This window comes from Elephas maximus, chromosome 5 (assembly GCF_024166365.1).
Source record: "Elephas maximus indicus isolate mEleMax1 chromosome 5, mEleMax1 primary haplotype, whole genome shotgun sequence".
NCBI lineage: Eukaryota > Metazoa > Chordata > Mammalia > Proboscidea > Elephantidae > Elephas > Elephas maximus.
Genome location: NC_064823.1, coordinates 160,884,687 through 161,128,479, shown reverse-complemented (window position 1 = coordinate 161,128,479; position 243,793 = coordinate 160,884,687). Strand labels below are relative to the sequence as shown.

At 46.7% G+C, this 243,793-nt stretch overlaps 2 protein-coding genes across 3 annotated transcripts; both read left to right on the top strand.

Annotated features, from left to right (window-relative positions):
- Positions 1–14,364: 14,364 nt before the first annotated feature.
- Positions 14,365–29,851, top strand: HAUS3 (HAUS augmin like complex subunit 3). Of its 2 annotated transcripts, XM_049886602.1 has the most exons (6): positions 14,384–14,451; positions 14,573–14,791; positions 15,789–16,840; positions 18,256–18,695; positions 21,412–21,640; positions 28,350–29,851. In XM_049886602.1, exons 3-6 carry the CDS (start codon positions 15,932–15,934, stop codon positions 28,581–28,583), a joined length of 1,812 nt encoding a protein of 603 aa, XP_049742559.1. In that variant the 5' UTR covers positions 14,384–14,451; positions 14,573–14,791; positions 15,789–15,931; the 3' UTR covers positions 28,584–29,851. The 2 variants fall into 2 exon arrangements, with proteins under 2 accessions (XP_049742558.1, XP_049742559.1); XM_049886601.1 differs by lacking the exon at positions 14,573–14,791 and having other exon boundaries at positions 14,365–14,451.
- Positions 14,446–129,990, top strand: LOC126077351 (DNA polymerase nu-like). Its single transcript, XM_049886606.1, has 7 exons — positions 14,446–14,576; positions 30,559–30,703; positions 63,981–64,060; positions 82,384–82,887; positions 103,493–103,686; positions 108,592–108,704; positions 126,131–129,990. Exons 2-7 carry the CDS (start codon positions 30,565–30,567, stop codon positions 126,322–126,324), a joined length of 1,224 nt encoding a protein of 407 aa, XP_049742563.1. The 5' UTR covers positions 14,446–14,576; positions 30,559–30,564; the 3' UTR covers positions 126,325–129,990.
- Positions 129,991–243,793: the final 113,803 nt, after the last annotated feature.

The window sequence follows — 243,793 nt, the reverse complement described above, 5'->3', positions numbered from 1 at the left end:
GTTAAGAGCTCAGTTGCTAACCCAAAGGCCGGCAGTTCGAACTGACCAGCCACCTGTTGGAAACCCTACAGGGCAGTCCTATTCTGCCCTGTAGAGTTGCTATGAGTTGGAATTGACGGCAAAGAGTTTGTTGTGTCTGGGGAGAAAGGCCTTCTGGGCTGGGAGCTTGCTAACCAGAGAAGTTGCTTCTCAGCCATTCACCCGGCTCACCCCTACTCCCTCTGGCCTGGAGTGAGGCTCCAGGTTTCAGACATTGGCAGCTGATGAAGACAACCATTCCCCAGGTGGTGCCAGCCTGAGCACTAGGAGGCTTCCACTGGCCTCTGCCGTGCCCCCCTCCCCCCCGTCTGTGTCCCCAGGGACCCAGATAGCAATACTTAAGTGGCAGGGACGGGGCTGGCACACAGCAGCTCCTGCCACCTCCTCTGGTGCATTGTGACCAATTTCCAAATCATGGGGCAAAGTGAGTGTTTATTTTCTATCACACCAGCTGACCCCCCGCGACGGGTGGTCTCCTGAGGCAGAAAGGGGTTCCTGGAACCAGCTCTGGCACAGAACCTGCTCTAGTGGGGTTCGAGATGGTAGGCGGAGGCAGGGTGGACCCTGGAAGGGTTGGGGAGATTGTCCACACATCTGCTGGGTGGTTGTGAGGGGAGCTTCTCTGCCTGCATCTCCTACCAACTCCTGGGCGGGGGGGGGTCGGGGTGCTCCAAAAGGGGCTTCTTCTATCAGTAGGCCCCAGTGTGGCCACAGAGCCCCAGTACTTAAGGACCTGCTCAGGAGGGAGAACTCCAGGGCCCCTAGGTTAATCTGTGTTTTGAACTTTTAAAGCATCTTCCCTCCTCTCCCCGACACCCAGGGAAGGTCTGCTCCCACCACTGGCCAGCAGGATCCAGCCTGGGAACCAGCTGTGGCCCCTTAGCAGACAGTCCTGGCAGCTTGGCCAGGGGCTTTTCCTGTCTTTGTTCTCATCTGGGCTAGGAAGTGGGCTATTGTTGACCACAGGGATACAGGGCTGTAGCCTGGGATGCCCCCTCCCCACCATCAGCAGAATTGTGAGTGGAGCTGGCCCTGGGCCCTTGCCTTCCCTGCTCAGAGCCGAGGTGTGTGTGTTTGGGGAGGGGGGCCCATGGCCAGGAGTCTGGTGCTAGGAGTTACTTGAACATCCATCCCTCCTGGCTCCTGGCCATTTGCACAGGTTGTCCACGGCTGATGGCCACGGGGACCCAGAGGGGCCATACTGAGGCGACGTTGGGTGGTTCTGAGCATACCCAAGTGTCGTGTCTATAGAAAGCAGAGGACCAGAACAGGCCACTGGAGGTACTTGTACCCCCTCCCTGTGTGCCCTTTCATGCACACGCTTGCCCCTGTGACACTCTGTGGCCAAGATTCTGGAAACCCGGGCTCGGATTTGGGTACTCTGACCATTGCTGGGAGGTGGCTCCCACACACCAGGCCACCACTGACCAGGTGCAGGTGCCCCACTGGCTGAGGGGAAGGGTCTGCAAGAGGGTGGTGCTCCCCACGGAGCCCACCTCGGCAGACCTCCCCCCCGCCGGCCCGTCTCTGGATGCAGGGTCTCAGCCTGCTTTCCTGGACTGCCAGAGCTGCTGGCCGAGCTATGGACATGGGGTCTCATCCCCTCTACCCCCACAAGGTCCCTGTCCACTGGGCCAGGCAGGCTGCCCCTCCATCCCCCCGCCTCTCTTTGGGTCAGCTAACCTGGGCCCTCCCCACCACCCTGCCCAGAGAACTCTGGCCCCGGGCCAGTAGAGGTGGATGGTGCCGTCTGGCCCTCATTCAGGGCACTAGGGCAGGTTCCGTGCCAGAGTCGGGGCTACACGGGGGGCCTGGTGCCAGGGAGGTGGACTGTGTCATCAGATCCTTGCTGGAGAGACACAGGGGCCACCCCGCCTGCCCACCAGGTGGGACTGTGATCTGTATCATTCTGTCATTGTAATATAAATACAGATTTTTATACCTCATATCTCTGGCTGGCTTCCAGTTCTTTCGATCACCCTTGCTTTGAGCTACACCCTTCTTTACCCTCCCCTCGGCCTCTAACCAGGGAGCTACGCTTCCACCAGCAGCCTGACCCGACTGGGGACTGGCCTTCAGCACCTCCCACGGGCCCTGCTTTTAGGGAGCCCTGGCTGACCACCTGTCAGTCAGCTGCCGGCTGAGATACCACCCTGACAGCCGCCATCCTGACGCTGAGCTAGACACTGTCACACCTGGCATTGAATGCAGGTGAGGGTCGAGGTGGAAGAGCTCCCCCCGCCTCCCCCTGGCCCATTTTCCAACCAGGTGCTGGTGCCTGCCGGCATATGGTCTTTGTCCCTAGCCTGAGGACAGCTTATCCTTCCAGGGTACGCGTGGTATAGCCTCTTTGTGCTGTGCTCCTTCCGTTGGCCCTTGGGGAAGCACCCTGGGAAGTCCCCTCTGATCTGTCCCCAGCAGTCCTAGGCACGGCCTTGCCTTCTGCAGGACCTGCTGTGAATGGCCAGGCCAGCCTGGGGTAGGGTGGGGGGAAGCGTTCCTGGATCCCACCCCGGGCGCTGGCAGTTGGGGCTCAGTGGGAGCCCAAGGGCTCACACCCCTGTCCAGCCCATCCCACGGGCAGCTCTGAGAGCCGGTGATACCAGATGCACTGGGGAGAAAGGCTGCTGTTGCCCAAACACACTGGGTGGTCAGCGTGAGCCCACTGCCTGCGGGCCCCCAGGGAGGCTTGGGTTTGTAGGAGGGAGGGCACCGTGGGAGCAGTAGAGCTTATCCCAGGGGCTGAGGGTGGGGGCAGGGTGGGCCCAAACACCAAGGGTTGTGCCCTCAGCAGCGGGCAACCGGAGGGAGGAAACATACTGCCCCTTACCAGCCCGGCCACGGTGATAGGGAGCTAGCTGGAGCCAGGGAGCCAGACGGCTTTCCTGAGAGTGTGGGTGGCCACCCTGGACATGTGGCCGCAGCATACTGGAGACAACTCAGTGGGACTGCAGCCGGGCTTTGGGTGGCCGTGGAGTGGGCCTACGGAGCACCTGCACCCTTTAGACTCAGAAGGAACCTGAGCACCTCCCCACCCCCAGCAGGCAGCAGCAGGGCCAGGGATGGAGCCCCTTGAGCAGTTAATGGGGGGTACCCCTAGGAAAGAAGAGATTGCCTCCTGGAGGTGCAGGTGGGGCTTCAGAGCCATCGTGATGTAGGCATTCATGTTAGATGTGGGAACTGGAATTCCAAATACCGCTAATATTTAAAATCGCCACCACACCACCATTTTTTATGGAGGGCACGTAGGTGCCAGGAGCTGTCGTGCTAGGCCCATTTCATAGACAGTAAACTGAGGCTCCAAGAAGGTACTTGCTTTGCCCATATCTCCTGGCCAGAGAGTGGTGAAGCTGGGACTGGACCTTGTCCTTTGGGAAGCCCTTCCTGAATTCCCTGGCCAATTCCAACTCCGTATCCTGAATCTGGATTACAGCCTTCCAGTTGGACTCCAAGGAGCCCTGGTGGCGCAGTGCTTAAGTGCTTGGTTGCTAACCAAAAGTTATGTGGTTCTACCGCACCAGCTGCTCTGCGGGAGAAAGATGTGACAGTCTGCTTCTGTGAAGATTTCAGCCTTGGCAGGAGGGGACAAGAAAGCTGGTAACAGGAACCCAAGATAGAGAAGGGGAGAATGTTGACATGTCGTGGGGTTGGCAACCAATGTTACAAAAACAATATGTGTATTAATTATTTAATGATAAATAATTTGCTCTGTAACCCTTCATCTAAAGTACAATTAAAAAACAAAAAATCCATAGGAAGCACAGTTCTGCTCTGACATACATGGGTTTCCCCAAGCTGGAGCCAAGTCTGTGGCAACTGGTTTTTGAGATTTAGAGGGGAGGTAGGGAAGTTTTTAAATAGAGAAGACACGGGAGAAAGAGAATATTTTAGAACACTTGTTTTCATAGAAAATGTATAGGACACTGATTATAATTAGGCTCTGGCGTCCAACTGCTTAGGTTCAAATCCTGCTTTCTCCAGTCATCTCCTGTGTGACCTCAGATGCCTAATGTTTTTTTTTCAGGTACCTTATTTAAATTGTCAATGCCTCAGCTTATTCATCAGTAAACTCAAAACCAAACCCCAAACCAAACCCGCTGCCATTGAGTCGATTCCGACTCATAGCGACCCTATAGGACAGAGTAGAACTGCCCCATACAGTTTCCAAGGAGCACCTAGTGGATTTGAACTGCTGACCTTTTGGTTAGCAGCCGTAGCTCTTAACCACTATGCTACCAGGGTTTCCCAGTAAACTCAAAACCTTGGAAAGCCTACAGGGCAGTTGTACTCTGCACTATAGGGCTGCGATGAGCCAAACCTGATTCAACAGCACACAGCAACAACTGAACTCCTGCCTCCATCTCCACCCTCTAGCTGGTCTAGTTGCTCCCGACCCTAAAATCCTCCAGGATCAAACCCGAATGCCCGTCTCTCCCGGTCTGCTTCTACACTTTCAACTCTTTCCTGCCCACCTCCTACCCTTGTTTCCAGATTGGCTGGATTACCCGGTAAACAAGGTACGTATGGGCTTCGTTGTGCTTTTTTACTGACCTGTAGTGCACAAACGCAGTGAAATTGTGCACTACAGAATGGTGCGTGTGTACCTTGCTTATTGTAAACTGGTGCGTTCCGTGCTTACTGGTGAATCTGCTCTGCTGGTTTCCCTGCTGGAGGTGGTCGTCAGTTCTTCCCTCCACATTCCCCAAGTCCTCCAGGTCCTGGCTCAGTTCAGGCACGGAGGAGTGGGCCTGCAGTACCCCCCGTGCCCCCAGCACGGTTCTTTTGGGGTTATAGCATCCAAATCAGGAGCCGGGCTAACCCGGGCTCCTCGCTGCAGGGCCCCTTCCGTGAGTTTTATCATTCTGCCATTCCCAGCCCCTAGTCAGGGTAGGCCCAGTGCAAGCTAGCCCACAGGGAACTTTCCAGAACATGAATGGGATTAGGACACTGCTCTGTTTAACATGCCGTGGATGGCAGCCCGTCCTCTCTCACTGCCTTCTGCCTCCTTAGTCTGTCTTGGGGTCCCCCATGCCTCTTTCCCAGGCCCCTCTGGCACCTAAAAGAAAAACAGTTTCCGTTGAGTCACCTCTGACTCCTGGCACCCCGACGTGTGCCAGGGTAGAGCTGTGCCCCATGGGGCTTTCAATGGCTGTGATCTTTTGGAAGCAGGTTGCCAGGACTTTCTTCCAAGGTTCCTTTGGGTGGGTTGAAACTACGAACCTTTTGGTTAGCAGCCAAGCGTTTAACAGTTTGTGTGATCCGGGAGAGGCTCCTCTGGCACCTATGCACCCTGTATTCTGCCCCCCATGCTTCACCTTGTTTCTTCTCTGGTCTGCTTTCTTCTTAACAGCCAGCAGCTGGAAACCTGATAGAAGTGCAGACTGTCTCCACTCTGACTGACCATGGGGCCCCAAGGGTTCTGCAGTCTCCGTGTGACTCTCTCTGCCTCTCCACACCCCATGTTGCCTGGAGCCAGCTCTCCCCTCCTCTTCTCAATGTCCGTAGTAGCCTCCCTGCCTCTGCCCTCCTGCCTCCTTTTGTCACCTTCCCTACATTACTGAACAATCGTGCTTCTAACACACGACTAAGAATGTCACTTTCCTGCTTAAAAGGGCCCATCCAGTCTCCATCACTTGCACAACTGAGTGCCACTGACTATATGGAGAACTACATCGGAAACTAAATCTTTAACACTACTTCTAAGGAGTCCCCTGTGGTACAAACCGTTAATGCATTTGGCTGCTAACAGAAAGTTTGCAAGTTTGAGTCCACTCAGAGGTGCCTTGGAAGAAAACCCTCGCGATTTACTTCAAGACATCATGTTGGTTTTGTTGTTATCAGGTGTCGTCACGTTGGTTCCAACTCACAGCGACCCCGTGGACAGCAGAATGAAATGCTGCCCGGTCCTGTGCCATCTCAAAATTGTTGCTGTGTTTGAGCCCATCGTTGCAGCCACTGTGTCAGCCCATCTCGTTGAGAGTCTTCCTCTTTTTTGCTGACCCTCTACTAAGTATGATGTCCTTCTCCAGGGACTGGTCCCTCCTGCTACCATGTCCAAAGTACACGAGATGAAGTCTCATCATCCTTGCTTCTAAGGCGCATTTTGATCGTACTTCTTCCAACACGGATTTGTCGTTCTTCTGGAAGTCCGTGGCATATTCAGTATTCTTCACCAAGGCCATAGTTCAAAGGTGTCACTTCTTCTTGGTCTTCTTTGTTCATTGTCTAGCTTTCGCATGCATATGAGGCAACTGAAAACACCATGGCTTGGGGCAGGCGCACCTTGGTCTTCAAAGTGACATCCTTGCTATTCAACACTTTAAAGCGGTCTTTTGCAGCAGATTTGCCCATTGCAATACATCGTTTGATTTCTTGACTGTTGCTTCCATGGGTGTAGATTGTGGATCCAAGTAAAATGAAATCCTTGACAACTTTAATATTTTTGCCATTTATCATGATGTTGATGATTGGTCCAGTTGTGAAGATGTTTTGTTTGCTTTATGTTGAGGTGTAATCCACACTGAAGGCTGTAGTCTTTGATCTTCTTCAGTATACAGGTTATGTCATCTGCATATTGCAGATGGTAATGAGTTTTCCTCCAATCCTGATGCCACAATCTTCTTCATATAGTCATTTCTCAGATTGTTTGCTCAGCATACAGATGGAATCAGTATGGTGAAAAGATACAACCCTGACACACAGCTTTCATGATTTTAAGCCATACAGTATCCCCTTGTTCTGTTCGAATGACTGCCTCTTGATCTAAGTACAGGTTCCTCATAAGCACAATCAAATGTTCTGAAATTCCCATTCTTCCCATTGCTATCCATAATTCATTATGACCCACGTGGTTGAACGCCTTTGCGTAGTCAATAAAATACAGGTAACCCTACAGAGCCCAGTTTTACCCTGACACACATAGGGTCACCATGAGTCAGAATGAACTTGATAGCAACTGGTTTTTGTTGTTGTTACTTCTAAAGTTTAAGTATAGTCTGAAAAGACATTGTCCAAAACTGAAAATGTTTTTTAGTATTCACAGGAGGAAAAAAAAAAAAGACCCCTACAGGAAGGAGAAAAAACAAACACTTGATCCTCACAGCCCTGTGTTTGGGAAAGCTTATTCGATTATCTTCTCATGGGCTTCCTCAGGGAGGTTTTCTGGGTTGCCTTTTATCTTTTGACCCCGTGTACCCCACTAACACCCCCAAGTGGTTTTGACTGGAGGAAAGAAAGCTTATCCTGAAATAAGCGTACTATGTTTGCTTTCTTAAATTCCAAATGCAACTTCGAATGCAGGAATGCCTTTGTCATGGATTGAATTGTATCCCCCCAAAATATGTGTCAACTTGGTTAGGCCATCATTCCCCGTATTGTGTGGTTATCCTCCATTTTGTGATTGTAAGTTTATGTTAAAGAGGATCAGGGTGAAATTATAACACCCTTGCTAAGGTCACACCCCTGATCCAATATAAGGGGAGTTTCCCTTGAGTGTGGCCTGCACCACCTTTTATCTTACAAGAGATGAAAGGGAAGCCAGCAGAGAGGGGGACCTCATACCATCAAGAAAGAAGCACCAAGAGCAGAGCAAGTCCTTTGGCCCAGGGGTTCCTGCGTGGAGAAGCTCCTAGTCCAGGGGAAGATTGATGAAAAGAACCTTCCTCCGGAGCTGACAGAGAAAGCCTTCCTCTGGAGCTGACACCCTGAATTTGGACTTCTAGCCTACTGGACTATGAGAAAAGAAATTTCTCTTTGTTAAAGCCATCCACTCATGGTATTTGTGTTATAGCAGCACTGGATAACTAAGACAGCCTTTTAATTCAAAATTTCAAAGAGACATTTCAGAGACTGTATAGTTAAACCCATTGTGTTTGTCATTTGTCCTCTGGGCTCATATAGTTGTAATTTGGTACTTCATATTTTTTATGGCCCCACAAACACCTTTCAAACAAATAACTATGTTTAGCAATTCAAAATCATGAGGGGAATTTGCCAGCCCGGGAAACCACCCAGGGGTCACTAGGAAAAGTGGGCTTCTAACATACCCTCCTTTCTGCTTTGGATCTCACCCCTCCCATTCTTTTTCTCTCTGGCATCTTCTATCCTGTCTCCTCTGAGTTCCTCCTCACAGTCTATAAATATCCCCAAGTTCCTCTCATCTTAAAACAAAACCCAAAATTCTCCCCTCAGCGCTGCATTCCCACCCCCTCAACTTGTGTCATTTCTCTCTCTTTCTCCTTCCGTCTTTGCCTCCTCAGCAAAATTTCTTGAAGGAGCCGCTTACACAGCCTCTATGTCCTCCCTGCTGGATCCAGCTCAACTTCTGTGCCCTGTTGCACAGCCCCCCATGCCCCAAGTCTGTCTAGTGTGGTCTTCCTGGCCCAATGGCTCCCACAGATCCTGGGGTCCCTTCCCATCACCACTGGGGACCAGTCTCCTCTCTGCCCCTGGCTCTTAGCAGGGAGCCCCCAGGCCTGGCACCATTCCGAGAATTTTTTCCCCTGTAATGTTTGTTTTTTCAGTTTGTTTTAGGCTTTATTGACCTTTACAAGGGGGAGATGAGAAAAGACAAAAAAATTAATACGAAGCATTTTTTTAATGTTTTATTGTGTTTTTGGTGAAAGTTTATACAGCAAATTAGGTTCCTGTTTAACAATTTCAATACAACTTGTTCAGTGACATTGGTTATATTTGTTACAATGTGTCAACATTCTCATTATGTACGTTCTTATAGTTCCATTTCCATTAATCCAGTTTCTCTGCGGCTCCTTACCTTTTCATCTTTGCTTTAAGGCAAATATTGACTGTTTGTTCTCAATAGAAGTTTGTTTTTTTTTTTTGAATAGGAATATATATTTTTTAATTTTTATTGTGCTTTAAGTGAAAGTTTACAAATCAAGTCAGCCTCTCACACAAAAACCCATATACACCTTGCTACATACTCCCAATTGCTCTCCCCCTAATGAGACAGCCTGCTCCCTCCCTCCACTCTCTCTTTTTGTGTCCTTTTCGCCAGTTTCTAACCCCCTCCACCTTCTCATCTCCCCTCCAGGGAGGAGATGCCAGCATAGTCTCAAGTGTCCACCTGATCCAAGAAGCTCAATCCTCACCAACATCCCTCTCCAACCCATTGCCCAGTCCAATCCCTGTCTGAAGAGTTGGCTTCAGGAATGGTTCCTGTCCTGGGCCCACAGAAGGTCTGGGGGCCATGACCACCGGGGTCCTCGCAGTCTCAGTCAGACCATTAAGTCTGGTCTTTTTATGAGAATTTGGGGTCTGCATCCTACTGTTCTCCTGCTCCTGCAGGGGTTCTCTGTTGTGTTCCCTGTCAGGGCAGCCATTGGTTGTAGCTGGGCACCACCTAGCTCTTCTGGTCTCAGGCTGACGTAGTCTCTGGTTTTTGTGGCCCTTTCTGTCTCTTGGGCTCGTAATTGCCTTGTGTCCTTGGTGTTCTTCATTCTCATTTGATCCAGGTGGGTTGAGACCAATTGATGCATCTTAGATGGGCGCTTGCTAGCATTTAAGACCCTAGACGCCTCTCTCCAAGGTGGGATGCAGAGTGTTTTCTTAATAGGTTTTATTATGCCAGTTGCCTTAGATGTCCCCTGAAACCATGGTCCCCAAATCCCCGCCCCTGCTATGCTGGCCTTCGAAGCATTCAGTTTATTCAGGAAACTTCTTTGCTTTTAGTTTAGTCCAGTTGTGCTGACCTTGACTGTATTGTGTATTATCTTTATCATCACCTAAAGTAGTTCTTATCTACTATCTAATTAGTGAATACCCCTCTCCCACCTTCTCTCCCTCCCCCCTCTCATAACCATCAACGAATATTTTCTTCTCTGTTTAAAGTATTTCTTGAGTTCTTCTAATAGTGGTCTTATACAATATTTGTCCTTTTGCAACTAATTTCACTCAGCATAATGCCTTATTTAATAGGAATATTTTTGACTTAAGACCAATTTGCAATATGTGCCCTAGAACATTCTTTTTTCCTCCCAAAACTGAAGATGTTAAGAAAAATTATCTAGACAGACTACTATCCTTGCAATGTCACACTAAACCTGTTGCCATCAAGTCAATTCCGACTCATAGTGGACATATAGGACAGACTGGAACTGGCCCATAGGGTTCCCAAGGAGTGGCTGGTCGATTTCAACTGCTGATCTTTTGGTTAGCAGCCGAGCTCTTAGCCACTGCACCACCAGAGCTCCTAGACAAGAACATTGTCTAACAAGTGGCCTTAAGGTCATTTGACACTGGGTGGCTGACTTACTGTTTACTAATGACCAGAACCCAAACCCTGTGAAGTTAGATGTTAACTTGTAGAAGATTGTTGTTTTTATTAGTTGCCAACGAGTTGGCTCTGACTCAGAATGAAATGTTGCCTGGTCTTCATAATCTTTGATATGTTTCAGCCCATTGTTGTGGCTATTGTGCCAATTCATCTCATTGAAGGTTTTCCTCTACTTCACCAAATAGGGATGTCCTTTTTTAGTGATTGGTCTGTTCTGATGATGTGTCCAAAGTAGGCAAGATGAAGTTACACCATCTTCAGTCCTAAGGAGCCCTTCTGATTGTTTTTCTTCTAAGACTGATTTGTTTGTTCTGTTATATTTAATATTCTTCACCAACACCACAGTGAGACTGCATCAATTCTTCTCTCTTCTTTTTTCATTGTCCAGCTTTTGCATGCATATGAGGCGATTAAAAAGTCCACGGCATGGGTCAGACAGACAAATCTTAGTCATCAAAGTGACATCTTTGTTTTTTAGAACCTTAAAGAGGGCTTTTGCAGCAGATTTTCCCAATGCAATACGTCATTTGACTTCTCATGTATATTAGTAAGTCACAAATGATTTTTTTCTGGTATAGATGCAAATAAATTCTGCATGGTACAAAAGATAATCCCAAAGGCTCCCTTGGATGCAGTGCATCGGCCAGTTTTGAGGGAATTTAGCGGTCTTGTTTCAGCATTCTTTCTTTCATTGAGTACATACATCCGTTTCCTGAATGTTCCTGGGAGATAGCATTACATGTTCATTGAGTTAAATACATCTTTGACTCCTGCCCGCTCTGTATTTATAAGAGTTATATTTTTATCTTTTTGAAAGTTATACTTTGATAGTATTATTGGGGAGACACAATAGCCACGACAATAGACTTAAGGGTCAATGATCATGAAGATGGCACAGAACTAGGCCACGTTTCACTCTGTTGTATACAAGGTCACCACGAGTCGGAGGCGAACCACGATGACGAGAATAGTCCTTAAAATATAATAGCCTGTTATGAATTTAATTGTCTAAATATATGTTGAAATTCTGACCCCTGTACCTGTAAATGGAGCCCCGGTGGCACAGTGGTTAAGAGTTTGGCTGCTAACCAAAAGGTAGGCAGTTTGAATCCACCAGCTGCTCCTTGGAAACCCTAGGGGGCAGTTCTACTCTGTCCTACAGGGTCGCTGTGAGTCAGAATTGACTCGACAGCAACAGGTTTGGTTTTTGTTTTTTTGGTACCTATAAATATGACCCTGTTAGGAAACAGGGGTTTCTTTTAAGTTAATGAGGTCATTATCAGAGTGGGGTGAGTACTAAACCTAATCACTTCTAAGTGGTGGTGTAAAGTGGTAGTAGTGGTATCAGAAACTGTCAAACTTCAGGAGGGATGATGAGAACCAGGATCAGCCCAAGGCTGACTCCTGTGAGGTGAAGGTCAGAGACACCTTCACTCACCAACCTTTTTATCAATTCTAACAACAGCCATCCTCCCCATGGCACCCTCTGCTTCTCTGCTGGCTTCCATAGTCCACTGCAATGGCCACACAGAACTCACAGAGCACACTTACAGTTAAAGGGTTTATTAAGGAAGCGGTATGGTATAACTAAGGATCAGGGGGCATGCAGGCAGAGCCTGGAAGGCTCCTACAAAGCGGACAGCACATCTCTCCCTTCTTCAGCGCAGAGTAGCTCTCTCAGCTCCTTCAGGCTGTGCAAGCAAGCAGGCCCTGCTCTGGGCTGTGCGTGCAGGCCCCCTCTCAGCTGTGCAGGCCCCCTCTCAGTCCCCCCAAGACTGGCCTCCTCTTGGCCCTGCTGTCTGTTGCTGCCAGTTCTGCCACTGAGCCTCTTCTGGCCTCTCACTGTCTTCAGTGCTATAACCCTTGACCAGTGTTACAGCTCTTTTAGGAGTTTCTTTGCCTTCTTTCTCCCTCTGCTTCTCCTCTCTTGCCCTTTCTCCTTTCTGCTGCTTCTTGCTTCCTTCTGCTTTTTTCTTTCTTTCTGGCTAAAAAACCTCTGTGAGGTTGGCTGCTTGTATCTACAACTCTTTGTCAATTTCAAGTCATGGCCCTCCCACCAGGGCCACAAACTGACCAATCCCCTCTCAGTAGGCCACAGACACTTCATTTCCATAGTAGGCTACAGTCTCTTAATTTCTGTAGTCTAAAAAAAATTTTTTTATAGTCACTTCATCCCTCGTGGCACAGTGGTTAAGGGCTACAGCTGCTAACCAAAAGGTCAAATCCACCAGCCGCTCCTCAGAAATGCTATAGGGCAGTTCTACTCTGTCCTATAGGGTCATTGTGAGTGGAATGGACTCAACGGGCATCAGGATAGTTACTTCATTTGCATGGTCTATTGACTAATCCCTGCAAGGTGCCTACCAATCAGGCTGCAGACAGGGCAAGACAAAAAGTATCGAACATCAAGTTGTTTTCACCTTGCCCAGGAAATGTCAATCAACCTGGACAAAAGTACCAAACCCCCTGGGGTAGAAAGCTAGGCAAAGGCAACTTCTCAGGGCTTTGCAGAAAAATCTCTCAAACTGTTTTTCTAAACAACCAAGGGAAAAGGCCATATAAAGCAACTCATTTCCCCAATGTGTCTTATAAAAAGACACAGACACACACAGGCGGAAGACAGATGCTGTATGAGGTTTGTCTACAAGCAAAGAAACACTTAGGATTGCCAGCAGATGCCAGAAGCTAGGAGAGCCCCACAGAAGGAACTGACACAGCTGAGACCCTAATTTTCACTTGTAGCCTCTAGAGCTGTAAGAAAATAAATTTCTGTTCTTTACCACCCACTTGTGATATTTCTGTTAGGGCGGCACCAGCAAACAGAGGCAGGAACTACTCAAATTGCTTTCGACATATGAACTCGCTTACTCTCTGGAGATTTCTAGTACCAGTAGTTCATTCTAGCCCATTGCTACTCAAGTGAACCCATGTGTGTCAGAGTACAACTGTGCTCCACGGGGTCCGCAATGGCTGATTCTCCAGAAGTAGAAGGGAGCACCATTGTCAGCACCATTTAACAGACAGAAACACAGAGGTCACTGTAGACATTCTCACAGGTCTCGCAGCTTGTAGGCAGCACAGCTGGGGCTTGGGCCAAATCATCTGGCTCCAGGCCTGCCCCTAACCACTAAGTATGAGTATTTCTCCCTCTAAAAAAAGTATCACTAGAGGACTGGGATTTGGGGTTCTGTGGAAGGCAGAACTGCAATACAAATGAATATCTGATTGAGGATAGAAGACTGTCAGAGGCATTGGGAGAGCACGGAGAGCCCAACTTGGGGGGACAGGGCACACACTGGTGGGGTTGTTAGTTGTTAGATGCAGTTGAGTCAATTCCTACTCAAAATGACCCTATGTACAACAGGACTAAACACTACCTGGTCTTGGGCCATCCTCACAACTGTTGCTGTGTTTGAGCCCACTGTTGCAGCTACTGTGTCCTTCCATCTCTTGAAGGGTCTGCCTCTGTTTTGCTGACCCTCTGCTTTACCAAGCATGATGTCATTCTCCAGGGATTTGTCCCTCCCGATAACATGTCCCACCATTCTCACTTCTAAGGAGCATTCTGGCTGTACTTCTTCCAAGACAGACTTGTTCATTCTTCTGGCAGTCCATGGCATATTCAATATTCTTCGCCAACACCATAATTCAAAGTCATTAATTCTTTTTCCGTCTCCCTTACTCTTTGTCCAGCTTTTGCATGCATATAAGGTGAATGAAAACACCATGAAAAGGTGCAGCAGAGCCAACCTCCCGGACTCCTTCCCACGACCTCGCACCCCCCGCATAAGGCGACTGGACCGCTCTCCACCCTGCCGGCAGACTGCACGCTGAGCCACTGAGAGACCCGGTCAGCTCGCTTTCTGCATGTTTGGGGCACCTGCGGCGAAGCGGCTGCTCGACTCCGCCCCTAAGCCCGCCCCCTCGGGCCCGCCTCTTCCGACACCACGCCTGCGCGGACGGTCACGCCGCAACCCCGCCTCGTGCCTGTGCGCGTGCGCGCAGTTCCGGACGGGGCGTTCCCTCGCGATGCTCCCGTGAGGCAGTGCGAGGCGCGCGAGGCGCGGAGGGCGGCTCCTGTGGCATCTTGTGAGGGCGCGCAGCCGGAGCCTTCTGAGGTGAGCGGCGCCGGTCCGCGAGCTCGGGGCGTCGCGGGGTGTGGGGAGGTAGGAGCGGCAGCGATTCCCCGTCGTCACCCGCTGTTGCCTCTTCCCCTGCGTCCCTGGTGGCTCTTTTCAGGCGTGTGAGTAGCCGCCCGTGCTCCTCAGTCGCTGTCTTCCGGGGCAAGGGGACTGTGGCTGAAAATTGTCGCAGGCCGACGGACGCCGAGAGGCCGAGTCCCCGCGCCAGGAGCGCCCGGGCGCTGCGAGGGAGGCGGGCCTGCGACGGCGCTGAGGCGAGGCCGGGGCGGGTGGGCGGCCGGCGTCGCGAGTTCCGCAGAGCCGGTCACCGTCGGGGGTTTGTGCGTTTGTTTTTAACGCCGACTCGGGGAGGGTGTGTGTGTGTGTGTCTGTGTGTGTGTGTCTGTGTGTGTGTGTGTGTGTGTGTCTGTGTGTGTCTGTGTGTGTCTGTGTGTGTGTGTGTATGTATTAACGTGCATACGTGCTTAAGCCAATTGCACACACAAAATTTTTTTTTTAATCTGAAGTGTGTTAAATGTATCATGTCTTCATTGTCATTAATCTGCAGTACTTGTCACCGTTACTGATGTTGGTTTAGTTAAGTGTTTGTAGATTATTCAGTAGTGCGTTTATTGAAAATGGTAAATGCCTGAGAAATTTTTACTTAATGACGGCTTCGATCTTTCCTTGATACTTCTCAGGTTCAAACCCGTTGCCGTCGAGTCATTCCGACTCCTAGCAGCCCTATAGGGCAGGGCAGAACTGCCACAGAGCGTTTCCAAGGAGCGCCGGGTGGCTTCGAACTGCCGACCTTTCGGTTAGGAGCGGTAGCCAGCCCACCCCACCCTAGCCCACCCCACCAGGGTGTCCTCTCACGTTGAGGGTAGTGTTTAAATCTTCAACGTGATTTTCTCTGTACTAGGTTGATGGTATCTTGAGGCGGGTGCGAATTGAGTCGCTGAAGTAAATATTTAGTTGACTCTCTTTTCCTTAAAAAAAAAAAAAATTACCATATTTATTTTTATTTGCCTACTTTGGCAGGCAGGGAAAAGGGACTGCTTGGCCACATGATGGCTTGGATTTGTTTACAGAAAAGCTGCTTTTTTGTAAAATGTAGTGTATTTTAGACCAGTTTGTCTTTGGAAAAAATTAAGATTTTCTTGTTCGTCAGGTTTCATTACTGCTGTAGAGTGCTTAGAAATACCCTAATTATTTGTCTTCATCAGACATTTCTGTTAGATGGTTCCCAGATATCATGTGACATTCATTTATATCTTCCTTTTAAAAATGCAGTCGCCTTATTTGTGGTCTAATGCTTGTTTTTTTCCTCCTAGGAAAAAGCATTAAAAATTCTAAAAATATATTTTTCCCTTCTCTATGGACTTAACATAAAATTAATTTTGTTTGTATTTGGATTTATTAAAAAAAAACCATAAATCCATATCAGTTATAAAAAATTTTTTTGAGTAGTTAAACCATGAGTTGTGGAAATGAGTTCGTGGAAACATTAAAAAAAATTGGTTATCCCAAGGCTGATACGCTAAATGGAGAAGACTTTGACTGGTTGTTTGAAACTGCTGAAGATGAATCATTTTTTAAGTGGTTTTGTGGGAATGTGAATGAACAGAACATATTGTCTGAAAAAGAATTGCAAGCTTTTAGCATTCTTCAAAAATCAGGCAAGCCCATCCTAGAAGAAGCTGCATTAGATGAAGTTCTTAAAACCTGTAAAACTTCTGATTTGAAGACACACAGTGTGGATGACAAAGAGCTGGAGAAATTAGAGGAGGAGGTTCAAATTCTTCAGAAATTAAAGAACCTAAAAATCCAGCGACGTAATAAATGCCAGTTGATGGCTTCAGTAATCAGCCACAAATCTCTGAGATTAAATGCTAAAGGAGAAGAGGCCTCTAAAAAGTTGAAGCAGAGCCAAAGAATTCTAAATGCGGTGAATACTAAAGTCAATAATGAGCTTCACGCTCTTACAGATGAAGTTGCAAAATTGATGATATTCTACAGACCTTCTGACTTAGAGCAAGGGACAAATCCAATGGTGTTTTTATCTCAATTTTCCTTGGAAAAATACCTGAGCCGGGAAGAGCAAAGCACAGCAGCATTAACCTCCTATACCAAAAAACAGTTCTTTCAGGGTATACACGAAGTAGTTCAGAGTTCAAATGAGGAAAATTTTCAACTATTAGATATACAGACACCCTCTATTTGTGACAATCAAGAAGTCCTTGAGGAGAGACGACTAGAGATGGCTAGGCTGCAGCTGGCATACATTTGTGCTCAACATCATTTAATTCACTTGAAAGCAAGTAATCTGAGCATGAAATCAGGTATAAAGTGGGCAGAGGAGAATCTTCATAGCCTAACCAGCAAGGTAAGCTGAGAAATGAGACTGATTCATATTGTAATTGTTGTAGGAATGGAGGGTATAATGTTGCTATTGAAGTATGTGTATGTGCATTTTATTATTTTCTCCTCTGTTCAGTGCTTAGTTGTGATATGCGTCAGTGTTTCATACAAATACATCCTAAAATTAACGGAGGGCAGAAATAGTAATTATAACCTGAACCACAGACTACTTAGTTAATTTTAACAAAAGTTAATTTGTACTCTGAATTTGAAATATATGTTAATTCAGATGCAGACTGAACTGAAATTTGCTTTGTTAATGATATATGGGTGAAGAGCCTTTTTGCTGTGCTGTGGGTATTCTCCTTGTTTGTTCTGACCAGAACGTGGTGCTAATGAAGTCAAAGATCTAAGTTCAGTGGACTGAAATCCTGATTCCTTGTTGAGAACATATAGATGTATTACAGATATGCATCTTCATTCTTGGAAAGCTTACTTTCTTGGTTATGTAACTGTTAGATAGTTGAGTAGAAATATAACTTTTCTGAATACCAGCACTGAGGTGGTTACTGTAACTGACATGACCTTTGGAATAATATAAGAAGTCCTGTAATTCTGTTTAAGTGCTAAAATCAGCTGACTGGAAGAATACTGCTGGGCTGATTTTTATTTTACTTTAAGAAACACTTATCTAGCATACATTTGCATTCAGGGAGTAGTGTGCTAATATGATTTTTATTAAGTAAACATGCGTGGCAAGGTCCCTATTTTGGTTAGCCATTACTGTATAAGCATGATACTCAAAAAAACCAAACCTGTTGTCCAGTCTTCTTTGACTCGTGATGACTCCATGTGTTACAGAATAGAACTGCTCCGTAGAGTTTTCTGGGCTGTAAATTTTATGGAAGCAGGTCACCAGGCCTTTCTTCTGTCCTCTCCCGGGTGGGTCCAAACTGCCAATCTTGAGATTGGTAGTCCAGCACAAACCATTTGCGCCACCTGGGGGCCTTATATATGGTAATACCAAACCCACTGCCGTCAAGTCGATTCTGACTCATAGTGACTGTATAGGACAGAGTAGAACCGCCCCATACTGTTTCCAAGGAGCACCTGGTAGATTCGAACTGCTGACCTTTTGGTCAGCAGCCATAGCTCTTAACCACTACGCCACCAGGGTTATAGTAGAATTAAAATTTAGTAGTTCACACTGGCCTTATCCTTGATTCAGTCCACATTTCTCCAGTTTAAACTGTAATTTAACTTCAAAGTATATGTAACAGTGCATTTATCTTCCTAATATTTTGGCTGATGCTAATATAAAATTAGTTTTTGTTCATTGGACATACTATCTAATCACCTACGATGGACAGTGAAAATAATTTTAAAACTATTTCAAGTTCATACCTGCAATTTGAAATGTAATTGCTTTTCTTCGTTTAGGCTGTTGGCAAAGAAAATTTGGATGCTAAAATTTCAAGCTTGAACAGTGAGATTCTGAAACTTGAAGAACAAATCACCCATATGAAAAACAAAAGTTTGCCTGCTGTGGTAAAAGAGAATGCCCAGTTATTGAATATGCCAGTTGTAAAGGGGGATTTTGATCTGCAGATTGCTAAACAAGACTATTATACAGCCGGGCAAGAGTTAGTTTTAAATCAGTTGATAAAACAAAAGGCATCATTTGAACTTCTACATTTATCATATGAAATCGAATTGAGAAAACATTGGGACATGTATCGTCAACTTGAAAATTTGGTTCAAGAACTTAGTCAAAGGAATGCGATCCTACAACAGCGGTTAGAAATACTAACAGATCCATCAATATCTCAGCAGATAAATCCAAGGAATACTATCGATACAAAGGATTGTTCTACTCATAGGTATGCTTTATCATTTCATAAGTAGTCTTTCATTTTTTTTTTTCTGTTTTTTATAAAATACTGGAGAGAATTTCAACTAAAATTGTGGAAGTTTAAGAAATTCTTGGCACTCCTTTTTTGGCCTTTATATTCTCTTCCTCTACTTTTATATGCCCCTTTTTCCCTTTTTTAATTTTGCTCCCTTTTCCATTCATGTTTGATCTGGAAGTATCTGCTTTAGAACTGAGATGTATCAGTTGGAGGAATGGACATATATGAGATCTTATCCCCCCTTTTAAAAAAAAAACAGTTGCCTTTGAGTTAGTTTCAACTCATGGTGACTCCATGTGCCCTTTAGGCACCATTATTTAGATGCTTATTTTAGGTTTGGGGCAGGAAGTTTAATTGCAGTGGAAATTTTGACTATAGGTTGGTATGGTAGATACTGCTGAGCAGCAAATTGGCTGCATTTGAAAATGGTGGCGGTAGAGAGATACTTCATTTTTGTGTTTAGTAGGTGAATCAGTGAGAATGAATACTAACTCCCAGTCCTTCTGGAAGCCTAAGCAATTGAAGGCATGGGGATATTGAGATTGGAGGGCTAAAGCAGTCTGTTGTTAGGTTGTTGTTAAGTGCCGTTGAGTCGATTCTGAAACAGAACGAAACTACAAGTAGTCTAAGGCCTCAAAAATCTGGATCATACTCCTGATTTTTCTCTAGAACCTAGAGTAGAATCATTCAGCCCTTTTATTAAGTGTTCCGTAATTACCATTCTTCGCCATGTTATCCATGATTTGTTATGATCCACACAGCCGAATGCCTTTGCATAGTCAATAAAACACAGGTAAACATCCTTCTGGTATTCTCTGGTTTCAGCCAGGATCCAATCTGACATCAGCAATGATATCCCTGTTCATGTCCTCTGCTGAATCTGGCTTGAATTTCTGGTAGTTCCTGATTGGTATACTGCTGTAACTGCTTTTGATTGATCCTCAGCAAAATTTTATTGTGTGTGATATTAACTATATTGATCAGTAATTTCTGCATTCTGTTGGATCTCCTTTCTTTGAAATGGGTACAAATATGGACCTCATCCAGTCCGTTGACCGGGTAGCTGGCTTGCAAATCTCTTGGCATAGATGAGTGAGCGCTGCCAGCACTGCATCTGTTGAAATATCTCAGTTGGTATTCTGTCAATTGTGGAGCCTTGTTTTTTTCCGGTGCTTTTAGTGCAGCTTAGACCTCTTCCTTCAGTATCATCGGTTCTTGATCATATGCTACCTCCTGAAATGGTTGAACACTGACCAGTTCTTTTTGGTACAGTGACTGTTGTATTCCTTCCATCTTCTTGTGATGCTTCCTGCAACGTTTAATATTTTCCCCGTAGAGCTCTTCACTATTGTGACTAGGGGCTTGAATTTTCTCTTCAGTTCTTTCAGCTTGGGAAATGACAGGCGTGTTCTTCCCTTTTGGTTTTCCATCTCCAGGTCTTTGCACATTTCAGTATACTTGACTTTGTCTTCTCGAGCTGCCCTTTGAAATCTGCTTTTCACCTCTTTTACTTCATCATTTCTTCTGCTTGCTTTAGCTACTCTGTGTTCAAGAGCAAGTTTCAGAGTCTCTTCTTACATCCATTTTGGTCTTTACTTTCTTGGCTGTCTAATTACCTCTTGCTTTCTTCATGTGGAAACCCTCGTGGCGTAGTGGTTAAGTGGTATGGCTGCTAACCAAAAGGTCAGCAGTTCGAATCGGCCAGGCGCTCCTTGGAAACTCTATGGGGCAGTTCTTCCGTGTCCTATAGGGTCACTATGAGTCAGAATCGACTCGATGGCAGGTTTGGTTTTTTTTTTTTTTTTTCTTCATGTATGATATCCATGATGTCATCCTACAACTCGTCTGGTCTTCTGTCATTAGTGTTCACTGCATCAAATCTATGCTTGAGATGTTTTCTAAATTCAGGTGGGATATACTCAGGGTCATACTTTGGCTCTAGTGGACTTGTTCTAAGTTCCTTTAACTTCAGCTTATATATGAGCAATTGGTGATGGTCTGTTTCACAGTTGGCCTCTGGACTTGTTCTGACTGATGATATTGAGCTTTTCTGTTGTCTCTTTGCACAGCTGTAGTTTATTTGATTCCTGTGTATTCTGTCTGGTGAGGACCTTGGGCATGGACCAGTTTTATGAAGCCTATTGTAGTTATTTGTTTACTTTTTTTTACATTCTATAATTTTTATATTTTCATTTCACTTTTTTCTTTGAGTCCCATCACAATCCTGTAAGATAGGTAGGCATTAAGATGAGGAAATTAAATCTCAGAGGTTGATTTGCCTTAGGTCACACATAGCAGAGCCAGAACTCAGATGTAGGTCTGCTTTTTCAAGTTTATTGCTGTTTCTACTACATGATAGTTGTATTCTGTGAAAGAAGTGTTTTCTTGTGAGGTATGTTTGGAACACACTTTTTTAAAGATAAGTTCCTGTTAGTTAAAGGCAAGAATTTTATGTCTTAAAACTTTAGAGACGAGGGAACTGAAGATTCGGATGCAATAGTTAGAATATATATTTCTGCACTAAAATAATATAGTTGGAATAGTTTGAGTTGCTTGATTGAGCAGCAGACAAATTAATTTTTTAAGTTGTTACCTATTCCCTAATATCTCCCAATACAGTAGATTATAATTTTGAAAACTACTGATTTAGGAATATTTTTCAGTAATGTTTATTTTTACATTTTAGGCTTTATGAACTTCTAGAAGGAGAGAATAAGAAAAAAGAACTGTTCAGAACCCATGGAAACCTGGAGGAAGCAGTTGAGAAATTGAACCAGGATATTTCTTTATTACATGATCAGTTGGCAGTATCTGCTCAAGAACGTTCTTTCTTTATGTCCAAACTGAATAATGGTGTGGGCATGCTTTGTGATGCATTGTATCAAGGAGGAAATCAGCTTTTGCTTACTGATCAGGTGAGTGCTTGCCATACTGATAATTTAAAAAGTAATGTTCATCGTAAAAGGTATTACTTCACATCCCATTTCCCTAATATCAAATTTATATTTTGCCTATTCCCTTGCAGTTTTTGTTCACATTTAAATATATTTTTCAGATAGCTTTGGTCAGTGTACCTGGAATTTAAGAGTTATAAAATATTTCAGGCACACAAAAGGATATATAATGTTTATGCTAAGTATTAAAAAAATAATAAAGCCACCTCTGTATTTTTCCATCCATCTTAACAAATAGAAGATTGCCCTTATATTTAAAATTCTCTGTGTAAACTTATTGATAGCATACTCCTTTTAATAGCATTTCCTTCTCTTCTTTGAGGAATAATAACTATGCTTAATTTTGTTTACCATTTGCTTGGTTTATTTATAGTTTTATTGCACACATATATCCATAGGCTGTGTATTTTTTAGTTTTATATGTTTTTTAACTTCGTATACTTGGTATTAATGGAGCTCTGGTGGCGCAGTGGATAAGAACTTGGCTGTTAACGTAAAGGTTGTCAGTTTGATCTACCAGCTGCTCCTTGGAAACCCTGTGGAGCAGTTCTGTTCTGTCCTGTAGGGTCGCTATGAGTCGGAATCAACTTGATGGCAATGGGTTTGGTTTGGTAAGATACTATATTAAGGAGGCCTGGTGTTGCAGTGGTTAAGTGCTTGGCTGCCAACCAATAGGTCGGCCGTTTGAACCCACCAGCTGCCCTGTATGTGGCAGTATGCTTCTGTAAAGCTTTACAGCCTTAGAAACCCTATGGGGCAGTTCTGTTCTGTCCTATAGGGTCGCTGTGAGTTGGAATCGACTCAGTGGCATTGGGGTTGGTTTTTTGGTTTGGTTATACTGTGTGGATTCTTCAGCATCTTGCTTGTTTCTTAACATGTTTTTGAGATTCACCCATGTTGCTACATGTACAGCTGAAGTTCATTGATAAGTTTCTCTGTTATGAGTTAATACTCCATTATAGGTAGTCCCCAACTTACAATGGGGTTCTGTTCCAACAGCTCCATCATAAGTCCACGTAAGTTGCATACCTCATATTTTTTTTGTTTTCATTATTATTGCCTTTTATTATCAATGTCTTCATAATTCGAATCCCTATTTGTCTTCGAGGGTTGGAAACACTACATATAAACTTACAGATGTGATGACATCAGCAGATTACATGGTGCAATATTGTACACAGTATATATTACTAGTGATAAGTTGTAACAAAAAAAAATAGTCGTAAGTGCGGCTTGTTGTAACTCAAATACATCATTAGTTGGGGACTACCCCTGTGTATGAAATTCCACAATGTAATTCTCTTTGACACACATTTAAATTACTTCAGATTTGCTATTACAGATAATACTGCTTGGATAGTGTTTTTGCATGTCTCATAGTTGCATATTTGTATAGCAGAAGCTCTTAAAAATGTGCAGTTATGAGCCCAGCAAAAACACTGCTCATGGTATTTACCTGTAACAACAGAAGTAAAATATATTTGTGTGCGTGTGTATATGTACACACACACACACGAGTATGTATTACAGACACACACACCCCCCCCACCCAAGAGTGACAGCGTCTGATTTATAAATTTTTGTAAATCCTGTGGTTGGAAAATGGTGTCCCATCGAGGTTGTAATTTGCATTTCCCTGATTTATTAGCGAGGTTGAGCTCCTTTTCAGTTGCTTGCTGGCCACTCAGTTTTTCTAAGAATTGCTTGTTCATCTCCTTTGCCCATTTTTTAGTTTTTTGTTTATAAGAAACTATGTGCAACGATAATTTCCTCATTTGGTTGGGTCACCTTTCTTGGGAATAGGCATAAATATGGATCTCTTCCAGTTAGTTGGCCAGGTAGCTGTTTTCCACATTTCTTGGCATAGATGAGTAAGCACTTCCAGTGCTGCTTCCATTTGTTGGAACATCTCAAGTGGTATTCTGTCAATTCCTGGAGCCTTGTATTTTGCCAGTGCCTTTTTTCAGTGCGGCTTAGACTTCTTCCTTCAGTACCATCAGTTCTTGATCATATGCTACCTCTTGAAATGGTTGACACTGACCAATTATTTTTGGTACAGTGACTCTCTGTAATTCTTTCCATCTTCTTTTGATGCTTCCTGAGTTGTTTAATATTTTTACCTGTAGAATCCTTCGGTATTGAAACTCGAAGCTTGAATTTTTTCTTCAGTTCTTTCAGCTTGAGAAATGCCAAGCGTATTCTTCCCTTTTGGTTTTCTAGCTCCAAGTCTTTGCGCATGTCATTATAATAATTTACTTTGTCTTGTTGAGCTGCCATTTGAAATCTTCTGTTCAGCTCTTTTACTTCATCATTTCTTGCATTTATTTGCATTAGCTACTCGATGTTCAAGAGCAAGTTTCAGTCTCTTCTGACATCCATTTAGGTCTTTTCTTCTTTCCTGTCTTTTTAATGACTTCTTGCTTTTTTCGTGCATGGTGTCCTTCCACAGCTCGTCTGGTCTTCATGCAAGTAAAATTTTGCTGAAGACCATTCAAAAGTGACTGCAGCAGTACATTGACAGGGAACTGCCAGAAATTTAAGCATGATTCAGAAGAGGATGTGGAACGAGGGATATCATTGCTGATGTCAGATGGATCCTGGCTGAAAGCAGAGACTACCAGAAAGATGTTTACCTGTGTTTTATTGACTATGCAAAGGCATTCGACTGTGTGGATCGTAACAAATTATGGATAACATTGCAAAGAATAGGAATTCCAGAACATTAGTTGTGCTCATGAGGAACCTGTACATGGATCAAGAGGCAGTCGTTTGAGCATAATAAGGGGTTACTGCGTGGTTTGAAGTCAGGAAAGGTGTTGTCAGGGTTGTATCCTTTCAGCATACCCATTCAAACTGTATGCTGAGCAAATAATCTGAGAAGCTGACTGTATGAAGAGGAATGGCATCAGAATTGGGGGAAGACTGACAACCTGCATTATACAGGTGACACAACCTTGCTTGCTGAAAGTGAAGAGGATTTGGAGCACTTACTGATGAAGACTATAGACCACAGCCTTCAGTATGGATTGCACCTGAACATAAAACAAAAACCCTCTCAGCTGGACCAGTGAGCAACATCATGATAAATGGAGAAAAGATTGAAGTTGTCAAGGATTTCATTTTACTTGAATCTACAATCAGTGCCCGTGGAAGCAGTAGTCAAGAAATAAAATGATGTATTGTATTGAGTAAATCAGTTGCAAAAAGACCTCGTTAAAGTTTTGAAAAGCAAAGATGTCACTTTGGGGACTAAGGTGCACCTGATCAAAGCCATGGTGTTTTCGGTCGCCTCATATGCGTGCGAAAGCTAGACAATGAATAAGGAAGACTGAAGAATTGATGCCTTTAAATTATGTCGTTGGTGAAAAATATTGAATATATGATGGACTGCCAGAAGAACGAACAAATCTGTCTTGGAAGAAGTACAGCTAAAATGCTCCTAAAATGCTAAAGGATGGCAAGACTTCATCTCACATATTCTGGACATGTTATCAGGAGGGACCAGTTCTTGAGAAGGACATCAAGCTTGGTAGAGGGTCAGTGAAAAAAGAGGAAGACCCTCAGTGAGGTGGATTGACACAGTGGCAGCAACACTGATCTCGAACAGCAAGGATTGTGAGGAGAGGGTGCAGGACTGGTTAGTGTTTCATTCTCTCGTGCATAGAGTTGCTATGAGCTGGAACCAACTCAATGGAATCAAACAACAGCAGCCCACCAGGAGATTATTTTCCTGTGTTGTGAAGTAGAGTTATAATTATATTTTAATATTTTTCTCTCTGAATAACCAGATTGTCTCATCACCATTAGTGGGGCATGGTGTGGTTGCTGTGTGCTGGTGAGTCAGTTCCAACTCATAGTAATCCTGTAGGACAGAGTAGAAGTGCCCCATAGGGTTTTCAAGGCTGTAATCTTTAGGGAAGTAAACTGCTATATCTTTCCACTGCGGAGCTGCTGCTGTCAAGTTCGAACTGCAACCTTTTTGTTAGCAGCCAAGGGCTTAACTGCTTCACCACCAGGGCTCCTTTTACAGGTCATACACATTTAAGATTGCTGTCTTTCTGGTGAAAGAGACCTCTTATTATGAAATGATTATTAAATGGCGTTTTGCCTTCCTGTCAGTAACATAGCTACATCAGTTTAATTTTGCTTAGTATTCTTATTCTTTCATTTTTTTCTGTTTCTTGTGTTTTAAAAGGCACCTTTGGGTACTGGCAGTATGATTTTTTCTTTTGGTTAGTATTTGCAAGGTATACTTTTATTTTCACTGAATGTTTTTATTCTGTCTTTTTAAGTAGCATAGTAAAAATAAACATTCTAAATAGTTTTCTTAATTTTCAGTGTTGTAATAGTTTTGATTTAATTACTGTGCTGTAATTTCTTTGACCAATCCACCATTGTTGAACAATTGCATATTCTTCATTTTTTCTTTTGTTTGCTCTTGAACAAAATCATGTGCCTCGTTTGTGTATGTAGGTTTTTGTTGCTGGATAATTTCATTTGGATAAATTCTTGGAAGTAGGATTATTGGGTTTTTTGGGTATACACTTTTTTTTTTGCCTTTGGTATTGCCATTTTGCTTTCCAGAGGCGTTTCCAAAAGGAATCTGCTAGATACCATTGAGCATCTGGTACACCATCATTTTATGAATTGCTAAGAAAGAAAAAACTATGCCAGTTTAGCTGACACAGTGCTCTCTTATTTCAAGTTCTTATTTTATATGTATTAGAGATCTTTTACATTTATGTAGACATAGGTTTTTGTCATATCACTCCTGAACATATGTTAAAAGAAAACAAATAAGCCAATTAAAACGGTTAAGGTATGCCTAAAACTTCATATTCAGTGTCAATTCTTCTGTGTCACTGTTGACTTAAAGTTGTTGGCTGTGATTTCCCAATGTTGGTGTTGAAGTATTTCTTAAAAGTGCCTGACCAACGGCAATCACAAGATGCTTTTGATTAAGAGGTGCTTCTTAATTTCAGTTATGTTAAAATATGAAGAACTGTATCCTGGAATCATTAAAATACGATAATTTTACGATAATCTTATCGTTGGGTGTCATGTGATGTCTTTCCCTAGTTCAATGAGGTATAAAATACTTTATCAATTTGTAATTTAATTTTATCATTAATGAAGTTGAACATTTTTCAGTATCTGTAGTAGTAGTTGGAAACCCTGGTGGCGTAGTGATTAAGTGCTATGGCTGCTAACCAAAGGGTCAGCAGTTTGAATCCACCAGGTGCTCCTTAGAAACTATGGGGCAGTTCTACTCTGTACTATAGGGTCGCAATGAGTCAGAATCAACTCAGCGGCGCTGGGTTTGGTTTTTTGATTTGGTAGTAGTAGTAGTTTAGCAACTGTTAAGATCTTTAGTATTTGACTGAAATTAAAGATAAGATTGTTTCTTAGTATATTCACGTTCATCAGATTTTTCTCAAAGGAATCTATTAAATGTAGGTATAATAGATATTAAATATTACTCGATGTTTTAAAAAAATTTAGTACTGTTCTGTGGAACCGACGTTTGTGATAAGTTTTAGGTAGTCCATCTTGAACTTGTACGTTAGAATCACCAGGGGAGCCTGTTGAGAATGTGACTTCATAGCCATTTCCCCAGAGATGGAGTACTTTTGTAAGGGATCTATATTTATAGCAGGCACCTCAGGTGACTATGATGCTGGTGGACCACACTGAGAAACTGGAAGGTGGAGAGAGAGCTATAGATTTTCTGAAAACTTTTCCGGTGATGCTGGTTGAAAATTTCTAAGAGTAGAATACTTCACTAGAAAGCTGCCAAAACTTCTTAATAGATTGCTTTAAAGGCTAGAAAGCAAGGAATTTGAATTTATTAAAGGTAAGGGGTCCAGCAGGTCCGCATTCTTGAGCATGAAATTACTTAAGTCAGAAATTTTTTTCTTTTGTTGGTTAAATGTCACATCTATCTATTGTATATCTATGTCACATCTATTTACTGTGGAGCCCTGGTGACACAGTGGTTAAGAGCTTGGCTACTAACCAAAAGGTCAGCAGTTCGAATCCAGCAGCCACTCTGGAAAACCATACGGGGCAGTTCTGCCGTGTCCTGTAGGGTCGCTATGAGTTGGAACTGACTTGATGGCAACAGGTTTTTGGTATTTTTTTTTTTTGTATCTACTACAACAATGTGATAAAAGAACAGTGGAGAATCTGTTGAGTTAATTCTCTTTTTTTGGTCATTGCTTTGTTTTAAAGGTTTCTTGGTTCTTCCTTGGTTTAGAGTAAGCAGATTAGGCCAAGGAAGTTTTGACGAATCAAGCCAAATGTAAGCTCCATGAGGGAAAGTTTATTCATTCTTGTGTTCCTCGTGTCTAACTGCTTGTCACATGAGAGAGACATTCCATAATTGTCGAATATATGAATATGCAAAACAGTTTACATATCATGTACTTTTAAGGACGTAGGAGTTTGCTTTGAATAACTTAAAGTGACTTATCAGAAATTGTTGCTGTTGATCTTTCATAGAGTTTATATTTAATTTATTACAGATTTTTGAGGTTTATTTATTGTTAAAATTGTGGAAATAATTATTAAATCATTTAGAGTCTTTCCATATAAATTACGTTTGTAATTTATTATTTAGTGATATGAATAAAGTTCTTGAATTAAAAACATTTTCCTTTTCCTCTCCTAGGATCTAACGGAGCAGTTTCATCAAGTTGAATCCCACCTGAATAAGCTGAATCATCTCCTTACAGATATTCTCGCCGATGTGAGGGCAAAAAGAAAAATTTTGGCAGCTAATAAACTGCATCAAACGGAAAGAGAATTATATGTGTATTTTTTAAAAAACGAAGATTATCTGCAAGATATTGTGGAGAATTTAGAAAACCAATCAAAGATTAAAGCTGTTGATCTTAAAGATTGAAAACGACTAAAAATCGAATCTTTACATTGATTTGGAATATGTTATGTTCTAATGTTTTACGTACAAGGAGAATACATCATACCTAATGCTACTAAATTTTTAAATTCAAGGTCAATGGCACGTTTTATTTAATGAGCTCAAGTATTACATCAGTTTGATTTTTTCCTGATATAACATGTTTGTTCAAAGGGCCACAACTTTTTATGACTTGAACATTTTCTTGGTGGTACTTGAGTGAGTGAGATATGTAGTCCTGGTAATTTTTCACCTAAAAGGAAAAAACATTATTATATAACGTAAATATTTTTTAATACAATTATAGCTCTCCTTTTTTATTGGGGGAGGATGGAAATATTCTTCTTAAATATTGAAAATATTTATACAACTTTGAGTCAACGTTGTTAAATCTGTAGGCCTTAATATATGGTGTAGCCAGGTTCCTTCATATTTGACTGTAAAGAAAATCGTACCCGTCAAACTGCATTTCACCGTAATTCCCAGCTAGAGATCTTGAGGCTGTTTTAATTAACGTGTCTGCTTACACCGCGAAGAACTTCAGCACTCCACTGTTCATTTTAGGGACAAGGTCCCGGGGACTCACAATTTCTGCAAGACAGATTTCAGTAATGCTTTGACTTCAATGTGACTTAGCGTCATGAATGACCTCCAAGTGAAATGCAGAAATCCATAAAGGTGTTGCCAAAAGGATGTATGATGCTTTTAATCAGATTCTTTGGAATGAAAAGAAAAAACAAATGTTGGGTTGCATTTAATTTAGAATACTAGGAGCCCTAGTGGCACAGTGGTTAAGAGCTCAGCTGCTAACCAAAAGGTTGGCAGTTTGAATCTACCAGCAGCTCCCTGGAAACCCTATAGCAGTTCTACTCTGTCCCATAGAGTTGCTATGAGTCGGAATCAACTTGACAGTGACGGGTTTAGTATAGTATTTGTATAATTAGAAACTACTTGATATTGATAGAAAATAATTTGAAGTACCTTATTTACCAGTTATTCTATCAAATGCTTCTTGAGTGCCCAGTTTAGTCATGGCTGTATTAAATACTATATGAGTTGTATAGAGAAAAGAAGACATAGCTTTTCAAGAATATTTCTTTCTTGCTTTTACTATGGAATGCTAATCTAAAAAGTACATATTTCAGGTAGTCTTTATGGAATTCTTTTCATGTGTAATCAGAATTATAGGTGACAAATGAGCTCTGTTGATTTTTTAACCCGTTGAACAAAAATGTTTTTGCCCATTGTATTTGTGCATAATTTTAAAATTTATATTAAATAGGTCTTAATATACTTAAACTTATGTAGCAATAAATCTTGTCTTAAGCTTTTATTGTTGGCTGCTTCTCACTTGAATGACTTTTTTGTTAATTGTTTTTTTCCTATTCTACCTTGCAGTGGAGAATTCACCTGTAATTTTTCTTTTCTCCAATATGGAAAATGTAACACCTGGTTTCTTCTCATGGTGGCAAACTCTGTTTAGATTAGTGCCAAATATGTTAGATGTGTGACCAGATGCTTCCTGGTTTGTACCGGCCCCTACTGTACCTTCAGCCAGGGGCTTGGTGGAGCTGAGTAGTAGGATGACAGCTTATGTATCTACCCTAACTACCCAAGTCAGCTATAAATGATTTTTGTGTTACTAGATTTTTTCAAACCTATTGCAGCTATTTTTTCAACCTCAGGAAGTATTTGAGTAGATTGCTTGCTTCAAAATTGGTTGAATATGTTCTTTAGTTTGATCTTTGTTTACCGAAATAATCCACTTGAGCCTCTTAACTTTTTTTGCTTTTTATTCTTACTGTCCTGTCTATTATGGGAGTAATTGATAGCCGTTTACTGTGGTTGTTATTAATATAGTAATTTTTATGAAAGGCTCAGTGCATAAGTTTTTCAAATAACTTGTGTTTCTTATTTTGCAGTCTCAAAATTAATATATGGGCATTTATCTTATGTTTAGGCTTTTATGAAAATGGAAAATTCTGAGGCATTTGTAGGCTTTGATCTCTATAAGACACCGCTCTCCAGTATTGCTCAGAAGATTATGTCTGCTATGCACTCAGTTGATTTAGTGGATTCTGAGAATTTGAGAGAGAGTGAAAAGAGTGAGTAATTTTTATGAACCTTTCTGGGTTTTGTTGCATTGATATTTTTAAGGCTAAGATTTGAAAATGAAATGCCACAAAATTATTCCCTAGAACTTTGTGTAGGAAAATCCCATGCCTACAAATAAGTGACACTTGGCACTCCCTCCCCACACACACACACTACCTCCTGGCTCAGTGCTGCCTGAGCTTCTGGCATTTCTGTCAAACATTTTCTGAGAATTTGCATTATGTGTTTAAGTGTCCTCAAAAGAGATGGACTCTTTCACAGTGCCTCTAGCTTCACCTTGGCCCTCAGGTCACTGAACCTGTACATAGTATTTGGGCTATTGTGTATGGTGGATAAGAGAAGTGCTTTTGATAGTACATGTATTGTATTACAGTAGAAATATAAACCTTGATGCGACAAAGATCAGTGCATTTGTATACAGATGTGTTTATGACAGGAGCCCTGGTGGCGTGGTGGTTAAGCACTTGGCTGCTAACCAGAAGGTTGGTGGTTTGAACCCACCAGCTTCTCCACAGGCGATAGATGTGGCAGTCTGCTTCTGTAAAGATTTACAGCCTTGGAGTCCCTGTGGGGCAGTTCTCCTCTGTCCTAGAGGGTTGCTATGAGTCAGCATCAACTCGACAGCAATGGGTTTGGTTTGATTTTTTTGATGTTTTTGATGTGTGCATTAGGTGATATTTACAGCAGAAAAAACAGTGACATACGCGCACAAGTATAGCTGAAATGTTTGGAACTTCACAGTTATATATATTTTTTGCTACTAGCAGAGCAGTTTTAATTTTAAATTTGCAAGTTGGGTCCAATAATTTGTAGTTTGTAGGTGATTGAAATATAATTAAGTAATTATTTTGAGGTGAAATAATTGAGAATATTACCAAATATTAAAGCAAAAGCTGTTATAAATGCTATTTGTTATTTAAGATATAGTAGCACTTAACATTTTGATCTGTTCACATTCAGGCATCTATGATTGTGTGCCTTACTACAAAAGAAGTCACTAATAAGTAAGCCAGGAAGGATTTTTGGGTTTGGACTACTTACCTAAGAATTGATAATGCTTTGGACAGAGTGATGGGGATATTAAAGAAAGATAAGAGAAATATGTAAACATCAAAGAGATTTCTCATTTATTCCACATACTTACCTTTCTAAAGTAAAAGAACAAGTAGCACTTGACAGGTCGAAATGTACTTCCCTTCAAAAAGTTGTAATAAGAATAATGAAATACCTCTGGTGGCTACAGTGAGTCTCTACTGAGAAAAATTTATGGCAGTCAGCGCATCTCATGTCAACTCCTGTCCTGTTCCTGAACTAGCCTCTTAAAATCCTAGTTTTTCTAAAGATTACTCAGAAGATAACGGGAAAAGATTACATTGCTTTTCTGCCAGCTATTCTTGGATTTGGACAAACAGTAGAAATATCTAAAGGATTTTATATACTCTCTTGCTGTGTAACAACATTACTAAAGACTTCCAAAAAACAACCCAAACCTGTTGCCATCGAGTTAATTCCGATATATTGTGACCTGGTAGGACAGGGTAAAACTTCCCCATGGGGTTTTGAAGGCTGTAAATCTTTATGGAAGCAGACAGCCACATGTTCCAACCACTGGCCGCTTCGGTTAGCAGCCAAGTGCCTAACCACTGTACCACCAGGGCGCCTCTACTATAAACTTAATGACTTAAGGTAACATACATTATTATCTCACAGTTTCTGTGGATCAGGCAAGGCTACAGTCAAGGTGTCTGCCGGGACTTGTCTCATCTGAGCATCCAGAAGGGGAGGATTTGCTTCCAAGTTGACGTGGTTGTTGGCAGAATTCTGTTCTTGGATGTTCTTGGACTGAGGGCCTCCGTTTTGTGCTGGCTGTCGGCTCCAGCTGCCCTCACTTCCCTTCTACGTGGCCATGTGGCCCCGTCCATTGGCAGCTTCACAATACCAAGCTTGCTTTTTCAAAGCCACTGAGAGTCTCCCTTGCAAGGCTGACGTTACAGTCTTATGTAACCACATGCATCCTATTGCCTTTGCTGTATTCTCTGGGTTAGAAACTATTCAGCAAGTCCAACCCACACTCCAGAGGAGGGGGTTACTCAAGGGTGTGAATACCAGGAAGCAGGGATCATGGGACCACCTTAGAGTCTGTCTCCCACAGATCCCTACCGGTTTTATTCTTATTTCATGTGAACCTGAATTAAAGATGAATTGTTACTGGTTTTTTACAGGCGATGATCAACTTAAGACTTAATCGATTCCTGGACTCTTGTCAGATTCTTATTTCTCTCAAGTAAAATATTACAAATCAGGATTTTGTATATGAAAACCCATTTCATATCAAGTAAATATAATTGAAAATAAAAATCTAATGGAAATAAACTACAGATACTTGCTTTTACAAACACTAAGGAAGTAAAATCAAATATTAAAACTGCGTGGTATATATCACTTTGGGTTCTAATTTTCTGATCTCCTAGACAGACTGAGGTATCTCAAAATATAAATCCAATAAAGATTAGACTGTGTTATCTTTTCCTGATAAATTTTCTTGCAACAAGCATAGATCTTTATTTAAAAGCCTTTTGCTGTGAAAAACATTAAAATGCAGAAACTTAGAATACAGCTTCATGAATTAACAGGAAGAGAACATCCGTGTAGCTACCACTGACATTGCCAGCGTATCAAAATTTCCTTCTCATTTACAACCCTCTCCTCGCTTAAAAGTAACCATTATCCTGACTTTTATGGCAACTACTTCCTAATCGCAGGCATTAAAAAAAAATTTTTTTTTTTTAATTTTTATTGTAGTTTAGATGAGGGTTTACAGAGCAAACTAGTTTCTCATTAAACAATTAATACACATGGTTTTGTGAGATTGGTTGCCAACCCCATGAATGTCAACACTCTCCCTTTCTCGACCTTGGGTTTCCTATTACCAGCTTTCCTGTCCCCTCCTGCCTCTTCTCGTCCTCGCGCCTGGGATGGTGTGCCCATTTAGTCTCGTTTTGTTTTATGGGCCTCTTTTAATCTTTGGCTGAAGGGTGAACCTCAGAAGTGACCTCATTACTGAGCTATGAGGGCGTCTGGGGGATCATATTCTCTGGGTTTCTCCAGTCTCTGTCACACCAGCAAGTCTGGTCTTTTGTGTGTGTGTGTGTGTGAGTTAGAATTTTGTTCTACATTTTTCTCCAGCTCTGCTGGGGACCTTCTATTGTGATCCCTGTCAGAGCAATTGGTGGTGGTAGATGGGCACCATGTAGTTGTGCTGGACTCAGTCTGGTGGAGGCTGTGGTAGTTGTGGTCCATTAGTCCTTTGGACTAATCTTTTCCTTGTGTCACTGGTTTTCTTCAATCTCCCTTGCTCCAGATGGGGTGAGACCAGTGGAATATCTTAGATGGCCGCTCACAAGTTTTTAAGACCCCAGGCACTACTCACCAAAGTAGGACATAGAACATTTTCCTTATAAACTCTGTTATGCTGGTTGAGCTAGATGTTCCCCAAGACTGTGGTCCCCACAGCCCAGTAGTTTGGTCCTTCAGGAAGTTTGGATGTTTCTGTGGAGCTTCCATGACCTAATCACAGGCATTTTATATTGCTCCAAAGATCTTTGGGGCAGAGATGACTAGTTGTGACCACATGGACAAGATCTTGTCAATGCAGTATGAGTTAATGTGCTGTGTGCCATTTACAAGCTAGGCCTGAAGACAGTGAACTTGCTTCCTCTATAGCCTCTTTTGCCTTCCCACCAGTTGACTGATAAAACAGTGTCCTAGAGGATTGTGGAACAAGCTGGAAGGGACCCAGGTCCCGGAGTGATTTCAGGAAACACAGCTGCAGCACCGACCAGGACCACTTACCTCAGAACATGAAACAGAAACAAACTTCCTTTTTGGAAGCCATTGTACGTTGGATCTTTTGTGACTGTAACTTTTTCCTTTTGCGCATACACCTTTAGACTGTCTATGAAATTGGGTTCATTTGACTTAAATTTTATCATTTTAGTGTTCCCTCATGCTGCTGAACGTCTTTGGTAAATACTGGGGCAGAGGCAGTTTTCAGGGTGATTATAGGGGTGTCAGTTGATCTGGTGGTATGTATAGGATTATGCATATGATTAAGCACTTGTTTATTGGTATATGTCTATGTTTTGTCTAAGCACCTATAGAAATAACATTTTCTAATACAGGCTTATTAGGATTCTTTTTTCATTTAACTCAGAGCTTAGAGGTAAATGTGGCATTTTCTGATAATATAGAAATATTTTTATAAATATTACAAGTTAATACAATTTTGAGACCCCTAAAAAGGTAGATATATGTTAAAATCCAGTTCATTAATGTGAAGCATGGTTTTATTCCCACCACCTACTGGAAATTCGGTCATTTCAGGGACAGATACTTAAAACTAAATGACACAGTCTGTCTTTGTGATTATATATGTTCCAGTCAGGAGTATATGGGTGAACATTTTATGCTGTTATTTGTACCACATAAATATAAAATTCTTATGCTCAGTCACTTATTTGCAGTCTTAGATTTTAGTTCCCATTGCCACTTTCCTCATTCAGGCTCTCATTTGTTCCCACCTGGATTTTTTAAGGGTCTCTGTCTTAGTTATCTAGTGCTGCTATAACAGAAATAGCGCAGGTGGCTGGCTTTAACAAACAGATTTATTTTCTCACAGTTTAGGAGGTTGGAAGTCCTAATTCAGGGTGCCAGCTCCAGGGGAGGCTTTCTCTGTTAGCTCTGGAGGAAGGTCCTTGTCTCCTGAGCTTTCTGTTCCTAGACAATCTTCATGTGGCTTGGCATCTTTCTTCCCCCATCTCTGCTGCTTGCTTGTTTCATCTCATATCTCTATAAAGAAAGTGACTCAGACACAGCCTACACTACCCGTGTCTTGTTAGCATAACAAAGACAGCCCATTCCAAAATGGAATTATTACCACAGGTGTGGAGGTTGAGATTTACAACACGTGTGACCGGGCAGGGGAGACACACAGTACAATCCATAACAGTCTCCTAACTGCCGTTTGCCTTCAGTTTATTGCTACTTTGGTCTTTTCTATGCACCGTTACTGAAATTAGCTCAGCCCTTATCCTTGCTGTCTGCAAAGTTGATCTATGAAAACAACTCCATGGGCTCCTATAGAGTGATTTGGCGCCAGCCTCTTCTTTTCAGTCTGTGTTCCACTCCTTCTTTTCCTCTCTTACTTTATGCTCCATTCGGGTTTGACTGCAGATTTCAAACACGTGACTCTTTTCTGTCTTCATCCTTATCCTTTTCTCCCTGCCCTTCACTTCCAACTCTGAATGTTAAAGTCATAAACTGTTTTGCAAGGTCTGCTTAAATAATACTTTCCATTACCAGAATACCAAAATTGGGAAGTAAATTTTTCCTCTGCGTTTAGTTCATATACAGCTCAGTTACAGCACTTACTGTGAAGTCCTTTTTGGTTATTTGTGTAATGCTTTAACTCTTGGTGGATGTCTTGATCACAGCAAGCATTCAAATATTATTTTATATTGGATAATTGATTTTTACAAAAGTCATATCTCCCTAATAAGGTTGCAGATGCCATGAAAGCAGCAAACAGAATTCTCTAGCATCTTCTCGTAACTCCTAACTGTATAGGACATGATAGCTGTGTTATCTTCTACATATAGCTGATAGAAGTGCTGATTGAGCTAGGTGGGTAGAAAGGAACCAAAAGGAATTAACCTGGCTGCACAAGCTGACTTAGATGAGGACAGCCAAATAGTGAAAGGCCCAGTATCTAAAGTTCAAAAGTGCTTTAGTTAATCACCGCTCAGAGAGGCCAGGTGAAGTCAATTCAGAAGATAGGCAAGCAGATACATTACCTCTTTACTGTATTTCTACTATTAGCCTATGTTTATTGGGCTGTAATTATATGCCAAGCATTGCTTTATATAATTTATTTCATGTCATCCTCATGAAAGCCCCTGGAGGAAGTACCAGTTTCAGTGAGGGAACTGAGGCAAAATAATCTGCTTTGAGCCTAACTTATCAGTTGTTAGTGGCAAGATCTTAATTACTATACTCCACCTCATCTCTAACACTTGAAAACAAAGCAGGTGGTAAGTTACTGGAGCTCTACCTATATATTGCTACAGTGCTGTGAATTAATATGGCTCTTCTAGCCATAGTCTTTGTGACTCCCCCACAATGATTGGGTAGGACTATGCAAATAAAGTGCTTATGGTCCACCAAGGGGATTGGACAGCTTGCTAATAATACAAATAAGGTATAGGGCATCCTTGTGGAGGTAGGACCATACAAATAAGGTGTATGGAACCATAAGGGAATTAGTTTTGCCATCTTGCTAGGCTTAAAATAAGCCATCCCAGAGGTGGAAACAGGACCTTCCTACCACCAAGAAGAAGAGACAGGAGCAAAGTGTATGCACTGAGAGCCTAGACCCAGGAGACAGAGCTGTAATGCTGAAGATGGCACAAGATGGCGAGAAGTGGCAGCAGAGAAATGGCAGCAGCAGAACCAGGAGACTGGTGCCAGACAGCACGGTGGGCTTCCTGGCTCCTGGAGCAAGGTGGTTGTGGTGGGTGTGCCGACCCATAGAGCAAGAGAGCTGAGCGCCTCGGGGAGCGGGCAAGAGGCTTCCTGGCAGAGTGGAGTTCCTCCGGGCACTTGGTGGTGGAGCTAGGCCTGCTGACCCACAGAGCGAGAGTGCTGAATGCCTCTGGGCTGAGGCTTACTTGCAGCGTGAGGAGCCTCCAGGCACTTACAGCGGAGCCATAGAGCTTTGTAACACTTGGGTGAGCAGGGCAGAGACTTGTCTGAGGGACTGAGGGGCCGAGGGGGTGAGGACCAGTGAGAGGCCTGCCTGTGGGCACCGCTAAGAAGAAGCTGTCCTGGTGGAAGAACTGTCTCACTGTTACTTCAATGTGAGCATGCTGTGTGAGTCCTCTGTGGCCATCGCGAAGGATTACTGAACCTAGCAGCAAAGTAGAGAGTGCTGCGGGAGGGACGGTTGATGTCAGAATTACTGAACCTAGCAGCAAAGTAGAGAGTGCTGCGGGAGGGACGGTTGATGTCAGAATTAGTAAAAAAAAAAAAAAAAAAAGTCAGAGAGAAACCCCAAGAGATGGCCCCTGGACAACCCTTTTAAGTCAATGCTTAAGTCACTCCTGAGGTTCGCCCTTCAGCCAAAGATTAGGCCCATAAAACAAAACGAGACTTAATGGGCACATCAGCCCAGGAGCAGGGACAAGGCAGGAGGGGACAGGAAAGTGGGTAATAGGGAACCCATAGTCAAGAAGGGGAGAGTGTGGATGTGTCACGGGATTGGCAGCCAATGTCCCAGAAAGGTATGTGCGTTGTTTAATGGAAAACTAATTTGCTCTGTAAACCTTCATTTAAAGCACAATAAAAAAATAAAAAGGTTAGAAAGAGGAGTTATGTCTGACCTCTACTTCACAGCAGTCAGCTTTGGGCTGTTGATGCCTATGATTCGCCTCCTCCATTGTGAAGTGAGACGAGGAGATCCTATACGCTGCCATGCCATTTTTTCATATGTCTGTACATGGGGAACAAGGGTTCTAGTCTCTAGGGAAGAGGGTTTGGTACAAACCAGCCTGGCTTCCAGAATTTCAGTTAGGCCAGCACTTACTACCTCTTCCTGCAAAAGGGATCTGGAAAGTGGTTCATGGAGTTGTTAGGTGCCTTTGAGTTGGTTCAGACTCATAGCAACCATATGTACAACAGAACAAAACCCTGCTTGGTCTGTGCCATCCTCACCATCATTGTCATGTTTGAGCCCGTGGTTGCAGCCACTGTATTAATCCATTTTGTTGAGGGTTTTCCTCTTTTTTGCTGACTCTCTACTAAGCACTAGTAAAGTCATGGTTACATGTCTTATCTGGTTCTTCCTGCTTGTTAGAGTTACTTTGGCCCCCCTCCCTGATCCCACTATGGTAGGGACGAGATTGCTCAGCGTTGATTGACACTTCCATTCTGGATTGGTGCAAGAACCGAGAGAATAAGATTTTCATATAGACACTGTGTTCTGTTTTATCACACCCCCCCTTCTTGTTAACCCATGTTAACAACTAAGCATGTGTGTTTTATGTTTTTGCGTGTTTCTTTCCATGATTATAATTACAGCTTGTGTGTGTGTGTGTGCACGTATGCGAGAGGTTGTGCTGTGCCAATCAGATCCCCCTTTTCTCCAATGGGATTGGCTAAAGCGTTTGTTGCAGCCACATCACATTTCAGCTTCCCCCTCAGCTCAATCCTTAAGATCCCTAAGAGCACTGCAGTAAACTTCCTGCACACAAATCCCGAAGTGATTCCTGGGGAACCTGATCTGCTATGGGGTTGGTGCCCAGAGTGGTCTGAGAAAGCAGACAAGGTGTTTGGAGTTGCATCACCCTCAGGCAGGCTGGCGATGCTGACTTCCCAAGGTGTAAGCGGAATACTAATAGTCTCTGGCAGATGGCAGTGTTGCAGTTAAAAGTTTCACCAGAGGTGGACTGATGTAGCATGTCAGTAGAAGCAGCTGCACTGCTGAGACAGGGCGCTAAGTATTGGTGAAGTACAGGGCAATGGAAGACAGTGGAACTCAGGGACTGTTGATAGAGACAATAGATCCTTTGGAAAAAAAAGACAGAGGATGATTACTCAGCAATTAAAGGCTAAATGTGAAAGCCAGAGGGCTTCCTTGGCAGCCTACAAAGATAATTATTAACTGCAGCCACAGGCCCAAGACTTAATCCTAAAAATTGCAGGGCTCTGGAGAAAGTTGATTTCTCAACCCTGGCAGGTCTGCTTCCTCAAGGTCAGGGCCTGGATCTGAAAGAAGAGGACTATAGCCTGAGATACGGAATGGTAACATCTGGGTTGATGCGTTAAAATCTTGACTCAGCGGATACCCTTAACCCTCTGAATCTGCAGAAGTGGCCTACTCCTCTGTTAGGCCAGAGCTCCCCCCTTGCAGGAAGACAGTGCAGAGACTGCTGTCTTCAAAGGCAGTACATGCTCCCTCAGGATCTGTCACCTCACATAACCAGGCCAAGATTTACTGGACCTGCTAAGGGAGAGTGTGAGACAGAGTCCAGTCCCAGACAAAAACCATATAGTAATTTGAACAGGAAAAGCTTAATATCAAATTACTAAATAGTAATGGAATTTGCTCCCAAGGAGTAAAGAGAGATCTGCAGAACACAGGAATAGAGCAGATACAGGGAGCAGCTACTGCCCCTAGGCCTGAGGTCGTATACAGAAAAAAGGAATAAGTTTGTAAGAGGCACTCCTCTCATGGCTGAGATTCTGACCTCCTCGGAGAGGGTGTGAATATAACCGACTGCATGGCCAAGAAGTTTACTGAGTTGCTGCAGACTAAGGCTGGCAAACAGGAAACTACTTATGGGGTATAGCTGAACTAATGTACTGAGATGCTGGCTGGGGTGTTTTGGAATTCACTGGGAAATTGCCCATGGGAATCTATTGAAACTTGCTGGGAAGCTAGCTGGAGAAACTGCAAACTAGCTGGGATCTAGTAGGGATGCTGCTGAAACTAGCCGGGTGTGAGTGCCACTGGGTGTCTGGCACACCGTCCAAGAGCTGCAGGATCAAGAAGAAAGCTAAGCACACTGGAACAAGGAAGAGAAGCCCCTTCCTCTTGCAGCGTTCCTCCAGCACCATCTACTGACAAAGCTTAGCATTGTGTCAGCTGGTAAGGGAGAAGTATTTAGAGTCAAGATCCATTATTACAAACAGGACAATGAAGGTTGGATTTGTAGCTGAGAAGCAATAAATTGATACTTCTTACGAGGAAGAAAGAAACTAACCACAAACGAACTGCAGAACCTAACCGGCATGTACCTGCCGGGCCTGGGACTGGATTTTGAGGGTGCTGGATCAAGGGATATGGAATTAAGGTTGGAAAAGAAGGGTTTACTGAGATGGAAGCATACCTTAGGGGTGCAAGATCTAACACCCTGACAAGGATTCTAAGAGTTGGTGTTAACATGCTTCTAGGATGGCTCTTAGTACCTTAGAGGAGATGGCTCACACTTAAATGAAGTAGAAGGTTTAGAACTGCCATGGAAGATGTGAAAAAGGATAAAAGCCCTCAGATAGATGACGTGTTACATTATGGCCATGTTATGTAAGGCTGGAAAACTTAGCAAATAACAGTGTTCTGCAGGAGAGCCCAGAAGATATATCATTTACCAAAGCAGAAGGAGTGCTGCGGTAAGAGTGGCACCAGCTTTACTGAGGACCTTTGTGGGCCAGGGCTGATGGTAGGAGATACTCCCTGATGAATGGGGGTGGGGTGGGGTAGGGTGGAGTTTGATAGGATCCTAAAATTGAGTCCAGGTAGTAGTGCTTAATTGTCAGAAGCACAGTAGGCACAATTATAAAGAGTGGTTTCAGATCTGGAGCTGATTGACTGAAGGAGAGGTCAGGTCCCCAGGAGGAAGGACCTGTAATACTGTGGCCAGTATGTATGGTAATTCTTCCTTCTGTCCTTCCCCCAGAAGGGCGTATGGCCATTTACCCTGGAACTTATACGTAGAGGGATACTTGAACATTTCAGGGGCAGTTGGGCACAGAATCCAGTATAGCATCAATACCTGGAGACTCGAAGTGTCAGTACGGTTCTTCTGTTAGTGTAAAAAAGGCATGGCAGAGGCATCTGACCACCAGCTTCACGAGGGGGAGAGGATCACCGTCAGTGTTGGCCCAAGGCTGATCCCTATGAAGCAGAAGTCAGACATACCTCTTCTCTCCAACCGTTTTACCAATTCTGACACCAGCCATGCCTCTCATGGCACTCTACTTCTCTGGTGGGTTCAATAATTCATTGCAATGGCCACACAGAACTCACAGACAATACTCACGATTATGGGCTTTATTAGGGAAGTAAGAGGTTACAACTCAGGATCAGGAATGACTCAGGATACAGTTTTTCAGTCAGGACAGCATCTTGGCCGTGTCCATAGGCAGGCCTCTCCCTCATCCTCAGCCCCGTGGCCCCTTGGGCCTCTTGGGCCAGCCTGGCCTCTGCCCTGCTTGGGCAAGTGTTATAAAGCTCTTTAGCTCCACTGATAAATGTTCAGAGGTAACCCACTCCACCAGCAAGCCTCCTGCCTGAAGGTGCTCAGCTTCCTTACTCCATGGGCTGGAAAGCCCACTGCACCATCTCCTGCCTGTCTCTTGGTTCTGCTGCCTCTGCCGCTGCCGTTTCTTTGTCACTGCTTCTTGGCATCTGTCTCCATCTCCGGTGTTAAAGCTGCGTCTCTCTCTCTTGGGCCTAGGAGGTTCTCAGCGCAAGGGATCCTGGGTCCAAAGGACACACTCCACCCTAGCTCTTCTTTCTTGATGGTAGCGAGGTCCCCCCATCCCCACTCTGGGATGGCTCATTTTAAACCTAGTGGTATGGCAAAACTGACCAATCCCCTTGGTAGGGTTCCATACAGCTTATTTGCATGGTCTCATCCCTACAAGGGTGCCATGCACTGTATTTGCATTATTAGTAAGCTGTCCAAATTCCCTTGGTGGGCCACAAAAGCACCTCATTTGCATAGTCCCACCCAGTCATTTGGTGGGAGTTAAAAGACCATGGCTAAAAAAACCATATAAAAGCAATCCATAGCATTGTAGTTAGAGTGGGGCCATAGGAGGATCAAGCAATAAATAAGTCTTGTTTCAGATCTGACTCATAGTGGGTGTCTACTGGGTTCATGGACCCACTTGGTAGCCATTTTCCAGATCGCCATGTTATTTGACATGGACATTTTGTCGGTAGAACACCCACATAGGTTAAGAGCCACTGTAGTGAGAAAGTCCAAGTGGAAGACTGAAATTGTCTCCCCACAGCCAAGATAGTAAATAAAAAGCAATATGGCAACCCAGGAGGAATAGCAGACGTTAGTACTCACCTAAAAGATCTAAAGGATTCAGGGGAGAGGGTGGTACCTATCATATTTCCATTTAATTCATCAGTCTGATACTTGTAAAAGCCAGATGGAATCTGGAGGATAACTAACTACCACACACTCAATCAAGTAATAGCCCTGATGACAGCTGCTGTGCTGGATGTGATATATGCAATTAACAAGACCTCAGGTACAGGATATGCAGTTATTGATCTGGTGAATGCATTGTTTTATAGCCCTGTCAGAAACAAAGATAAGAAATAGTTCACATTCACTTGGAATGGACAGCAGTATAAATTTGCAGTCTTGCCCCAGGGCAGGGTTATTAAGTGGTCCACTGTTTTGATGGCATCATGTTCATCACATGGCATGTGCAAGAAATGGCAAGTAGCTTGGAGGTCTTAGTGTCTGAGAGGTATAAACCCAACAAAAAATTCGGAGGTTGACCATAACTGAAATTTTCAGAATCTAGTGGTCTGGGAGTATGCTAGGATATTCACTTCCAAGTAAAGGAGAAATTATTGCATTTTGCACTTTCCACCACCAAGAGGACATGGAATGAAGGATATTATTGCTGATGTCAGACGGATCTTGGCCAAAAGCAGACAATACCAGAAAGATATTTACCTGTGTTTTACTTACTATGCAAGGACATTCGACTGTGTGAATCATAAAAAAATTATGGATAACATTACGAAGAATGGGAATTCCAGAACACTTAATTGTGCTCATGCAAAATCTATATGAGAATCAAGAGGCAATCATTTGAGCAGAGTAAAGGGATACTGCATGGTTTAGAATTGGAAAAGGTGTACAACAGGGTTGTATCCTTTCACCTTACTTATGCAATCTGTGCTGAACAAATAATCTGAGAAGCTGGACTACATGAAGAAGAATGCAGCATCAGGATTGGAAGAAGAGTCATTAACAACCTGTGCTATGCAAATGACACAACCTTGCTTGCCAAAAATGAAGATGGCTTGCACTGATGAAGATCAAAGACTACACAGCCTTCAATATGGACTACACCTAAATATGAATGCGAAGAAAACTAAAATCCTGACAATTGGGCCAATAAACAATAAATTAAGAAGAAGTTCAGGTCAGTAATTTCATCCTACATGAATCAATAATCAATGCCCTTGGAAGCAGCAGTCGAAATCAAATGATGTATTGGGCAAATCTGTGGCAGAAGACCTCTTTAAAGTTTTTTTTTTTTTTAATTTGTATTGTGCTTTAAGTGAAAGTTTACAAATCAAGTCAGTCTCTCACACAAAAACCCATATACACCTTGCTACACACTCCCAATTACTCTCGCCCTAATGAGACAGTCTGCTTTCTCCCTCCACTCTCTCTTTTCATGCCCTTTTGCCAGCTTCTAACCCCTCTACCCTCTCATCTCCCCTCCAGGCAGGAGATGCCAACATAGTCTCAAGTGTCCACCTGATCCAAGAAGCTCACTCCTCACCAGCATCCCTCTCCAACCCATTGTCTCTTTAAAGTTTTAAAAAGTAAAGATGTCACTTTGATGACAAAGGTGCACCTGACCCAAGTCCTGGTCTTTTCAGTTACCTCACATGCATGCAGAAGCTGGACAATGTAAAAGGAAGAGAGAAGAAGAATTGATGCGTTTGAACTGTGGTGTTGGTGAAGAATATTGACTATACCATGGGCTGCCAGAAGGATGAACAACTCAATCTTAAAAGAAATATAACCAGAATATTCCTTAGAAGTGAGAATGAGGAGACTTCAACTTGCTTACTTTGGACACAGCATCAGGAAAGACCAATCACTAGAAAAATACATCATATTTGATAAAGTGGAGGATCAGTGAAAACGAGGAAAACATTCAGTGAGATGGATTGACGCAATAGCCAAAACAATGCACACAAACATACCAACGATCATGAAGCTGGCACAGTACTGGGCAATGTTTTGTTCTGTTATACATAAGGTCGCTATGAGTCAGAGCCAATTTGACAGCACCTAACATCAACCACAAATAACCACTAAGAAGGAAGCACAACACCTGTTTGGCTTCTGGAGGGCGAGGCCACATATTCCATATTTGGGAATATTGCTCCAACACATATACCGGGTGACAGTAAAAGCTACCAGCTTCATGTAGGGCCCAGAGTAGGCAAGCACTCTAAAACAGGCCCAGGCTATGATGAAAGTGGGCCAGCTACTTAGCCTTATAATCCAACAAACCTTATGGTATTAGAGGTGTCTGTGGTGGAAAAAGGTCCATGTGAATTTATGGCAAAGCCCTAATAGGAGAATAACAATGTAGATTCCTAGGAATTAGGAGCAAGGCAATGCCATCTGCAGTGAAGAATTATACATTAAAAAAAAAAAAAAAAAACTAAAAAACTCCTGCCATACTACTAGCCTCTGGTACAGTTGAACATGAGACCATGGAGGGACATCAATGACCATGAGGGCAGAACTGCCCATCATGAACTGGTTTTGTGAGACCCACCAAATCATAAGGTGAGCTGGGCCTGCATCAATCCATTGTAAGTAGGAAGTGGTTCATCTAGTATTAGGCACAATTAGGCCAGCAGGCACAACTAAACTGTGCAAGAAGGCAGCCCAGGCCCCTGTGACATCATCCCTTTTGGCACTGGTACATTTTATAGTCATGAAGTCTTACAACCAGCTGATAGAGGAGAAAAAAGGTTGAGCTTGGTTCAAAAATGGGTTAGCTCAGAATATGGATGCAAGCCAAAAATTGTAGGTACACCACAGCCTGACATGGGGGAAGAGCCCTAAAAGATAATGTTGAGGGAGAATCCAGTGGGTAGAGTTTTGAGCAGTACACTTGATCATGGAAAGAGAAGTGACCCCAAGGTTAGAAAATATTTAGGCCTCTAAGCAATGGTGAATGGCTCGGCTGGTTGGTCAGGGGCTAGAAATAAAAAGATTGGAATATCAGCGACAAAGAGGTCTTGGAGTGAGGCATGTGGATGGATTTATGGGAATGGGCATGAAATATATCTCACCAAAGAACATCCACCACAGAGGAGGCATAAAACAACTGTGTTAATAGAATGACTTGGTTACTTGGCATCTGCCAGCCTCTGTCATCTGCTATCCCAGTGTTGGCACACTGAACTCTTCAGTGGAATAACTTGGGGATGGTGTGGAGGCTGTATATGGGTCTAACAGTATGGTGCTCCACTCGCCAGTGGTGAGGTAGGTCTCATTTCTGCTGAGTGTCCACCCTTCCAACAATAGAGACCAACGCTGAGTCCCTAGTACTACCATTTGAGAAGAACAATAAATCACTTTTGGCAAGTTGACAATACAGAACACCTTGGACCCAAAGAATGTAGTGATTCATCTTAACTGGAACTGATAGAAGTTTCAGTCCTGGGCCCATTTGCAGGGCCTCCGTCAGCTCCATTTCTCAAGGCTTACAGAGCATTCACAGGATCCTGCATAATATCTCATTGAGTTTAGAGACCCACTTTACATCAGAGGAGCTGTAGCAACAGGCCCATGATAGTGGGATCCACTATTTCTTTTACATACCACACACACAAGAACTGCCAGCCTGAGAGCACAATGGAACAGCCTACTGAAGGAGCTACCCTGGTGCCAACTTGGCAGTGATACCCTGCACTGAATCAACAGTGACCTTCAGCGTGCAGTGTACACTGCAAATCAAGGACTCTTCTATGGTGCAGTGTTCCCAATATGTATAATAAATGGATCTGGGAACTAAAATGTGGAAGTAGGAGTGACCCTGCTTACCATCACTCACAGTGACCCACTTAAGAAATTTGTGTTTCTCTTCCCCCACAACTATGGGTTCTACAGATTTAGAGGTCTTTACTCCCAGAGGGGAAGCACTTCTACCAGAGGACTCAGGAAGAGTGCTACCTGCTACCTGCTACCTGCTCATTTCAAGTTCCTTGTGCCTAGAGACTAGCAGGCAAGGGATGTAATCTGAATCCTGCAGGAGTTTGTTGTTGCCGTTAGGTGCCATCAAGTCAGTTCCGAATCATAGCTGCCCTATGTACAACAGAACCAGAGCTTTGAACTGGTACTTCCTGGTTGAGTCATGGCTCAGGAAGTGAAACCAGAACAAGACCGGAATTTTTAAAATTTGGGTAAAGTGGAACAATAATTGGAACCGGAAAAATATGGGTTGAAGCACTGCTAGCAACTTAAACTTTCTCTTAGAAAACTAGGACGGTATACGTGTTGCATAGAAACTAACTCTCTTGCCCATCAGATTTTGAGGAGAGCCAGAAACAGTGGTGCCCTGCTCAAAGATGGCAGCCAACCATTCCACACTGAATGTGTGTCTCTTTCCATAGTCCTACCGAATATCTAATGTTATGAAACAGCCTCCTGAAAAGGCTCACTACACCTCTTTTGAGTCTCCCATTATAGGGCTTAAACCCATAATTTTTCCCATTCTAGATCACCCAAATTCTAAAAATTTGGGTCTGTTCTGGTTTTGCTTTGTTGGCCATGACTGAACTGGCTTGAAGCCCAGAGCAGAATGAGACGATGCCCAGTGGTGCACCATCCTCACATCGTGGCTATGATTGAGCCATTGTCGCAGCTACTGTGTCAATCCATTTATTGAGGGTCTTCCTCTTTTTTGCTCACCCTCTACCAAGCATGATGGCCTTTTCCAGGGACTGGTCCCTCCTCATAACATGTCCAAAGTATGTGAGACGAAGTATCACCATCCTTGCTCCTAGTGAGCATTCTGGCTGTACTTCTTCCGAGACAGATTTGTTAGTTTTTCTGGCAATCCATGGTATATTCAGTATTCTTTGCCAAAGCCATAATTCAAAGGCATCAGTTCTTCTTGGTCTTCCTTATTCATTGTCCACCTTTCACATGCATTTGAGGCAATTGAAAATACCATGGCTTGGGTCAGGCAAACCCTTAGCCCTCAAGGTGACATCTTTGCTTTTTGACATTTTAAAGAGGACTTTTGCAACAGATTTCCCAATGCAATACGATTTCTTGACTGATGCTTCCGTGGCTGTTGATCATGGATCCAAATAAAATGAAACCTTTGGCAACTTCACTATTTTCTCCGTTTGTCATGATGTTGCTTATTGGCCCAGTAGTGAGAATTTTTGTTTTCTTTATATTAAAGTGTAACCCATACTGAAGGCTGTGGTTTTTGATCTTCATTAGTAAGTCCTTCAAGTCCTCTTCACTTTCAGCAAGCAAGGTTGTCAGCTGCATAACGCAGGTTGTTAATGAGTCTTCCTCCAGTCCTGATACCATGCTCTTCTTCATGTAATCCAGCTTCTCAGGTTATTTTTGCAGCATACAGATTGAATAAGTGTGGTGAAAGGATAAAACGCTGACACACACCTTTCTTAACTCTAAACCACGCAATGTCCCCTTGTTCTGTTGAAACAACTGCCTCTTGGTCTATGTACAGGTTCCTCATAAGTACAATGAAGTGTTCTGGAATTCCCGTTCTTGACAATGTTGTCCATAATTTGTTATGACCGACACAGTCGAATGCCTTTGCGTAGTCAATAAAACACAGGTAAACATCCTTCTGGTATTCTCTGCTTTCAGCCAAGATCTATCTGACATCAGCAATCATATCCCTCATTTCATGTCCTCTTCTGAATCTGGCTTGAATTTCTGGCAACTCCCTGTCGATGTATTGCTGCAACCGTTTTTAAATGATCTTCAGCAAAATTTTACTTGCATGTGATATTGATAATATGTTTCAACAATTTCTGCGTTCTGTTGCATCACTTTTCTTTGGAATCGGCTCATATAAGGATCTCTTCCAAGAAGATAGCCGGGTAGCTCTCTTCCAAATTTCTTGTTATAGATGAGTGACCACTTCCACTATTGTATTTGATTGCTCAAACATCTCAATGGATGTCCCATCAAATCATGGAGCCTTGTTTTTTTCCAGTGTCTTCAGTGCAGCTTGGACCTCTTCCTTCAGTACTTTCGGTTCTTGATCATGTACTACCGCCTGAAATGGCTGAACATCAACCAATTGTTTTTGGTACATTGACTCTGTATATTCCATCCATCTTCTTCTTTTTTGTAAATAATTTTTATTGTGCCTAAAGTGAAAGTTTATAAATTAATTCAGTCTCTCACACAAAAACCCATATATACCTTGCTACACACTCCCAATTACTCTCCCCCTAATGAGACAGCGTGCTCTCTCCCTCCACTCTCTCATCTTGTGTCCTTTTTGCCAGCTTCTAACCCCCTCCACCCTCTCATCTCCCCTCCAGGCAGGAGATGCCAACATAGTCTCAAGTGTTCACCTGATCCAAGAAACCCACTCCTCACCAGCATCCCTCTCCAACCCATTGTCCAGTCCAATCCATGTCTGAAGAGTTGGCTTCGGGAATGGTTCCTGTCCTGGGCCCACAGAAGGTCTGGGGGCCACGACCACCGGGGTCCTTCCAGTCTCAGTCAAACCATTAAGTCTAGTCTTATGAGAATTTGGGGTCTGCATTCCACTGCTATCCTGCTCCCTCAGGGGTTCTCTGTTGTGTTCCCTGTCAGGGCAGTCATCAGTTGTAGCCGGGCACCATCTAGTTCTTCTGGTGTCAGGATGACGTAGACTCTGGTTCGTGTGGCCCTCTCTGTCTCTTGGGCTCGTAATCACCTTGTGTCCTTGGTGTTCTTCATTCTCCTTTGATCCGGGTGGGCTGAGACCAACTGATGCTTCTTAGATGTCTGCTTGCTAGCGTTTAAGACCCCAGACGCCACTCTTCAAAGTGGGATGCAGAATGTTTTCTTAATAGATTTTATTATGCCAATTGACTTAGATGTCCCCTGAAACCATGGTCCCCAGACCCCTGCCCCTGCTACGCTGGCCTCCAAAGCATTCAGTTTATTCAGGAAACTTCTTTGCATTTGGTTTAGTCCAACTGTGCTGACCTCCCCTGTACTGTGTGCTGTCTTTCCCTTCACCTAAAGTAGTTCTTACCTACTATCTAATTAGTGAATACGCCTCTCCCACTCTCCCTTCCTCCCCCCTCTTGTAACCACAAAAGAATGTTTTCTTCTCACTTTAAACTATTTCTCAAGTTCTTATGATAGTGGTCTTATACAATATTTGTCCTTTTGCAGCTGACTAATTTCACTCAGCGTAATGCCTTCCAGGTTCCTCCAGGTTACGAAATGTTTCACAGATTCCTCACTGTTCTTCATCGATGCGTGATATTCCATTGTGTGAATATACCATAATTTATTTATCCATTCATCCGTCGATGGGCACCTTGGCTGCTTCCATCTTTTTGCTATTGTAAACAGTGCTGCAATAAACATGGGTGTGCATATATCTGTTCGTGTAAAGGCTCTTATTTCTCTAGGATATGTTCCAAGGAGTGGAATTGCTAGATCGTGTGGTAGTTCTATTTCTAGCTTTTTAAGGAAGCGCCAAATCGATTTCCAAAGTGGTTTTACCATTTGACATTCCCACCAGCAGTGTAGAAGTGTTCCAATCTCTCCACAGCCTCTCCAACATTTATTATTTTGTGTTTTTTGGATTAATGCTAGTCTTCTTGGAGTGAGATGAGATCTCATTGTAGTTTTGATCTGCATTTCTTTAATGGCTAATGATCGTGAACATTTCCTCATATATCTGTTAGCTACCTGAATGTCTTCTTTAGTGAAGTGTCTGTTCATATCTTTTGCCCATTTTTTCATTGGGTTATTTGTCTTTTTGCAGTTGAGTTTTTGCAGTATCATGTAGATTTTAGAGATCAGGCACTGATCAGAAATGTCGTAGCTAAAAACTTTTTCCTAGTCTGTAGGTAGTCTTTTGACTCTTTTGGTGAAGTCTTTGGATGAGCATAAGTGTTTGACTGTTAGGAGCTCCCTGTTATCTAGTTTTTCTTCTATGTTCTTTATAATGTTTTCTGTATTGTTTATGCCATGTATTAGGGCTCCTTACGTTGTCCCTATTTTTTCTTCCATGATCTTTATCGTTTTAGATTTTATATTTAGGTCTTTGATCCATTTTGAGTTAGTTTTTGTGCATGGAGTGAGGTACGGGTCTCGTTTCATTTTTTTGCAGATGGATATCCAGTTATGCCAGCACCATTTCTTAAAAAGGCTGTCTTTTCCCCATTTAACTGTTTTGGGGCCTTTGTCAAATATCAGCTGCTCATATGTGGATGGATTTATGTCTGGATTCTCAATTCTGTTCCATTGGTCCATGTATCTGTTGTTGTACCAGTACCAGGCTGTTTTGACTACTGTGGCCGTATAATAGGTTCTAAAATCAGGTAAAGTAAGGCCTCCCACTTTGTTCTTCTTTTTCAGTAATGCCTTATTTATCCGGGGCCTCTCCCTTCCATATGAAGTTGGTGATTTGTTTATCCATCTCATTATGGAATGTCTTTGGGATTTTGATCGGAATTGCATTAAATTTATAGGTGGCTTTTGGTAGAATAGACATTTTTATAATGTTAAGTTTTCCTATCCAGGAGCAAGGTATGTTCTTCCACTTATGTAAAAGTCTCTTTTGGTTTCTTGCAAAAGTGTACTGCAGTTTTCTTTCTATAAGTCTTTTACATCTCTGGTAAGATTTATTCCTAAGTATTTTATCTTCTTGGGGGCTATCGTAAATGGCATTGATTTGGTGATTTCCTCTTTGATGTTCTTTTTGTTGGTGTAGAGGAATCCAACTGATTTTTGTATGTTTATCTTGTATCCCGATACTCTGCTGAACTCTTCTATTAGATTCAGTAGTTTTCTAGAGGATTCCTTAGGGTTTTCTGTGTATAAGATCATGTCATCTGCAAATAGAGATACTTTGACTTCTTCCTTGCCAATCTGGATGCCCTTTATTTCTTTATCTAGCCTAATTGCTCTGTCTAGGACTTCCAGCACAATGTTGAATAAGAGTGGCGATAAAGGGCATCCTTGTCTGGTTCCCTATCTCCGTGGGAGTGTTTTCAGGCTCTCTCCATTTTTGATGTTGGCTGTTGGCTTTGTATAAATGCCCTTTATTATGTTGAGGAATTTTCCTTCTATTCCTGTTTTGCTGAGAGTTTTTATCATGAATGAGTGTTGAACTTTGTCAAATGCCTTTTCTGCATCCATTGATAAAATCATGTGATTCTTGTCTTTTATTTATGTGGTGGGTTACATTAATTGTTTTTCTAATGTTGAACCATCCCAGCATACCTGGTATGAATCCCACTTGGTCATGGTGAATTATTTTTTTGATATGTTGTTGAATTCTATTGGCTAGAATTTTGTTGAGGATTTTTGCATCTACATTCATGAGGGATTAGGTCTATAATTTTCTTTTCTTGTGGTGTCTTTACCTGGTTTTGGTATCAGGGCTATGGTTGCTTCACAGAATAAGTTTGGTAGTATTCCTTCCTTTTCTATGCTCTGAAATACCTTTAGTAGTAGTGGTGTTAACTCATCTCTGAACGTTTGGTAGAACTCTGCAGTGAAGCCGTCTGGACCAGGGCTTTTTATTGTTGGGAGTTTTTGATTACCTTTCAATCTCTTCTTTTGTTATGGGTCTATTTAGTTGTTCTACCTCTGTTTGTGTTAGTTTAGGTAGGTAGCGTGTTTCTAGGAATTCATCCATTTCTTCTAGGTTTTCAAATTTGTTTCAGTATAGTTTTTCATAGTAATCTGATATGATTCTTTTAATTTCAGTTGGGTCTGTTTTAATATCGCCCATCTCATTTCTTATTTGGGTTATTTGCTTCCTCTCCTGTTTTTCTTTTGTCAGGTTGGCCAATGGCTTATCAATTTTGTTGAGTTTTTCAAAAAACCACTTTTGGTCTTGTTAATTCTTTCCATCCATCTTCTTTTGATACTTCCTGTGTCGTTCAATTTTTTGGTTATAGAATGCCTCAGTATTGAAATTTGAGGCTTGACATTTTTCTTCAGTTCTTTGGGTTTGAGAAATGCCAAGTGTTTCTTCCCTTTTGGTTTTCTAACTCCAGGTCTTTGCACATTTCATTGTAATACTTTGTGTTCTCAAACCACCCTTTAATATCTTCTGTTCAGCTCTTTTACTTTATCATTTCTTTCATTTGCCTACGTTATAAGAAATTTTCAGAGTCTCTTCTGACATCCATTTTGATCTTTTCTGTCTTGCATGTGTGTGTTTTAGGTGAACATTTACAGTGCAAATTAGTTTTTCCTTCAAAAATTTATACACAAATTGTTTTGTGACCTTGGTTGCAATCCCCTCAATGTGTCAGCACTGTCCTCCTTTCCCATCACCCCACAAATTCCCTGTGTCCGTACATCCAGGTTTTCTGTACTTTCCAGCCTTCTTGTGTTTGCTTTTGGGCAGGTGTTGCCCATTTGGTCTCATACTTGATTGAACTAAGAAACAGATTCCTTACGTGTATTATTGTTTTTTTTTTTTTTTAGGCCTGTCAAATCTTGCCTGCGTCACTCATCTGTCAGTTTGCTGTACTCTGGTGGCTTGTGTTTTGCTGTGATCCTGGAAGCTATGCCCCACCAGTATTTCAAATATCAGCAGTGTCACCCATGGTGGACAGGTTTCAACGGAGGTCTCAGACTGACACAGACTAGGAAGAAGGACCTGGCCACCTACTTCTGAAAAATTGGCCAGTGAAAACCTTACGAACAGACTGGAACATTGTCAGATATAGTGCCAGAAGATGAGCCCTGCTGGTTGGAAGGCACTTAAAATACGACTGGAGAAGAGCTGTCTCCTCAAAATAGAGTCGATCTTATTGATTTGGATGGAGCTAAGCTTTTGGGACCTTCCTTTACTGATGTGGCATGACCCAGAATGAGAAGGACCAGCTTCAAATATTCATTAATAATCTGCATGTGGAATGTATGAAGTATGAATCTAGGAAAATTGGAAGTCATCGAAAATGAAATGGAATGTATAAAGATCGATATCCTAGGCGTTAGTGAGCTGAAATGGACTGGTGTTGGCTATTTTGGACATACATATTTTTTACTATACCGGGAATGACAAATTAAAGACTAATGGCATCACATTCATTGTCAGAAAGAACATCTCAAGATCAATCATGAAATACAATGCTGTCAGTGATAGGATAATATCTGTATGCCTACAAGGAAGATCAGTTAATACGGCTGCTATTCAAATTTACGCACCAACCACTAAGGCCAAAGATGAAGAAATTGAAGATTTTTACCAACTTCTGTCATCTGAAATTAATCAGACATGCAATCAGGATGCATTGTTAATTACTGGTGATTGGAATGAAAAAGTTGGAACTAAGAAGTATTGGTAGTTGGAAAATGCGGCCTTGGTGATAGAAATGACATTGGAGATTGCAAGACCACTGACTTCTTTACTGCAAATACTTTTTTACCAACATAAGTGCTGACTATACACGTGCAGCTTGGCAGAGGGAATACACAGGAATCGAATCAACTACACCTGTGGAAAGAGGCAATGCAGACGCTCAGTGTCATCAGTCAGAACAAGGCCAGGGGCCGACTGTGGAACACACCATGCATTGCTCCTATGCAAGTTCAAGTTGAAGCTGAAGAAAGTCAGAGCAAGTCCATGAAAGCCAAAATACAACCTTGAATATATCCCACCAGAATTTGGAGAATATCTCAAGAGATGATTTGACTAATGACCGAAGACTAAACAAGGTGTGGAATGACATCAAGGGCATAATACATGAAGAGAGCAAGAGATTTTTAAAAAGACAGGAAAGAAAGCAAAGACCAAAATGGATGTGAGAAAAGACTCTAAACTTTCTCTTGAATGTAGGGTAGCTAAAGCGAATGGAAGAAGTAAAAGAACTGAACAAAGCGTGGCTCCAGAACACAAAATGAAGTATTATAATGAAATGTGCAAAGAGCTGGAGTTAGAAAACCAAAAGGGAAGAACACTCTTGGCATTTCTCAAGCTGAAAAAAGCAGTTCAAGTCTCAAGTTTCAGTATTGAAGGATTCTACGGGGAAAATATTGAAAAATGCAGGAAACATCAAGAGAAGATGGAAGGAATAGACTCACTGTACCAAAAGGAATTGGTTGATGTTCAGCCTTTTCAGGAGGTAGCATGGTTAAGAACCCATGGTACTGAAGCATTCCAAGTTGCACCGAAGGCATTGGCAAAAAACGAGGCTCCAGGAATTGACGAAATACCAATTGAGATGTTTCAAAAAACAAATGCAGCTCTGGAAGTGCTCACTCATCTATGCCAAGAAATTTGGAAGACAGGTACGTGGCGAACAGGCTGGAAGAGATCCATATATGTGCCCATCCAAGAGAATGCAGAAATTATCGAACAGTATCATTAATATCTGTCTTAGTCTAGAAGCTCAGATGAAAACTGTCCTCCATGGGTGACCCTGCTGGTATCTGAATACAGGTGGCATAGCCTCCAGCATCACAGGAACACGCAAGCCCCCACGGCACGACAGACTGACAGACACGGGGGGCTGAAGATCATTCAAAAATGGCTGCAGCAGTATATCCACAGGGAACTGCCAGAAATTCAGGCCGGTTTCAGAAGAGGACGTGGAACCAGGGATATCATTGCTGAAGTCCGATGGATTCTGTCTGAAAACAGAGAATACCAGAAGGATGTTTGCCTGTGTTTTATTGATTATGCAAAGGCATTCGACTGTGTGGATCATAATAAATTATGGATAACATTGCAAAGAATGAGAATTCCAGAACATTAATTGTGTTTTTGAGGAACCTGTACATACCTCAAGAGGCAGTTGTTTGGACAGAACAAGGGCATACTGATTGGTTTAAAGTCAAGAAAGGTGTGCGTCAGGGTCGTTTTCTTTCACCATACCTATTCAATCTGTATGCTGAGCAAATAATCCGAGAAGCTAGACTATGTGAAGAAGAACGGGGCATCAGGGTTGGAGGAAGACTCATTAACGACCTGCACTATGCAGATGACACAACCTTGCTTGCTGAAAGTGAAGAGGACTTGAAACACTTACTGATGAAGACCAAAGACCACAGCCTTCATTGTGGATTGCACCTCAGCATAAAGAAAACAAAAATCCTCACAACTGGATGAATGAGCAACATCATGATAAACAGAGAAAAGATTGAAGTTGTCAAGGATTTCATTTTACTTGGATCCACAATCAACAGCCCTGGAAGCAGCAGTCAAGAAATCAAAAGATGCATGGCATTGGGCTGCAAAGGACCTCTTTAAAGTGTTGGAAAGCAAAGATGTCATCTTGAAGACTAAGATGCGACTGACCCAAGCCATGGTATTTTCAATCGCATCATATACATGTGAAAGCTGGATGATGAATAAGGAAGACTGAAGAAGACTTGACAACTTTAAATTGTAGTGTTGGCGAAGAATATTGAATATATCACGGACTGCTAAAAGAACAAACAAATTTGTCTTAGAAGAAGTGCAACCAGAATGCTCCTTAGAAGCAAGGATGGCGAGACAGCATCTTACATACTTTGGACATGTTGTCAGGAGGGATCAGTCCCTGGAGAAGGACATCATGCTTGGCAAAGTAGAGTCAGTGGAAAAGAGGAAGACTCTTAATGAAGTGGATTGACACAGTGGCTGCAACAGTGAGCTCAAGCATAACGACTGTGAGGATGGTGCAGGACTGGGCAGTGTTCTTTCTGTTGTGCATGGGGTCGCTATGAGTCAGAACTGACTTGATGGCACCTAATGACGACAGCATCATTAATATCATGCGCAAGTAAAATTTTGCTGAAGATCATTCAAAAGCGGTTACAGCATTACCTTGACAGGGAACTGCCAGAAATTCAAGCCAGATTCAGAAGAGGACGTGGAACAAGGGATATCATTGCTGTTATGAGCTGGATCCAGGATGAAAGCAGAGAATACCAGAAGGATGTTTACGTTTGTTTTATTGACTATGCAAAGGCATTTGACTCTGTGGCTCATAACAAATTACGGACAACGTTGAGAAGACTAGGAATTCCACAATGCTTAATTGTGCCCACAAGCAGCCTGTACTTAGTCCATGACATAGTCATTCAAACAGAACAAGGGAATAGTGCATGGTTTAAAGTCAAGAAAGGTGTTCATCAGGATTGTATCCTTTCACCATTCTTAATGAAACTGTATACTGAGCAAATCTGAGAAGCTGGGCCGTATGAAGAAGAACGTGGCATCAGGATTGGAGGAAGACTCATTAACAACTTGGTATAATCGGAGGACAAAAGCTTGCTTGCTGAAAGTGAAGAGGGCTAAAAGCAGTTGTTGACAAAGATCAAAAACTACAGCTTGCAATATGGATTTCACCTCAGCGTAAAGAAAACAATAATCCTCACAACTGGACCAATAAGCAACATCGTCATAAATGGAGAAAATACTGAAATTGACAAGGATTTCATTTTACTTGGATCCGTAATCAATGCCCATGGAAGCAGCAGTCCAGAAATCAAAGGATGTATTGCACTGGGCAAATCTGGTCCAAAAGATCTCTGTGAGGTGTTAAAAAGCAAAGACATCACTTTGAGCAGTAAGATGTGCCTATCTGAAACCCTTGTATTTTCAGTTGCCTCATATGCATATGTTCCTTCCATGTTCTTTTGATGCTTCCTGCCTCGTTTAGTATCTTCCCTATAGAGTCCTTCACTATTGCAGTTCAAGGCTTGAATTTTTTCCTCAGGTCTTTCAGCATGAGAAACACCGAGTGTTTTCTTCCCTTTTGATTTTCTCTCTCCAGCTCTCTGCATGTCATTATAATAGTTTGTCTTCTTGAGCCGCCCTTTGAAATCTTCTGTTCAGTTCTTTTACTTCATCATTTTTTCCTTTTGCTTTAGCTGCTCAATGTTTCAGCATCTCCTCTGACATCCATCTTGGTCTTTTCTTTCCTGTCTTTTCAGTGACCTCTTGCTTCCTTCAGTTATGATGTCCTTGATGTCATTCCACAATTTGTCTGATCTTCAGTCATTAGTGTTCAACACATCGAATCTATTCTTGAGATGGTCTCTAAATTCAGGTGGAACATACTGAAGGTAGTATTTTGGCTCTCATGGACTTGCTCTGATTTTCTTCAGTTTCACCTTGAACTTGCATATGAGCAATTGATGGTCTTCCTCAGTTGCTGCCTGGCCTTGTTCTGACTGATGATATTGAGGTTTTCCTTTGTCTCTTTCCACAGAAGTAGCTGACTTGATTTCTGTGTGTTCCATCTGGCAAGATCCATGTGTATAGTCGCCGTTTACATTGGTTGAAAAAGGTATTTGCAATGAAGAAGTCGTTCGTCTTGCAAAATTATATCATTTGATCTCTGGCATTGTTTCTATCACCGAGGCCATTTGAAGAGGTAGCATATGATCAGGAGCCAATGGTACTGAAGGAAGAAGTCCAAGCTGCACTGAAGGCATTGGCGAAAAACAAAGCTCCAGGAATTGACAGAATATCAACTGAGGTGTTTCAACAACACTCGTCTATGCCAAGAAACAAGGAAGACAGCTTCCTGACCAACCGGCTGGAAGAGATCCATATTTCATGGCTATTCCCAAGAAAGGTGACCCAACTGAGTGCGAAAATTATAGAACAATATCGTTAATATCACACTCAAGCAAAATTTTGCTCAAGATCATTCAAAAGCGGCTGCAGCAGTATATCGACAGGGAACTGCCAGAATTTAGGTTGGATTCAGAAGAGGACGTAGAACCAGGGATATCATTGCTGATGTCAGATGGATCCTGGCTGAAAGCAGAGAATACTAGAAGGATGTTTACCTGTATTTTATTGACTATGCAAAGGCATTCAACTGTGTGGATCATAAGAAATTATGGATAATGTTGCAAAGAATGGAAATTCCAGTACACTTAATTGTGCTCATGAGGAACCTGTATGTAGATCAAGAGGCAGTTGTTCGGACAGAACAAGGGGATACTGATTGGTTTAAAGTCAGGAAAGGTGTGTGTCATGGTTGCATCTTTTCACCATACCTATTCAATCTGTATGCTGAGCAAATAATCTGATAGGCTGGACTATATGAAGAAGAGTGGGGCATCAGGGTTGGAGGAAGTCATTAACAACCTGAGTTATGCAGATGACCCAGCCTTGCTTGCTGAGAGTGAAGAGGATTTAAAGCACTTACTAATGAATATCAAAGACTACAGCCTTCAGTATGGATTGCACCTCAACATAAAGAAAACAAAAATCCTTACAACTGGACCAGTGAGCAACGTCATGATAAATGGGAAAAGACTGAAGTTGTCAAGGGTTTCATTTTACTTGGATCCACAATCATCAGCCATGGAAGCAGAAGTCAAGAAATCAAAAGATGGATTGCATCGGGCATTGGGCTGCAAAGGACCTCTTCAAAGTGTTGAAGAGCAAAGATGCCATCTTGAAGACCAAGGTGTGCCTGACACAAGTCATGGTATTTTCAATCACATCATATGCATGTGAAAGCTGGACAGTGAATAAGGAAGACCGAGAAGAATTGACACCTTTGAATTGTGGTGTTGGCGAAGAATACTGAATATACCATGGACTGCCAAAAGAACAAACAAATCTGTCCTGGAAGAAGTACATCCAGAATGCTCCTTAGAAGCAAAGATAGCGAGACTATGTCTCACATACTTTGGTCATGCTATCAGAAGGGATCAGTCCCTGGAGAAGGACATCATGCTCAGTAAAGCAGAGAGTCAGTGAAAACGAGGAAGACCCTCAACGAGGTGGATTGACACTGTGGCTGGAACAATAGACTGAAGCATAACACGGATCATGAAGATGTCCAGTCACCAGGACTGGACAGTGTTTCATTTTCTTGTACATAGGACCTCTATGAGTCAGAACTGACTCAACAGCACCCAACAACAACAACAGTAACGACAACATGTGTGCATCAAGTATTTTTTGTTTTCTTCACTAATAAAATATAAAATTTTCTTCACTAATAAAATATAAAATGTAAACAGGGGTAGTGGATTTTTATTTGTACGTGTGTTAGTTGTATCACGTTAGGCACAAGTATGACTTTGTAATTGTCTTTATTTAGAGATTATATGTGGTTTAAGGAGGAGTATATAGGTGCCAAGTTGACAAGATGTGGACTGTCATGTTTAAGGTTTTATTTCAAGTTGGCTGGGCCGTGATTCTCAGTGGTTTGGCAGTTATGATGTAGTTTGGAGTTATGTAATGATGTAATCATCTCCATGATGAGATATACTGTAATGTAATCACCTCCGTGATGAGATCTGCTATGGGTAGCGAGTCAGCTGAAAGGGAGTTTCCTTGGGGATGGAGCCTGCATCAAATACATATGGACTTTCTGGCAAACCTTGCTGGCTTTTGCTCTGCTCTGGATCCAGACTCTGACTCGTCATCATCTGACCTCTGGTTCTTGGAACCTGTCTTCTTATCTAGTGCTGCTATAACAAAAATACCACAGGTGGATGGCTTTAACAAGCAGAAATTTCTTCTCTCACAGTTTAAGAGGCTAGAAGTCTGAATTCAAGGTGCCAGTGTCAGGGGAACGGTTTCTCTCTGTGTCGGCTCTGGGGAAAGCTCCTTGTCATCAGCCTTGCCCAGCTTATCAGTGTAGGGACCCCAGGTCCAAAGGATTTGCTGTGTTCCTGGCTCTTCTTTCTTTGTGGTAATGAGGTCCCTCTCCTTTCTGCTCAATTCTCTTTTTTATTCTTGAAGGAGCTTGACTCAAGATAAAACCTAATCCTGTAGATTGAGTTCTGCCTCATTAACATAACTGCCTCTAATCCTGCCTAATTAACATCATAAAGGTTAGGATTTACAATACATAGGATAATCACATCAGATCACAAAATGGTGAACAGCCACACAATACTAGTGTCGTGGATTGAATTGTGTCTCCCCAAAATATGTTTCAACTTGGTTAAACCATGATTCTCAGTATTGTGGTGTTGTCCTCCATTTTGTGATTGTGATTTTCCTTTGTGTTATAAATCCTAATCTCTGCCTGTGGTTAATGAGGCAAGATGAGAGGATAGGCTGGGATTGTAACATCCTTAGTAAGGTCACATCCATGATCCCATATAAAGTGAGTTTCCCTGGGATGTGGGCTGCACCACCTTTTATCTTACAAGAGATGAGTGGGAATTGGGCAGAAAGTAGAGGACCTCATACTATCAAGAAAGCAGCACTGGGGGCAAAGTAACTCCTCTGGACCTGGGTTCCTACATGGAGAAGCTCCTAGTCCAGGGGAAGATTGATGACAAGGACCTTCCTCCAGAGCTAACAGAGAAAGCCTTTGCCTGGAGCTGACGCCTTGAATTTGGACTTCTAGTCTACTAGGCTGTGAGAGAATAAACTTCTGTTTGTTAAAGCCATCCACTTGTGGTATTTCTGTTACAGCAGCACCAAATGACTAAGACAACTGGAAATCGTGGGCTAGCCAAGTTGACACACATTTTTGGGGGACACAATTCAATCAATAACAGAATTTGAGTCAGTAGCCTACTATTTTCCTTGCTGATGTTGTGTTCATCAGCCCCCGCAGCTACATGAGTCAGGAAAAGCCTCCAGCCTGATGCGTGACCTCTGGACTTGGGACTTTTCAGCATCTACAGCTGGGTGAGCCATTTTCTTGATATAAATCTCTCTGTATACATATATATACATGCATGCGAAAGCTGGATAATGAATATGGAAAACCAAAGTGGAACTGATGCCTTTGAATTATGGCGTTGACGAAGAATACTCAGTATAGCACAGACTGCCAAAAGAACGAACAAATCTGTCTTGGAAGAAGGATATCCAGAACGCTCCTTAAAAGTTAGGATGGGAGGACTTCATCTCACATACTTTGAACATGTTATCAGGAGGCATCAGTCCCTGCAGAAGGATATCATGCTTGGTAAAGTAGAGGGTCAGTGAAAAAAAGGAAGGGCCTCAACAAGATGGATTCACACAGTGGCTGCAACAATGGGCTTAAGCATAACAATGATCATGAGGATGGTGCAGGACCCGGCAGGCAGTGTTTTGTTCTGTTGTGCATGGGGTTGCTATGAGTTGGAATTGACTCGAGGGCACCTAACAACAACATATATATACATGCTTCACTGGCTTTTCTTCTCTAGAGAACTCAGCCTAAGACTATGTATGTGTGTGTGTGTGTGTGTGTAAATATAGCCTTAGGTTTTAGTTCAAACTGAACACACTTGTGTAACCTGCACCCATATCAAGAAACAGAACATTGCCAACATCCCCAGAAGCTCATTGTATGCTTTGTTTGGGTCATTATTCCTCCTCACAACTCCCAAGGGTGATATATATATTTTTAATTTTAATAAGCATTGACAGTTTGCTATCCAAAAATGTTCTAACAATTCACGTTTTTATCATCATTACATGATACTATCTCTTACTCTACATTTCCAATTATATTTAATTTGCATTTCCCTGACTATTACTGAGTTTGTTAGATTGTGTCTGCTGTTTGGTTTTGCTCTTTTGTGTATTGTCTATCATTTACTGTTTTTCTCTTGGGTTGTCTTTTCTTGTCAATGTATAAGAGCTTGTTGTATGATATAGATGTTAACCCTTTGTCATTTTGGTCCAAATATTCTTCCCAATGCATTCTTTTCTTTCAAATTTAGTTGTAGTTGTACCAGCTCTATTTATTAGCCTGTCCTTTTCAAAGGATAATTGATTTCAAAGATGAAATACCATCTTTGTTGTATATTAAATTCTCGTAAGTCCTGGGATCAGTTTCTGGATTGTCTGTTCTGTTCTAGAAGTCTTTTAGTCTATTCTTATTCAAATACATGTTGATTTGATTACAGTGATTTATAGTATATTCTGATAATGTGGTAAGGCAAAGTCTTTTTTTTAACTTATATTTCTTGCCTATTTTCAGGTATTTGGTCTTTCATATATACTTTAAAATTATTTTATTCAATTAAAAGAATCCTGCAGGGCCTCTAATTGGAATTTTGTTAAATTTATATTTGGAAAAATGAAACATTTTGTGATACATTTTTGCAGATCTTAGTGTATGCTATTTCATATGGTTTCAAGTTTTCTTCATTTAGGGCTGTCTTAGGCTGGCTTCTCTAGAGAAGCAAAACCGGTGAAGCATGTGTGTGTATATATATAATCTATGTATACGTATGTATATACGTAGACATATATATGAACACATATACATATGTTGTTAGATGCTGTCGAATTGGTTCCAACTCATAGCAACCCTACCTTCAACAGAACCAAACACTGCAGGGTCCTGCGCCATTATGCTTGAGCCCATGTCAGGCCGGAGGCTTCTCCTGACCCATGTAGCTGCAGGGGCTGACAAAGCCAAGGTTGACAGGTAAGCTGGCAGGCCACTGGCTGACAGGCTGCGGAGGCTGATGAATCCCAAGATCGGCAGGTAAGCTGGCAGGCCGCTGGCTGACAGGCTGCGGAGGCTGATGAATCCCAAGATCGGCAGGTAAGCTGGCAGGCCGCTGGCTGACAGGCTGCGGAGGCTGATGAATCCCAAGATCTGCAGGTAAGCTGCTAGCTCAACTTCCAAGAACCGGAGAGCAGATGAACAGGAGCCACCTGCAGGATCCAGAGAGAGCAAGAGCCAAGGAGCTTTGCCAGAAAGTCCACTTATATTGGATGCAGGCCACACCCCTTTTCAACTTATTGGCTGCTCATAGAAAATCTTATTGTGGAGGTCCTTATATTTTATCAGATCTCATTATGGAGGTGATTACATCATTACATAGCTGCAAAACTATACCATAACTGCCAAACTACTGAGAAACATGGCCCAGCCAAGTTGACACACAGCCTTAGTCATGACAAGGGCCCTGTGCCTTTCTTGTTAAATTTGTCTTGAGTACAACTTTTTTTCCTATTGTTAATGAAAAAATTTCCTCCCATTTGCGTTTGTTGGTTGTTATTGCTACTATGGAGGGAACTTATGTCAGAGCAGGTGAGCGCACAGACTCCAGAGTCATACTGCTTGAGGTTGAATCCTTCTTCTTTCACTTACCATCCAGCTTAGGTATATTAAAAGTAAAACAAAATCTAAATCAGAAATTTGTATTAATGGTGTTTTATGGAACCTCTCATTGTTCCATTACAATGTTACTCAGTCTAAGAATTTCCTCAAACCTTTAATATTTATAAGATTCCTATAAAATGTTGACCTTGAGTTTTCAGAATGAAGTATTCAAATGCAAATGCCATGTAATAATTTTCAATAAACATTGCATGATTCCATAGATCTATCGCCAATTAATTTGAAGATACTTTACATAAATGCTTACTGCATTGGCAGCATACATTTTGTTTATGAATTTTATTGCATTGTTTTAAGTAAGTTAATAATGAGTAAGTAGCATGACTGTAAGGTCTGTTTTCAATGTTTAACTTATTATATGAGTTAAATTTCATTGTTTCTTTAATGCTCCGTGTTTTTTTTTTTTTAAGCTGCAGAAGTGACGTGCAAATCCAGTGTTAAGTCTTCAGTGCTACTTGAAGGTGGAAAGAGTCAGTCACTGGAAAAAAAGGTAGACCATTGTAAATATGAATAATTATAACCCTCCTAAGGAGCCCTGGTAGTGCAGTGGTTAAGTGCTCAGCTGCTAAGTGAAAGGCAGGCAGTTTGAACTCGCCCAGCAGTTCCATGGGAGAAAGACCTGCCATTCTGCTTCCGTAAAGATTACAGCCTATGGGGCAGCTGTACTGTCCTGTAGGGTTGTTATGAGTCGGAATCTAATTGATAGCACATAACAACAACAACATAGAAACCCAAAACCAAACCCATTGCCCATAGGGTTTCTAAGGCTGTGATATTTATGGAAGCAAGACTGCCATTTCCTTCTCCCACAGAGTGGCTGGTGGGTTTGAACCACAGACCTTTTTGATTAGCAGCTGAGCGCTTTAACCACTGCTCATCCAGGGCTCCTTAAAAACAATGCAACCCTCATTTATTCAGCAAATACTTAGGTATCTGCTATATGCTGGGCACTGAGGATACGAAGGTCGAAAAAGGACTTCTTCCTCTCAGGATCTTATAGTCTAATTTGATGAGGGAAAGGGGAAGACAGAGAAGCGCAGCAGATCTCTGCAACACATCGTAGTGAGTGGTAGACGTAAGGACAGAGTGTTCTGGGAATAACAGGAGGGACATCTAACTCAGTTTTTGTGTTGTTTCCTTTTGCTTTTTTCTGGGTGTTGGGGAGAGAAGTCTGGGACATTCTTCTGAACTGTGAAAATTATAACTGAGTTGAGATCTAAAGGATGATTAGGAGCTGGTCGGCCTAAAGAGCCCCACCTTTAGAGAGCTGGGGAAGAACACCGAGAGCTGGGAACTTTGGGGTAGTGGAAATAGCAGTTGAGACAGGCTGGGGTACAAAATTCCCTGTAGGTGAATTATGTAGGTTGGGCTAAAGAGGAGTGATAAAAACCCAAAAAAACCAAACCCAGTGCTGTTGAGTCAATTCCGACTCATAGCAACCCTATATAGCAGAAGTCGTATCACCAAAGACCTTGTATGTGAAATTGTGCTGGAGACAGCATAGAGGTCAAGAACGTGGACTCTGGAGTCAAACTACCTGTGTTCAAATCCCAACCTAACATTATCAACTTAAACTCTCTGTAGTAAAATGAGGATATAATACAACCCATCTCGCAGGTCTTCTCTCAGATTAATAGAGTAATAATTGGCCTCTAGAGTGGAGAGAGGGGCGTAGTTGACAGAGAAGAGACTGTGTGGTCCTTTGTAAATGAATGGAAATTGTATATAAATGAATGGAAATTTCTAATGACTGGAAATTATATATTTCAGTGGTTTTCAACCATGCTTCTTAAGTCCTCAAGGCAGAGGTCTTCACGTTTTTTTTGTTCCCTTTTCCTCAAAAGCATTTTGAAATGCCATACACCAACCCCCAGCCTATTTTTAAGTTGACACCTAATATATTCTTCACAACCAAGGTCAAGAAGGGAGAGTGTTGACATGTCATGGGGTTGGTAACCAGTGTCATAAAACAATATGTGTACTAACTGTTCAATGAGAAGCTAGTTTGTTCTGTAAACCTTTATCTAAAGTACAATAAAAAAAAGAAATGTTCAGTAAGAAAAAAAAAATTCATCCAAATGTAAATAGTTGCAGAGGATATAATTTCTAGTGTATTGTTAATATTGACATTTTAAAAACTGCTTTATCACTGTTTCAAATATATTAAATTCTAAGTAACTGCACTCTGGCAATTTGATAGCCACAATCATCCATTTTATAAAAATACATAAGCAAGCTCTTCTTTAACAGTCTGAACTTTTATATTTTTATTTTACTCCTTCAACTTCCTTTTATACTCCTCCACAGATTTTTTAATGTAATAAAATTTTATGTTTGAAAGTTATTGCCTGAAAACCACGTAATATCTCTAATAAAAACATGAATATAAAGTTAAATTTTCTGTGACCATATGATTCTGTTAAAAATTTTCCTTCAAGATGATTTAAAGTTTCACTAGTACATAATTGTTTAAAGCAGCATAAATATATTACAAATTTTGAAAAAATAATTAAACATTTAAAATGGAATTTTATGCACAGTGAATCATATAATGAGATGAATAGGCATGCCTTTTCCTCTGTGGATTTGTGAATGAATATCGCGCGTTGCTGGAAGGAGACAGGAGGAAAATGGCTGCTTAACCGTTCTTTTATTTTTAGTAGATACAAGTTTTCAGAAATTTTATGAAAGTAGAAGGTAATAGATGAAATTTGGTTATAGCATTGACATTCAATTCTTTTAAGCTTTCCCCAGTTATTTGAAAAAAAAAAAAAACCCTAAATTAAAGATATATTTTAATTGCTTATTCTCTGACAACTTTTAGGCTTTCTTTAATTTTGTGGAAAGGAAAGAATGAGAATCAACCTGACTTGCAAAAAGATTTTTAGTTATTATTAGAGTCATTTGCTTTCTCAGGTGTTCAAAAATACAGCAAAAAGGTTTTATCAAGACTTAACAGGTAACTAGTAACTGTTACTCTTTGATGTGGAGATCTTGACTCTGCTCTCCTGATAGCCTCAAAAAGTATTGGGAAAAGGGAAGTGTTAATTTCAGTACACATTTCTTAATACAGTACCTTTTTTTAAATATAATTTTTATTGTGCTTTAAATGAAAGTTTACAAATCAAGGACAGTCTCTCACACAAAAAACCATATACACCTTGCTACACACTCCCAATTACTCTCCCCCTAATGAGACACCCCGCTGTCTCCCTCCACTCTCTTTTTTCGTGTCCATCTCGCCAGCTTCTAACCCCCTCCACCCTCTCATCTCCCCTCCAGGCAGGAGATGCCAACATAGTCTCAAGTGTCCACCTGATCCAAGAAGCTCACTCCTCACCAGCATCCCTCTCCAACCCATTGTCCAGTCCAATCCATGTCTGAAGAGTTGGCTTTGGGAATGGTTCCTGTCCTGGGCCAACAGAAGGTCTGGGGGCCATGATCACCGGGGTCCTTCTAGTCTCAGTCTGACCGTTAAGTCTGGTCTTCTGAGAATTTGGGGTCTGCATCCCACTGCTCTCCTGTTCCCTCAGGGGTTCTCTGTTGTGTTCCTTGTCAGGGCAGTCATCTGTTGTAGCCGGGCACCATCCAGTTCTTCTGGTGTCAGGATGATGTACTCTCTGGTTCATGTGGCCCTTTCTGTCTCGGGCTTGTAATCGCCTTGTGTCCTTGGTGTTCTTTATTCTCCTTTGATCCAGGTGGGTTGAGACCAATTGATGCATCTTAGATGTCTGCTTGCTAGCGTTTAAGACCCCAGACGCCACTCTTCAAAGTGCGATGTGGAATGTTTTCTTAATAGATTTTATTATGCCAATTGACTTAGATGTCCTCTGAAACCATGGTCCCCAGACCCCTGCCCCTGCTACGCTGGCCTTCAAAGCATTCAGTTTATTTAGGAAACTGCTTTGCTTTTGGTTTAGTCCAGTTGTGCTGACCTCCCCTGTACTGTGTGCTGTCTTTCACTTCACCTAAAGTAGTTCTTACCTACTATCTAATTAGTGAATACCCCTCTCCCACCCTCCCTTCCTCCCCCCTCTCGTAACCACAAAAGAATGTTTTCTTCTCAGTTTAAACTATTTCTCAATTTCTTAAAATAGTGGTCTTATACAATATTTGTCCTTTTGCAACTGACTAATTTCACTCAGCATAATACCTTCCAGGTTCTGCCATGTTATGAAATGTTTCACAGATTCCTCACTGTTCTTTATCAATGCATAGTATTCCATTGTGTCAATATACTATAATTTATTTATCAATTCATCCGTTGATGGGCACCTTGGCTGCTTCCATCTTTTTGCTATTGTAAACAGTGCTGCAATAAACATGGGTGTGCATATATCTGTTCGTGTAAAGGCTCTTATTTCTCTAGGATATATTCCAAGGAGTGGAATTGCTGGATCATATGGTAGTTCTACTTCTAGCTTTTTAAGGAAGCGCCAAATCGATTTCCAAAGTGATTGTACCATTTGACATTCCCACCAGCAGTGTAGAAGTGTTCTGATCTCTCCACAGCCTCTCCAACATTTATTATTTTGTGTTTTTTGGATTAATGCTAGCCTTGTTGGAGTGACATGAAATCACATGGTAGTTTTGACCTGCATTTCTCTAATGGCTAATGATCGTGAACATTTCCTCATATATCTGTTAGCTACCTGCATGTCTTCTTTAGTGAAGTGTGGAGTCATATCTTTTGCCCATTTTTTTCACTGGGTTATTTGTCTTTTTGCAGTTGAGTTTTTGCAGCATCATGTAGATTTTAGAGATCAGGTGCTGATCAGAAGTGTCATAGCTAAAAACTTTTTCCCAGTCTGTAGGTAGTCTTTTGACTCTTTTGGTGAAGTCTTTGGATGAGCATAAGTGTTTGATTTTTAGGAGCTCCCAGTTATCTAGTTTTTCTTCTACATTCTTCATAATGTTTTGTATACTGTTTATGCCATGTATTAGGGCTCCTAGCGTTGTCCTTATTTTTTCTTCCATGATCTTTATCGTTTTAGATTTTATATTTAGGTCTTTGATCCATTTTGAGTTAGTTTTTGTGCATGGAGTGAGGTATGGGTCTTGTTTCATTTTTTTGCAGATGGATATCCAGTGATGCCAGTACCATTTCTTAAAGAGGCTGTCTTTTCCCCATTTAACTGTTTTGGGGCCTTTGTCAAATATCAACTGCTCATATGTGGATGGATTTATGTCTGAATTCTCAATTCTGTTCCATTGGTCCATGTATCTGTTGTTGTACCAGTACCAGGCTGTTTTGACTACTGTGGCTGTATAATAGGTTCTAAAATCAGGTAAAGTAAGGCCTCCTACTTTGTTCTTCTTTTTCAGTAATGCCTTATTTATCCGGGGCCTCTCCCTTCCATATGAAATTGGTGATTTGTTTTTCCACCTCGTTAAGGAATGTCCTTGGGATTTGGATTGGAATTGCATTACATGTATAGATCACTTTTGGCAGAATAGACATTTTTATAATGTTAAGTCTTCCTATCCACGAGCAAGGTATGTTCTTCCACTTATGTAAGCCTCTTTTGGTTTCTTACAAAAGTGTACTGTAGTTTTCTTTGTATAAGTCTTTTACATCTCTGGTAAGATTTATTCCTAAGTATTTTATCTTCTTGGGGGCTACTAAATGGCATTGATTTGTTGATTTCCTCTTCAATGTTCTTTTTGTTGGTGTAGAGAAACGCAACTGATTTTTGTATGTGTATCTTGTATCCTGATACTCTGCTGAACTCTTCTATTAGTTTCAGTAGTTTTCTGGAGGATTCCTTAGGGTTTTCTGTGTATAAGATCATGTCATCTGCAAATAGAGATACTTTGACTTCTTCCTTGCCAATCTGGATGCCCTTTATTTCTTTATCTAGCCTAACTGCTCTGGCTAGGACTTCCAGCACAATGTTGAATAAGAGTGGTGATAAAGGGCATCTTTGCCTGGTTCCCAATCTCAGTGAGAATGTTTTCAGGCTCTCTCCATTTAGGGTGATGTTGGCTGTTGGCTTTGTATAAATGCCCTTTATTATGTTGAGGAATTTTTCTTCTATTCCTGTTTGGCTGAGAGTTTTTTATCATGAATGTGTGCTGAACTTTGTCAAATGCCTTTTCTGCATCCATTGATAAAATCATGTGATTCTTGTCTTTTGTTTTATTTATGTGGTGGATTACATTAATTGTTTTTCTAATGTTGAACCATCCCAGCATACCTGGTATGAATCCCACTTGGTCATGGTGAATTATTATTATTATTATTTTTTTTTTTATTAACTTTTATTGAGCTTCAAGTGAATGTTTACAAATCAAGTCAGTCTGTCACATATAAGTTTATATACATCTTACTTCTTACTCCCACTTGCTGTCCCCCTAATGAGTCAGCCCTTCCAGTCTCTCCTTTCGTGACAATTTTGCCAGCTTCCAACTCTCTCTATCCTCCCATCCCCCCTCCAGACAGGAGATGCCAACACAGTCTCAAGTGTCCACCTGATATAATTAGCTCACTCTTCATCAGCATCTCTCTCCTACCCTCTGTCCAGTCCCTTTCATGTCTGATGAGTTGTCTTCGGGGATGGTTCCCGTCCTGTGCCAACAGAAGGTTTGGGGACCATGACCACCGGGATTCCTCTAGTCCCAGTCAGACCATTAAGTATGGTCTTTTTATGAGAATTTGGGGTCTGCATCCCACTGATCCCCTGCTCCCTCAGGGGTTCTCTATTGTGCTCCCTGTCAGGGCAGTCATTGATTGTGGCCGGGCACCAACGAGTTCTTCTGGTCTCAGGATGATGTAGGTCTCTGGTTCATGTGGCCCTTTCTGTCTCTTGGGCTCTTAGTTGTCGTGTGACCTTGGTGTTCTTCATTCTCCTTTGCTCCAGGTGGATTGAGACCAATTGATGCATCTTAGATGGCCGCTTGTTAGCATTTAAGACCCCAGACGCCACATTTCAAAGTGGGATGCAGAATGTTTTCATAATAGAATTATTTTGCCCATTGACTTAGAAGTCCCCTTAAACCATGGTTCCCAAACCCCCGCCCTTGCTCCGCTGACCTTTGAAGCATTCATTTTATCCCGGAAACTTCTTTCCTTTTGGTCCAGTCCAATTGAGCTGACCTTCCATGTATTGAGTGTTGTCCTTCCCTTCACCTAAAGCAGTTCTTATCTACTAATAAATCAGTAAAAAACCCTCTCCCTCCCTCCCCCCCTCATAACCTCAAAAGTATGTGTTCTCCGTTTTTTCTATTTCTCAAGATCTTATAATAGTGGTCTTATGCAATATTTGTCCTTTTGCCTGTGACTTATTTCCCTCAGCATAATGCCTTCCAGATTCCTCCATGTTATGAAATGTTTCAGAGATTCGTCACTGTTCTTTATCGATGCGTAGTATTCCATTGTGTGAATATACCACAATTTATTTACCCATTCATCCGTTGACGGACATCTTGGTTGCTTCCAGCTTTTTGCTATTGTAAACAGAGCTGCAATAAACATGGGTGTGCATATATCTGTTTGTGTGAAGGCTCTTGTATCTCTAGGGTATATTCCAAGGAGTGGGATTTCTGGGTTGCATGGTAGTTCTATTTCTAACTGTTTAAGATAACGCCAGATGGATTTCCAAAGTGGTTGTACCATTTTACAATCCCACCAGCAGTGTATGAGAGTTCCAATCTGTCCGCAGCCTCTCCAACATTTATTATTTTGTGTTTTTTGGATTAATGCCAGTCTAGTTGGTGTGAGATGGAATCTCATCATAGTTTTAATTTGCATTTCTCTAATGGCTAATGATTGAGAGCATTTTCTCATGTATCTGTTAGCTGCCTGAATATCTTCTTCAGTGAAGTGTGTGTTCATATCCTTTGCCCACTTCTTGATTGGGTTGTTTGTCTTTTTGTGGTTGAGTTTTGAGAGAATCATGTAGATTTTAGAGATCAGGCGCTGGTCGGAGATGTCATAGCTGAAAATTGTTTCCCAGTCTGTAGGTGGTCTTTTCACTCTTTTGGTGAAGTCTTTAGATGAGCATAGGTGTTTGATTTTTAGGAGCTCCCAGTTATCTGGTTTCTCTTTATCATTTTTGGTAATGTTTTGTATTCTGTTTATGCCTTGTATTAGGGCTCCTAGGGTTGTCTCTATTTTTTCTTCCATGATCTTTATCGTTTTAATCTTTATGTTTAGGTCTTTGATCCACTTGGAGTTAGTTTTTGTGCATGGTGTGAGGTATGGGTCCTGTTTCATTCTTTTGCAAATGGATATCCAGTTATGCCAGCACCATTTGTTAAAAAGACTATCATTTCCCTAATTGACTGACACTGGTCCTTTGTCAAATATCAGCTGCTCATACGTGGATGGATTTATATCTGGTTCTCAATTCTGTTCCATTGGTCTATGTGCCTGTTGTTGTACCAGTACTAGGCTGTTTTGACTACTGTAGCTGTATAATAGGTTCTGAAATCAGGTAGAGTGAGGCCTCCCACTTTCTTCTTTTTCAGTAATGCTTTGCTTATCCGGGAGTTCTTTCCCTTCCATATGAAATTAGTGATTTGTTTCTCTATCCCCTTAAAATATGACATTGGTATTTGGATTGGAAGTGCGTTATATGTATAGATGGCTTTTGGTAGAATAGACATTTTTACTATGTTAAGTCTTCCTATCCATGAGCAGGGTATGTTTTTCCACTTAAGTATGTCCTTTTCAATTTCTTGTAGCAGAGTTTTATAGTTTTCTTTGTATAGGTCTTTTACATCCTTGGTAAGATTTATTCCTAAGTATTTTATCTTCTTGGGGGCTACTGTGAATGGTATTGATTTAGTTATTTCCTCTTTGGTGTTCTTTTTGTTGATGTAGAGGAATCCAAGTGATTTTTGTATGTTTATTTTATAACCTGAGACTCTTCCAAAGTCTTCTATTAGTTTCAGTAGTTTTCTGGAGGATTCCTTAGGGTTTTCCATGTATACGATCATGTCATCTGCAAATAGTGATAGCTTTACTTCCTCCTTGCCAATCTGGATACCCTTTATTTCTTTGTCTAGCCTAATTGCCCTGGCTAGGACTTCAAGTACGATGTTGAATAAGAGTGGTGATAAAGGGCATCCTTGTCTGGCTCCCGTTCTCAAGGGAAATGCTTTCAGGTTCTCTCCATTTAGAGTGTTATTGGCTGTTGGCTTTGCATAGATGCCCTTTATTATGTTGAGGAATTTTCCTTCAATTCCTATTTTGGTAAGAGTTTTTATCGTAAATGGGTGTTGAACTTTGTCAAATGCCTTTTCTGCATCTATTGATAAGATCATGTGGTTTTTATCTTTTGTTTTATTTATGTGATGGATTACATTAATGGTTTTTCTGATATTAAACCAGCCTTGCATACCTGGTATAAATCCCACTTGATCAGGGTGAATTATTTTTTTGATGTGTTGTTGGATTCTATTGGCTAGAATTTTGTTGAGGATTTTTGCATCTATGTTCATGAGGGATATAGGTCTAAAATTTTCTTTTTTTGTAATGTCTTTACCTGGTTTTGGTATCAGGGAGATGGTAGCTTCATAGAATGAGTTGGGTAGTATTCCGTCTTGTTCTATGCTTTGAAATACCTTCAGTAGTAATGGTGTTAAGTCTTCTCTGAAGGTTTGGTAGAACTCTGCAGTGAAGCCGTCTGGGCCAGGACTTTTTTTTTGTTGGAAGTTTTTTGATTACCGTTTCAATCTCTTTTTTTGTTATGGGTCTATTTAGTTGTTCTACTTCTGAATGTGTTAGTTTAGGTAGGTAGTATTTTTCCAAGAATTTATCCATTTCTTCTAGGTTTTCAAATTTGTTAGAGTACAGTTTTACATAGTAATCTGAAATGATTCTTTTAATTTCATTTGGCTCTGTTGTGATGTGGTCCTTCTCGTTTCTTATTCGGGTTATTTGTTTCCTTTCCTGTTTTTCTTTAGTCAGTCTAGCCAATGGTTTATCAATTTTGTTAATTTTTTCAAAGAACCAGCTTTTGGCTTTGTTAATTCTTTCAATTGTTTTTCTGTTCTCTAATTTATTTAGTTCAGCTCTAATTTTTATTATTTGTTTTCTTCTGGTGCCTGATGCGTTCTTTTGTTGCTCAGTTTCTATTTGTTCAAGTTGTAGGGACAGTTCTCTGCTTTTGGCTCTTTCTTCTTTTTGTATGTGTGCATTTATCGATATAAATTGGCCTCTGAGCACTGCTTTTGCTGTGTCCCAGAGGTTTTGATAGGAAGTATTTTCATTCTCGTTGCATTCTATGAATTTCCTTATTCCCTCCTTGATGTCTTCTATAACCCAGTCTTTTTTCAGGAGGGTATTGTTCATTTTCCAAGTATTTGATTTCTTTTCCCTAGTTTTTCTGTTATTGATTTCTAGCTTCATTGCCTTGTGGTCTGAGAAGATGCTTTGTAATATTTCGTTGTTTTGGATTCTGCAAAGATTTGTTTTATGACCTAATATGTGGTCTATTCTAAAGAATGTTCCATGTGCGCTAGAAAAAAAAGTATATTTTGCAGCAGTTGGGTGAAGAGTTCTGTATAAGTCATTGAGGTCAAGTTGGTTGATTGTTGTAAGTAGGTCTTCCGTGTCTTTGTTGAGCTTCTTACTGGATGTCCTGTCCTTCTCCGAAAGTGGTGTGTTGAAGTCTCCTACTATAAATGTGGAGGCGTCTATCTCACTTTTCAATTCTGTTAAAATTTGATTTATGTATCTTGCAGCCCTGTCATTGGGTGCATAAATATTTAATATGGTTATGTCTTCCTGATCAATTGTCCCTTTTATCATTATATAATGTCCTTCTTTATCCTTTGTGGCGGATTTAAGTCTAAAGTCTATTTTGTCAGAAATTAATATTGCTACTCCTCTTCTTTTTTGCTTATTATTTGCTTGATATATTTTTTTCCATCCTTTGAGTTTTAGTTTGTGTCTCTAAGTCTAAGGTGTGTCTCTTGTAGGCAGCATATAGATGGATCGTGTTTCTTTATCCAGTCCGTGACTCTCTGTCTCTTTATTGGTGCATTTAGTCCATTTACATTCAGCATAATTATAGATAAATAAGTTTTTAGTGCTGTCATTTTGATGCCTTTTCATGTGTGTTGTTGGCCATTTCATTTTTCCACATGCTTTTTTGTGCTGAGACGTTTTTCTTAGTAGCTTGTGAGATCCTCATTTTCATAGTGTTTAACTTTATGTTTGTTGAGTCGTTACGTTTTTCTTGGCTTTTTTCTTGAGTTATGAACTTGATATTCCTTTTCGTGGTTACCTTGTTATTTACCCCTATTTCTCTAAGTAAAAACCTAACTTGTATCGTTCTATATCGCCTTGTATCACTCTCCATCTGGCAGTTCAATGCCTCCTGTATTTAGTCCCTCTTTTTGATTATTGTGATCGTTTATCTATTGATTTCTATGATTTCCTGTTATGTGAATTATTTTGTTTATTTATTTATTTTTTAGAATTAATCTTAATTTGTTTGTTTTTGTGCTTTCCCTATTTGAGTTGCGTTGATATCAGGACGGTCTGTTTTGTGACCTTGTATTGTGCTGGTACCTGATATTATTGGTCATCACGCCAAACAATCTCCTTTAGCATTTCTTGCAGTCTTGGTTTAGTTTTTGCAAATTCTCTAAACTTGTGTTTATCTGTCAATATCTTAATTTCTCCTTCATATTTCAGAGAGAGTTTTGCTGGATATATGATCCTTGGTTGGCAGTTTTTCTCCTTCAGTGCTCTGTATACGTCATCCCATTCCCTTCTTGCCTGCATGGTTTCTGCTGAGTAGTCTGAACTTATTCTTATTGATTCTCCCTTGAAGGAAACCTTTCTTTTCTCCCTGGCTGCTTTTAAAATTTTCTGTTTGTCTTTGGTTTTGGCAAGTTTGATGATAATATGTCTTGGTGTTTTTCTTTTTGTATCAATCTTAAATGGGGTTCGATGAGCATCTTGGATAGATATCCTTTCGTCTTTCATGATGTCAGGGAAGTTTTGTGTCAGGAGTTCTTCAACTATTTTCTCTGTGTTTTCTGTCCCCCTCCCTGTTCTGGGACTCCAATCACCCGCAAGTTATCCTTCTTGATAGAGTCCCACATGATTCTTAGGGTTTCTTCATTTTTTTAAATTCTTTTATCTGATTTTTTTTCAGCTATGTTGGTGTTGATTCCCTGGTCCTCCAGAAGTCCCAGTCTACATTCTAATTGCTCGAGTCTGCTCCTCTGACTTTCTATTGCGTTGTTTAATTCTGTAATTTTATTGTTAATCTTTTGGATTTCTACATGCTGTCTCTCTATGGATTCTTGCAACTTATTAATTTTTCCACTATGTTCTTGAATAATCTTTTTGAGTTCTTCAACAGTTTTATCAGTGTGTTCCTTGGCTTTTTCTGCAGTTTGCCTTATTTCGTTTGTGATGTCTTGAAGCATTCTGTAAATTAGTTTTTTATATTCTGTATCTGATAATTCCAGGATTGTATCTTCATTTGGGAAAGATTTTGATTCTTTTGTTTGGGGGGTTGGAGAAGCTGTCATGGTCTGTTTCTTTATGTGGTTTGATATGGACTGCTGTCTCCGAGCCATCACTGGGAAACTAGAATTTCCAGGTAATCCGCTAAAAAAAAATGCAGTCAGATCCCTATCAGAGTTCTCCCTCTGGCTCAGGGTATTCGGGTGTTAATGGAGCCGCCTGGGGAGGGTGGGGGAGGGATCAGAGAGCTAGGAGTGTAGCCCCACAGAATGTAGAGCTGATCCCCGCGTTCACGCTCCGCCGCCGTCTGCCAAAATCCCAGCGGGACGGCTCCCCGGCTGGGACGCTGCTCTTTGCGCTCCGAGACCTGTCACTTCCTCCCGGGGACTTCTCCCTCCGGTTTGCTGCATCGCTCGCGCGAACTGGGTGGGCGTCACCCGCACGACCAGGTGGGCCCGCCCCCTGGGTCAATTCAGGGGAATATAACTGATCCCCGCGCTCACACCCCGCCCACTTTAGCCAAAATCCCAGCGGGACGGCTCCCCGGCTGGGACGCTGCTCTCCCCGCTCCAAGACCAGTCACTTCCTCCCGGGGACTTCTCCCTCCAGCGCGCCGCACCGCACACGTAAACTGGGTGGGCGTCCCCCTCACTAACGTGTGGGCCCCGCCCCGGGTCGCTTTAGGGAAATATAGCTGATCCCCCCGCTCGCGCCACGCCCTCTTCCCGCCAATCTCCTGGCGGGCTCCCCAGCTGGGATGCTGCTATTCCCGCTCCAAGGTCAGTCACTGCCTCCCGGGTGCTTCTCCCACCGACTGCGCCGCTACGCCGCCCGCACCAACCAGCTCGACTTCCTCCCGGGATGAGTTCGGGGGGGTAGGGCTGGGCCCCTTGTCTGTGCCATCTGCCCCCCCGGGCTCTGCCCCAGATCGGGCTCCGAAGGTCACCTGCCTGGTACGCTGGCTCCTAGTTCTGAAAACGGTCGCTGTCTGCCCGTATTTGTTCGTTTTCCGTCTCTAAGTCTGTGTTTGTTGTTCAGAGTTCGTAGATTGTTATGTATGTGATCGATTCACTTGTTTTTCTGAGTCTTTGTTGCAAGAGGGATCCGCGGTAGCGTCCACCTAGTCCGCCATCTTGGGCCCGCCGTTTGTGAATTATTTTTTTGATATGTTGTTGAATTCTATTGGCTAGAATTTTGTTGAGGATTTTTGCATCTGCATTCATGAGTGATATAGGTCTATAATTTTCTTTTCTTGAGGTATCTTTACCTGGTTTTGGTATCACGGATATGGTGGGTTCATAGAATGAGTTTGGTAGTATTCCTTCCTTTTTTATGTTGTGAAATACCTTTAGTAGTAGTGGTGTCAACTGATCTCTGAACGTTTGATAGAACTCTGCAGTGAAGCCGTCCGGACCAGGGCTATTTATTGTTAGGAGTTTTTTTGATTACCTTTTCAATCTCTTCTTTTGTTATGGGTCTATTTAGTTGTTCTACCTCTGTCTGTGTTAGTTTAGGTAGGTAGTGTGTTTCTAGGAATTCATTTCTTCTAGGTTTTCAAATTTGTTTGAGTATAGTTTTTCATAGTAATCTGATATGATTCTTTTAATTTCAGTTGGGTCTGTTGTGATATCGCCCATCTCATTTCTTATTTGGGTTATTTGCTTCCTTTCCTGTTTTTCTTTTGTCAGTTTGGCCAGTGGTTTATCAATTTTGTTGAGTTTTTCAAAAAAACAGCTTTTGGTCTTGTTAATTCTTTCAATTGTTTGTCTGTTTTCTTTTTCATTTAGTTCAGCTCTAATTTTATTATTTGTTTTCTTCTGGTGCCTGTGGGTTTCTTTTGTTGTTCTCTTTCTATTTGTTCAAGTTGTAGGGATAATTCTTTGATTTTGGCCCTTTCTTCTTTTTGGATGTGTGCATTTCTTCATATAAATTGGTCTCTGAGCACCACTTTTACTGTGTGTCCCAGAGGTTCTGCTAGGAAGTGTTTTCATTCTCATTGGATTCTCTGAATTTCTTTATTCCATCCTTAATGTCTTATATAATCCAGTCTTTTTTGAGCAGGGCATTGTTCAGTTTCCAAGTGTTTGATTTCTTCTCCCTGCTTTTCCTGTTATTGATTTCCACTTTTATTTCCTTATGGTCAGAGAAGATGCTTTGTAATATTTCAATGTTTTGGATTCTGCTAAGGCTTGCTTTATGACCGAATATGTAGTCTATTCTAGAGAATGTTCCATGTGCACTAGAAAAGAAAGTATACTTGGTTGCTGTTGGGTGGAGTGTTCTGTATATGTGTATGAGGTAAAGTTGGTTTATTTTGGCATTTAGATCTTCCGTGTCTTTGTCGAGCTTCTTTCTAGAAGTCCTGTCCTTCACCAAAAGTGGTGTGTTGAAGTTTCCTACTGTTATTGTGAAGCTGTCTATCTCACTTTTCAGTGCTGATGGAGTTTGTTTTATGTATCTTGCAGCCCTGTCATTGGGTGCGTAAATATTTAATATGCTTATATCTTCTTGGTGTATTGTCCCTTTAATCATTATATAGTGTCCTTCCTTATCCTTTCTGATGGATTTAACTTTAAAGTCTATTTTGTCAGAAATTAATATTGCCACTCCTGCTCTTTTTTGATTGTTGTTTGCTTGATATATTTTTTTCCATCCATTGAGTTTTAGTTTGTTTGTGTCTCTAAGGTGTGTCTCTTGTAGGCAGCATATAGACAGATATTGTTTTTTAATCCATTCTGCCACTCTCTGTCTCTTTATTGGTGCATTTAGTCCATTCACATTCATGGTAATTATGGATAGGTATGAATTTAGTGCTATCATTTTGATGTCTTTTTTTGTGTGTTGACCGTTTCTTTTTCCCGCTTGATTTTATGTGCTCAGTAGATTTTCTTTATATATTGTCCTTTCCTCATATTTGCTGTTGTTGATTTTGTTTCTGCTGAGTCTGTATTTTTCCCTTGTATTTTATTTTGATGAGTAGAATAGTTTGTCTCCTTTGTGGTAACCTTATTACTTACCCCTATATTTCTAAAGTTAATACTTTTATTTCTTTGTATCAGTGTATTTTCCTCTCTGTATGGAAGGTTTATGATTACGTTTCTTACTCCCTCTTTATTATTTTAATGTTGTCTTCTTTTATATAATAACATCCTGTTACCCTGTTTTTTTTTTTTTTTAAAAATAATCTTGCTTTATTTTTTTGGATTTCCCTGTCTGGGTTGACTTCTGGTTGCTCTGCCCAGTGTTCTAGTCTTGGGTTGATACCTGATATTATTGAATTTCTAACCAAAGAACTCCCTTTAGTATTTCTTGTAGTTTTTATTTGGTTTTTACGAATTCCCTCAACTTGTGTTTATCTGGAAATGTCTTAATTTCACCTTCATATTTAAGAGACAGTTTTGATGGATATATGACTCTTGGCAGGCAGTTTTTTCCTTCAGTTTTTTAAATATGTCATCCCATTGCCTTTTTCCCTGCCCGGTTTCTGCCGAGTAGTCTGAGCTTATTCTTATTGGCTCTCCTTTGTAGGTGACTTTTCTTTTATCCCTCTCTGCTCTTATAATTCTCTCTTTATCTTTGGTTTTGGCAAGTTTAATTATAATATGTGTTGGTGACTTTCTTTTAAGATCTTCCTTATGTGGAGTTCAATGAGCATCTTGGATAGATATCTTCTCATCTTTCACAATATCAGGGAAGTTTTCTGCCAACACATCTTCAACAATTTTCTCTGTATTTTCTGTTATCCCTCCCTGTTCTGGTACTCCAGTCACTTGTAGGTTATTTCTCTTGATAGATTCCCACATGATTCTTAAGGTTTCTTCATTGTTTCAAATTCTTTTATCTGATTTTTCTTCAAATATATTAGTGCCAAGTGATTTATCTTCGAGTTCAGAAATTCTGGCTTTTACTTGCTCAATTCTGCTCCTCTGACTTTCTAGCGAGTTATCTAATTCTGTAATTTTATTGTTAACCTTCTGAGTTTCTGATTGCTGTCTGTCTATGGATTTTACCAGCTTATTAAGCTTTTCATTATGATCCTGAATAATCTTTCTGATTTCTTCAGTTGCTTTATCTGTGTGTTCCTTGGCTTGTTCTGCGTATTGCCTCATTTCCTTCCTGATGTCTTGAAGGGTTCTGTATATTAAACTTTTGTATTCTGCGTCTGGTAGTTCCAGGGATGCACCTTCATCTAAAAGATCCCTGGATTCTTTGTTTTGAGAGCCTGTTGAGGTGATCATGGTCTGTTTCTTTATGTGACTTGATATTGACTGTTGTCTCCGAGCCATCTAAAAGTTATTGTATTAGTTTATGCTTGTTTACTGTGTCATAGCTGCTTGGTTTGTTTTGTTTTGGTATACCCCTATGGGTTGCTTGAGTGAGCTAGCTTGATTATTTTTTGCCTTTGGAGCTCTGGTGTCCTGTCCCCAGCTGGCTAGAGCTGTTATCAGGTATATCAGTCTAGGAGTCTATTCAGTTTTCTTATATGAATTCAGCTCAGGTTTCCAGGTAGCTGATCATCAAGTGTGTGGTACAGGCTCTGTCCTACAGTCTTAGAGGGGCAGGGGTGATTGGCATATATACCAGTATCTGATTGCAGTAGGGGGTCATGCTCTGAACAAGGCAGGGGGCTGAGAACCGACCCCTGAGTGTCTCTGAGGAAAACGTGTCTCTGTTCCCTAGAGCGCGCTGGTGGGTGTGTTCTGTAGAAGGGATCCTGGGCGGCCAGAGTTTTTGATTTTAAGGACTGGGAGGTACCAGTGATCCATGGACCCCTGTCGTGGGTGGCTGGGTGGCCTGAGTGGAGCAACCAGTCCTTATGTCCCTGATGTGGGTAGGTGAGGACCTTGTTTAACAGGCAAAGCAATGTCAGACTTCAAACACCCACCTCTCCACTGAATAGCTGAAATGGTTAGAGTTTGCCAACAAGGGCCTATTCTCCTGAAATAGGCCCACAGAGGTCCATGCAGAAGGGAAAGGTGCTCAAGGTCCACGGATGGTTTATGCCTGGATAGGAGCTGCTTCTGGCTTGAGCTCCTCCGGTTAATGGAGCTAGCAAATTATCTTTACCAACATTGCAAATTTTTTCCTTTCCCAAGGCCAGGAAGATGGCTCTATGTGCTCACCAGAGTCTATCTCAGGCCCAGGGACTCAGCCGCTGAAGCCGGCTTGGGGGTGGCGGGGTGCGGGGGGGGGGCGCAGTTAAATATATGCAAGTACTTAGCTTTTGCCAAGAGCACCGTTCTCCTCAGGTTCCGGAGGTATGAGTGGGTTGTGTGGCTGGCTGCTTCTCCCTGAGGAAACTCCGGCTCAATGCTAGTACCAACCCCCCGCCACCACCTCTCCGGAATGGTGCCTGAGGGCTCCTCACGATTCAGGTCTGGTAACTCCTCTCCACTTCTGATCGGCTTCTTCATCCCCCGTCCCTTTGTTCGTTGTCTAAGCTTGCCTTTGATGCTCAGGGCTCCCAGGTTGTCACAAATATACTCGTTTCACTTGTTTTTTCGGGTCTTTGTTGTAAAGAGGGCTCACTGGATGTGTCTGTCTAGTCTGCCACCTTGGCTCCACTGAATACAGTACGTTTTTGAGATAAATTTCTTTTAATACGTTTATATGTATATATTTGTCAGAATCTTGGAGAGCTAGGTCATTCAGTTAATGAAAAGGTTGGCCAAATAATCGGATTGGCAAATCACATCCTCGTTGTCAAATCAGGCAGCCAAATTAGATTTGTTTTATGTCTGAGAAACGACTTCGTATTTGAATTAAAGTAAGTGTGTTAATATGTGTTTTGGAGAATATTCTGAAAACAAATGAGAAATAAATTATGGAACAAGTGTTGTTGGAAAGATTACTAAAAGATTAAAATGATGCAAATCTCATTATTTATTCATTTTATAACTTATACAAACAAAATATTTTCTCGTTATTTACTTTTTAACAGTACAGTGCAGTATCTTGCTAAGTAAGTTATTTATGAAGCAAAGACTTTGATAGGAGGCATGATTTTTCTTCAGTAAGCCTGTGTATGTCTTTGTACTGAACTTTGGTGTTTGCGTTTTAGAAATAAGAACCATATATTTAAAAATCAAAACTAATTGTGGTAAAATATTTATAACATAAAATTTACCATTTTAAGTGTACAATTCATTAGTATTAAGTGCCCTCACAATGTTGTGCAACCATCATAACTATTTCCTGAACCTCCCTGTCACCCCAAACAGAAACTCAGTACTCATTAAGCAATAACTCCCCATTCTTCCCTGCCCCGATACCCCCTGGTCACCTCTAATCTACTTTTGTCTCTATGAATTTGCCTGTTTTAGATTCCTCATACTAGTGGAATCGTACAATATTCTAATGAAACACTCTCCATTTTTCCATAGACCCTTATTTCTTTAACAAGCCAGACATCAAGAACTTCCATCAAGTTCCCTCCTCAGTTGGCCAGTGTCAGCCTCACAAATCAGCTGTCTCCTGAGCAAAAGCAGAAGAGCGTCAGCTCATTGGCTCTTTCCAATTGTTCAGTTCCATGGTGTCATCAAGAGGCTTCAGTTCTACAGAAAATGGAGCGTAAAAGAAAGCATTCCCTAAAAGAAAATTTCAATGAAAATGAAAATAAGGAAAGCATGAGTCTTAAAAGAAAACATATTACATCTAATAATTTATCAGAAACAACAAGTAAACATAGGACATTGGAGGAAGATGAGGAGGAGGCTGAAGGCTGCCTAAATTCTGGAAACTCAAGTGCATTTGAAAACCATTTGTGTGATATTAGGTATTTGGAGGATTTGGAGAAAAACCAGCTGATTGAAATGCTCAAACAGGCAGCAGCCCTGGTGGTAACTGTGATGTATAAGGATGGTTCAACCCAGCTAAGAACTGACCAGGTTAGTGTGAGTTTTTTTTATTTTGGTCTTTGTTTTTCGGTTTTTTGAGAGTGGGGGACGGCATAAAAGAAGATCTTTTTCAGATGCCTGGTTTTGATAGGAGAGCTAGAAATAAGATTTTAAGCCTTTGTTTTTCCTCCAGTGGCGGTTGACAGTATCCCAAAAGCTACTGTGTACTTCAACAGGTGGTAAGATTACTTATAACCTAATTTTAGCTGGTATTGGTTATGTTTATAGTGTTTATATAAACATTCTATGTTCTGTATCTTAAAACCGAATAAATTTTGTGTTTTTACAATTAATTTTAAAAAACAACCTGTGATATGGTATTTAAATTATGAAATATCCGTTGATTTTTTTCAGTGAAATATATGTACGAAAACAAATATTTTTTATTCACATTTATAATTTTGTTATATTTTATTTCATAAGAAAGTAGCCTGCATATGATTCTCTCCAACCAGACACACAGCCCCTTTAGAGAAGGGACTCTGTTCTCCTTATCACAGTATCCTCAGTACCTAGTACCGTGTCTCTAGCTTTGATGTTTATTTTAGCCCTCAAAATAACTGCACAAAACCTGGTTATATAGCATTGGATCATAGTGTATGAAGCATATACTTTGAAGTTAGAGACATACATGGGTTTAAATTGCACATACCTACCTTGAGCCTTGGAAAGATTCTATAAACTTTCTGGGCTCATTTTCCTTGTCTTTAAAATAGGTGTAATAAATAGCTAATAAATTCATATAGAATTGTCATAAGAATTAAGCACTTACTTTCATAAGTGAAGCAGCATGGTGTAGTATAAAAAATTTGGATCTTAGAGTTCAGCAGGTGTTGGTGTGAACCCCATGCCAGCCCTTATTAGCTATGTGAATTTAGGTGAGTTGCCCAGCCTGTCTCAGCCCAGATTCCTTAGTTGCATAATAATATTTATTCTCAGGATATGAAATCCACAGTGGAGTACCTGCCATGGAAATAAAAGAACTGAGATTGTCCTTTGTAAGTTAAACCTTAAGATCAATCAGTAATTGATCACACCAAAAATAAAAAATATGGAATAGCTTCTAATCCAGGTGTTCTTGACTGTGCCCAGATTGAATATTAAAATTTTGTTAAGAAATTTTATATCTATATTCATGAGGCATATTGGCCTGTAGATTTCTCTCCTTGTAATGTCTTTGGTTTTGGTATCAGGGTAATGCTGATCTCCTAAAGTAAGTTGAGAAGTAGTCCCTCCTTCCTATGTTCTTGAAGAGATTGTATAGAATTGGTGTTAATTCTTCTTTAAATGTTTAGTAGAAGTCTGTGGTGAAACCATCTGGGCCTGCAGATTTATTTTCTGGAGTTTTTTAAACTACAAATTAAATTACTTTAATAGTTATGTTGTTGTTAGGTGCTGTCGAGTCGTTTCCGACTCATAGTGACCCTATGCACAACAGAGCAAACACTGCCCAGTCCCGCGCCATCCTTACAATCGTTGTTAAGCTTGAGCTCGTTGCTGCAGCCACTGTGCAGTCCACCTCGTTGAGGGTCTTCCTCTTTTCCACTGACCCTGTACTCTGCCAAGCATGATGTCCTTCTCCAGGGACTGATCCCTCCTGACATCATGTCCAAAGTATGTAAGACGCAGTTTCGCCATCCTTTCCTCTAAGGGGCGTTCTGGCCGCACTTTTTCTAAGACAGATTTGTTTGTTCTTTTGACAGTCCATGCTATATTCAATATTCTCTGCCAACACCACAATTCAAAAGCATCAACTCTCCTTCGGTCTTCCTTATTCATTGTCCAGCTTTCGCATGCATATGATGTAATTGAAAATACCATGGCTTGGGTCAGGCGCACCTTAGTCTTCAGGGTGACATCTTTGCTCTTCAACACTTTGAAGAGATCCTTTGCAGCAGATTTGCCCAATGCAGTGCGTCTTTTGATTTCTTGACTGCTGCTTCCATGGCTGTTGATTGTGGATCCAAGTAAAATGAAATCCTTGACAACCTCAATCTTTTCTCCATTTATCATGATGTTGCTCATTGGTCCAGTTGTGAGGATTTTTGTTTTCTTTATGTTGAGGTGTAATCCATACTGAAGGCTGTGGTCTTTGATCTTCATTAGCAAGTGCTTCAGGTCCTCTTCACTTTCAGCAAGCAAGGCTGTGTCATCTGCATAACGCAGGTTGTTAATGAGTCTTCCTCCAGTCCCGTTACCCCGTTCTTCTTCATATAGTCCAGCCAATGAGATTATTTGCTCAGCATACAGATTAAGTAGGTATGGTAAAAGAATACAACCCTGACGCACACCTTTCCTGACTTTAAACCAATCAATATTCCTTTGGTCTGTCCGAACAACTGCCTCTTGATCCATGTAAAGGTTCCTCATGATCACAATTAAGTGTTCTGGAATTCCCATTCTTCGCACTGTTATCCACAGTTTGTTAGGATCCACACAGTCGAATGCCTTTGCATAGTCGACAAAACACAGGTAAACATCCTTCTGGTATTCTCTGCTTTCAGCCAGGATCCATCTGACATCAGCAATGATATCCCTGGTTCCACGTCCTCTTCTGAAACCGGCCTGAATTTCTGGCAGTTCCCTGTCGATATACTGCTGCAACCGTTTTTGAATGATCTTCAGCAAAATTTTGCTTGTGTGTGATATTAATGATATTGTTCTATAATTTCCACATTTGGTTGGATCACCTTTCTTGGGAATAGGCATAAATATGGATCTCTTCCAGTCAGTTGGCCAGGAAGCTGTCTTCCATATTTCTTGGCATAGACAAGTGAGCACTTCCAGCGCTGCATCTGTTTGTTGAAACATCTCGACTGATATTCCATCAATTCCTGGAGCCTTGTTTTTTGCCAATGCCTTCAGAGCAGCTTGGACTTCCTCCTTCAGTACCATCAGTTCCTGATCATATGCCACCTCTTGAAATGGTTGAATATCGACTAATTCTTTTTGGTATAATGACTCTGTGTATTCTTTCCATCTTATTTTGATGCTTCCTGTGTCGTTTAATATTTTTCCCATGGAATCCTTCACTATTGCAACTCTAGGCTTGAATTTTTTCTTAGTTCTTTCAGCTTGAGAAACGCCGAGCGTGTTCTTCCCTTTTGGTTTTCCATCTCCAACTCTTTGAACTGTCATTATAATACTTTGTCTTCTCGAGATGCCCTTTGAAATCTTCTGTTCAATTCTTTTACTTCATCAATTGTTCCTTTTGCTTTGGCTGCTTGACGCTCAAGAGCAAGTTTCAGAGTCTCCACTGACATCCATCTTGGTCTTTTCTTTCTTTGCTGTTTTTTCAGTGACCTCTTGCTTTCTTCATGGATGATGTCCTTGATGTCATTCCACAACTCGTCTGGTCTTTGGTCACTAGTGTTCAGTGCGTCAAATCTGTTCTTCAGATGGTCTCTAAATTCAGGTGGGATATACTCAAGGTCATATTTTGGCTCTCATGGAATTGCTCTGATTTTCTTCAGTTTCAGCTTGAACTTGCATATGAGCAATTGATGGTCTGTCCCACAGTCGGCCCCTGGCCTTGTTCTGACTGATGATATTGAGCTTTTCCATCGTCTCTTTCCACAGATGTAGTCAATTTGATTTCTGTGTGTTCCATCTGGCAAGGTCCATGTGTATAGTCGCCATTTATGTTGGTGAAAGAAGGTATTTGCAATGAAGAAGTCATTGGTCTTGCAAAATTCTGTCATCCAACCTCCGGTATTGTTTCTATCACCAAGGCCATATTTTCCAACTACTGATCCTTCTTCTCTGTTTCCAACTTTCGCATTCCAATCACCAGTAATTATCAATGCATCTTGACTGCATGTTCGATCGATTTCAGACTGTAGCAGCTGATAAAAATCTTCTATTTCTTCATCTTTGGCCCTAGTGGTTGGTGCGTAAATTTGAATAATAGCCGTATTAACTGGTCTTCCTTGTAGGTGCATGGATATTATCCTCTCACTGACAGTGTTGTACTTTAGGATGGATCTCGAAACATTCTTTTTGATGATGAATGCAACACCATTCCTCTTCGAGTTGTCATTCCCAGCTTAGTAGACTATGTGATTGTCCGATTCAAAATGGCCAATACCAGTCCATTTCAGCTCACTAATGGCTAGGATATCGATTTTTATGCGTTCCATTTCATTTTTGACGATTTCCAATTTTCCTAGATTCATATTTCGTACATTCCATTTTCCGATTATTAATGGATGTTTGCAGCTGTGTCTTCTCATTTTGAGTCACGCCACATCAGCAAATGAAGGTCCCGAAAGCTTTACTCCATCCACGTCATTAAGGTGAACTCTACTTTGAGGAGGCAGCTCTTCCCCAGTCATCTTTTCAGTGCCTTCCAACTTGGGGGGCTCATCTTCCAGCACTGTATTAGACAGTGTTCCGCTGCTATTCATAAGGTTTTCACTGGCTAATGCTTTTCAGAAGTAGACTGTTGGGAACTTCTTCCTAGGCTGTCTTAGTCTGGAAGCTCAGCTGAAACCTTTCCTCCGTGGGTGACCCTGCTGGTATCTGAATACCGGTGACGTAGCTTCCAGCATCACAGCAACACACAAGCCCCCACAGTACGACAAACTGACAGACACATGGGGGTTAATAGGTATACAACTATTCAAATAGTCTATTTCATATTGGGCATGAAATTGTTTTTGGTACTGTAGCCTACTAGCATCAGACTTAATCTAACGTCAAAAGAAGGGATGAGAATCACGAACACAAAACTGATTCCAATGAGGTGGATGTTAGACATACCTAAAGCTCCAAGTTTTTCACCATTTCTGACACCAGCCGGCCCCCCACCCTCCCACAGCACTCTCTACTTCCCTGCTGCAGGAAAGTGGCACCTCTTTACTTCTGGTCAAAAGTGGAAGTCCTGGCTAGACCTCTGATGACTCTACAGGGAGGGAGAGAGGGGCTTTCTTATTACCATGCAAGAGTGGAAATCTAGGTTGTCCACTTGACCTCCATTGATGGGAGTCGGGTTTCCATGGTACTTGAGTGGTTAAGGTGAATATTGTTGTCCAGGCATGGACCAGAAACTTGAAATTTGATTTCAAAATTAGAGGGTGCTGAGAGACCAAAGAAAGAAGCAGGCAATTCCAGTGTGGTGGCATAGGAGTCTTTTTTAGGAAAATTTACATACACAGGCAGTGGTCCCCAGTGGCAGGAGGACCAAAGCAGATCTCCATACCCAGCAAGAAAGGGGGTGGAGGTTTTATAGTGGGCAAGGACAAAGGTGGCTCCATGCCAGAGGGTTACATAAGACTGCCTCAGCAACAGTAACAGGGGCTTGGAAGACAGCAATGAGCTAACAGAAACAGCAGTGAACTAACGGAAAGCATGAGGGCAGTCATATTTGAACTCAAAAAGTCTGTTTTCCCCTTCAGTCCACCTTTCGAGGCCACTCTTACAATCTGATGCATTCCCCCCTATCGAAAAGTCCCTGAGGGCTCTGAGAGGTGATGTCACTGTAGGGACAGACCACACCAGCAGTATAGACAAACATAACAGACAATCCCTATACCAGGAAAAGACCAAGACCCATCAAAATACCATGCCAACTAGAAGCCTGCCCAGTCGGTTCTGATCAGGGGCTCCACGCTCCAAGCCGTGCCTTCGGTGCTTGAGAAAGGGAGTTGTCCACAGACTCAGCGGCTGCTTTTGTTGTGGTCTACGGGAAAGCTGTGCGCCCACTCTAGGAAGAGGCTGGCATTCCTGAAGGGAAGAAGGCAGAGTAGGTCATACCTACAGTCAGAAAGACAGGTGTTTAGTAGGTACCAAGAGGGGTAAATCTTCTCCAGTAGGATCACACTAGTGGCTTCCCCTCTGGTGGTGAGAACAGCAGCTGCTTTAGGCATTCTCCCTGGCTTAGTGCACCACACGTGCTACCCTGGGGAGGTCACCTGAGGGGTTGTGAGTAAAGTCACTGTTTTGCTGTATGCTAGAAAAGGAGACCCACATCTGTTTCTCATGGCATAGGTATCATTCCTTTCCATGTAAGCATGGCTGCTGAGGTCCTCTGTGCAGTAGGATGGTGGGCTCCCACGTTAGGCCAATCAGTTCCTCCATCTCCATCCACTCCAATGGGGTGACCTACAACAGGTGCCAATAGATGGTTTCATTTCCTGCTGCCAGGTCCTGGGTTGTCTGGAGGACCATGCTGTTTTGTTCCAGCAACAACCTTGGTGGATATGTTTCCGGAGCTTGTGATGTCACTCGGATTGTTGCTGGAGGGTCGCTTAGGGCTCCTAATTTGGCATACAGGGCTAAAGCCCCAGTGGGAGCTGAATTCATCAACCTCAAAGCCTCAAGTAGCACCTTGGTCCACCCCACCAGGGAAGCCTTGCCTTAAGGGCTCATATTTGTTGTTTTAGGCCACCATTCCTCCTTTGCACCAGGCCTGCAGCCTGGAGTGGTAATGCCGTTATACCTTGTTCTCAAATGCCCATTTGTGCACATCATGACCTGTAAAGTGTGTCCCTTGGTCACTGTCAACCCTTTGGGGTATCCGTACCTAACACTCAATGTTTGCAACCCCTTTATTATAGAAGCCTGGCTTGCTCATTGACATGGGAATGACTGTCTCAAGCCAGTGACGGTGTTCACACAAACGTGAGCTACTTCGCTCCTTCACTGGGAGTTAGTGGCCCTATATAATCTACCTGCCAGTCTGTCCTTGGCTGTGTTCCCTTATGTATTGGTCCAGGATCACGTGGCACATGCCTCGGGTATTGGCATGAGCACGCGGGGCCATTTTGTACAGCACCCACCAGATCACTGTACTTTAACTGCTATGCTTGCCTCTTTGGCTATTCCTCAGCCAACACAGGCACTACAGTGTCCGGTTCTCTGGTGAATCCAATGGGCGGCTTCCCCCTCAGGATGCACTGTTTGAACGTGTGCTGCAGAGTCTGCTTTTTGGTTTCCTGGCAGGGAAATGGGTAAATGAGCTGTTACATGAAAAACAGTCAGGTCAGCATCTGGGGTTTGGAGGCAGTCTCAGATGTCCTGCAACAAGGCTTTCCCGCACAGGATTTTACCCATTATTGTCCATTGCTCCTCATGACATTGGCCTATCCACATAGCCCATCCACAGGCCACCACCCAACTGTCCATATACAGGGGTAAGGGTCACAGTTCGTGGGTGATGACCATCTACATGGCCTTTAATTTGGCCTATTGATGGCTTTGCCCCCTGAGCTAGTTTCAAACCAAATAGTACCAGTGGAGGCTTACACAGCTACCACTGTCTTCAATGCTGGCATACCTCAGTTAGAGCCACCTGTGCACCACGTGTCTCCTGGCAGCAGCCCTTCCCTTCTCTTGGAGGAGGGGGAGGCGGCTCTAGCAGTGTGCCAGCTTGTGCTGGGGGATCATCTTGATATGTCACTGGGCCAAGTACAGCCTGTAACTCTTGGTACAGCAGACTGGCAGAGAGGACACTGCCCTGTTGCAGGTATGCATGCCATTTGGTTAGCGCAGCTGCCTGGGTGATAGCTGATGATGGCTTGGAAAGTAGCCCATTGACCCACCCATTTATGGGCAGAACTGTGTGAAGGGTGACAGCTCCTGCCCCTGTTAACAGCTCTACATGGCAGAGAGCATCATAGGGTGCTAACAATTATTTCTCCATGGGACTGTATCGGTTTTCTGCCACTCTCCACAGTTGGGACCATACATGTAGGGGGATTTTTAGTTCCATCCTGGTCTTGCCACAAGGCCCAGTCAAAGCCGCCCTCCGTGCTCCTCACATCTGACTGGAAGGGCCCCCCTTCCTGTATTGTGCCCAGCACTTTCACTTGTGGAACCAACACCTTTCCTTTCCCAGAGCTTTCTGCCGTTCATGACTTCAATCCCAAGAAGTACTCATTTTTACCAGTTGATAGAGTGGTCTCAAGCACCAGGCCAAGTTGGGAAATAAATTATCTTCAATACCACCAAAAGATCCACAAAGGCCTGCACTTCCTTTGGCATCCTAGGGGTGGGGTAAACTTGTGTCTTATCACCTATGGCTTCAGGCAATACATGGGTCTTACCTGATCAGACGACCCCTAGGAATTTTACCAACATTCTCTACTCCTGCACCTTGTGGGGATTCATGGCCCGTCCTCTCCCCTGTAGGTGGGTGATTAGGGCATCTAGATGCTCCTTTAACAGAGAAATATCTTCAGCAGTAAACATGTCATTAATGTAATGAAACCAACGGACAGTAGCAGGGAAGGGGGAAAAGTCAGATCTCTAGCCCCCATACCATGGCAAATAGTGGGACTATGTAAATATCCTTGGGGGAGCTCTTGAAATGTCCATTGCTGCCCACCCCCCACCCCAGATGAAGGCAAACTGGTCTTGGGCAGACAGGGCTAGAAGGTTGCTAAAGAATGCATCGGCCAGATCCAACACCGCATGAGACCTGCCTGGGGCTCTCCTAAGGGTTTCTAACAAATAAGTTATGCTCAGGGCTGCAGCATCTATAGGAGGGATCACTTTGTTAAGTTCCCTGTAGTCCAGGGTCATATGCCAGGAGCCATGTGGTTTCTTCACAGGGCACACAGGGCTGTTAAAAGCAGTTCGGGCTTCCCAGAGGATAAGTACTCTTTTTAACTCCGAAATAGTTTCAGTAATCTCCCTATGTCCTCCGGGTAACTTGTATTGCTTGATGTCTACCACCATTCATGGTGTGGGGGGCAAGGTCACTAGTTCCCAAGCCGTATTCCCTCTCAGGACTTCCTTTACCACCCTCACTCGCAGTTGGGAATTCTCCCACAGACATGGTCAAAGTCAGTCCCATGACAACATCCACACCTAGAAGGTATTCTGATACTGGGGAAATATAAACTTGATACAGTTTAGGCAGAATGTGTACTACTTGCAGGGCCAGAAGTACCTGGTATAATCGGATGGACTTTCTGCTGTTCCCATCAATTGCCAAGGGGGGGTCCTTGAAACCACTCAGCATCTCCAAAGATAAGGGTGCACTCGGCCCTGGTATCAACCAGAGCTAGTATCCACTGCTTGTTTGTTCTTGACCAATGTGTTGTGACTTCTACGTGGGACCTCTGGTCTCCCTGCAGGGCTCTGATATGCAAGTGACCTCAGCCCCCACCCCTAGTCCTTAGGGATGGGCAGGGTCCACCCAGCAGCAAGGGGCACTTTCTCAAGAGGGGCAGTAGGACCCAGAGGGCGATACTGTTGCTCTAGCTTCAGATCCTTCCAAAGACTAACCAAAAAGCATTTGGTTGCTTATCTGTCTTGTGCACTTCTGTCCTGGCAGCCACTAAGTCTACCCACATCTGTCTTTGGGTCACTTTCAAGGGGCCCTCGGACTGCCTTCTCTCAGGTTTCTCAGTCTTTCTTTTTTCTCACGGCTTGCACCCCCTTCTCTCTAGCCTTCGTTTCACTAAAATCAGCTATGGCTTGTTCTACCTGGTACACTGTCTGACCCAGTAAGGGACTGACAATAGCACCAACATGCATGCCCTATCAGGAAGGAGGAGCTGCCTGCAGAATTCTTGCTTTCATTCCTACAGTAAAAAGTTCATTGTCCCCTGGAAGTGCTCGCATAAATGGCGTGGCACATACCTAACTCCCAAATGAACTGCTATAACCCCTCTACAGAAGACACTTCCCAGCAGCATTAGGAAGATCCCCCTCATTCAGCCACACTCTTCTGCAACACAAGATGATCCAATCTGTGAGGGTATGTTTGCCCTCTGTGTCCCAAGGTGCATATAAACGCTGCCAGAGGGTGGGGTGGTGGTTAAGCTCCTCAGGCTCTTGGCCTCGGCTCCATTTAAAGAGACACTGTTTTCCCTGACATCCCACAGCCGCAGACGTAGTAGCCAAGCTGCAATAGTTTCCTTCCCTCAATCAGCTCAGGAGGGGCGTATCCACTTTGTTGTGGTACTGGCTGGCAGGATTTTGTGTCTGGGGGTCATCAGGTTCCTGGGTAGCTTTAATCTTACGAGTAAGGAGAGGCTGTGCGCAAGGGGGCTGCAATGCACTGTCAGACTCCTCCTCCACTGTCACTTCCACATTCGATTCACTACCAACTCCACTATCCCACAGATTCCACATTTTCGCATCCCAGTTGCCTCTCATCAACACTGTTCCAATCCTTGCCTTTGCACTTTCCTTCCCCGCAGCTTCACCCACCTACAGTTGAGTATCTCTAATTCCATGTCCTGCTCTCAGAGGCAGCTCCTTAATACACCGGTCATTGCCTCACAGGACTGGCGAACATCTCTTTCTCACTGCTGCTCTTCCTATAGGGTTCTTTTTTTTTTTTTTTTTCCTATAGGGTTCTTATGTGCACTTCAGCAGCTAGCTGGGCCTCAGTGGTCAACCAAACAGCCCAGAGCAGTGGTCAACCAAACAGCCCAGAGCAGTGGCCATCCCGTGGCAACTGCTACTCTCCTAGCTTCCTTTCCACACTTTGAAGACGCACATCTTCCCACAACTGTGCTATGCTGCTTGGCATTTTCAGGGTGTCCCTGTACTCGTGGGTGGCTGCATGCATCAAGCATACAGGTCAGGCCTCCCCACATGGAGGAGGCTGGAAAACCCAGGATTTCCTCTGTGGATGCCTCACTCCCACTCACAATTTCCTTGGTCTCTTGGCTGGCTCACCAATTACCCAGGCATGGACCAGTAACTTGAAATTTGCCTCCCAAATTGCAGGATGCTGAGAGACCAAAGAAAGAGGTGGACAACTCCAGTGTGACAGCAAAGGAGTCTTTATCAGGGAGATTTATATACCAAGGCAGTGGTCCCCAACTGCAGAAGGACCAAAGCAGATCTCCACACTCAGCAGTAGGTGGGGCAGAGGTTTTATAGTGGTCAAGGACAAAGGTGGCTCCATGCCAGAGGGTTTCATATGACTGCCTCAGCAAGGTCACATAACAGGGGCTTAGAAAACAGCAGTGAACTAACAGAAAGTGTGAGAGCAGCCATGTTTGGCCTTGCAAAGCCTGTTTTCCCCTTCAATTGTCAAAAAGATTTCTGGCTTGCTAGACTTCCCCTTTCCTGGTCCTTTGGCTTGATTAAATAGCAGGATTTGGAGGGGACCTTTTTGCCTTCCCCATTGGTGTTTCTGGATTGTGGGCTTCTCCAGTGCCCAGTCTGGGATATATAGGAGATAAAGAAAAAACCCAGAGAGCTCGTTGTTGTGTTGTTCTTTAGCCCTGGGGTCCCTAGCCAGTCTCTACCTCTCAGAGTTTTCTTACCTTTGTTTTGTATGTTACATTCAGGGTTCTTTAGCTATACTGAACAGGAGGAATAGGGAGAAATGTATCTACCGCATACTGTCCGGAACCAGAAGTCTTCACAATTGATGTTCTTATTGTGATGACAATATACTAACAAAACATTCTCCATCTCTGTAGTTTTCTATGTGTACCCTTCAGCGACATTGATTACATTCTTCAAGCTATACAACCATTCTTACAATCCTTTTTCCAAATCACTCCACCACCACTAACATAAACTCAACGTCCCCTAATTACAAACACACCTCTCCTCCCTTCTTCCCACCCTTGGTAACCACTGATACTGTTTTCTGTATATTTGCTTATTTAGTATAAGTGACGTCATACAGTATTTGTCCCTTTGAGACTGACTTATTTTGCTCAGCATGTTTTCAGTGTTCATCGATGCCGTGGCATATGTCAGGACTTCATCTCTCTCTATGGCAGTGCAGTATTCCATTGGGTGTATATACCACATTTTGTTTATCCGTTCACCTGTTGATAGCCACATGTTTTTACATTTTGGCTGTTGTGGAAAGTGGTGCAGTGAACATCGGTGCACAGGTTTCTGTTTGCATTCCAGCCTTCACTTCTTCTGGGTCTATACCTGTGATTGGGATTTCTAACGTTTTTTTTTTAATGGTAGTTTTATGTTCAACTTTTGAGGAGCTGCCAACATGTTTTCCACAGTGGCTGTACCATTTTGCATTCCCACAAGCAATGGATAAGGCTTCTAGTTTCTCTACAACCTTGCCAACACCTATAGTTTTCCATTTTTTTTATCACTGTCATTCATTGCCATCTCATTGTAGTTTTGATTTGCATCTCTTTAATAGCTACTGAAGGAGTCCTAGTGGCACAGTGGTCAAGTGCTCAGCTGCTGACTGAAAGGTCGGCAGTTCGAACCCACCCAGCACCTCTGCAGAAGAAAGATGTGGCAGTCTGCATTGGTAAAGATTACAGCCTTAGAAACTCTGTGGGGCAGTTCTTCTCTGTCCTATAGGGTTACTGTCATGGTTTGAATTGTGTGCCCCCAAAAATTGTGTGTCAACTTGGGTAGCCTGTGATTCCCAGTATTGTGTGATTGTCTACCATTTTGTCCTCTGATGTGATTTTCCTATGTGTTGTAAATTCTACCTGTATGATGTTAATGAGGTGGGCTTAGCAGCAGTTATGTTAATGAGGCAGGACTCAATCTATAAGAGTAGGTTGTGTTTTAAGTCAATCTCTTTTGAGATATAAAAGAGAAAAGTGAGCAGAGAGACATGGGAACCTTATACCACCAAGAAACAAGATCCAGGAGAATAGTGTGTCCTTTCAACCCAGGGTACTTGTTTTGAGAAGCTCCTCGACCAGGGAAGGTTGACAAGGACCTTCCCTCAGAGCTGACAGAGAAAGAAAGCTTGCTCCTAGAGCTGGTGCCCTGAAATTGGACTTCCAGCCTCCTAAACTGTGAGAGAATAAATTTCTCTTTGTTAAAGCCATCCACTTGTGATATTTCTGTTGTAGCAGCACTAGATAACTAAGACAGTCTTCTGTGAGTTGGAATCGACTTGATGGCAATGGTTTTTTTTTTTTTTAACGGCTATTGACATTGAGCACCTTTTCATGTGCTTGTTGGCCATTTGAGTAGCCTCCTTGGTGAAATGTCTGTTCAAGTCCTTTGATCATTTTTTGATTGGGTTGTTTGTCTTGTTAAGTTGCAGAGGTGTGCAGCTATCACTATATTCTAATTTTAGAACATTTCCACCACCCATCAAAAAACTTTGTGCCAATTTGCAGTCACTCCCCATTTTTACCCTAGCCTTAGCCGATTATTAATTTACTTTCTGTCTCTTAATTTCATACAAGGTTTTTAGATATATTCAATAGGAGATAGAGATTTACCTTTCCTGGGTATTTCATATGAATGAAATTATAAAGTATGTGGTCTTTCATGTCTGATTTTTTTCATTTAGCATGTTTTTGAGGTTCATCCATGTTGCAGCATGCATGCGTGTTGTTCCTTTTTATTGCTGAACAGTATTCTGTTGTATGAGTATACCACATTTGTTTATCCATCCATCAGTTGATCAGCATTTGGGTTGTTTACACATCTTCCCTATTGTGAATAATACTGTTATGGACATTCTCATGCAAGTCTTTGAGAGTGGACACAAATTTTCATTCCTCTTGGGTAAATACATAGGAGAGGAATTTGCTGGATCATATAGTAAATCTGTGTTTAATTTTTTAAGAAACTGCTAAACTCTTTTCAAGAGTGGCTGGTCTTTGACAAAGATGCCAGGAAAATTCAATGGAGAAAGAATAGTCTTCTCAACAAATGAACATCCACATGCAAAAGGGTGAATTTGTTGTACATCCAGCAGCAGTGTATGAAGGCTCCCTTTCCTCCATTTCCTCACCAGCACTCGTTATTGTCTCTTTTTTGTTTTAGCCATTCTAGTGGGTGTGAAGTGGCATTTCCTTGTGGTTTTGATTTGCATTTTCCTAATAATATGTTGATCATCTTTTCATGTGCCTATTGATATTCATCTGTCTTCTTTGGAGAAATGTCTGTTCAAATATTTTTCCCATTTTTCATTGGGTTATTTGTGTATTTTCTTGATTTTTAATCTTCATATAACTTCATTATTGGATATATGATCTGCAAATATTTTCTCCCAGTTGGTGGTTTGCTTTTTTCAATTTCTTGATGGTGTCTTTGGAAGTGCAAAAAGTTCTTAAAGTTGATGAATTTCAATTTATCAGTTTTTTTCTTTTCTGATATTAAACCAGCCTTGCATACCTGGTATAAAAATCCCACTTGATCAGGGTGAATTATTTTTTTGATGTGTTGTTGGATTCTATTGGCTAGAATTTTGTTGAGGATTTTTGCATCTATGTTCATGAGGGATATAGGTCTATAATTTCCTTTTTTTGTAATGTCTTTACCTGGTTTTGGTATCAGGGAGATGGTGGCTTCATAGAATGAGTTGGGTAGTATTCCGTCATTTTCCATGCTTTGAAATACCTTCAGTAGTAGTGGTGTTAACTCTTCTCTGAAAGTTTGGTAGAACTCTGCAGTGAAGCCGTCTGGGCCAGGGCTTTTTTTTGTTGGAAGTTTTTTGATTACCGTTTCAATCTCTTTTTTTGTTATGGGTCTATTTAGTTGTTCTACTTCTGAATGTGTTAGTTTAGGTAGGTAGTGTTTTTCCAGGAATTCATCCATTTCTTCTAGGTTTTCAAATTTGTTAGAGTACAATTTTTCGTAGTAATCTGAAATGATTCTTTTAATTTCATTTGGTTCTGTTGTGATGTGGTCCTTCTCGTTTCTTATTCGGGTTATTTGTTTCCTTTCCTGTATATCTTTAGTCAGTCTAGACAATGGTTTATCAATTTTGTTAATTTTTTCAAAGAACCAGCTTTTGGCTTTGTTAATTCTTTCAATTGTTTTTCTGTTTTCTAATTCATTTAGTTCAGCTCTAATTTTTATTATTTGTTTTCTTCTGGTGCCTGATGGATTCTTTTGTTGCTCGCTTTCTATTTGTTCAAGTTGTAGGGACAGTTCTCTGCTTTTGGCTCTTTCTTCTTTTTGTGTGTGTGCATTTATCGATATAAATTGGCCTCTGAGCACTGCTTTTGCTGTGTCCCAGAGGTTTTGATAGGAAGTATTTTCATTCTCGTTGCATTCTATGAATTTCCTTATTCCCTCCTTGATGTCTTCTATAACCCAGTCTTTTTTCAGGAGGGTATTGTTCATTTTCCAAGTATTTGATTTCTTTTCCCTAGTTTTTCTGTTATTGATTTCTAGTTTTATTGCCTTGTGGTCTGAGAAGATGCTTTGTAATATTTCGATGTTTTGGACTCTGCAAAGTTTGTTTTATGACCTAATATGTGGTCTATTCTAGAGAATGTTCCATGTGTGCTAGAAAAAAAAGTATATTTTGCAGCAGTTGGGTGGAGAGTTCTGTATAAGTCAATGAGGTCAAGTTGGTTGATTGTTGTAAGTAGGTCTTCCGTGTCTTTGTTGAGCTTCTTACTGGATGTCCTGTCCTTCTCCAAAAGTGGTGTGTTGAAGTCTCCTACTATAATTGTGGAGGTGTCTATCTCACTTTTCAATTCTGTTAAAATTTGATTTATGTATCTTGCAGCCCTCTCATTGGGTGCATAAATATTTAATATGGTTATGTCTTCCTGATCAATTGTCCCTTTTATCATTATATAGTGTCCTTCTTTATCCTTTGTGGTGGATTTAAGTCTAAAGTCTATTTTGTCAGAAATTAATATTGCTACTCCTCTTCTTTTTTGCTTATTATTTGCTTGATATATTTTTTTCCATCCTTTGAGTTTTAGTTTGTTTGTGTCTCTAAGTCTAAGGTGTGTCTCTTGTAGGCAGCATATAGACGGATCGTGTTTCTTTATCCAGTCCGAGACTCTCTGTCTCTTTATTGGTGCATTTAGTCCATTTACATTCAGTGTAATTATAGATAAATAAGTTTTTAGTGCTGTCATTTTGATGCCTTTTCATGTGTGTTGTTGGCAATTTCATTTTTCCACATGCTTTTTTGTGCTGAGACGTTTTTCTTAGTAAATTGTGAGATCCTCATTTTCATAGTGTTTGACTTTATGTTAGTTGAGTCGTTACGTTTTTCTTGGCTTTTATCTTGAGTTACGGAGTTGTTATACCTTTTTGTGGTTACCTGATTATTTACCCCTATTTTTCTAAGTAAAAACCTAACTTGTATCGTTCTATATCGCCTTGTATCACTCTCCATATGGCAGTTCAATGCCTCCTGTATTTAGTCCCTCTTTTTGATTATTGTGATCTTTTACCTATTGCCTTCCATGATTCCCTGTTATGTGTATTATTATTTTTTTTTAATTAATCTTAATTTGTTTTTGTGATTTCCCTATTTGAGTTGATATCAGGACGTTCTGTTTTGTGACCTTGTGTTGTGCTGGTATCTGATATTATTGGTTTTCTGACCAAACAATATCCTTTAGTATTTCTTGTAGCTTTGGTTTGGTTTTTGCAAATTCTCTAAACTTGTGTTTATCTGTAAATATCTTAATTTCGCCTTCATATTTCAGAGAGAGTTTTGCTGGATATATGATCCTTGGCTGGCAGTTTTTCTCCTTCAGTGTTCTGTATATGTCGTCCCATTCCCTTCTTGCCTGCATGGTTTCTGCTGAGTAGTCTGAACTTATTCTTATTGATTCTCTCTTGAAGGAAACCTTTCTTTTCTCCCTGGCTGCTTTTAAAATTTTCTGTTTATCTTTGGTTTCGGCGAGTTTGATGATAATATGTCTTGGTGTTTTTCTTTTTGGATCAGTCTTAAATGGGGTTCGATGAGCATCTTGGATAGATATCCTTTCGTCTTTCATGATGTCAGGGAAGTTTTGTGTCAGGAGTTCTTCAACTATTTTCTCTGTGTTTTCTGTCCCCCCTCCCTGTTCTGGGACTCCAATCACCCGCAGGTTATCCTTCTTGATAGAGTCCCACATGATTCTTAGGGTTTCTTCATTTTTTTAAATTCTTTTATCTGATTTTTTTTCAGCTATGTTGGTGTTGATTCCCTGGTCCTCCAGATGTCCCAGTCTGCATTCTAATTGCTCAAGTCTGCTCCTCTGACTTCCTATTGCGTTGTCTAATTCTGTAATTTTATTGTTAATCTTTTGGATTTCTACATGCTGTCTCTCTATGGATTCTTGCAACTTATTAATTTTTCCACTATGTTCTTGAATAATCTTTTTGAGTTCTTCAACAGTTTTATCAGTGTGTTCCTTGGCTTTTTCTGCAGTTTGCCTTATTTCGTTTGTGATGTCTTGAAGCATTCTGTAAATTAGTTTTTTATATTCTGTATCTGATAATTCCAGGATTGTATCTTCATTTGGGAAAGATTTTGATTCTTTTGTTTGGGGGGTTGGAGAAGCTGTCATGGTCTGCTTCTTTATGTGGTTTGATATGGACTGCTGTCTCCGAGCCATCACTGGGAAACTAGTTTTTCCAGAAAATCCGCTAAAAAAAAAATGCAGTCAGATCCCTATCAGAGTTCTTCCTCTGGCTCAGGCTGTTCGGATGTTAATGAAGCCGCCTGGGGAGGGTGGGGGAGGGATCAGAGAGATAGGAGAGTAGCACCTCAGAATATAGCCAGAGTTGCTTGTCTTGCTTGGAATGAATATGATATCTGAGATTCCCCCGGGGCACGTCGCCTATGTGTGCTGGCTGTGTGGAGATTGCCCCCGGGGGGTCTGGCCCGCTCAAGTCATGGTCAGATCCTCTGCTGCCAGCCCCACACCCAACGTTAAGGTTCCCCTGCTGGGACGGTGCACTCTTGACTCCAAAATCAGTCGCTGCCTCCCGGGGACTTCTCGTCCCACCAGCCGCGTCACCGTGCTGCCCCCGAGAACCGGCTGGGCCCCCTCCCGGGGTTAGTTCAGGTGAGTGGAGCAGCTCCCCGTGCTTGTGCCGTGACCGCGTGTCCTGGCTGGGACGCTGCTCTCCCCGCTCCAAGACCAGTCACTGCCTCCTGGGGACTTCTCCCACCGGCTGCGTCGCCACGCCGCCTGCGCGAACCAGCTGGACCCCCTCCCAGGGTGAGTTCGGGGGCTAGGGCTGGGCCGCTTGTTTGTGCCGTCTGCTCCCCTGGGCTCTGCCCCAAATCGGGCGCCGAAGGTTACCTGACTGGTACGCTGGCTCCAGGCTCTGAAAACAATCGCTGCTTCCCCATATTTGTTCGTTCTCCGTCTCTAAATCTGTGTTTGTTGTTCAGGGTTCATAGATTGTTATGTATGTGATTGATTCACTTGTTTTTCCGAGTCTTTGTTGCAAGAGGGATCCGAGGTAGCGTCTACCTAGTCCGCCATCTTGGCCCCCAACCAGTTTTTTTCTTTTATTCTTTGTGCTTCTATTGTCATTCCTAAGAATTCTTTGCCTGACCTAAGGTTACAAAGATTTTCTTCTATGTCTTTTCCTAAGATTTTTATCGTTTTTGTTCTTATATTTAGGTTCATGATTCATTTTGAGTTAATTTTTTGTACAGTGTGAGGTAAGGGTGCAAATTTCACCCTTTTGCATGTGGATATCCATTTATTGAATATACTATTCTTTCCCCCATTGAATTTTCTTGGCACCTTTGTCAAAAATCAAATGACAGTAAAGGTAAGGGTTTATTTCTAGATTCTCAGTTCTTTCCATTGATCCTTATGTTCATCCTTATGCAGGTACCACCAGCTCTTCATTACTGTAGTTTTGGAGTACATCAGGAAGTGAGTCCTACTATTTCGTTCTTCTTTTCCAGTTGGTTTTGGATATTCTGGGCCCTTTGCATTTGCATATGAATTTTAAAATTACCTTTTTAATTTCTGCAAAAAAGTCAACTGGGATTTTGCTGCAAATTTTGTTGAATCTATAGATTGACTTTTGAAGTTTTACCATCTTAACACTATTGAGTTTTCTCATTTATGAACATGCGATGTCTTTCCACTTATTTCTATCTTTAATTTCTTTCAGCAATATTTTACAGTTTCAGTGTACAAATCTTCCTTTACTTTCATTTTTGAAAGTTTTTTGCTGGCTAAACAGTTGTAGGCTGACTTCTTTCTTTCAGTATTTTGAAGATGTCAAACCGCTATATTCTAACTTGCTTTATTTCCCATGAGAAACATGCAGCCATCCTTATCTTTGATTCTGTCTAAGTAATGTGTTTTTTCCCCCCTGGGTGCTTTTAAGGTTTTCTCTTTATCACTGGTCTTAACCAACTTGATTATGATACATCTTGGTGTAGCTTTCTCCATGTTTCTTGTGCTTGGGGCTTATTGATCTTCTTGGTTCTAAAGATTAACTTGAAGAGAATTGACATATTTACTGTTTTGAATCTTCCAGTCTTTCCAGTCCTTGAACATGGTATGTCTTTTTGTTATCTAGGTTTCCTCTGATTTTTCCATCAGCATTTTGTAGTTTTCAGCATACAGACCCTATACGTGTTTTGTTGATTTATACCCAAGTATTTCCTTACAACTGGTCCAATAAGCAGGAGCTCTTGTGGCATACTGGTTAAGCACTCAGCTGCTGGCTAAAAGGCTGGCACTCCACAGAAGAAAGATGTGGCAACCTGCTTCCATAATGATTTACAGCCTTGGGAACCCTACGAGGCAGTTCTACTCTGTCCTGTAAGGTTGCTATGAGTCGGAATTGACTTGACGGCAGTGGGTTTGGTTTTGGGACCAATAAGCAACATCATGGTAAATGGAGAAAATGTTGAAATTGTGAAGGATTTCACTTTAGTTGGATCAACAGTCAATGCCCATGGAAGCCGCAGTCAAGAAATCAAATGGCATATTACATCAGGCAAATCTGCTGCAAAAGACCTCTTTAAAATCTTAAAAAGCAAAGACATCACTCTGAGGGCTAAGATGTACTTCACCCAAGCATGGTGTTTTCAATTGTCTCATATGCATGCGAAAGCCAGGAAATGAAAAAGGAAGACCGAAGAATTGATGCATTTGAATTGTGGTGTTGGCAAAGAATATCGAATATACCATGGACTGCCAGAAGAATGAAGAAATCTGTCTTGGAAGGAAGGAGTACAGTGAGAATGTTCCTTGGAAGCAAAGATGACCAGACTTCGTTTTGCTTATTTTGGACATATTATCAAGAGGGACCAATCCTTGAAAAAAGAAAGATATCATTTTTGGTGAAGTAGAAAAGAAGAAGACCCTCAACGAGATGTGCTGACACAGTGGCTGCAACAATGGACTCAAACATACCTACTATTGTGAAGGTGGCACAGGACTGGGTAGCATTTCATTATGTTACACATAAAGGTTGCAATGAGTTGGAGCTGACTTGACAGCACCTGACAACAATTTCACGTTTTAAAGTTATTATAAATGGTATTTTTAAAAAATTTTGGTTTTCACATGTTCATTGCTGATATATAGAAATCTGATTGATTTTGGTGTTTTATCTTACATTCTGAACCTTCACTAAACTCACATTTTAGTACTAAGTGTGGTTTTTTTTTTTCTTTCTGGTAGATTACATTAGATTTTATATGTAAACATTCATGTCATCTACAAATAGTATAATTCTTCCTTTTCATTCTGTATGCCTTTTATTTCTTTTCTTGCTTTATTGCACTGGCTAAGACTTCCATTATGATGTTGAGTAGGGAAGAGACCAGATTTTGGTGGTAAGATCATGAATTTGAGTTTTGGCTTTGATTATCATTAAAAGAGATGTTCATTTACAAATTTGATTTCAGGCATTTTTTTTTCTTAATTATAAAACACGTCATATCCTAGAATAAATGCACTATGTATTTTTGATTTTGAAATTTTATCCTATTGTGTATTCACAGGCTACAGTTTCTTCTGTTAAAGGAATTGTAATATTACTAAAGAGCCAAGTGGAAGAAGGCAGTGGTCCTCTGGATGCCTCAGCCTCTGATGGCATTCTTGAGGAATTCATTTCTGATGATAGGTATATTTACATAAAAATAGAGCAGTCTTCTATTTGGGGACAGGAACAAGATATACATACTCAATTTGCCAGGTAAGAAATCTTTACTTGTTCCTTTAAATTCTAGATAGATAGATAGGTAGGTAGGTAGGTAGATAGCAAAAACCAAACTCTGCCATCGAGTTGATTCTGACGAAATAAAGGAGATAGATAGAAAAAAAAAAAAAAGCTGCTGTTAATTCTGCTTCGACCCATGGCAACCCCAGGTACAACAGAACGAAACATTGCCTGTCCTGCATCATCCTCACGTTTGCTGGTATATTTGAGAACATCGTTGCAGCTATTTTAAATCTTAACTGACATGCCTGATTTACCCTAATTTGAAATCTCCCAAACACCAGTTAATTATTTAACTGTTCAGATGCTTCATGTGGAGACACATGAAATAAAATGGATCTAAAATACAGAAACGATAGGGACCAAAGAAGGTTCCTGGACCCTTCCCTAAACCTCTGCAAACACTGGCTCGCTCTCCCCAAAATGCTTCTGGGGTAGATGTTACATAGCTTTTCTTTGGAGCCTGTCCAGTGTTTGAGTTAACTTTACAATGTGAAGCTGGGGAGAAAACCATCTTCCCCAAGGCCTGAAAACCCATCGTCACTCCCTGCCAGATTGCCAGATGAGTTTCTTTATTATACTTGTTCACTCACTCACTGCATTAGAATGTTAAGTCATCACTACCTTCAAACAGTAAATTTCCCTCCATACCATCAAGGATGTTACTAATTTCAAAGCTCTGATGACATAAAAACAAGCAAGACATATCTCATTGGACCTGCCTTCTTAGAACCACAGAATTTTAGAACAGGCGTGGATGCTTCTGTTCTGGGCTGAAGTCTATGCCCACATCATCGTCTCCTTGCTCATATTATGCACAAAATAAGGTTCCTCCCTTGGGTGGGTGGTATCCACTGCCTGCCTGCCCAGCCCTCTGAGCGTGAAGTCAGTTAACTGCCCATGGGAGAGCTCTTTGAAGCTGCTGCCCTGATGAGGAGTTCAGGGAGGCTCAGGATGAGAAAGCAGGGCCTAATACTGGTCCTTCCATATTTACCATAGACTCATTGGACTCTGGCTGGTTTTAGGTAATTTTGGAGAGAAGGAGACAATGTTAGTCCAATATAGCACTCTGCTCCCAGGAATTCCATAACCTTCTTTTCACATAATCTTCTTTGGAAAGAAAAATTAAGGCAGGTCTATTCTATGGAAAGAGAAACCCTGGTGGTACAGTGGTTAAGCTCTCAGCTGCTAACCAAAAGGACGAGAGTGAACCCAGCAGCCACTGTAGGGGAGAAAGATGTGGCAGTCTGCTTCTGTAAAGGTCTTGGAAACCCTGTGGGGCAGTTCTGCTCTATCCTGTAGGGACACTGTGAGTTGGAATTGACTCAGTGGCAATGGGTGTATTCTGTGGAATACTCTTTCTATAAGAATGGGCTCCTCATATTTCTATGGCCTTTCCTGAATTCCAGATTTATATATCCTACTCAACATTTTCCACTTGGACATTTAATGGTCATTTCAATCTTAACATGTCCAAAACTGAGCTCGTTTTCTCCCTGAAGCATGCCTTTATCATCTTAGTTAATGTTAGCACTAAGCCTTCCATTAACTCAGGCCAAAGCTCTCGACGTTATCTTTGACTTCTGTCTTTTTTTCACATACACATCCAAGCTCACAGCGAATCCTACTTGCTCTGCTTCAAAATATAACTAGAATCTGACCTGCTCTTATCCCTGTACTAGTGCCACCCTGGTCTAGACCATCACCTCCTGACTGAATGGTGGCAGTAGCATCCAAATTGGCCTCCTGCTCCCACCCTTGCTTCCTTCAGTCTGTTTTCAGCAGAGCACCCAAGCCATCTAGTTAAAATGTAGTATAAACCAGATCACATCACTCCACTGCTCAGAGCCCTCCAGCAGCTCCTGCTTCACGCTGAAGAAAAGCCCATGTTTCTCTGATGGCCCTTGAGGTCGACATGCTCTGGCCCCTCCACTGTATCTCACACCTAAGGTCCTCGTTCTCCCTGTCCCTCTTCCCCAGATGTCTGCATCGTTGCTACATTATTCCTTTATGTTTTTCTTTATCGCCTCTTCCCCTTTTTAAAGCAAATTATGAAAACAACAAAAGTAGAGAGTAGTATAATGAATCCATACATGTATCTACCTAGGCCACAGTTACCAAAGATTTTGCCATACTTCCTTTTTCGGGGGGGAGGGGAGGACCTGGGATTAAAGAAAATTCCAGACATGTCTTTTGACCCCCACGTCTCATTTTTTTTTTTTTTTGTCTCAGTGTATTTCTAAAAAATATGGGCATGTTTTTATGTAGCCACAGTGCCGTTTCCAGACTCCACAGACTTAACCATGTTTCCTTGGTATCAGTTGATACCCAGTCCGAATGTAAAGTTGCCTGATGGGCTCAAAGTGTCCTTCCACACTTGATTTATTGGAATCAGGAGCCAGACAAGGGCTATGCAGCCTTTTCCTTAATGATTTTTTCCATTGATGAGGGTCATCTGAATCTCAATTATGGCTTGTAAAATGGTGATTTTTCTAACTATCATTTCTTCCACATTTAATAGCTAAGACCTATAAAGGACTTTCCTTCATCAGCTAGGCTTTTTGTTCACTTAGCCATCACATCTTCACTCAGATGTTACTTTATCAGCAGAGCCCTCCCTGACTACGCCTGTCACACACACGCACTCCTGTCTCCCTTTCCCCCTCATAACACTTACCGCCATTGACCATTCTACGCACTTCACTTACTTTGTTTACTGTGTCTGCCCCTAAGCTCTCTGAAGGCAGGAACCTTTGTGCTTTGTTCATTATTTTATCCCCACAGCCAAGAACGATGCAGGTGTTCAATAAATACTTATTTTTTGAATGACCGAATGCCAAAACTTAATTTTTATAAATTTCAAGACAGTTACGAGAAGATACTACCTCAAGTGCCATATTATTGGGAGTAATAATCCCAGTTCTGTGATGGTATCTATGAGGTTTGAAATGAATTTAATTAAATCCTATTTAAATTAACATACACATAAACAAGATTTTACACAAGAAGTATTTTTTATAACATTTATTAAACACCTGTGAAATGTCTTTTCACATATGTGACATTGCTTAATCCTCACATTAACTCTATAAGCCAGGTTTTATTAATTCCATTTCATAGATGAATCTCAGAGAGATAATTAGAGTTAAATATCAGTCTTGAGATTTGAACTTGAGTCTCCTGACTGACTCTGTTAAAAAAAAAAAATACTCTGTTAGTGCCTGTTTATTTTGCAAATGTGACATCCTCGGCTCATACAATGTAAATAATTTATAAAACACTGTTTAGTCACTTTACTCACATGATATTCTTTTTGTTAGTCTTAATCAAGGTAGGAATCAACTAGCTGCTGTCTCTTATCAGTTAGTGTTGTAGTTGTTAGATGATCTCATTAAGGACCTCCAGGTTTCGTGTGTAAAAGAGCAGCCAAGTGGAAGGTATGCTCCAGCTGCCCCTAGCGTTTTCCTCCCTTTTATGCTTCTCACTCCTTCTTGCCCTTCTCCTTCCCTCGGTGTCCTCCTCCCCAGTCCAGCCAAGTCACGACCTGGAACAATGCCCTCTGGGACAATGCCATCGGCACTTTGCGTTCCCCACGATCCTGGCTTACCTGTTTGAAGTGAAACAATCAAGAAAATGCAAAAAGGCCTAAAAAAAAGTCCATCCTTGGAGCACAGATTTCTCAGCTCAAGACAAGCAAAATCTAACTACATATTGACTTGTTCGGCAGAACTAACCGGACTTCTGGTTTTTTCCTTCCTCAGCGCTGTCTGAAGAACCTCATTAATGTCTTAATAAGCACTTACTGGAAAGGCAGATCGAGCATGTTAGCTTAGCGTTTGGCCTCTGGCAGCCCAAGATATGGCCTTCAGACTTCAGACATCAGCTTTGCCACTTGTCAGTTGTGTTAATTACTTAACCTGTCCGACCCTCAGTTTCCTCATCTGTAAAATGGATCTGGTGCCTGGTTAATAGGACTGTGATAAGGTTTCAATGCAGCAGTCTTTGTGATGTGTTTAACCTAGTATGTGGCACACGGTAAGTGTGTAGTAAAGGGGAACTCTTGTGATCCGTAGTCAAGGCGCTCAGGATGTAATGGGAGATACAGGAGATACAGTGTAGCAAAAGGGTCCTTGCTGGCACAGACCCGTGCACCGGAGGATAGAAGAAACGTAGGTGCACGAGCCACTCCCAGTCCGGGGAAGACCCGCCAGCAGAAATCACGGGAGGAGAATTTTAGGCGAGAGTACAGCATATGCAGTGGTCCGGGAGTGTGCGAGGACGTGGCACACTCTGGTGATGGAGGAAAGAAAATGCCATGTGATGAGCAGGCAGAATGTTTGGAGGGAGTGCTGGAGATTTATGTTGGGGCCAGGCTGGAAGGAGCCCAGAATGTGTGTGCGCTGCATGGGAACGTGGGTCTTTTCTGCAGGTAATGAGTTGTACCCAGGAATAGGCACTTAAAGGCTGTATGACCCTGGGATATTCTGTAGCCCTTCTGTATCTCAGTTTCATCAGCTGTAAAATGCAGGTAGCAAAGCATCCCTGCCTCATGGGAGTTTTCAGTTAATCTATGCTCAGCTCTCAGAAGAAGGAAGATCTGTCTGGTAGCATGTAGTGCTATAAAAAAAAAAAAAAAAAAACAGTGTCATTGACTCATAGCGACCCTATAGGACAGAGTAGAACTGCCCCATAGAGTTTCCAAGAGCGCCTGGCGGATTCAAACTTCCAACCCTTTGGTTAGCAGCTGTAGCACTTAACCACTATGCCACCAGGGTTTCCTGCTATATGGGATAGTTATTAGTGGCAACCGTACTGCTGTTTTTCCAAGGTCAAAATTTCTAACTTAATGTCTAAATCAATTCATTTCTTTTCATCTCCTAGGAAAGTGCTGCTTCAAACACTGAAATGTAAATGTCCTGTTATTTGTTTTAATGCGAAGGATTTTGTGAGAGCCATGCTCCAGTTTCTCGGTGACGATGGCAGCTGGAAGCAGGGTGAGTTATAGTGCAATCTCCTAAATCTAACCGTCCAGCGGTGGCTCCTCCTGGGAATGGAGGGACCAAGAGGCTGTCATGTTGAGCAGCTCTAGGGGACACCCAGCCACGTCGACTCTGATGTGCCCCTGCATGGCCAAGTGCCCTCAGGGTGAGGAGGGCCTTTCCCTTTCTGTTTCTATATTATTTGAAAATTTACAAGGATATATTACTTTTGTAGTTTCAAAAAGAAAAGTATTAACTTATACGGCATGGTCAGGATGGGATTTGTTGTGATGGCAAATGGCTTATAAATTTTCTAAGAATTAAACTATACTCCAGGGTAATTAACATCAAAGTTATCTAGAACATCTTTCATCTTTCATTTAGAATAATAAAGATTTTTATAACTTTTTTACTAGATGGACCGAGATGAGATAAGGCACATATAGCAAAAATGTTAATTTTAGAATTTAGCTGGTGGGCATATGAATACTGACTGTACTATTCTTTCAACTTTTCTGTATGTTTGAAAACATAATAAAACATTGAAAAAAACCCTTTTTATTATAGAATTTTTCCAACACAAACAAAAGTATCCATCACCCAGTTTCAACAGTTACCAACGTGTGGCCAATCCTCTTTCCTCTGTAATTCCACATACTTTCAGACCCCTCACCCTTTGGATTATTTTGTAGTAAATCCCAAACATGATATAATTGATGTGTAAATATTTCAATATGTATGACTAAGATACAAGAATCCCCGCTTTTAAGATAATACCACCATCACTCCCAAAAAATATCAGCAATAATTTCTTTTTTTATAAACTCCCTGGAACCTTTTTTTTTTAATAGTACTTTAGATGAAGCTTTACGAGCAAACCAGCTTCTTATTAAATAATTAGTACACATATTGTTTTGTCACATTGGTTACCAACCCACGACATGTCAACACTCTCCCCTTCTCCGCCTTGGGTTCCCTATTACCAGCTTTCCTGTCCCCCGCCTGCCTTCTAGTCCCTGCCCCTGTGCTAGTGTGCCCATTTAGTCTCGTTTTGTTTTACGGACCTGTCTAATCTTTGGCTGAAGGGTATGAACCTCAGGAGTGACTTCATTACTGAGCTAAAAGGGTGTCTGGGGGGTCACACTCTTGGGGTTTCTCCAGTGTCTGTCAGGCCAAGTAAGTCTGGTCTTTTTTTGTGAGTTAGAATTTTGTTCTACATTTTTCTCCAGCTCTGTCTGGGACCCCCTATTATGATCTCTGTCAGAGCAGTTGGTGGCGGAAGCTGGGCACCATCTAGTTGTGCTGGACTCAGTCTTGTGGAGGCTATAGTAGTTGTGGTCCATTAGCCCTTTGGACTAATCTTTCCCTTATGTCTTTGGTTTTCTTCATTCTCTCTTGCTCCAGATGGGGTGAGACCAGTGGAGTATCTTACATGGCCGCTTACAAGCTTTTAAGACCCTAGATGCTACTCACCAAAGTAGAATGTAGAATATTTTCTTTATAAACTATGCTATGCCAATTGAGCTACGTGTTCCCCAAGACCGTGGTCCCCACAGCCATCAGCCCAATAATTTGGTCCCTCAGGGAGTTTGGATGTCTGTATGAGGCTTCCAAGACCTTGCCTTGGCCAAGTTGTGCTGGCTTCCCCAGTATTGTGTACTATCTTACGCTTCACCGAAGTTACCACTTATCTATTGTCTATTTAGTGCTTTTCCATCCCCACCCCTTGCCTCCCTCACAGCCATCAAAGATTGTTTCTTTTTGTGTATAAACCTTTTCATGAGTTTTTATAGTAGTGATCTCATACAATATTTGTCCTTTTGTGATTGACTAATTTCACTCAGCATAATGCCCTCCAGATTCATCCGTGTTGTGAGATGCTTCCCAGATTCATCATTGTTCTTTATTGTTGCATATTACTCCATTGTGTTTACCTACCATAGTTTGTTTATCCATTCCTCTGTTGATGGGCATCTAGGTTGTTTCCATCTTACTGCTGTTGTGAACAGTGCTGCAGTGAACATGGGTGTGCATATGTCTATTCAAGTGACGGCTCTTTTTTCTCTAGGATATATTCCTAGGAGTGGGATTGCTGGATCATATGGTATTTCTATTTCTAGCTTTCTAAGGAAGTGCCATATTGTTTTCCATAGTTGTCGTACCGTTTTACATTCCCACTAGCAGTGCCTGAGAGTTCCAGTCTCCTCCCAGTCTCTCCAGCATTTGTTATTTTCTGTTTTTTTGATTCGTGCCAGTAATGCTGGGGTGAGATGATATCTCATTGTGGTTTTGAGTTGCATTTCACTAATGGCTAGTGATCACTAGCATTTCCTAATGTGTCTGTTAGCCACTTGAATGCCTTCTTTGGTGAAGTGTCCATTTTCTTTGCCCATTTTCTAATTGGATTATTTGTCTTTTTTGTTGTAGACGTGTTAGATTTTTCTGTAGATTTTAGAGATTAAACCTTTGTCGGATTTGTCACAGCCCCAAATTTTTTCCAAGTCTGTAGATTCTTTTTTTAATTTTTTGGTGAAGCCTTTTGATGAGCATAAGTGCCTAATTTTTAGAAGATCCCGGTTATCTAGCTTATCTTCTGGAGTTTGAGTGTTGTTAGTTAATGGTTTGTAACCTCTTAATGACATGTGTTAGGGCTTGCAGCATTTACTGTATTTTTTCTTCTATAAACTTCATAGTTTTTGGTTTTATATATGGGTCTTTGATCCATTTTGAATTAGTTTCTGTGTGTGGTGTGAGGTATGGGTCCTGTATCATTTTGTGGATGGCCATACCGTTTTGCCAGCACTGTTTGTTAAAAAGAACATGTTTTCCTCATTGGATGGACTTCAGGTCCTTGTCGAAGATCAGGTGACTGTAGGTGGATGGATTTACACCTGGTTCCTCAATTCTGTTCCATTGGTCAATGTATCTGTTGTTGTACCAGTACCAGGCTGTTTTAACTACCGTAGCTGTATAGTAGGTTCTGAAGTCAGGTAGTGTGAGTTCCCCTACTTTTTTCTTCGCCTTCAATAGTGCTTTACTTATCTGGGGCCTCTTCCCTTTCCTTATAAGGTTAATGATTAGTTTTTCCATCCCTTTAAAGAGTGTTGTTGGTATTTGTATCGGGATTGCATTGTATTTGTGGATTGCTTTGGGTAAAAAAAAAAAAAAAAAATTTTTTTTTTTGGGGGTAGAATTGACATTTTCACAATGTTGAGTCTACCCATCCATGAGCATGGTATGTTTTTCTATTTATGTAGATCTCTTTTGGTTTCTTGCAGTAGTGCTTTGTAGTTTCCTTTGTATAGGTCTTTTACATCCTGGTTAGATTTATTCCTAAGTATTTTATTTTTTGAGGGGCTAAAAATGGTATTGTTTTCCTGATTTCCCTTTCATCGGTCTCTTTATTGGTGTATAGGAATCTAACTAATTTTTGTATGTTTATCTTGTGTTGTGCTAATCTGCTCAATCCTTCTATTAGTTCCAGTAGTTTTTTCATGGAGTCTTTTGGGTTTTCTATGTGTAGTATCATGTCATCCACAAATAGGGACAGTTTTACTTCTTCATTACCAATTTGGATGCCCTTTACTTCTTTTTCTTGCCTTATTGCTCTAGCTAGGACTTCCAGCACAGTGTTAAATGGGAGTGGTGATATAGGTCATCCTTGTCTTGTTCCTGTGCTCAAGGAGAATGTTTGCAGCCTCTCTCCATTAGGAATGATGTTGGCTGTTGGTCTTGTTTAGATGCCCTTTATTGTGTTGAGGAGTTTCCCTTCTGTATCTATTTTATTGAGGGTTTTTATCAGGAATGGGTGTTGAACTTTGTTGAATGCCTTTTCTGCGTCGATTGAGATGATCATGTGATTCTTTTATTTATGTGGTGGATTACACTGATTTTCTAATGTTGAACCATTCTTACATACCTGGTATGAATCTCGCTTGGTCGTGGTGTCTTATTTTTTTGATATGATACTGAATTCTATTGGCTAGAATTTTGAGAATTTTTGCATTGATATTCACGAGAGATACTGGTCTGTAATTTTCTTTTTTTATGGTGTTTTTGCCTGGTTTTCGTATCAGTGTTACGCTAACTTCATAGAATGAATTTGGAAGTAGCCCTTCCTTTTCCATGTTCTGAAATAGGTTGAGTAGAACTGGTGTAAGATCTCTGCAGGTTTGGTAGAATCCTCCAGTGAAGCTCTCTGGGCCAGGGCTTTTTTTGTTGTTGTTGTTGGGAGGTTTTCTTTTTTTTTTTTAATTACCTTTTCAATCTCTTTTCTTGTTATGGGTCTGTTCAGATTTTCAACATCAGTTTGTGTTAGTTTGGGTAGGTAGTATGTTTCTAGAAATTTCCTCTAGGTTTTCAAATTTGTTGGAGTGTAGTTTTTCATAGTACTCTGTTATGATCCCTTTTATTTCATTTAGGTCTTTTGTAATGTTCCCCATTTCATTTCTTATTTGGGTTATTTGCCTCCTCTCCTGTTTTTCTTTTGTCAGTTTGGCCAGTGATTTGTTGATTTTGTTGATCCTTTCAAAGAACCAACTTTTTGTTTTGTTGATTCTTTCTATTCTTTTTCTATTCTCTATTTCATTTATTTCTGCTCTGATCTTTACTATTTCCTTTCCCCTGGTGGATGTGGACTTCTTTCGCTGTTCTCTTTTTATTTGTTGGAGTTGTGTAGCTAATGTTTTGACTTTTGTCCTGTTCTTCTTTTTTGATGGGTGCATCTATTGCTATAAATTGACCTCTGAACACACGTTTGTTGTTTCCCAAAGGTTTTGGTATGATGTGTTTTCACTTTCGTTTGATTCTAGGAATTTTTTGATTCTACCTGTGATTTCTTCCATTACCCAGTGGTTTTTAAGCAGGGTGTTATTTGCTTTCTGTGTAATTGATTTTTTTTTTCCTTGCTCTTCCTGTTGTTAATTTCTACTTTGATGGCATTATGATCTGAGAAGATACTTTGTATTACCTCAGGGTTTTGGATTTTGTTCAGGGTTGCCTTGTGGCCTAAGATTTGGTCTATTCTGGAGAACATTTCATGTGCATTGGAAACAAATGTGCACTTTGCAGCTGTTGGGTGGAGGGTTCTACATATGCCTGTGAGGTCAAGTTGGCTGATTGTGGCCTTTAGATCTCCTGTATCTTTGTTGGGTTTCTTTTTAGGTGTTCTGTCCTTTACCAAGTGGTGTGTTGAAGTTGCCTACTATTACTGTGGAACTGTCAATTTCTCTTTTCAGTGCTGTCAGAGTTTGTTTTATGTATTTTGGAGCCCTGTCATTGGGAGTGTAGATATTTGTTATGGGTATGTCTTCATGAAGGAGTTTCCCCTTATTCATTACATAATGTCTTTCTTTGTCTTTTATGGTGGATTTTGTTTTAAAGTCTATTCTATCTGAGACTAGTATTGCCACTCCTGCCCTTTTTGGGTAGCTCTTTGCTTGATATATTTTTTTCCATCTGTCACGGATTGAATTGTGTCCTCCAGAAATATCTGACAACTTGGCTAGGTCATGATTCCCTTGTATGATTGTATGATTATCTACCATTTTATCATCTGATATGATTTCCCTATATGTTGTAAATCCTATCACTATGATGTAATAAAATGCATTATCAGCAGTTGTATTGATGAGCTCTACAAGATTAGATGGTGTTTTAAACCAATCTTTTTTGAGATATAAAAGAGAGAAATGAGCAGAGAGGCATGGGGACCTCATACCACCAAAAAATCAGTGCCAGGAGCAGAGTGCATCCTTTGGACCTGAGGTTCTGCACTGAGATGCCTGCAGACCAAGGGAAGACTGATGCATCACAAGCATCTTCCTCCAGAGCCGACAGAGAGAGAAAGCCTTCCCCTGGAGCCGGCACCCTGAATTCAGACTTCTAGCCTACTGGACTGTGAGAGAATAAACTTCTCTTCGTTAAAGCTACTCACTTGTGGTATTTCTGGTGTAGCAGCACCGGATGACTGAGACACCATCTTTTCATTTTTTATAAATTTATATCTTTGTTTCTAAGGGGTATCTCTTGTAGAGAGCATATTGATGGATCCCATTTTCTTTTTTATCCATTCTGTCACTCTCTGTCTCCTTATGGTACATTTAGGCCATTTACATTCAGCCCAATTATTAAAAAAAAAAATTATTGATAGGTGTGAATTTATTCTGCCATTTTGTAGTGCTTTTTTTTTTGTGATGCTGACATTCTCTTTGTTCCTCTTACTCTCCTGTGCTGAATTCCTTTTGTTTGTGGATTTTTTTTTTCTTTTTGTAGATTTTATTTTTACTGAGACTTTATGTTTTTCTTCTTTATTTTGATGAGTAGTTTGTTAACTTACTTTGTGGTTACCTTGAAATTTACCCTTATCTTCCTAAGTTTGAACCAGTCTTTTATGACTTTGTATCACCTTCACTTCCTCTCCATTTGAAAGTTCTATACCTATACCATTTATTCCCTCTTTTATTGTTCTGACATTGTTGTCATTTGCAGATTAACCTCTCTGGTTCCCTGTTGTAATTCTTTTGGTTTTGATAGTCCTTGTGAGTTCTTTTCCTGGTTTGGTATCTGGCTGGTACAATCTTGCATCCTAGATTCAGGCTGTAGTCTGATGTTGTTTGTTCTCAGACTGAAGGACTCCCTTTAATAATTATCGTAAGTTTGGTTTGGTTTTTACATATCCCCTTAATTTCTGTTTATCTGGAAATGTCCTAATTTCACCGTCATATTTGAGAGTTTTGCAGGATATATTATTCTCGGTTGGCAATTTTTTACTTTCAGGGTTTTATATTTGGCATCCCATTGTCCTCTTGCCTGCATAGTTTCTGCCAAGTAATCAGAGTTTAGCCTTATTGTTTCTTTTTGTACATGATTTTTTGTTTTTCTTGAGCTGCTCTCAGGGTTCTTTCTTTGTCTTTGGTTTTAGCCAGTGATTGTGCTGTGCCTTGGTAGTTTTCTTTTGTGGTCTATCCTATATGGGTTTCGTTGAGCTTTTTAGATGGTCAGCTTTTCGTCTTTCATGATATAAGGGAAGTTTTCTATCAGCAAGTCTTCAATGATCCTCTCTATGTTTTCCGTTTTCTCCCCCTGTTCTGGAAGCCCTATCGCATGCAAATTTTTGCTTTTGATTGTATCCCACGTTGTTCTCAGGGTTTCTTCATTTTTCTTCATTCTTTTCTGTGGTTTTTCCTCAACCAAAGTGGTATCCAAGTATTTGCCTTCAATTTCACTGATTCTGTCTTCCATTGTTTCAAACCTGCTCCTCAAACTTTCTGACAGTGTTATTTATCTTTTTGATTTCTGATTACTGTTTTTGTATGACTTTTAGTTGTGAATTTATTTTGACATTTTGTTCCTGTATTATTTTCCTGAATTCTTCCATTGTGTTGTCTGTCTTTTCCATGATTTTGTCTATTTTTTCCTCATTTTCGTTTGCATTTTCTTTCAACTTTTGGATAGCTCTGAATATTAGAGATTTGAATTCAGTATCAGGTAGTTCCAGCACCTTTTCTTCTACTGGAAGGTCATCTGGTGTTTTATTTTGGATGCCTACTGGAACCATCCTGTCCTATTTTTTTAATATGTTTTGATATTGTCTGTCCTTGGGACATTCAGTAGTTATTTTCTTCATTTATCAATTGTAGGTTTGTTTCATCCTGCTTTTTTGTTTTACTTGGTTATGTCTGAGCAGGTGGTCTGGGTTCTTTATCGTTTGCTCATCTGTGTGCACGATACCTCTCACCACCTTGTCCAATGGGCAGGGCCAGTTGCTCAGCTATGGTGCAGCGGGGCAGGTCCCACAGAAGGGGATGTGTTGGGGTGGATTGTTTGTGGCATGTACTGGGGCCAAAAGGCCTCAGCCAGGGGTCCGTACAGGGCAAGTTCCAGTAGACTGTGCCTGTGCTGCTCAGGGGTGCAATGCTCAGTGCATTGTGCTGATAGGCAGGAGGAAGGGGGGAGGTTGTGATATATGGAGCTAAGTGGGTGTGGGAAAGAAGAGAAAGAGGAGAGAGAAACAGGAGCCAGAAAAAAGAAAGTGCTGAGGGATCCTGCTGTTGGAGTGGTACAGATCCGGGGAAGCCATGTGCCGGTGGCTTTCTTGCCAGGCAGTGAGGCAAAGGCCATCAGAAAGGGACAGATACAGTACATGCAGCTAGGTGTGCAGGAGAAAGGAAAGGAATGAAATGAGAGAAAGACAAGAAACTAGATTAAAAAAGAAAGGGGAAAGGCACATGTGGCTAGGTGGTCAGGAGAGAGGAATGGAAGGAATGTAGAGAGAGACAAGAAACAGAAAAAAAAAGATGGCAGGTAGTTGGGAGGAAGTAAAGAAGGGAGGTAGAGAGAGACATGAAACTGAGAAAAAGAAAAGAAGAAGAAAGAAAGAGAAAAAAAAATGCCTGGAAGCGGGTCCCCAGCCAAGTGGCACTACAATGCCCATCAAGAAGGAGTGAAGATGGCACATGGCTCTAGGTGTTCAGGGGAAGATTAAGGAAAGAAGGTACAGAGAGACAAGAAATCGAGAAAAGAGAAAAAAAAAATTCCCAAGGGAGCCCACTGGCTTTGCAGTGCATACCAGGGAAGTGGCTCCCGAGCCGTGTTGTACTGCACTGCCTGTCTAGAAGGGGCAGAGATGGCACACAGTGCAAGGTATTCAGGAGATAGAAAAAGAAGGAAAGTAGAGAGAGAGATGAAAAACTGAGAAATGAAGAAAAACAAAAAGGAAAAAAGAAAAAAAATGCCCTCAGGGATCCCACTGACATGGTGGCACCGACCAGGGAAGTGGTTCTCCAGCCGAGCAGTACTTCACAGCCTGTCGAGAAGGTGTGGAGATGGCAGTTGGAGCCAGGTGTTTAAGAGAAACGAAGGGAAGGAGGTGAGAGAGAGAGGAAACCAAAAGAATCTGAGAAAAGCAACAACAGCAACAAAAAATGACACTGAAGGAGCCAGCTGGTGTGGGTGGGGTGAATCCAAGCAACAAGGAGCCAGTGCCTCCCTGGCTGAGTGACGACAGCCCACAGGGAAGCAGCAAGAGCTGAGCAGGGGGAAGAAGGGTGGGGGGTGGGGAAGCGTGTGTTGCTGGTTACTGGGTGCTCTGTCTCCTGCTGGGAGCTCCTTGAAGCTGTGTTCCCATACTCCCTGTCCAGTGTTCTTGGTGGCCGAGGTATCCAAGATGGTGAATCCATGCTGCATTAGTTGGTAGGGGACTTCCACTCCATATCCCTCCTCAGTCTCTGTTCTCTGTCAGTTTCTTATTCTTATTTGGTGCTTTGTTGAGTTCTTTATCTCTTCATTTGATGCTTAGGGTTCCAGGATTGACGTTTGTCTCTGTTTTACTTAATTTTTCAGGTCTTTGCTGTGGAGGGACAGTATGATGCTTCTGTATATAATGCTATGTTGGCTCCACCCAGCAAAAATTTCTTAATATTACTAGTTATCAGTCAGTGTTTTCACTTCCCCAATTGTCCTATAAACATTTTTGTGTGTTTTTGTACAGTTTGTTTGAGATCCAGATAAGGTCCATACCTTGGAATAAGTGAATATATTTCTTAAGTCTCTTTTAATCTGTGTGTTCTCCTTTCATTTATTTTTTTTTTTCTTACGATTGTTTTGTTGTTGAAGAAACCAGATTGCTTGTCCTGTAGGATTCTCACAGGCTGAATTTTGCTGATTCCATCCCCTTGCTGTCATTTAACATGTTTTCTCTCTTCTCTAGTTCCCTGGGTGGAGGTTCGAATCCACCCACTGGCAGTGGAAGACAGATCTGGCAGTCTGCTTCCATAAACATTATAAAAAAAACATTATAGTTAAGAAAAACTATGGAGCAATTCTACTCTCTAAAACATGAGTTGCCATGAGTCGGAATCAACTCAATGACAATGGGTTTAATTTTGGTTTTGGTTCCCTCTCTTCCAATTATATAAATTGGCAGTTAGATCCAGTGGCTTGAGCAGATGCAGGTTAGATTTGAGGGGAGGGACAAAACTATTTCATAGGTAGAACTGTGTACTTCTGCTGGGAGGTATGTAATGTCTGTTTATCTTTTTGTGATGTTAGAAGCTATATTCAAAATCTCTAATTAGTGGCTTGGTATTCTTGTCTGGATGACTAGAGGTTTTTGTTTTGCTTTCCGTTTTCTTTAAAGTCTAGTCATTTTGTAGACTGTGTCTTGGTGTTGACCACCTGGGTCAGTTTTCCAAGGTATGTCCTTATAAAATAATTAATTGATTAATTAACTATAAGGGTTTTTTAGAGTAGTTTAGGAGTACAGAAAAATTGAGAAGAAAGTACAGAGAACTTTCATATACTGCCTCTTCCCAATACACAGTGTCCCTTTATTGTCATCTTGCATTGTTTTTGTTGTTATTAGTTGCCTTTGGGTTGATTCTGGTTACAACTCATGGTGGCATTTTGCACTAGTGTGCCATATTTGTTATACCAATGAAATAATATTGATATATTTTTATTAGCTGAAGTCCATAGTTTACATTAGGCTTCACTCTTTATGTTGTATAGTTCTACAGATTTTAATAAATATATAATGTCAGGTATTCACCATGACAGTATCATACAGAATAGTTTCACTGCCTATGAGTCAGAATCTACTGGATGGGTTTTTGGCACATATTTATCCATCCCTCTCTCTGCACTCCTGGCAACCACTGATCTATTAGTTTTACCTTTTCCAGAATGTCATATGGTTGGAATTATACAGTATGTAGCCTTTTCAATAGTATATTGACACAATGGCTGCAACAATGGGCTCAAACATGGCAACGATTGTGAAGATGGCACAGGGTGGGGCAGTGTTTTTTCCTGTTGTACAGTTGGTCACTATGAGTTGGAACTGACTCAGTTGCACCTAACAACAACAACAAGCCTTATTTCAACTGGCTTCTTTCATTTAGAAATATGTATTTAAGGTTTCTCTGTCTTTTCATGGCTTGGTAGCTCTTTTTTTTTCTTTTAATTGTTGAATAACATTCCATTGTATAGATATACCACAGTTTGTTCATACCATCACCTCTTGAAGGGCACCTTGGTTGCCTCCAGTTTTGGACATTTATGAATAAAGTTACTATAAACATTCATGTGCAGGTTTTTGTGTGGACATACGTTTTCAACTCATTTGAGTAAATACCAAGAAACTTGATTGCTGGATTATATGGTAAGACTGTGTTTAGCTTTGTAAGAACCTTCCAGGCCGTCTTACAAAGTGTCTGTACCATTTTGCATTCCTGTCAGTGTTCTGGATTTTAGCCATTCTGAGGAGCCCTGGTGGCACAACAGCATTCGGCTGCTAACCGGAAGATTTAATCCCGCCCAGTGGCTCTGTGGGAGAAATACCTGGTGCCTGCCTCCCATAAAGATTACATGGTCTGGAAGTCCCTGTGGGGTGGTCTACTGGTGCCCTCCTCCCATAAAGATTACATGGTCTAGAAGTCCCTGTGGGGTGGTCTGCTCTGGCACAGGAGGTGGCTGCGAGCCGAGAGCACCTAACGGCAACAACAGTAGGTGTGTGACAGTGCTTTGTTGCTTTAATTTGCAATTCCTAATGATTTTTTTTTTTTTTTAATGATGTGATATTGAGCATATTTTCTTTTGCTTACTTGCCATCTATATATGTTCTTTGGAGAGATGTCTTCAGATATTTTTAATTGGGTTGTTCATTTTCTTAATTGAGTTTTAAGAGTTCTTTGAATATTTTGGATACAAATTCTTTGTCAGACACATGTTTTGCAAATATTTTCTCCCAGCCTGTGGCTTGTCTTTTCATTTTCTTAACAGTGTCTTTCACAGAACGGAAAGTGGGCTTGTATCACTGGGCTGTGCCCTTCACAAATGCTTCTCAGCATTTTTCCTCCTTAGGAAAGACGGGAAGGATAGAAGGGGTAGAGTTGGGTATTTCCCTTTCCCCAGTTTGGTTTCAAAAACAAAACCAAACCCATTGCCATCAAGTCGATTCAGACCCAAAGCGACCCTATAGGACAGCATAGAACTGTCCCATAGGGTTTCCAAGGAGCAGCTGATGGATTCAAACTGCCAGCGTTTTGGTTAGCAGCCATGTCACTTAACAACTGCACCACAGGGCTCCCCAGTTTGGTTAGGCCCTGATAAAATAGTTTCCCTTGAGGGCAGTCTTTTGTTTAGGAGAACAGAATGAGTACTGTATTTCAAAATTGCTACCCCTTCCCCCCAACCCCCCGGCCCCAGCCCCACCCTGTCAGAAGCAGGAAGGAATTTTTCTCGTCCCTATCACCCTGAGGATCTTATGGAGCTTTTGGAGGTAAAACTCATGAAAGTGTGGGGGGCCCTGTTAAGACTGGGCCTCTAGAGTTTTTAACTATCAAACTCATCCACACTGAGCCTCCAACAATTTGTCTATTATGGTGTAAGTGTTCCTGACAGTACTGGCTCCAGCAGGGGACTTCCACTCCAGGTAAGCTGTGACTCTCTGTATCTGCCTCTATCTTTCAGGTGCATGGCTTGCCCAGTTACCTCAATCCTCTGATGGATCTAAGAAGAGTTGTTGCTTTTTAGTTTTTTTCAGCTTTTTACTTGTTGTGAGGATGGAATGAGAACTTGCAAGTTCCTTACATATCGGTCCGGACACCAGAATTCTCCTTTTAAAGATAGCTTTTGTGGTTTAGCTTTTTAAATAACAGCTTTATAGAGATATAATTCACACACTATAAAATTCACTCTTTTAGAGTGTACAATTCAGTGTTCTTAGTATACTCACAAGATTGTGCGTTCATCACCACAATCTAATTTCAGAACATTTTTGTCACCCCCCCCCTCAAAAAAAGTCTCACATTCACTAGGAGTCACTCTCCATTCCTCTTTTATGCAGCCTCTGGAAGCACTGATCTACTCTGTCTCCAGAATTGCCTATGCTGGCTATTTCATATAAATGGAATCACACAATATGAGCCATTTTATTTATGATTTTTTTCAGTTAGTATAATGCTTCCAGATTTGTTCATGTTGTAACCATGTGTCAGTACTTCATTCCTTTTTATGGCTGAATAATATTCCATTGTATGGATATACCACATTTTGTTTATCCATCTGTTAGCTGATGGGCATTTGGGCTCTTTCCACCTTTTGGCTACTTTGAATAGTGCTGCCATAAACGTTCATGCGCAAGTTTTCATGTGGACATATTTTCAGTTCTTTTGAGTATATACTTAGGTGTAGAATTCCTGGATCTTATGGTAATTCTATGTTTAACTTTTTGAGGAACTGACAAACTGTTTTCAATGTGGCTATAGCATTTTACAATCCCACCTGCAATGTATGAAGGTTCCAGTTTCTCTGAATCCTAGCTAACGCTTGTTATTGTCTGTTCTTTTTTTTTTTTTTAGCCATTCTAGTAGGTGTGAAGTGGTATCTCATTTTGGTTTTTATTTGCATATCCTGATCACTAATGATGCTGAGTATATTTTCACGTGCTTATTGGCTGTTCATATGTGTTCTTTGGAGAAATGTCTATTCAGGCCATTTTTTAACTGTGTTATTTGCTCCTTATTACTGTGTTGTAAGAGTTCTTTATATATTCTAGGTACAAGTCCTTTATTCAATATATAATTTTCAGATATTTTTCCCATTCCGTGGGTTGTCTTTTTGCTTTCTTGATGGTGTTCTTTGAAACACTAAAGTTTTTAATTTTGATGAAATCCAATGCATCTATTTTTTCTTTTGTTGCTTATGTATTTGGTGTTATATCTAAGAATCCTTTGCCAAATCTAAGGCCATGAAGATTTACCTCAATATTTTCTTCTAACAGTTTCATAGTTTTTGCTCTTAATTTAGGCCTTGGTCCGTTTTGAGTTAATTTTTTGTATGTAGTGTGAAGGCATTGCATTCATCATCAAAAAGAACATTTCAAGATCTATCCTGAAGTATAATGCTGTCAGTGATAGGATAATATCCATACAGCCTGCCAGGAAGACCAGGTAATATGACTGTTATTCAGCTTTATGCACATCCACAAGAAGAAGAAATTGAAGATTTTTACCAACTTTGCAGTCTGAAATTGATCAAGCATGCAGTCAGGGTGCATTGATAATTACTGGTGATTGGAATGCAAAAGTTGGAAACAAAGAAGAAGGACCGGTAGTTGGAAAATATGGCCTTGGTGATAGAAACGATGCCAGAGATTGCATGATAGAATTTTGCAAGACAAGCAACTTCTTCGTTGTGAATACCTTTTTTCACCAACATAAACAGTGACTGTACGTGTGGACCTAGCCAGATGGAAGACACAGGAATCAAATCGACTACATCTGTGGAAAGAGGTGATGGAAAAGTTGAATATCATCAGTCAGAACAAGGCCAGGGGCCGACTGCAGAACAGAACATCAGCTGCTGGTGCGTAAGTTCAAGTCGAAGCTGAAGAAAATTGGAACAAGTCCACGAGAGCCAGAGTATGACCTTGAGCGTATCCCATCTGAATTTAGAGACCATCTCAAGAATAGATTTGAAGCTTTGAGCACTGATGACTGAAGACCAGACAAGTTGTGAAATGACAACAAGGACATAAAGAAACCAAGATATCAATTAAAAAGACAGGAAAGAAAGAAAAGACCAAAACGGATGTCAGGAGAGACTCTGAAAGTTGCTCTTGAATGTTGAGTAGCTAAAGCAAAAGGGAGAAATGATGAAGTCAAAGAACTGAACAGAAGATTTCTAAGGGTGTCTAGAGAAAACAAAGTATTATAATGACCTGTGCAAAGACCTGGAGATAGAAAACCAAAAGGGAAGAACACACTCAGCATTTCTCAAGTTGAAAGAACTGAAGAAAAAATTCAGGCCTTGAGTTGCAATATGAAGGATTCTACGGGGAAGATATTAAACAGCACAGGAAGCATCAAAAGAAGATGGAGTATCAAAAGGAATTGGTCAACATTCAACCATTTCAGGAGGTAGCATATGATCAGGAACTGATGGTACTGAAGGAGGAGGTTCAAGCTGCACTGAAGTCATTGCCAAAAAACAAGGCCCCAGGAGTTGACGGAATACCAATTGAGATGTTTCAACAAATGTATGTAGCGCTGGAAGTGCTTACTTGTCTATGCCAAGAAATTTGGAGCATAGCTACCTGGCCAGCCGACTGGAAGACATCGAATTTATGTCCATTCTGAAGAAAGGTGATCCAACTGAGCACGGAAATTATCGAACAATATCATAAATATCACACACAAGTAAAATTTTGCTGAAGATCATTCAAAAGTGGCTGCAGCAGTATATTGACAGGGAACTGCCAGAAATTCAAGCCAGATTCAGAAGAGGATGTGGAGCAAGGGATATCATTGCTGATGTTAGTTGGATCCTGGCTAAAAAAAAGAGAATACCTGTGTTTTATTGACTATGAAAAGGCATTCGACTGTGTGGATCATAACAAATTATGGATAGCATTGCAAAGAATGGGAATTCCATAACACACTTAATTGTGCTCATGAGGAACCTGTAAATAGATTAAGAGGCAGTCGTTCAAACAGAACAAGGGGATGGTGCACAGTTTATAGTCAGGAAAGGTGTGCGTCAGGGTTTTATCCTCTCACCATACTTATTCAATCTGTATGCTGAGCAAATAATCTGAGAAGCTGGGCTATATGAAAAAGAACAGGGCATCAGGTTTGGAGGAAGACACATTAACGACCTGCATTATGCACAAGACAAACCTTGCTTGCTGAAAGCACTTACAATGAAGATCAAAGACACAGCCTTCAGTATGGATTACACCTCAACATAAAGAAAACAAAAATCCTCACAACTGGACCAATAGACAACATCATGATAAACAGAGAAAAGATTGGAATTGTCAAAGATTTCATTTTACTTTGGATCCACAGTCAACACCCATGGAAGCTGCAGTCAGGAAATCAAACTATGCATTGTATTGGGCAAAAAAACCAAATCTGCTGCAAAAGACCTCATTAAAGTATTGAGAAGCAAAGATGTCACCTGGAAGGCTAAGGTGTGCCTGACCCAGGCTATGGTATTTTCAGTCACCTCATATGCTTATGAAAGCTGGACAGTGAATAAGGAAGACTGAAGAAGAATTGACGCCTTTGAATTGTGGTGTTGACAAAGAATATTGAATATACCGTGAACTGCCAAAAGAACGAACAAACCTGTCTCGGAAGAAATAAAACCAAAATGCTCCTTAGAAGCAAGGATGGCAAGACTATGTCTTACATACTTTGGACATGTTATCAGGAGGGATCATTCCCTGGAGAAGGACATCATGCCTGGTAGAGGGCCAGTGAACAAGAGGAAGAGTCTTAAGGAGATGGATTGACACAGTGGCTACAACAATGGGCTCAAGCATAACAACGATTGTGAGGATGGTGCAGGACCAGGCAGTGTTTCATTCTGTTATACTTAGGGTAACTATGAGTCAGAACCGACTGGAGGGCACCTAACAACAATGACAACACGGGTCTATCTTCATTCTTTTGAATGTGGAGATTGTTTTTCCAGCATTATTTGTTGAAAAGACTATTCTTTCCCAGTGCAATGGTCTTGGCACCCTTGTTGAAAATCATTTGACTGTAGATGTTTGGATTTATTTTTCTGACTTTCAAATCTATACATTGATCTATGTGTCTATTCTTATGCCAGTACCACATTGTTTTGATAACCATTGCTTTTAGTAAGTTTTGAAATCGGGAAGTGTGAGTCCTCCTGCTTTATTCTTCTTTTTCAGAATTGTTTTGATATTCTGGGTCCCTTTCAGTTCCATGTGCCTTTAAGATCATTTCATCAGTTTGTACAATGAAGTCAGCTGGTATTCTGATAGGGATTGTGTGGAATCTGTAGATCAGTTTGGGAAGTATTGCTGTCTTAACAATGCTACATCTTCCGATCCATGAATATGGACCACCTTTCCATTTATTTAACCTTCCTTAATTTCTTCCAACAATATTTTGTAGTTTTTAGAGTGTAAGTTTTGGTCTTTTGTTAAATGTATTCTAAGTATTTTTTCTTTTTGATGCTATTATAAATGGAATTGTTTTCTTAATTTCATTTTCCCATTGTTCATTGCTTCTAACTGTATAGAAACACAATTGATTTTTGTATCTTAATCTTGTACGCTGCAACCTTGCTGAACTCATTTACTAGTTGTAATCTTTCAACATATTCCTGAGTGATCCAAAATCCAAATTAATTTGGTATCCCCCACCCTTTTTACTGGCTATTTGGATTTGCTTCTCTAATGCATCTCCATGTTGAGATCAGTCATGCAGTACTAGATTCACAAAGGTCACTCTTATCAAAAGTTTTAAATTCTTGAAGAATGATGTAGCGTCACTTTGGTGCTGTGCTCTGCTAGTTTAAGGGGATGGTAATATTCATTTTAATCTTAACAACTTTATAAAAGTGGGAAAGAATTACAGTTGTTCATTTTTCTTAGGGCTAATTAACCTTTTTCTCCTCAGTTGCTGGTTTTGTAGGGTTAGATCCCAGAATTGCTGCATGGCTTATAGATCCTGGTGACGCTGTGCCTTCTTTTGAAGATTTGGTGGCAAAATACTTGGAAAAATCCATCACAGTTAAAGTAAACAGCACATATGGAAACTCGCCAAGAAATATTGTGGTGAGTTGTTTGGATGTAAAGTTTTATCAGCCTTAATACAACCCTGATTTTTTCTGAGAAACTTTTTCTCCTTCATAAAAAAATTCATAGATAGTCTAAAAGTAAAAAGAACATTACTAACATTACCTTTACATTTCTTTGGCACAACCATGTCTTTACCCGGGCCCCTGTGGTGGAGGGCATTGAATGAGGATGAGTTTTTCTATTCCTTTGTTAAACCTGTTCCTGGGAAATCCAGTTGCCAGCGCGATTCTTTTGAACAGTTTCTGGTGTCGGAGAATCACCTGCTGCATGAATGGGGTGCTACTCATTTAGAAACCCCGAGTGTTGGTAGGAGCTGCCCTGGGTGTGTCTCTCCAAGTGCTCACCTATTGTTGGTACACGCGCTCATTCAAAACCACAGTTTGGAGAAGAAGGGTGCTCATAGCTCCTAGAACCGTGCCTGGAGCCTAAGCGAGGGGGATTTGACCTGGCCCACGCAGGCCGTGGCGGGAGAGGCACTCCCGTGGGAACAGCATGGGCTGCAATCAGGTTTGCTTATTTCAGGATTCAGAGTTGTGAATTAACAGCTGTGCACTGACAGCAGTGCTAGAGAAACATGCAGAGTGCCGTGGGAGCACAGAGGATGGGCTGTATGGTGGGACCTGGCCACTCTGAGTGTCAGCCCCTGGGTCTCACAATGCCCTGTGAGGTTGGTGTTTGTATCAGTTAGCAGCTTTGGGCTGAAAACCACAGAAACTCACTCTGCCTTAATTACAAATTGAGGAGAAGGCTATGGGGTAGCCCACAGAATAAGAGGAAAGAAGAACCAGGCCTTGGGAAGAATAGGAGCCAGGCAGTGCTGGGGACTTAGGGAGCAGGAGCTGAGAGGCACGGTGCCAACGCTGAGCCATGACATTTTTATCCTTGTGTCATTTTTGTCCAAGATTCCCATTTTCAGCATTTAGCAAGTGTCTCATTTCCCTCACTTGTGTCACGTGCCCACTCCATTCACTGCTGTTATCAGTCAGGGTTCCACCAGAGAAACAGGACCAGCAGGATGGTTGGATTGCAAAGAACCGGCTCACTGGATTGTGGGGGCTGGCTTAGCTGTTTGAATCGATAAGGCAGCCCAGGAGGCTGGAAACTCTCGGGCAGCAGCTGATGCTCCTCAGGAAACCTCAGTTCAGCTCTTAAGCCCTTCAGCTGATTGGGTAAAGTCTGCTCAGATTATTGAGGACAGCTTTTCATAAAGCAGGGCTTCGAACTGGTTTGTTCCAGTTCGAACCCCTGCTGAGAATTTGCATTTCTAACCAGTTCTCTGCTGAGAATTTACATTTCCACCCCAGATATGCTGAATCAGAATCTACACTTTTTACCAAGATCCTCAAGTGATTCTTATGTATAACTTCTGGAAACTTGTTAGAAATGCAAATTCTCAGCAGAGGTTTGAAGGAGAACGAACCAGCTCCAAGCCCTGACATGAAGCCATCTGATTGTAGTTGTTAATCACATCTACAAAACACCTTCACAACAACACCTGGATTGGCGTTTGACTAAATAACTTGGGATGTGGCCTAGTCAAGTGGCCACATCAAATTGGCCACTGCAGCAGGGGAGGACAGGGCGTCTTGACTAGCAGTCCTAGCCAGATCCCATGCTGTTGGAGGGCAAGTGCCCCAAATAAAAGTTGAGATATTACTACTAAAATAAGGGGTTGTCCACCTCAGTATTATCAGTCCCAGTTTACAGATGAGAAAACTGAGGTGCAGAAAGGTTAACCTTGGCCAAGGTCAAGTGGAAGTGATGATTCACATGTTGGATTTCTGACTTTAAAGTCCAGTTTCATGTGACAGGCATGGGGAATGGCTGCAAGAAACAAAAAAATCAGCTACCAGAGGTTGTATTCTCTCCCCCGGTAATTACTGTGCAGTGCTGTCGGGGACTGTCAGAGCACTGTCAGCTTGTGCGCTGCTGGAAACTTCTCCATGAGGCCCCATGTCCACACTCCAGGCTGAAAAGGGGCAGCCTAGGATGAAGTTCTGCTTATATCTTATTGGCCAGAAAAGTGTACCATACCACTAGCTGTGAGGAGGGCTGGGCAAATGGGCTTTTACAGCTTCTATCCTTGCCTCCTCTACTGGGTCTCTTTCTGACTAGCTGTTCGTAGAGACTGAAGACCAGAAGAATACTGAAAAACAAATGCTGGGATATGTGCAGCCAGCTCTTGGCTCATTGTGTGTGGGCATGTGTGGGTGTGATGTGGGAGTTCTAATCTGAGCCCTTTAGCAGAGAAACAGACTGACCAGCCTAGCATCTGCGGGGTCATTGGGCAGGGTGACGTGGTCCACAGGTGGTCCTGGAGCTCTGTGTCAGAGGGGTGAGAGAGAGAAGATGAAGTGCTGACAGACTGTGTCTCATCCCATCTATTTTTTTCATCGGTTGAACACAGACCCTCTTTGCTGATTACCCAGGGCTCCTGTGTTTGTCCATTCTAGAGTAAGGTGAGATGGAATGGGTGGATGTGGACTTGGGGTGGTAGGCCTCCTGACTCCTTGACTGGTTGTATGTGGGTTGCAGGTGGTGGAACCAGGTCCTCGTCCTTCTGTGTCTAAAAAAACTGAACCAAATCCACTGCCATTGAGTCGATTTTGACTCACAGCAACCCTGTAGGACAGAGTAGAACTACCCCATAGAGTTTCTAAGGCTATAAATCGTTACAGAAGCAGACTGCCACATCTTCCTCCCACGGCGTGGCTGGTGGGTTTGAACCTCCAACCTTCTGGTTAGCAGCCAAGCGCTTTAATCATTGAGCCACCAGAGCTCCACCCTCTTGTGTCTGCCACTGTGTAATCATTGGACCTTGCATGTTTAACCTCCTATGGTTCTATTTCTTAGTCTGCAAAATGAGGAAAAAACATTGGGTTGGGGAGAAAAGGTCAGGCTACTGATAGATTGCACTTCCATCATAAAAAGTACACTTCACAGCTCTGGAACTGGCCGACTTCAGGCCATTGGTGTTGATGCCAGCAGAGAGATAACACCTGGCCTGCGAGGACAGGTCACAGTCTAGCTAGAAAGCCTGTCTGTGAGTGTACCACTTCCTAGATTGTGATGAGCACTGCTGCCAAACCTAATTTTTAATGCTTTCCTTCTTTTCAAGAATCAGAATGTGTGTGTGAACCTGAGGATACTCTACAGCCTTATGATGGACCTTTGTTCTAAACTGAAGGCAAGATATTTTCATCATCATATTTGGTTTACAGGAACTCCTGCCTACTCTCTATTTGTGTTGTTGTCTCATTCACCTTTAGACTCACAAGCAACAGTACCTCCAGGGTCTTCTCATTCACCTTCAGACTCAACAGGGAGCAGTACCTCCAGGGTCTTCTCATTCACCTTCAGACTCACAGGGAGCAGTACCTCCAGTGTCTTCTCATTCACCTTCAGACTCACAGGGAGCAGTACCTCCAGTGTCTTCTCATTCACCTTCAGGCTCACAGGGAGCAGTACCTCCAGGGTCTTCTCATTCACCTTCAGACTCACAGGCAGCAGTACCTCCAGTGTCTTCTCATTCACCTTCAGGCTCACAGGGAGCAGTACCTCCAGGGTCTTCTCATTCACCTTCAGGCTCACAGGGAGCAGTACCTCCAGTGTCTTCTCATTCACCTTCAGACCCACAGGGAGCAGTACCTCCACTGTCTTCTCATTCACCTTCAGGCTCACAGGAGCAGTACCTCCACTGTCTTCTCATTCACCTTCAGGCTCACAGGGAGCAGTACCTCCACTGTCTTCTCATTCACCTTCAGGCTCACAGGGAGCAGTACCTCCAGTGTCTTCTCATTCACCTTCAGGCTCACAGGGAGCAGTATCTCCAGTGTCTTCTCATTCACCTTCAGACTCACAGGGAGCAGTACCTCCACTGTCTTCTCATTCACCTTCAGACTCACAGGGAGCAGTACCTCCAGTGTCTTCTCATTCACCTTCAGGCTCACAGGGAGCAGTACCTCCACTGTCTTCTCATTCACCTTCAGACTCACAGGGAGCAGTACCTCCACTGTCTTCTCATTCACCTTCAGGCTCACAGGGAGCAGTACCTCCAGTGTCTTCTCATTCACCTTCAGGCTCAGAGGGAGCAGTACCTCCAGTGTCTTCTCATTCACCTTCAGGCTCACAGGGAGCAGTACCTCTACTGTCTTCTCATTCACATTCAGACTCACAGGGAGCAGTACCTCCAGTGTCTTCTCATTCACCTTCAGACTCACACGGAGCAGTACCTCCAGTGTCTTCTCATTCACCTTCAGACTCACTGGGAGCACTACCTCCAGGGTCTTCTCATTCACCTTCAGACTCACAGGGAGCAGTACCTCCACTGTCTTCTCATTCACCTTCAGGCTCACAGGCAGCAGTACCTCCAGTGTCTTCTCATTCACCTTCAGACTCACAGGGAGCAGTACCTCCAGTGTCTTCTCATTCACCTCCAGACTCACAGGCAGCAGTACCTCCACTGTCTTCTCATTCACCTTCAGACTCACAGGGAGCAGTACCTCCAGTGTCTTCTCATTCACCTTCAGGCTCACAGGGAGCAGTACCTCCAGTGTCTTCTCATTTACCTTCAGACTCACAGGCAGCAGTACCTCCAGTGTCTTCTCATTCACCTTCAGACTCACAGGGAGCAGTACCTCCAGTGTCTTCTCATTCACCTTCAGGCTCACAGGGAGCAGTACCTCCAGTGTCTTCTCATTCACCTTCAGACCCACAGGGAGCAGTACCTCCAGTGTCTTCTCATTCACGTACAGGCTCACAGGGAGCAGTACCTCCAGTGTCTTCTCATTCACCTTCAGACTCACAGGGAGCAGTACCTCCACTGTCTTCTCATTCACCTTCAGGCTCACAGGCAGCAGTATCTCCACTGTCTTCTCATTCACCTTCAGGCTCACAGGGAGCAGTACCTCCACTGTCTTCTCATTCACCTTCAGGCTCACAGGGAGCAGTACCTCCAGTGTCTTCTCATTCACCTTCAGAATCACAGGGAGCATACCTCCACTGTCTTCTCATTCACCTTCAGGCTCACAGGCAGCAGTACCTCCACTGTCTTCTCATTCACCTTCAGACTCACAGGGAGCAGTACCTCCACTGTCTTCTCATTCACCTTCAGGCTCACAGGCAGCAGTACCTCCAGTGTCTTCTCATTCACCTTCAGGCTCACAGGCAGCAGTACCTCCAGGGTCTCCTCATTCACCTTCAGGCTCACAGGCAGCAGTACCTCCAGTGTCTTCTCATTCACCTTCAGGCTCACAGGGAGCAGTACCTCCAGTGTCTTCTCATTCACCTTCAGACTCACAGGGAGCAGTACCTCCACTGTCTTCTCATTCACGTTCAGACTCCCAGGGAGCAGTACCTCCACTGTCTTCGCATTCACCTTCAGACTCACAGGGAGCAGTACCTCCAGTGTCTTCTCATTCAACTTCAGGCTCACAGGGAGCAGTACCTCCAGCATCTTCTCATTGACCTTCCGGCTCACAGGGAGCAGTACCTCCAGCGTCTTCTCATTCACGTTCAGACTCACAGGGAGCAGTACCTCTACTGTCTTCTCATTCACCTTCAGACTCACAGGGAACAGTACCTCCACTGTCTTCTCATTCACCTTCAGACTCACAGGGAGCAGTACCTCCACTGTCTTCGCATTCACCTTCAGGCTCACAGGGAGCAGTACCTCCAGTGTCTTCTCATTCACCTTCAGACTCACAGGGAGCAGTACCTCCAGTGTCTTCTCATTCACCTTCAGACCCACAGGCAGCAGTACCTCCAGTGTCTTCTCATTCACCTTCAGACTCACAGGGAGCAGTACCTTCACTGTCTTCTCATTCACCTTCAGACTCACAGGGAGCAGTACCTCCACTCTCTACTCATTCACCTTCAGACTCACAGGGAGCAGTACCTCCACTGTCTTCTCATTCACCTTCAGACTCACAGGCAGCAGTACCTCCAGTGTCTTCGCATTCACCTTCAGGCTCACAGGGAGCAGTACCTCCAGTGTCTTCTCATTCACCTTCAGACTCACAGGGAGCAGTACCTCCACTGTCTTCTCATTCACGTACAGACTCAGAGGGAGCAGTACCTCCAGTGTCTTCTCATTCACCTTCAGGCTCACAGGGAGCATTACCTCCAGGGTCTTCTCATTCACCTTCAGACTCACAGGGAGCAGTACCTCCACTGTCTTCTCATTCACCTTCAGGCTCACAGGGAGCAGTACCTCCACTGTCTTCGCATTCACCTTCAGACTCACAGGGAGCAGTACCTCCAGTGTCTTCTCATTCAACTTCAGGCTCACAGGGAGCAGTACCTCCAGCGTCTTCCCATTGACCTTCAGGCTCACGGGGAGCAGTACCTCCAGCGTCTTCTCATTCACGTTCAGACTCACAGGGAGCAGTACCTCCACTGTCTTCTCATTCACCTTCAGGCTCACAGGGAGCAGTACCTCCAGTGTCTTCTCATTCACCTTCAGGCTCACAGGGAGCAGTACCTCCACTGTCTTCTCATTCACCTTCAGGGTCACAGGCAGCAGTACCTCCAGTGTCTTCTCATTCACCTTCAGACCCACAGGCAGCAGTACCTCCAGTGTCTTCTCATTCACCTTCAGACTCACAGGGAACAGCACCTCCAGTGTCTTCTCATTCACCTTCAGACTCACAGGGAGCAGTACCTCCACTGTCTTCTCATTCACGTTCAGACTCACAGGGAGCAGTACCTCCAGTGTCTTCTCATTCACCTTCAGGCTCACAGGGAGCAGTACCTCCACTGTCTTCTCATTCACCTTCAGGCTCACAGGGAGCAGTACCTCCAGTGTCTTCTCATTCACCTTCAGGCTCACAGGCAGCAGTACCTCCAGTGTCTTCTCATTCACCTTCAGGCTCACAGGGAGCAGTACCTCCAGTGTCCTCTCATTCACCTTCAGACTCACAAGGAGCACTACCTCCACTGTCTTCTCATTCACGTTCAGACTCACAGGGAGCAGTACCTCCAGTGTCTTCTCATTCACCTTCAGACTCACAGGGAGCAGTACCTCCACTGTCTTCGCATTCACCTTCAGACTCACAGGGAGCAGTACCTCCAGTGTCTTCTCATTCAACTTCAGGCTCACAGGGAGCAGTACCTCCAGCGTCTTCTCATTGACCTTCAGGCTCACAGGGAGCAGTACCTCCAGCGTCTTCTCATTCACGTTCAGACTCACAGGGAGCAGTCCCTCCACTGTCTTCTCATTCACCTTCAGGCTCACAGGGAGCAGTACCTCCACTGTCTTCTCATTCACCTTCAGACTCACAGGCAGTAGTACCTCCAGTGTCTTCGCATTCACCTTCAGGCTCACAGGGAGCAGTACCTCCAGTGTCTTCTCCTTCACCTTCAGACTCACAGGGAGCAGTACCTCCACTGTCTTCTCATTCACGTACAGACTCACAGGGAGCAGTACCTCCAGTGTCCTCTCATTCACCTTCAGGCTCACAGGGAGCATTACCTCCAGGATCTTCTCATTCACGTTCAGACTGACAGGGAGCAGTCCCTCCACTGTCTTCTCATTCACCTTCAGGCTCACAGGGAGCAGTACCTCCACTGTCTTCTCATTCACCTTCAGACTCACAGGGAGCAGTACCTCCAGTGTCTTCTCATTCACCTTCAGGCTCACAGGGAGCAGTACCTCCAGTGTCTTCTCATTCACCTTCAGACTCACAGGGAGCAGTACCTCCACTGTCTTCTCATTTACCTTCAGGCTCACAGGGAGCAGTACCTCCAGTGTCTTCTCATTCACCTTCAGGCTCAGAGGGAGCAGTACCTCCAGTGTCTTCTCATTCACCTTCAGGCTCACAGGGAGCAGTACCTCCAGGGTCTTCTCATTCACCTTCAGACTCACAGGGAGCAGTACCTCCAGTGTCTTCTCATTCACCTTCAGACTCACAGGGAGCAGTACCTCCAGTGTCTTCTCATTCACCTTCAGACTCACTGGGAGCACTACCTCCAGGGTCTTCTCATTCACCTTCAGACTCACAGGGAGCAGTACCTCCAGTGTCTTCTCATTCACCTTCAGGCTCACAGGCAGCAGTACCTCCAGTGTCTTCTCATTCACCTTCAGACTCACAGGGAGCAGTACCTCCAGTGTCTTCTCATTCACCTCCAGACTCACAGGCAGCAGTACCTCCACTGTCTTCTCATTCACCTTCAGACTCACAGGGAGCAGTACCTCCAGTGTCTTCTCATTCACCTTCAGGCTCACAGGGAGCAGTACCTCCAGTGTCTTCTCATTTACCTTCAGACTCACAGGCAGCAGTACCTCCAGTGTCTTCTCATTCACCTTCAGACTCACAGGGAGCAGTACCTCCAGTGTCTTCTCATTCACCTTTAGGCTCACAGGGAGCAGTACCTCCAGTGTCTTCTCATTCACCTTCAGACCCACAGGGAGCAGTACCTCCAGTGTCTTCTCATTCACGTACAGGCTCACAGGGAGCAGTACCTCCAGTGTCTTCTCATTCACCTTCAGACTCACAGGGAGCAGTACCTCCACTGTCTTCTCATTCACCTTCAGGCTCACAGGCAGCAGTATCTCCACTGTCTTCTCATTCACCTTCAGGCTCACAGGGAGCAGTACCTCAAGTGTCTTCTCATTCACCTTCAGACTCACAGGGAGCAGTACCTCCACTGTCTTCTCATTCACCTTCAGGCTCACAGGCAGCAGTATCTCCACTGTCTTCTCATTCACCTTCAGGCTCACAGGGAGCAGTACCTCCACTGTCTTCTCATTCACCTTCAGGCTCACAGGGAGCAGTACCTCCAGTGTCTTCTCATTCACCTTCAGAATCACAGGGAGCATACCTCCACTGAATTCTCATTCACCTTCAGGCTCACAGGCAGCAGTACCTCCACTGTCTTCTCATTCACCTTCAGACTCACAGGGAGCAGTACCTCCACTGTCTTCTCATTCACCTTCAGGCTCACAGGCAGCAGTACCTCCAGTGTCTTCTCATTCACCTTCAGGCTCACAGGCAGCAGTACCTCCAGGGTCTCCTCATTCACCTTCAGGCTCACAGGCAGCAGTACCTCCAGTGTCTTCTCATTCACCTTCAGGCTCACAGGGAGCAGTACCTCCAGTGTCTTCTCATTCACCTTCAGACTCACAGGGAGCAGTACCTCCACTGTCTTCTCATTCACGTTCAGACTCACAGGGAGCAGTACCTCCAGTGTCTTCTCATTCACCTTCAGACTCACAGGGAGCAGTACCTCCACTGTCTTCGCATTCACCTTCAGACTCACAGGGAGCAGTACCTCCAGTGTCTTCTCATTCAACTTCAGGCTCACAGGGAGCAGTACCTCCAGCATCTTCTCATTGACCTTCAGGCTCACAGGGAGCAGTACCTCCAGCGTCTTCTCATTCACGTTCAGACTCACAGGGAGCAGTACCTCTACTGTCTTCTCATTCACCTTCAGACTCACAGGGAACAGTACCTCCACTGTCTTCTCATTCACCTTCAGACTCACAGGGAGCAGTACCTCCACTGTCTTCGCATTCACCTTCAGGCTCACAGGGAGCAGTACCTCCAGTGTCTTCTCATTCACCTTCAGACTCACAGGGAGCAGTACCTCCAGTGTCTTCTCATTCACCTTCAGACCCACAGGCAGCAGTACCTCCAGTGTCTTCTCATTCACCTTCAGACTCACAGGGAGCAGTACCTTCACTGTCTTCTCATTCACCTTCAGACTCACAGGGAGCAGTACCTCCACTCTCTACTCATTCACCTTCAGACTCACAGGGAGCAGTACCTCCACTGTCTTCTCATTCACCTTCAGACTCACAGGGAGCAGTACCTCCAGTGTCTTCGCATTCACCTTCAGGCTCACAGGGAGCAGTACCTCCACTGTCTTCTCATTCACGTACAGACTCACAGGGAGCAGTACCTCCAGTGTCTTCTCATTCACCTTCAGGCTCACAGGGAGCATTACCTCCAGGGTCTTCTCATTCACCTTCAGACTCAAAGGGAGCAGTACCTACACTGTCTTCTCATTCACCTTCAGGCTCACAGGGAGCAGTACCTCCAGGGTCTTCTCATTCACCTTCAGGCTCACAGGGAGCAGTACCTCCAGTGTCCTCTCATTCACCTTCAGACTCACAAGGAGCAGTACCTCCACTGTCTTCTCGTTCACGTTCAGACTCACAGGGAGCAGTACCTCCAGTGTCTTCTCATTCACCTTCAGACTCACAGGGAGCAGTACCTCCACTGTCTTCGCATTCACCTTCAGACTCACAGGGAGCAGTACCTCCAGTGTCTTCTCATTCAACTTCAGGCTCACAGGGAGCAGTACCTCCAGCGTCTTCCCATTGACCTTCAGGCTCACTGGGAGCAGTACCTCCAGCGTCTTCTCATTCACGTTCAGACTCACAGGGAGCAGTACCTCCACTGTCTTCTCATTCACCTTCAGGCTCACAGGGAGCAGTACCTCCAGTGTCTTCTCATTCACCTTCAGGCTCACAGGGAGCAGTACCTCCACTGTCTTCTCATTCACCTTCAGGGTCACAGGCAGCAGTACCTCCAGTGTCTTCTCATTCACCTTCAGACCCACAGGCAGCAGTACCTCCAGTGTCTTCCCATTCACCTTCAGACTCACAGGGAACAGCACCTCCAGTGTCTTCTCATTCACCTTCAGACTCACAGGGAGCAGTACCTCCACTGTCTTCTCATTCACGTTCAGACTCACAGGGAGCAGTACCTCCAGTGTCTTCTCATTCACCTTCAGGCTCACAGGGAGCAGTACCTCCACTGTCTTCTCATTCACCTTCAGGCTCACAGGGAGCAGTACCTCCAGTGTCTTCTCATTCACCTTCAGGCTCACAGGCAGCAGTACCTCCAGTGTCTTCTCATTCACCTTCAGGCTCACAGGGAGCAGTACCTCCAGTGTCCTCTCATTCACCTTCAGACTCACAAGGAGCAGTACCTCCACTGTCTTCTCATTCACGTTCAGACTCACAGGGAGCAGTACCTCCAGTGTCTTCTCATTCACCTTCAGACTCACAGGGAGCAGTACCTCCACTGTCTTCGCATTCACCTTCAGACTCACAGGGAGCAGTACCTCCAGTGTCTTCTCATTCAACTTCAGGCTCACAGGGAGCAGTACCTCCAGCGTCTTCTCATTGACCTTCAGGCTCACAGGGAGCAGTACCTCCAGCGTCTTCTCATTCATGTTCAGACTCACAGGGAGCAGTCCCTCCACTGTCTTCTCATTCACCTTCAGGCTCACAGGGAGCAGTACCTCCACTGTCTTCTCATTCACCTTCAGACTCACAGGCAGTAGTACCTCCAGTGTCTTCGCATTCACCTTCAGGCTCACAGGGAGCAGTACCTCCAGTGTCTTCTCATTCACCTTCAGACTCACAGGGAGCAGTACCTCCACTGTCTTCTCATTCACGTACAGACTCACAGGGAGCAGTACCTCCAGTGTCCTCTCATTCACCTTCAGGCTCACAGGGAGCATTACCTCCAGGATCTTCTCATTCACGTTCAGACTCACAGGGAGCAGTACCTCCACTGTCTTCTCATTCACCTTCAGGCTCACAGGGAGCAGTACCTCCAGGGTCTTCTCATTCACCTTCAGGCTCACAGGCAGCACTACCTCCAGTGTCTTCTCATTCACCTTCAGGCTCACAGGGAGCAGTACCTCCACTGTCCTCTCATTCACCTTCAGACTCACAAGGAGCAGTACCTCCACTGTCTTCTCATTCACGTTCACACTCACAGGGAGCAGTACCTCCAGTGTCTTCTCATTCACCTTCAGACTCACAGGGAGCAGTACCTCCACTGTCTTCGCATTCACCTTCAGACTCACAGGGAGCAGTACCTCCAGTGTCTTCTCATTCAACTTCAGGCTCACAGGGAGCAGTACCTCCAGCGTCTTCCCATTGACCTTCAGGCTCACAGGGAGCAGTACCTCCAGTGTCTTCTCATTCACCTTCAGACTCACAGGGAGCAGTACCTCCACTATCTTCGCATTCACCTTCAGACTCACAGGGAGCAGTACCTCCAGGGTCTTCTCATTCAACTTCAGGCTCACAGGGAGCAGTACCTCCAGCGTCTTCCCATTGACCTTCAGGCTCACAGGGAGCTGTACCTCCAGCGTCTTCTCATTCACTTTCAGACTCACAGGGAGCAGTACCTCCACTGTCTTCTCATTCACCTTCAGGCTAACAGGGAGCAGTACCTCCACTGTCTTCTCATTCACCTTCAGACTCACAGGCAGCAGTACCTCCAGTGTCTTCTCATTCACCTTCAGGCTCACAGGGAGCAGTACCTCCAGTGTCTTCTCATTCACCTTCAGACTCACAGGCAGCAGTACCACCACTGTCTTCTCATTCACCTTCAGGTTCACAGGGAGCAGTACCTCCAGTGTCTTGTCATTCACCCTCAGACTCACAGGCAGCAGTACCTCCAGTGTCTTCTCATTCACCTTCAGGCTCACGGGCAGCAGTACCTCCAGTGTCTTCTCATTCACCTTTAGGCTCACAGGGAGCAGTACCTCCAGTGTCTTCTCATTCACCTTCAGACTCACAGGCAGCTGTACCTCCAGTGTCTTCTCATTCACCTTCAGGCTCACAGGGAGCAGTACCTCCAGTGTCTTCTCATTCACCTTCAGACTCACAGGCAGCAGTACCTCCACTGTCGTCTCATTCACCTTCAGACTCACAGGGAGCAGTACCTCCAGTGTCTTCTCATTCACCTTCAGGCTCACAGGGAGCAGTACCTCCACTGTCTTCTCATTCACCTTCAGGGTCACAGGCAGCAGTACCTCCAGTGTCTTCTCATTCACCTTCAGACCCACAGGCAGCAGTACCTCCACTGTGTTCTCATTCACCTTCAGACTCAGAGGGAGCAGCACCTCCAGTGTGTTCTCATTCACCTTCAGACTCACAGGGAGCAGTACCTCCACTGTCTTCGCATTCACCTTCAGACTCACAGGGAGCAGTACCTCCACTGTCTTCGCATTCACCTTCAGACTCACAGGGAGCAGTACCTCCAGTGTCTTCTCATTCAACTTCAAGCTCACAGGGAGCAGTACCTCCAGCGTCTTCTCATTGACCTTCAGGCTCACAGGGAGCAGTACCTCCAGCGTCTTCTCATTCACGTTCAGACTCACAGGGAGCAGTCCCTCCACTGTCTTCTCATTCACCTTCAGACTCACAGGCAGTATTACCTCCAGTGTCTTCGCATTCACCTTCAGGCTCACAGGGAGCAGTACCTCCAGTGTCTTCTCATTCACCTTCAGACTCACAGGGAGCAGTACCTCCACTGTCTTCTCATTCACGTACAGACTCACAGGGAGCAGTACCTCCAGTGTTCTCTCATTCACCTTCAGACTCACAAGGAGCAGTACCTCCACTGTCTTCTCATTCACGTTCACACTCACAGGGAGCAGTACCTCCAGTGTCTTCTCATTCACCTTCAGACTCACACGGAGCAGTACCTCCACTGTCTTCGCATTCACCTTCAGACTCACAGGGAGCAGTACCTCCAGTGTCTTCTCATTCAACTTCAGGCTCACAGGGAGCAGTACCTCCAGCGTCTTCCCATTGACCTTCAGGCTCACAGGGAGCAGTACCTCCAGTGTCTTCTCATTCACCTTCAGACTCACAGGGAGCAGTACCTCCACTGTCTTCTCATTTACCTTCAGGCTCACAGGGAGCAGTACCTCCAGTGTCTTCTCATTCACCTTCAGGCTCAGAGGGAGCAGTACCTCCAGTGTCTTCTCATTCACCTTCAGGCTCACAGGGAGCAGTACCTCCAGGGTCTTCTCATTCACCTTCAGACTCACAGGGAGCAGTACCTCCAGTGTCTTCTCATTCACCTTCAGACTCACAGGGAGCAGTACCTCCAGTGTCTTCTCATTCACCTTCAGACTCACTGGGAGCACTACCTCCAGGGTCTTCTCATTCACCTTCAGACTCACAGGGAGCAGTACCTCCAGTGTCTTCTCATTCACCTTCAGGCTCACAGGCAGCAGTACCTCCAGTGTCTTCTCATTCACCTTCAGACTCACAGGGAGCAGTACCTCCAGTGTCTTCTCATTCACCTCCAGACTCACAGGCAGCAGTACCTCCACTGTCTTCTCATTCACCTTCAGACTCACAGGGAGCAGTACCTCCAGTGTCTTCTCATTCACCTTCAGGCTCACAGGGAGCAGTACCTCCAGTGTCTTCTCATTTACCTTCAGACTCACAGGCAGCAGTACCTCCAGTGTCTTCTCATTCACCTTCAGACTCACAGGGAGCAGTACCTCCAGTGTCTTCTCATTCACCTTTAGGCTCACAGGGAGCAGTACCTCCAGTGTCTTCTCATTCACCTTCAGACCCACAGGGAGCAGTACCTCCAGTGTCTTCTCATTCACGTACAGGCTCACAGGGAGCAGTACCTCCAGTGTCTTCTCATTCACCTTCAGACTCACAGGGAGCAGTACCTCCACTGTCTTCTCATTCACCTTCAGGCTCACAGGCAGCAGTATCTCCACTGTCTTCTCATTCACCTTCAGGCTCACAGGGAGCAGTACCTCAAGTGTCTTCTCATTCACCTTCAGACTCACAGGGAGCAGTACCTCCACTGTCTTCTCATTCACCTTCAGGCTCACAGGCAGCAGTATCTCCACTGTCTTCTCATTCACCTTCAGGCTCACAGGGAGCAGTACCTCCACTGTCTTCTCATTCACCTTCAGGCTCACAGGGAGCAGTACCTCCAGTGTCTTCTCATTCACCTTCAGAATCACAGGGAGCATACCTCCACTGAATTCTCATTCACCTTCAGGCTCACAGGCAGCAGTACCTCCACTGTCTTCTCATTCACCTTCAGACTCACAGGGAGCAGTACCTCCACTGTCTTCTCATTCACCTTCAGGCTCACAGGCAGCAGTACCTCCAGTGTCTTCTCATTCACCTTCAGGCTCACAGGCAGCAGTACCTCCAGGGTCTCCTCATTCACCTTCAGGCTCACAGGCAGCAGTACCTCCAGTGTCTTCTCATTCACCTTCAGGCTCACAGGGAGCAGTACCTCCAGTGTCTTCTCATTCACCTTCAGACTCACAGGGAGCAGTACCTCCACTGTCTTCTCATTCACGTTCAGACTCACAGGGAGCAGTACCTCCAGTGTCTTCTCATTCACCTTCAGACTCACAGGGAGCAGTACCTCCACTGTCTTCGCATTCACCTTCAGACTCACAGGGAGCAGTACCTCCAGTGTCTTCTCATTCAACTTCAGGCTCACAGGGAGCAGTACCTCCAGCATCTTCTCATTGACCTTCAGGCTCACAGGGAGCAGTACCTCCAGCGTCTTCTCATTCACGTTCAGACTCACAGGGAGCAGTACCTCTACTGTCTTCTCATTCACCTTCAGACTCACAGGGAACAGTACCTCCACTGTCTTCTCATTCACCTTCAGACTCACAGGGAGCAGTACCTCCACTGTCTTCGCATTCACCTTCAGGCTCACAGGGAGCAGTACCTCCAGTGTCTTCTCATTCACCTTCAGACTCACAGGGAGCAGTACCTCCAGTGTCTTCTCATTCACCTTCAGACCCACAGGCAGCAGTACCTCCAGTGTCTTCTCATTCACCTTCAGACTCACAGGGAGCAGTACCTTCACTGTCTTCTCATTCACCTTCAGACTCACAGGGAGCAGTACCTCCACTCTCTACTCATTCACCTTCAGACTCACAGGGAGCAGTACCTCCACTGTCTTCTCATTCACCTTCAGACTCACAGGGAGCAGTACCTCCAGTGTCTTCGCATTCACCTTCAGGCTCACAGGGAGCAGTACCTCCACTGTCTTCTCATTCACGTACAGACTCACAGGGAGCAGTACCTCCAGTGTCTTCTCATTCACCTTCAGGCTCACAGGGAGCATTACCTCCAGGGTCTTCTCATTCACCTTCAGACTCAAAGGGAGCAGTACCTACACTGTCTTCTCATTCACCTTCAGGCTCACAGGGAGCAGTACCTCCAGGGTCTTCTCATTCACCTTCAGGCTCACAGGGAGCAGTACCTCCAGTGTCCTCTCATTCACCTTCAGACTCACAAGGAGCAGTACCTCCACTGTCTTCTCGTTCACGTTCAGACTCACAGGGAGCAGTACCTCCAGTGTCTTCTCATTCACCTTCAGACTCACAGGGAGCAGTACCTCCACTGTCTTCGCATTCACCTTCAGACTCACAGGGAGCAGTACCTCCAGTGTCTTCTCATTCAACTTCAGGCTCACAGGGAGCAGTACCTCCAGCGTCTTCCCATTGACCTTCAGGCTCACTGGGAGCAGTACCTCCAGCGTCTTCTCATTCACGTTCAGACTCACAGGGAGCAGTACCTCCACTGTCTTCTCATTCACCTTCAGGCTCACAGGGAGCAGTACCTCCAGTGTCTTCTCATTCACCTTCAGGCTCACAGGGAGCAGTACCTCCACTGTCTTCTCATTCACCTTCAGGGTCACAGGCAGCAGTACCTCCAGTGTCTTCTCATTCACCTTCAGACCCACAGGCAGCAGTACCTCCAGTGTCTTCCCATTCACCTTCAGACTCACAGGGAACAGCACCTCCAGTGTCTTCTCATTCACCTTCAGACTCACAGGGAGCAGTACCTCCACTGTCTTCTCATTCACGTTCAGACTCACAGGGAGCAGTACCTCCAGTGTCTTCTCATTCACCTTCAGGCTCACAGGGAGCAGTACCTCCACTGTCTTCTCATTCACCTTCAGGCTCACAGGGAGCAGTACCTCCAGTGTCTTCTCATTCACCTTCAGGCTCACAGGCAGCAGTACCTCCAGTGTCTTCTCATTCACCTTCAGGCTCACAGGGAGCAGTACCTCCAGTGTCCTCTCATTCACCTTCAGACTCACAAGGAGCAGTACCTCCACTGTCTTCTCATTCACGTTCAGACTCACAGGGAGCAGTACCTCCAGTGTCTTCTCATTCACCTTCAGACTCACAGGGAGCAGTACCTCCACTGTCTTCGCATTCACCTTCAGACTCACAGGGAGCAGTACCTCCAGTGTCTTCTCATTCAACTTCAGGCTCACAGGGAGCAGTACCTCCAGCGTCTTCTCATTGACCTTCAGGCTCACAGGGAGCAGTACCTCCAGCGTCTTCTCATTCATGTTCAGACTCACAGGGAGCAGTCCCTCCACTGTCTTCTCATTCACCTTCAGGCTCACAGGGAGCAGTACCTCCACTGTCTTCTCATTCACCTTCAGACTCACAGGCAGTAGTACCTCCAGTGTCTTCGCATTCACCTTCAGGCTCACAGGGAGCAGTACCTCCAGTGTCTTCTCATTCACCTTCAGACTCACAGGGAGCAGTACCTCCACTGTCTTCTCATTCACGTACAGACTCACAGGGAGCAGTACCTCCAGTGTCCTCTCATTCACCTTCAGGCTCACAGGGAGCATTACCTCCAGGATCTTCTCATTCACGTTCAGACTCACAGGGAGCAGTACCTCCACTGTCTTCTCATTCACCTTCAGGCTCACAGGGAGCAGTACCTCCAGGGTCTTCTCATTCACCTTCAGGCTCACAGGCAGCACTACCTCCAGTGTCTTCTCATTCACCTTCAGGCTCACAGGGAGCAGTACCTCCACTGTCCTCTCATTCACCTTCAGACTCACAAGGAGCAGTACCTCCACTGTCTTCTCATTCACGTTCACACTCACAGGGAGCAGTACCTCCAGTGTCTTCTCATTCACCTTCAGACTCACAGGGAGCAGTACCTCCACTGTCTTCGCATTCACCTTCAGACTCACAGGGAGCAGTACCTCCAGTGTCTTCTCATTCAACTTCAGGCTCACAGGGAGCAGTACCTCCAGCGTCTTCCCATTGACCTTCAGGCTCACAGGGAGCAGTACCTCCAGTGTCTTCTCATTCACCTTCAGACTCACAGGGAGCAGTACCTCCACTATCTTCGCATTCACCTTCAGACTCACAGGGAGCAGTACCTCCAGGGTCTTCTCATTCAACTTCAGGCTCACAGGGAGCAGTACCTCCAGCGTCTTCCCATTGACCTTCAGGCTCACAGGGAGCTGTACCTCCAGCGTCTTCTCATTCACTTTCAGACTCACAGGGAGCAGTACCTCCACTGTCTTCTCATTCACCTTCAGGCTAACAGGGAGCAGTACCTCCACTGTCTTCTCATTCACCTTCAGACTCACAGGCAGCAGTACCTCCAGTGTCTTCTCATTCACCTTCAGGCTCACAGGGAGCAGTACCTCCAGTGTCTTCTCATTCACCTTCAGACTCACAGGCAGCAGTACCACCACTGTCTTCTCATTCACCTTCAGGTTCACAGGGAGCAGTACCTCCAGTGTCTTGTCATTCACCCTCAGACTCACAGGCAGCAGTACCTCCAGTGTCTTCTCATTCACCTTCAGGCTCACGGGCAGCAGTACCTCCAGTGTCTTCTCATTCACCTTTAGGCTCACAGGGAGCAGTACCTCCAGTGTCTTCTCATTCACCTTCAGACTCACAGGCAGCTGTACCTCCAGTGTCTTCTCATTCACCTTCAGGCTCACAGGGAGCAGTACCTCCAGTGTCTTCTCATTCACCTTCAGACTCACAGGCAGCAGTACCTCCACTGTCGTCTCATTCACCTTCAGACTCACAGGGAGCAGTACCTCCAGTGTCTTCTCATTCACCTTCAGGCTCACAGGGAGCAGTACCTCCACTGTCTTCTCATTCACCTTCAGGGTCACAGGCAGCAGTACCTCCAGTGTCTTCTCATTCACCTTCAGACCCACAGGCAGCAGTACCTCCACTGTGTTCTCATTCACCTTCAGACTCAGAGGGAGCAGCACCTCCAGTGTGTTCTCATTCACCTTCAGACTCACAGGGAGCAGTACCTCCACTGTCTTCGCATTCACCTTCAGACTCACAGGGAGCAGTACCTCCACTGTCTTCGCATTCACCTTCAGACTCACAGGGAGCAGTACCTCCAGTGTCTTCTCATTCAACTTCAAGCTCACAGGGAGCAGTACCTCCAGCGTCTTCTCATTGACCTTCAGGCTCACAGGGAGCAGTACCTCCAGCGTCTTCTCATTCACGTTCAGACTCACAGGGAGCAGTCCCTCCACTGTCTTCTCATTCACCTTCAGACTCACAGGCAGTATTACCTCCAGTGTCTTCGCATTCACCTTCAGGCTCACAGGGAGCAGTACCTCCAGTGTCTTCTCATTCACCTTCAGACTCACAGGGAGCAGTACCTCCACTGTCTTCTCATTCACGTACAGACTCACAGGGAGCAGTACCTCCAGTGTTCTCTCATTCACCTTCAGACTCACAAGGAGCAGTACCTCCACTGTCTTCTCATTCACGTTCACACTCACAGGGAGCAGTACCTCCAGTGTCTTCTCATTCACCTTCAGACTCACACGGAGCAGTACCTCCACTGTCTTCGCATTCACCTTCAGACTCACAGGGAGCAGTACCTCCAGTGTCTTCTCATTCAACTTCAGGCTCACAGGGAGCAGTACCTCCAGCGTCTTCCCATTGACCTTCAGGCTCACAGGGAGCAGTACCTCCAGTGTCTTCTCATTCACCTTCAGACTCACAGGGAGCAGTACCTCCACTGTCTTCGCATTCACCTTCAGACTCACAGGGAGCAGTACCTCCAGCGTCTTCCCATTGACCTTCAGGCTCACAGGGAGCAGTACCTCCAGCGTCTTCTCATTCACGTTCAGACTCACAGGGAGCAGTACCTCCACTGTCTTCTCATTCACCTTCAGGCTCACAGGGAGCAGTACCTCCACTGTCTTCTCATTCACCTTCAGACTCACAGGCAGCAGTACCACCACTGTCTTCTCATTCACCTTCAGGTTCACAGGGAGCAGTACCTCCAGTGTCTTGTCATTCACCCTCAGACTCACAGGCAGCAGTACCTCCAGTGTCTTCTCATTCACCTTCAGGCTCACGGGCAGCAGTACCTCCAGTGTCTTCTCATTCACCTTTAGGCTCACAGGGAGCAGTACCTCCAGTGTCTTCTCATTCACCTTTAGGCTCACAGGGAGCAGTACCTCCAGTGTCTTCTCATTCACCTTCAGGCTCACAGGGAGCAGTACCTCCAGTGTCTTCTCATTCACCTTCAGACTCACAGGCAGCAGTACCTCCACTGTCGTCTCATTCACCTTCAGACTCACAGGGAGCAGTACCTCCAGTGTCTTCTCATTCACCTTCAGACTCACAGGGAGCAGTACCTCCACTGTCTTCTCATTCACCTTCAGACTCACAGGCAGCAGTACCTCCAGGGTTTTCTCATTCACCTTCAGACTCACAGGTAGCAGTACCTCCAGTGTCTTCTCATTCACCTTCAGGCTCACAGGGAGCAGTACCTCCACTGTCTTCTCATTCACCTTCAGGGTCACAGGCAGCAGTACCTCCAGTGTCTTCTCATTCACCTTCAGACCCACAGGCAGCAGTACGTCCAGTGTCTTCTCATTCACCTTCAGACTCACAGGGAGCAGCACCTCCAGTGTGTTCTCATTCACCTTCAGACTCACAGGGAGCAGTACCTCCACTGTCTTCGCATTCACCTTCAGACTCACAGGGAGCAGTACCTCCACTGTCTTCGCATTCACCTTCAGACTCACAGGGAGCAGTACCTCCAGTGTCTTCTCATTGAACTTCAGGCTCACAGGGAGCAGTACCTCCAGCGTCTTCTCATTGACCTTCAGGCTCACAGGGAGCAGTACCTCCAGTGTCTTCTCATTCACCTTCAGGCTCACAGGGAGGAGTACCTCCAGTGTCTTCTCATTCACCTTCAGACTCACAGGCAGCAGTACCTCCACTGTCTTCTCATTCACCTTCAGGTTCACAGGGAGCAGTACCTCCAGTGTCTTGTCATTCACCTTCAGACTCACAGGCAGCAGTACCTCCAGTGTCTTCTCATTCACCTTCAGGCTCACGGGCAGCAGTACCTCCAGTGTCTTCTCATTGACCTTTAGGCTCACAGGGAGCAGTACCTCCACTGTCTTCTCATTCACCTTCAGACTCACAGGCAGCTGTACCTCCAGTGTCTTCTCATTCACCTTCAGGCTCACAGGGAGCAGTACCTCCAGTGTCTTCTCATTCACCTTCAGACTCACAGGCAGCAGTACCTCCACTGTCGTCTCATTCACCTTCAGACTCACAGGGAGCAGTACCTCCACTGTCTTCTCATTCACGTACAGACTCACAGGGAGCAGTATCTCCAGTGTCTTCTCATTCACCTTCAGGTTCACAGGGAGCATTACCTCCAGGATCTTCTCATTCACCTTCAGACTCACAGGGAGCAGTACCTCCACTGTCTTCTCATTCACCTTCAGGCTCACAGGGAGCAGTACCTCCAGGGTCTTCTCATTCACCTTCAGGCTCACAGGCAGCACTACCTCCAGTGTCTTCTCATTCACCTTCAGGCTCACAGGGAGCAGTACCTCCAGTGTCCTCTCATTCACCTTCAGACTCACAAGGAGCAGTACCTCCACAGTCTTCTCATTCACGTTCACACTCACCGGGAGCAGTACCTCCAGTGTCTTCTCATTCACCTTCAGACTCACAGGGAGCAGTACATCCACTGTCTTCGCATTCACCTTCAGACTCACAGGGAGCAGTACCTCCAGTGTCTTCTCATTCAACTTCAGGCTCACAGGGAGCAGTACCTCCAGCGTCTTCCCATTGACCTTCAGGCTCACAGGGAGCAGTATCTCCAGTGTCTTCTCATTCACCTTCAGACTCACAGGGAGCAGTACCTCCACTGTCTTCGCATTCACCTTCAGACTCACAGGGAGCAGTACCTCCAGTGTCTTCTCATTCAACTTCAGGCTCACAGGGAGCAGTACCTCCAGCGTCTTCCCACTGACCTGCAGGCTCACAGGGAGCAGTACCTTCAGCGTCTTCTCATTCACGTTCATACTCACAGGGAGCAGTACCTCCACTGTCTTCTCATTCACCTTCAGGCTCACAGAGAGCAGTACCTCCAGTGTCTTCTCATTCACCTTCAGACTCACAGGCAGCAGTACCTCCAGTGTCTTCTCATTCACCTTCAGGCTCACAGGGAGCAGTACCTCCAGTGTCTTCTCATTCACCTTCAGGCTCACAGGGAGGAGTACCTCCAGTGTCTTCTCAATCACCTTCAGACTCAAAGGCAGCAGTACCTCCACTGTCTTTTCATTCACCTTCTGGTTCACAGGGAGCAGTACCTCCAGTGTCTTGTCATTCACCTTCAGACTCACAGGCAGCAGTACCTCCAGTGTCTTCTCATTCACCTTCAGGCTCACGGGCAGCAGTACCTCCAGTGTCTTCTCATTCACCTTTAGGCTCACAGGGAGCAGTACCTCCAGTGTCTTCTCATTCACCTTCAGACTCAGAGGCAGCTGTACCTCCAGTGTCTTCTCATTCACCTTCAGGCTCACAGGGAGCAGTACCTCCAGTGTCTTCTCATTCACCTTCAGACTCACAGGCAGCAGTACCTCCACTGTCGTATCATTCACCTTCAGACTCACAGGGAGCAGTACCTCCAGTGTCTTCTCATTCACCTTCAGACTCACAGGGAGCAGTACCTCCACTGTCTTCTCATTCACCTTCAGACTCACAGGCAGCAGTACCTCCAGGGTTTTCTCATTCACCTTCAGACTCACAGGTAGCAGTACCTCCAGTGTCTTCTCATTCACCTTCAGGCTCACAGGGAGCAGTACCTCCACTGTCTTCTCATTCACGTTCAGGGTCACAGGCAGCAGTACCTCCAGTGTCTTCTCATTCACCTTCAGACCCACAGGCAGCAGTACCTCCAGTGTCTTCTCATTCACCTTCAGACTCACAGGGAGCAGCACCTCCAGTGTCTTCTCTTTCACCTTCAGACTCACAGGGAGCACTACCTCCACTGTCTTCTCATTCACGTTCAGACTCACAGGGAGGAGTACCTCCAGTGTCTTCTCATTCACCTTCAGGCTCACAGGGAGCAGTACCTCCACTGTCTTCTCATTCACCTTCAGGCTCACAGGGAGCAGTACCTCCAGTGTCTTCTCATTCACCTTCAGGCTCACAGGGAGCAGTACCTCCACTGTCTTCTCATTCACCTTCAGGCTCACAGGGAGCAGTACCTCCAGTGTCTTCTCATTCAACTTCAGGCTCACAGGGAGCAGTAGCTCCAGTGTCTTCTCATTCACCATCAGACTCACAGGGAGCAGTACCTCCACTGTCTTCTCATTCACCTTCAGACTCACAGGGAGCAGTACCTCCAGTGTCTTCTCATTCACCTTCAGGCTCACAGGGAGCAGTACCTCCAGTGTCTTCTCATTCACCTTCAGACTCACAGGGAGCAGTACCTCCACTGTCTTCTCATTCACCTTCAGCCTCACAGGGAGCAGTACCTCCAGTGTCTTCTCATTCCCCTTCAGGCTCAGAGGGAGCCGTACCTCCAGTGTCTTCTCATTCACCTTCAGACTCACAGGGAGCAGTACCTCCAGGGTCTTCTCATTCACCTTCAGACTCACAGGGAGCAGTACCTCCAGTGTCTTCTCATTCACCTTCTGACTCACAGGGAGCAGTACCTCCAGTGTCTTCTCATTCACCTTCAGACTCACTGGGAGCACTACCTCCAGGGTCTTCTCATTCACCTTCAGACTCACAGGGAGCAGTACCTCCAGTGTCTTCTCATTCACCTTCAGGCTCACAGGGAGCAGTACCTCCAGTGTCTTCTTATTCACCTTCAGACTCACAGGGAGCAGTACTTCCAGTGTCTTCTCATTCACCTCCAGACTCACAGGCAGCAGTACCTCCACTGTCTTCTCATTCACCTTCAGACTCACAGGGAGCAGTTCCTCCAGAGTCTTCTCATTCACCTTCAGGCTCACAGGGAGCAGTACCTCCAGTGTCTTCTCATTTACCTTCAGACTCACAGGCAGCAGTACCTCCAGTGTCTTCTCATTCACCTTCGGACTCACAGGGAGCAGTACCTCCAGTGTCTTCTCATTCACCTTTAGGCTCACAGGGAGCAGTACCTCCAGTGTCTTCTCATTCACCTTCAGACTCACAGGGATCAGTACCTCCAGTGTCTTCTCATTCACGTACAGGCTCCCAGGGAGCAGTACCTCCAGTGTCTTCTCATTCACCTTCAGACTCACAGGGAGCAGTACCTCCACTGTCTTCTCATTCACCTTCAGGCTCACAGGCAGCAGTACCTCCAGTGTCTTCTCATTCACCTTCAGGCTCACAGGGAGCAGTACCTCCACTGTCTTCTCATTCACCTTCAGGCTCACAGGGAGCAGTACCTCCAGTGTCTTCTCATTCACCTTCAGAATCACAGGGAGCAGTACCTCCACTGTCTTCTCATTCACCTTCAGGCTCACAGGCAGCAGTACCTCCACTGTCTTCTCATTCACCTTCAGACTCACAGGGAGCAGTACCTCCACTGTCTTCTCATTCACCTTCAGGCTCACAGGCAGCAGTACCTCCAGTGTCTTCTCATTCACCTTCAGGCTCACAGGCAGCAGTACCTCCAGGGTCTTCTCATTCACCTTCAGGCTCACAGGGAGCAGTACCTCCACTGTCTTCTCATTCACCTTCAGGGTCACAGGCAGCAGTACCTCCAGTGTCTTCTCATTCACCTTCAGACCCACAGGCAGCAGTACCTCCAGTGTCTTCTCATTCACCTTCAGACTCAGAGGGAGCAGCACCTCCAGTGTGTTCTCATTCACCTTCAGACTCACAGGGAGCAGTACCTCCACTGTCTTCGCATTCACCTTCAGACTCACAGGGAGCAGTACCTCCACTGTCTTCTCATTCACCTTCAGGCTCACAGGGAGCAGTACCTCCAGTGTCTTCTCATTCACCTTCAGACTCACAGGCAGCAGTACCTCCACTGTCGTCTCATTCACCTTCAGACTCACAGGGAGCAGTACCTCCACTGTCTTCTCATTCACGTACAGACTCACAGGGAGCAGTACCTCCAGTGTCTTCTCATTCACCTTCAGGCTCACAGGGAGCATTACCTCCAGGATCTTCTCATTCACCTTCAGACTCACAGGGAGCAGTACCTCCACTGTCTTCTCATTCACCTTCAGGCTCACAGGGAGCAGTACCTCCAGGGTCTTCTCATTCACCTTCAGGCTCACAGGCAGCACTACCTCCAGTGTCTTCTCATTCACCTTCAGGCTCACAGGGAGCAGTACCTCCAGTGTCCTCTCATTCACCTTCAGACTCACAAGGAGCAGTACCTCCACAGTCTTCTCATTCACGTTCACACTCACTGGGAGCAGTACCTCCAGTGTCTTCTCATTCACCTTCAGACTCACAGGGAGCAGTACATCCACTGTCTTCGCATTCACCTTCAGACTCACAGGGAGCAGTACCTCCAGTGTCTTCTCATTCAACTTCAGGCTCACAGGGAGCAGTACCTCCAGCGTCTTCCCATTGACCTTCAGGCTCACAGGGAGCAGTATCTCCAGTGTCTTCTCATTCACCTTCAGACTCACAGGGAGCAGTACCTCCACTGTCTTCGCATTCACCTTCAGACTCACAGGGAGCAGTACCTCCAGTGTCTTCTCATTCAACTTCAGGCTCACAGGGAGCAGTACCTCCAGCGTCTTCCCACTGACCTGCAGGCTCACAGGGAGCAGTACCTTCAGCGTCTTCTCATTCACGTTCATACTCACAGGGAGCAGTACCTCCACTGTCTTCTCATTCACCTTCAGGCTCACAGAGAGCAGTACCTCCAGTGTCTTCTCATTCACCTTCAGACTCACAGGCAGCAGTACCTCCAGTGTCTTCTCATTCACCTTCAGGCTCACAGGGAGCAGTACCTCCAGTGTCTTCTCATTCACCTTCAGGCTCACAGGGAGGAGTACCTCCAGTGTCTTCTCAATCACCTTCAGACTCAAAGGCAGCAGTACCTCCACTGTCTTTTCATTCACCTTCTGGTTCACAGGGAGCAGTACCTCCAGTGTCTTGTCATTCACCTTCAGACTCACAGGCAGCAGTACCTCCAGTGTCTTCTCATTCACCTTCAGGCTCACGGGCAGCAGTACCTCCAGTGTCTTCTCATTCACCTTTAGGCTCACAGGGAGCAGTACCTCCAGTGTCTTCTCATTCACCTTCAGACTCAGAGGCAGCTGTACCTCCAGTGTCTTCTCATTCACCTTCAGGCTCACAGGGAGCAGTACCTCCAGTGTCTTCTCATTCACCTTCAGACTCACAGGCAGCAGTACCTCCACTGTCGTATCATTCACCTTCAGACTCACAGGGAGCAGTACCTCCAGTGTCTTCTCATTCACCTTCAGACTCACAGGGAGCAGTACCTCCACTGTCTTCTCATTCACCTTCAGACTCACAGGCAGCAGTACCTCCAGGGTTTTCTCATTCACCTTCAGACTCACAGGTAGCAGTACCTCCAGTGTCTTCTCATTCACCTTCAGGCTCACAGGGAGCAGTACCTCCACTGTCTTCTCATTCACGTTCAGGGTCACAGGCAGCAGTACCTCCAGTGTCTTCTCATTCACCTTCAGACCCACAGGCAGCAGTACCTCCAGTGTCTTCTCATTCACCTTCAGACTCACAGGGAGCAGCACCTCCAGTGTCTTCTCTTTCACCTTCAGACTCACAGGGAGCACTACCTCCACTGTCTTCTCATTCACGTTCAGACTCACAGGGAGGAGTACCTCCAGTGTCTTCTCATTCACCTTCAGGCTCACAGGGAGCAGTACCTCCACTGTCTTCTCATTCACCTTCAGGCTCACAGGGAGCAGTACCTCCACTGTCTTCTCATTCACCTTCAGGCTCACAGGGAGCAGTACCTCCACTGTCTTCTCATTCACCTTCAGGCTCACAGGGAGCAGTACCTCCAGTGTCTTCTCATTCAACTTCAGGCTCACAGGGAGCAGTAGCTCCAGTGTCTTCTCATTCACCATCAGACTCACAGGGAGCAGTACCTCCACTGTCTTCTCATTCACCTTCAGACTCACAGGGAGCAGTACCTCCAGTGTCTTCTCATTCACCTTCAGGCTCACAGGGAGCAGTACCTCCAGTGTCTTCTCATTCACCTTCAGACTCACAGGGAGCAGTACCTCCACTGTCTTCTCATTCACCTTCAGCCTCACAGGGAGCAGTACCTCCAGTGTCTTCTCATTCCCCTTCAGGCTCAGAGGGAGCCGTACCTCCAGTGTCTTCTCATTCACCTTCAGACTCACAGGGAGCAGTACCTCCAGGGTCTTCTCATTCACCTTCAGACTCACAGGGAGCAGTACCTCCAGTGTCTTCTCATTCACCTTCTGACTCACAGGGAGCAGTACCTCCAGTGTCTTCTCATTCACCTTCAGACTCACTGGGAGCACTACCTCCAGGGTCTTCTCATTCACCTTCAGACTCACAGGGAGCAGTACCTCCAGTGTCTTCTCATTCACCTTCAGGCTCACAGGGAGCAGTACCTCCAGTGTCTTCTTATTCACCTTCAGACTCACAGGGAGCAGTACTTCCAGTGTCTTCTCATTCACCTCCAGACTCACAGGCAGCAGTACCTCCACTGTCTTCTCATTCACCTTCAGACTCACAGGGAGCAGTTCCTCCAGAGTCTTCTCATTCACCTTCAGGCTCACAGGGAGCAGTACCTCCAGTGTCTTCTCATTTACCTTCAGACTCACAGGCAGCAGTACCTCCAGTGTCTTCTCATTCACCTTCGGACTCACAGGGAGCAGTACCTCCAGTGTCTTCTCATTCACCTTTAGGCTCACAGGGAGCAGTACCTCCAGTGTCTTCTCATTCACCTTCAGACTCACAGGGATCAGTACCTCCAGTGTCTTCTCATTCACGTACAGGCTCCCAGGGAGCAGTACCTCCAGTGTCTTCTCATTCACCTTCAGACTCACAGGGAGCAGTACCTCCACTGTCTTCTCATTCACCTTCAGGCTCACAGGCAGCAGTACCTCCAGTGTCTTCTCATTCACCTTCAGGCTCACAGGGAGCAGTACCTCCACTGTCTTCTCATTCACCTTCAGGCTCACAGGGAGCAGTACCTCCAGTGTCTTCTCATTCACCTTCAGAATCACAGGGAGCAGTACCTCCACTGTCTTCTCATTCACCTTCAGGCTCACAGGCAGCAGTACCTCCACTGTCTTCTCATTCACCTTCAGACTCACAGGGAGCAGTACCTCCACTGTCTTCTCATTCACCTTCAGGCTCACAGGCAGCAGTACCTCCAGTGTCTTCTCATTCACCTTCAGGCTCACAGGCAGCAGTACCTCCAGGGTCTTCTCATTCACCTTCAGGCTCACAGGGAGCAGTACCTCCACTGTCTTCTCATTCACCTTCAGGGTCACAGGCAGCAGTACCTCCAGTGTCTTCTCATTCACCTTCAGACCCACAGGCAGCAGTACCTCCAGTGTCTTCTCATTCACCTTCAGACTCAGAGGGAGCAGCACCTCCAGTGTGTTCTCATTCACCTTCAGACTCTCAGGGAGCAGTACCTCCACTGTCTTCGCATTCACCTTCAGACTCACAGGGAGCAGTACCTCCACTGTCTTCGCATTCACCTTCAGACTCACAGGGAGCAGTACCTCCAGTGTCTTCTCATTCAACTTCAGGCTCACAGGGAGCAGTACCTCCAGCGTCTTCTCATTGACCTTCAGGCTCACAGGGAGCAGTACCTCCAGCGTCTTCTCATTCACGTTCAGACTCACAGGGAGCAGTCCCTCCACTGTCTTCTCATTCACCTTCAGACTCACAGGCAGTATTACCTCCAGTGTCTTCGCATTCACCTTCAGGCTCACAGGGAGCAGTACCTCCAGTGTCTTCTCATTCACCTTCAGACTCACAGGGAGCAGTACCTCCACTGTCTTTTCATTCACGTACAGACTCACAGGGAGCAGTACCTCCAGTGTTCTCTCATTCACCTTCAGACTCACAAGGAGCAGTACCTCCACTGTCTTCTCATTCACGTTCACACTCACAGGGAGCAGTATCTCCAGTGTCTTGTCATTCACCTTCAGACTCACACGGAGCAGTACCTCCACTGTCTTCGCATTCACCTTCAGACTCACAGGGAGCAGTACCTCCAGTGTCTTCTCATTCAACTTCAGGCTCACAGGGAGCAGTACCTCCAGCGTCTTCCCATTGACCTTCAGGCTCACAGGGAGCAGTACCTCCAGTGTCTTCTCATTCACCTTCAGACTCACAGGGAGCAGTACCTCCACTGTCTTCGCATTCACCTTGAGACTCACAGGGAGCAGTACCTCCAGTGTCTTCTCATTCAACTTCAGGCTCACAGGGAGCAGTACCTCCAGCGTCTTCCCATTGACCTTCAGGCTCACAGGGAGCAGTACCTCCAGCGTCTTCTCATTCACGTTCAGACTCACAGGGAGCAGTACCTCCACTGTCTTCTCATTCACCTTCAGGCTCACAGGGAGCAGTACCTCCACTGTCTTCTCATTCACCTTCAGACTCACAGGCAGCAGTACCACCACTGTCTTCTCATTCACCTTCAGGTTCACAGGGAGCAGTACCTCCAGTGTCTTGTCATTCACCCTCAGACTCACAGGCAGCAGTACCTCCAGTGTCTTCTCATTCACCTTCAGCCTCACGGGCAGCAGTACCTCCAGTGTCTTCTCATTCACCTTTAGGCTCACAGGGAGCAGTACCTCCAGTGTCTTCTCATTCACCTTCAGACTCAGAGGCAGCTGTACCTCCAGTGTCTTCTCATTCACCTTCAGGCTCTCAGGGAGCACTACCTCCAGTGTCTTCTCATTCACCTTCAGACTCACATGCAGCAGTACCTCCACTGTCGTCTCATTCACCTTCAGACTCACAGGGAGCAGTACCTCCAGTGTCTTCTCATTCACCTTCAGACTCACAGGGAGCAGTACCTCCACTGTCTTCTCATTCACCTTCAGACTCACAGGCAGCAGTACCTCCAGGGTTTTCTCATTCACCTTCAGACTCACAGGTAGCAGTACCTCCAGTGTCTTCTCATTCACCTTCAGGCTCACAGGGAGCAGTACCTCCACTGTCTTCTCATTCACCTTCAGGGTCACAGGCAGCAGTACCTCCAGTGTCTTCTCATTCACCTTCAGACCCACAGGCAGCAGTACGTCCAGTGTCTTCTCATTCACCTTCAGACTCACAGGGAGCAGCACCTCCAGTGTGTTCTCATTCACCTTCAGACTCACAGGCAGCAGTACCTCCAGTGTCTTCTCATTCACCTTCGGACTCACAGGGAGCAGTACCTCCAGTGTCTTCTCATTCACCTTTAGGCTCACAGGGAGCAGTACCTCCAGTGTCTTCTCATTCACCTTCAGACTCACAGGGATCAGTACCTCCAGTGTCTTCTCATTCACGTACAGGCTCCCAGGGAGCAGTACCTCCAGTGTCTTCTCATTCACCTTCAGACTCACAGGGAGCAGTACCTCCACTGTCTTCTCATTCACCTTCAGGCTCACAGGCAGCAGTACCTCCAGTGTCTTCTCATTCACCTTCAGGCTCACAGGGAGCAGTACCTCCACTGTCTTCTCATTCACCTTCAGGCTCACAGGGAGCAGTACCTCCAGTGTCTTCTCATTCACCTTCAGAATCACAGGGAGCAGTACCTCCACTGTCTTCTCATTCACCTTCAGGCTCACAGGCAGCAGTACCTCCACTGTCTTCTCATTCACCTTCAGACTCACAGGGAGCAGTACCTCCACTGTCTTCTCATTCACCTTCAGGCTCACAGGCAGCAGTACCTCCAGTGTCTTCTCATTCACCTTCAGGCTCACAGGCAGCAGTACCTCCAGGGTCTTCTCATTCACCTTCAGGCTCACAGGGAGCAGTACCTCCACTGTCTTCTCATTCACCTTCAGGGTCACAGGCAGCAGTACCTCCAGTGTCTTCTCATTCACCTTCAGACCCACAGGCAGCAGTACCTCCAGTGTCTTCTCATTCACCTTCAGACTCAGAGGGAGCAGCACCTCCAGTGTGTTCTCATTCACCTTCAGACTCACAGGGAGCAGTACCTCCACTGTCTTCGCATTCACCTTCAGACTCACAGGGAGCAGTACCTCCACTGTCTTCTCATTCACCTTCAGGCTCACAGGGAGCAGTACCTCCAGTGTCTTCTCATTCACCTTCAGACTCACAGGCAGCAGTACCTCCACTGTCGTCTCATTCACCTTCAGACTCACAGGGAGCAGTACCTCCACTGTCTTCTCATTCACGTACAGACTCACAGGGAGCAGTACCTCCAGTGTCTTCTCATTCACCTTCAGGCTCACAGGGAGCATTACCTCCAGGATCTTCTCATTCACCTTCAGACTCACAGGGAGCAGTACCTCCACTGTCTTCTCATTCACCTTCAGGCTCACAGGGAGCAGTACCTCCAGGGTCTTCTCATTCACCTTCAGGCTCACAGGCAGCACTACCTCCAGTGTCTTCTCATTCACCTTCAGGCTCACAGGGAGCAGTACCTCCAGTGTCCTCTCATTCACCTTCAGACTCACAAGGAGCAGTACCTCCACAGTCTTCTCATTCACGTTCACACTCACTGGGAGCAGTACCTCCAGTGTCTTCTCATTCACCTTCAGACTCACAGGGAGCAGTACATCCACTGTCTTCGCATTCACCTTCAGACTCACAGGGAGCAGTACCTCCAGTGTCTTCTCATTCAACTTCAGGCTCACAGGGAGCAGTACCTCCAGCGTCTTCCCATTGACCTTCAGGCTCACAGGGAGCAGTATCTCCAGTGTCTTCTCATTCACCTTCAGACTCACAGGGAGCAGTACCTCCACTGTCTTCGCATTCACCTTCAGACTCACAGGGAGCAGTACCTCCAGTGTCTTCTCATTCAACTTCAGGCTCACAGGGAGCAGTACCTCCAGCGTCTTCCCACTGACCTGCAGGCTCACAGGGAGCAGTACCTTCAGCGTCTTCTCATTCACGTTCATACTCACAGGGAGCAGTACCTCCACTGTCTTCTCATTCACCTTCAGGCTCACAGAGAGCAGTACCTCCAGTGTCTTCTCATTCACCTTCAGACTCACAGGCAGCAGTACCTCCAGTGTCTTCTCATTCACCTTCAGGCTCACAGGGAGCAGTACCTCCAGTGTCTTCTCATTCACCTTCAGGCTCACAGGGAGGAGTACCTCCAGTGTCTTCTCAATCACCTTCAGACTCAAAGGCAGCAGTACCTCCACTGTCTTTTCATTCACCTTCTGGTTCACAGGGAGCAGTACCTCCAGTGTCTTGTCATTCACCTTCAGACTCACAGGCAGCAGTACCTCCAGTGTCTTCTCATTCACCTTCAGGCTCACGGGCAGCAGTACCTCCAGTGTCTTCTCATTCACCTTTAGGCTCACAGGGAGCAGTACCTCCAGTGTCTTCTCATTCACCTTCAGACTCAGAGGCAGCTGTACCTCCAGTGTCTTCTCATTCACCTTCAGGCTCACAGGGAGCAGTACCTCCAGTGTCTTCTCATTCACCTTCAGACTCACAGGCAGCAGTACCTCCACTGTCGTATCATTCACCTTCAGACTCACAGGGAGCAGTACCTCCAGTGTCTTCTCATTCACCTTCAGACTCACAGGGAGCAGTACCTCCACTGTCTTCTCATTCACCTTCAGACTCACAGGCAGCAGTACCTCCAGGGTTTTCTCATTCACCTTCAGACTCACAGGTAGCAGTACCTCCAGTGTCTTCTCATTCACCTTCAGGCTCACAGGGAGCAGTACCTCCACTGTCTTCTCATTCACGTTCAGGGTCACAGGCAGCAGTACCTCCAGTGTCTTCTCATTCACCTTCAGACCCACAGGCAGCAGTACCTCCAGTGTCTTCTCATTCACCTTCAGACTCACAGGGAGCAGCACCTCCAGTGTCTTCTCTTTCACCTTCAGACTCACAGGGAGCACTACCTCCACTGTCTTCTCATTCACGTTCAGACTCACAGGGAGGAGTACCTCCAGTGTCTTCTCATTCACCTTCAGGCTCACAGGGAGCAGTACCTCCACTGTCTTCTCATTCACCTTCAGGCTCACAGGGAGCAGTACCTCCACTGTCTTCTCATTCACCTTCAGGCTCACAGGGAGCAGTACCTCCACTGTCTTCTCATTCACCTTCAGGCTCACAGGGAGCAGTACCTCCAGTGTCTTCTCATTCAACTTCAGGCTCACAGGGAGCAGTAGCTCCAGTGTCTTCTCATTCACCATCAGACTCACAGGGAGCAGTACCTCCACTGTCTTCTCATTCACCTTCAGACTCACAGGGAGCAGTACCTCCAGTGTCTTCTCATTCACCTTCAGGCTCACAGGGAGCAGTACCTCCAGTGTCTTCTCATTCACCTTCAGACTCACAGGGAGCAGTACCTCCACTGTCTTCTCATTCACCTTCAGCCTCACAGGGAGCAGTACCTCCAGTGTCTTCTCATTCCCCTTCAGGCTCAGAGGGAGCCGTACCTCCAGTGTCTTCTCATTCACCTTCAGACTCACAGGGAGCAGTACCTCCAGGGTCTTCTCATTCACCTTCAGACTCACAGGGAGCAGTACCTCCAGTGTCTTCTCATTCACCTTCTGACTCACAGGGAGCAGTACCTCCAGTGTCTTCTCATTCACCTTCAGACTCACTGGGAGCACTACCTCCAGGGTCTTCTCATTCACCTTCAGACTCACAGGGAGCAGTACCTCCAGTGTCTTCTCATTCACCTTCAGGCTCACAGGGAGCAGTACCTCCAGTGTCTTCTTATTCACCTTCAGACTCACAGGGAGCAGTACTTCCAGTGTCTTCTCATTCACCTCCAGACTCACAGGCAGCAGTACCTCCACTGTCTTCTCATTCACCTTCAGACTCACAGGGAGCAGTTCCTCCAGAGTCTTCTCATTCACCTTCAGGCTCACAGGGAGCAGTACCTCCAGTGTCTTCTCATTTACCTTCAGACTCACAGGCAGCAGTACCTCCAGTGTCTTCTCATTCACCTTCGGACTCACAGGGAGCAGTACCTCCAGTGTCTTCTCATTCACCTTTAGGCTCACAGGGAGCAGTACCTCCAGTGTCTTCTCATTCACCTTCAGACTCACAGGGATCAGTACCTCCAGTGTCTTCTCATTCACGTACAGGCTCCCAGGGAGCAGTACCTCCAGTGTCTTCTCATTCACCTTCAGACTCACAGGGAGCAGTACCTCCACTGTCTTCTCATTCACCTTCAGGCTCACAGGCAGCAGTACCTCCAGTGTCTTCTCATTCACCTTCAGGCTCACAGGGAGCAGTACCTCCACTGTCTTCTCATTCACCTTCAGGCTCACAGGGAGCAGTACCTCCAGTGTCTTCTCATTCACCTTCAGAATCACAGGGAGCAGTACCTCCACTGTCTTCTCATTCACCTTCAGGCTCACAGGCAGCAGTACCTCCACTGTCTTCTCATTCACCTTCAGACTCACAGGGAGCAGTACCTCCACTGTCTTCTCATTCACCTTCAGGCTCACAGGCAGCAGTACCTCCAGTGTCTTCTCATTCACCTTCAGGCTCACAGGCAGCAGTACCTCCAGGGTCTTCTCATTCACCTTCAGGCTCACAGGGAGCAGTACCTCCACTGTCTTCTCATTCACCTTCAGGGTCACAGGCAGCAGTACCTCCAGTGTCTTCTCATTCACCTTCAGACCCACAGGCAGCAGTACCTCCAGTGTCTTCTCATTCACCTTCAGACTCAGAGGGAGCAGCACCTCCAGTGTGTTCTCATTCACCTTCAGACTCTCAGGGAGCAGTACCTCCACTGTCTTCGCATTCACCTTCAGACTCACAGGGAGCAGTACCTCCACTGTCTTCGCATTCACCTTCAGACTCACAGGGAGCAGTACCTCCAGTGTCTTCTCATTCAACTTCAGGCTCACAGGGAGCAGTACCTCCAGCGTCTTCTCATTGACCTTCAGGCTCACAGGGAGCAGTACCTCCAGCGTCTTCTCATTCACGTTCAGACTCACAGGGAGCAGTCCCTCCACTGTCTTCTCATTCACCTTCAGACTCACAGGCAGTATTACCTCCAGTGTCTTCGCATTCACCTTCAGGCTCACAGGGAGCAGTACCTCCAGTGTCTTCTCATTCACCTTCAGACTCACAGGGAGCAGTACCTCCACTGTCTTTTCATTCACGTACAGACTCACAGGGAGCAGTACCTCCAGTGTTCTCTCATTCACCTTCAGACTCACAAGGAGCAGTACCTCCACTGTCTTCTCATTCACGTTCACACTCACAGGGAGCAGTATCTCCAGTGTCTTGTCATTCACCTTCAGACTCACACGGAGCAGTACCTCCACTGTCTTCGCATTCACCTTCAGACTCACAGGGAGCAGTACCTCCAGTGTCTTCTCATTCAACTTCAGGCTCACAGGGAGCAGTACCTCCAGCGTCTTCCCATTGACCTTCAGGCTCACAGGGAGCAGTACCTCCAGTGTCTTCTCATTCACCTTCAGACTCACAGGGAGCAGTACCTCCACTGTCTTCGCATTCACCTTGAGACTCACAGGGAGCAGTACCTCCAGTGTCTTCTCATTCAACTTCAGGCTCACAGGGAGCAGTACCTCCAGCGTCTTCCCATTGACCTTCAGGCTCACAGGGAGCAGTACCTCCAGCGTCTTCTCATTCACGTTCAGACTCACAGGGAGCAGTACCTCCACTGTCTTCTCATTCACCTTCAGGCTCACAGGGAGCAGTACCTCCACTGTCTTCTCATTCACCTTCAGACTCACAGGCAGCAGTACCACCACTGTCTTCTCATTCACCTTCAGGTTCACAGGGAGCAGTACCTCCAGTGTCTTGTCATTCACCCTCAGACTCACAGGCAGCAGTACCTCCAGTGTCTTCTCATTCACCTTCAGCCTCACGGGCAGCAGTACCTCCAGTGTCTTCTCATTCACCTTTAGGCTCACAGGGAGCAGTACCTCCAGTGTCTTCTCATTCACCTTCAGACTCAGAGGCAGCTGTACCTCCAGTGTCTTCTCATTCACCTTCAGGCTCTCAGGGAGCACTACCTCCAGTGTCTTCTCATTCACCTTCAGACTCACATGCAGCAGTACCTCCACTGTCGTCTCATTCACCTTCAGACTCACAGGGAGCAGTACCTCCAGTGTCTTCTCATTCACCTTCAGACTCACAGGGAGCAGTACCTCCACTGTCTTCTCATTCACCTTCAGACTCACAGGCAGCAGTACCTCCAGGGTTTTCTCATTCACCTTCAGACTCACAGGTAGCAGTACCTCCAGTGTCTTCTCATTCACCTTCAGGCTCACAGGGAGCAGTACCTCCACTGTCTTCTCATTCACCTTCAGGGTCACAGGCAGCAGTACCTCCAGTGTCTTCTCATTCACCTTCAGACCCACAGGCAGCAGTACGTCCAGTGTCTTCTCATTCACCTTCAGACTCACAGGGAGCAGCACCTCCAGTGTGTTCTCATTCACCTTCAGACTCACAGGGAGCAGTACCTCCACTGTCTTCGCATTCACCTTCAGACTCACAGGGAGCAGTACCTCCACTGTCTTCGCATTCACCTTCAGACTCACAGGGAGCAGTACCTCCAGTGTCTTCTCATTGAACTTCAGGCTCACAGGGAGCAGTACCTCCAGCGTCTTCTCATTGACCTTCAGGCTCACAGGGAGCAGTACCTCCAGTGTCTTCTCATTCACCTTCAGGCTCACAGGGAGGAGTACCTCCAGTGTCTTCTCATTCACCTTCAGACTCACAGGCAGCAGTACCTCCACTGTCTTCTCATTCACCTTCAGGTTCACAGGGAGCAGTACCTCCAGTGTCTTGTCATTCACCTTCAGACTCACAGGCAGCAGTACCTCCAGTGTCTTCTCATTCACCTTCAGGCTCACGGGCAGCAGTACCTCCAGTGTCTTCTCATTGACCTTTAGGCTCACAGGGAGCAGTACCTCCACTGTCTTCTCATTCACCTTCAGACTCACAGGCAGCTGTACCTCCAGTGTCTTCTCATTCACCTTCAGGCTCACAGGGAGCAGTACCTCCAGTGTCTTCTCATTCACCTTCAGACTCACAGGCAGCAGTACCTCCACTGTCGTCTCATTCACCTTCAGACTCACAGGGAGCAGTACCTCCACTGTCTTCTCATTCACGTACAGACTCACAGGGAGCAGTACCTCCAGTGTCTTCTCATTCACCTTCAGGCTCACAGGGAGCATTACCTCCAGGATCTTCTCATTCACCTTCAGACTCACAGGGAGCAGTACCTCCACTGTCTTCTCATTCACCTTCAGGCTCACAGGGAGCAGTACCTCCAGGGTCTTCTCATTCACCTTCAGGCTCACAGGCAGCACTACCTCCAGTGTCTTCTCATTCACCTTCAGGCTCACAGGGAGCAGTACCTCCAGTGTCCTCTCATTCACCTTCAGACTCACAAGGAGCAGTACCTCCACTGTCTTCTCATTCACGTTCACACTCACCAGGAGCAGTACCTCCAGTGTCTTCTCATTCACCTTCAGACTCACAGGGAGCAGTACCTCCACTGTCTTCGCATTCACCTTCAGACTCACAGGGAGCAGTACCTCCAGTGTCTTCTCATTCAACTTCAGGCTCACAGGGAGCAGTACCTCCAGCGTCTTCCCATTGACCTTCAGGCTCACAGGGAGCAGTATCTCCAGTGTCTTCTCATTCACCTTCAGACTCACAGGGAGCATTACCTCCACTGTCTTCGCATTCACCTTCAGACTCACAGGGAGCAGTACCTCCAGTGTCTTCTCATTCAACTTCAGGCTCACAGGGAGCAGTACCTCCAGCGTCTTCCCACTGACCTGCAGGCTCACAGGGAGCAGTATCTTCAGCGTCTTCTCATTCACGTTCATACTCACAGGGAGCAGTACCTCCACTGTCTTCTCATTCACCTTCAGGCTCAAAGAGAGCAGTACCTCCAGTGTCTTCTCATTCACCTTCAGACTCACAGGCAGCAGTACCTCCAGTGTCTTCTCATTCACCTTCAGGCTCACAGGGAGCAGTACCTCCAGTGTCTTCTCATTCACCTTCAGGCTCACAGGGAGGAGTACCTCCAGTGTCTTCTCATTCACCTTCAGACTCACAGGCAGCAGTACCTCCACTGTCTTTTCATTCACCTTCAGGTTCACAGGGAGCAGTACCTCCAGTGTCTTGTCATTCACCTTCAGACTCACAGGCAGCAGTACCTCCAGTGTCTTCTCATTCACCTTCAGGCTCACGGGCAGCAGTACCTCCAGTGTCTTCTCATTCACCTTTAGGCTCACAGGGAGCAGTACCTCCAGTGTCTTCTCATTCACCTTCAGACTCAGAGGCAGCTGTACCTCCAGTGTCTTCTCATTCACCGTCAGGCTCACAGGGAGCAGTACCTCCAGTGTCTTCTCATTCACCTTCAGACTCACAGGCAGCAGTACCTCCACTGTCGTCTCATTCACCTTCAGACTCACAGGGAGCAGTACCTCCAGTGTCTTCTCATTCACCTTCTGACTCACAGGGAGCAGTACCTCCACTGTCTTCTTATTCACCTTCAGACTCACAGGCAGCAGTACCTCCAGGGTTTTCTCATTCACCTTCAGACTCACAGGTAGCAGTACCTCCAGTGTCTTCTCATTCACCTTCAGGCTCACAGGGAGCAGTACCTCCACTGTCTTCTCATTCACGTTCAGGGTCACAGGCAGCAGTACCTCCAGTGTCTTCTCATTCACCTTCAGACCCACAGGCAGCAGTACCTCCAGTGTCTTCTCATTCACCTTCAGACTCACAGGGAGCAGCACCTCCAGTGTCTTCTCTTTCACCTTCAGACTCACAGGGAGCACTACCTCCACTGTCTTCTCATTCACGTTCAGACTCACAGGGAGGAGTACCTCCAGTGTCTTCTCATTCACCTTCAGGCTTACAGGGAGCAGTACCTCCACTGTCTTCTCATTCACCTTCAGGCTCACAGGGAGCAGTACCTCCACTGTCTTCTCATTCACCTTCAGGCTCACAGGGAGCAGTACCTCCACTGTCTTCTCATTCACCTTCAGGCTCACAGGGAGCAGTACCTCCAGTGTCTTCTCATTCAACTTCAGGCTCACAGGGAGCAGTAGCTCCAGTGTCTTCTCATTCACCATCAGACTCACAGGGAGCAGTACCTCCACTGTCTTCTCATTCACCTTCAGACTCACAGGGAGCAGTACCTCCAGTGTCTTCTCATTCACCTTCAGGCTCACAGGGAGCAGTACCTCCAGTGTCTTCTCATTCACCTTCAGACTCACAGGGAGCAGTACCTCCACTGTCTTCTCATTCACCTTCAGCCTCACAGGGAGCAGTACCTCCAGTGTCTTCTCATTCACCTTCAGGCTCAGAGGGAGCCGTACCTCCAGTGTCTTCTCATTCACCTTCAGACTCACAGGGAGCAGTACCTCCAGGGTCTTCTCATTCACCTTCAGACTCACAGGGAGCAGTACCTCCAGTGTCTTCTCATTCACCTTCTGACTCACAGGGAGCAGTACCTCCAGTGTCTTCTCATTCATCTTCAGACTCACTGGGAGCACTACCTCCAGGGTCTTCTCATTCACCTTCAGACTCACAGGGAGCAGTACCTCCAGTGTCTTCTCATTCACCTTCAGGCTCACAGGCAGCAGTACCTCCAGTGTCTTCTTATTCACCTTCAGACTCACAGGGAGCAGTACTTCCAGTGTCTTCTCATTCACCTCCAGACTCACAGGCAGCAGTACCTCCACTGTCTTCTCATTCACCTTCAGACTCACAGGGAGCAGTTCCTCCAGAGTCTTCTCATTCACCTTCAGGCTCACAGGGAGCAGTACCTCCAGTGTCTTCTCATTTACCTTCAGACTCACAGGCAGCAGTACCTCCAGTGTCTTCTCATTCACCTTCGGACTCACAGGGAGCAGTACCTCCAGTGTCTTCTCATTCACCTTTAGGCTCACAGGGAGCAGTACCTCCAGTGTCTTCTCATTCACCTTCAGACCCACAGGGAGCAGTACCTCCAGTGTCTTCTCATTCACGTACAGGCTCCCAGGGAGCAGTACCTCCAGTGTCTTCTCATTCACCTTCAGACTCACAGGGAGCAGTACCTCCACTGTCTTCTCATTCACCTTCAGGCTCACAGGCAGCAGTATCTCCACTGTCTTCTCATTCACCTTCAGGCTCACAGGGAGCAGTACCTCAAGTGTCTTCTCATTCACCTTCAGACTCACAGGGAGCAGTACCTCCACTGTCTTCTCATTCACCTTCAGGCTCACAGGCAGCAGTATCTCCACTGTCTTCTCATTCACCTTCAGGCTCACAGGGAGCAGTACCTCCACTGTCTTCTCATTCACCTTCAGGCTCACAGGGAGCAGTACCTCCAGTGTCTTCTCATTCACCTTCAGAATCACAGGGAGCAGTACCTCCACTGTCTTCTCATTCACCTTCAGGCTCACAGGCAGCAGTACCTCCACTGTCTTCTCATTCACCTTCAGACTCACAGGGAGCAGTACCTCCACTGTCTTCTCATTCACCTTCAGGCTCACAGGCAGCAGTACCTCCAGTGTCTTCTCATTCACCGTCAGGCTCACAGGCTGCCGTACCTCCAGGGTCTTCTCATTCACCTTCAGGCTCACAGGCAGCAGTACCTCCAGTGTCTTCTCATTCACCTTCAGGCTCACAGGGAGCAGTACCTCCAGTGTCTTCTCATTCACCTTCAGACTCACAGGGAGCAGTACCTCCACTGTCTTCTCATTCACGTTCAGACTCACAGGGAGCAGTACCTCCAGTGTCCTCTCATTCAACTTCAAGCTCACAGGGAGCAGTACCTCCAGCATCTTCTCATTGACCTTCAGGCTCACAGGGAGCAGTACCTCCAGCGTCTTCTCATTCACGTTCAGACTCACAGGGAGCAATACCTCCACTGTCTTCTCATTCACCTTCAGGCTCTCAGGGAGCAGTACCTCCACTGTCTTCTCATTCACCTTCAGACTCACAGGCAGCCGTACCTCCAGTGTCTTCTCATTCACCTTCAGGCTCACAGTTAGCAGTACCTCCAGTGTCTTCTCATTCACCTTCAGGCTCACAGGGAGCAGTACCTCCAGTGTCTTCTCATTCACCTTCAGACTCACAGGGAGCAGTACCTCTACTGTCTTCTCATTCACCTTCAGACTCACAGGGAACAGTACCTCCACTGTCTTTTCATTCACCTTCAGACTCACAGGGAGCAGTACCTCCACTGTCTTCTCATTCACCTTCCGGCTCACAGGGAGCAGTACCTCCAGTGTCTTCTCATTCACCTTCAGACTCACAGGGAGCAGTGCCTCCAGTGTCTTCTCATTCACCTTCAGACCCACAGGCAGCAGTACCTCCAGTGTCTTCTCATTCACCTTCAGACTCACAGGGAGCAGTACCTTCACTGTCTTCTCATTCACCTTCAGACTCACAGGGAGCAGTACCTCCACTCTCTTCTCATTCACCTTCAGACTCACAGGGAGCAGTACCTCCACTGTCTTCTCATTCACCTTCAGACTCACAGGCAGCAGCACCTCCAGTGTCTTCGCATTCACCTTCAGGCTCACAGGGAGCAGTACCTCCAGTGTCTTCTCATTCACCTTCAGACTCACAGGGAGCAGTACCTCCACTGTCTTCTCATACACGTTCAGGGTCACAGGCAGCAGTACCTCCAGTGTCTTCTCATTCACCTTCAGACCCACAGGCAGCAGTACCTCCAGTGTCTTCTCATTCACCTTCAGACTCACAGGGAGCAGCACCTCCAGTGTCTTCTCTTTCACCTTCAGACTCACAGGGAGCACTACCTCCACTGTCTTCTCATTCACGTTCAGACTCACAGGGAGGAGTACCTCCAGTGTCTTCTCATTCACCTTCAGGCTCACAGGGAGCAGTACCTCCACTGTCTTCTCATTCACCTTCAGGCTCACAGGGAGCAGTACCTCCACTGTCTTCTCATTCACCTTCAGGCTCACAGGGAGCAGTACCTCCACTGTCTTCTCATTCACCTTCAGGCTCACAGGGAGCAGTACCTCCAGTGTCTTCTCATTCAACTTCAGGCTCACAGGGAGCAGTAGCTCCAGTGTCTTCTCATTCACCATCAGACTCACAGGGAGCAGTACCTCCACTGTCTTCTCATTCACCTTCAGACTCACAGGGAGCAGTACCTCCAGTGTCTTCTCATTCACCTTCAGGCTCACAGGGAGCAGTACCTCCAGTGTCTTCTCATTCACCTTCAGACTCACAGGGAGCAGTACCTCCACTGTCTTCTCATTCACCTTCAGCCTCACAGGGAGCAGTACCTCCAGTGTCTTCTCATTCACCTTCAGGCTCAGAGGGAGCCGTACCTCCAGTGTCTTCTCATTCACCTTCAGACTCACAGGGAGCAGTACCTCCAGGGTCTTCTCATTCACCTTCAGACTCACAGGGAGCAGTACCTCCAGTGTCTTCTCATTCACCTTCAGACTCACAGGGAGCAGTACCTCCAGTGTCTTCTCATTCACCTTCAGACTCACTGGGAGCACTACCTCCAGGGTCTTCTCATTCACCTTCAGACTCACAGGGAGCAGTACCTCCAGTGTCTTCTCATTCACCTTCAGGCTCACAGGCAGCAGTACCTCCAGTGTCTTCTTATTCACCTTCAGACTCACAGGGAGCAGTACTTCCAGTGTCTTCTCATTCACCTCCAGACTCACAGGCAGCAGTACCTCCACTGTCTTCTCTTTCACCTTCAGACTCACAGGGAGCAGTTCCTCCAGAGTCTTCTCATTCACCTTGAGGCTCACAGGGAGCAGTACCTCCAGTGTCTTCTCATTTACCTTCAGACTCACAGGCAGCAGTACCTCCAGTGTCTTCTCATTCACCTTCGGACTCACAGGGAGCAGTACCTCCAGTGTCTTCTCATTCACCTTTAGGCTCACAGGGAGCAGTACCTCCAGTGTCTTCTCATTCACCTTCAGACTCACAGGCAGCAGTACCTCCAGTGTCTTCTCATTCACCTTCAGGCTCACGGGCAGCAGTACCTCCAGTGTCTTCTCATTCACCTTTAGGCTCACAGGGAGCAGTACCTCCAGTGTCTTCTCATTCACCTTCAGACTCAGAGGCAGCTGTACCTCCAGTGTCTTCTCATTCACCGTCAGGCTCACAGGGAGCAGTACCTCCAGTGTCTTCTCATTCACCTTCAGACTCACAGGCAGCAGTACCTCCACTGTCGTCTCATTCACCTTCAGACTCACAGGGAGCAGTACCTCCAGTGTCTTCTCATTCACCTTCTGACTCACAGGGAGCAGTACCTCCACTGTCTTCTTATTCACCTTCAGACTCACAGGCAGCAGTACCTCCAGGGTTTTCTCATTCACCTTCAGACTCACAGGTAGCAGTACCTCCAGTGTCTTCTCATTCACCTTCAGGCTCACAGGGAGCAGTACCTCCACTGTCTTCTCATTCACGTTCAGGGTCACAGGCAGCAGTACCTCCAGTGTCTTCTCATTCACCTTCAGACCCACAGGCAGCAGTACCTCCAGTGTCTTCTCATTCACCTTCAGACTCACAGGGAGCAGCACCTCCAGTGTCTTCTCTTTCACCTTCAGACTCACAGGGAGCACTACCTCCACTGTCTTCTCATTCACGTTCAGACTCACAGGGAGGAGTACCTCCAGTGTCTTCTCATTCACCTTCAGGCTTACAGGGAGCAGTACCTCCACTGTCTTCTCATTCACCTTCAGGCTCACAGGGAGCAGTACCTCCACTGTCTTCTCATTCACCTTCAGGCTCACAGGGAGCAGTACCTCCACTGTCTTCTCATTCACCTTCAGGCTCACAGGGAGCAGTACCTCCAGTGTCTTCTCATTCAACTTCAGGCTCACAGGGAGCAGTAGCTCCAGTGTCTTCTCATTCACCATCAGACTCACAGGGAGCAGTACCTCCACTGTCTTCTCATTCACCTTCAGACTCACAGGGAGCAGTACCTCCAGTGTCTTCTCATTCACCTTCAGGCTCACAGGGAGCAGTACCTCCAGTGTCTTCTCATTCACCTTCAGACTCACAGGGAGCAGTACCTCCACTGTCTTCTCATTCACCTTCAGCCTCACAGGGAGCAGTACCTCCAGTGTCTTCTCATTCACCTTCAGGCTCAGAGGGAGCCGTACCTCCAGTGTCTTCTCATTCACCTTCAGACTCACAGGGAGCAGTACCTCCAGGGTCTTCTCATTCACCTTCAGACTCACAGGGAGCAGTACCTCCAGTGTCTTCTCATTCACCTTCTGACTCACAGGGAGCAGTACCTCCAGTGTCTTCTCATTCATCTTCAGACTCACTGGGAGCACTACCTCCAGGGTCTTCTCATTCACCTTCAGACTCACAGGGAGCAGTACCTCCAGTGTCTTCTCATTCACCTTCAGGCTCACAGGCAGCAGTACCTCCAGTGTCTTCTTATTCACCTTCAGACTCACAGGGAGCAGTACTTCCAGTGTCTTCTCATTCACCTCCAGACTCACAGGCAGCAGTACCTCCACTGTCTTCTCATTCACCTTCAGACTCACAGGGAGCAGTTCCTCCAGAGTCTTCTCATTCACCTTCAGGCTCACAGGGAGCAGTACCTCCAGTGTCTTCTCATTTACCTTCAGACTCACAGGCAGCAGTACCTCCAGTGTCTTCTCATTCACCTTCGGACTCACAGGGAGCAGTACCTCCAGTGTCTTCTCATTCACCTTTAGGCTCACAGGGAGCAGTACCTCCAGTGTCTTCTCATTCACCTTCAGACCCACAGGGAGCAGTACCTCCAGTGTCTTCTCATTCACGTACAGGCTCCCAGGGAGCAGTACCTCCAGTGTCTTCTCATTCACCTTCAGACTCACAGGGAGCAGTACCTCCACTGTCTTCTCATTCACCTTCAGGCTCACAGGCAGCAGTATCTCCACTGTCTTCTCATTCACCTTCAGGCTCACAGGGAGCAGTACCTCAAGTGTCTTCTCATTCACCTTCAGACTCACAGGGAGCAGTACCTCCACTGTCTTCTCATTCACCTTCAGGCTCACAGGCAGCAGTATCTCCACTGTCTTCTCATTCACCTTCAGGCTCACAGGGAGCAGTACCTCCACTGTCTTCTCATTCACCTTCAGGCTCACAGGGAGCAGTACCTCCAGTGTCTTCTCATTCACCTTCAGAATCACAGGGAGCAGTACCTCCACTGTCTTCTCATTCACCTTCAGGCTCACAGGCAGCAGTACCTCCACTGTCTTCTCATTCACCTTCAGACTCACAGGGAGCAGTACCTCCACTGTCTTCTCATTCACCTTCAGGCTCACAGGCAGCAGTACCTCCAGTGTCTTCTCATTCACCGTCAGGCTCACAGGCTGCCGTACCTCCAGGGTCTTCTCATTCACCTTCAGGCTCACAGGCAGCAGTACCTCCAGTGTCTTCTCATTCACCTTCAGGCTCACAGGGAGCAGTACCTCCAGTGTCTTCTCATTCACCTTCAGACTCACAGGGAGCAGTACCTCCACTGTCTTCTCATTCACGTTCAGACTCACAGGGAGCAGTACCTCCAGTGTCCTCTCATTCAACTTCAAGCTCACAGGGAGCAGTACCTCCAGCATCTTCTCATTGACCTTCAGGCTCACAGGGAGCAGTACCTCCAGCGTCTTCTCATTCACGTTCAGACTCACAGGGAGCAATACCTCCACTGTCTTCTCATTCACCTTCAGGCTCTCAGGGAGCAGTACCTCCACTGTCTTCTCATTCACCTTCAGACTCACAGGCAGCCGTACCTCCAGTGTCTTCTCATTCACCTTCAGGCTCACAGTTAGCAGTACCTCCAGTGTCTTCTCATTCACCTTCAGGCTCACAGGGAGCAGTACCTCCAGTGTCTTCTCATTCACCTTCAGACTCACAGGGAGCAGTACCTCTACTGTCTTCTCATTCACCTTCAGACTCACAGGGAACAGTACCTCCACTGTCTTTTCATTCACCTTCAGACTCACAGGGAGCAGTACCTCCACTGTCTTCTCATTCACCTTCCGGCTCACAGGGAGCAGTACCTCCAGTGTCTTCTCATTCACCTTCAGACTCACAGGGAGCAGTGCCTCCAGTGTCTTCTCATTCACCTTCAGACCCACAGGCAGCAGTACCTCCAGTGTCTTCTCATTCACCTTCAGACTCACAGGGAGCAGTACCTTCACTGTCTTCTCATTCACCTTCAGACTCACAGGGAGCAGTACCTCCACTCTCTTCTCATTCACCTTCAGACTCACAGGGAGCAGTACCTCCACTGTCTTCTCATTCACCTTCAGACTCACAGGCAGCAGCACCTCCAGTGTCTTCGCATTCACCTTCAGGCTCACAGGGAGCAGTACCTCCAGTGTCTTCTCATTCACCTTCAGACTCACAGGGAGCAGTACCTCCACTGTCTTCTCATACACGTTCAGGGTCACAGGCAGCAGTACCTCCAGTGTCTTCTCATTCACCTTCAGACCCACAGGCAGCAGTACCTCCAGTGTCTTCTCATTCACCTTCAGACTCACAGGGAGCAGCACCTCCAGTGTCTTCTCTTTCACCTTCAGACTCACAGGGAGCACTACCTCCACTGTCTTCTCATTCACGTTCAGACTCACAGGGAGGAGTACCTCCAGTGTCTTCTCATTCACCTTCAGGCTCACAGGGAGCAGTACCTCCACTGTCTTCTCATTCACCTTCAGGCTCACAGGGAGCAGTACCTCCACTGTCTTCTCATTCACCTTCAGGCTCACAGGGAGCAGTACCTCCACTGTCTTCTCATTCACCTTCAGGCTCACAGGGAGCAGTACCTCCAGTGTCTTCTCATTCAACTTCAGGCTCACAGGGAGCAGTAGCTCCAGTGTCTTCTCATTCACCATCAGACTCACAGGGAGCAGTACCTCCACTGTCTTCTCATTCACCTTCAGACTCACAGGGAGCAGTACCTCCAGTGTCTTCTCATTCACCTTCAGGCTCACAGGGAGCAGTACCTCCAGTGTCTTCTCATTCACCTTCAGACTCACAGGGAGCAGTACCTCCACTGTCTTCTCATTCACCTTCAGCCTCACAGGGAGCAGTACCTCCAGTGTCTTCTCATTCACCTTCAGGCTCAGAGGGAGCCGTACCTCCAGTGTCTTCTCATTCACCTTCAGACTCACAGGGAGCAGTACCTCCAGGGTCTTCTCATTCACCTTCAGACTCACAGGGAGCAGTACCTCCAGTGTCTTCTCATTCACCTTCAGACTCACAGGGAGCAGTACCTCCAGTGTCTTCTCATTCACCTTCAGACTCACTGGGAGCACTACCTCCAGGGTCTTCTCATTCACCTTCAGACTCACAGGGAGCAGTACCTCCAGTGTCTTCTCATTCACCTTCAGGCTCACAGGCAGCAGTACCTCCAGTGTCTTCTTATTCACCTTCAGACTCACAGGGAGCAGTACTTCCAGTGTCTTCTCATTCACCTCCAGACTCACAGGCAGCAGTACCTCCACTGTCTTCTCTTTCACCTTCAGACTCACAGGGAGCAGTTCCTCCAGAGTCTTCTCATTCACCTTGAGGCTCACAGGGAGCAGTACCTCCAGTGTCTTCTCATTTACCTTCAGACTCACAGGCAGCAGTACCTCCAGTGTCTTCTCATTCACCTTCGGACTCACAGGGAGCAGTACCTCCAGTGTCTTCTCATTCACCTTTAGGCTCACAGGGAGCAGTACCTCCAGTGTCTTCTCATTCACCTTCAGACCCACAGGGAGCAGTACCTCCAGTGTCTTCTCATTCACGTACAGGCTCACAGGGAGCAGTACCTCCAGTGTCTTCTCATTCACCTTCAGACTCACAGGGAGCAGTACCTCCACTGTCTTCTCATTCACCTTCAGGCTCACAGGCAGCAGTATCTCCACTGTCTTCTCATTCACCTTCAGGCTTACAGGGAGCAGTACCTCAAGTGTCTTCTCATTCACCTTCAGACTCACAGGGAGCAGTACCTCCACTGTCTTCTCATTCACCTTCAGGCTGACAGGCAGCAGTATCTCCACTGTCTTCTCATTCACCTTCAGGCTCACAGGGAGCAGTACCTCCACTGTCTTCTCATTCACCTTCAGGCTCACAGGGAGCAGTACCTCCAGTGTCTTCTCATTCACCTTCAGAATCACAGGGAGCAGTACCTCCACTGTCTTCTCATTCACCTTCAGGCTCACAGGCAGCAGTACCTCCACTGTCTTCTCATTCACCTTCAGACTCACAGGGAGCAGTACCTCCACTGTCTTCTCATTCACCTTCAGGCTCACAGGCAGCAGTACCTCCAGTGTCTTCTCATTCACCTTCAGGCTCACAGGCAGCAGTACCTCCAGGGTCTTCTCATTCACCTTCAGGCTCACAGGCAGCAGTACCTCCAGTGTCTTCTCATTCACCTTCAGGCTCACAGGGAGCAGTACCTCCAGTGTCTTCTCATTCACCTTCAGACTCACAGGGAGCAGTACCTCCACTGTCTTCTCATTCACGTTCAGACTCACAGGGAGCAGTACCTCCAGTGTCCTCTCATTCAACTTCAGGCTCACAGGGAGCAGTACCTCCAGCATCTTCTCATTGACCTTCAGGCTCACAGGGAGCAGTACCTCCAGCGTCTTCTCATTCACGTTCACACTCACAAGGAGCAATACCTCCACTGTCTTCTCATTCACCTTCAGGCTCTCAGGGAGCAGTACCTCCACTGTCTTCTCATACACCTTCAGACTCACAGGCAGCCGTACCTCCAGTGTCTTCTCATTCACCTTCAGGCTCACAGTTAGCAGTACCTCCAGTGTCTTCTCATTCACCTTCAGGCTCACAGGGAGCAGTACCTCCAGTGTCTTCTCATTCACCTTCAGGCTCACGGGCAGCAGTACCTCCAGTGTCTTCTCATTCACCTTCAGACTCACAGGGAGCAGTACCTCTACTGTCTTCTCATTCACCTTCAGACTCACAGGGAACAGTACCTCCACTGTCTTCTCATTCACCTTCAGGCTCACAGGCAGCACTACCTCCAGTGTCTTCTCATTCACCTTCAGGCTCACAGGGAGCAGTACCTCCAGTGTCCTCTCATTCACCTTCAGACTCACAAGGAGCAGTACCTCCACTGTCTTCTCATTCACGTTCACACTCACCAGGAGCAGTACCTCCAGTGTCTTCTCATTCACCTTCAGACTCACAGGGAGCAGTACCTCCACTGTCTTCGCATTCACCTTCAGACTCACAGGGAGCAGTACCTCCAGTGTCTTCTCATTCAACTTCAGGCTCACAGGGAGCAGTACCTCCAGCGTCTTCCCATTGACCTTCAGGCTCACAGGGAGCAGTATCTCCAGTGTCTTCTCATTCACCTTCAGACTCACAGGGAGCAGTACCTCCACTGTCTTCGCATTCACCTTCAGACTCACAGGGAGCAGTACCTCCAGTGTCTTCTCATTCAACTTCAGGCTCACAGGGAGCAGTACCTCCAGCGTCTTCCCACTGACCTGCAGGCTCACAGGGAGCAGTATCTTCAGCGTCTTCTCATTCACGTTCATACTCACAGGGAGCAGTACCTCCACTGTCTTCTCATTCACCTTCAGGCTCAAAGAGAGCAGTACCTCCAGTGTCTTCTCATTCACCTTCAGACTCACAGGCAGCAGTACCTCCAGTGTCTTCTCATTCACCTTCAGGCTCACAGGGAGCAGTACCTCCAGTGTCTTCTCATTCACCTTCAGGCTCACAGGGAGGAGTACCTCCAGTGTCTTCTCATTCACCTTCAGACTCACAGGCAGCAGTACCTCCACTGTCTTTTCATTCACCTTCAGGTTCACAGGGAGCAGTACCTCCAGTGTCTTGTCATTCACCTTCAGACTCACAGGCAGCAGTACCTCCAGTGTCTTCTCATTCACCTTCAGGCTCACGGGCAGCAGTACCTCCAGTGTCTTCTCATTCACCTTTAGGCTCACAGGGAGCAGTACCTCCAGTGTCTTCTCATTCACCTTCAGACTCAGAGGCAGCTGTACCTCCAGTGTCTTCTCATTCACCGTCAGGCTCACAGGGAGCAGTACCTCCAGTGTCTTCTCATTCACCTTCAGACTCACAGGCAGCAGTACCTCCACTGTCGTCTCATTCACCTTCAGACTCACAGGGAGCAGTACCTCCAGTGTCTTCTCATTCACCTTCTGACTCACAGGGAGCAGTACCTCCACTGTCTTCTTATTCACCTTCAGACTCACAGGCAGCAGTACCTCCAGGGTTTTCTCATTCACCTTCAGACTCACAGGTAGCAGTACCTCCAGTGTCTTCTCATTCACCTTCAGGCTCACAGGGAGCAGTACCTCCACTGTCTTCTCATTCACGTTCAGGGTCACAGGCAGCAGTACCTCCAGTGTCTTCTCATTCACCTTCAGACCCACAGGCAGCAGTACCTCCAGTGTCTTCTCATTCACCTTCAGACTCACAGGGAGCAGCACCTCCAGTGTCTTCTCTTTCACCTTCAGACTCACAGGGAGCACTACCTCCACTGTCTTCTCATTCACGTTCAGACTCACAGGGAGGAGTACCTCCAGTGTCTTCTCATTCACCTTCAGGCTTACAGGGAGCAGTACCTCCACTGTCTTCTCATTCACCTTCAGGCTCACAGGGAGCAGTACCTCCACTGTCTTCTCATTCACCTTCAGGCTCACAGGGAGCAGTACCTCCACTGTCTTCTCATTCACCTTCAGGCTCACAGGGAGCAGTACCTCCAGTGTCTTCTCATTCAACTTCAGGCTCACAGGGAGCAGTAGCTCCAGTGTCTTCTCATTCACCATCAGACTCACAGGGAGCAGTACCTCCACTGTCTTCTCATTCACCTTCAGACTCACAGGGAGCAGTACCTCCAGTGTCTTCTCATTCACCTTCAGGCTCACAGGGAGCAGTACCTCCAGTGTCTTCTCATTCACCTTCAGACTCACAGGGAGCAGTACCTCCACTGTCTTCTCATTCACCTTCAGCCTCACAGGGAGCAGTACCTCCAGTGTCTTCTCATTCACCTTCAGGCTCAGAGGGAGCCGTACCTCCAGTGTCTTCTCATTCACCTTCAGACTCACAGGGAGCAGTACCTCCAGGGTCTTCTCATTCACCTTCAGACTCACAGGGAGCAGTACCTCCAGTGTCTTCTCATTCACCTTCTGACTCACAGGGAGCAGTACCTCCAGTGTCTTCTCATTCATCTTCAGACTCACTGGGAGCACTACCTCCAGGGTCTTCTCATTCACCTTCAGACTCACAGGGAGCAGTACCTCCAGTGTCTTCTCATTCACCTTCAGGCTCACAGGCAGCAGTACCTCCAGTGTCTTCTTATTCACCTTCAGACTCACAGGGAGCAGTACTTCCAGTGTCTTCTCATTCACCTCCAGACTCACAGGCAGCAGTACCTCCACTGTCTTCTCATTCACCTTCAGACTCACAGGGAGCAGTTCCTCCAGAGTCTTCTCATTCACCTTCAGGCTCACAGGGAGCAGTACCTCCAGTGTCTTCTCATTTACCTTCAGACTCACAGGCAGCAGTACCTCCAGTGTCTTCTCATTCACCTTCGGACTCACAGGGAGCAGTACCTCCAGTGTCTTCTCATTCACCTTTAGGCTCACAGGGAGCAGTACCTCCAGTGTCTTCTCATTCACCTTCAGACCCACAGGGAGCAGTACCTCCAGTGTCTTCTCATTCACGTACAGGCTCCCAGGGAGCAGTACCTCCAGTGTCTTCTCATTCACCTTCAGACTCACAGGGAGCAGTACCTCCACTGTCTTCTCATTCACCTTCAGGCTCACAGGCAGCAGTATCTCCACTGTCTTCTCATTCACCTTCAGGCTCACAGGGAGCAGTACCTCAAGTGTCTTCTCATTCACCTTCAGACTCACAGGGAGCACTACCTCCACTGTCTTCTCATTCACCTTCAGGCTCACAGGCAGCAGTATCTCCACTGTCTTCTCATTCACCTTCAGGCTCACAGGGAGCAGTACCTCCACTGTCTTCTCATTCACCTTCAGGCTCACAGGGAGCAGTACCTCCAGTGTCTTCTCATTCACCTTCAGAATCACAGGGAGCAGTACCTCCACTGTCTTCTCATTCACCTTCAGGCTCACAGGCAGCAGTACCTCCACTGTCTTCTCATTCACCTTCAGACTCACAGGGAGCAGTACCTCCACTGTCTTCTCATTCACCTTCAGGCTCACAGGAGCAGTACCTCCAGTGTCTTCTCATTCACCGTCAGGCTCACAGGCTGCCGTACCTCCAGGGTCTTCTCATTCACCTTCAGGCTCACAGGCAGCAGTACCTCCAGTGTCTTCTCATTCACCTTCAGGCTCACAGGGAGCAGTACCTCCAGTGTCTTCTCATTCACCTTCAGACTCACAGGGAGCAGTACCTCCACTGTCTTCTCATTCACGTTCAGACTCACAGGGAGCAGTACCTCCAGTGTCCTCTCATTCAACTTCAAGCTCACAGGGAGCAGTACCTCCAGCATCTTCTCATTGACCTTCAGGCTCACAGGGAGCAGTACCTCCAGCGTCTTCTCATTCACGTTCAGACTCACAGGGAGCAATACCTCCACTGTCTTCTCATTCACCTTCAGGTCTCAGGGAGCAGTACCTCCACTGTCTTCTCATTCACCTTCAGACTCACAGGCAGCCGTACCTCCAGTGTCTTCTCATTCACCTTCAGGCTCACAGTTAGCAGTACCTCCAGTGTCTTCTCATTCACCTTCAGGCTCACAGGGAGCAGTACCTCCAGTGTCTTCTCATTCACCTTCAGACTCACAGGGAGCAGTACCTCTACTGTCTTCTCATTCACCTTCAGACTCACAGGGAACAGTACCTCCACTGTCTTTTCATTCACCTTCAGACTCACAGGGAGCAGTACCTCCACTGTCTTCTCATTCACCTTCAGGCTCACAGGGAGCAGTACCTCCAGTGTCTTCTCATTCACCTTCAGGCTCAGAGGGAGCCGTACCTCCAGTGTCTTCTCATTCACCTTCAGACTCACAGGGAGCAGTACCTCCAGGGTCTTCTCATTCACCTTCAGACTCACAGGGAGCAGTACCTCCAGTGTCTTCTCATTCACCTTCAGACTCACAGGGAGCAGTACCTCCAGTGTCTTCTCATTCACCTTCAGACTCACTGGGAGCACTACCTCCAGGGTCTTCTCATTCACCTTCAGACTCACAGGGAGCAGTACCTCCAGTGTCTTCTCATTCACCTTCAGGCTCACAGGCAGCAGTACCTCCAGTGTCTTCTTATTCACCTTCAGACTCACAGGGAGCAGTACTTCCAGTGTCTTCTCATTCACCTCCAGACTCACAGGCAGCAGTACCTCCACTGTCTTCTCTTTCACCTTCAGACTCACAGGGAGCAGTTCCTCCAGAGTCTTCTCATTCACCTTGAGGCTCACAGGGAGCAGTACCTCCAGTGTCTTCTCATTTACCTTCAGACTCACAGGCAGCAGTACCTCCAGTGTCTTCTCATTCACCTTCGGACTCACAGGGAGCAGTACCTCCAGTGTCTTCTCATTCACCTTTAGGCTCACAGGGAGCAGTACCTCCAGTGTCTTCTCATTCACCTTCAGACCCACAGGGAGCAGTACCTCCAGTGTCTTCTCATTCACGTACAGGCTCACAGGGAGCAGTACCTCCAGTGTCTTCTCATTCACCTTCAGACTCACAGGGAGCAGTACCTCCACTGTCTTCTCATTCACCTTCAGGCTCACAGGCAGCAGTATCTCCACTGTCTTCTCATTCACCTTCAGGCTTACAGGGAGCAGTACCTCAAGTGTCTTCTCATTCACCTTCAGACTCACAGGGAGCAGTACCTCCACTGTCTTCTCATTCACCTTCAGGCTGACAGGCAGCAGTATCTCCACTGTCTTCTCATTCACCTTCAGGCTCACAGGGAGCAGTACCTCCACTGTCTTCTCATTCACCTTCAGGCTCACAGGGAGCAGTACCTCCAGTGTCTTCTCATTCACCTTCAGAATCACAGGGAGCAGTACCTCCACTGTCTTCTCATTCACCTTCAGGCTCACAGGCAGCAGTACCTCCACTGTCTTCTCATTCACCTTCAGACTCACAGGGAGCAGTACCTCCACTGTCTTCTCATTCACCTTCAGGCTCACAGGCAGCAGTACCTCCAGTGTCTTCTCATTCACCTTCAGGCTCACAGGCAGCAGTACCTCCAGGGTCTTCTCATTCACCTTCAGGCTCACAGGCAGCAGTACCTCCAGTGTCTTCTCATTCACCTTCAGGCTCACAGGGAGCAGTACCTCCAGTGTCTTCTCATTCACCTTCAGACTCACAGGGAGCAGTACCTCCACTGTCTTCTCATTCACGTTCAGACTCACAGGGAGCAGTACCTCCAGTGTCCTCTCATTCAACTTCAGGCTCACAGGGAGCAGTACCTCCAGCATCTTCTCATTGACCTTCAGGCTCACAGGGAGCAGTACCTCCAGCGTCTTCTCATTCACGTTCACACTCACAAGGAGCAATACCTCCACTGTCTTCTCATTCACCTTCAGGCTCTCAGGGAGCAGTACCTCCACTGTCTTCTCATACACCTTCAGACTCACAGGCAGCCGTACCTCCAGTGTCTTCTCATTCACCTTCAGGCTCACAGTTAGCAGTACCTCCAGTGTCTTCTCATTCACCTTCAGGCTCACAGGGAGCAGTACCTCCAGTGTCTTCTCATTCACCTTCAGGCTCACGGGCAGCAGTACCTCCAGTGTCTTCTCATTCACCTTCAGACTCACAGGGAGCAGTACCTCTACTGTCTTCTCATTCACCTTCAGACTCACAGGGAACAGTACCTCCACTGTCTTCTCATTCACCTTCAGGCTCACAGGCAGCACTACCTCCAGTGTCTTCTCATTCACCTTCAGGCTCACAGGGAGCAGTACCTCCAGTGTCCTCTCATTCACCTTCAGACTCACAAGGAGCAGTACCTCCACTGTCTTCTCATTCACGTTCACACTCACCAGGAGCAGTACCTCCAGTGTCTTCTCATTCACCTTCAGACTCACAGGGAGCAGTACCTCCACTGTCTTCGCATTCACCTTCAGACTCACAGGGAGCAGTACCTCCAGTGTCTTCTCATTCAACTTCAGGCTCACAGGGAGCAGTACCTCCAGCGTCTTCCCATTGACCTTCAGGCTCACAGGGAGCAGTATCTCCAGTGTCTTCTCATTCACCTTCAGACTCACAGGGAGCAGTACCTCCACTGTCTTCGCATTCACCTTCAGACTCACAGGGAGCAGTACCTCCAGTGTCTTCTCATTCAACTTCAGGCTCACAGGGAGCAGTACCTCCAGCGTCTTCCCACTGACCTGCAGGCTCACAGGGAGCAGTATCTTCAGCGTCTTCTCATTCACGTTCATACTCACAGGGAGCAGTACCTCCACTGTCTTCTCATTCACCTTCAGGCTCAAAGAGAGCAGTACCTCCAGTGTCTTCTCATTCACCTTCAGACTCACAGGCAGCAGTACCTCCAGTGTCTTCTCATTCACCTTCAGGCTCACAGGGAGCAGTACCTCCAGTGTCTTCTCATTCACCTTCAGGCTCACAGGGAGGAGTACCTCCAGTGTCTTCTCATTCACCTTCAGACTCACAGGCAGCAGTACCTCCACTGTCTTTTCATTCACCTTCAGGTTCACAGGGAGCAGTACCTCCAGTGTCTTGTCATTCACCTTCAGACTCACAGGCAGCAGTACCTCCAGTGTCTTCTCATTCACCTTCAGGCTCACGGGCAGCAGTACCTCCAGTGTCTTCTCATTCACCTTTAGGCTCACAGGGAGCAGTACCTCCAGTGTCTTCTCATTCACCTTCAGACTCAGAGGCAGCTGTACCTCCAGTGTCTTCTCATTCACCGTCAGGCTCACAGGGAGCAGTACCTCCAGTGTCTTCTCATTCACCTTCAGACTCACAGGCAGCAGTACCTCCACTGTCGTCTCATTCACCTTCAGACTCACAGGGAGCAGTACCTCCAGTGTCTTCTCATTCACCTTCTGACTCACAGGGAGCAGTACCTCCACTGTCTTCTTATTCACCTTCAGACTCACAGGCAGCAGTACCTCCAGGGTTTTCTCATTCACCTTCAGACTCACAGGTAGCAGTACCTCCAGTGTCTTCTCATTCACCTTCAGGCTCACAGGGAGCAGTACCTCCACTGTCTTCTCATTCACGTTCAGGGTCACAGGCAGCAGTACCTCCAGTGTCTTCTCATTCACCTTCAGACCCACAGGCAGCAGTACCTCCAGTGTCTTCTCATTCACCTTCAGACTCACAGGGAGCAGCACCTCCAGTGTCTTCTCTTTCACCTTCAGACTCACAGGGAGCACTACCTCCACTGTCTTCTCATTCACGTTCAGACTCACAGGGAGGAGTACCTCCAGTGTCTTCTCATTCACCTTCAGGCTTACAGGGAGCAGTACCTCCACTGTCTTCTCATTCACCTTCAGGCTCACAGGGAGCAGTACCTCCACTGTCTTCTCATTCACCTTCAGGCTCACAGGGAGCAGTACCTCCACTGTCTTCTCATTCACCTTCAGGCTCACAGGGAGCAGTACCTCCAGTGTCTTCTCATTCAACTTCAGGCTCACAGGGAGCAGTAGCTCCAGTGTCTTCTCATTCACCATCAGACTCACAGGGAGCAGTACCTCCACTGTCTTCTCATTCACCTTCAGACTCACAGGGAGCAGTACCTCCAGTGTCTTCTCATTCACCTTCAGGCTCACAGGGAGCAGTACCTCCAGTGTCTTCTCATTCACCTTCAGACTCACAGGGAGCAGTACCTCCACTGTCTTCTCATTCACCTTCAGCCTCACAGGGAGCAGTACCTCCAGTGTCTTCTCATTCACCTTCAGGCTCAGAGGGAGCCGTACCTCCAGTGTCTTCTCATTCACCTTCAGACTCACAGGGAGCAGTACCTCCAGGGTCTTCTCATTCACCTTCAGACTCACAGGGAGCAGTACCTCCAGTGTCTTCTCATTCACCTTCTGACTCACAGGGAGCAGTACCTCCAGTGTCTTCTCATTCATCTTCAGACTCACTGGGAGCACTACCTCCAGGGTCTTCTCATTCACCTTCAGACTCACAGGGAGCAGTACCTCCAGTGTCTTCTCATTCACCTTCAGGCTCACAGGCAGCAGTACCTCCAGTGTCTTCTTATTCACCTTCAGACTCACAGGGAGCAGTACTTCCAGTGTCTTCTCATTCACCTCCAGACTCACAGGCAGCAGTACCTCCACTGTCTTCTCATTCACCTTCAGACTCACAGGGAGCAGTTCCTCCAGAGTCTTCTCATTCACCTTCAGGCTCACAGGGAGCAGTACCTCCAGTGTCTTCTCATTTACCTTCAGACTCACAGGCAGCAGTACCTCCAGTGTCTTCTCATTCACCTTCGGACTCACAGGGAGCAGTACCTCCAGTGTCTTCTCATTCACCTTTAGGCTCACAGGGAGCAGTACCTCCAGTGTCTTCTCATTCACCTTCAGACCCACAGGGAGCAGTACCTCCAGTGTCTTCTCATTCACGTACAGGCTCCCAGGGAGCAGTACCTCCAGTGTCTTCTCATTCACCTTCAGACTCACAGGGAGCAGTACCTCCACTGTCTTCTCATTCACCTTCAGGCTCACAGGCAGCAGTATCTCCACTGTCTTCTCATTCACCTTCAGGCTCACAGGGAGCAGTACCTCAAGTGTCTTCTCATTCACCTTCAGACTCACAGGGAGCACTACCTCCACTGTCTTCTCATTCACCTTCAGGCTCACAGGCAGCAGTATCTCCACTGTCTTCTCATTCACCTTCAGGCTCACAGGGAGCAGTACCTCCACTGTCTTCTCATTCACCTTCAGGCTCACAGGGAGCAGTACCTCCAGTGTCTTCTCATTCACCTTCAGAATCACAGGGAGCAGTACCTCCACTGTCTTCTCATTCACCTTCAGGCTCACAGGCAGCAGTACCTCCACTGTCTTCTCATTCACCTTCAGACTCACAGGGAGCAGTACCTCCACTGTCTTCTCATTCACCTTCAGGCTCACAGGCAGCAGTACCTCCAGTGTCTTCTCATTCACCGTCAGGCTCACAGGCTGCCGTACCTCCAGGGTCTTCTCATTCACCTTCAGGCTCACAGGCAGCAGTACCTCCAGTGTCTTCTCATTCACCTTCAGGCTCACAGGGAGCAGTACCTCCAGTGTCTTCTCATTCACCTTCAGACTCACAGGGAGCAGTACCTCCACTGTCTTCTCATTCACGTTCAGACTCACAGGGAGCAGTACCTCCAGTGTCCTCTCATTCAACTTCAAGCTCACAGGGAGCAGTACCTCCAGCATCTTCTCATTGACCTTCAGGCTCACAGGGAGCAGTACCTCCAGCGTCTTCTCATTCACGTTCAGACTCACAGGGAGCAATACCTCCACTGTCTTCTCATTCACCTTCAGGTCTCAGGGAGCAGTACCTCCACTGTCTTCTCATTCACCTTCAGACTCACAGGCAGCCGTACCTCCAGTGTCTTCTCATTCACCTTCAGGCTCACAGTTAGCAGTACCTCCAGTGTCTTCTCATTCACCTTCAGGCTCACAGGGAGCAGTACCTCCAGTGTCTTCTCATTCACCTTCAGACTCACAGGGAGCAGTACCTCTACTGTCTTCTCATTCACCTTCAGACTCACAGGGAACAGTACCTCCACTGTCTTTTCATTCACCTTCAGACTCACAGGGAGCAGTACCTCCACTGTCTTCTCATTCACCTTCAGGCTCACAGGGAGCAGTACCTGCAGTGTCTTCTCATTCACCTTCAGACTCACAGGGAGCAGTGCCTCCAGTGTCTTCTCATTCACCTTCAGACCCACAGGCAGCAGTACCTCCAGTGTCTTCTCATTCACCTTCAGACTCACAGGGAGCAGTACCTTCACTGTCTTCTCATTCACCTTCAGACTCACAGGGAGCAGTACCTCCACTCTCTTCTCATTCACCTTCAGACTCACAGGGAGCAGTACCTCCACTGTCTTCTCATTCACCTTCAGACTCACAGGCAGCAGCACCTCCTGTGTCTTCGCATTCACCTTCAGGCTCACAGGGAGCAGTACCTCCAGTGTCTTCTCATTCACCTTCAGACTCACAGGGAGCAGTACCTCCACTGTCTTCTCATTCACGTTCAGGGTCACAGGCAGCAGTACCTCCAGTGTCTTCTCATTCACCTTCAGACCCACAGGCAGCAGTACCTCCAGTGTCTTCTCATTCACCTTCAGACTCACAGGGAGCAGCACCTCCAGTGTCTTCTCTTTCACCTTCAGACTCACAGGGAGCACTACCTCCACTGTCTTCTCATTCACGTTCAGACTCACAGGGAGGAGTACCTCCAGTGTCTTCTCATTCACCTTCAGGCTCACAGGGAGCAGTACCTCCACTGTCTTCTCATTCACCTTCAGGCTCACAGGGAGCAGTACCTCCACTGTCTTCTCATTCACCTTCAGGCTCACAGGGAGCAGTACCTCCACTGTCTTCTCATTCACCTTCAGGCTCACAGGGAGCAGTACCTCCAGTGTCTTCTCATTCAACTTCAGGCTCACAGGGAGCAGTAGCTCCAGTGTCTTCTCATTCACCATCAGACTCACAGGGAGCAGTACCTCCACTGTCTTCTCATTCACCTTCAGACTCACAGGGAGCAGTACCTCCAGTGTCTTCTCATTCACCTTCAGGCTCACAGGGAGCAGTACCTCCAGTGTCTTCTCATTCACCTTCAGACTCACAGGGAGCAGTACCTCCACTGTCTTCTCATTCACCTTCAGCCTCACAGGGAGCAGTACCTCCAGTGTCTTCTCATTCACCTTCAGGCTCAGAGGGAGCCGTACCTCCAGTGTCTTCTCATTCACCTTCAGACTCACAGGGAGCAGTACCTCCAGGGTCTTCTCATTCACCTTCAGACTCACAGGGAGCAGTACCTCCAGTGTCTTCTCATTCACCTTCAGACTCACAGGGAGCAGTACCTCCAGTGTCTTCTCATTCACCTTCAGACTCACTGGGAGCACTACCTCCAGGGTCTTCTCATTCACCTTCAGACTCACAGGGAGCAGTACCTCCAGTGTCTTCTCATTCACCTTCAGGCTCACAGGCAGCAGTACCTCCAGTGTCTTCTTATTCACCTTCAGACTCACAGGGAGCAGTACTTCCAGTGTCTTCTCATTCACCTCCAGACTCACAGGCAGCAGTACCTCCACTGTCTTCTCTTTCACCTTCAGACTCACAGGGAGCAGTTCCTCCAGAGTCTTCTCATTCACCTTGAGGCTCACAGGGAGCAGTACCTCCAGTGTCTTCTCATTTACCTTCAGACTCACAGGCAGCAGTACCTCCAGTGTCTTCTCATTCACCTTCGGACTCACAGGGAGCAGTACCTCCAGTGTCTTCTCATTCACCTTTAGGCTCACAGGGAGCAGTACCTCCAGTGTCTTCTCATTCACCTTCAGACCCACAGGGAGCAGTACCTCCAGTGTCTTCTCATTCACGTACAGGCTCACAGGGAGCAGTACCTCCAGTGTCTTCTCATTCACCTTCAGACTCACAGGGAGCAGTACCTCCACTGTCTTCTCATTCACCTTCAGGCTCACAGGCAGCAGTATCTCCACTGTCTTCTCATTCACCTTCAGGCTTACAGGGAGCAGTACCTCAAGTGTCTTCTCATTCACCTTCAGACTCACAGGGAGCAGTACCTCCACTGTCTTCTCATTCACCTTCAGGCTGACAGGCAGCAGTATCTCCACTGTCTTCTCATTCACCTTCAGGCTCACAGGGAGCAGTACCTCCACTGTCTTCTCATTCACCTTCAGGCTCACAGGGAGCAGTACCTCCAGTGTCTTCTCATTCACCTTCAGAATCACAGGGAGCAGTACCTCCACTGTCTTCTCATTCACCTTCAGGCTCACAGGCAGCAGTACCTCCACTGTCTTCTCATTCACCTTCAGACTCACAGGGAGCAGTACCTCCACTGTCTTCTCATTCACCTTCAGGCTCACAGGCAGCAGTACCTCCAGTGTCTTCTCATTCACCTTCAGGCTCACAGGCAGCAGTACCTCCAGGGTCTTCTCATTCACCTTCAGGCTCACAGGCAGCAGTACCTCCAGTGTCTTCTCATTCACCTTCAGGCTCACAGGGAGCAGTACCTCCAGTGTCTTCTCATTCACCTTCAGACTCACAGGGAGCAGTACCTCCACTGTCTTCTCATTCACGTTCAGACTCACAGGGAGCAGTACCTCCAGTGTCCTCTCATTCAACTTCAGGCTCACAGGGAGCAGTACCTCCAGCATCTTCTCATTGACCTTCAGGCTCACAGGGAGCAGTACCTCCAGCGTCTTCTCATTCACGTTCACACTCACAAGGAGCAATACCTCCACTGTCTTCTCATTCACCTTCAGGCTCTCAGGGAGCAGTACCTCCACTGTCTTCTCATACACCTTCAGACTCACAGGCAGCCGTACCTCCAGTGTCTTCTCATTCACCTTCAGGCTCACAGTTAGCAGTACCTCCAGTGTCTTCTCATTCACCTTCAGGCTCACAGGGAGCAGTACCTCCAGTGTCTTCTCATTCACCTTCAGGCTCACGGGCAGCAGTACCTCCAGTGTCTTCTCATTCACCTTCAGACTCACAGGGAGCAGTACCTCTACTGTCTTCTCATTCACCTTCAGACTCACAGGGAACAGTACCTCCACTGTCTTTTCATTCACCTTCAGACTCACAGGGAGCAGTACCTCCACTGTCTTCTCATTCACCTTCAGGCTCACAGGGAGCAGTACCTCCAGTGTCTTCTCATTCACCTTCAGACTCACAGGGAGCAGTACCTCCAGTGTCTTCTCATTCACCTTCAGACTCACAGGGAGCAGTACCTCCACTGTCTTCTCATTCACCTTCAGCCTCACAGGGAGCAGTACCTCCAGTGTCTTCTCATTCACCTTCAGGCTCAGAGGGAGCCGTACCTCCAGTGTCTTCTCATTCACCTTCAGACTCACAGGGAGCAGTACCTCCAGGGTCTTCTCATTCACCTTCAGACTCACAGGGAGCAGTACCTCCAGTGTCTTCTCATTCACCTTCTGACTCACAGGGAGCAGTACCTCCAGTGTCTTCTCATTCATCTTCAGACTCACTGGGAGCACTACCTCCAGGGTCTTCTCATTCACCTTCAGACTCACAGGGAGCAGTACCTCCAGTGTCTTCTCATTCACCTTCAGGCTCACAGGCAGCAGTACCTCCAGTGTCTTCTTATTCACCTTCAGACTCACAGGGAGCAGTACTTCCAGTGTCTTCTCATTCACCTCCAGACTCACAGGCAGCAGTACCTCCACTGTCTTCTCATTCACCTTCAGACTCACAGGGAGCAGTTCCTCCAGAGTCTTCTCATTCACCTTCAGGCTCACAGGGAGCAGTACCTCCAGTGTCTTCTCATTTACCTTCAGACTCACAGGCAGCAGTACCTCCAGTGTCTTCTCATTCACCTTCGGACTCACAGGGAGCAGTACCTCCAGTGTCTTCTCATTCACCTTTAGGCTCACAGGGAGCAGTACCTCCAGTGTCTTCTCATTCACCTTCAGACCCACAGGGAGCAGTACCTCCAGTGTCTTCTCATTCACGTACAGGCTCCCAGGGAGCAGTACCTCCAGTGTCTTCTCATTCACCTTCAGACTCACAGGGAGCAGTACCTCCACTGTCTTCTCATTCACCTTCAGGCTCACAGGCAGCAGTATCTCCACTGTCTTCTCATTCACCTTCAGGCTCACAGGGAGCAGTACCTCAAGTGTCTTCTCATTCACCTTCAGACTCACAGGGAGCAGTACCTCCACTGTCTTCTCATTCACCTTCAGGCTGACAGGCAGCAGTATCTCCACTGTCTTCTCATTCACCTTCAGGCTCACAGGGAGCAGTACCTCCACTGTCTTCTCATTCACCTTCAGGCTCACAGGGAGCAGTACCTCCAGTGTCTTCTCATTCACCTTCAGAATCACAGGGAGCAGTACCTCCACTGTCTTCTCATTCACCTTCAGGCTCACAGGCAGCAGTACCTCCACTGTCTTCTCATTCACCTTCAGACTCACAGGGAGCAGTACCTCCACTGTCTTCTCATTCACCTTCAGGCTCACAGGCAGCAGTACCTCCAGTGTCTTCTCATTCACCTTCAGGCTCCCAGGCAGCAGTACCTCCAGGGTCTTCTCATTCACCTTCAGGCTCACAGGCAGCAGTACCTCCAGTATCTTCTCATTCACCTTCAGGCTCACAGGGAGCAGTACCTCCAGTGTCTTCTCATTCACCTTCAGACTCACAGGGAGCAGTACCTCCACTGTCTTCTCATTCACGTTCAGACTCACAGGGAGCAGTACCTCCAGTGTCCTCTCATTCAACTTCAGGCTCACAGGGAGCAGTACCTCCAGCATCTTCTCATGGACCTTCAGGCTCACAGGGAGCAGTACCTCCAGCGTCTTCTCATTCACGTTCACACTCACAGGGAGCAATACCTCCACTGTCTTCTCATTCACCTTCAGGCTCTCAGGGAGCAGTACCTCCACTGTCTTCTCATTCAGCTTCAGACTCACAGGCAGCCGTACCTCCAGTGTCTTCTCATTCACCTTCAGGCTCACAGTTAGCAGTACCTCCAGTGTCTTCTCATTCACCTTCAGGCTCACAGGGAGCAGTACCTCCAGTGTCTTCTCATTCACCTTCAGGCTCACGGGCAGCAGTACCTCCAGTGTCTTCTCATTCACCTTCAGACTCACAGGGAGCAGTACCTCTACTGTCTTCTCATTCACCTTCAGACTCACAGGGAACAGTACCTCCACTGTCTTTTCATTCACCTTCAGACTCACAGGGAGCAGTACCTCCACTGTCTTCTCATTCACCTTCAGGCTCACAGGGAGCAGTACCTCCAGTGTCTTCTCATTCACCTTCAGACTCACAGGGAGCAGTACCTCCAGTGTCTTCTCATTCACCTTCAGACCCACAGGCAGCAGTACCTCCAGTGTCTTCTCATTCACCTTCAGACTCACAGGGAGCAGTACCTTCACTGTCTTCTCATTCACCTTCAGACTCACAGGGAGCAGTACCTCCACTCTCTTCTCATTCACCTTCAGACTCACAGGGAGCAGTACCTCCACTGTCTTCTCATTCACCTTCAGACTCACAGGCAGCAGCACCTCCAGTGTCTTCGCATTCACCTTCAGGCTCACAGGGAGCAGTACCTCCAGTGTCTTCTCATTCACCTTCAGACTCACAGGGAGCAGTACCTCCACTGTCTTCTCATTCACGTTCAGGGTCACAGGCAGCAGTACCTCCAGTGTCTTCTCATTCACCTTCAGACCCACAGGCAGCAGTACCTCCAGTGTCTTCTCATTCACCTTCAGACTCACAGGGAGCAGCACCTCCAGTGTCTTCTCTTTCACCTTCAGACTCACAGGGAGCACTACCTCCACTGTCTTCTCATTCACGTTCAGACTCACAGGGAGGAGTACCTCCAGTGTCTTCTCATTCACCTTCAGGCTCACAGGGAGCAGTACCTCCACTGTCTTCTCATTCACCTTCAGGCTCACAGGGAGCAGTACCTCCACTGTCTTCTCATTCACCTTCAGGCTCACAGGGAGCAGTACCTCCACTGTCTTCTCATTCACCTTCAGGCTCACAGGGAGCAGTACCTCCACTGTCTTCTCATTCACCTTCAGCCTCACAGGGAGCAGTACCTCCAGTGTCTTCTCATTCACCTTCAGGCTCAGAGGGAGCCGTACCTCCAGTGTCTTCTCATTCACCTTCAGACTCACAGGGAGCAGTACCTCCAGGGTCTTCTCATTCACCTTCAGACTCACAGGGAGCAGTACCTCCAGTGTCTTCTCATTCACCTTCAGACTCACAGGGAGCAGTACCTCCAGTGTCTTCTCATTCACCTTCAGACTCACTGGGAGCACTACCTCCAGGGTCTTCTCATTCACCTTCAGACTCACAGGGAGCAGTACCTCCAGTGTCTTCTCATTCACCTTCAGGCTCACAGGCAGCAGTACCTCCAGTGTCTTCTTATTCACCTTCAGACTCACAGGGAGCAGTACTTCCAGTGTCTTCTCATTCACCTCCAGACTCACAGGCAGCAGTACCTCCACTGTCTTCTCATTCACCTTCAGACTCACAGGGAGCAGTTCCTCCAGAGTCTTCTCATTCACCTTGAGGCTCACAGGGAGCAGTACCTCCAGTGTCTTCTCATTTACCTTCAGACTCACAGGCAGCAGTACCTCCAGTGTCTTCTCATTCACCTTCGGACTCACAGGGAGCAGTACCTCCAGTGTCTTCTCATTCACCTTTAGGCTCACAGGGAGCAGTACCTCCAGTGTCTTCTCATTCACCTTCAGACCCACAGGGAGCAGTACCTCCAGTGTCTTCTCATTCCCGTACAGGCTCACAGGGAGCAGTACCTCCAGTGTCTTCTCATTCACCTTCAGACTCACAGGGAGCAGTACCTCCACTGTCTTCTCATTCACCTTCAGGCTCACAGGCAGCAGTATCTCCACTGTCTTCTCATTCACCTTCAGGCTTACAGGGAGCAGTACCTCAAGTGTCTTCTCATTCACCTTCAGACTCACAGGGAGCAGTACCTCCACTGTCTTCTCATTCACCTTCAGGCTCACAGGCAGCAGTATCTCCACTGTCTTCTCATTCACCTTCAGGCTCACAGGGAGCAGTACCTCCACTGTCTTCTCATTCACCTTCAGGCTCACAGGGAGCAGTACCTCCAGTGTCTTCTCATTCACCTTCAGAATCACAGGGAGCAGTACCTCCACTGTCTTCTCATTCACCTTCAGGCTCACAGGCAGCAGTACCTCCAGTGTCTTCTCATTCACCTTCAGGCTCACAGGCAGCAGTACCTCCAGGGTCTTCTCATTCACCTTCAGGCTCACAGGCAGCAGTACCTCCAGTGTCTTCTCATTCACCTTCAGGCTCACAGGGAGCAGTACCTCCAGTGTCTTCTCATTCACCTTCAGACTCACAGGGAGCAGTACCTCCACTGTCTTCTCATTCACGTTCAGACTCACAGGGAGCAGTACCTCCAGTGTCCTCTCATTCAACTTCAGGCTCACAGGGAGCAGTACCTCCAGCATCTTCTCATTGACCTTCCGGCTCACAGGGAGCAGTACCTCCAGCGTCTTCTCATTCACGTTCACACTCACAGGGAGCAATACCTCCACTGTCTTCTCATTCACCTTCAGGCTCTCAGGGAGCAGTACCTCCACTGTCTTCTCATTCACCTTCAGACTCACAGGCAGCCGTACCTCCAGTGTCTTCTCATTCACCTTCAGGCTCACAGTTAGCAGTACCTCCAGTGTCTTCTCATTCACCTTCAGGCTCACAGGGAGCAGTACCTCCAGTGTCTTCTCATTCACCTTCAGGCTCACGGGCAGCAGTACCTCCAGTGTCTTCTCATTCACCTTCAGACTCACAGGGAGCAGTACCTCTACTGTCTTCTCATTCACCTTCAGACTCACAGGGAACAGTACCTCCACTGTCTTTTCATTCACCTTCAGACTCACAGGGAGCAGTACCTCCACTGTCTTCTCATTCACCTTCAGGCTCACACGGAGCAGTACCTCCAGTGTCTTCTCATTCACCTTCAGACTCACAGGGAGCAGTACCTCCAGTGTCTTCTCATTCACCTTCAGACCCACAGGCAGCAGTACCTCCAGTGTCTTCTCATTCACCTTCAGACTCACAGGGAGCAGTACCTTCACTGTCTTCTCATTCACCTTCAGACTCACAGGGAGCAGTACCTCCACTCTCTTCTCATTCACCTTCAGACTCACAGGGAGCAGTACCGCCACTGTCTTCTCATTCACCTTCAGACTCACAGGCAGCAGCACCTCCAGTGTCTTCGCATTCACCTTCAGGCTCACAGGGAGCAGTACCTCCAGTGTCTTCTCATTCACCTTCAGACTCACAGGGAGCAGTACCTCCACTGTCTTCTCATTCACGTTCAGGGTCACAGGCAGCAGTACCTCCAGTGTCTTCTCATTCACCTTCAGACCCACAGGCAGCAGTACCTCCAGTGTCTTCTCATTCACCTTCAGACTCACAGGGAGCAGCACCTCCAGTGTCTTCTCTTTCACCTTCAGACTCACAGGGAGCACTACCTCCACTGTCTTCTCATTCACGTTCAGACTCACAGGGAGGAGTACCTCCAGTGTCTTCTCATTCACCTTCAGGCTCACAGGGAGCAGTACCTCCACTGTCTTCTCATTCACCTTCAGGCTCACAGGGAGCAGTACCTCCACTGTCTTCTCATTCACCTTCAGGCTCACAGGGAGCAGTACCTCCACTGTCTTCTCATTCACCTTCAGGCTCACAGGGAGCAGTACCTCCAGTGTCTTCTCATTCAACTTCAGGCTCACAGGGAGCAGTAGCTCCAGTGTCTTCTCATTCACCATCAGACTCACAGGGAGCAGTACCTCCACTGTCTTCTCATTCACCTTCAGACTCACAGGGAGCAGTACCTCCAGTGTCTTCTCATTCACCTTCAGGCTCACAGGGAGCAGTACCTCCAGTGTCTTCTCATTCACCTTCAGACTCACAGGGAGCAGTACCTCCACTGTCTTCTCATTCACCTTCAGCCTCACAGGGAGCAGTACCTCCAGTGTCTTCTCATTCACCTTCAGGCTCAGAGGGAGCCGTACCTCCAGTGTCTTCTCATTCACCTTCAGACTCACAGGGAGCAGTACCTCCAGGGTCTTCTCATTCACCTTCAGACTCACAGGGAGCAGTACCTCCAGTGTCTTCTCATTCACCTTCTGACTCACAGGGAGCAGTACCTCCAGTGTCTTCTCATTCACCTTCAGACTCACTGGGAGCACTACCTCCAGGGTCTTCTCGTTCACCTTCAGACTCACAGGGAGCAGTACCTCCAGTGTCTTCTCATTCACCTTCAGGCTCACAGGCAGCAGTACCTCCAGTGTCTTCTCATTCACCTTCAGACTCACAGGGAGCAGTACCTCCACTGTCTTCTCATTCACCTTCAGGCTCACAGGAAGCAGTGCCTCCAGTGTCTTCTCATTCACCTTCAGGCTCACAGGCAGCAGTACCTCCAGTGTCTTCTCATTCACCTTCAGGCTCACAGGGAGCAGTACCTCCAGTGTCCTCTCATTCACCTTCAGACTCACAAGGAGCAGTACCTCCACTGTCTTCTCATTCACGTTCAGACTCACAGGGAGCAGTACCTCCAGTGTCTTCTCATTCACCTTCAGACTCACAGGGAGCAGTACCTCCACTGTCTTCGCATTCACCTTCAGACTCACAGGGAGCAGTACCTCCAGTGTCTTCTCATTCAACTTCAGGCTCACAGGGAGCAGTTCCTCCAGCGTCTTCTCATTGACCTTCAGGCTCACAGGGAGCAGTACCTCCACTGTCTTCTCATTCACCTTCAGACTCACAGGGAGCAGTACCTCCACTCTCTACTCATTCACCTTCAGACTCACAGGGAGCAGTACCTCCAGTGTCTTCTCATTCAACTTCAGGCTCACAGGGAGCAGTTCCTCCAGCGTCTTCTCATTGACCTTCAGGCTCACAGGGAGCAGTACCTCCACTGTCTTCTCATTCACTTTCAGGCTCACAGGGAGCAGTACCTCCAGTGTCTTCTCATTCACCTTCAGACTCACAGGGAGCAGTACCTCCAGTGTCTTCTCATTCACCTTCAGACCCACAGGCAGCAGTACCTCCAGTGTCTTCTCATTCACCTTCAGACTCACAGGGAGCAGTACCTTCACTGTCTTCTCATTCACCTTCAGACTCACAGGGAGCAGTACCTCCACTCTCTTCTCATTCACCTTCAGACTCACAGGGAGCAGTACCTCCACTGTCTTCTCATTCACCTTCAGACTCACAGGCAGCAGCACCTCCAGTGTCTTCGCATTCACCTTCAGGCTCACAGGGAGCAGTACCTCCAGTGTCTTCTCATTCACCTTCAGACTCACAGGGAGCAGTACCTCCACTGTCTTCTCATTCACGTTCAGGGTCACAGGCAGCAGTACCTCCAGTGTCTTCTCATTCACCTTCAGACCCACAGGCAGCAGTACCTCCAGTGTCTTCTCATTCACCTTCAGACTCACAGGGAGCAGCACCTCCAGTGTCTTCTGTTTCACCTTCAGACTCACAGGGAGCACTACCTCCACTGTCTTCTCATTCACGTTCAGACTCACAGGGAGGAGTACCTCCAGTGTCTTCTCATTCACCTTCAGGCTCACAGGGAGCAGTACCTCCACTGTCTTCTCATTCACCTTCAGGCTCACAGGGAGCAGTACCTCCACTGTCTTCTCATTCACCTTCAGGCTCACAGGGAGCAGTACCTCCAGTGTCTTCTCATTCAACTTCAGGCTCACAGGGAGCAGTAGCTCCAGTGTCTTCTCATTCACCATCAGACTCACAGGGAGCAGTACCTCCACTGTCTTCTCATTCACCTTCAGACTCACAGGGAGCAGTACCTCCAGTGTCTTCTCATTCACCTTCAGGCTCACAGGGAGCAGTACCTCCAGTGTCTTCTCATTCACCTTCAGACTCACAGGGAGCAGTACCTCCACTGTCTTCTCATTCACCTTCAGCCTCACAGGGAGCAGTACCTCCAGTGTCTTCTCATTCACCTTCAGGCTCAGAGGGAGCCGTACCTCCAGTGTCTTCTCATTCACCTTCAGACTCACAGGGAGCAGTACCTCCAGGGTCTTCTCATTCACCTTCAGACTCACAGGGAGCAGTACCTCCAGTGTCTTCTCATTCACCTTCTGACTCACAGGGAGCAGTACCTCCAGTGTCTTCTCATTCACCTTCAGACTCACTGGGAGCACTACCTCCAGGGTCTTCTCATTCACCTTCAGACTCACAGGGAGCAGTACCTCCAGTGTCTTCTCATTCACCTTCAGGCTCACAGGCAGCAGTACCTCCAGTGTCTTCTCATTCACCTTCAGACTCACAGGGAGCAGTACCTCCACTGTCTTCTCATTCACCTTCAGGCTCACAGGAAGCAGTGCCTCCAGTGTCTTCTCATTCACCTTCAGGCTCACAGGCAGCAGTACCTCCAGTGTCTTCTCATTCACCTTCAGGCTCACAGGGAGCAGTACCTCCAGTGTCCTCTCATTCACCTTCAGACTCACAAGGAGCAGTACCTCCACTGTCTTCTCATTCACGTTCAGACTCACAGGGAGCAGTACCTCCAGTGTCTTCTCATTCACCTTCAGACTCACAGGGAGCAGTACCTCCACTGTCTTCGCATTCACCTTCAGACTCACAGGGAGCAGTACCTCCAGTGTCTTCTCATTCAACTTCAGGCTCACAGGGAGCAGTTCCTCCAGCGTCTTCTCATTGACCTTCAGGCTCACAGGGAGCAGTACCTCCACTGTCTTCTCATTCACCTTCAGACTCACAGGGAGCAGTACCTCCACTCTCTACTCATTCACCTTCAGACTCACAGGGAGCAGTACCTCCACTGTCTTCTCATTCACCTTCAGACTCACAGGCAGCAGTACCTCCAGTGTCTTCGCATTCACCTTCAGGCTCACAGGGAGCAGTACCTCCACTGTCTTCTCATTCACCTTCAGACTCACAGGGAGCAGTACCTCCACTGTCTGCTCATTCACGTACAGACTCACAGGGAGCAGTACCTCCAGTGTCTTCTCATTCACCTTCAGGCTCACAGGGAGCATTACCTCCAGGGTCTTCTCATTCACCTTCAGACTCACAGGGAGCAGTACCTCCACTGTCTTCTCATTCACCTTCAGGCTCACAGGGAGCAGTACCTCCAGGGTCTTCTCATTCACCTTCAGGCTCACAGGGAGCAGTACCTCCAGTGTCCTCTCATTCACCTTCAGACTCACAAGGAGCAGTACCTCCACTGTCTTCTCGTTCACGTTCAGACTCACAGGGAGCAGTACCTCCAGTGTCTTCTCATTCACCTTCAGACTCACCGGGAGCAGTACCTCCACTGTCTTCGCATTCACCTTCAGACTCACAGGGAGCAGTACCTCCAGTGTCTTCTCATTCAACTTCAGGCTCACAGGGAGCAGTACCTCCAGCGTCTTCCCATTGACCTTCAGGCTCACGGGGAGCAGTACCTCCAGCGTCTTCTCATTCACGTTCAGACTCACAGGGAGCAGTACCTCCACTGTCTTCTCATTCACCTTCAGGCTCACAGGGAGCAGTACCTCCAGTGTCTTCTCATTCACCTTCAGGCTCACAGGGAGCAGTACCTCCACTGTCTTCTCATTCACCTTAAGGGTCACAGGCAGCAGTACCTCCAGTGTCTTCTCATTCACCTTCAGACCCACAGGCAGCAGTACCTCCAGTGTCTTCTCATTCTCCTTCAGACTCACAGGGAACAGCACCTCAAGTGTCTTCTCATTCACCTTCAGACTCACAGGGAGCAGTACCTCCACTGTCTTCTCATTCACGTTCAGACTCACAGGGAGCAGTACCTCCAGTGTCTTCTCATTCACCTTCAGGCTCACAGGGAGCAGTACCTCCACTGTCTTCTCATTCACCTTCAGGCTCACAGGGAGCAGTACCTCCAGTGTCTTCTCATTCACCTTCAGGCTCACAGGCAGCAGTACCTCCAGTGTCTTCTCATTCACCTTCAGGCTCACAGGGAGCAGTACCTCCAGTGTCCTCTCATTCACCTTCAGACTCACAAGGAGCACTACCTCCACTGTCTTCTCATTCACGTTCAGACTCACAGGGAGCAGTACCTCCAGTGTCTTCTCATTCACCTTCAGACTCACAGGGAGCAGTACCTCCACTGTCTTCGCATTCACCTTCAGACTCACAGGGAGCAGTACCTCCAGTGTCTTCTCATTCAACTTCAGGCTCACAGGGAGCAGTACCTCCAGCGTCTTCTCATTGACCTTCAGGCTCACATGGAGCAGTACCTCCAGCGTCTTCTCATTCACGTTCAGACTCACAGGGAGCAGTCCCTCCACTGTCTTCTCATTCACCTTCAGGCTCACAGGGAGCAGTACCTCCACTGTCTTCTCATTCACCTTCAGACTCACAGGCAGTAGTACCTCCAGTGTCTTCGCATTCACCTTCAGGCTCACAGGGAGCAGTACCTCCAGTGTCTTCTCATTCACCTTCAGACTCACAGGGAGCAGTACCTCCACTGTCTTCTCATTCACGTACAGACTCACAGGGAGCAGTACCTCCAGTGTCCTCTCATTCACCTTCAGGCTCACAGGGAGCATTACCTCCAGGATCTTCTCATTCACGTTCAGACTCACAGGGAGCAGTCCCTCCACTGTCTTCTCATTCACCTTCAGGCTCACAGGGAGCAGTACCTCCACTGTCTTCTCATTCACCTTCAGACTCACAGGGAGCAGTACCTCCAGTGTCTTCTCATTCACCTTCAGGCTCACAGGGAGCAGTACCTCCAGTGTCTTCTCATTCACCTTCAGACTCACAGGGAGCAGTACCTCCACTGTCTTCTCATTCACCTTCAGGCTCACAGGGAGCAGTACCTCCAGTGTCTTCTCATTCACCTTCAGGCTCAGAGGGAGCAGTACCTCCAGTGTCTTCTCATTCACCTTCAGGCTCACAGGGAGCAGTACCTCCAGGGTCTTCTCATTCACCTTCAGACTCACAGGGAGCAGTACCTCCAGTGTCTTCTCATTCACCTTCAGACTCACAGGGAGCAGTACCTCCAGTGTCTTCTCATTCACCTTCAGACTCACTGGGAGCACTACCTCGAGGGTCTTCTCATTCACCTTCAGACTCACAGGGAGCAGTACCTCCAGTGTCTTCTCATTCACCTTCAGGCTCACAGGCAGCAGTACCTCCAGTGTCTTCTCATTCACCTTCAGACTCACAGGGAGCAGTACCTCCAGTGTCTTCTCATTCACCTCCAGATTCACAGGCAGCAGTACCTCCACTGTCTTCTCATTCACCTTCAGACTCACAGGGAGCAGTACCTCCACTGTCTTCTCATTCACCTTCAGGCTCACAGGCAGCAGTACCTCCAGTGTCTTCTCATTCACCTTCAGGCTCACAGGCAGCAGTACCTCCAGGGTCTCCTCATTCACCTTCAGGCTCACAGGCAGCAGTACCTCCAGTGTCTTCTCATTCACCTTCAGGCTCACAGGGAGCAGTACCTCCAGTGTCTTCTCATTCACCTTCAGACTCACAGGGAGCAGTACCTCCACTGTCTTCTCATTCACGTTCAGACTCACAGGGAGCAGTACCTCCAGTGTCTTCTCATTCACCTTCAGACTCACAGGGAGCAGTACCTCCACTGTCTTCGCATTCACCTTCAGACTCACAGGGAGCAGTACCTCCAGTGTCTTCTCATTCAACTTCAGGCTCACAGGGAGCAGTACCTCCAGCATCTTCTCATTGACCTTCAGGCTCACAGGGAGCAGTACCTCCAGCGTCTTCTCATTCACGTTCAGACTCACAGGGAGCAGTACCTCTACTGTCTTCTCATTCACCTTCAGACTCACAGGGAACAGTACCTCCACTGTCTTCTCATTCACCTTCAGACTCACAGGGAGCAGTACCTCCACTGTCTTCGCATTCACCTTCAGGCTCACAGGGAGCAGTACCTCCAGTGTCTTCTCATTCACCTTCAGACTCACAGGGAGCAGTACCTCCAGTGTCTTCTCATTCACCTTCAGACCCACAGGCAGCAGTACCTCCAGTGTCTTCTCATTCACCTTCAGACTCACAGGGAGCAGTACCTTCACTGTCTTCTCATTCACCTTCAGACTCACAGGGAGCAGTACCTCCACTCTCTACTCATTCACCTTCAGACTCACAGGGAGCAGTTCCTCCAGAGTCTTCTCATTCACCTTGAGGCTCACAGGGAGCAGTACCTCCAGTGTCTTCTCATTTACCTTCAGACTCACAGGCAGCAGTACCTCCAGTGTCTTCTCATTCACCTTCGGACTCACAGGGAGCAGTACCTCCAGTGTCTTCTCATTCACCTTTAGGCTCACAGGGAGCAGTACCTCCAGTGTCTTCTCATTCACCTTCAGACCCACAGGGAGCAGTACCTCCAGTGTCTTCTCATTCACGTACAGGCTCACAGGGAGCAGTACCTCCAGTGTCTTCTCATTCACCTTCAGACTCACAGGGAGCAGTACCTCCACTGTCTTCTCATTCACCTTCAGGCTCACAGGCAGCAGTATCTCCACTGTCTTCTCATTCACCTTCAGGCTCACAGGGAGCAGTACCTCAAGTGTCTTCTCATTCACCTTCAGACTCACAGGGAGCAGTACCTCCACTGTCTTCTCATTCACCTTCAGGCTCACAGGCAGCAGTATCTCCACTGTCTTCTCATTCACCTTCAGGCTCACAGGGAGCAGTACCTCCACTGTCTTCTCATTCACCTTCAGGCTCACAGGGAGCAGTACCTCCAGTGTCTTCTCATTCACCTTCAGAATCACAGGGAGCAGTACCTCCACTGTCTTCTCATTCACCTTCAGGCTCACAGGCAGCAGTACCTCCACTGTCTTCTCATTCACCTTCAGACTCACAGGGAGCAGTACCTCCACTGTCTTTTCATTCATCTTCAGGCTCACAGGCAGCAGTACCTCCAGTGTCTTCTCATTCACCTTCAGGCTCACAGGCAGCAGTACCTCCAGGGTCTTCTCATTCACCTTCAGGCTCACAAGGAGCAGTACCTCCACTGTCTTCTCATTCACGTTCAGACTCACAGGGAGCAGTACCTCCAGTGTCTTCTCATTCACCTTCAGACTCACAGGGAGCAGTACCTCCACTGTCTTCGCATTCACCTTCAGACTCACAGGGAGCAGTACCTCCAGTGTCTTCTCATTCAACTTCAGGCTCACAGGGAGCAGTTCCTCCAGCGTCTTCTCATTGACCTTCAGGCTCACAGGGAGCAGTACCTCCACTGTCTTCTCATTCACCTTCAGACTCACAGGGAGCAGTACCTCCACTCTCTACTCATTCACCTTCAGACTCACAGGGAGCAGTACCTCCACTGTCTTCTCATTCACCTTCAGACTCACAGGCAGCAGTACCTCCAGTGTCTTCGCATTCACCTTCAGTCTCACAGGGAGCAGTACCTCCAGTGTCTTCTCATTCACCTTCAGACTCACAGGGAGCAGTACCTCCACTGTCTTCTCATTCACGTACAGACTCAGAGGGAGCAGTACCTCCAGTGTCTTCTCATTCACCTTCAGGCTCACAGGGAGCATTACCTCCAGGGTCTTCTCATTCACCTTCAGACTCACAGGGAGCAGTACCTCCACTGTCTTCTCATTCACCTTCAGGCTCACAGGGAGCAGTACCTCCAGGGTCTTCTCATTCACCTTCAGGCTCACAGGCAGCAGTACCTCCAGGGTCTTCTCATTCACCTTCAGGCTCACAGGGAGCAGTTCCTCCAGTGTCCTCTCATTCACCTTCAGACTCACAAGGAGCAGTACCTCCACTGTCTTCTCGTTCACGTTCAGACTCACAGGGAGCAGTACCTCCAGTGTCTTCTCATTCACCTTCAGACTCACAGGGAGCAGTACCTCCACTGCCTTCGCATTCACCTTCAGACTCACAGGGAGCAGTACCTCCAGTGTCTTCTCATTCAACTTCAGGCTCACAGGGAGCAGTACCTCCAGCGTCTTCCCACTGACCTTCAGGCTCACGGGGAGCAGTACCTCCAGCGTCTTCTCATTCACGTTCAGACTCACAGGGAGCAGTACCTCCACTGTCTTCTCATTCACCTTCAGGCTCACAGGGAGCAGTACCTCCAGTGTCTTCTCATTCACCTTCAGGCTCACAGGGAGCAGTACCTCCACTGTCTTCTCATTCACCTTCAGGGTCACAGGCAGCAGTACCTCCAGTGTCTTCTCATTCACCTTCAGACCCACAGGCAGCAGTACCTCCAGTGTCTTCTCATTCACCTTCAGACTCACAGGGAACAGCACCTCCAGTGTCTTCTCATTCACCTTCAGACTCACAGGGAGTAGTACCTCCACTGTCTTCTCATTCACGTTCAGACTCACAGGGAGCAGTACCTCCAGTGTCTTCTCATTCACCTTCAGGCTCACAGGGAGCAGTACCTCCACTGTCTTCTCATTCACCTTCAGGCTCACAGGGAGCAGTACCTCCAGTGTCTTCTCATTCACCTTCAGGCTCACAGGCAGCAGTACCTCCAGTGTCTTCTCATTCACCTTCAGGCTCACAGGGAGCAGTACCTCCAGTGTCCTCTCATTCACCTTCAGACTCACAAGGAGCACTACCTCCACTGTCTTCTCATTCACGTTCAGACTCACAGGGAGCAGTACCTCCAGTGTCTTCTCATTCACCTTCAGACTCACAGGGAGCAGTACCTCCACTGTCTTCGCATTCACCTTCAGACTCACAGGGAGCAGTACCTCCAGTGTCTTCTCATTCAACTTCAGGCTCACAGGGAGCAGTACCTCCAGCGTCTTCTCATTGACCTTCAGGCTCACAGGGAGCAGTACCTCCAGCGTCTTCTCATTCACGTTCAGACTCACAGGGAGCAGTCCCTCCACTGTCTTCTCATTCACCTTCAGGCTCACAGGGAGCAGTACCTCCACTGTCTTCTCATTCACCTTCAGACTCACAGGCAGTAGTACCTCCAGTGTCTTCGCATTCACCTTCAGGCTCACAGGGAGCAGTACCTCCAGTGTCTTCTCATTCACCTTCAGACTCACAGGGAGCAGTACCTCCACTGTCTTCTCATTCACGTACAGACTCACAGGGAGCAGTACCTCCAGTGTCCTCTCATTCACCTTCAGGCTCACAGGGAGCATTACCTCCAGGATCTTCTCATTCACGTTCAGACTCACAGGGAGCAGTCCCTCCACTGTCTTCTCATTCACCTTCAGGCTCACAGGGAGCAGTACCTCCACTGTCTTCTCATTCACCTTCAGACTCACAGGGAGCAGTACCTCCAGTGTCTTCTCATTCACCTTCAGGCTCACAGGGAGCAGTACCTCCAGTGTCTTCTCATTCACCTTCAGACTCACAGGGAGCAGTACCTCCACTGTCTTCTCATTCACCTTCAGGCTCACAGGGAGCAGTACCTCCAGTGTCTTCTCATTCACCTTCAGGCTCAGAGGGAGCAGTACCTCCAGTGTCTTCTCATTCACCTTCAGGCTCACAGGGAGCAGTACCTCCAGGGTCTTCTCATTCACCTTCAGACTCACAGGGAGCAGTACCTCCAGTGTCTTCTCATTCACCTTCAGACTCACAGGGAGCAGTACCTCCAGTGTCTTCTCATTCACCTTCAGACTCACTGGGAGCACTACCTCCAGGGTCTTCTCATTCACCTTCAGACTCACAGGGAGCAGTACCTCCAGTGTCTTCTCATTCACCTTCAGGGTCACAGGCAGCAGTACCTCCAGTGTCTTCTCATTCACCTTCAGACTCACAGGGAGCAGTACCTCCAGTGTCTTCTCATTCACCTCCAGACTCACAGGCAGCAGTACCTCCACTGTCTTCTCATTCACCTTCAGACTCACAGGGAGCAGTACCTCCACTGTCTTCTCATTCACCTTCAGGCTCACAGGCAGCAGTACCTCCAGTGTCTTCTCATTCACCTTCAGGCTCACAGGCAGCAGTACCTCCAGGGTCTCCTCATTCACCTTCAGGCTCACAGGCAGCAGTACCTCCAGTGTCTTCTCATTCACCTTCAGGCTCACAGGGAGCAGTACCTCCAGTGTCTTCTCATTCACCTTCAGACTCACAGGGAGCAGTACCTCCAGCGTCTTCTCATTCACGTTCAGACTCACAGGGAGCAGTACCTCCAGTGTCTTCTCATTCACCTTCAGACTCACAGGGAGCAGTACCTCCACTGTCTTCGCATTCACCTTCAGACTCACAGGGAGCAGTACCTCCAGTGTCTTCTCATTCAACTTCAGGCTCACAGGGAGCAGTACCTCCAGCATCTTCTCATTGACCTTCAGGCTCACAGGGAGCAGTACCTCCAGCGTCTTCTCATTCACGTTCAGACTCACAGGGAGCAGTACCTCTACTGTCTTCTCATTCACCTTCAGACTCACAGGGAACAGTACCTCCACTGTCTTCTCATTCACCTTCAGACTCACAGGGGGCAGTACCTCCACTGTCTTCGCATTCACCTTCAGGCTCACAGGGAGCAGTACCTCCAGTGTCTTCTCATTCACCTTCAGACTCACAGGGAGCAGTACCTCCAGTGTCTTCTCATTCACCTTCAGACCCACAGGCAGCAGTACCTCCAGTGTCTTCTCATTCACCTTCAGACTCACAGGGAGCAGTACCTTCACTGTCTTCTCATTCACCTTCAGACTCACAGGGAGCAGTACCTCCACTCTCTACTCATTCACCTTCAGACTCACAGGGAGCAGTACCTCCACTGTCTTCTCATTCACCTTCAGACTCACAGGGAGCAGTACCTCCAGTGTCTTCGCATTCACCTTCAGGCTCACAGGGAGCAGTACCTCCACTGTCTTCTCATTCACCTTCAGACTCACAGGGAGCAGTACCTCCACTGTCTTCTCATTCACGTACAGACTCACAGGGAGCAGTACCTCCAGTGTCTTCTCATTCACCTTCAGGCTCACAGGGAGCATTACCTCCAGGGTCTTCTCATTCACCTTCAGACTCACAGGGAGCAGTACCTCCACTGTCTTCTCATTCACCTTCAGGCTCACAGGGAGCAGTACCTCCAGGGTCTTCTCATTCACCTTCAGGCTCACAGGCAGCAGTACCTCCAGTGTCCTCTCATTCACCTTCAGACTCACAAGGAGCAGTACCTCCACTGTCTTCTCGTTCACGTTCAGACTCACAGGGAGCAGTACCTCCAGTGTCTTCTCATTCACCTTCAGACTCACAGGGAGCAGTACCTCCACTGTCTTCGCATTCACCTTCAGACTCACAGGGAGCAGTACCTCCAGTGTCTTCTCATTCAACTTCAGGCTCACAGGGAGCAGTACCTCCAGCGTCTTCCCATTGACCTTCAGGCTCACGGGGAGCAGTACCTCCAGCGTCTTCTCATTCACGTTCAGACTCACAGGGAGCAGTACCTCCACTGTCTTCTCATTCACCTTCAGGCTCACAGAGAGCAGTACCTCCAGTGTCTTCTCATTCACCTTCAGGCTCACAGGGAGCAGTACCTCCACTGTCTTCTCATTCACCTTCAGGGTCACAGGCAGCAGTACCTCCAGTGTCTTCTCATTCACCTTCAGACCCACAGGCAGCAGTACCTCCAGTGTCTTCTCATTCACCTTCAGACTCACAGGGAACAGCACCTCCAGTGTCTTCTCATTCACCTTCAGACTCACAGGGAGCAGTACCTCCACTGTCTTCTCATTCACGTTCAGACTCACAGGGAGCAGTACCTCCAGTGTCTTCTCATTCACCTTCAGGCTCACAGGGAGCAGTACCTCCACTGTCTTCTCATTCACCTTCAGGCTCACAGGGAGCAGTACCTCCAGTGTCTTCTCATTCACCTTCAGGCTCACAGGCAGCAGTACCTCCAGTGTCTTCTCATTCACCCTCAGGCTCACAGGGAGCAGTACCTCCAGTGTCCTCTCATTCACCTTCACACTCACAAGGAGCAGTACCTCCACTGTCTTCTCATTCACGTTCAGACTCACAAGGAGCAGTACCTCCAGTGTCTTCTCATTCACCTTCAGACTCACAGGGAGCAGTACCTCCACTGTCTTCGCATTCACCTTCAGACTCACAGGGAGCAGTACCTCCAGTGTCTTCTCATTCAACTTCAGGCTCACAGGGAGCAGTACCTCCAGCGTCTTCTCATTGACCTTCAGGCTCACAGGGAGCAGTACCTCCAGCGTCTTCTCATTCACGTTCAGACTCACAGGGAGCAGTCCCTCCACTGTCTTCTCATTCACCTTCAGGCTCACAGGGAGCAGTACCTCCACTGTCTTCTCATTCACCTTCAGACTCACAGGCAGTAGTACCTCCAGTGTCTTCGCATTCACCTTCAGGCTCACAGGGAGCAGTACCTCCAGTGTCTTCTCATTCACCTTCAGACTCACAGGGAGCAGTACCTCCACTGTCTTCTCATTCACGTACAGACTCACAGGGAGCAGTACCTCCAGTGTCCTCTCATTCACCTTCAGGTTCACAGGGAGCATTACCTCCAGGATCTTCTCATTCACGTTCAGACTCACAGGGAGCAGTACCTCCACTGTCTTCTCATTCACCTTCAGGCTCACAGGGAGCAGTACCTCCAGGGTCTTCTCATTCACCTTCAGGCTCACAGGCAGCACTACCTCCAGTGTCTTCTCATTCACCTTCAGGCTCACAGGGAGCAGTACCTCCACTGTCCTCTCATTCACCTTCAGACTCACAAGGAGCAGTACCTCCACTGTCTTCTCATTCACGTTCACACTCACAGGGAGCAGTACCTCCAGTGTCTTCTCATTCACCTTCAGACTCACAGGGAGCAGTACCTCCACTGTCTTCGCATTCACCTTCAGACTCACAGGGAGCAGTACCTCCAGTGTCTTCTCATTCAACTTCAGGCTCACAGGGAGCAGTACCTCCAGCGTCTTCCCATTGACCTTCAGGCTCACAGGGAGCAGTACCTCCAGTGTCTTCTCATTCACCTTCAGACTCACAGGGAGCAGTACCTCCACTATCTTCGCATTCACCTTCAGACTCACAGGGAGCAGTACCTCCAGTGTCTTCTCATTCAACTTCAGGCTCACAGGGAGCAGTACCTCCAGCGTCTTCCCATTGACCTTCAGGCTCACAGGGAGCAGTACCTCCAGCGTCTTCTCAATCACTTTCAGACTCACAGGGAGCAGTACCTCCACTGTCTTCTCATTCACCTTCAGGCTAACAGGGAGCAGTACCTCCACTGTCTTCTCATTCACCTTCAGACTCACAGGCAGCAGTACCTCCAGTGTCTTCTCATTCACCTTCAGGCTCACAGGGAGCAGTACCTCCAGTGTCTTCTCATTCACCTTCAGGCTCACAGGGAGGAGTACCTCCAGTGTCTTCTCATTCACCTTCAGACTCACAGGCAGCAGTACCACCACTGTCTTCTCATTCACCTTCAGGTTCACAGGGAGCAGTACCTCCAGTGTCTTGTCATTCACCCTCAGACTCACAGGCAGCAGTACCTCCAGTGTCTTCTCATTCACCTTCAGGCTCACGGGCAGCAGTACCTCCAGTGTCTTCTCATTCACCTTTAGGCTCACAGGGAGCAGTACCTCCAGTGTCTTCTCATTCACCTTCAGACTCAGAGGCAGCTGTACCTCCAGTGTCTTCTCATTCACCTTCAGGCTCACAGGGAGCAGTACCTCCAGTGTCTTCTCATTCACCTTCAGACTCACAGGCAGCAGTACCTCCACTGTCGTCTCATTCACCTTCAGACTCACAGGGAGCAGTACCTCCAGTGTCTTCTCATTCACCTTCAGACTCACAGGGAGCAGTACCTCCACTGTCTTCTCATTCACCTTCAGACTCACAGGCAGCAGTACCTCCAGGGTTTTCTCATTCACCTTCAGACTCACAGGTAGCAGTACCTCCAGTGTCTTCTCATTCACCTTCAGGCTCACAGGGAGCAGTACCTCCACTGTCTTCTCATTCACCTTCAGGGTCACAGGCAGCAGTACCTCCAGTGTCTTCTCATTCACCTTCAGACCCACAGGCAGCAGTACCTCCAGTGTCTTCTCATTCACCTTCAGACTCACAGGGAGCAGCACCTCCAGTGTGTTCTCATTCACCTTCAGACTCACAGGGAGCAGTACCTCCACTGTCTTCGCATTCACCTTCAGACTCACAGGGAGCAGTACCTCCACTGTCTTCGCATTCACCTTCAGACTCACAGGGAGCAGTACCTCCAGTGTCTTCTCATTCAACTTCAGGCTCACAGGGAGCAGTACCTCCAGCGTCTTCTCATTGACCTTCAGGCTCACAGGGAGCAGTACCTCCAGCGTCTTCTCATTCACCTTCAGACTCACAGGGAGCAGTACCTCCACTGTCTTCTCATTCACGTACAGACTCACAGGGAGCAGTACCTCCAGTGTTCTCTCATTCACCTTCAGACTCACAAGGAGCAGTACCTCCACTGTCTTCTCATTCACGTTCACACTCACAGGGAGCAGTACCTCCAGTGTCTTCTCATTCACCTTCAGACTCACACGGAGCCGTACCTCCACTGTCTTCGCATTCACCTTCAGACTCACAGGGAGCAGTACCTCCAGTGTCTTCTCATTCAACTTCAGGCTCACAGGGAGCAGTACCTCCAGCGTCTTCCCATTGACCTTCAGGCTCACAGGGAGCAGTATCTCCAGTGTCTTCTCATTCACCTTCAGACTCACAGGGAGCAGTACCTCCACTGTCTTCGCATTCACCTTCAGACTCACAGGGAGCAGTACCTCCAGTGTCTTCTCATTCAACTTCAGGCTCACAGGGAGCAGTACCTCCAGCGTCTTCCCATTGACCTTCAGGCTCACAGGGAGCAGTACCTCCAGCGTCTTCTCATTCACGTTCAGACTCACAGGGAGCAGTACCTCCACTGTCTTCTCATTCACCTTCAGGCTCACAGGGAGCAGTACCTCCACTGTCTTCTCATTCTCCTTCAGACTCACAGGCAGCAGTACCACCACTGTCTTCTCATTCACCTTCAGGTTCACAGGGAGCAGTACCTCCAATGTCTTGTCATTCACCCTCAGACTCACAGGCAGCAGTACCTCCAGTGTCTTCTCATTCACCTTCAGGCTCACGGGCAGCAGTACCTCCAGTGTCTTCTCATTCACCTTTAGGCTCACAGGGAGCAGTACCTCCAGTGTCTTCTCATTCACCTTCAGACTCAGAGGCAGCTGTACCTCCAGTGTCTTCTCATTCACCTTCAGGCTCACAGGGAGCAGTACCTCCAGTGTCTTCTCATTCACCTTCAGACTCACAGGCAGCAGTACCTCCACTGTCGTCTCATTCACCTTCAGACTCACAGGGAGCAGTACCTCCACTGTCTTCTCATTCACCTTCAGGGTCACAAGCAGCAGTACCTCCAGTGTCTTCTCATTCACCTTCAGACCCACAGGCAGCAGTACGTCCAGTGTCTTCTCATTCACCTTCAGACTCACAGGGAGCAGCACCTCCAGTGTGTTCTCATTCACCTTCAGACTCACAGGGAGCAGTACCTCCACTGTCTTCGCATTCACCTTCAGACTCACAGGGAGCAGTACCTCCACTGTCTTCGCATTCACCTTCAGACTCACAGGGAGCAGTACCTCCAGTGTCTTCTCATTCAACTTCAGGCTCACAGGGAGCAGTACCTCCAGCGTCTTCTCATTGACCTTCAGGCTCACAGGGAGCAGTACCTCCAGCGTCTTCTCATTCACCTTCAGACTCACAGGGAGCAGTACCTCCACTGTCTTCTCATTCACGTACAGACTCACAGGGAGCAGTACCTCCAGTGTTCTCTCATTCACCTTCAGACTCACAAGGAGCAGTACCTCCACTGTCTTCTCATTCACGTTCACACTCACAGGGAGCAGTACCTCCAGTGTCTTCTCATTCACCTTCAGACTCACACGGAGCCGTACCTCCACTGTCTTCGCATTCACCTTCAGACTCACAGGGAGCAGTACCTCCAGTGTCTTCTCATTCAACTTCAGGCTCACAGGGAGCAGTACCTCCAGCGTCTTCCCATTGACCTTCAGGCTCACAGGGAGCAGTATCTCCAGTGTCTTCTCATTCACCTTCAGACTCACAGGGAGCAGTACCTCCACTGTCTTCGCATTCACCTTCAGACTCACAGGGAGCAGTACCTCCAGTGTCTTCTCATTCAACTTCAGGCTCACAGGGAGCAGTACCTCCAGCGTCTTCCCATTGACCTTCAGGCTCACAGGGAGCAGTACCTCCAGCGTCTTCTCATTCACGTTCAGACTCACAGGGAGCAGTACCTCCACTGTCTTCTCATTCACCTTCAGGCTCACAGGGAGCAGTACCTCCACTGTCTTCTCATTCTCCTTCAGACTCACAGGCAGCAGTACCACCACTGTCTTCTCATTCACCTTCAGGTTCACAGGGAGCAGTACCTCCAATGTCTTGTCATTCACCCTCAGACTCACAGGCAGCAGTACCTCCAGTGTCTTCTCATTCACCTTCAGGCTCACGGGCAGCAGTACCTCCAGTGTCTTCTCATTCACCTTTAGGCTCACAGGGAGCAGTACCTCCAGTGTCTTCTCATTCACCTTCAGACTCAGAGGCAGCTGTACCTCCAGTGTCTTCTCATTCACCTTCAGGCTCACAGGGAGCAGTACCTCCAGTGTCTTCTCATTCACCTTCAGACTCACAGGCAGCAGTACCTCCACTGTCGTCTCATTCACCTTCAGACTCACAGGGAGCAGTACCTCCACTGTCTTCTCATTCACCTTCAGGGTCACAAGCAGCAGTACCTCCAGTGTCTTCTCATTCACCTTCAGACCCACAGGCAGCAGTACGTCCAGTGTCTTCTCATTCACCTTCAGACTCACAGGGAGCAGCACCTCCAGTGTGTTCTCATTCACCTTCAGACTCACAGGGAGCAGTACCTCCACTGTCTTCGCATTCACCTTCAGACTCACAGGGAGCAGTACCTCCACTGTCTTCGCATTCACCTTCAGACTCACAGGGAGCAGTACCTCCAGTGTCTTCTCATTGAACTTCAGGCTCACAGGGAGCAGTACCTCCAGCGTCTTCTCATTGACCTTCAGGCTCACAGGGAGCAGTACCTCCAGTGTCTTCTCATTCACCTTCAGGCTCACAGGGAGGAGTACCTCCAGTGTCTTCTCATTCACCTTCAGACTCACAGGCAGCAGTACCTCCACTGTCTTCTCATTCACCTTCAGGTTCACAGGGAGCAGTACCTCCAGTGTCTTGTCATTCACCTTCAGACTCACAGGCAGCAGTACCTCCAGTGTCTTCTCATTCACCTTCAGGCTCACGGGCAGCAGTACCTCCAGTGTCTTCTCATTGACCTTTAGGCTCACAGGGAGCAGTACCTCCACTGTCTTCTCATTCACCTTCAGACTCACAGGCAGCTGTACCTCCAGTGTCTTCTCATTCACCTTCAGGCTCACAGGGAGCAGTACCTCCAGTGTCTTCTCATTCACCTTCAGACTCACAGGCAGCAGTACCTCCACTGTCGTCTCATTCACCTTCAGACTCACAGGGAGCAGTACCTCCACTGTCTTCTCATTCACGTACAGACTCACAGGGAGCAGTACCTCCAGTGTCTTCTCATTCACCTTCAGGCTCACAGGGAGCATTACCTCCAGGATCTTCTCATTCACCTTCAGACTCACAGGGAGCAGTACCTCCACTGTCTTCTCATTCACCTTCAGGCTCACAGGGAGCAGTACCTCCAGGGTCTTCTCATTCACCTTCAGGCTCACAGGCAGCACTACCTCCAGTGTCTTCTCATTCACCTTCAGGCTCACAGGGAGCAGTACCTCCAGTGTCCTCTCATTCACCTTCAGACTCACAAGGAGCAGTACCTCCACTGTCTTCTCATTCACGTTCACACTCACCGGGAGCAGTACCTCCAGTGTCTTCTCATTCACCTTCAGACTCACAGGGAGCAGTACCTCCACTGTCTTCGCATTCACCTTCAGACTCACAGGGAGCAGTACCTCCAGTGTCTTCTCATTCAACTTCAGGCTCACAGGGAGCAGTACCTCCAGCGTCTTCCCATTGACCTTCAGGCTCACAGGGAGCAGTATCTCCAGTGTCTTCTCATTCACCTTCAGACTCACAGGGAGCAGTACCTCCACTGTCTTCGCATTCACCTTCAGACTCACAGGGAGCAGTACCTCCAGTGTCTTCTCATTCAACTTCAGGCTCACAGGGAGCAGTACCTCCAGCGTCTTCCCATTGACCTGCAGGCTCACAGGGAGCAGTACCTTCAGCGTCTTCTCATTCACGTTCATACTCACAGGGAGCAGTACCTCCACTGTCTTCTCATTCACCTTCAGGCTCACAGAGAGCAGTACCTCCAGTGTCTTCTCATTCACCTTCAGACTCACAGGCAGCAGTACCTCCACTGTCTTTTCATTCACCTTCAGGTTCACAGGGAGCAGTACCTCCAGTGTCTTGTCATTCACCTTCAGGCTCACAGGGAGCAGTACCTCCAGTGTCTTCTCATTCACCTTCAGGCTCACAGGGAGGAGTACCTCCAGTGTCTTCTCATTCACCTTCAGACTCACAGGCAGCAGTACCTCCACTGTCTTTTCATTCACCTTCAGGTTCACAGGGAGCAGTACCTCCAGTGTCTTGTCATTCACCTTCAGACTCACAGGCAGCAGTACCTCCAGTGTCTTCTCATTCACCTTCAGGCTCACGGGCAGCAGTACCTCCAGTGTCTTCTCATTCACCTTTAGGCTCACAGGGAGCAGTACCTCCAGTGTCTTCTCATTCACCTTCAGACTCAGAGGCAGCTGTACCTCCAGTGTCTTCTCATTCACCTTCAGGCTCACAGGGAGCAGTACCTCCAGTGTCTTCTCATTCACCTTCAGACTCACAGGCAGCAGTACCTCCACTGTCGTCTCGTTCACCTTCAGACTCACAGGGAGCAGTACCTCCAGTGTCTTCTCATTCACCTTCAGACTCACAGGGAGCAGTACCTCCACTGTCCTCTCATTCACCTTCAGACTCACAGGCAGCAGTACCTCCAGGGTTTTCTCATTCACCTTCAGACTCACAGGTAGCAGTACCTCCAGTGTCTTCTCATTCACCTTCAGGCTCACATGGAGCAGTACCTCCACTGTCTTCTCATTCACGTTCAGGGTCACAGGCAGCAGTACCTCCGGTGTCTTCTCATTCACCTTCAGACCCACAGGCAGCAGTACCTCCAGTGTCTTCTCATTCACCTTCAGACTCACAGGGAGCAGCACCTCCAGTGTCTTCTCTTTCACCTTCACACTCACAGGGAGCACTACCTCCACTGTCTTCTCATTCACGTTCAGACTCACAGGGAGGAGTACCTCCAGTGTCTTCTCATTCACCTTCAGGCTCTCAGGGAGCAGCACCTCCACTGTCTTCTCATTCACCTTCAGGCTCACAGGGAGCAGTACCTCCACTGTCTTCTCATTCACCTTCAGGCTCACAGGGAGCAGTACCTCCACTGTCTTCTCATTCACCTTCAGGCTCACAGGGAGCAGTACCTCCAGTGTCTTCTCATTCAACTTCAGGCTCACAGGGAGCAGTAGCTCCAGTGTCTTCTCATTCACCATCAGACTCACAGGCAGCAGTACCTCCACTGTCTTCTCATTCACCTTCAGACTCACAGGGAGCAGTACCTCCAGTGTCTTCTCATTCACCTTCAGGCGCACAGGGAGCAGTACCTCCAGTGTCTTCTCATTCACCTTCAGACTCACAGGGAGCAGTACCTCCACTGTCTTCTCATTCACCTTCAGCCTCACAGGGAGCAGTACCTCCAGTGTCTTCTCATTCACCTTCAGGCTCAGAGGGAGCCGTACCTCCAGTGTCTTCTCATTCACCTTCAGACTCACAGGGAGCAGTACCTCCAGGGTCTTCTCATTCACCTTCAGACTCACAGGGAGCAGTACCTCCAGTGTCTTCTCATTCACCTTCAGACTCACAGGGAACAGCACCTCCAGTGTCTTCTCATTCACCTTCAGACTCACTGGGAGCACTACCTCCAGGGTCTTCTCATTCACCTTCAGACTCACAGGGAGCAGTACCTCCAGTGTCTTCTCATTCACCTTCAGGCTCACAGGCAGCAGTACCTCCAGTGTCTTCTTATTCACCTTCAGACTCACAGGTAGCAGTACTTCCAGTGTCTTCTCATTCACCTCCAGACTCACAGGCAGCAGTACCTCCACTGTCTTCTCATTCACCTTCAGACTCACAGGGAGCAGTTCCTCCAGAGTCTTCTCATTCACCTTCAGGCTCACAGGGAGCAGTACCTCCAGTGTCTTCTCATTTACCTTCAGACTCACAGGCAGCAGTACCTCCAGTGTCTTCTCATTCACCTTCGGACTCACAGGGAGCAGTACCTCCAGTGTCTTCTCATTCACCTTTAGGCTCACAGGGAGCAGTACCTCCAGTGTCTTCTCATTCACCTTCAGACCCACAGGGAGCAGTACCTCCAGTGTCTTCTCATTCACGTACAGGCTCACAGGGAGCAGTACCTCCAGTGTCTTCTCATTCACCTTCAGACTCACAGGGAGCAGTACCTCCACTGTCTTCTCATTCACCTTCAGGCTCACAGGCAGCAGTATCTCCACTGTCTTCTCATTCACCTTCAGGCTCACAGGGAGCAGTACCTCAAGTGTCTTCTCATTCACCTTCAGACTCACAGGGAGCAGTACCTCCACTGTCTTCTCATTCACCTTCAGGCTCACAGGCAGCAGTATCTCCACTGTCTTCTCATTCACCTTCAGGCTCACAGGGAGCAGTACCTCCACTGTCTTCTCATTCACCTTCAGGCTCACAGGGAGCAGTACCTCCAGTGTCTTCTCATTCACCTTCAGAATTACAGGGAGCAGTACCTCCACTGTCTTCTCATTCACCTTCAGGCTTACAGGCAGCAGTACCTCCACTGTCTTCTCATTCACCTTCAGACTCACAGGGAGCAGTACCTCCACTATCTTCTCATTCACGTTCAGGCTCACAGGCAGCAGTACCTCCAGTGTCTTCTCATTCACCTTCAGGCTCACAGGCAGCAGTACCTCCAGGGTCTTCTCATTCACCTTCAGGCTCACAGGCAGCAGTACCTCCAGTGTCTTCTCATTCACCTTCAGGCTCACAGGGAGCAGTACCTCCAGTGTCTTCTCATTCACCTTCAGACTCACAGGGAGCAGTACCTCCACTGTCTTCTCATTCACGTTCAGACTCACAGGCAGCCGTACCTCCAGTGTCTTCTCATTCACCTTCAGGCTCACAGTTAGCAGTACCTCCAGTGTCTTCTCATTCACCTTCAGGCTCACAGGGAGCAGTACCTCCAGTGTCTTCTCATTCACCTTCAGGCTCACGGGCAGCAGTACCTCCAGTGTCTTCTCATTCACCTTCAGACTCACAGGGAGCAGTACCTCTACTGTCTTCTCATTCACCTTCAGACTCACAGGGAACAGTACCTCCACTGTCTTTTCATTCACCTTCAGACTCACAGGGAGCAGTACCTCCACTGTCTTCTCATTCACCTTCAGGCTCACAGGGAGCAGTACCTCCAGTGTCTTCTCATTCACCTTCAGACTCACAGGGAGCAGTACCTCCAGTGTCTTCTCATTCACCTTCAGACCCACAGGCAGCAGTACCTCCAGTGTCTTCTCATTCACCTTCAGACTCACAGGGAGCAGTACCTTCACTGTCTTCTCATTCACCTTCAGACTCACAGGGAGCAGTACCTCCACTCTCTTCTCATTCACCTTCAGACTCACAGGGAGCAGTACCTCCACTGTCTTCTCATTCACCTTCAGACTCACAGGCAGCAGCACCTCCAGTGTCTTCGCATTCACCTTCAGGCTCACAGGGAGCAGTACCTCCAGTGTCTTCTCATTCACCTTCAGACTCACAGGGAGCAGTACCTCCACTGTCTTCTCATTCACGTACAGACTCACAGGGAGCAGTACCTCCAGTGTCTTCTCATTCACCTTCAGGCTCACAGGGAGCATTACCTCCAGGGTCTTCTCGTTCACCTTCAGACTCACAGGGAGCAGTACCTTCACTGTCTTCTCATTCACCTTCAGACTCACAGGGAGCAGTACCTCCACTCTCTTCTCATTCACCTTCAGACTCACAGGGAGCAGTACCTCCACTGTCTTCTCATTCACCTTCAGACTCACAGGCAGCAGCACCTCCAGTGTCTTCGCATTCACCTTCAGGCTCACAGGGAGCAGTACCTCCAGTGTCTTCTCATTCACCTTCAGACTCACAGGGAGCAGTACCTCCACTGTCTTCTCATTCACGTACAGACTCACAGGGAGCAGTACCTCCAGTGTCTTCTCATTCACCTTCAGGCTCACAGGGAGCATTACCTCCAGGGTCTTCTCGTTCACCTTCAGACTCACAGGGAGCAGTACCTCCACTGTCTTCTCATTCACCTTCAGGCTCACAGGGAGCAGTACCTCCAGGGTCTTCTCATTCACCTTCAGGCTCACAGGCAGCAGTACCTCCAGTGTCCTCTCATTCACCTTCAGACTCACAAGGAGCTGGACCTCCACTGTCTTCTCGTTCACGTTCAGACTCACAGGCAGCAGTACCTCCAGTGTCTTCTCATTCACCTTCAGGCTCACAGGGAGCATTACCTCCAGGGTCTTCTCGTTCACCTTCAGACTCACAGGGAGCAGTACCTTCACTGTCTTCTCATTCACCTTCAGACTCACAGGGAGCAGTACCTCCACTCTCTTCTCATTCACCTTCAGACTCACAGGGAGCAGTACCTCCACTGTCTTCTCATTCACCTTCAGACTCACAGGCAGCAGCACCTCCAGTGTCTTCGCATTCACCTTCAGGCTCACAGGGAGCAGTACCTCCAGTGTCTTCTCATTCACCTTCAGACTCACAGGGAGCAGTACCTCCACTGTCTTCTCATTCACGTACAGACTCACAGGGAGCAGTACCTCCAGTGTCTTCTCATTCACCTTCAGGCTCACAGGGAGCATTACCTCCAGGGTCTTCTCGTTCACCTTCAGACTCACAGGGAGCAGTACCTCCACTGTCTTCTCATTCACCTTCAGGCTCACAGGGAGCAGTACCTCCAGGGTCTTCTCATTCACCTTCAGGCTCACAGGCAGCAGTACCTCCAGTGTCTTCTCATTCACCTTCAGACTCAAAGGGAACGGCACCTCCAGTGTCTTCTCATTCACCTTCAGACTCACAGGGAGCAGTACCTCCACTGTCTTCTCATTCACGTTCAGACTCACAGGGAGCAGTACCTCCAGTGTCTTCTCATTCACCTTCAGGCTCACAGGGAGCAGTACCTCCAGTGTCTTCTCATTCACCTTCAGACTCACAGGGAGCAGTACCTCCACTGTCTTCTCATTCACCTTCAGGCTCACAGGAAGCAGTACCTCCAGTGTCTTCTCATTCACCTTCAGGCTCACAGGGAGCAGTACCTCCAGTGTCTTCTCATTCACCTTCAGGCTCACAGGGAGCAGTACCTCCAGTGTCCTCTCATTCACCTTCAGACTCACAGGGAGCAGTACCTCCACTGTCTTCGCATTCACCTTCAGACTCACAGGGAGCAGTACCTCCAGTGTCTTCTCATTCAACTTCAGGCTCACAGGGAGCAGTACCTCCAGCGTCTTCTCATTGACCTTCAGACTCACAGGGAGCAGTACCTCCAGCGTCTTCTCATTCACGTTCAGACTCACAGGGAACAGTCCCTCCACTGTCTTCTCATTCACCTTCAGGCTCACAGGGAGCAGTACCTCCACTGTCTTCTCATTCACCTTCAGACTCACAGGCAGTAGTACCTCCAGTATCTTCGCATTCACCTTCTGGCTCACAGGGAGCAGTACCTCCAGTGTCTTCTCATTCACCTTCAGACTCACAGGGAGCAGTACCTCCACTGTCTTCTCATTCACGTACAGACTCACAGGGAGCAGTACCTCCAGTGTCTTCTCGTTCACCTTCAGACTCACAGGGAGCAGTACCTACACTGTCTTCTCATTCACCTTCAGGCTCACAGGGAGCAGTACCTTCAGGGTCTTCTCATTCACCTTCAGGCTCACAGGCAGCACTACCTCCAGTGTCTTCTCATTCACCTTCAGGCTCACAGGGAGCAGTACCTCCAGTGTCCTCTCATTCACCTTCAGACTCACAAGGAGCAGTACCTCCACTGTCTTCTCATTCACCTTCAGACTCACAGGGAGCAGTACCTCCAGTGTCTTCTCATTCACCTTCAGACTCACAGGGAGCAGTACCTCCACTGTCTTCGCATTCACCTTCAGACTCACAGGGAGCAGTACCTCCAGTGTCTTCTCATTCAACTTCAGGCTCACAGGGAGCAGTACCTCCAGCGTCTTCCCATTGACCTTCAGGCTCACAGGGAGCAGTACCTCCAGTGTCTTCTCATTCACCTTCAGACTCACAGGGAGCAGTACCTCCACTGTCTTCGCATTCACCTTCAGACTCACAGGGAGCAGTACCTCCAGTGTCTTCTCATTCAACTTCAGGCTCACAGGGAGCAGTACCTCCAGCGTCTTCCCATTGACCTTCAGGCTCACAGGGAGCAGTACCTCCAGCGTCTTCTCATTCACGTTCAGACTCACAGGGAGCAGTACCTCCACTGTCTTCTCATTCACCTTCAGGCTCAGAGGGAGCAGTACCTCCACTGTCTTCTCATTCAACTTCAGACTCACAGGCAGCAGTACCTCCAGTGTCTTCTCATTCATCTTCAGGCTCACAGGGAGCAGTACCTCCAGTGTCTTCTCATTCACCTTCAGGCTTACAGGGAGGAGTACCTCCAGTGTCTTCTCATTCACCTTCAGACTCACAGGCAGCAGTACCTCCACTGTCTTCTCATTCACCTTCAGGTTCACAGGGAGCAGTACCTCCAGTGTCTTGTTATTCACCTTCAGACTCACAGGCAGCAGTACCCCCAGTGTCTTCTCATTCACCTTCAGGCTCACGGGCAGCAGTACCTCCAGTGTCTTCTCATTCACCTTTAGGCTCACAGGGAGCAGTACCTCCAGTGTCTTCTCATTCACCTTCAGACTCACAGGCAGCTGTACCTCCAGTGTCTTCTCATTCACCTTCAGGCTCACAGGGAGCAGTACCTCCAGTGTCTTCTCATTCACCTTCAGACTCACAGGCAGCAGTACCTCGACTGTCGTCTCATTCACCTTCAGGGTCACAGGCAGCAGTACCTCCAGTGTCTTCTCATTCACCTTCAGACTCACAGGGAGCAGTACCTCCACTGTCTTCTCATTCACGTACAGACTCACAGGGAGCAGTACCTCCAGTGTCTTCTCATTCACCTTCAGGCTCACAGGGAGCATTACCTCCAGGGTCTTCTCGTTCACCTTCAGACTCACAGGGAGCAGTACCTTCACTGTCTTCTCATTCACCTTCAGACTCACAGGGAGCAGTACCTCCACTCTCTTCTCATTCACCTTCAGACTCACAGGGAGCAGTACCTCCACTGTCTTCTCATTCACCTTCAGACTCACAGGCAGCAGCACCTCCAGTGTCTTCGCATTCACCTTCAGGCTCACAGGGAGCAGTACCTCCAGTGTCTTCTCATTCACCTTCAGCCTCACAAGGAGCAGTACCTCCACTGTCTTCTCATTCACGTACAGACTCACAGGGAGCAGTACCTCCAGTGTCTTCTCATTCACCTTCAGGCTCACAGGGAGCATTACCTCCAGGGTCTTCTCGTTCACCTTCAGACTCACAGGGAGCAGTACCTCCACTGTCTTCTCATTCACCTTCAGGCTCACAGGGAGCAGTACCTCCAGGGTCTTCTCATTCACCTTCAGGCTCACAGGCAGCAGTACCTCCAGTGTCCTCTCATTCACCTTCAGACTCACAAGGAGCAGGACCTCCACTGTCTTCTCGTTCACGTTCAGACTCACAGGCAGCAGTACCTCCAGTGTCTTCTCATTCACCTTCAGGCTCACAGGGAGCATTACCTCCAGGGTCTTCTCGTTCACCTTCAGACTCACAGGGAGCAGTACCTTCACTGTCTTCTCATTCACCTTCAGACTCACAGGGAGCAGTACCTCCACTCTCTTCTCATTCACCTTCAGACTCACAGGGAGCAGTACCTCCACTGTCTTCTCATTCACCTTCAGACTCACAGGCAGCAGCACCTCCAGTGTCTTCGCATTCACCTTCAGGCTCACAGGGAGCAGTACCTCCAGTGTCTTCTCATTCACCTTCAGACTCACAGGGAGCAGTACCTCCACTGTCTTCTCATTCACGTACAGACTCACAGGGAGCAGTACCTCCAGTGTCTTCTCATTCACCTTCAGGCTCACAGGGAGCATTACCTCCAGGGTCTTCTCGTTCACCTTCAGACTCACAGGGAGCAGTACCTCCACTGTCTTCTCATTCACCTTCAGGCTCACAGGGAGCAGTACCTCCAGGGTCTTCTCATTCACCTTCAGGCTCACAGGCAGCAGTACCTCCAGTGTCCTCTCATTCACCTTCAGACTCACAAGGAGCAGGACCTCCACTGTCTTCTCGTTCACGTTCAGACTCACAGGCAGCAGTACCTCCAGTGTCTTCTCATTCACCTTCAGGCTCACAGGGAGCATTACCTCCAGGGTCTTCTCGTTCACCTTCAGACTCACAGGGAGCAGTACCTTCACTGTCTTCTCATTCACCTTCAGACTCACAGGGAGCAGTACCTCCACTGTCTTCTCATTCACCTTCAGACTCACAGGGAGCAGTACCTCCAGTGTCTTCTCATTCACCTTCAGACTCACAGGAAGCAGTACCTCCACTGTCTTCGCATTCACCTTCAGACTCACAGGGAGCAGTACCTCCAGTGTCTTCTCATTCAACTTCAGGCTCACAGGGAGCAGTACCTCCAGCGTCTTCCCATTGACCTTCAGGCTCACAGGGAGCAGTACCTCCAGTGTCTTCTCATTCACCTTCAGACTCACAGGGAGCAGTACCTCCACTGTCTTCGCATTCACCTTCAGACTCACAGGGAGCAGTACCCCCAGTGTCTTCTCATTCAACTTCAGGCTCACAGGGAGCAGTACCTCCAGCGTCTTCCCATTGACCTTCAGGCTCACAGGGAGCAGTACCTCCAGCGTCTTCTCATTCACGTTCAGACTCACAGGGAGCAGTACCTCCACTGTCTTCTCATTCACCTTCAGGCTCAGAGGGAGCAGTACCTCCACTGTCTTCTCATTCAACTTCAGACTCACAGGCAGCAGTACCTCCAGTGTCTTCTCATTCATCTTCAGGCTCACAGGGAGCAGTACCTCCAGTGTCTTCTCATTCACCTTCAGGCTTACAGGGAGGAGTACCTCCAGTGTCTTCTCATTCACCTTCAGACTCACAGGCAGCAGTACCTCCACTGTCTTCTCATTCACCTTCAGGTTCACAGGGAGCAGTACCTCCAGTGTCTTGTTATTCACCTTCAGACTCACAGGCAGCAGTACCCCCAGTGTCTTCTCATTCACCTTCAGGCTCACGGGCAGCAGTACCTCCAGTGTCTTCTCATTCACCTTTAGGCTCACAGGGAGCAGTACCTCCAGTGTCTTCTCATTCACCTTCAGACTCACAGGCAGCTGTACCTCCAGTGTCTTCTCATTCACCTTCAGGCTCACAGGGAGCAGTACCTCCAGTGTCTTCTCATTCACCTTCAGACTCACAGGCAGCAGTACCTCGACTGTCGTCTCATTCACCTTCAGGGTCACAGGCAGCAGTACCTCCAGTGTCTTCTCATTCACCTTCAGACTCACAGGGAGCAGTACCTCCACTGTCTTCTCATTCACGTACAGACTCACAGGGAGCAGTACCTCCAGTGTCTTCTCATTCACCTTCAGGCTCACAGGGAGCATTACCTCCAGGGTCTTCTCGTTCACCTTCAGACTCACAGGGAGCAGTACCTTCACTGTCTTCTCATTCAGCTTCAGACTCACAGGGAGCAGTACCTCCACTCTCTTCTCATTCACCTTCAGACTCACAGGGAGCAGTACCTCCACTGTCTTCTCATTCACCTTCAGACTCACAGGCAGCAGCACCTCCAGTGTCTTCGCATTCACCTTCAGGCTCACAGGGAGCAGTACCTCCAGTGTCTTCTCATTCACCTTCAGCCTCACAAGGAGCAGTACCTCCACTGTCTTCTCATTCACGTACAGACTCACAGGGAGCAGTACCTCCAGTGTCTTCTCATTCACCTTCAGGCTCACAGGGAGCATTACCTCCAGGGTCTTCTCGTTCACCTTCAGACTCACAGGGAGCAGTACCTCCACTGTCTTCTCATTCACCTTCAGGCTCACAGGGAGCAGTACCTCCAGGGTCTTCTCATTCACCTTCAGGCTCACAGGCAGCAGTACCTCCAGTGTCCTCTCATTCACCTTCAGACTCACAAGGAGCAGGACCTCCACTGTCTTCTCGTTCACGTTCAGACTCACAGGCAGCAGTACCTCCAGTGTCTTCTCATTCACCTTCAGGCTCACAGGGAGCATTACCTCCAGGGTCTTCTCGTTCACCTTCAGACTCACAGGGAGCAGTACCTTCACTGTCTTCTCATTCACCTTCAGACTCACAGGGAGCAGTACCTCCACTCTCTTCTCATTCACCTTCAGACTCACAGGGAGCAGTACCTCCACTGTCTTCTCATTCACCTTCAGACTCACAGGCAGCAGCACCTCCAGTGTCTTCGCATTCACCTTCAGGCTCACAGGGAGCAGTACCTCCAGTGTCTTCTCATTCACCTTCAGACTCACAGGGAGCAGTACCTCCACTGTCTTCTCATTCACGTACAGACTCACAGGGAGCAGTACCTCCAGTGTCTTCTCATTCACCTTCAGGCTCACAGGGAGCATTACCTCCAGGGTCTTCTCGTTCACCTTCAGACTCACAGGGAGCAGTACCTCCACTGTCTTCTCATTCACCTTCAGGCTCACAGGGAGCAGTACCTCCAGGGTCTTCTCATTCACCTTCAGGCTCACAGGCAGCAGTACCTCCAGTGTCCTCTCATTCACCTTCAGACTCACAAGGAGCAGGACCTCCACTGTCTTCTCGTTCACGTTCAGACTCACAGGCAGCAGTACCTCCAGTGTCTTCTCATTCACCTTCAGGCTCACAGGGAGCATTACCTCCAGGGTCTTCTCGTTCACCTTCAGACTCACAGGGAGCAGTACCTTCACTGTCTTCTCATTCACCTTCAGACTCACAGGGAGCAGTACCTCCACTCTCTTCTCATTCACCTTCAGACTCACAGGGAGCAGTACCTCCACTGTCTTCTCATTCACCTTCAGACTCACAGGCAGCAGCACCTCCAGTGTCTTCGCATTCACCTTCAGGCTCACAGGGAGCAGTACCTCCAGTGTCTTCTCATTCACCTTCAGACTCACAGGGAGCAGTACCTCCACTGTCTTCTCATTCACGTACAGACTCACAGGGAGCAGTACCTCCAGTGTCTTCTCATTCACCTTCAGGCTCACAGGGAGCATTACCTCCAGGGTCTTCTCGTTCACCTTCAGACTCACAGGGAGCAGTACCTCCACTGTCTTCTCATTCACCTTCAGGCTCACAGGGAGCAGTACCTCCAGGGTCTTCTCATTCACCTTCAGGCTCACAGGCAGCAGTACCTCCAGTGTCTTCTCATTCACCTTCAGACGCAAAGGGAACGGCACCTCCAGTGTCTTCTCATTCACCTTCAGACTCACAGGGAGCAGTACCTCCACTGTCTTCTCATTCACGTTCAGACTCACAGGGAGCAGTACCTCCAGTGTCTTCTCATTCACCTTCAGGCTCACAGGAAGCAGTACCTCCAGTGTCTTCTCATTCACCTTCAGACTCACAGGGAGCAGTACCTCCACTGTCTTCTCATTCACCTTCAGGCTCACAGGAAGCAGTACCTCCAGTGTCTTCTCATTCACCTTCAGGCTCACAGGCAGCAGTACCTCCAGTGTCTTCTCATTCACCTTCAGGCTCACAGGGAGCAGTACCTCCAGTGTCCTCTCATTCACCTTCAGACTCACAAGGAGCAGTACGTCCACTGTCTTCTCATTCACGTTCAGACTCACAGGGAGCAGTACCTCCAGTGTCTTCTCATTCACCTTCAGACTCACAGTGAGCAGTACCTCCACTGTCTTCGCATTCACCTTCAGACTCACAGGGAGCAGTACCTCCAGTGTCTTCTCATTCAACTTCAGGCTCACAGGGAGCAGTACCTCCAGCGTCTTCTCATTGACCTTCAGACTCACAGGGAGCAGTACCTCCAGCGTCTTCTCATTCACGTTCAGACTCACAGGGAACAGTCCCTCCACTGTCTTCTCATTCACCTTCAGGCTCACAGGGAGCAGTACCTCCACTGTCTTCTCATTCACCTTCAGACTCACAGGCAGTAGTACCTCCAGTGTCTTCGCATTCACCTTCTGGCTCACAGGGAGCAGTACCTCCAGTGTCTTCTCATTCACCTTCAGACTCACAGGGAGCAGTACCTCCACTGTCTTCTCATTCACGTACAGACTCACCGGGAGCAGTACCTCCAGTGTCTTCTCGTTCACCTTCAGACTCACAGGGAGCAGTACCTCCACTGTCTTCTCATTCACCTTCAGGCTCACAGGGAGCAGTACCTTCAGGGTCTTCTCATTCACCTTCAGGCTCACAGGCAGCACTACCTCCAGTGTCTTCTCATTCACCTTCAGGCTCACAGGGAGCAGTACCTCCAGTGTCCTCTCATTCACCTTCAGACTCACAAGGAGCAGTACCTCCACTGTCTTCTCATTCACCTTCAGACTCACAGGGAGCAGTACCTCCAGTGTCTTCTCATTCACCTTCAGACTCACAGGGAGCAGTACCTCCACTGTCTTCGCATTCACCTTCAGACTCACAGGGAGCAGTACCTCCAGTGTCTTCTCATTCAACTTCAGGCTCACAGGGAGCAGTACCTCCAGCGTCTTCCCATTGACCTTCAGGCTCACAGGGAGCAGTACCTCCAGTGTCTTCTCATTCACCTTCAGACTCACAGGGAGCAGTACCTCCACTGTCTTCGCATTCACCTTCAGACTCACAGGGAGCAGTACCTCCAGTGTCTTCTCATTCAAGTTCAGGCTCACAGGGAGCAGTACCTCCAGCGTCTTCCCATTGAACTTCAGGCTCACAGGGAGCAGTACCTCCAGCGTCTTCTCATTCACGTTCAGACTCACAGGGAGCAGTACCTCCACTGTCTTCTCATTCACCTTCAGGCTCACAGGGAGCAGTACCTCCACTGTCTTCTCATTCAACTTCAGACTCACAGGCAGCAGTACCTCCAGTGTCTTCTCATTCATCTTCAGGCTCACAGGGAGCAGTACCTCCAGTGTCTTCTCATTCACCTTCAGGCTCACAGGGAGGAGTACCTCCAGTGTCTTCTCATTCACCTTCAGACTCACAGGCAGCAGTACCTCCACTGTCTTCTCATTCACCTTCAGGTTCACAGGGAGCAGTACCTCCAGTGTCTTGTTATTCACCTTCAGACTCACAGGCAGCAGTACCCCCAGTGTCTTCTCATTCACCTTCAGGCTCACGGGCAGCAGTACCTCCAGTGTCTTCTCATTCACCTTTAGGCTCACAGGGAGCAGTACCTCCAGTGTCTTCTCATTCACCTTCAGACTCACAGGCAGCTGTACCTCCAGTGTCTTCTCATTCACCTTCAGGCTCACAGGGAGCAGTACCTCCAGTGTCTTCTCATTCACCTTCAGACTCACAGGCAGCAGTACCTCGACTGTCGTCTCATTCACCTTCAGGGTCACAGGCAGCAGTACCTCCAGTGTCTTCTCATTCACCTTCAGACTCACAGGGAGCAGTACCTCCACTGTCTTCTCATTCACGTACAGACTCACAGGGAGCAGTACCTCCAGTGTCTTCTCATTCACCTTCAGGCTCACAGGGAGCATTACCTCCAGGGTCTTCTCGTTCACCTTCAGACTCACAGGGAGCAGTACCTTCACTGTCTTCTCATTCACCTTCAGACTCACAGGGAGCAGTACCTCCACTCTCTTCTCATTCACCTTCAGACTCACAGGGAGCAGTACCTCCACTGTCTTCTCATTCACCTTCAGACTCACAGGCAGCAGCACCTCCAGTGTCTTCGCATTCACCTTCAGGCTCACAGGGAGCAGTACCTCCAGTGTCTTCTCATTCACCTTCAGCCTCACAGGGAGCAGTACCTCCACTGTCTTCTCATTCACGTACAGACTCACAGGGAGCAGTACCTCCAGTGTCTTCTCATTCACCTTCAGGCTCACAGGGAGCATTACCTCCAGGGTCTTCTCGTTCACCTTCAGACTCACAGGGAGCAGTACCTCCACTGTCTTCTCATTCACCTTCAGGCTCACAGGGAGCAGTACCTCCAGGGTCTTCTCATTCACCTTCAGGCTCACAGGCAGCAGTACCTCCAGTGTCCTCTCATTCACCTTCAGACTCACAAGGAGCAGGACCTCCACTGTCTTCTCGTTCACGTTCAGACTCACAGGCAGCAGTACCTCCAGTGTCTTCTCATTCACCTTCAGGCTCACAGGGAGCATTACCTCCAGGGTCTTCTCGTTCACCTTCAGACTCACAGGGAGCAGTACCTTCACTGTCTTCTCATTCACCTTCAGACTCACAGGGAGCAGTACCTCCACTCTCTTCTCATTCACCTTCAGACTCACAGGGAGCAGTACCTCCACTGTCTTCTCATTCACCTTCAGACTCACAGGCAGCAGCACCTCCAGTGTCTTCGCATTCACCTTCAGGCTCACAGGGAGCAGTACCTCCAGTGTCTTCTCATTCACCTTCAGACTCACAGGGAGCAGTACCTCCACTGTCTTCTCATTCACGTACAGACTCACAGGGAGCAGTACCTCCAGTGTCTTCTCATTCACCTTCAGGCTCACAGGGAGCATTACCTCCAGGGTCTTCTCGTTCACCTTCAGACTCACAGGGAGCAGTACCTCCACTGTCTTCTCATTCACCTTCAGGCTCACAGGGAGCAGTACCTCCAGGGTCTTCTCATTCACCTTCAGGCTCACAGGCAGCAGTACCTCCAGTGTCCTCTCATTCACCTTCAGACTCACAAGGAGCAGGACCTCCACTGTCTTCTCGTTCACGTTCAGACTCACAGGCAGCAGTACCTCCAGTGTCTTCTCATTCACCTTCAGGCTCACAGGGAGCATTACCTCCAGGGTCTTCTCGTTCACCTTCAGACTCACAGGGAGCAGTACCTTCACTGTCTTCTCATTCACCTTCAGACTCACAGGGAGCAGTACCTCCACTCTCTTCTCATTCACCTTCAGACTCACAGGGAGCAGTACCTCCACTGTCTTCTCATTCACCTTCAGACTCACAGGCAGCAGCACCTCCAGTGTCTTCGCATTCACCTTCAGGCTCACAGGGAGCAGTACCTCCAGTGTCTTCTCATTCACCTTCAGACTCACAGGGAGCAGTACCTCCACTGTCTTCTCATTCACGTACAGACTCACAGGGAGCAGTACCTCCAGTGTCTTCTCATTCACCTTCAGGCTCACAGGGAGCATTACCTCCAGGGTCTTCTCGTTCACCTTCAGACTCACAGGGAGCAGTACCTCCACTGTCTTCTCATTCACCTTCAGGCTCACAGGGAGCAGTACCTCCAGGGTCTTCTCATTCCCCTTCAGGCTCACAGGCAGCAGTACCTCCAGTGTCTTCTCATTCACCTTCAGACGCAAAGGGAACGGCACCTCCAGTGTCTTCTCATTCACCTTCAGACTCACAGGGAGCAGTACCTCCACTGTCTTCTCATTCACGTTCAGACTCACAGGGAGCAGTACCTCCAGTGTCTTCTCATTCACCTTCAGGCTCACAGGGAGCAGTACCTCCACTGTCTTCTCATTCACCTTCAGACTCACAGGCAGTAGTACCTCCAGTGTCTTCGCATTCACCTTCTGGCTCACAGGGAGCAGTACCTCCAGTGTCTTCTCATTCACCTTCAGACTCACAGGGAGCAGTACCTCCACTGTCTTCTCATTCACGTACAGACTCACCGGGAGCAGTACCTCCAGTGTCTTCTCGTTCACCTTCAGACTCACAGGGAGCAGTACCTCCACTGTCTTCTCATTCACCTTCAGGCTCACAGGGAGCAGTACCTTCAGGGTCTTCTCATTCACCTTCAGGCTCACAGGCAGCACTACCTCCAGTGTCTTCTCATTCACCTTCAGGCTCACAGGGAGCAGTACCTCCAGTGTCCTCTCATTCACCTTCAGACTCACAAGGAGCAGTACCTCCACTGTCTTCTCATTCACCTTCAGACTCACAGGGAGCAGTACCTCCAGTGTCTTCTCATTCACCTTCAGACTCACAGGGAGGAGTACCTCCACTGTCTTCGCATTCACCTTCAGACTCACAGGGAGCAGTACCTCCAGTGTCTTCTCATTCAACTTCAGGCTCACAGGGAGCAGTACCTCCAGCGTCTTCCCATTGACCTTCAGGCTCACAGGGAGCAGTACCTCCAGTGTCTTCTCATTCACCTTCAGACTCACAGGGAGCAGTACCTCCACTGTCTTCGCATTCACCTTCAGACTCACAGGGAGCAGTACCTCCAGTGTCTTCTCATTCAAGTTCAGGCTCACAGGGAGCAGTACCTCCAGCGTCTTCCCATTGAACTTCAGGCTCACAGGGAGCAGTACCTCCAGCGTCTTCTCATTCACGTTCAGACTCACAGGGAGCAGTACCTCCACTGTCTTCTCATTCACCTTCAGGCTCACAGGGAGCAGTACCTCCACTGTCTTCTCATTCAACTTCAGACTCACAGGCAGCAGTACCTCCAGTGTCTTCTCATTCATCTTCAGGCTCACAGGGAGCAGTACCTCCAGTGTCTTCTCATTCACCTTCAGGCTCACAGGGAGGAGTACCTCCAGTGTCTTCTCATTCACCTTCAGACTCACAGGCAGCAGTACCTCCACTGTCTTCTCATTCACCTTCAGGTTCACAGGGAGCAGTACCTCCAGTGTCTTGTTATTCACCTTCAGACTCACAGGCAGCAGTACCCCCAGTGTCTTCTCATTCACCTTCAGGCTCACGGGCAGCAGTACCTCCAGTGTCTTCTCATTCACCTTTAGGCTCACAGGGAGCAGTACCTCCAGTGTCTTCTCATTCACCTTCAGACTCACAGGCAGCTGTACCTCCAGTGTCTTCTCATTCACCTTCAGGCTCACAGGGAGCAGTACCTCCAGTGTCTTCTCATTCACCTTCAGACTCACAGGCAGCAGTACCTCGACTGTCGTCTCATTCACCTTCAGGGTCACAGGCAGCAGTACCTCCAGTGTCTTCTCATTCACCTTCAGACTCACAGGGAGCAGTACCTCCACTGTCTTCTCATTCACGTACAGACTCACAGGGAGCAGTACCTCCAGTGTCTTCTCATTCACCTTCAGGCTCACAGGGAGCATTACCTCCAGGGTCTTCTCGTTCACCTTCAGACTCACAGGGAGCAGTACCTTCACTGTCTTCTCATTCACCTTCAGACTCACAGGGAGCAGTACCTCCACTCTCTTCTCATTCACCTTCAGACTCACAGGGAGCAGTACCTCCACTGTCTTCTCATTCACCTTCAGACTCACAGGCAGCAGCACCTCCAGTGTCTTCGCATTCACCTTCAGGCTCACAGGGAGCAGTACCTCCAGTGTCTTCTCATTCACCTTCAGACTCACAGGGAGCAGTACCTCCACTGTCTTCTCATTCACGTACAGACTCACAGGGAGCAGTACTTCCAGTGTCTTCTCATTCACCTTCAGGCTCACAGGGAGCATTACCTCCAGGGTCTTCTCGTTCACCTTCAGACTCACAGGGAGCAGTACCTCCACTGTCTTCTCATTCACCTTCAGGCTCACAGGGAGCAGTACCTCCAGGGTCTTCTCATTCACCTTCAGGCTCACAGGCAGCAGTACCTCCAGTGTCCTCTCATTCACCTTCAGACTCACAAGGAGCAGGACCTCCACTGTCTTCTCGTTCACGTTCAGACTCACAGGCAGCAGTACCTCCAGTGTCTTCTCATTCACCTTCAGGCTCACAGGGAGCATTACCTCCAGGGTCTTCTCGTTCACCTTCAGACTCACAGGGAGCAGTACCTTCACTGTCTTCTCATTCACCTTCAGACTCACAGGGAGCAGTACCTCCACTCTCTTCTCATTCACCTTCAGACTCACAGGGAGCAGTACCTCCACTGTCTTCTCATTCACCTTCAGACTCACAGGCAGCAGCACCTCCAGTGTCTTCGCATTCACCTTCAGGCTCACAGGGAGCAGTACCTCCAGTGTCTTCTCATTCACCTTCAGACTCACAGGGAGCAGTACCTCCACTGTCTTCTCATTCACGTACAGACTCACAGGGAGCAGTACCTCCAGTGTCTTCTCATTCACCTTCAGGCTCACAGGGAGCATTACCTCCAGGGTCTTCTCCTTCACCTTCAGACTCACAGGGAGCAGTACCTCCACTGTCTTCTCATTCACCTTCAGGCTCACAGGGAGCAGTACCTCCAGGGTCTTCTCATTCACCTTCAGGCTCACAGGCAGCAGTACCTCCAGTGTCTTCTCATTCACCTTCAGACTCAAAGGGAACGGCACCTCCAGTGTCTTCTCATTCACCTTCAGACTCACAGGGAGCAGTACCTCCACTGTCTTCTCATTCACGTTCAGACTCACAGGGAGCAGTACCTCCAGTGTCTTCTCATTCACCTTCAGGCTCACAGGGAGCAGTACCTCCAGTGTCTTCTCATTCACCTTCAGACTCACAGGGAGCAGTACCTCCACTGTCTTCTCATTCACCTTCAGGCTCACAGGAAGCAGTACCTCCAGTGTCTTCTCATTCACCTTCAGGCTCACAGGCAGCAGTACCTCCAGTGTCTTCTCATTCACCTTCAGGCTCACAGGGAGCAGTACCTCCAGTGTCCTCTCATTCACCTTCAGACTCACAAGGAGCAGTACCTCCACGGTCTTCTCATTCACGTTCAGACTCACAGGGAGCAGTACCTCCAGTGTCTTCTCATTCACCTTCAGACTCACAGGGAGCAGTACCTCCACTGTCTTCGCATTCACCTTCAGACTCACAGGGAGCAGTACCTCCAGTGTCTTCTCATTCAACTTCAGGCTCACAGGGAGCAGTACCTCCAGCGTCTTCTCATTGACCTTCAGACTCACAGGGAGCAGTACCTCCAGCGTCTTCTCATTCACGTTCAGACTCACAGGGAACAGTCCCTCCACTGTCTTCTCATTCACCTTCAGGCTCACAGGGAGCAGTACCTCCACTGTCTTCTCATTCACCTTCAGACTCAGAGGCAGTAGTACCTCCAGTGTCTTCGCATTCACCTTCTGGCTCACAGGGAGCAGTACCTCCAGTGTCTTCTCATTCACCTTCAGACTCACAGGGAGCAGTACCTCCACTGTCTTCTCATTCACGTACAGACTCACAGGGAGCAGTACCTCCAGTGTCTTCTCGTTCACCTTCAGACTCACAGGGAGCAGTACCTCCACTGTCTTCTCATTCACCTTCAGGCTCACAGGGAGCAGTACCTTCAGGGTCTTCTCATTCACCTTCAGGCTCACAGGCAGCACTACCTCCAGTGTCTTCTCATTCACCTTCAGGCTCACAGGGAGCACTACCTCCAGTGTCCTCTCATTCACCTTCAGACTCACAAGGAGCAGTACCTCCACTGTCTTCTCATTCACCTTCAGACTCACAGGGAGCAGTACCTCCAGTGTCTTCTCATTCACCTTCAGACTCACAGGGAGCAGTACCTCCACTGTCTTCGCATTCACCTTCAGACTCACAGGGAGCAGTACCTCCAGTGTCTTCTCATTCAACTTCAGGCTCACAGGGAGCAGTACCTCCAGCGTCTTCCCATTGACCTTCAGGCTCACAGGGAGCAGTACCTCCACTGTCTTCTCATTCAACTTCAGACTCACAGGCAGCAGTACCTCCAGTGTCTTCTCATTCATCTTCAGGCTCACAGGGAGCAGTACCTCCAGTGTCTTCTCATTCACCTTCAGGCTCACAGGGAGGAGTACCTCCAGTGTCTTCTCATTCACCTTCAGACTCACAGGCAGCAGTACCTCCACTGTCTTCTCATTCACCTTCAGGTTCACAGGGAGCAGTACCTCCAGTGTCTTGTTATTCACCTTCAGACTCACAGGCAGCAGTACCCCCAGTGTCTTCTCATTCACCTTCAGGCTCACGGGCAGCAGTACCTCCAGTGTCTTCTCATTCACCTTCAGACTCACAGGGAGCAGTACCTCCAGTGTCTTCTCATTCACCTTCAGGCTCACAGGGAGCATTACCTCCAGGGTCTTCTCATTCACATTCAGACTCACAGGGAGCAGTACCTCCACTGTCTTCTCATTCACCTTCAGGCTCACAGGGAGCAGTACCTCCAGGGTCTTCTCATTCACCTTCAGTCTCACAGGCAGCACTACCTCCAGTGTCTTCTCATTCACCTTCAGGCTCACAGGGAGCAGTACCTCCAGTGTCCTCTCATTCACCTTCACACTCACAAGGAGCAGTACCTCCACTGTCTTCTCATTCTACTTCAGGCTCACAGGGAGCAGTACCTCCAGCGTCTTCCCATTGACCTTCAGGCTCACAGGGAGCAGTACCTCCAGCGTCTTCTCATTCACGTTCAGACTCACAGGGAGCAGTACCTCCACTGTCTTCTCATTCACCTTCAGGCTCACAGGGAGCAGTACCTCCACTGTCTTCTCATTCACCTTCAGACTCACAGGCAGCAGTACCTCCACTGTCTTCTCATTCACCTTCAGGCTCACAGGGAGCAGTACCTCCAGTGTCTTCTCGTTCACCTTCAGGCTCACAGGGAGGAGTACCTCCAGTGTCTTCTCATTCACCTTCAGACTCACAGGCAGCAGTACCTCCACTATCTTCTCATTCTCCTTCAGACTCACAGGGAGCAGTACCTCCAGTGTCTTGTCATTCACCTTCAGGCTCACGGGCAGCAGTACCTCCAGTGTCTTCTCATTCACCTTTAGGCTCACAGGGAGCAGTACCTCCAGTGTCTTCTCATTCACCTTCAGACTCACAGGCAGCTGTACCTCCAGTGTCTTCTCATTCACCTTCAGACTCACAGGGAGCAGTACCTCCAGTGTCTTCTCATTCACCTTGAGACTCACAGGCAGCAGTACCTCCACTGTCTTCTCATTCACCTTCAGACTCACAGGGAGCAGTACCTCCAGTGTCTTCTCATTCACCTTCAGGCTCACAGGGAGCAGTACCTCCACTGTCTTCGCATTCACCTTCAGACTCACAGGCAGCAGTACCTCCAGGGTTTTCTCATTCACCTTCAGACTCACAGGTAGCAGTACCTCCAGTGTCTTCTCATTCACCTTCAGGCTCACAGGGAGCAGTACCTCCACTGTCTTCTCATTCACCTTCAGGGTCACAGGCAGCAGTACCTCCAGTGTCTTCTCATTCACCTTCAGACCCACAGGCAGCAGTACCTCCAGTGTCTTCTCATTCACCTTCAGAATCACAGGGAGCAGCACCTCCAGTGTCTTCTCATTCACCTTCAGACTCACAGGGAGCAGTACCTCCACTGTCTTCTCATTCACGTTCAGACTCACAGGGAGCAGTACCTCCAGTGTCTTCTCATTCACCTTCAGGCTCACAGGGAGCAGTAGCTCCAGTGTCTTCTCATTCACCTTCAGACTCACAGGGAGCAGTACCTCCACTGTCTTCTCATTCACCTTCAGGCTCACAGGGAGCAGTACCTCCAGTGTCTTCTCATTCACCTTCAGGCTCACAGGCAGCAGTACCTCCAGTGTCTTCTCATTCACCTTCAGGCTCACAGGGAGCAGTACCTCCACTGTCCTCTCATTCACCTTCAGACTCACAAGGAGCAGTACCTCCACTGTCTTCTCATTCACGTTCAGACTCACAGGGAGCAGTACCTCCAGTGTCTTCTCATTCACCTTCAGACTCACAGGGAGCAGTACCTCCACTGTCTTCGCATTCACCTTCAGACTCACAGGGAGCAGTACCTCCAGGGTCTTCTCATTCACCTTCAGACTCTCAGGGAGCAGTACCTCCAGTGTCTTCTCATTCACCTTCAGGCTCACAGGGAGCATTACCTCCAGGGTCTTCTCATTCACCTTCAGACTCACAGGGAGCAGTACCTCCACTGTCTTCTCATTCACCTTCAGGCTCACAGGGACCAGTACCTCCAGTGTCTTCTCATTCACCTTCAGGCTCACAGGCAGCACTACCTCCAGTGTCTTCTCATTCACCTTCAGGCTCACAGGGAGCAGTACCTCCAGTGTCCTCTCATTCACCTTCAGACTCACAAGGGGCAGTACCTCCACTGTCTTCTCATTCACGTTCAGACTCACAGGGAGCAGTACCTCCAGTGTCTTCTCATTCACCTTCAGACTCACAGGGAGCAGTACCTCCACTGTCTTCGCATTCACCTTCAGACTCACAGGGAGCAGTACCTCCAGTGTCTTCTCATTCAACTTCAGGCTCACAGGGAGCAGTACCTCCAGCGTCTTCCCATTGACCTTCAGGCTCACAGGGAGCAGTACCTCCAGCGTCTTCTCATCCACGTTCAGACTCACAGGGAGCACTACCTCTACTGTCTTCTCATTCACCTTCAGGCTCACAGGGAGCAGTACCTCCACTGTCTTCTCATTCTCCTTCAGACTCACAGGCAGCAGTACCTCCAGTGTCTTCTCATTCACCTTCAGGCTCACAGGGAGCAGTACATCCAGTGTCTTCTCATTCACCTTCAGGCTCACAGGGAGGAGTACCTCCAGTGTCTTCTCATTCACCTTCAGACTCACAGGCAGCAGTACCTCCACTGTCTTCTCATTCACCTTCAGGTTCACAGGGAGCAGTACCTCCAGTGTCTTGTCATTCACCTTCAGACTCACAGGCAGCAGTACCTCCAATGTCTTGTCATTCACCTTGAGGCTCACGGGCAGCAGTACCTCCACTGTCTTCTCATTCACCTTCAGGCTCACAGGGAGCAGTACCTCCAGTGTCTTCTCATTCACCTTCAGACTCACAGGCAGCTGTACCTCCTGTGTCTTCTCATTCACCTTCAGGCTCACAGGGAGCAGTACCTCCAGTGTCTTCTCATTCACCTTCAGACTCACAGGCAGCAGTACCTCCACTGTCTTCTCATTCACCTTCAGACTCACAGGGAGCAGTACCTCCAGTGTCTTCTCATTCACCTTCAGACTCACAGGGAGCAGTACCTCCACTGTCTTCTCATTCACCTTCAGACTCACAGGCAGCAGTACCTCCAGGGTTTTCTCATTGACCTTCAGACTCACAGGTAGCAGTACCTCCAGTGTCTTCTCATTCACCTTCAGGCTCACAGGCAGAAGTACCTCCAGTGTCTTCTCATTCACCTTCAGACCCACAGGCAGCAGTACCTCCAGTGTCTTCTCATTCACCTTCAGACTCACAGGGAGCAGTACCTCCACTGTCTTCTCATGCACCTTCAGGGTCACAGGCAGCAGTACCTCCACTGTCTTCTCATTCACCTTCAGGCTCACAGGGAGCAGTACCTCCAGTGTCTTCTCATTCACCTTCAGGCTCACAGGGAGCAGTACCTCCAGTGTCCTCTCATTCACCTTCAGACCCACAGGCAGCAGTACCTCCAGTGTCTTCTCATTCACCTTCAGCCCCACGGCGAGCAGTACCTCCACTGTCTTCTCATTCACCTTCAGACCCACAGGGAGCAGTACCTCCACTGTCTTCTCATTCACCTTCACACTCACAGGGAGCAGTACCTCCACTGTCTTCTCATTCACCTTCAGGCTCACAGGGAGCAGTACCTCCAGTGTCTTCTCATTCACCTTCAGAATCACAGGCAGCAGTACCTCCACTGTCTTCTCATTCACCTTCAGACGCACAGGGAGCAGTACCTCCAGTGTCTTGTCATTCACCTTCAGGGTCACAGGCAGCAGTACCTCCACTGTCTTCTCATTCACCTTCAGGCTCACAGGGAGCAGTACCTCCACTGTCTTCTCATTCACCGTCAGGCTCACAGGCAGCAGTACCTCCAGTGTCTTCTCATTCACCTTCAGCCCCACAGGCAGCAGTTCCTCCAGTGTCTTCTCGTTCACCTTCAGACTCACAGGGAGCAGTACCTCCACTGTCTTCTCATTCACCTTCAGACTCACAGGCAGCAGTACCTCCAGTGTCTGCGCATTCACCTTCAGGCTCACAGGGAGCAGTACCTCCAGTGTCTTCTCATTCACCTTCAGACTCACACGGAGCAGTACCTCCACTGTCTTCTCATTCACGTACAGACTCACCGGGAGCAGTACCTCCACTGTCTTCTCATTCACCTTCAGGCTCACAGGGAGCATTACCTCCAGGGTCTTCTCATTCACCTTCAGACTCACAGGGAGCAGTACCTCCACTGTCTTCTCATTCACCTTCAGGCTCACAGGGAGCAGTACCTCCAGGGTCTTCTCATTCACCTTCAGGCTCACAGGCAGCACTACCTCCAGTGTCTTCTCATTCACCTTCGGGCTCACAGGGAGCAGTACCTGCAGTGTCCTCTCATTCACCTTCAGACTCGCAAGGAGCAGTACCTCCACTGTCTTCTCATGCACGTTCAGACTCACAGGGAGCAGTACCTCCAGTGTCTTCTCATTCACCTTCAGACTCACAGGGAGCAGTACCTCCACTGTCTTCGCATTCACCTTCAGACTCACAGGGAGCAGTACCTCCAGTGTCTTCTCATTCAACTTCAGGCTCACAGGGAGCAGTACCTCCAGCGTCTTCCCATTGACCTTCAGGCTCACAGGGAGCAGTACCTCCAGCGTCTTCTCATTCACTTTCATACTCACAGGGAGCAGTACCTCCACTGTCTTCTCATTCACCTTCAGGCTCACAGAGAGCAGTACCTCCAGTGTCTTCTCATTCACCTTCAGACTCACAGGCAGCAGTACCTCCAGTGTCTTCTCATTCACCTTCAGGCTCACAGGGAGCAGTACCTCCAGTGTCTTCTCATTCACCTTCAGGCTCACAGGGAGGAGTACCTCCAGTGTCTTCTCATTCACCTTCAGGCTCACAGGGAGCAGTACCTCCACTGTCTTCTCATTCTCCTTGAGACTCACAGGCAGCAGTACCTCCAGTGTCTTCTCATTCACCTTCAGGCTCACAGGGAGCAGTACCTCCAGTGTCTTCTCATTCACCTTCAGGCTCACAGGGAGCAGTACCTCCAGTGTCCTCTCATTCACCTTCAGACCCACAGGCAGCAGTACCTCCAGTGTCTTCTCATTCACCTTCAGACCCACGGCGAGCAGTACCTCCACTGTCTTCTCATTCACCTTCAGACCCACAGGGAGCAGTACCTCCACTGTCTTCTCATTCACCTTCACACTCACAGGGAGCAGTACCTCCACTGTCTTCTCATTCACCTTCAGGCTCACAGGGAGCAGTACCTCCAGTGTCTTCTCATTCACCTGCAGAATCACAGGCAGCAGTACCTCCACTGTCTTCTCATTCACCTTCAGACGCACAGGGAGCAGTACCTCCAGTGTCTTGTCATTCACCTTCAGGGTCACAGGGAGCATTACCTCCACTGTCTTCTCATTCACCTTCAGGCTCACAGGGAGCAGTACCTCCACTGTCTTCTCATTCACCGTCAGGCTCACAGGCAGCAGTACCTCCAGTGTCTTCTCATTCACCTTCAGCCCCACAGGCAGCAGTTCCTCCAGTGTCTTCTCGTTCACCTTCAGACTCACACGGAGCAGTACCTCCACTGTCTTCTCATTCACGTACAGACTCACAGGGAGCAGTACTTCCACTGTCTTCTCATTCACCTTCAGGCTCACAGGGAGCATTACCTCCAGGGTCTTCTCATTCACCTTCAGACTCACAGGGAGCAGTACCTCCACTGTCTTCTCATTCACCTTCAGGCTCACAGGGAGCAGTACCTCCAGGGTCTTCTCATTCACCTTCAGGCTCACAGGCAGCACTACCTCCAGTGTCTTCTCATTCACCTTCAGGCTCACAGGGAGCAGTACCTGCAGTGTCCTCTCATTCACCTTCAGACTCGCAAGGAGCAGTACCTCCACTGTCTTCTCATGCACGTTCAGACTCACAGGGAGCAGTACCTCCAGTGTCTTCTCATTCACCTTCAGACTCACAGGGAGCAGTACCTCCACTGTCTTCGCATTCACCTTCAGACTCACAGGGAGCAGTACCTCCAGTGTCTTCTCATTCAAATTCAGGCTCACAGGGAGCAGTACCTCCAGCGTCTTCCCATTGACCTTCAGGCTCACAGGGAGCAGTACCTCCAGCGTCTTCTCATTCACGTTCAGACTCACAGGGAGCAGTACCTCCACTGTCTTCTCATTCACCTTCAGGCTCACAGGGAGCAGTACCTCCACTGTCTTCTCATTCTCCTTCAGACTCACAGGCAGCAGTACCTCTAGTGTCTTCTCATTCACCTTCAGGCTCACAGGGAGTTGTACCTCCAGTGTCTTCTCATTCACCTTCAGGCTCACAGGGAGGAGTACCTCCAGTGTCTTCTCATTCACCTTCAGACTCACAGGCAGCAGTACCTCCACTGTCTTCTCATTCACCTTCAGGTTCACAGGGAGCAGTACCTCCAGTGTCTTGTCATTCACCTTCAGACTCACAGGCAGCAGTACCTCCAGTGTCTTGTCATTCACCTTCAGGCTCACGGGCAGCAGTACCTCCAGTGTCTTCTCATTCACCTTCAGGCTCACAGGGAGCAGTACCTCCAGTGTCTTCTCATTCACCTTCAGACTCACAGGGAGCAGTACCTCCAGTGTCTTCTCATTCAACTTCAGGCTCACAGGGAGCAGTACCTCCAGTGTCTTCTCATTCACCTTCAGACTCACAGGCAGCAGTACCACCACTGTCTTCTCATTCACCTTCAGGTTCACAGGGAGTAGTACCTCCAGTGTCTTGTCATTCACCCTCAGACTCACAGGCAGCAGTACCTCCAGTGTCTTCTCATTCACCTTCAGGCTCACGGGCAGCAGTACCTCCAGTGTCTTCTCATTCACCTTTAGGCTCACAGGGAGCAGTACCTCCAGTGTCTTCTCATTCACCTTCAGACTCACAGGCAGCTGTACCTCCAGTGTCTTCTCATTCACCTTCAGGCTCACAGGGAGGAGTACCTCCAGTGTCTTCTCATTCACCTTCAGACTCACAGGCAGCAGTACCTCCAGTGTCGTCTCATTCACCTTCAGACTCACAGGGAGCAGTACCTCCCGTGTCTTCTCATTCACCTTCAGACTCACAGGGAGCAGTACCTCCACTGTCTTCTCATTCACCTTCAGACTCACAGGGAGCAGTACCTCCACTGTCTTCGCATTCACCTTCAGACTCACAGGGAGCAGTACCTCCACTGTCTTCGCATTCACCTTCAGACTCACAGGGAGCAGTACCTCCAGTGTCTTCTCATTCAACTTCAGGCTCACAGGGAGCAGTACCTCCAGCGTCTTCTCATTGACCTTCAGGCTCACAGGGCCCAGTACCTCCAGCGTCTTCTCATTCACGTTCAGACTCACAGGGAGCAGTCCCTCCACTGTCTTCTCATTCACCTTCAGACTCACAGGCAGTAGTACCTCCAGTGTCTTCGCATTCACCTTCAGGCTCACAGGGAGCAGTACCTCCAGTGTCTTCTCATTCACCTTCAGACTCACAGGGAGCAGTACCTCCACTGTCTTCTCATTCACGTACAGACTCACAGGGAGCAGTACCTCCAGTGTCTTCTCATTCACCTTCAGGCTCACAGGGAGCATTACCTCCAGGATCTTCTCATTCACCTTCAGACTCACAGGGAGCAGTACCTCCACTGTCTTCTCATTCACCTTCAGGCTCACAGGGAGCAGTACCTCCAGGGTCTTCTCATTCACCTTCAGGCTCACAGGCAGCACTACCTGCAGTGTCTTCTCATTCACCTACAGGCTCACAGGGAGCAGTACCTCCAGTGTTCTCATTCACCTTCAGACTCACAAGGAGCAGTACCTCCACTGTCTTCTCATTCACGTTCACACTCACAGGGAGCAGTACCTCCAGTGTCTTCTCATTCAACTTCAGACTCACAGGGAGCAGTACCTCCACTGTCTTCGCATTCACCTTCAGACTCACAGGGAGCAGTACCTCCAGTGTCTTCTCATTCAACTTCAGGCTCACAGGGAGCAGTACCTCCAGCGTCTTCCCATTGACCTTCAGGCTCACAGGGAGCCGTACCTCCAGTGTCTTCTCATTCACCTTCAGACTCACAGGGAGGAGTACCTCCACTGTCTTCGCATTCACCTTCAGACTCACAGGGAGCAGTACCTCCAGTGTCTTCTCATTCAACTTCAGGCTCACAGGGAGCAGTACCTCCAGCGTCTTCCCATTGACCTTCAGGCTCACAGGGAGCAGTACCTCCAGCGTCTTCTCATTCACGTTCAGACTCACAGGGAGCAGTACCTCCACTGTCTTCTCATTCACCTGCAGGCTCACAGGGAGCAGTACCTCCACTGTCTTCTCATTCACCTTCAGACTCACAGGCAGCAGTACCTCCAGTGTCTTCTCATTCACCTTCAGGCTCACAGGGAGCAGTACCTCCAGTTTCTTCTCATTCACCTTCAGGCTCACAGGGAGGATTACCTCCAGTGTCTTCTCATTCACCTTCAGACTCACAGGCAGCAGTACCTCCACTGTCTTCTCATTCACCTTCAGGTTCACAGGGACCAGTACCTCCAGTGTCTTGTCATTCACCTTCGGACTCACAGGCAGCAGTACCTCCAGTGTCTTCTCATTCACCTTCAGGCTCACGGGCAGCAGTACCTCCAGTGTCTTCTCATTCACCTTTAGGCTCACAGGGAGCAGTACCTCCAGTGTCTTCTCATTCACCTTCAGACTCACAGGCAGCTGTACCTCCAGTGTCTTCTCATTCACCTTCAGGCTCACAGGGAGCAGTACCTCCAGTGTCTTCTCATTCACCTTCAGACTCACAGGCAGCAGTACCTCCACTGTCGTCTCATTCACCTTCAGACTCACAGGGAGCAGTACCTCCACTGTCTTCTCATTCACGTACAGACTCACAGGGAGCAGTACCTCCAGTGTCTTCTCATTCACCTTCAGGCTCACAGGGAGCAGTACCTCCAGGATCTTCTCATTCACCTTCAGACTCACAGGGAGCAGTACTTCCACTGTCTTCTCATTCACCTTCAGGCTCACAGGGAGCAGTACCTCCAGGGTCTTCTCATTCACCTTCAGGCTCACAGGCAGCACTACCTCCAGTGTCTTCTCATTCACCTTCAGGCTCACAGGGAGCAGTACCTCCAGTGTCCTCTCATTCACCTTCAGACTCACAAGGAGCAGTACCTCCACTGTCTTCTCATTCACGTTCACACTCACCGGGAGCAGTACCTCCAGTGTCTTCTCATTCACCTTCAGACTCACAGGGAGCAGTACCTCCACTGTCTTCGCATTCACCTTCAGACTCACAGGGAGCAGTACCTCCAGTGTCTTCTCATTCAACTTCAGGCTCACAGGGAGCAGTACCTCCAGCGTCTTCCCATTGACCTTCAGGCTCACAGGGAGCAGTATCTCCAGTGTCTTCTCATTCACCTTCAGACTCACAGGGAGCAGTACCTCCACTGTCTTCGCATTCACCTTCAGACTCACAGGGAGCAGTACCTCCAGTGTCTTCTCATTCAACTTCAGGCTCACAGGGAGCAGTACCTCCAGCGTCTTCCCATTGACCTTCAGGCTCACAGGGAGCAGTACCTCCAGCGTCTTCTCATTCACTTTCATACTCACAGGGAGCAGTACCTCCACTGTCTTCTCATTCACCTTCAGGCTCACAGAGAGCAGTACCTCCAGTGTCTTCTCATTCACCTTCAGACTCACAGGCAGCAGTACCTCCAGTGTCTTCTCATTCACCTTCAGGCTCACAGGGAGCAGTACCTCCAGTGTCTTCTCATTCACCTTCAGGCTCACAGGGAGGAGTACCTCCAGTGTCTTCTCATTCACCTTCAGGCTCACAGGGAGCAGTACCTCCACTGTCTTCTCATTCTCCTTCAGACTCACAGGCAGCAGTACCTCCAGTGTCTTCTCATTCACCTTCAGGCTCACAGGGAGCAGTACCTCCAGTGTCTTCTCATTCACCTTCAGGCTCACAGGGAGCAGTACCTCCAGTGTCCTCTCATTCACCTTCAGACCCACAGGCAGCAGTACCTCCAGTGTCTTCTCATTCACCTTCAGACCCACGGCGAGCAGTACCTCCACTGTCTTCTCATTCACCTTCAGACCCACAGGGAGCAGTACCTCCACTGTCTTCTCATTCACCTTCACACTCACAGGGAGCAGTACCTCCACTGTCTTCTCATTCACCTTCAGGCTCACAGGGAGCAGTACCTCCAGTGTCTTCTCATTCACCTGCAGAATCACAGGCAGCAGTACCTCCACTGTCTTCTCATTCACCTTCAGACGCACAGGGAGCAGTACCTCCAGTGTCTTGTCATTCACCTTCAGGGTCACAGGGAGCATTACCTCCACTGTCTTCTCATTCACCTTCAGGCTCACAGGGAGCAGTACCTCCACTGTCTTCTCATTCACCGTCAGGCTCACAGGCAGCAGTACCTCCAGTGTCTTCTCATTCACCTTCAGCCCCACAGGCAGCAGTTCCTCCAGTGTCTTCTCGTTCACCTTCAGACTCACACGGAGCAGTACCTCCACTGTCTTCTCATTCACGTACAGACTCACAGGGAGCAGTACTTCCACTGTCTTCTCATTCACCTTCAGGCTCACAGGGAGCATTACCTCCAGGGTCTTCTCATTCACCTTCAGACTCACAGGGAGCAGTACCTCCACTGTCTTCTCATTCACCTTCAGGCTCACAGGGAGCAGTACCTCCAGGGTCTTCTCATTCACCTTCAGGCTCACAGGCAGCACTACCTCCAGTGTCTTCTCATTCACCTTCAGGCTCACAGGGAGCAGTACCTGCAGTGTCCTCTCATTCACCTTCAGACTCGCAAGGAGCAGTACCTCCACTGTCTTCTCATGCACGTTCAGACTCACAGGGAGCAGTACCTCCAGTGTCTTCTCATTCACCTTCAGACTCACAGGGAGCAGTACCTCCACTGTCTTCGCATTCACCTTCAGACTCACAGGGAGCAGTACCTCCAGTGTCTTCTCATTCAACTTCAGGCTCACAGGGAGCAGTACCTCCAGCGTCTTCCCATTGACCTTCAGGCTCACAGGGAGCAGTACCTCCAGCGTCTTCTCATTCACGTTCAGACTCACAGGGAGCAGTACCTCCACTGTCTTCTCATTCACCTTCAGGCTCACAGGGAGCAGTACCTCCACTGTCTTCTCATTCTCCTTCAGACTCACAGGCAGCAGTACCTCTAGTGTCTTCTCATTCACCTTCAGGCTCACAGGGAGTTGTACCTCCAGTGTCTTCTCATTCACCTTCAGGCTCACAGGGAGGAGTACCTCCAGTGTCTTCTCATTCACCTTCAGACTCACAGGCAGCAGTACCTCCACTGTCTTCTCATTCACCTTCAGGTTCACAGGGAGCAGTACCTCCAGTGTCTTGTCATTCACCTTCAGACTCACAGGCAGCAGTACCTCCAGTGTCTTGTCATTCACCTTCAGGCTCACGGGCAGCAGTACCTCCAGTGTCTTCTCATTCACCTTCAGGCTGACAGGGAGCAGTACCTCCAGTGTCTTCTCATTCACCTTCAGACTCACAGGGAGCAGTACCTCCACTCTCTACTCATTCACCTTCAGACTCACAGGGAGCAGTACCTCCACTGTCTTCTCATTCACCTTCAGACTCACAGGCAGCTGTACCTCCAGTGTCGTCTCATTCACCTTCAGACTCACCGGGAGCAGTACCTCCACTGTCTTCTCATTCACGTACAGACTCACAGGGAGCAGTACCTCCAGTGTCTTCTCATTCACCTTCAGGCTCACAGGGAGCAGTAACTCCAGGATCTTCTCATTCACCTTCAGACTCACAGGG

Excerpts from the sequence above, each read along its gene's own strand:
- HAUS3 (XM_049886601.1), top strand. The coding sequence starts at position 15,932 with ATGAGTTGTGGAAATGAGTTCGTGGAAACATTAAAAAAAATTGGTTAT. Across the intron at positions 16,841-18,255 it reads TTCATAGCCTAACCAGCAAG|GCTGTTGGCAAAGAAAATTT; the intron begins GTAAGCTGAGAA and ends TTCTTCGTTTAG. Across the intron at positions 21,641-28,349 it reads AGCTTTTGCTTACTGATCAG|GATCTAACGGAGCAGTTTCA; the intron begins GTGAGTGCTTGC and ends TTCCTCTCCTAG.
- LOC126077351 (XM_049886606.1), top strand. The coding sequence starts at position 30,565 with ATGAAAATGGAAAATTCTGAGGCATTTGTAGGCTTTGATCTCTATAAG. Across the intron at positions 30,704-63,980 it reads TTTGAGAGAGAGTGAAAAGA|CTGCAGAAGTGACGTGCAAA; the intron begins GTGAGTAATTTT and ends TTTTTTTTTAAG. Across the intron at positions 82,888-103,492 it reads CCCAGCTAAGAACTGACCAG|GCTACAGTTTCTTCTGTTAA; the intron begins GTTAGTGTGAGT and ends GTGTATTCACAG.